The following is a 214299-nucleotide window of genomic DNA, read 5'->3' as shown; positions in this document are numbered from 1 at the left end:
CTTGTGTCCTATGACATGATTGCCCCTGACCTGAAAATAACCCTAATGCTTTCTTCACAGTGAACAAATATTCCACTCACTGAATATTGATGCCATAGTCATACAGTATAGAAACTGGCCACAATATGTTTGCCTACCATCAGTCTGAAGAAGGGTCTTGACCTGAAATGTCACCCATTCCTTCTCGCCAGAGATGCTGCCTGTCCCGCTGAGTTACTCCAGCATTTTGTATCTACCTTTGATTTAAACCAGCATCTGCAGTTCTTTCCTACACTGTTTGCCTACCATCAAGGACCCATCTATACATTAGTCTTTCTACTTTTCGCGAAACTAATATCAACCTCCAACCACAGCATCAAAATGTTCACTACACATTTTCATTGTAGACACCACTGCTGTTAGAATCATACAGGAATTTGTGATAGCCTATATTCCTTTAAACCTTTCCTCTCCAGGTAACTGTCCAAATGATTGGTAAACTGTGTTACTGTACCTGCCTTGACTACTTCCCTCTAGTGCAGTGGTTCCCAACCTTTTTTTGGCCATGCCCCACCTAATCACCTCTAAAATCCTGATGCCCCCACCCCTTTTTTTAACCCAAAAAACATTATTTACTCAAAATAACATCTGAAACATAAACTACATATGTTTACCTGATGGAAAATCCAAAAAAATAAAGATCGAAAATTTGGACCCAGACCCCCTTAAAAATCAAATTGCCCCCCCTGTGGGGCGTAGCCCCACGTTGGGAACCACTGCTCTAGTGGTTCTCTAAACGTCGTCTATCCATGTCCACCAGACCAGAGATGCTGTCTGGCGTGAGTTACTCCAGTACTTTTGTGTTCTAGGCAAAATTCCAACATCTGCAGTACTCCATGTCTCCCAAATTATTTTAAATGGTAGTCGAATGGAACATAGCTACTTTGCATTGTAAGCACTGAATCTATGTGGCTGTGTTGCACATATTGCACCTCGTCGTATTTGCGCATTTGAGAACCTCGACTTGAATTGATAAATAGTCCTTGGGATTTTGCAACTTTCAAGCGTTTGTAAAAACTCTTGGTTATTTTGTTTCCTCATATGTTTTGAATCCATGGTTCTCAATCTCTGGGTTTGGGTGTTTTTGTCTTGTGGGGAGAATAAAGTGGCGGCAGTGTATGGTTAAAATGAGTGGGGGCATGTGGGTCAGCACGGACTAGGCGGGCCGAAGGGTCTGACGCTGTGAACTCCCTCACCAACCCGCACTAACCGCTGCCTTTCCGCACGGAGATGGACACTAAATGCTGGATGGAGAGAAGGAACGGGTGAAGTTTCGGGTCGAGACCCTTCTTCAGACTGGGGAGACTCCCCCCCCCCCCCCCCCCCCCTTCAAGTCTGAAGAATGGTCTCGACCCGAAACGTAACCCATTCCTTCTCTCCAGAGATGCTGCTGCCTGTCCCGCTGAGTTAGTTACTCCAGCATTTTGTGTCTATCTTCGGTGTGAACCAGCATCTGCAGTTCCTTCCTCAGCTCCGCACACGGACGGTTTATTGAAGGGAACGGAACTGAAGGGGAGGGCCTGGACCGGATGTTATGTGCGGGAGCGGTGCGGAGCAAAGATACTAGAGGAGCCGGTCCAGTATCTTTGCTGCCGAGCTCACGGTGCAGGCGGCGGCGGCGGCGGCGGGGGCCCGGTCTCCGGGTAAGTGTGAACACACGTCCTCAGCTCGCTCCCGGGGAATCAACCTCCCACCCCCGGTACTACAGTATCAACAGGTCTTTCCACATCAACGGCTCCCCCCACCGTATCTGCTGTATACCCATCCCTGTATATGCTGCTGCCCCCCCCCCCCACCGTATCTGCTGTATACCCATCCCTGTATATGCTGCTGCCCCCCCCCCCCCCCACCGTATCTGCTGTTCTAACTGTGTCTGCTGCTCTCCCCCTCCCATATCTTCTGCTCTGTCTGCCCTGTATCTGCTGCTCTCCTCCCATGTCTACTGCTCTCATATTCCCACCACCCACTCCTTCAGCTGCTTGCCTCCCATTGCCATCCTCCCAACGCATGATCAGCAAGCTTGTTCCTTCGCCCATTCCATGTCCCATTGTGCTCCCTATTGTAGGGTTCGGCAACACCTAATGTCAGTATAATTATGTTGTACATTTGATTGCAGCAAATCTGAACCCTGCTGGCGTGAGTGGAAGTCTCATCAGAAACCATGCCGACTGTGGTGCTATTGGATGTTTCTCTCTCCATGACTCGCCCTGTCACCATGGAGGGCGTCGAGGAATACCAACGCAAACACTTGGCTGCTCATGGGCTCAGCATGCTCTTTGAACATATGGCGACCAGTTACAAATTGGAGTTCACTTGTCTTGTGGCTTTCTCCTCTCTGTGGGAGCTAATGGTTCCATTCACCAGGGATTACAACACTCTTCAGGTGGGACAAGGAACATTTCAGTAAAATAAATTATGGATCTACAGAGTCCCATGATAAAAATGCATTTAATAAAAATACAAAGTTAAATATAAATAAAATGCTACAATACTCGGGAGGACCACCACCCCTTTGGGATGGATTGCTGGTGTGAAAGTGGGCAGGGGATATTAAACCACAGAGCACATTAATCATGTCAAGCCAAACATAGCACAGCACAGGAACAGATCCTTCAGCCCACGATGTCTGTACTGACCTAGACCATCAAAATAAACTAAACATTCCAAATGTGTCCTAAACAAACTTATACAGTTGCAATGCAACTTCCTGACTCTATTACTCAACGCTTGACTGGTAAAGTATGCCACCTGCCAAATTTACCACCACATTCACATTTAGGGAGCTATGGATTTGAATCCCAAGATCCCTCTATGCATCAATGCTCCTAAGGGTACTGCTGTTTACTGTGTTTAAGAAGGAACTGCAGATGCTGGAAAATCGAAGGTAGACAAAAATGCTGGAGAAACTCAGCGGGTGCAGCAGCATCTGAGTTTCTCCAGCATTTTTGTCTACCTGCTGTTTACTGTATACATTGCTCTTTGACCTAAAAAGCAACACCTCAACTCGTCTGGATTAAACTCCATCTGCCATTTCTCTGCCCATATTTTCAAGTGATCTGTATCCTGCTGTACCCATTACAAGGATGTAAGCATCGTAATTGAACATTCTCATTGTCCACAACTCTGAAATTGTCATGTGAGTTGATTTGCAGCTTTCCAAATCAACTCACCATTGTTTTCATCCAAACCATTTATATATATATATCACAAACAATGGTGTATGGTTGTATATCTGCTTTATGATAGTTTATTTGTGTTCAACCAGGATTGACTCCCCTCAGTTACTGTCCTTTAGCCAGAATTGGGAAGTGTATTAATGCACTTTTGGACATGAAACAATGTGGTAAAATGAAGTGCTCCTGGACCAAAACGGTCTAAGGACTCTGGATTCCATGGCTTACATCCCTCGAGAGACTGTTCATTTACTGGAAATACCTGCAGTTGCCCATAAAGATCTAATAGTCAGATTGGGTATATCTGCATAACGCTATTTTCCTTTCACATTTATAATACTGGGAAGGATTATTATAAACAGAATGAGCAGGTATTTGACTTTCTAGTCAGAAATGCAGGTGCTAGCTGCATCCCTTTGAAAATTCTCATTGTTTCATTAACTTCATGGTCTTGCTCGTTGTATTCTGCTCCAGCCTGTAATCCTTTACAATCTCACTGTTATACTTCCACTACCTTGAATATTCTTAATTTTAATTGCTGCAACCCACAGCATTTTTGTTCACATGCCCATATAGCTCAGTGTCTTTGATGAAACTTTCATGAAGTGTCTTTAATACTTGAAATCTTCGGTTTGATGCTTGCCCGTTCTAACCACACTGATCGCTTACAGGAGTCACTGAGCACCGTGGATGACTATGACAAGACCTGCCTCGAGTCTGCTCTTACGGGGGTCAGCAACATTGTGCAGGATGAGTGGGGTGTCTGCATTCCCTGCCAGGTAACTGGACTTCCACTTTGTTTGACCACGCACCTGTTGAAATGCTCGGGAGTAATTCTGAGAGCGGCATGGTGGCGCAGCGATAGACTTGCTGCCTTACAGCGTCAAAGACCCGGGTTCAATCCTGACTGTGGGCCTGTCTTTACGAAGTTTGTACGTTCTCCCCGTGCCCTGCGTGGGTTTTCTCTGGGAACTCTGGTTTCCTCCCACACTCTAAAAGCATTCAGGTTTGTAGGTTAAGTGGCTTGGTATAATTGTAAATTGTCCCTACTGTGTGTAGGATAGTGTTACTGTGTTGGGATTGCTGGTCGGCATGGACGGTGGGTCAAAGGGCCTATTTGCACAATGTAACTCTAAACTAAACTAAACTAATTTTTGATATTGAGTGTTCCTGCTGTTGATGAATTTAGGGGTTGATTAGTTTTCAGGTTAAGGTGTGAAGAAAATGGACAAAGAAATGGGCAGATGCATATAGTTCATCTTTTGAATGTGATGTGTTTGTAGACAGTGGTGGTTTATTTCTGGAAGTTTGTATTAACCTTCAGTGCTTATTCTGAGGTTGTGTGCTTGGGGGTCTCGGGTATGGGGTCTAATAAAACAACTGCACACTAGCTTGTATTTCCATTAATTTGTTGCCTTTGCGTTGACTTCAAAATATGGTGAACAAGTTACATTAGTTATTTTCTTATGGCCTGAAATATGAGCGCGTGATCGATAATCTCTGAGACCTTATTTGACCCATTGCTCCCAGTGTTTAAATCCACCACAAATTCTTGTCTGCAGTTCTTTGCAATAGTGGGAGGGCACTGCACTGATGGCTGTACCATCATTCATTGAAGCATGGAAATCCAACTGTCCCTACCCTTTTATTCAAGCATGTTCTGCAAGAAATCAGCTGTTGAACTGTTCCGGTCTCTGGTGTCCATTGATTCTGATGCTGCTGGGTGTCAGTTAGCAACAATTGTGTTTGCCGCAATCATGTGGAAATCTTCAATAATGTGACGTTGTAATGAGATATCTTGCCTTGTAATAAAAACTGAAATTTACAATTTGCTGTTTCCACCCTCTCTCCTACTGCAACGTTTACTAATGAAATGGCCTTACTATCTGATTGGAAGTTTGTTTTATTTTCCACAGGTGATCATTGTCACAGACGGGAGCCTGGGAATAGGTCGAGGATCCCTGCGCCACTCGCTGTCCATCCTCAACCAGCACTCCGAGGACAGCAAGTTCCCACTTCCCTTCCCATTTCCATCAAAGCTGTACATTATGTGCATCGCTAACCTAGAAGAGGTATGGCATTCTGAGGGGAAATTGGACACTTTAATAGAAGAGTCACAAGGGAGAGACAGTATCTGAGACTAGCTTGGGGGTGGGTCTTTGATGTGAATATTTTTCCTTCACATTCATTTTGTTTTTCCAGCTTCAGAGCACAGATACCCTGGATGTTCTGGAATGTCTGATAGATTTAAACAATGGTGAGGGGCAGATCTTCACTATCGATGGTCCTCTTTGCCTGAAAAATGTGCAGTCTATGTTTGGGTACGTGATTGTGTGAATCTGACACTGATTGGGTGCAGGCGATCTGAGTGATGCGTTGACACAATGTGGGGTGGATTGTGTTCTGATAGGGGGGTGCATGCGACACAATTCTCTGGTGCTGCATGTCGAGAATAAATAATTTCATCTTGTTATCTCAATTCCACCATTCTCTTTTTTTCATACTGTAGGAAACTGATTGACCAAGCCTACTCTCCGTTTCATGCTGTGCTGAAGTGTGGGCATCTGGTTTCTGATATGCAGATGTTTCCGAGACCAGAACCTGTCATCATTGATGAAGAACTGGAGCCCATGCCTAAATCTATCAATACAGGTGTGTTTTAGATTCAGAGTTGTACAGTACAGAAACCGACCCTTCGGCCCAACTTGCCCATGCCCACGGTGATGCCAATCAGGCCTGGTCCCATTTTCCCACTTTTGGCCTATTTCCCTCTAGTCCTTTCCTATCCAAGTACTTATCTAAATGTCTTATACTGCAATTATATCAGCCTCTACCACTTCCTCTGGCAGCATGTCCCTTATAATTGCCACTCTATGTGAAAATCTTACCCCTCAGGTCCAGTTTAAATTTTGCCCCTCTTATCTTAAGCCTGTGTCTAGTTTTAGATTCTGCCACCCCAGGAAAAAGACCCTTTCAAACCCCTTATTATTGTATAAACCTAAATGGTGGCCGACTAGGAAAAGGGGAGATGCAGCAAGACCTGGGTGTCATGGTACACCAGTCATTGAAAGTGGGCATGCAGGTGCAGCAGGCAGTGAAGAAAGCGAATGGTATGTTAGCTTTCATAGCAAAAGGATTTGAGTATAGGAGCAGGGAGGTTCTACTGCAGTTGTACAGGGTCTTGGTGAGACCACACCTAGAGTATTGCGTACAGTTTTGGTCTCCAAATCTGAGGAAGGACATTATTGCCATAGAGGGAGTGCAGAGAAGGTTCACCAGACTGATTCCTGGGATGTCAGGACTGTCTTATGAAGAAAGACTGGATAGACTTGGTTTATACTCTCTAGAATTTAGGAGATTGAGAGGGGATCTTATAGAAACTTACAAAATTCTTAAGGGGTTGGACAGGCTAGATGCAGGAAGATTGCTCCCGATGTTGGGGAAGTCCAGGACAAGGGGTCACAGCTTAAGGATAAGGGGGAAATCCTTTAAAACCGAGATGAGAAGAACTTTTTTCACACAGAGAGTGGTGAATCTCTGGAACTCCCTGCCACAGAGGGTAGTCGAGGCCAGTTCATTGGCTATATTTAAGAGGGAGTTAGATGTGGCCCTTGTGGCTAAGGGGATCAGAGGGTATGGAGAGAAGGCAGGTACGGGATACTGAGTTGGATGATCAGCCATGATCATATTGAATGGCGATGCAGGCTCGAAGGGCCGAATGGCCTACTCCTGCACCTAATTTCTATGTTTCTAATAAGATCACCTCTCAGCCTTCTATGTTCCAGTAAGAATAATTCTAATCTATCCTACATCAGAATATCAGCATGCTCCTCTCCTAACTCACCTTCTTCCACATCCTTCTCCCTGCTGAATAGCAATAACAAGTCATTTAGGAACTCGCTCTTGTTACCTGGCTCCACACATAGATTTCCATTTTGGTCTTGAAGGTAACCTACTCTTTTCCTAGCTATCCGGATTTTGGGATTATCCTTAATACTGCTTGCCAAGACTACGTCGGGTCCTTTTCATCCCTCCTTGTTTCTTGCTCTCTCCGATATCCCTTGTAAACATCAAATAACTCAATGGGAATAAATCACCTATACCTGATATATGCTTCCTTCTTAATTTTGATCAAACCTACAATTTCCTTTTTAAACCAATATTCTCTAATCTTACATCTTTGCAACTTACTCTTAGAAGAACATGCTAACTGAATTATTACGTTCTTGCCTTTAAATTCTTCCCTTCCCCTACTGATCGGATGTCATTTTCCCTCAGGCAGTTGCTCCCAATCCACTTTTGGCAGACCCTGCTTTTGTTGTTGAAATCAGCCCTTTCCCTATTCAAGACTTTAACATCCTTCTCCTTTTCCACGACTGCCTTGTATTTACTTGCTATGGTAATGGTTTACAAAGGGTTCTTCCACTGGCACCTCTACTGCTTACCCGCAATTCACTGGCCGGCGGGCAGCTCTTTTTCCTGATTTGAATAAACTTGAATGAACTTTGCTTAAATCGATGAATGCCATTCACTTTAACCCTTTATTTGTAGGAACAAGTTCCACATTCTGACTACTGTCTGGGTAAAGAGGGGTTTTTCTTTTAGGATTATAATAACATGCAAGGTGAGCATTTTGATGCTCACTTGTTAATTATCAATTCTTACGATGATGGTATTTTGCAGACTTGCAGAGTGTGACCAATTTATCAAACTGCAGAGCAAAGAAACATTCTCATTAGCCAGTAATAGACTACCAATCAGTACATTGGCACTGTTTGCATACCTTGATACCTTTACCCTCCCGAATTCTATCATTTTGAAAGAACCTAATGACTGAGCATATCCACAGAGATTCAGCTGCCTCAATGATGTTGGATGTGATGATGTCTGGGGACAGGCATTGGGCCATCTTAGTACGTTCATAGTAAACACTGTGTACTATCTTAACACTGTGCATGTCTATCCATGTTCTCCAGAGATGCTGCCTGACCAGCTGAGTTACTCTAGCACTTTGTGTCCTTTACTATGTACTCTAAATTCCAGGATTGCATGGAGAGAGGAAGTCCTGTTATTTTTTAAACAATTATTTTCTCTTTTTAGAGTTGGATATCGTAGGATTTATAAAGATCGCTGATATTGCCAGTCCACCGGTCCTATCTCGGCATTTGGTCTTACCTATAGCTCTGAATAAAGGTGAGGTGTTCCTTATTGATAGAGTATTGATAAAGTATTGAGTATTGATAAATAGTACCAGATGCACTGGAGCATCCTTTTGCTACTGTGGGCACACAAAAAAATATTCACTCTAACTCAGAAGTTAGAGAAAGCAAGGAAATGGAAGTGTGTAAAGCTGTGAAATGCATGCCGGAGCTGATGCTGAAACTGAATCAAAAAGAGAATGTGGACATGCCCAACAGATCCAGCAGTGTGTGTGGCATGAGCAAAACATGCTACCATCACAGCTGGCTAACCTTTTGAAGAACTGACTAGTTCTGATACAAACAGGAACCCAAGTCCCTGGAGCTGTAAGACAGTTGTACCAGAGGGGTTTTGCAGAACATTACTGCACAAATCACAAGCGGACCCTCTCAAAGGAGTATATTCATGTAGAAATCAATGCTCATCTCATGAGCCATTTCATTCCAGAATAAGTCTGTGGTTCTTCGTTGGCCATCCAACAGAGACTCTGCCTCGTCAATCTCTGCTGAGTGCGTCTTCCTGGTGTGAGCCAGAATTTGTGTTGTGACGATGGGAATGCAACAACTCTGCAGAGAGAGATATGGAAATGGGGCCTAACAGATTTGAAATAAAGGTGGAAAATGCTGGAGACACCCAGAAATTGTGGATAGAAACTAAGTTAACTTGTAAGCTTGAGGATTGGGGCACTGTTATGTGATATTTTTTGTCAGTGTAGTGATGTTTCTTTAGAAAGCAGAATGGTAACTGGGTGTTTATTTTTATTTTTCTTGTTAGAAGGTGATGATCTGGGAGGCGGTTTACCCGAAGAAACTGAAGATGAGAATTCTGCTTCTCAGATTGCAGGAAAGATGCCGTCGTTTTGTGTCTTGCTACATGGCAGTCTGAAAGTAGAAGGGATGGTTGCCATCGTGCTGCTTGGGTGAGGAGCTTACAACTACATCCTGTAAAATGACACCTTGTTTGAAAAACATGCACTATGTACTGAGCAGGGCAAAGGACATTTACTGTCACGTACACCAATTGGTGTAGTGAAATTTGAGTTGCCATTTGCAGCACACTAATAAGAATAAAACACAGCATTAAAGAATTTAACTTAATTAAATATCGTGGAAAAATGTTATAATAATTCCCTGCTATGTCAGGTGTGAAAGGGCCTCCAATAATAGAAAAATAGTTGGAATGTGAATTTGGACAAAGTCCTGTTTATTAAATTATACTGGACTAATGGTCGATCACCTTCTAGAAAAGAGGAGGGAAATTAGAAGAGTTAGTGCATTTCCTCTGGCAAACCTGAATTCCAGCCTTGTTACATTCCCTTTGTGTGGGAGAAGGAATCCGACGTCATTCTCTTCAGCCCTGCTCACTGATCTGTGTACTCTCCACAAACCTTGTTTATTTTGGTCAAAGCGACTGACTGCATGATTCAATCCTAACTTATAATTAGTATTTTTGGCTCGGTACTCATTAAAGAGAATGTCATTGCCTGTAATGACTCATGTACGGGGTAATGATTATGGCAAGCAATGGTTTGTCATAAATGGGAGACGTTGCACTTTTATCCCCAATCCTAGTTTTGCCTCCGATTTCCACCTCTCATGCCTGATTCATTCCCTCTTTTCCCTTACTGGAACCTGATGATTGTGCTTCACTGATTTGCTTGTCTGATAATGATGTTATGCGTTTTGGTTTCTTCAGGCCAGACTGGTATGGGATGCTGTACTCACAGGCTGATAGCAAAAAGAAATCCAATCTGATGATGTCCTTGTTCGAGCCCGGTCCTGAGCCTCTCCCCTGGCTTGGTAAGATGTCACAGCTGGGACCCATTCTAGGTGAGTATGAAGTAGGATTTCCTAAACCACTTTCACCATATTTTCTCAACATTAAATCATCACTTTGATTGATTTCAGGTGCTGAAGAAAACCCCTATGGTGAAGATGACAGCAGGAGCCCATTTCCCCTTCAGCCACGGACGAAGCGCAGTTATGCACAGAATGTGACCGTCTGGATTAAGCCTAGTGGACTGCAGGTTGGTACTGTGTGTCATTGTATGGTGGCCTGCAGGTTCATGAACTACCAATTATCACCAAACTGGCTGATGATTGGGCATGTGAGTCTTTACCTTGATGTTTAAGGTGGCGCAGCGGTAGAATTGCTGCTTTATAGTGCCAGAGACCCGGGTTCTATCCTGACTACGGGTACTGTCTGTATGTTTTCCCCGTGACCATGTGGGTTTTCTCTGGCTTACTCCCATGCTCCAACACATACAGGTTTGTAGATTCATATTTGGTAAAAGTGTCCCTAGTGTGTAGGATAGTGTTAGTATATGGGGATCGCTGGTCGGCACGGACTCGGTGGGCTGAAGGGCGTTTCCACACTGTATCTTTAAACTAAAGTGAACTAAACTATAATATACCTAAGGAAAGAGTAGGTCCGCACTGGGACCAAAATGTAATCTATGTATGAGCCAGGGCATATAAGATTGGCCTTAAATGAATATTTTTTGTCACTTATCTGAAAGTGGTGACTCAAGTAGACAATATGGTGATGAAGGCATTTATCGTGCTCATCATCATTGCTCAGGGGGTATTGGGACTGAAGTTGGGATATCATGTTGTAACTGTACAAGTCGTTAGTGAGACCACACAGACACTGTCTGGTTGCCCAGTCATTAAGCTCGAAAGGATCCAGATTAGATTCATGAGGATGTTATCGGGACTGGAGGGCTTAAGTTATAAGAGGCTGGTTTGGCTGGGACATTTTCCCTGAAGTGTATGAATCTGTTGAGTGATCTTTAAAATCCATAAAATCTCAATGGTCTATAAAATCATGATGGCCAATTACAAGGTGGATGGGCAGTCCGTTTTCCAGGGAGGGTAATCTAAAACTAGATGGCATTGTTTTAAGATGAGAGGGGTGACATTTTAAAAGGACCCGAGCAGCAACGTTTTCAGAGAGGGTGTTGCATATATGGAATGAGCTTTGAGAAGAAACTAGAGGTGGGTAGATTAACATTTAAAAGACAATTGGATGGGTTTTTCAAATGGAGTAGTGGTATCTGGAGCAAGCTGCCAGAGGAGGTGATGGAGGCAGATGCAATTACATTGTTTAAAAGATGTTTGGACAAATACTTGTATTGAAAATGCATAGAGGGACACAGGCCAAAACAAATGGGACTTACAAATAACGGTATAACACTTGGCAAAGACGAGGTTGGGCCACATTACAGTGGTCTATTTCTGTACTGTACGATTTTGTGATGTGTGAAGAGACAATAGTTCATTTCATAAATTGGTGTTGGTATCAGTTTCTGAAGTCTGCTGGTAAAGAGCAAAACCAAATGCAGTTACTGCATTTCTGTGGGACTCCTCCATTGCAGGCTCTGAGATGAGGTCCGCTGTAAACTTTTGAGGCACCTGTATAATCCTTGCAGGGATTCACAGCATTGGTAGCATCAACCAGACATCTGGAAATAGAAACATTTCTTAACATATTCAGACCTAAATGTTGCCTTTCGCTGGTCCTTGATCACTTCTTTCTCCTATCTTTAGACCGATGTTCAGAAGATTTTAAGAAATGCTCGGAAACTTCCAGAAAAGACACAGACATTCTACAAGGTAAATGGCTGATCCATAGAAAATTTGCGTTAACTATTTCGGGCAGTCAATAATAAAACTGAAGGACAATAACAATTTCCAAGTCCTAGATTTAAGCAACAGAGTATATTCATTGTACTTGGTTATTAAGACTTGGCTACCCAGGTGGCCATCATTTGATTATTTTGTCACTGCAAATCTGGGGATTTGTCATTCGAGGTATGCATTGCACACTGTGCTAACTGGAAAGGCTGCTATCTGCAGCAAAAATACTATATGAGAGCTCTGCACTTTGAGAGGTTACCCTCAGTGTAATGTTCCATAGCACAAACAGCACATTTCACTCTCTCTAAAATAACAACAAACCTTTTCTGAAACTATGATTTTTTTTTTTCTCTGCACCAGCATTTTGTGTTTACATAATTTGTCTTTTAGAGAGTGAACTCCAAATTACGTTGGAAATAGACATTGGAAGCGCAAGAGTGCAAGAGCTTAGAAACATTCACTTTACCTTGATTTTCACAGCTAAGTATTCGGAGGATTATCTTTCTCTATTAGTTTGTATCTTGTGGAAATTTACACTTAACTCGATGGGCCAAAGGGCCTGTTTCCACACTGTTTCACTAAACTAAACTGGGGGATTAGAAATGCTGATCTTGTTTGTGATTGTGGGGAGTGGCTAGCTTGGATCTGGTGTACAGTCTAGACTTACAGTAATTAGCATGATTAATGGCTGAACAGTCTTTGAGACCTCAGTTGACGATCTCACTGGGAGTGCAATATGTGTAAGAAAACAGTATGGATGCCTCTGCTGGACACCTTGATTAGGTACTGTCTACGCCTCAGCCTCCAATCTGCACTGAGCACACATTTTAAAAGCTTCCAGTCCCTCAGTCTATGTTTATTTTGCAGGAACTGAATCGGTTGAGAAAGGCAGCTCTTGCGTTTGGATTTTTGGACCTTCTGAAAGGTGTGGCAGACATGCTGGACCGTGAGTGTACACTCCTCCCAGACACGGCGCATCCCGACGCTGCCTTCCAGCTCTCCCATGCTGCCCAGCAGCTGAAGCTGGCCAGCACTGGGAACTCTGAATATGCAGCTTATGAACACAATATCACTCCGCTGCAGACAGACTTTTCCAGCAGCAGCACTGACAGAATTTGAGTGAAGCGGAAGTGGTATTTCTGGTTCACTTTTGAGGACCTTTTTTGATGTTTCAGTGCTGTGCACAGGATACAGTGAAGGACATGCGGCTGTAAAAGAACCATTGCTGCAACATTTCTCTGGGATCTCAGTGCATCACAAGCAAGTCTACACTCTATATTTTTAAATAAATAAGCTTTTGTTACTGTTGAAGCAGATTCCGATCTCTATAATTAGATAGCAATCTTCATGCTGAGGTTACGTGGCAACTGGAACAAAGGTTGCAGTGTAAGATCTTTTAAATAGTGGTTGGGAAAGTGTGACGTTGATCCCTGAAAGCAGCCATCTTTCATTGGTATAGGCACTCAGCACCTGTCAGCTTAATCAGAATGCAAACAAATTTAGGGAAGAAATCTGACTCTCCCAGTTTGACCTTTCAGAATCTGGACCTATGACACTTCAGCCATTTCAGTATGAAGTTTATGTTAAACAAATTAAAACTGGACGGACTATGGGAAACAAGCCAAGTGGCCTTTCAGGCCCATCTCTGGCTGTTCCCCTTATGATTAAACTGTCTTTCGTCACAGAGAACAGACTTCCCACATTTGACTCAATTTCCACTTCACACTGCCTCTAAAAAGCAAACAACATAATTAAAGATTTGACCCACCTCGGTCATTCCTCCTTCTCCCATCCCACAAAAGGTAAAGAAGCTTGAAAGTGCACACCACCACATTCAGGAACAGTTTCTTCCCCTCTGTCATCAGGCTTCTGAATGGTCCTACCATAAGCTATGGTAATGTCTGATTCACCTCTACCCCATTGTGGACAATAGACTTTGCATGTAGAACAGATATAGTACAATACTGAGAACTATATCCTGCACATCTTCCCCATTGCTCTATCTATTGTACATGAGTTTGACTTGATTGTATTTAAGTATGGTATATCTGATCTATTTGGATAGCATGCAAAACAAAGCTTTTCACTGTACCTCAGTACACATGACAGTACATATACAAGTGGGGCGGCACAGTGGTGCAACGGTAGAGTTGCTGCCAAATTCCCGTCCCACTTAAGAAACCTGAATGGAAACCTCTGGAGACTTTGCGCCCCACCCAAGGTTTCCATGCAGTTCCCGGAGGTTTTTGTCAGTCTCCCTACCTGCTTCCACTACCTGCAACCTCCGGGAACCGCACAGAAACCTTGGGTGGGGCGCAAAGTCTCCAGAGGTTTCCTAAGTGGGACAGGGGCATAACAGTGTTTCAACGGCAGAGACCTGGGTTCGATCCCGACTACGAGTGCTGTCTGCACGGAGTTTGTACGTTCTCCCTGTGGGTTTTCTCCAAGATCTTCTGTTTCCTTCCCACTCCAAAGACATACAGGTTTGTAGGTCAATTGGCTTGGTATAAATGTAACTTGTCCCTAGTGTGTATAGGATAATAATACGTGGGAAACGCTGGTCGGTGCGGATGGCCGAAGAGCCTCTTACAGCGCTGTATCTTTAAAACTAAGCCTTGTCACTCTTTTCAATTCCTCTTCTGTGCCACAGACTACTCATTGGGCCACTGATGTACCTTCTTATTGATTGCCATTTTGTGTTTTATTATGGGGACATATATTACTTAAACTATGCATTAATCATTTAACAGTTAGCATAACATGGTCTTCAATGAGATAGATATGTGACCCATTCATTCTGGGAAGGTTACAAGGCTAGTAATATCACTAGGATGGCCATTTGGTTTATGTAAAATCCAGTTGCCTTAACTGAATTATTTTTAACTGTGGCAGAAACTTTGTTAATGAGAATATTCACTCTCAGATTCTGCATCATTTACTAAGATGTTTCACTGAAACAAGAATTGCACCTCATTTTGCAAGGTCATTTTCATAACATGCAAAATGCAAGCAAATATTTCAGCTCATCTAAAACTCTGCTGTCATATTCTTACCAATTCACTCGTTGCTCTGTACTTGCTTGTCTCACTTATCTCATAATCAAATCTCGTGGTGAACTACACTGATCACATATTCAAGTCCCACAAGCCTTGTCCCTATCCACCACTATCTAAAGCAGCCATAATTCCTTCCAAAAACAGTATTTCCCAGTATGGCCTCCGGCATGTCCAGAGGTCCAAACCCCAAATTTCTTTCCCAAACCTCCAACCTGTGCCCATTAAGAGGTTTCTTAAAACCTACATCAGCCAATCTTTGTGTAACCATTTGTAATTTTTCTCTGATTATCTCCTTCCGCTTTGGGAAGTTTAAGAAGATAACTAACATTTTTGTAAGTCAACAAATCATTTGAACAAATGAATGATGGGCTGAGAGGAGACGTGTGTGAAGCACACACCGGCAAAGATCAGACGGGCTATTAAGAACCTTTTATGTTTAAATGCTGCTTTACATGTTCTATTTTTTATACAACCTATCCTTCAAGTGTTAATTGTTAAATAATCTGCCCTAAATGAATGAGTCAAGATCACATTAAATGTGTTCACTTACCTTGTTCAGTTTTCTCCCATAATAATTATATTGGTGCTAACCACTTCGTAAAACCAAACAGCTAGAGATAATACAAAGACACTGGAGAAACACTTAACCCCAGGATTTCTTTTACCGCATCTCAATAAGCAATAAAATTATTTTTAATGTATAAAATAGATTTCAGTGCAGTTCAAATAATGTTGTACACGCAGTTATATCTATTTGATTCAATGACGGAAACAAAGCACATAAATAATTCACATCATATCTGAAGCACATACCATGACTGATCCCATGTCAGAGTGTAGATTACACTTAATTTAAAACCTAGGTTTAATTCGAGAGAGAGTGAGTGTGACGAGAGCAGAGAATGTAGGCAGAATGAGAGAGAATTAACATAACTAGGTGTTTCATGGTCAGAATGGACTAGATGGGCCAAAGGGCTTGTTTCTGTGCTGTACATCTATAACACAGTAGTAACACGTCAAGTCTCATCTGCTCAGCACTGCTACAGAAATAATCTGCAAGATGACAAATGTCACCTCAAAAAACCACCACCAAAGGCAATAGAGATACAGAATGAATTTCTATTCCAGAGAAAATATGTTGAATTGTTCTCCATGGTCCTTGAGACAAGTAAAACCCCAAAATCCCTCCTAGACTTTACTTATGTACACATAGCTGATCTAGTTTGTAACAATTATAAACCTTTTGCCAATTTATATAATCCACAACAGAGTTAGATACTCATAAATGGAACCAGTGATACATGAGATTTGCAATGTACTAGAGTGGAGGAATGGCAACTAAGTTGGGACTACATTGGAAGCTGCATGATTTGAGCCTCAAGTACGGCATTTAAACTGCGTTTTGCGAGACAATGTAAATGGAACCATAATTAAAACTGATTTTCAGTTTTTTTGAATTACAATTCCATCTGTGCTCTATCTATCCCACAGGAAAGCCTACTTCCTCCAAATGCTTCACCAACAATAAATATTTGACTAAGCCACATGGTGCTGCAATGAAATTGTCTGCTTTGAAAAGCATATCTAAGGGCAGATTTTTGTAATGTAAGAAAACTGCAGATTTAACAGCTTGCATATTGTAAATGATCAAATGTCTTTCAGACTATTTCAATTTAGGGGGCTTTACTCAAACAGATGATCTCTCCTGGCATCTCTTGCGAATTGATTTGCCAGTGTACTGTGCTATAAAGCAGATTAATGTACCATTATTATATTTAATTAGAGATTAATAGGAACCGTCTTTCTAATTAGCTTCATGACAGCAATATTCATAAGCATGAATCTGAGTGGCTGAATGTCAGTGTAAATTTGTATCCAATGTTGACAGGCGTAATAGAGGGGATGGGAAGTGGGAGGCTGCAGTGAACCAATCCTGAAACCATGGGGGGAGGGGTGGTTCAGGAGCAGGGGTTGGAAGAATGGAGATTAAAACCACACTCAAAATTAATTTCACAATTCCAGTAAGGCTGAAAAAAGTTATCTGCATAAAGATATCCACTATTCACTGAGATACAATTACTCACACCCTTTATTGATGTGGTGTGGAGGAGGAAAAGGGCACAAAGACACATACAGCTCCTGTTTTCCGTTAAATCCTGAAGTAGCAGATCATTTGTCAGTATCAGCTGTTTTACAAAGGAAAAAATTATATTTTGTTCTAAGTAAAAGATAATTTGTCATTAATCAATTTCTCCCTTTAATTTGTGGGTTTGCTCAGAAAGGCATTTGTTAAAGGAAAAATTAAATGTCTGGACAGGAGTATTTTTGTTGGAATGAACATGGAATAGTACTGCAGATGAACATTGGTATAGATGTCTGTGCTGAACATGATGCCAAATTAAACTAACGCCATCTGCCTGCACATATTCCATATCACCTTCATTCTTTGCATGTTCATGTGTCTGCCTAAATGCCTCTTAAATGTCACCATCACATCTGGTCCACCAGCAACTCACACCGCCCGCTCGCTCATACTGCCCACTCCCCCTCCCCAGCAGTGCGTTCCAGACACCTACCTCTCTGTGTAAAAAACAATAGGCATCACAAATCTTTAAACGTTTCCCCTCTGATCATAAAGCTCTTCGCCCTAGTTTCTGACATTTCCACCTGGATAAAAGGTTACCTTATTCTATCTATGCCTCTCATAATTTGATGCACATCTATCAGTTCACCCCTTAGTCTCTGATGCTCCCGAGAAAACAATTCAAGTTTGTCCAATCTCTCCTTATCAGCTATCATTGTATCATTTTCATCACACGTGCCATGGAGTTAGTATCCAAATGCTTTGCAGAGCATTATAAGATGATGGGACTGAGCATATAATGTGCTAACCACCACAAGCCTTCTGCAAGAGCTGCCTTGTCTTGCTGCTGACTCCATTTACAAGAGATTGATCTGGTGTTTCTCAACAAAGTCTCCAAAGCAAAATTAAGTAACAGCAAAAATCACTGGAGAATTGCATCTGCAAAAAAACAAGCTGGAGTAACTCAGCGGGTCAGGCAGCATCTCTGGAGAAAATAGGTGACGTTTTAGGTCGAGAACCTTCTTCAGACAGAGTCAGGGGAAAGGAAAACGAGAGCTATAGACAGTGTCTCAATCTTTCCACTCCACTTACCTATAACCTCACCCCCTATGAACGTATAGTCCTCTGCTTACTCTGCAGCAACCCCGACCCCAGGAAAACCGCCGATGGTAGATGCCGTGGTAGTCTGGCGAGCTGACCTCTACTGGGCCGAGGCCAAACGCCAGCTCTCGGACACCTCCTCCTACTTACCCTTGGACCAAGACCTCACAGATGAAGCCATCATCTGCGAGGCCATCATTTTGATGACTATCTCCAATTTTATCACTTCCAGCTGACTGCTCGCCACAGCCTCCAACCTTATTGTTCTGCAGCCCCACCCAGTTTTACCTTCTACCAAAAATCCATAAACACAACTTCCCTGGCAGACCCATTGTTTCTGCCTGCTCCTGCCCCACTGAAATCATTTCCACATAACTCGACTATCCTATCCCCCGTGGTCCAATTCCTGCTGACCTACTTTCAAGATAACTTCAAGTAACCCTTGCATCCCCGTTCTCTCTGTCCTACCCTAGTCATTATACTAGTTTTACCGTCATCCTGGTGAATTTCATTGTCTGCCACTCATTTTCACCTAGTTTACAGCTAACATTGGCCCGTTTCCTTTATCATCGTTGCTTTTTTGCATATTTCTCATTCAGTTGTTCTATATCTATATCACCATCTATGTCTCTTGTTTCCCTTTCCCATCTCCATCACAGGAGATAGACTATCAATTGGCATGAATTCTAAACCTACTGACTCTCACAGCTACCTTGACTACAGACTACACTTCTTCCCACCCTGCCTCCTACAAAGACTCGATCCCCCACTCCCAATTCCTCCGCCTAGGCCGCATCTGTGCCCAAGATGAGTTACTCCAGCTTTTTATGTCTATCTTCGGTTTAAACCAGCATCTACAGTTCCTTCCTACACATTAAAGCCTTCTAAAGCTGTCTTCAGAACGACTAAGTTAATGAATTAAAAAAAACACCTGTGACGGCACTGCCAGCGCACCAGATTTGTACCTGTAATTGGAGCTCCTGCTAAGATGGGCCCTGTCAAAGCCACTGTGATGATTAAAAATGATTCTGCAGTGGCCACAGAAACTAGAAGTCAGCATCAGAGGTGTGAAACAGTGCAAGGCAAAAAGAAGGGGAATCAAGGAAATTACACAAGCCCGTTTTGAATAATTAAAGACCACCCAGTTCTTGCATTTCAAGAATGCTGTCAAAGTTTGAAAACATTCAGTCCCAATGGAACTAGAGATGTTGCTGTGAAAGTTATTGGCCAAGGAGACCACGAAGGACTTGGAATGGACTTGAAAAGCATCTTTAAACATTACTATGGATTTGTTCGAACTGAGATATGCTAATCTTAGTGGAGGAAAGCAGGCTGAATACTCAAAGCCATATTTTATACCAAATGAATAATACCTTGAATGGGAGTCTTGTTATTACTCTTGGGAACTCACTCCAGCTCTAGATTCAACCCAGCAGATCAGTGGGCCTATGCTTGCAAGAGTAGTTTTCTGCCATTAGATAGTAACATGTCACTTTCCTGCAGTGTTCTGTAGTTGGTTTGGCATTCACTTGTTTCTGACAAGCAAGTGTGTTGATTGCTGGATTCTAATCTAAAATGGAAGAATATGGCCAGCAATGCACATGAAAAGCAATTTAGGGGTTATGGAGTTTCCCGTCATCCTGGTATGAAGGAATGCATTTAGTTCTGAAATACCTCCTACACTGGCAGCAAGACAGCAATGCGGTGAGAGTGACTGCACAGAAGGATGGCAGTGAAAGGGTGACTGGTTACTGGAATTTTACTGACACATTGGCATGACTTCTCTCATTTTCTAAAAAATTACATTTTTTATATATAAAGGCAAGGTTACAGTGAATTGAACTGATCAAAATGATACTTTCTCAACTCAGACACAACTCTTCTAGTATATCTTGTGCTTCCTTGGTCGGAGACGCTTGTTACGTTGTTTGTACAAGTGCCGGAAATTAACAAACAAACCTGGAAAACAGGAAAGATTTATCAAATACACCGCAGATATTAGATAAACAAGGTGTTACAAGGGTAGCTTTTCTAATATACTCATGAAACCATAGAACTCAATGAAATTTAATCAAGAAAATAAAATGCAAAACCACCCATTGTATGCTCTATATGACAATGGCCACACTTCTAAAACTCTTTCAGTGGGTGTAAAGAGCTTAGAAAATTAATTATGCAAATATATCCTTTATCCTCGTATATCGTTGTACGAGATCGATGCTGCTTTCTTTTACATGGCCAGAGCCTCAATATCTCGTCTTCATGGGTTCGATACTGCTGCCAATCTTGTCCTTCATAGGAACATGTTGGCCCTGAATTCTCTATCTGACTTTTAAAAGCATACCACCTACATTACCTGCAAATAACCTACCCCAATCAACTTTTGAAAGTTCCTGTCTAAGCATTGGCCTTGTCCGAATGCACAATTTTACTTATGGACTACTCCTATCCTTTTCCATTATCATCGATATTTGAAAAGTTAAAATCCTGTACTATTGGAACCATCTCCCTCCATATTTGCTCCTATTACTCCCACTCAAGAGTGGACAACACTGGACCTTCAATTAGTAAATGAGGCTGGGCAAGTCACTGAAGTGTCAGTGGGGAAACACCTTTGGACCAGTGGTATAATACTATTAATTTTTAAATCGTAATGGGAAAAGATAAGATTGGTCCAGGGGTGAAAGTTGTGAATTGGGGCATGGCTAATTTTGAATGCATTAGACAGGAACTTGCAAAGGTTGATTGGGAGAAGCTATTTGAGGGTAAAGGGATATCAGGCAAGTGAAATGCTTTTAAAAGTGAAACAGGGAGAATTATTCTAGAGGAGCATGTTCCTGTTAGAGTGAAGGACAAGACTGGTAGGATTAGGGGACATTGGTTGACAAGGTATTGAATTACTGATCAGGAAAAAGGAGGCATATAAGCAGCTGAGATCAAGCAAATTCTTTGACTATAAACAATGTAGCAGTACACTTAAGAAGGGAACCAGGAAGGCAAAAATACATGAAATAGCCTTGGAAGATAAGTTAAAGGAGAATGCTAAGCGATTCTCTGTGTACATTAGGAGCAAAAGCTCACCAAGGGAGAGAATAGGTTCTCTTATAAAGATCAATGTGGGCATCGATATATGGAGCTGCGCGAGATGGGCGAGGTCTTAAATGAATACTTCTCGACTTTATTTACCATGGAGAATATCATGACAGCTAAGGAACTTTACAAAGAAAACTGTGGTGTCCTTAAACATATTGGAAAAGGATTTTGACCAAAGTGGTGAAATACTTTTGATATTTCATAATTATCGGTACACTTGGCACCAATGGTGGCACGCAGCACACTTGACTTTATCAATCAGGCCATTGAGTACAGGAGTTTGGGCATCACGCTACAACTTTACAAGCTGTGGCGAGACTGCATGTGGAGTATTGTGTATAGTCATGCTCACCTCGATGTAGGAAGGATGTCATTGAGCCAAAAAGGGTGCAGAAAAGATTCACAAGGATGTTACTGGGACTGGAGGGCTTGAGTTATGAAGAGAGACTGAATGAGCTGGGACATTTTTCCCTGGAGCATAGCATATAATATCGTGAAGGGCATAGATGAGGTGAATGGTCACAATCCTTGTCCCAGGGCACGGAGTCAAAAAGTAGAGGGTATAGATTAAAGATGATCGGACAACAATTTGCAGGGAACCTAAGGGACAACTTTTTCTGAGAATGGTGGGTATGTGGAGCAAGCTATCATGGGAAGTTGTAGAGACCGATGCAATTACAGCATTTAAAAGGCATTTAGACAGGTACATGAAAAGTAAATGTTGAGAGAAATATGGGCCAAACACAGGCAAATGGGATTAGCTCAGGTAGGCATCTTGGCTAGCAAGGATGATTTAGGCCAAAGGGCCTGTTTCTGTGCTGTATAACACTTTGCTTCAATTATCTGATTGAGTCTTCATTAAATTCTCTATAACATGAATGCACTGTGGCCAACACCAGCTTTTTAACCATTCCCTATTACACAGAAATTTAGCATATTATTCTCTAAATTAATCATACAGACTTTTTATCGGCTGTATGTGGAAGAGAAAAGGGTAAAAAAACATTGGACATAGTCTCCTTGTCTCATGCAGACTCCATTTACTGTTAAGTTCTGAACTTATTTATCATTCAGATTAATGTATTGACTATTTGACAACCTGAAATATATTAAATAAATAAGGGAATGCAATCAGAGATTAGAACTTACCCAAGAACATGATAATAAGATAAACTTGTAGAAAATAGGTGAAGCTGAATGAGATGTTGAGTGGGTTGGGCAGCTGGGCAGTAAATCTTCCATTTTCCTCAAAGTGCGGAATAGACTGAACCACACAGACCGCTGTGGGAGACAGGTGGGGAAATGCAAGTGAATCTTCAAACACTAACAAATATGTGAATATAAGAAAGAGAACATCGCCACAAATTCACAAAGTGCACAGGTAGATCTATTTCATAGCTCAATCAATATTTTAACAGTAAGATAAAAACCATACAACAATTTAACAACCAACCTTCTGCAATGACTCCCAGTGGATAAAGAGGTATCCAGATGGTGTATCGGATCCACGTCAGAATTTTCCATTCTGTTCCTATACATGATAGCATGTAGTAAGGGTACCTGTTTCAATAAAATAATGATTTATACACATTAGACTTTAGAGATACAGCGCAGCAACAGGCCCTTTGGCCCACTGAGTCCGCGCTGTCCAACGATCACCCCGTATACTAACCTACACACACCAAGGACAATTTTACAACTTACTGAAGCCAATTGATCTATAAACCTGTATGTCGTTAGAGTGTGGGAAACTGGAGCACCTGGAGAAAACCCACGTGGTCACAGGGTGAACTTACAAACTTTGTACAGGCAGCACCCGTGGTCAAGATTGAACCTGGGTCTCTGGCTCTGTAGGGCAGCAACTCTATCGGTGCGTCAATTCGGCAGCAACAAAACCCATACACAGTACAGCTGAAGTATTACCAAGACAAATGTATTCCTTCAGTATATAGTGCCCCATTCTTAAATAATGTAACTGCTAAGGATAGTGGGCAAAAAACGCAAGAGATTGCAGATGCTTGAATCTGGAACAAAAAATAAACTGCTTCAAAAACTCAGCGATACATTGCAAAGAACAGATGCCAGCACCTACAAAGTTAACAGAGAATTTTATGGTTTGTCAAAATCTAATAGCAAGTGATCCCCTGAATGTTTTTTTGACCATCAGTTGAATTTGAGAGAAAGAAAGTAAGTGAAATACAAACCTGAACATTTCGATGATGCTCCAAAGATAAAAGACAGCAAACACTGCTGCTTTATTCTGCATTTCAGCTTGACTTCCTATCACCACAAAAAGAATCATGATTCTCCCAAGTACCTGTTCAAACAATTGAATCAAAAAATTAAAATTAGTAAATTCTGATCTGTAAAAGGACTCGCACCTGAAAAGATGAAATGGTACGTTTTAAATACCAATTTATTTTACATTTTCTCTTCTCTTTGTTTTGTACATAATGGCCATTAATATTAAGACTCACTCCCTAACCAAATTACTGTGTCTATCTTCTCTGGGTGGAGTGGTCAAATTGACTTAGAAGAAAACAGTCTGTATGTTAAGTATTTTCAAATGTGCAATGTTCAGGTTAATAAATGGGGACAACAAAAGATTTCAAAGGTTCCTCGTACACATCCCCATGGTCACAGAGTCACTCAGTAAGAAGCAAAGTCTTGCACAAAAGCATTCTCCTGCTAGAAATTGAGCAGTGATGTCTCTTTCTCTTCCTGACCATCCACCCAGCGTTCAATGCCCTCAGCATACCTGGATTATTGCAGGCACCAATGAAGTTTTCACCAATCCCAGCAGTGGATTTATAACCTCCACAATTGCAAGTATCTGACAAAAGTTCATCACGTCACCCACTGCGTGAAATGTATCGAATAGAGAATCTGCAGATGAACGCAAGTAACATAATCAGGATCTGAGATGGCAACAATTAGTCTATCCAGGTGACTAAAGGGGGGGGGGGGGGGGGAAGAGGGGGATTCATTCCTAGAAAGTGGCTTGTACCGTGAATTTCTATTACAAAAAGATGCGGCATCTGCACATGCATCAAGATATGGGTTAAAAAAGGGGAATTATAGACCAATTAGCCTTACATCGGTAGCGGGGAAGCTGCTTGAGTCGATTGTTAAATATGTTATAGCAGCACATTTGGAAAGCAGTGACAAGATCGGTCAAAGTCAGCATGGATTTATGAAGGGGAAATTATGCTTGACTAATATTCTGGAGATTTTTGAGGATGTAACAAGTAGAATGGATAAGGGCGAACCAGTGGATGTGGTGTATCTCGACTTTCAAAAAGCCTTTGACAAGGTCCCACACAAGAGATCAGTGCGCAAAATTAGAGCACATGGTATTGGGGGTAGGGTATTAACATGCATAGAGAACTGGTTGGCAGACAGGAAGCAGAGTAGGAATTACCGGGTCCTTTTCAGAATGGCAGGCAATGACTAGTGGGGTGCCGCAAGCCTCGGTGCTGGGACGCAAGTAATTTACAATATATATTAACAATTTAGATAAGGGTGAGTGTGGGCTGTGATGAGGATGCCATGGGGCTACAGGATGACTTGGATAGGTTGGGTGAGTGGGATGGCAGATGCCGTATAATGTGGATAAATGTGAGGTTATCCACTTTGGTAGCAAGAACAGGAAGGCAGATTATTATCTGAATGGTGTCAGATTAGGAAAAGGGGAGGTGCAACAAGACCTGGGTGTGCTTGTACATCAGTCACTGAAAGTAAGCATGCAGGTACAGCAGGCAGTGAAGAAAGTTAATGGCATGTTGGCCTTCATTGCGAGAGGATTTGAGTTTAGGAGCAAGGAGATCCTACTACAGTTGTACAGGGCCCTGGTGAGACCTGGAGTATTGTCTGCATTTTGGTCTCCTAATTTGAGGAAGGATATTATTGCTATTGAGGGAGTGCAGCATAGGTTCATCAGGTTACAGGACTGACGTATTTTGAAAGAATGGATCGACTGGACTTGTATTCACTGGAATTCCTGTTTTTGCCACCAAAGTGAATAACCTCACATTTATCCACATCATACTGCATCTGCCATGCATCTGCCCACTCACCCAACCTCTCCCAAGTCACCCTGCATCCTCATAGCATCCTCTTCACAGTTCACACTGCCACCCAGCTTTGTGTCATCTGCAAATTTGCTAATGTTACTTTTAATTCCTTCATCTAAATCATTAATATATATTGTAAACAATACAATACCATTTATTTGTCATTTGAACCTCACATGAGGTTCAAACGAAATTTGGTTTCTGCAGCCATACAAGGAAAGAACCAAGACACACACCAACACATTCTACACAAACATCCATCACAGCGAATCTCCTCCTCACTGTGATGGAAGGCAAAGTCTTGTCTCTCCCCTGCTCTCCGCTCCTCTCCCGATGTCAAAGTCAAAGCCAAAGCACCCGGCGGGCGCTAGCAAGTCCGTGGCCATTTAAAGCCACGCCGGGCGATGTAAGGCCCTGCTCCGGGTATTGATGTTGGTGCCCCCGGCGGGCGCTAGCAAGTCCGCGGCCACTTAAGCCGCGCCGGGCGATGTAAGGCCCTGCTCCAGGTCACTCTCAACCCCGCAATTCGAGCGGGAGAAGTCGCCGTTGCCGGTGCCCCGCAAAGCAGTCTCCCACCAGGGACCCGCGAGCTCCCGGTGTCACCATCCACCGGAGTCGGGTCGCAGCAGCGCGCCACCGCAGCTCTCCACGCTCCGAAGCCGGCCAGCTCCACGATGGTAGGTCCGCAGCTCCGCCGGCTCCATGACTTGAGCCCCCACGTCGTTCCGGTTGGAGGCCGCCCCACGGCGCCAGGCCCCAACGGCAACAGAGACCCGACAAGGAAAAGGTCGGGTCCCCGTGCAGGGAAGGGACCCAAAAGTTTCCCCTACCCAACCCCCCACACAAACAGCAACAAGCACCACTGGTCACTGCCTGCCATTCTGAAAGGGACCTGTTAATCCCTACTCTTTGTTTCCTGTCTGTGGAATTCTCTGCCACAGAAGGCAGAGGCGGCCAATTCACTGGATGTTTTCAAGAGAGAGTTAGATTTAGCTTTTAGGGCTAAAGGAATCAAGGAAAAAGCAGGAACGGGGTATTGATTTTAGATGATCAGCCATGATCATATTGAATGGGGTACTGGCTCGAAGGGCCGAATGGCCTACTCCTGCACCTATTTTTCTATGTTTCTTGCCGTGCTCGCCCTCAATATTGCTTCCTTGGATAATGTGTTGTCTAAAACCCACTTCCACAGACACATCACTTTCCTTATCAAACACCTCCAGTTCCAATTCGTTCCACATCAATTCCAAGGCCTTTTGCAATTTAGACCCCCAGGATCGCAAGATTATGCAAACCATCAAACATTTCTCTGCTCTCCACAATCACTGTCTTGTATTGGCACATGCATGCTCTTGACTTCTCTCTGCAACAAGACGAAATTGTCATCTCAAAGACATTGTGGCCTACAGTCCCACTTTTTTCTTTGTTTTCTTTCAGATTGGAGATTGTAAACAAATGTGCTTGCATTCCAATATCTCTCCGATCCTCGTCTGATATTTCTTCCCCTTCACTTTCCTCAAGACTCCATCTCTCCCCCCTCACCTCCAACTATCTGTATTTTAAAAATCCCTCTGATCTTCCTGACATCCTTCAGATTAGTCCTCAGTAGATGCCTCAGCTTCCTTCCCCTACATCCACATTTCAATGAATTTTCTCCACATAACATCTCCACGTTAGTTCCTGGCCAAGAGCTTTCATCCCAAACTATAGATTCTTTAACTTATCTTCAGTAATCCCATTCCACCTGGACATCTCCATTTGGCCAATTACCCTCTTATAGATCTATTAATTGACCATCTCCTCCCCTCTCCTGCTCCAATGTGCCCCTTCTGAACTTACAGCACTCCGTTCAGTAAACAAGGATGGAGCAGTGTTGTCTGGCGAACTGACCACTATCTCCCCGAGAACAGGCGTCTACTCTCAGGCACTTTCTCACACTTCCCTTTGGATCATAACTCACAATCAAAAATCAGGTCATGTGGCCCAAGCAATTATAGACCCTAGGTCCTCAAGGGATCTTTCCTCCACAGCCTCCAAATTCATTGTCCCAGTCCCGCATAGCCTGCTTCTATCCACTACATAAAATCCATAAGCAGGATTGTCTGGCAGACCCAATGTTTTAACATACTCTTGTCCCATTTAATTCCTATCTTGACTCAGTCCTTTCTCGTCTGATCTATTCTCTTCCCAGTTACACTTATGACATATCTGATTTGCAACACCAAAATAAAACACATTATAACAGGATTTCATAGCGAGGCAGTATGTGAACTCTGGATTTGCAAATGATGAAAGAGTCACTTACCCTGGCCAAAAACAAAGAGTCTCACTGTCATATTGACAAAGATCCAAGAAAAGCCCAGAAACTGCACCAGGTTATACATAAATAGGTAACCTGTCCTCATGGTGACGTAGGCTGTTGTAAAGCAAATAAAACGTTAAGGCTGCTAAAAAGAAAACAGTCTTTATTATAAACAGTATAACCACCTCAGTTAGGAATATCAAGCACAAAGCAAACAATGCCAACATATATGACCATACGCAAACCACTTGCAATGTTGAATGCAATCAAGAACAACTAATGAATATTAAATAGAGACACCAGGAACTGCAGATATTGGAATCTTGGATAGAACATAAAGTGCTGGAATATCTCAGTGGGTCAGGCAGAATCACTGGAAGACATGGATAGATGGTGCTTCAGGTCAGGACCCTTCTTCAGACTGAATGTAGTAGATGGGAGAAGAAAGCTGGAAAAGAGGTGGGGTGGGTAAGTTTGGCAAGATAACAAGCGGATACAGGTTTGATTAGCGTAAGGGTGAACAAAGGCTGGAGATGAAAAGGAGACAAAAAAATGACAAACGGAGACAAAAGAGTTTCAGATAAAGAGAAAAATGAGCGAAATGCAGAGCCAGTCGGAAGGATATAGGTGGTTGGGGAAAGGGAAAGCAAAGATAGCCGGGGGAGGTTAGTAAGTGAAATGGGTGTGCACTGGGGTGATGGTGGGTTTGGGGGAAGGGGAAAAAAGGGAGAGGGGCAGGATTGTTGCCTAAAATTAGAGAATTCAATGGACATACCATTGGGATGTAAGATACCCAAGTGGATGATTATGAAAAGCATGTAGAAACTAGAACTAAATTGCCTAGCCTCAGACAATGGTGTGAATCTTAGCATTCTTTACCCCAGAGCGCTGAAAATGTTCAGACATTAAGTAAATTAAAACTACACGAAATTGTAACCAGGGGGCCATTTAGTCCCTCAAACCTGTTCTGCGATTCAATGAAATCATGGCTGATCCAACATTCCTTAAGTGTACTTTCCTGACCTTTCCCCATATTATCCATTCCTTAGTGATTAAAATCTATCCATCTCAGCATTTAATAAAATCAAGGATTCATCTATCTGGGGCAGAGAACAACATCATTCACGCTACTTTGAGTGAAGAAATTCTTCCTCATTTCACTTTGAAATATTTTCATCTTGAGATTGATACTTGGACTGCACAAAATCCAAGGTGATCAATTGGGCAGGAACTGGAACCATGGCCACTTATCAAATCCACACTGAATAGTAGAACAGATTCAAGGGTGTGTGTGGCTTTCTCCTGCTCCAATTTCCTATGTTCTTTTACTTACAATTCTTCCGAACCCTTGACTCCAAACTTATTTTATTAATCTCTTCTAATTCCTCCTGTAAAGGGAGAATAAAATTATGTAATTACATAATAGTTGTATTATGTAAATATCTTCCATAATCTTATAATATGCAGAAATTGGGTTAAAAAGAAAAAACAACAAACAAGTCTGTAAAGCACAAAGTTTATCCGGCTGATCATGAAATATGAGAATACACAAAGTTTCCTCGACAAAATTACCTTTTCCCTAAGTTCTGTTTCAGCATCAGACTCATCCAGCCATCGGTCAAAATCAGGAACTAAGAATATTGGTTTCTTTTCCTGTTTTGTCAGTCTGTCCCACCATTTGATCTCTATTTTCTTCACCGTGATATTTACTTGTCTTTCTGTGGTTTTGAACAGCGGCTATTAAGGCAAACAATTTTAGAGTAAATTTCCTGTAAATAAAGTTACGTGGCTCAAAATTGAACAAAGACATTCTTATCAAAACTCATACATTTGTACAGAAACAGAGTAACTCCATAGAAGAAAGCCTGGAGAACTTGAACATCCCCATCGCTGTATGTAAGAATTTCATTCTTCCATCGTCAGTACATCAGACAATTAAACACACTTGCCTTTACTTTCGACTTGAAAATACAACAATTTTTTTTTGGAAGTCAAAACCTGATATCAAATTTTCAGAATCACAAAATAATATTTTTTTTGTAAATTCATTTTCAGGGTCTGGGCATTAAATGCTGACTATTTCTAATTGCCTTTGTGAAGACAGTAGTGAGCCACTTCTCAAACTACTGCAGTACTTCTGGTGAAGCTGACCTCACCAGTTCTGATGCTTAGTATTTAGAACCAATGACGATGGGGGCAGGCAATATATTTCCACGCTGAAGATGTTATGTGACTGGGAGGGGAAGCTGCAAGTGATTAAGTTTGCCTGTGGATGCTGCCATTGTCCTTTTGTGGGTGTCATAATTTGTATGTTTGGGAACTGCTGTCAGAGTGGCTGCAGTGCATTTTGTAGATGATGCACAGAGCAGCCAATGAGCTTCGGTGGAGATGAGAATCTATTCATAACTGAAGCTCTGATCTTGTGCTCTTCCGGTTTGTGCGGTTTTTCTATGGTGTGTAACTCTATGATAATCATTCCAGCATTATGCACATCATGTGAGCAAAACAATTCAATCTTACATTAGTCACATCTCCAAAATTACCATTCTAACAGCCTAAACTGATTCTAATCTTTAGATTAATTGCGGTCTTCTTTATAGACGTATTCAGATCAATTTAGCCTTCAGATGTATGCTGGGAACCAGCCATTGCGAATGAAGATATGTTGTAGGCACGGTTATGTTATAGATTCAATTGTACATATAATTATCGTTGGAAATTACCAGCAAACCAATATTTATCAAAAGGTGGCTGGAGAGTAGGAAATGTTTTGGCCTATAAACTGAAGGACTGAATATATTCAATGTTATACCACTTTATTTTCCACTCCTACACTAGGGCAATTGACCTATAATCCCACACGTCTTTGGAATGTGGGTGAAAACCGGAGCACCTAGAGGAAACTCGCGCTATCACAGCAAGGGCGTGCAAACTCCACACAGACGGCACCCGGGTTAGGATCGAACCCGGTTCTCTGGCGCTGCAAGGCAGCAGCCCTACCAGTTCTGTTATCCCACTTTCATATTTGTACTTTTCACTGACTGGATAGCACGCAACCAAAGAGCTTTTCACTGTCCCTTGGCACACGTGACAAACTAAAATAAAGATCCTTTCCAAATTGTGCAAGCCATTAAAAATAGTCAACTTTCATTAGGTTACGTGACAGAATTAAAATCAATGCCCGATGTTAAACTACCAGTCTTACCTCAGAATTCACCGCTTCCAGGAATGCCAAGCGGAATTCATAGGCATTATCTCCTTTTGCTCCATGGCCATGTGCTGGAGGTGCAGAAGAAAATTGTTATTTAATGCGTGACATGCAACACGAGATTACACCCAAATTCCTCTCAGAAGCGACACTATTATCTGGAACACAAAAACTCAAGTAAATAGGAGTAGGAGCAGGCTGACAGGCCCTTCAAGCCAGCCCCACCATTTAATATGATCACGGCTAATCTATGCTGGCCTCAACTCCTCTTCTGTGAAATTCTCCACAATGCTCTGTTCCTTCATCGATCAAATATTTATCCAAATCCATTTCTCACGCGTTAGCTTCTACCACCCACCTGGGCAGAGAATTCCAAAGATTGACAACCCTCTGTGAGAAGAAATTTCTGCATAACTCAGATTTAAACAACCACTCTCTTATCTTGATATTCTCCTGTTCGAGACTCTCCCATTCATGAAAACATCTCAAAATTTAGCCTGTTATGTCCTCTTACGTTCCAGATTTCATCATCTGTAGTATATTGTTTCCCAGTAGAGTCTTATGTGTTTGGATAAAGTCACTCCTTCTCCTAAACTCCAAGAAATATAACTGACAATTACAGACTATTCAATCACATTTGGTAGGATAACCCTCACATCCCAGGAATTAGCCAAGTGAATTTCAGACTGAGCCCAATTTACTATGTCTTTCATTGGTAAGCAGATCAAAACCATACATAGCATTTCAGATGAGGCTCTATCCACAAAATTGCAACAAAATCTCATATTGTTTTGAACTATTTGTCAGACACAAACACGATTTTCATTGTATCTGTACCTCATCATACTTGTGCATATGACAATAAACTTGACCTGCCTGTTAGTTTATTTGTGATTCATCACTAGAACACCCAAATCCCTCTGTGTGCTTCAGTGGTCTTCAGTCTCTCTCCATTTAGATAATGATTTGCTTTTTGATTTTATTTGTCAAACTTTGTGACCTTACACTTCCCCACATTAGAACATACAACAGCACAGGAAAAGGCACTGGTCCACAATGTCTGTGTCGAACATGATGCCAAGTTAAACTAATCTCTGCCTGCATGTGCTGCATATCCCTTCATTTTCCATGTACCCATGTAAAAGCCTCTTTAGTTTAGTTTAGTTGACAGATACAGCACAGAAATACCAGCGGGCATACCATTCAATCATCAGTAACTCTAAAAATGGACTGTTGTAGAACTCCATTGGGTTACATTTATTTGGGTTCATTTGGGAAAGGATTGTATTCAATAGGATAGAGCCAATGAACCTCTCATCTTCCTTAACTAAGTGGAACCATAATATCCACCAATTTGCTTTCCCCAGATCTACATATTCACTAGGGACAATCTTGACTTTTAAGATTTTTTTTTAAACTGTGTATAAGTACACCTTGTCGGAACAAAAATTGTCTACACAAATTGGATGACCAGTGTCTAGACCACTTGACCACTCAAAAAGAGTGGCCTTTCTTTGCACAGCTATATCATGTGATTTAGAAATCGCCCTCTACTTGTAAGTATCAATACTTTCAATGGAAATAGTTTGTTGGCATCATCTCCTACTAAATATTTAAACATTTATAAGTATGTGTTTAATGCTTTGAGAACATTATACAACATGTTAATGTTTATTGGGTTGTTTGGTGTTAGACAGGATCTGTGTATTGTTGTAATCACTAGGAAGTCAGCGCTCTTGTCCCTTACAGTTAATGAGAATTTATTAGGTGTTATTGTTAAAAGAAACTCACTGCTGTTATGAAGAGAGCCAAAAATCCAGCTTACTGCAGTTTAGAGAACATATTTTCTTCCTACTCTCATTATAACTCAACTGTTGTGATACCTAGGATAAATGTAATTCATCCAGAACAAAACAATGTTATTTGAGAGGTCTGTCCATTATACAAAGCTTAAAGATAAACTACAAACCCAATTAAAATTGGCTCAATGCCGAGAATCTACCAGTATTGGATTAGTTTAGGTTAGAGAAACAGCGCGGAATCAGGCCCTTCGGCCCACCAGGTCTGCGCCAACGAGCGATCCCCGCACATTAACACTATCGTTACGTCTTTGGAGTGTGGGAGGAAACCAAAGATCTCGGAGAGAACCCACGCAGGTCATGGGGAGAACGTACAAACTCCGTACAGACAGCACCCGTTGTCAGGATCGAACCCAGGTCTCCGGCGCTGCATTCGCTGTAGGCAGCAACTCTACCGCTGCGCCACCATGACGATTGATGCAACTTTTTACTATCATTCCATGTTATGATCTTACGGTTTTAACTTGCACACTGTATACTTTGCTGAATTTAAACACTTTCTTGTGACCAATTGCATGAATTTGGGTTACAAGCTTTTCCCACAGAATTCATGATACTTAAATGAGCGAGATGTATGTCTTTGCACCTGGACTGTGGTAAACCAGAAACCAAAACTGGTAATTGCAAGGATAGGTATTTCTGAATTTAACTCAAATGCATAGACATTACAGAAAATTTACACATCTTCCTTTAGAAGATGAACCAATTTTACAAATATTTTCTACAATACAGAAGTTTCGAGAAGGACTTAAATGATTTGAAGTCACTCTGAAGTGTCTCTGAAGCGTGAAGGAGCTAAATACTGGTTTGTCTAAATGGATGATCTAATAGAAACTGAAAGGCTTCGCACATTCATATTCACTTCAATCCAATACCTGGAGTTTACAATTTAAAGCAGGTCAATTATGTCATGATCTCTAAAGAACTGCACATTCTATAGAACAATTGATCACAAAAAAAGATTACTGGACTTCTTCCCAAACTGTTGAAATGCTCCAGATCTTAATTTTCATAATCTATTTTTTAAATGTTATATTTGCAGTTATTTCCCTACAAACTCATTGTTTTTAAACATGCTCATCCCACACAGCCAAGTTCAGGAACAGCTACTTTCCTACAACTGTCAGGTTTTTGAGCCCACCTCATAATCATAATCATACTTTATTATTCCGGTATGTTTTGCAACATGCGAGGAATTTGATCTGCCATAGTCATACCAATAAAAAAGCAACAGATCACACATAATACATTTTAACATGAACATCCACCACAGTTACTCCTCCACATTCCTCACTGTGATGGAAGGCAAAAAAAGTTCAATCTTTCCGTTTTTTGTCCTCCTGCGGTTGGGGGCCTCTAACCTTCCGATGACGGGACGATCCTTCATTGAGTGGGAATCTCAGATCCCCCGCGCCGGGCGATCTACCCCGGGTCGGTCTAGTCGAACGTCGTGCGGTTTTTGGTGCTTCCCTGCAGTCTGCAGGCCGCACCCATGCAAGGAATCGGCTCCGATGGTAAGTCCATGCCCGCGGTGGGGCTCAAAGTCAGTCGAGAGCAAGGCCTCCAGCTCCATGTTAGGCCGCAGAGCGACCGGAGATACGATCCGGAAAACAATCGCATCTCAGGCAAGGTCAGAGAATGAAAAAAAAGTTTCCCCGAACCCCCCCCCCCCGCCCACATAATACAAACAAGAGAACATTAACACATACTTTTTAAACACACTAAAAATAACAACAAAAAAAGAGACGAAAAGGAGACAGACTGTAGGCGAGCGCAACCCACCTGCATGCCATTAACTCTGATCAGAGCATAACTACATGACGCATAACACTTTTATAGTACCAGAACTTTTAGTTATTATTTCGCATTAATAAAGATTTGTGTAAGGGGATGTATCATCATGAATCGTCAGGGCACAAGAGACCATTAAGCCATTTTAAAATTACCTCTGAAGAAGAGGGTATTTTCAGAGATCGTGACATCAGGTTTCTGTTGACAGAGAAAGCAGTTAAATGGGTGGTATTTACTGCTTACAGTTTCACCAAAACATTCTCCAATTTCATACATTATCCAAGCTAGAGGCTCATCTCTTCCCCTCCCTTACTCACTCTTTGGCACGCATGTCACCTCCCTCATTCTTCTTGATGTTTTCAAGAGATAGTTAGATTTAACTCTTGGGGCTAAAGGAATCAAGGGATATGGGGGGGGGGAGCAGGAACGGGGTACTGATTTTAGATGATCAGACATGACTGTCTCGAAGGGTCGAATGGCCTACTCCTGCACCTATTTTCTATGTTTCTCCGGGGTGCGCGCGTCTCCCCCTCACTCTTCTCAAGTACGCGCACTGCCTCCCCTCAGTCCTCATCAGAGTGCGCCTCCCTCCCTCCTTTCTCCCCTTTCACCAAAGATTATAGAGGAGCTCCTCTATAATCTTTGCCTTTCACTCAGCCCATGAACGCGCCGATATTTCACTTCTCGGGCGCGCGCCCTACTCCATCGTGCGCGCGCGAGAGAGAGAGAGAGAGAGAGAGAGTGGGTGGCCCGTCCCGCACTCGAGTCGCTTCACCTGCACATCGCTCAGATCCACCCTGAGAAACAGCTCGCCGTGCCTCTGCGCCCAGTACACGTGCGGAGTCAGGCTCTGGCCCTGAGGCTGGCTCGGGGCCTGCATCTCGGCGCGGAGAGGAGATGAGATGACAAGCGGCCAGACTCCGTGTCGGAACCCTCGCCTCGCCGCCGCGCTCCGTCCCCGCTTTACTGGAACAATCTGCACGGCAGACGTGCGCGTCACACGGAGCCGGCGGACCGCCCGCCAGCCAGCAGGTGCGCGCACGCACACACGCACGCTCCTGGACCGTCAGCTGCCTCTGCGTCCCTTCTTGGAAGCAGCTTACAATTTTGAGAGCAGCCCTTTGTGCACAGCATGCTCCCAGTGGAATAAATATTGGTACTAGTTTATTATTATCACGTGTACCGAGATACACGGAAAAACTTTGTTCTCTCCAGACAGTTCTGACATAACCATACGTGAGTACAACAGGTCGTGCAAACGAAAGGAGAAAGAAAATGTGGAATGTAGTGTCATAGCTTAAGAAAACGTGAGACGGAAGGAACTGCAGATACTGGTTTACAAAAAAAAAGACACAAAGTGCTGGAGTAGCTTCTATGTAAAACATGCAATAGTGACGTTTTGGAAAAATGCACATCTGTTTCCACCACCTCCCCTAGCAACACGTTACAGGCCCTCGTTATTTAAAATAAACTTGCCTCGCACATCTCCTTTAAACTTTCCCTTCTTAGCCTAAAGATCTGCTCTCTAGTACTTAATATTTCCACCCTACTGAAAGGATTCTGACTATCTACATCTCTCATAATTGTATGAAATTCTATCAGGTCTCCCCTGTCTCCAGAGAAAATAATCCAAATTTGTTCAACCTTCCCTTAAAGCTAATGCCTTATAATCCATGCAATCCATAATCAGGAGGGATAGAGAGAAAGGAAAAGGAGGTGGGGTAGCGTTGCTGATTAGAGAGGAGATTAGTTTGGAGGATGTGGAATCGGTATGGGTAGAGCTGCGAAACACTAAGGGGCAGAAAACGCTGGTGGGTGTTGTGTACAGGCCACCTAACAGTAGTAGTGAAGTTGGAGATGGTATCAAACAGGAAATTAGAAATGCGTGCGACAAAGGCAAAACCGTTATAATGGGTGACTTCAATCTACATATAGATTGGGTGAATCAAATTGGCAGGGGTGCTGAGGAAGAGGATTTCTTGGAATGTATGCGGGATAGTTATCTAAATCAACATGTAGAGGAACCAACGAGAGAGCAGGCTATTTTAGACTGGGTATTGAGTAATGAGGAAGGGTTAGTTAGCAGTCTTGTTGTACGTGCCCCCTTGGGCAAGAGTGACCATGATATGGTTGAGTTCTTCATTAGGATGGAGAGTGACATTGTTAATTCAGAAACAATGGTTCTGAACTTAAAGAAAGGTAACTTTGAGGGTATGAGACGTGAATTGGCCAAGATTGACTGGCAATTAATTCTAAAAGGGTTGACGGTGGATATGCAATGGAAGACATTTAAAGACTGCATGGATGAACTACAAAAATTGTTCATCCCAAAAGAATAAATCAGGGAAGGTAGTGCATCCGTGGATAACAAGGGAAATCAGGGATAGTATCAAAGCGAAGGATGATGCGTACAAATTAGCCAGAAAAAGCAGCATACCGGAGGACTGGGAGAAATTCAGAGACCAGCAGAGGAGGACAAAGGGCTTAATTAGGAAAGGGAAAATAGATTATGAAAGAAAACTGGCAGGGAACATAAAAACTGACTGCAAAAGTTTTTATAGATATGTGAAAAGAAAGAGATTAGTTAAAACAAATGTAGGTCCCTTGCAGTCAGAAACAGGTGAGTTGATCATGGGGAACAAGGATATGGCGGACCAATTGAATAACTACTTTGGTTCCGTCTTCACTAAGGAAGACATAAATAATCTGCCGGAAATAGCAGGGGACCGCGGGTCAAAGGAGTTGGAGGAATTGAGTGAAATCCAGGTTAGCCGGGAAGTGGTGTTGGGTAAATTGAATGGATTAAAGGCCGATAAATCCCCAGGGCCAGATAGGCTGCATCCCAGAGTACTTAAGGAAGTAGCTCCAGAAATAGTGGATGCATTAGTAATAATCTTTCAAAACTCTTTAGATTCTGGAGTAGTTCCTGAGGATTGGCGGGTAGCAAACATAACCCCACTTTTTAAAAGGGAGGGAGAGAGAAAACGGGGAATTACAGACCAGTTAGTCTAACATCGGTAGTGGGGAAACTGCTAGAGTCAGTTATTAAAGATGGGATAGCAGCACATTTGGAAAGTGGTGAAATCATTGGACAAAGTCAGCATGGATTTACAAAAGGTAAATCATGTCTGACGAATCTTATAGAATTTTTCGAGGATGTAACTAGTAGCGTGGATAGGGGAGAACCAGTGGATGTGGTGTATCTGGACTTCCAGAAGGCTTTCGACAAGGTCCCACATAAGAGATTAGTATACAAACTTAAAGCACACGGCATTGGGGGTTCAGTATTGATGTGGATAGAGAACTGGCTGGTAAACAGGAAGCAAAGAGTAGGAGTAAACGGGTCCTTTTCACAATGGCAGGCAGTGACTAGTGGGGTACCGCAAGGCTCAGTGCTGGGACCCCAGCTATTTACAATATATATTAATGATCTGGATGAGGGAATTGAAGGCAATATCTCCAAGTTTGCGGATGACACTAAGCTGGGGGGCAGTGTTAGCTGTGAGGAGGATGCTAGGAGACTGCAAGGTGACTTGGATAGGCTGGGTGAGTGGGCAAATGTTTGGCAGATGCAGTATAATGTGGATAAATGTGAGGTTATCCATTTTGGTGGCAAAAACAGGAAAGCAGACTATTATCTAAATGGTGGCCGACTAGGAAAAGGGGAGATGCAGCGAGACCTGGGTGTCATGGTACACCAGTCATTGAAAGTGGGCATGCAGGTGCAGCAGGCAGTGAAGAAAGCAAATGGTATGTTAGCTTTCATAGCAAAAGGATTTGAGTATAGGAGCAGGGAGGTTCTACTGCAGTTGTACAGGGTCTTGGTGAGACCACACCTGGAGTATTGCGTACAGTTTTGGTCTCCAAATCTGAGGAAGGACATTATTGCCATAGAGGGAGTGCAGAGAAGGTTCACCAGACTGATTCCTGGGATGTCAGGACTGTCTTATGAAGAAAGACTGGATAGACTTGGTTTATACTCTCTAGAATTTAGGAGATTGAGAGGGGATCTTATAGAAACTTACAAAATTCTTAAGGGGTTGGACAGGCTAGATGCAGGAAGATTGCTCCCGATGTTGGGGAAGTCCAGGACAAGGGGTCACAGCTTAAGGATAAGGGGGAAATCCTTTAAAACCGAGATGAGAAGAACTTTTTTCACACAGAGAGTGGTGAATCTCTGGAACTCCCTGCCACAGAGGGTAGTCGAGGCCAGTTCATTGGCTATATTTAAGAGGGAGTTAGATGTGCACCTTGTGGCTAAGGGGATCAGAGGGTATGGAGAGAAGGCAGGTACGGGATACTGAGTTGGATGATCAGCCATGATCATATTGAATGGCGGTGCAGGCTCGAAGGGCCGAATGGCCTACTCCTGCACCTAATTTCTATGTTAACATCCTGGTGAACCTCTTCTGCACCCCCTTCATATCCTCCCTGCAATGGAAGGACCAGAACTGCACAGAATACCTCAAGTGTGGCCTAATAAAAGTTTAAAAAAGCTCCATGACTTCCAGACATACTTAATGCCCTATCTAACAAAAGCAAACATTCATGTTTTCTACCCTCATCTACTTGCAATGTCATTTTCATATAGCTATGGATTTCACCAGAAGATCCCTCTGTTTATCAACACTCCTAAGTGTCCTACATGCAGCATGAATATTGAATTCTCCAATTATAGATAACCCACATTCCCTGTTCCCTTATTTCTCCTTCTGATCAACTAGATCCTCTCATACACCCAGTGTTTTCCAAACTCAACCCCAACCCCTAACAATCCATTATAAGTTCCCCTTACATTTGATTTCCCAAAGTACAACTCCAAATTAACAAACTTCCATTAACACCAAATGCCATTTCTCTGCCATATCTTCAAGTGACTATCATGCTGTATCCTTAAACAACCTTCTATCCATAACTGCACCATTTTTGGGGTCATATGCAAACAATAATTAACTCATTTGCATTGCGTCCAAGTCATTTATATATATATCACACACAGCAGAGGTCCAGATATCCCTGTGGAATACCACTGGCCAGAAACCTGCATTTAGAGAAACACCTCTCCATGAGTACTGTCTACAATGGCCAAACTAGTTTTGAATCCAGTCTACCAAGTCACCTTGAATCCTATGCATCTTAATCTTAATCTTCTGATCACCAACCACGAGGAACCTTGTCAACTATGTCTCACTGTGGAACTTGAAGAATTTCAAAAATCTTTGCTTGCATTGCTCCCCCCATTCCCATTGCGTTTACCTATTCCAGCAAATTTCACAAAACGAAGCTTTTTTTTTTTCATTTAATCGATCTAATTCAATATTAAGTATATTTATAACATTGCAACTATTCTTCTGCGTCATCCAATCGTTCCTCAACCAGGTTTTAATGAAGTCATTCTTTATTATTTTGCTGTTTCTAGTCATTTTTTTCACATTGTATATTTATTCTGGCGAGTAGGGGCGAGGTTAGATGAAGGGAGGGAGCGACTGAGGAACCCGGTTAGTCCGAGAGAGAGCAGGTTCCGCGCTAACCTGCCAGGTTTAACGCGGAAGTTCGCGAAGATCGCCGGTGATTCTTGGCGTTATCCGGGGCTGGGAGGCGGTGGTGAAGATGGAGGAGGAGGAAGCGGGGGCCGGAGCCGCGGGGGCCGGAGCCGCGGGAGCCGCGGGGGCCGGAGCCGCGGGAGCCGCGGGGGCCGGAGCCGCGGGAGCCGCGGGAGCCGGAGCCGCGGCGGCCAGGAACGGGGCCTGGGCCGCTCTGGAGCCGGGAGAAGGCGCGGGCCAGGCGCCGGCGCCGGGGCCTGGGCTCGGACAGCCCCCTCCGCCGCCGCTCTGTAACTGGCAGGCGACCCAGAGCTCGGTGCGGGAACGCTTCGCCTTCCTGTTCAACAACGAACTGCTGAGCGACGTCCACTTCGCGGTGGGGAAGGGTCGCGGGGCCCAGCGCTTCCCCGCCCACCGTTTCGTGCTCGCCGTCGGCAGCGCCGTCTTCGACGCCATGTTCAACGGTGGCATGGCCACCCGCTCGGCCGAGGTGGAACTGCCCGACGTGGAGCCCGCCGCCTTCCTGGCGCTACTCAGGTGAGGGTTAGTGACCCTTCGGCCGATCAGTGGATTTCGGCCATTCATTGTCGCTTCACCAGCGGGGCCTTGAGACTCGGTTTCAATGTCCACCCTGAAAAGATGCCGGGATTGTCATTTGAGATTATTTATCAATAAACAAGATATGTGAAGCCCACTTTCACATCTGCTGTTTATTAGGGCAACACAGTGCTGGGCTATCACTTAACTTTTTTTCTCTGTTTCCAGCCGGGCAACATAGGTAGTTGTTTAGGTTGCCAAATTTCAGTTTGGGTGGTCATTTAAGACGGCTTACATGATGCGTGCGATAATGTGCTGGACAATTATGCTCAATGAAGCATTCACATATTATTTCTGCTTCAAATACAAGTCACAAACTAAACATATTCACCAATCAAGACATGATAAAAACCACGTGTTTAAGAAGGAACTGCAGATGCTGGAAAATCGAAGGTAGACAAAAATGCTGGAGAAACGGATGTTGCTGCACCCGCTGAGTTTCTCCAGCATTTTTGTCTACCTATAATATATACCACAATGCAACAAAATTATAATACAGTATCTCAACTCTTTTTACATGTTTCAATGAATGCAATTTCTATTATTTCTTTCCACTTCCAAACAAAAATGTAGTTGGATTATTCAGCGTATGATGAACCTCCGTGAGACCAAGCGCATGCTTGGCGTTCGATTCGCACACCTCCACTCAGTTCGCAATAACCAACCTGATCCCCCGGTGGCTCAACACTTCAACTCCCCCCCCCCCATTCCGAATCTGATCTTTCTGTCCCGGGCCTCCTCCATGGCCAGAGTGAGGCCCACCGCAAATTGGAGGAACAGCACCTCATATTTCGCTTGGGTAGTTTACACCTCAGCGGTATGAACAGTGGCTTCTCCAATTTCAGGTAGTCCTTGCTTTCTACCTCCTTCCCCTCCGATTCCCAGCTATCCCACATCCTACTGTTTCCGCCTCTTCCTTTCTTTTTCCAGCCCACCCCCACCCGATATCAGTCTGAAGAAGGGTCTCAACCCAAAACGTCAACTATTCCTTCGCTCCATAGATGCTGCCTCACCCGCTGATTTTCTCCAGCTTTTTTGTCTGCCAACGGGACCCCACCACTGGCCACATCTTCCCATCTCCTCCCCTGTCGGCTTTCCGCAGAGACTGCTCCCTCTAACTCCCTGGTCAATTCGTCCCTTCCCACCCAAACCACCCCCTCTCCTGGCACTTTTCCTTGCAACCGCAGGAAATGCTACACTTGTCGCTTTACCTTCCCCTTTGACTCCATTCAAGGACCCAAGCAGTCTTTCCAGGTGCGGCAGAGGATCACCTGCACCTCCTCCAACCTCATCTATTGCATCCGCTGCTGTAGGTGTCAGCTGCTCTACATCGGTGAGACCAAGCGTAGGCTTGGCGATCGCTTTGCCCAACACCTCCGCTCGGTTTGCGATAACCAACCTGATCTCCCGGTAGCTCGGCATTCAACTCTTCCTCCCATTCCGAATCCGACCTTTCTGTCCCGGGCCTCCTCCATGGCCAGAGTGAGGCCCACCGTAAATTGGAGGAGCAGCACCTCATATTTCGCTTGGGCAGTTTACACCCCAGTGGTATGAACATTGACTTCTCCAATTTCAGGTAGTCCCTGCTTTCTCCTCCCCTTCCCAGCTCTCCCTCAGCCCACTGTCTCTGCCTCTTCCTTTCTTCTTCCCGCTCCCCTCCACCCTCACATCAGTCTGAAGAAGGGTCTCGAACCGAAACTTCGACCTATTTCCTTCGCTCCATAGATGCTGCTTCACCTGCTGAGTTTTATTGTCATGTGTCCCCAGATAAGATAATGAAATTCTTGCTTGCTGCAGCACAACAGAATATGTAAACATAATACAGAACAGGAGATAAAAGTTCAGTGTGTCTATATACCATAGACCATATATATATACATACAATAAATAAACAGATAAAGTGCATTAGGCTGTTATTTTTCAGAGTTTGGTGGTGGAGGGTCCACACTAGTTTAAATTCCATTTGTAATATTTTTGGAGGATCAGGAAACCAAGAAGCAAGAGTTACTCCAGCTCCAGGGAGTGATTCTGCGTTGGTTTTCAGCGGTCGCGGCGAGGCGGCGACCGGACAGCAATGGCAGCCAGATCTCCCACAATGCAAAGGGTTGCCGAGGCAGTGCGCATGTGCAGGAGGAGGATGTGCAGGCCGTGGCAGTGTGCATGTGCAAGGCCGTCGGCAGATGAGCGGGTGGAGAACAGAGAGCGGATGGCGGGCAGAGACGGAGAGTGACAGAGAGAGATAGAGAGGGGGGCCCCCACTCAGAGTTGAACTGCAGGTGCTTGCCAAGCCGGGCAAAATGGCATGGCTTTTAGGTTGCCCGGTGGGACTTTAGGTCACCATTGTCACCCGGGCAACCATTAATTTCGAGCCTTGCAGTGGCACAACTGGGTGAGTTGTTGCTTCACAACAGTAGAGAGCCGGGTTCGATCATGACCTCGGGTGCTGCCTGTGTGGAGTTTGCATGTTCTCGGGGGGTGGTGGGGGGGGGGGGGGGGGGGGGGGGGGGTGGGAGCTGGGCTCTCAATCACCATAAATTAAATAACGGAGGGGATAAGAATGATCTGTTTAAGGTTTTATCATACCTGTTGCTCTTGTATGGCTAGATACCGATGTTTTATCTGTTTACATATAATCACAGGTGTTTTGATTTTGGAAGAGTTTACGTTCCGAGAACGTACTGCGGTAGGCAAAAGCATACACATGGAAAATTACTTTTCCACTCTTTAGTTTAGAGATGTCAAATCCATAGCTCGATAACCCAGTCAAAAAATCGAAAAATTGAACCATCTTAAAACGCTTTGGTTAGTTATCAGGAGTTATAAAACGGTTCAATGCTCAAGAGTGCTCATGTACTAGGAAAAATAATCAAACTTCACTTTGCAATAGCTTGGGCTGATAATGAATGTATCAGGTGACAACGACAGTGGGTTGGGGTTATTTTTGATGATGTAGAAACATAGACAATAGGTGCATGAGTAGGCCATTTGGCCATTTGAACCAGCACCACCATTCAATAAAATCATGGCTGATCATCCAAAATCAGTACCCCGTTCCTGCTTTTTCCTCATATCCCTTGATTCTGTTAGCCCTAAGAGCTAAATCTAACTCTCTCTTGAAAACATCCAGTGAATTGGCCTCCACTGCCTTCCGTGGCAGAGAATTCCACAGATTCACAACTCTCTGGGTGAAAAAGATTTTCCTCATCTCAGTACTAAATGGCTTCCCCCTTATTCTTAAACTGTGACCCCTGGTTCTGGACTCCCCCAACATGGGGAACATTTTTCCTGCATCTAGCCTGTTCAATCCCTTAAGAATTTTATATGTTTCTATAAGATTCCCTCTCATCCTTCTAAATTCCAGCGAATACAAGCCCAGTCGACCCATTCTTTCCTCATATGTCAGTCCCTCTATTCCGGGAATTAACCTGGTGAACCTACGCTGCACTCCCTCAATAGCAATAATGTCCTCAAATTAGGAGACCAAATCTGCCCACAACACTCCAGGTGTGGTCTCACCAGTACCCTGTGCAACCCCCTAGCTCCTAAATTAAAATTTGTAATGAAGGCCAATATGCCATCAGCTTTAGAAGGAACAGCAGATGATGGAAAATCGAAGGTAGACAAAAATGCTGGAGAAACTCAGCGGGTGAGGCTGCATCTATGGAGCGAAGAAAATAGGCGACGTTTCAGGTGAGACCCTTCTTCAGACGGAACTTCATGAAGAAGTGACTCGACCTGAAACGTCTCCTATTTCCTTCGCTCCATAGATGCTGCCTCACCCGCTGAGTTTCTCCAGCATTTTTGTCTACCTGCCATTAGCTTTCTTCACTTCCTGCTGTACCTGCATGCTTAGTTTCAGTGACTGATGTACAAGCACACCTAGGTCTCGTTGAACCTCCCCATTTCCTAATCTGACACCATTCAGATATTAATCTGCCTTCCTGTTCTTGCCACCAAAGTGGATAACCTCACATTTATCCACATTATACTGCATCTGCCATGCATCTTCCCACCCACCCAACCTATCCAAGTCACCCTGCAGCCTCATGGCATCCTCCTCACAGCTCACTCTGCCACCCAGCTTTGTGTGATCCGCAAACTTGGATGTGTTATATTTAATTCCCTCGTCAAAACCGTTAATATATATTGTAAATAACTGGGGTCCCAGCACTGAGCCTTGCTCGCCATTCTGAAAGACACGTTAATTCCTACTCTTTGCTTCCTGTCTGCCAATCAGTTCTCTATCCATGTCAATACCCTACCCCCAAAACCATGTGCTCTAATTTTGCACACTAATCTCTTGTGTGGGACCTTGTCAAAGGCTTTTTGAAATTTCAGATATACCACATCCACTGGCTCTCCCTAATCCATTCTACTCTTCGGGATTGTATCAAAAGTTGGCAACCGATGTTTGATGTCAGCTTTTGAAAAGGGAGACACATGGAGCAAGGTGAAGGCTTGTAAACCTAGCACCTTTTATGATCTCTTTAAATTAAAATAGCCACAACTACATGCATTCAGGGATCCTCTCAGTGATCAGTTGTATTAAAGCATGAACATGAGGTTAACTGTTCTGAGTAAGATTGTGAATGGTGTGAGCTGGATATTTAATGAATCAATCATATTGACATGAATGGAATCAAATTACCCACTGACTGGTTCAATTAAATTTTTAGCATCGTACATGTTTTAATTATTGATTTTGCAATGATATTGTACAGCACACTCGTGCAAAGTAGGTGATCAAGTGACAGGTTTGGCAAAAAAGATCTGAAATAACTTGATAAGAGAGAGCTATTGTAATATTGATGACAACTGAGCTTGTTTGTATTGGACTGAGTGCTTATAGAGTGAGATGTTATCTAGGGTCGAGTCCCACTCCAGGGCTTGAGCATACGAACATGACTTTGCACTCCCAGTGCAGTACTGAGAGAGTGCTGTGCTGCCTGAGGTGTCCTTATGCAGATGAAACACTGAGCTGATGAAACAATCTGCTGCATAAAGGCATAAATCGCCATGATTCTAAGAGACTGTTGAAACAGAATAAAGATGTAAAAAATCAGAGGAAAGTAGAACTTGTGCGAATGGTTGTCATGGACTCGATGGACCGATGGGCTGTTTCCATGCTGTACGTCTAAACTAAACTGAGGAACAACAGGAAACACCTGGATCAGACATTGTTATATTGGGCACTGTACAGACCTGAGGCATGTTGCACTGTTGTAGTACAGATCAGTGGAGTTAGAAATAAGATTTATATTTCAGTTTAGCTGAATATATTGCTGGCATTTGGACAATGGGCCAGGAAAATATTGGCATTCTGTAATAGTGAATCTTTGTTATTTCCATTTTGCAGATTTCTGTACTCGGATGAGGTGCAGATTGGCCCTGAGACTGTGATGACCACTTTGTACACGGCCAAGAAGTATGCAGTGCCAGCCCTAGAAGCTCACTGCGTGGAATTTCTCACCAAGCACCTGAGGGCTGACAATGCCTTCATGCTACTTACCCAGGTGATTAGCACTAGCATTGGCTGGATCTTCTTTCAGCCCTCAATATCTGATACCAATGGCAAAGAAGGCAGCTAAGAATCCTGCTTGCTACTCAGTGATGTTGACATCCAATGATAATAAGATAACTTGGTCCTGTGACCATTCATACTGAAGATCTACTCATGCCAAATCATGTTTGTGGTACAGAGGCACACCAGGATACTGCACATCATTGCCCCCACTTACCCAGCACTCTCCCTCAGACCTCACCCTAGCAAATGTGACCCAACCCATCAGCCCCCACCCTCCACCACCACTGCCCTCTATCTCTCCCCCCCCCCCCCCCCCCCCCCCCCAACACCCTGGAAGCTACTCCACATCACCATGCAGCCATTGGGACCCTGCCCATCATCTCCTGCACTACAGCAATACCCTTGAAACTTCCCCACACCGTTCCTCTGGATCCTGCCCATCAATCTTCCTCCTCCAACCAACATCCAGAATACACCCCATTCTTCACCCCTAGGCGCCCCCCCCCCCCCCCCCCCCCCCCCTCTACCTCGAGCACTCAGGAACCTGCCTGTTCCCACCCCAGCTGCCGGGACCATGATTTTCTACTCCCTTTCCCATCCCTTCCCCTTGCATGGGCTTGCTGGTTAAATCCACATGGCTCTTTCAGTACCTATTCCTCCTTTGCTAGCCTATGTGTCTGCTTACAGTTTATTGCTCTACAACAAAATTTGATTGCTTTCCAAAGCTCTTTTGTTCTCATTACTTTACCTGTGACTCCATGTTTCAGGCACGATTGTTTGATGAGCCGCAGCTTGCCAACCTCTGCTTGGACATCATCGACAGAAACGTTGCAGATGCTATCAATGCAGAGGGCTTCACCGATATAGATCTAGGTTAGTGACTAATGTTCCCCATGAAAGTTAGCTCAAAGGTTCCCTTTAGCTCAGTGTCAGCGATGCAATCCGAATGATAACTTCAGCAGTTCTCACTATGCAAAAATGTAGCGCATAGCAGTAAGCATACCTTTGCTAGAATTCACCAGCTTAAAATGCAAAAATGAAATGAATGAACAGAAATGGCTATCAGTAATACTCAGCACATGTGAATCAGCTCTTGGCTGTTCACTATCTTCCCCTCATGTTGCTGCAGAGTCCAAGATGACAGTGCAGAGGGAGCACTGTATGCTGCCAGAAGGGGTGGTGCCAGAGAGGGGATGCTGAGGGTGTGCCCCACTGTGGGAAGGCAGATGCTGAGGAAGCACCACGCTATGGGAGGGATGATATAGATAGATAGATAGATAGATAGCCTTTATTGTCATTCAGACCGAGTGTGGGAGGGGAGATACATGCACAGGGAGTGCTGCAGTGCCACAGATGCTGTCTTCCAAATGAGAATGTTTCATGGCCCTTTTGCTCTTCTGGAATGAATTGACCCTTCAGTTTGAAGAAAAGCAGGTTCGTTTTTTTGGTGGAGGCACAAGAAACAGCAGATACTGGAAGCTGAAGCAACAAAAGGCGAACAGCAGCCGGATGAAGGATCTCGTCGACAGTCATTGCCTGACCTGCTGAGTTCTCCCAGCTGCTCTTTTTTTGCTACTAATTTCCCTCAGTACCCTGCATAATATGTATTACTCAATTAACAATGCAGATGATTGGCTCATGCTCATTGACAGTGGTGTTTTGCACAATACAACAATGACTAGACATTTTTTTTTTTAAACTGTTGTCTGTATGGTTTTCATGAAAATTCTTTGGGCAAGATGCTGCTGCAGAAATGCCAGCTTTTCCAGTAATATGCAACAGTAACAGAGATTTTGAAGGCTTAGACCATTTCCTCTCCTTCTTATCACAGACACGCTGTGTGCAGTGCTGGAGCGCGACACGTTGAGCATCCGTGAGATCCGGCTGTTTGCTGGAGTGGTCCGCTGGACAGAGGCAGAATGCCAGAGGCAACAGCTGCCAGTCACTCCGAGGAACAAGCAGAAGGTGCTGGGGAGAGCCGTCGGTCTTGTTCGATTTCCACTCATGACCATCGAGGAGTTCTCTGCAGGTCAGCATGAGTTTAACTGATCTTGGAGAGAAAGATGATGCAATGGCCATTGGAGCGGAAGGAGATAGCAGCATCACACCGAGTGGGTGGGTAACTGTGAGTCAAACCAACCATGAGCCGAGATCCAACAGTCTGTTACTGTGGCCAAACAAGCCCGGTTGATTTTTGTTGATGAATAGGTTATTGGGACTGGGTGTCAGGTTTAAGTAACTACCACGAAGCCTGCTTAGATTATTTCACAGACCAGAAAAGCTGATTGACCCTATGCTGCAGTTATTACGTTTATTGATTAAAATAAAGGTTTAAAAAAAAACAAAGATTTTAAATCAGCAGTCTGCGTGATTTCTAAGCACCCTTGATTGGAAATGTTGCTTTGTTTTTAGGGATTCCGGTAAACTGCGATGGGGCAGTAGGTTGGAAGGTTAAGGTCACTGAATAACTTTTAAAAAGAATTAGTTAAATATTTAAATGGACACACTTACAAGGAAAGAGCTGGAATGTGAGGCTATTTGGAAACACTTGAGCCTCCTACGCATTGAAATTCTTGGAATGTCGGCCATGCTGCCCGGATAGTAATGGTGCAGTACTAAAAATAATCTGTGTGCGTTCTCTCTGTTCAGGACCAGCTCAGGCTGGGATACTGTCTGACCGAGAGGTTGTTAATCTATTTCTACACTTCACCTTGAACCCCAAACCACGGGTGCAGTACATTGACCGACCGCGCTGTTGCCTGCGTGGCAAGGAGTGCAGCATCAACCGCTTTCAGCAGGTGGAATGTCGCTGGGGCTACAGTGGAACAAGTGACAGGATCAGGTGGGCAACCTATGCTGACTAGCAAACCTGTGCAGCTACACAACTCTGGCTGTCATATGCCTAAGCATACTTGAAAAGTGTAATGTGTTGCACTTCAGGTGGTTGAATATAAGGGGAAAGTATGCAGTTAATGGCAAGACCCTTAACAGCATTGATAATCTTGAGGCCCAAGTCCATAGCTCTATGAAAATGGCAACGCAAATAGATAGTGGTAAAGAAGGGATATGGTATGCTTGCCGTCATCTGTCGGGACATTATAATAGTCAGGAATTCACGGTGCAGCCTTATAAAAATTTGGTTCGGCCGCATTTGAACTGATGTGTGCAGTTCTGGTTTCCCCATTACAGAAAGTGTGTGGAGGCTTTGAAGAGGGTGTGAAGACATGTGGTATGCTTGCCTTCATTGGTCGGAGCATTCAGTACAAGTCAAGAAGTTATATAACGGCAGAGGGAGAGACCTAGTAGACATATGTAATATGAGAGGCATAGATAGGGTAGGCAATCAGAACCTTTTTCCCAGGATGGATATGTCAAAGACTATTGATAGGGGACGATCAGCCATGATCACAATGAATGGTGGTGCTGGCTCAAAGGGCAGAAAGCCTATTTCTGTTAGAGGGTATAGCTCAAAGGGGTGAAGCTCAAAGGAGATATGTCTGGCAGGTTTTTAACACAGAGCCTGGTGGGTGTCTAGGGCACAATGCCAGGGGTGGTGGAGAATATAGATATGATCATAGTATTTAAGAAGCTTTTAGATAGACACTTGATATGGAGAGAATGGAAGGGATATGGATCACGTGCAGGCAGAGAAGATGGGTTTAACTTGGTATCATGTTCGGCACAGATGTTGTGGCTGAAGGCCCTCCTCCTGTGCTGAGTTTTGTGTTCTATATTAAAGCTTAAATCTACAGGAATGCATTTGGAAAGTGTCCGGGAAGTAACTGCTTTTCCCATCTTTATGTCTGAAGATTTTCAGTGACGAGAAGAGTGTGTGTCGTGGGCTTCGGACTCTATGGATCTATACATGGGCCAACCGACTACCTGGTCAACATACAGGTGTGTGAGATTTCCTGTGGCCAATCGGTGATACCACAAAATATCTTATGTACAGTAAGATTGTAATTGGCTTTGATGTGGGGAGGACATATATCAAGCCCCTACTCCTGCAATCATAATGACCGAAATGTTTAAAATATTATGAATGACTTTGTGCTGTCCCTTTTTTGTGGCTATTGATGCTACCAATTCGTACACTGGGAGCAAGGCAAGATTTGGTATCCGATGATTGGCTGGGCAGGAGAATGGTGATTGGTTGGGCAAGAGCCAGTACATGGTGATTGGTTGAGCAGGAGCTGGTGATTGGCTGGGGAGGAGAATGGTGATTGGTTGAGCAAGAGCCAGTACATGGTGATTGGATCGGCAGGAGCTGGTGAATGGTGATTGGCTGGGCAGGAGCATGGTGATTGGTTGGGCACGAGATGGTGATTGGTTGGTCAGAGGTCAGTACATGGCGATGGTTGGGCAGAAGCAAGGATACAATGTGGGGGCAGGTATGGGGAGTTTGGCTGTTCAGAATGTACACTGAGTGGCGAAGTGGGATCTTGCGATCATTGATAATTAATGTTGATTTTTTGTCCTTTGTTTCAGATCATTGAAAATGATAATGCAACAATAGGCCAAAATGACACTGGATTTTGCTGTGATGGATCTGCAAGCACGTTTAGGGTCATGTTCAAGGAGCCTGTTGAGATATTGCCAAATATCGTTTACACTGCCTGTGCCACTCTCAAGGTACCATTCCTTGTCCTCAGGATCCTCACAGGCACACTGCTTCCAAACTTGCCCACACGCATCATCCTCACAGGAAATCTTGCCTTCCGTCACTTCTTGGATCCAGCTTGTTCCATCTTTACTTCCCTCTTCTCCAGAAAGTGTTCCCAGATTTGATAAATGCAAGTCTTGCCAAGGCCCTTTAGGCACTCTGATAACGGATCGTTGTCTGTAAATCTGCAGTGTGCTTGAGTGCAAGGATACATTAAACTAATTCTGACATTTAATTGCACGTCCTTAAATGCCTTTGAGAAGGTGACATTGAGCTATCTTTTGAAGTGCCGTAGTCCTTGAGGTGTGGGTATAGCCACGTTGGTGTTAGGGGTTCTACCTGGCTACTTTACAGCCCAATTATATGAAGATTCAATTTTCCATTTTCAGGTAACCCGCCTGCTTGGTGCTCTCCTCCTGCACACACTTGCCTGTCCACCTAGTTTCCTTCTCCTTTTGTTTAACTTTCCCATTCTCTCTCCCACTTGGTTTCATCTGCCTATCATCCCCTCCCATCTGGTTCCATCAATCGCCAGCTAGTTTCTATCCCATCCTCCCTCACATTGCTACAAACTGGCAATTTTTCCTCTCTGTTTGTCCTGATGCAGGGTCTTAACCCAAAACATTGACGTACACTTTTAGCCTCCACGGATGCTTCCTGACCCACTAAATGCTTCTGCGCCATTGTACTGCCCTAAACGCAAAGTTTACAAGGCAGATCACTTAATAAATGATGTAAAAATTAGTTTATGACAAGAATCGACAGATGATTGTGAAAATTAATGCACTATAGATGAATCCTTTTATGGATCACCATTTGTGTTGTACATCTCAATCTAACTGAAGCTGTGATCTGGGTCACTATTACCCCTCGAGCAGCTCCTGACACAGTTGTATCTCTTTTGTCTCTGTTAGGGGCCTGATTCTCATTATGGCACCAAGGGATTGCGGAAGGTCCAACATGAGTCACCCGTGACTGGGATCAACACCTCCTTTGTCTTTTTCAATGTGCTGGGGAACAATAATGGAACGTCAGTGGAAGATGGGCAGATCCCCGAAATCATCTTCTTCACGTAGCATGGCTTGGAGCACAGGAATTCAATCTCACAGAGTCCATCTGTTATACGCTGGGATTAGTGTTTTCTGTTTCATTGCTATTTGTTGATTTCCTCCCTTAGAGATGATGCTCATCACAGGGAAACAGCAGTGAAATTATAGCCAGAGGTAACTTAATGTGAGCTCCTCCTAAGATTTTCAATTTACTGTGGGGCTAGCAAGTTCCCATGAAGTTTGGCAGAGAATGCTGAGTGGGATATCCCACGATTAAACCAGAAAGCATTACCAGTTGACTGGACTGCCTATGTTCCCATTACAAGTAAGCAGGAAATTCAGCACCACAACATTGTGTATGAAGAACTTCAAAATGGATGCACTTTCTGCCACAGTTGCACTTTGTTGTCTTATAGGGTATCTGTTCCTCATAGAATTATGCTCAGATTGCATTTTCTACTGACCTAATTATTTTGATCCCAGTTACTTCTTGCTACTTCCCGTTGAGAGCTAATCACTTACCAGGTGCTGAAGTGCCTGAGGTGCCTACTGACCATGGTCCACCTATCGCAAGCTTCAGCAGAGCGGGGAAAGGGCATCCCTCATCAATCCTAAGTGTTAATCTCCCTTCCACCACTACTTTACTTATCGCAACCTACCACTAAAGTGCCTTAACTTATTGATCAAGGATTTGACGGGCGGCTAATTTACAGTGTTCCTGCGACTGGTAAGGGGATTAAGAAGCCACCAGTGAAAATCAATCTAGGCTGCTTAAAATATTATTTGTATAAATTAAATTAGAGCTGAGAAATTAAAGGGTCATCATAGAGGATCCTTGCATTTATATTATGTTTATTGTTGAAGACTAGATTTTTGTTTTTATGCTTTATCTGCCCCATTCTTTCACCTAATTGTTACAACTTTCTGACAAATTGATTCTGTAGAGAATTATTTATACAAAAATACTCTTGCAAAGGAAAAAAATGCTGGTGGGATTTTAAACATTGTTTAATATAAAATAAGTGAACATGGTATAATCTCTAAAGAATATTTCGCGTCAAGTAGGCACAATTTTAAAATTGGAGTTAAATCTTTGTAGATGGAGTTAGATGTGGGTGATGTCAGGAAGACCTTACACAAAGGCTAATAGAAATCTAAAATTCTCTACCACAATATGACTAAGCATGCTGGAAGTTCCCCAGGTCTACCCTAGAAACAATGATTTTTCAATAGCGATCAGAGCGATCTGCTAGACATCTTTTTCTAAATCTGGGGAATCTCTTTTTTTAATATATTTTTCTTTCGGTAAAATGTTAGAAATGCTTGACTTGAACTGCATACCAGAGACATAGTATAAAATTAACTGACAGTTGCAGGAGGGACCAGCCATATCAAACGTGCAATTGATATGTTCCAATACTAACAAAATCATCCTAACCTGGATATGGTAGTCATCCAAGGCATCAGGGTATGATCTGACCCAAATCTAAATGCTTTTTAAGCCAAAGCATAGTTGGGTCTGAAGAAGGGTCTCGACCCAAAACATCACCCATTCCTTCTCTCCAGATATGCTGCCTGTCCCGCTGAGTTACTCCAGCTTTTTGTGTCTATCATAGTTAAGTTCTCTCTGGCTTGCGATCTGGCAGGGTGATTTGGGCACTTTTTAATTTCATATTGAAGTCCAGGTTGTTGGGCACAATATTTGGTTATTGACTACAATATTGGACCGGTTATACTGTGCCAGTAATTACTTGAAATGTGTCATGTGTCTTTGTCACTCGTGGTTCATCACTGCAGGATAAATCAATTTACTGGGCAAGTTCTAACTGAAATCCCAGGCGATAGGAATTAATTCCACAAGCTTTCGAGTCTAAGGAAGATCCTTTGTAGATGCAAGAGACAGCTAGAGTTCTGAGTGCCCAGCCTGGTTCAGACAATGAAGGGGTGGGAGATGGTTCTCGAGCTCATCTCAAGGTGGGTATGATGAGTCAGCTGGAGGAAGGAAAGACAAACTCCAAAATAGTTGTATTTACTTTTCTGCAGGGTGAATGAAATGCAATTTGTAACCTCATTGAAAGTCAAATAATTGCAGATGATAAAAATCCAAAATAAAGATAAAATGCTGGAAACACTTGGGAGGTCAGGCAGCATCTGTGGAAAGATCTGAACTATTAACTCTTGTCTCTTACCAGTTATTGGGGGGCTGGAGAGTATGGACTTGCTTCGAGTCACAGTAATACATCAATTTCCCTCCTGGGATAAATAAAGTTCTATCGTATCAGAGAAACAGGCTCTTTGGCCTCCCATGTCCATGCTGACCATCACATACCCATTGTTTTCTGTTTTTTTTTGTAATCTCGCTTCTTTAGTCTGTGATCCTGATTATTTAGAATATGCGGAACAGGTTGATTCATAGTGTGTATGAAGGAACTGCTGGTTGAAACCAAAGATAGACACAAAATGCTGGAGTAACTCAGCAGGACAGGCAGCATCTCTGGAGAGAAGGAATGGGTGTTGTTTTGATTGATTTAGTTGCTTAATAGGATGATCAACTGTCTACCAGTCCCATTACAGGCCACGTCAATTGGAATGCCAGAAAGAGAACAATGAAATGAGAATCAGATCGGTGAAATGTTCCATGCAAGGTGTGCATCATGGAGTCTCGGCACCACTGGAGTTGAAGGCAATGTAATTTACAAAACAAAAAGTACCAAGGAGTTCAGCTGTACATCTATGCTCAACTCTTGACTTTTTTTTAAAAAGATACGGAGGATGATGAAGTGCTCAGTAAGTCAGGTGGCGTCTACGGAGAGACAAACAGAGTTAATGTTTCAATGTAATAAAAAGGAACTTAAGATGCTGGTTTATACCAAAGATAGATACAAAGTGCTAGAGTAACTCAGTGGGTCATGCAACATTGCTGGTGAAAATGGATAGGTCATGTTTCTGGTTGGGACCCTTCTTCAGAGTTAATGTTTCAGGTATTCCATCAGACCAAACCAAGGTATTGGAGAGAGGATATTTAGTTTGAAAGTAATTGACTGGATAGTAGTTAGGAATGCAATTGCCAGGAAATATATATATTTTAAACTACAGATATGAGGTGAATAAGGAACTTAATTGAGTATGTATTAGTTATAAGATCACCGGGCAGTCACGGTGGCACAGCGGTAGAGTTGCTGCCTTTCGGCAAAATGCAGTGCCAGAGACCCGGGTTCAATCCCGATCTGTATGGAGTTTGTACGTTCTCCCCGTGATCTGCGTGGGTTTTCTCCGAGATCTTCGTTTTCCTCCCACACTCCAAAGACGTCGTACAGGTTTGTAGGTTAATTGGCTTGATAAAAATGTTAAATTGTCCAAGTTGGTGATATGCAGAGTACTGCCCTGCTGACTACAAAATTCAGATGGTTCAGAAGGTTATAAAAAAGTAATATGGGAGTACTGGAATGTTTGTTGATAAATTCCTGCCCCCCCCCTCACTTATGCAGGAGGTGGCTATGGGTTTAGTGGATGGACAGGCTGTGTAGATTTTGGAACAAGTCCTTGGTAGCTAAGAAAACCAGACATTTAAGGAAGGAGAGCGAGAATAAACATTACTAACCAAGCCTGACATCAGTAATATGGAAAATGCTGGAATCTGTTAAGAAAGTAGCAATCGGATTGAACAGACAAAATGGGGAATAATGAAAGGGAAACCATGTTTGAAACATTTGTTGAATTTTATTTGAAATTGTAACTTGCATAATTGATTACGATGCATCAGTTGTAATGTATTTTGACTTTCAGAAAGTCTTTGCACAAGATTATTAAACAGCAATGAATAATATGGCATTGGGGGTAATATTGTTGTGGATGGTGGGTTAGTTAATGGATAGAAAACAGCATAGGGATTTTTGAATTGGAATGATGTGAGCAGTGGGGTACCACAGAAATCAGTGCTGGTTGTTCATACCTCCATCGTTGATTTGGATAAGGGAATCAAGTGTTATATATGTAAGCTTATTAATGATACAACACTGGCTGGTTATATCCAAACAACCTTTCCTTCAATGTTAACAAGCCGAGAGAGCTAGTCATCGACTTCAGCAAAGGGGGTGGTATACATACATTGATGCCAAAGTGGAGATTTTTTTAGTTCCTAGATGTAAATATCATCAATACCTTGTCCTGGTTCAACCACATTGACACCGCAGCCAAGAAAGCACACGAACCTCTACATCTTCAGCATTCTAAGGATGTTGTGGTATGTCTCCAATGGCACTTACCAGATGCACTGTAGAAAACATCCTATCTGAATGCGTCATAACTTGGTTTGCAACTGCTCTAACAAGATTGTAAGAAATTGCAGTTATGGATGCAGGTTTTTGTGTCCATCCTCAGTGTAAAGCAGCATCTGCAGTTCCTTCCTACACACACCTTCCACCTGCTGTTCCGCCCGCCCACTCCCTGGTGAGTGACGGCGATGTCTGGGCCCGGGGCGCGCGTGCGCGGTGGCGGCCAGCTGTTGGTTGCCGAGGCCTGGGCGGCGCCACGGGCCCATCAGTCGCGCTGCTGCGGTCGCTGTTCTCACTCTCCGCGCCCCGCCGGCTGGGCGTGAGGGCCATGCCGCGGCCAAGGGACAGGAGAATGGTTGGTTGGTGGTGGGGGTACAGGACGAGACGAGATTTGTGGGGTGCAGACTCAAAGAACTGCAGATGCTGGTTTACAAAATAAGACACAAAATGCTGGAGTGACTCAGCGGGCCAGGCAGCATCTCTGGAGAACATAGATAGATAATTCGGATCGGGACCCTGTTGTCGGGTGTTGTGGTGTGAATGTTTAGGGTGAGGGACGGTTCCAGACAGTCCTCTCCGGGTATTGGAGCGTCGGTTTATGATTCCTGCTTCAGTTCAGGGCCACAGCGTTTGGTGGGGCAGAAGACAATTTCTGTGGATTTCCAATGATCAGTAGGATGTTGACAAACACTCTTAACAGGGCAGACATGGTGGTGGACACGTGAAAGCAGACAATGTCTTCAGTGGGTGCGAAATGGGAATAAGCCAAGGACAGATTCTTGGAGGATCAAGACCTCACTCACCTCACCCCTTTAAGAGATTTCTTAAAACATAATCAAATGCTTGGTTGCATATCCTAATATTGTCTTATTTAGCCTTGCCTCCAGATGATAACACCCCAGAGCAATGTTTTGGGATGCTTGCTGTGTTAAAGATGGCTTTGTAAATATCCACTCCCTTTATCCTTAGCCTTCAATTCACGATTTCCAATGCAAAACAAAAGTGTTGGAGGAACTCAGCTGGTCAGGCAGTGGAGAAAGTGGACAATCTTTCAATTCTGCTCAGCACTTCCCGTCACCTGTATCCACCTATAACGTGCTAGGCTTTGCCCCAGCCCTCCCAACTTTTCTAGCTTTCAACTCCCTGTGTCAGCAGTTTGAAGAAGGATCTGCCCCAAAATGTTCAAAAAGGAACTGCAGATGCTGGAATATCGAAGGTACACAAAATTGCTGGGGAAACTCAGCGGGTGCAGCAGCATCTATGGAGCGAAGGAAATAGGCGACGTTTCGGGCCGAAACCCTTCTTCAGACTGCCCCAAAATGTTGTCTGTCCATTCCTTCAACGGATGCTGCCTGATCTGCTGATTTTTTCCAGCACTTGTTTTTTGCTCGATTCCAGCATCTGCAATCTCTTGTGTCTCAAATAATGTCCAATTGTTCATTTCTATAAGATTGTCAGTGTAAAACAGAATTTGACTTATTCCACAAAGCAATCACATTAATTTTAAATTATATCATGCCCTTATTACAACTCAGAAGTAAAATAGCCAATTTTTATCAATCTCATTCCACCTCCTTTCCCAATAATCCTGCAATTTATGCCGATCAACTCACTTGTCACATGTACTGAGCCACAGTTAAAAAAAACTTTATTTTGCTTGCTATCCAAGCAAATCATACCATACAGGAGTATGTCAGGTAATGCAAAAGTTTAAAAATGTGGTGTTATAGAAAAAGTGGAGATTAAAAAAATGTGTAGGGCCACATCAAGTTAGATGGGAAGATCGGGAATTCATCCATAGCATAAAAGAGGTTTGTTCAAAAGTCTGATAACAGCGGAGAAGCTGTTCTTGAATCTGGTGCAATGTGCTTTCAAGCTATTGTATCATGCACCTGACGGGAGAAGGGTAAAGAAGTCTCAATATGGTGGTTGCTTTCGCAAAACAGCATAAAGTTGATGGGGGGGGGAAGGAGGTTGGTTTGCGTGATGGATTAATGTAAATTACCAGCACATCTTTGGGATGGGAGGGTACTAGGACACATGTGGGAAACCAACACTGTCACAGGGCGAGTGTGCAAATTCCATAAAGACAAGACCTAAGGTGAACATTGAAGCTGGGTCACCGAGCAGTGAGCGAACAGCACTAACTGCTTCATCACCGAGCCATCCTTCTGGAATGATTTTTTGCAGTCATAAGAGTAATTACACCTGGTGTTATTGCATAATATACAAACTGGACAGCTGTGGATTGGAACCATGCAACCTGTGGTGTGAGGTGGGAGCAAAATATGAAATAAACTTACTTTTCCTGCATTATCTGGATGTTGACATAATGTTGTTGTTTAGCTAGTGTTCCTTTGGCAAAGACTGACGTAAAGAAGTAACCTGGTTGTACTTTACTGTGAATCACTATTTCAAAACGCACAAAGTCTCAACAGGAACCTCTATGTTCTGCAGGGTGACATTAATATGAGTCTCCAGATTCAAAGGATTGTGCCAGAATTATTCCATCCTTTGAAAAGCGGAATGATGATAAATATTATTTTACTTAGAATGAAGAGAAAGCAAAGGACTCCATATTATCAGCCCCTCAAGGTCCCGTGAAGGTTGATAAGAACGGTTCTGTTCTGGTGGTCATTCATGCTAAACCTGGAGCCAAAGCAAATGCTATAACAGGTGAGTGGTTAAAAAAAGTGACTTCTAATATTCACATTACACCTCCCTCTCACAAAGGCAAAATAGTCAGGAAGGTGACGAAGGGAGGAGGGTAGGCGATGAGGGAGAGCTGTGTGTCATACATGGGAAATTATGAAACGGGAAGATGCCAATGACAGAAGCCTGGTGACATGAGACCCATAACTTTATCTTTTTTTAAATCTTATTTTAAAATTTTTGGCCACCTAGTGCATCTCTGGCAGCATGTACTGGAGGAAATGCTCTTGTGTGACGTGTTTCCTCCATCAGCTGATTTTCCAACATTTTGATCATTTAACAGTCGCATAAATGACTTGCTCATTTTAAGTTATAATCTGTAGGTACCAAGCTCTGTTCTTTATATTTACTCAATCTTGAGTCCTTTTGATATTGGATTTTTTTCACATTATATTGATGTGGTTCGTGACCTTCCCATCTGCAAATGGTGCACTGTTCCCCCAGACTAGTTTGCTGACACATAGACCGTGATTATCAGTGAATATGCCTTGTATTCTGCAGATATGTCCGAAGAAGCAGTGGGTGTGGCCATTGCAGCACCTCCGTCCGATGGAGAGGCCAACACAGAGCTGATTGCCTACCTTGCCAAGGTGCTGCAGTTAAAGAAAAGTGAGCTGGTTCTGTACAAGGTCAGTTGTTGATTTAGAGACATTATACATGCAGGCTTGGTGAGAGCTCTCTAAGTGTGTTTGTCCCTTTCCACATCAGAAGAAGCACCAGCTCCATTTACCTCCACTCTGAGAACGGGTTTCTATGGTGAATTATGGACAGGGGATCTTATCATTACATATTGTGATCCACAGTTCTGCTCTGCGTTGTAAATCAACCCAATATATTGTGGGGGATTAACTTTTCATTCTTTAAAGTGTAAGTGTTGTTTCTCCAACACATACACACTTTACTTTCTCTACCCGTTGTCTCCATGTATTATGAACCCACTTGGAATGGATGGCTGGGATCCCTGATCTTCGTTGCCAGTAAAAGGACAAATTGCTGGAGATGTACAACAGGTTCTCTACCATCTTGAGAGAGCAGACTGGCAGATGTCAGTGGCAGGACAGACTTTATTCCTCTTTACACCACAATTCTTGAGATCCACAAGCTGACATTAAAGAATTGCATATCACAGGTGGCGGCCATTCATATCATACTGATGTTACGGGTCTTTGAAAGATTTTTGTCTCACCATATCTATACTGACATTTTAACCCATCTACATTAATCCTATTTGCCAACACCGCATCCTTATCCGTATATGCCGTGCCTATTCACATACCTGTCTAAATGTCTTTTGACCACAGTGACTTTGCCACCTCCTCGAGCAAAGAATTCCAGATATCCACTACCCTTGAGTTTAGTTGGAGTTATGATGTTGAAGGCAGAGCTATAGTCAAGAAATAGGACTCGCCATTATTGTGACAAAAATAGGAATAAGGATGGTGATCCCAAAACATGAGATGGATGATGAACAAACAAGTCTCTGGTTAGTGTATGAGAGGCATGTGCTAATGCAAATTATAACAATGTGAATGAGTGAGCCCTGGCTGAAAGTGGAGAAATGGCTTTCAGAGGGTCACTTTGCTAGCACACTATCTACTTGATTGGATCATGCAATTCAATTAGATATTATTTCTCTAGTTGTGTCTTTTTAGTTCCATTGTACTATTTGCGTGAGCAGCTGGTATTTAATGTTCCATGGGGACATTGGTTTCTTGATTTTCTGCTGCTAATCTCTTGACCTTTACAGGGTTCCAGATCACGTGAGAAGGTGGTGAAGATTCAAACCTTGTTGAGCCCAGAGGAGGTGCACAAAAGACTCAAAATTGCAGCTGTCACAAACTGATGTATGTTTGTTCATTCGAAGGACCTTGGATAGCAGTCACACAGACCATCAAGTCGAAAGTACGCTGCCAGCCAGATTTTTCTGTTCATATGTAAAATCTCAGGGATTGAAAGTTGTTGCTGAGTAGACTAATTGCTATATTGCTAATCTTCCATGACTGACGATGTGAACATTCATCCGGCGTAACTTTATTCCAGCTGAATGGGATCATTTTGGAAAGCTGGCTGCGGTGAGGTCAGCAATGGGTGAGATGTCAGTCTTGAGTTTGTGCTCCCTGGCCCAGTGGTGCTGGACAAGGTTAAAGACTGCTTTGTGGTTTAAAAACATCAGGAAAATCTCTTGGCAATATTGAACCCTCATCAACAAAACGCAGTTGATGATCTCATCGCTATTTGTGGAACTGTACCTTAATTGGCACATGTGACAATAAATTGACCTTGAAACCTTGATTGACATGGAATTGCTATGTTATTGCTTCCAGGGCAATCAATAGACTTGACATAATGTACTGTGGCATTTAAATGTGATAATGCATTAAATACGTGCAACATTTCTCTGTCGCCCTAATGATGCGTTGGATAATTGAGAATAGGCTTAATGATTATATAGGATGAATTTGCAGGAATCATCACCCGAGAGAGGTCGGTTCAAGCAAATTTAATTGACAGGGGTAGGAGAAGGGGAGAGGTTCTGCAACAGGAGTTTGGGAATATGGGTAGCTGTTTAAAGACCTAGATCTCAAAAGTTGTAGAGAGGAAGTATTAGACATAATGAAGCGCATTAATGTGGACAAATCCATTGTTATGGGAAGCAAGGGAGAGAGTGCTGGGGCTCTGATTTGTGTAACACCTGACATACATGTGTGGTACAGGAGCGCAGGGGGGTAGCTAATGCTGTTCCCATATTTAAGAAGGACAGTAGGGATAAGCCAAGAAAATTGTGGGCTGTTGAATGCCCTGATGGTGTTCGTGTTGGCTTTGCTTTGTACCTAGATACTTCTTAAGCATGCAGTTGTGAAAGGATTCGTAGGCTGATGAATGATCTAATCTGCTCCACAATCCCCTTTTTCAGTGTGGACTGGTGGGATGGATGGTCTGGTGGTTTTGTACTTGATTCGCTGTAGTTTTTGACAGCGACTATAGAGGGGGCCAGAATCACACTAAAGACTTTGGATTCTGATGCAAGTGAGGATCTGACAGCAACCTGTATAAAGCAATGCAGAGCCAAATGTAGACAGTCCCTGCGTTACATAGAGTTCCATTCTTCAGAACTGTCCTGAAGCTTCTGACCAAAGGTCAGAAATTTTCATATTCTACAGCTACTGATATCATATTGCTTCATGTACACTGGCTTTAATTGTATAAGTACATTAGGAGCAAAATGATAACTGGGTAGAGAGTCAGTCCCATGAGGATCAATGTAGTTGTCTCTGTGTGGAGCCACAGGAGATGGTTGAGTGCTTAAATGAACACTTCTCGCCAGTATTTACATGGAGAAGCTCGTGGAAGTTGGGCAATTCAAGGAAGAGAACTATCATGTCTTGAAACATATCACTATTACGTAAGGGATGTTAGTGTTCTTGATAATAAACATACGGTTGACTGCAGGAGATTTCTTCCAACCACAGGTAGATAAAGCTAGAGGACAGATTTAGAGGACTGTGGGACTCTAAATCTATATTGGAACTTGCATTCAGTTTAATCTATAGTAACTCAATAAATATAATCCTTTAAGTAACTGTGTTTGCTATGCTGCAGAAAGGCATAATGGGCCCTCGATGCCTGCTAACTGACTGCTTTTACTACTATTGAACTCCAGAAAATCAAATTCTCTTCTTGCAGGGAAGTTTATTGGAATACATCCACAGCATGAAGGATGACTCAAGCAGCAGCGATATTGTCAGGTTGTCACAATGGGAGCAGCCACACTGTGCGTGTGACATCACTGCCTCAATAATTGCTGAGGTGCTGCTGAGTCGTAACATATAATTAGTGCTACGATGAGGCAACGAGAGACATACAACAGTGGCAGAGAGATCAGCAAATGTCTTACAGATAAACAACAAAAATAGTCTTAAATATGTGAAAGGTCTAATTTTGGCTTTTGACAACTAACCTTAGTTCACTCTTTGTGCAATCCAGGTTTCTGGCTTAATGACAGATTTCTCACTCCAGGGGGAAAAGATGTATAGCTGCAGATTGTACAGCTGACAATGCACATCAATAGTTTGTCAAGAAAAGTTAACTTGAATAATAATTTCCTTAACCAAAATAAAAATAATGCCAGTCTCACTTAGTCACACGATCAGCATGACTGAGCTTCTGGTTTTCAACATTCAGGATGTGTGGCTTCAAGCCACTCAGAATATAATTATCTTCATATGAAGCATTTATAATTCTTTCCATTTTATCTTGGTCAGACTGGAGGATGGTAAACAAAGGTGGTGCCCAGGGGTAAAGTGCAGGACCACTACCCTTTTGATATACTTGGATATTTTTCATACAGAGGGTGGTGGATATTTGGAACGAGCCGAGGAACATGTAGAGGGAGAGGTACAATGTTTAAAAGCCACTTAGATAGGCACATGAATATATGTGTAGGAAGGAACTGCAGATGCTGGTTTATACCGAAGATAAACAAAATGCTGGAGTAACAGCTGATCAGACAGCATCTCTGGAGAAAAGACGTTTTGGGTTCTAGATTGATGTGAAGCATGCCAACATGTAATCTCAATGTCCTCTCTACCTTAACCAAAGGGATCAGATTATCTGAATGTACTTTGTAAGCAATTTGGCTATAGATTTTTTAAATTATCACTGTAATCACAATTCAAAAATTCTTCATGGCCATATATATCTTCCATCATTATTTTCTTTAATTGAGGAATTACAAACCTCCTTCCTGTTATTCTCAGGCTCCAAGCCCAGACTGGTTTTGTATTCCCAGGGTCAATATTTACTGATTCACACTGAACCCATAATTCTGAAGTGGTTCTGTTATCGAACTGTAATAAATCTAAGTTCTATAGCAAGGCTAGAAATATATCAGCCAGCATCATGCACTCTCAGGAATGCTTTTTTTATTTGTACTTTGTTCATATTTGAAAGATACAAGCATACAAAAATAAGATATAAACCATATTCAGTGTAAACTAGTCTTCCGGTGTCCATTTGAATATTAATGTCCCGTTTGGTACAATACTAACCATTCAGCTACTGGTCAGATTGCTGGCTGTTGCAAGTTAATCTCCACAAAGCTTGTAGATGAGAATTAACTAGGGATTAGTCATAGGAAGTGAAAACAGTTTATGTAACCAGAATCCTACTTTTAATAACTGGACAGTACAAAATAAAGTTCAGTACCACTTCACAGTGGGGGAGCCGGTGAATCTCGCAGTACTAAAGAACCCATGAGGTCAATTAACTTTAAAAAGGCATTAACTTACAAATATCTGAAAGCGACTTAGAGTACACATTTTTCAGTTCACATCTTCCCTCAAACACCTACCACCAGGAGAGTCTCAGTACTAGTTGCCAACCGCAAAGTATGTCAAGGGCAATGGTGTTAAAGCCAGTGGACATGATCACAAAACTATCTTCTCCAAGAGGGGAAGACTTGTTCAAGTACAGGAGCCTCAGGTCTCCCAGTGACAGATTACTCCCCTCACAGATTGATTGAACACTCACTCTATGTTAAACTGCAACATTCAGACGGGAAGTGATGAAATGTCTTTGTTCTTGTTGCTTATCTCATTGCGATATCCTGGTCATTAGTTTCAACCAGTTGCTGTGTATTTGCACACTGGTCCAGTCCTGGCCATCACAGCCACCAACCATGTACACATTCAGCAACGCAAGCTCTTGCACAATGGTGCTAAAATTAACATACAATCTAAACAAAGATGACAACCATCTACAACGGGAATAAACAATCTTTAAAAATCATTAAATTTCTCTTGCATACATGTAAGGAAACTAACTGAGGGTAGACACAAAATGCTGGAGTAACTCAGCAGGACAGGCAGCATCTCTGGAGAGAAGGAATGGGTGACCTTTTGGGTCGAGACCCTTCTTCATTGATCAAGGAAACTAATTGGTGGGTAAAAGCCATTATCCTTGGCAAAGAATCACATAACATCAGAATGAGGTTTACATAAGGCTCCACCACACACCCGTCTGTAGGTTCCTGATGTCATTTAATTCTCTGCCTCATTTTCTCTCATTATATAATCTGATCTCAGGTTGCAAATTAACAGGGACTGAGCGTCTCCGTTTGGATCCCTGGTGAGGGCGCTGAATCAATGCAGAATGAATCAGTGATCTGGAGTTTAACACTCCATATTCTAAATCAGTTTCAGCTAACACCGTTGAGCAGCAAAGGAGAGGAAGGGTCAAGGTCAGTAACCTAACAACCTGCAGCAGCATTTGTCTCATTCCAGACATCAGCAAATATTAGCTGCAGGAGAGATAAGAGGACTTTTATCAATTTATGAGTTAAGAGTTTATGATCAATGTTTGCTGCTGACAGGAGAGGGGGGGGGGTCATCCATCCTGTAATCCTGCTCAATAAAAGCATTCAATTTTTTACACAATTGAATACCACAATTTGACCATGTACATGAACTGGTTTAACTGAGTAACTAACCGCAAGTTTTACTGCACAGTACCAGGTAGAATCACCCACAGGTGCCACACACAAACCATTAACTTTTCCCCAAACTACCTAAACTACTAATAGCAATAATGCCGAAATGGGATTTTTGTAAAATTAGACTGTTGCAATCCACTTAATTCCAATGGCATTTCACCCAGTTGATTGATTCAGTCAGTCGTGTTTCAGTAAGTAGCGATGGTGGTTTGACTGTCAGTGCGAATTGTTCCCTTGGCTGTACGATTCATAAGAGCCAGATCGATTGCTGCTGCGATCTCTGCCTTCCCACCGCTGGTTATTTGACCAGTGGCGATTATCACTGTGCCCTCGATGGAATCCATAGTCGTGTGACCTAAAAATTAAAATAGGAAAATCTCAGGCTGCACTTCTTCCAATCTTGTGTACTGCAATCGGTGTTCAATGTGGTCATGGCATCAATTAGCCTACATTCTCAAAGTCATTTGTATATATGACAAGCAACAAAGGTCCCAGCACCAATACCTGCAGTACACGAAGGGTTACAAATTTCCGGTCAGAAAAACACCCCATTACCACTACCCTCTGCCTTCTATCACCAAACCAATTTTGTATCCACTTTGGATACCGAGTGAGACCTTGTAAAAAGCTAAAGTCCATGTCAATCACACAGCGCTCATCAATTTTCTTTGTTACCTCCTAAACAAACTCAATCAGATTTGAGAGACAGTATTTCCTCTGCAACCATGTTTACTCTTTCTAATTTATCCTTGGCATTCAAACATAAATCCTGTCCCTCAGAATCTTCTCCAACAACCTCCCTATCACTGATTCAAGACTCACCAGCATGTTGTTTATAGGCTTATGCCTACTGCCCGTTTAAATATATGGACAACATCATTAGCTATCCTCCAGTCTTCTGGTATCTCAGCCATGCAAATATCTCCATTAGAGCCCAACAATCTCTTCCCTTGCTTTGTATCATATCCTGGGATAGATCCCAATAGGACCAGGGAATTTGTCCACCTTAATATGTAACAATTTCTCCAACACTTACTCTTTCCTGACACAGACATAGTTCAGAACATCAGTGTGTCCCTCCCCTACCACTACATCCTCCACTTCCTTCTCCCTGGTGAAACCGATGCAGTCTTTATTTAAGATCCTGCTCATATTCCCTGTCTCTGAAAATAAATTTCCATTTTGGTTCCTATTCTTTGGGGACCTACTCTTTCCTTAGCTACCCTCTTGCTTCTAACACACTTATAAAAGGTTTGGGGAGACACAAGAGACTCCAGATGCTGAAATCTGGAGAATAAAACAGTTCAGTTTGGGGGATTTTCCTATTCCTATTTACGAATTCCACCCCATCTAAGCTTCTTACACTAAGGCAAACCCATCCAATATTGGGAGTTAGAACTCCCACGACTACAACCATGTTGTTTTTACTACTGTGATTTGCCTACATTTCTGCTCCTGCGGTTTCTGCTCTCTATAGTATAACCCCATCAAAATGATGGAGCCTTTCCTATTTCTAGGTTCTACCCATAGGATAACAGAAAACTACTTGGGCGGGTGATCAATGATCGGTATGGATACGCTAGGCCTGTTTCCATTCTGTATCTCTAAACCCGAAATAATATCATAATCCCATGTGCTGATCCTTGTTCCTGGCTCATCTCTAACCTGTGAGGCTCCCTGAATTAAAGTAAATGTAGTTAAGCCTACCAGTCCTCTTTTGCTTCCTCCCCATCCCCCGTCTCAGTCTACCCTGCCCTGCCCAATGAATGTATCTTTCTTTCTCATTCCCAACTATTTCCCACTCTCCCAAACGCTGTAACACTAACCCATTCATGTTATTTGATAGTTATGTTATTTGCACAATCTGGGTACCTGCGGTTCCCACCGGATTGGCCCATCCAATCCTCTACAATGGGCGGTGGGTCAGTCGCACACTTCACCATTTCCTGATACTCCGTGTCAGCTGCCGTGAACCGGTGAGCAAACATTTCCTCGTAGTCTGGAGCCAGTTCTGCTTCACTGGATGTTCTGGGGACAGAAAGTAGGTAGAGGTTTTATAAGAAATAGAACTCTTCAAAATTTGAAACAAGACCTCCCTCTGGTAATGCTTAGGCACCAAGATCAAATGTCATCCTATCTCAGACCATTGTAATATTGCAGCTCTTACAGATCTAGGTTGGGGTAAATGGCAAGAATCAACAAGTAGCCCGACACCGCTGTGCTTACCCCCTGTCAATCAAGGGGGCTAATAGCTGGAATGTGACAAATCCCAGCTAATAAAGTAGACTGTGATGAAAGAAAGCATTATCATGGATAAGCAACAGGAAAGATTGAATTTCTTTCATCACGGAAGCAATGAAACATGTAGATAATTTCCCGATCGGCAGAAGGTCTGCCTTTATGTGGAGCAGCCTGGAGAAGGTTCGAAGCGTGTGGGGCCAGACTGACCGGATAACCTGAGTGAGGAGACATGGGCCCCAGCAGGTCTGGGCCCCACTGCACCAGCCATACAAGGCTGAGGGGGATACACACACACACACATCCAACAGACTCCAAGAGGATTTGGGCCAGGTGGGGGAAAGTGGGACTGGCTTGATTAGGCACCTTGGTTGACATGGATGTTGGGCCAGTTTCCATGCTGTTTAGCTCTACGAGTCTCCTGGGTAAAAAAAAAGAAAACCTTACCCTGATTTATAACATTACAGCTGAACTTCCCATTGACTGCCACTTCAATTCTCCATCCCACTCCCACCTACCAGTTTGTGGCCTTCTTGACTGGTGCTAAGAGGCTAATTTCAACCTTCAGGAACAGCACATCACTTGTCTGGGTATTTTACGGCTTTCAGCACTTAATATTGAATTATACAATTTTAGGTAAATTGATTTCTGTTCATATATATTAGACGTAACTTCCGCCTGTATTTTGCAACTCAAACATTTTTTGACTAATATTTCCACTTCACTTCTCCTCATAATGGACACAAAATGCTGGAATAACAGCGGGACAGGCAGCATCTCTGGATAGAAGGAATGGGTGACGTTTCGGGTCGGGACCCTTCTTCAGACTGTCAAGGGAGAGGGAGACACAGAAATAAGCAAGTGTAAGGTGTGAAAACTAGTTACTCTAGCATTTTGTGCCTACGGTGTAAACCACCATCTGCAGTTCCTTCCTACTCACTTCCCCACAAACTGTTTCTGTCCCCAATTGAATATATAACTCAACATGATTGGTTCCCACTATAACAACATATTGTATTAGTTCAGTTAAATCTGTATCTCCTTCTGACAAAAACGATTCTAATTTTCCAACTATTTCCTACTGCTTGAGGACTGCAATACTAACCCATTCATATTATTTGCTAGTATTAAGTCTGACAAGAGTCAGTGCATAAACTGGGTACCTGCGGTTCCCACCAGGTCGGTCCATCCTGTCCTCTGCAATGGGCGGTGGATCAGAAGTACTCTTCACCATTTCCTGAAACTCCGCATCAGCTGCCGTGTACCGGGGAGCAAGTATTTCTTTGAAGCCTGCAGCCGGTTCTGCTTCATTGGACATTCTGGAGACAGAAAGTAGGCAGAAACTTTACAAAAGGTACAACTCTTAAAAATGTTAAAACAAGGACTCCAAGATCAAATGTCATCCTAGTTGCGATGTGGCAGTTCTTCCAGATCTAGGTTGGGGGTAAATGACAGGTATCAACGAACAGGCCCAGAGATTGCAGGGTTTTACCCCCCGCCCCCGCCGTCAATCGGGGGGAATTAATAGTTGGGATTGTGACTTGAAGCCAGGTTAATAAAGCTGCCTCTGTGGAGATAGAAACAAGTTATCTTAGGTGATCAACCGGAAACATTGAGTCTCGTTCTCCACAGATGCAATGAAACACGTTAACAATCGGTAGAAGATGTGCGTGTGGGGTCATTGATGGGATAACCTGATTGTGGAGCCGAGAGTCAAGGCCGGACCCACTGCACCGGCCACACACGATCAGGATGGTCGAGGGGACACAGCCCACACTCCCCAAGAGGGTTAGTTCCCCCGGAGGCCCTAGACCCGTGCTCGAGACTCGAGACCTCACCTCCCGCCGCCGCCTTCCACTGCCGCCGTGTGCGGCGAACAAATCCGTCCCCGGACCGCGGCACTTCCGCTCCCCAGGAACCCGAGTCCGTCCGTCACCAGAAAATGTTCCGTCTTGTGGCGCTCCCTCGGTGCAGCCTCTCCGACAATGCGGCGCTCCCTCAGTAACGCCTCTCCCTCAGTAACGCCTCTCCCTCAGTACAACCTCTCCCACAGTGCGGGCTAACACCCCCCCAGTGCGATGTCCCCTCATCGCCCCCCACCCACACCCCCACCAAATATTCAATGTGGAATATTTTGGAGGACCAAGAACCAACTGGCAGTCCCTCACCAGCCCCACCAAAGATCTTATAGCGCCACTTTCTCACCGCCTCCTCCACAGTGCGGCGCTCCCCCTCCCACCCCATCCTTAGTTCTTCCCCTCCCACTCCAGTAAAATTATTCACTTTGCTTACAAACAGTTTGTACCGATTTCCAATACAGCCCCTGGATGCAGATCCCCATTCGGGTGACTGCCCTCTGGTAATTGCGTGGGCTACACTTGTTGTCAACGGGCTCAAGTGCCTTCTTGATCTTGCCCCCTCTTTGCAAACTGCCCTCCAACCTTCCAGGATCGTTCAGCTACTGGAACTCCATCTCTTACAGATGGTTTCAGTTTCCCTTGTTCCACCTCTATACTCCAGCTATGGCTTCCCGAGCTCTGGAATACTGTCCCTAAACCAGTTCCTCAGTTGTTCTAAATAACTCGGTGTCAAATGTCGCCTGGTCTCAATCTTTCTAATAATGGAAAAAAGTATAAGGTATGATTCGTAATTTTTCAGATGACGCAAAAGGTGTTGTGGATAGTGAATAAGGTTTCTACGGTTACAGCAGTTGGGAAAATAGACAGCCTAGCAGATTAAATGTAATTACGACAAATGCAAAGTGATCCATTTTTCGAAGTTAAATGGAGGAGGGACATATGCAGTAAACGATAGAACATCAGAGAATCTAAGTCCACAGCAAAGATCTTTGGTCCACAGTTCCCTGAAAGTGGTCACGCAGATGGAAAGGGTAGTTAAGGTTTGCTTGTCTTTATTATTCCGGAGCAGCTGGGACATGTGACGTATTTACAGGCAGCACTTGGAGTACCGCGTGCAGCTCTGATCACCACACCATCAGAACAATTTGATTATGTTGGAGTGAGTCAGAGGAGATAAGGCTGCAACTGGAGAACATTAATTATGGGGAGAGATTGGATAGACTGGGCTTATTTTCCCTCGAGTGATGATGGCTGAGAAGTAACTCGATAGAATTATATAAAATAATGAGACGGAGGGTGGATAACCACTTCCCCATGCTGGAGGTACCAAAAACAAGAGTGTGTAGGTTTAAGCTGAGAGGTCGGTTATTTCATGGGGTATAGAGCTCAGGTCCAAAACAAGCCCTTTGGACCAACTCGTTCATGCTGAAGACCAGTAAAGTTGCCCAATGGAGATGCTCCCGACTCGTTTCCCTACAAACCTTTCCTATCCATGTACCTGTCCAAGTGTCTTTTAAATGTTGTAATTGTACCCACTTTCACCACTTCCTCTGGCAGGTCTGCGTGAAAAAGTTGCCCCTTTAAAGCTTTCTCCTCTCACCTTAAACCATTGTCCACTAGTTTTAAACTCCACTAGCCTGGGGGGGGAAATGATGGCTATTCACCTTATCTATTCTCTTCATAATTCTATAAGCCTCCATTAAGTCTTTCCTCAAACTCCTATGCTCCAGAGGAAAAAAAAATCCTGGGGAATGATTTTAGGGGTATATTTATTATGCAAACTGTGGTTGATACAATTACAACATTGAAGTGCCGTTTTGACAGATACTTAAACTGCATGACATGGAAGCATACAGTCCAAATGCTGGCAAATAGGGTCTGTTAGCAAAATTACTATTATAGATGAGTGCAAGGGCTGGTTTCTGTGCTGTAACTTATGACACTATGATTGGTAATGGTTTCTCCACACTGATGGATTCTCCTCTGCAGCTCATTGCGGCCACAGAACATGAACAGCTAACCTGCCCCAAGGTCTTTTGATTCAGATACACGTGGCACGCTATCTCGGAGAGAGAGATTGCATCTCCTTACTGGGTAGAGTATTTGCACAAGGAAATTTCAACATGTCAACCTTAAGGGACTTGCTCAGTCAAAGATAACATCTCCTGACAGATAAACACAATCTCCATCAGTTTAAAATCCTATGTCTTAAGACAGCAAACCTAAAGTTGCTAAAATTAGGTTGCAGCAGAATATATCAGATTACAAATGCTCCTGAGCACATATTTTGTTCATACTTTCTGCTCTTATTTGTGTTGAGTTGCCACATAATTCAGTGGACAGTGCACAGCTGTCCGTTACAATCCACATCAACACATAACAGCTCTCAACAATTCAATCTTCTCAATGATAGGCAAATTCAGAACAGATTTTATTGTCCCCAAATAGATGTAAAGTTTGCCAGACCGTGGCAAGAGCTTTAATATTTCAAATGTATTTGTTAAACTCCAGATTATCTATGGAACAGGAGCAACAGATAGATCTCTTTGCATAAATTCGGGCACTCAGAGCCAGTTGCTGTTCATTTAACCTGTTCGGTCGTAAGTGTGATTACCTTGAAAGCAAAGTAAGCAAAGCTGCTGAGCTGGTAACTACAAAAAAAAAAGGAACAGTGGGTCAGGCAGCATCTGCGGAGGGAACAGGCAGATGACGTTTTAGGTTAGGACCCTTCTTCGGACTGAGATGGAAACTGAGAGCAGACCTGCAGGAAAACATAATCTTTATTAATATCAAGACAGTGGGTACAAAATTTGAAAATGTTCCAGTGGAATGGCTTTCTTTCTGAATCTTGCAGATGAACTCAGTGTGGAATGTACGGATTAAAATTCCAGCGTTCCGGAGGTGCCAGCATTGGAAAGGGGATGCCTTTTCAGAGGAATGTGGCGGCAGCATTCGGGTCTGTGGCACCTTAACTGGTTCTGATACACAGCAAGGGAAGGTGGGGACAGGGACAGGAGAATCAATAGCTAGAAGGATTGACGGGAACTTCTGTGACCACGATCGAACTCCAGGATGGTGTAGTGCCTCCTAGTGCCAGGGACAACGAGTGGTTGCAGATCATTCTCAAGGCACAGGGTGAGCAGCCGAGGGACGTTGGGCATATTTGTACCAACGAGACAGGTTAAAAAAAGGAGATGAGTTCTTGCAGAGTGTATCTAGGCAGTTAAGCGGGAGGTTATAAAGCAGAACCTCATGGGTAGTCATCTTTGGGTAACTTATTATTTATTAATTTATTTTCCCCCCTCTCTTTCCTGTGCCCCATCTGGACCTTTTTCTCCCATTCCCCCTCCCCTTCCAACTATACTCCTTCCTCTGGTTTCACAATTCTCACCTCTTCTATCCTTATCTCACGCTTTTTGTCTTCTCAGCTCTGTGCAACCATCTGCGTATCAAAAACTGCCCTCACCTGTATCCACTTATCACACACCAGACTTTGTTCTACCCCCACCTCTCTTCCAGCTCCCCCATCCCCATCCCCACCCCCGCCCACACAATCAGCCTGAACAAAGATCCCAACCCAAAACATCACCTATCCATGTTCTCCAGAGCTGCTGTCTGGCCTGGCTGAGTTACTCCAACACTTTCATAGCCTAATATCAGTGGTGAGTAAGTTGTTGGAGAGGATGCTGAGAGACAGGATCAACATGCAGAGACTTCAGCAAGGTCTTCACAGTAGGATGGACAGATGGTTAGAAGGGCAAGCTAACCAATTGGATGTAAAATTGGCTTCAAGTTAGAAGAGGGTTGGCAGAGGGTTGGTTTTCAGACTGGTGGTGTGGAACAAGTGGTGTGCCATCAGTGTCAAGTCCACTGTTGATCATATTTCTCTTAATGAATTGGATAAGAATGCACGTGGCATGGTTAGTAAGTTTGCAGATTACTCTAAAACCGGTGGTATAGTGGATACTATAGATATTACATCAGGATATCACAACAGGATCTTGATCAACTGCGCCAATGGGCTGGAGTATGGCAGATGGAGTTTAATTAGGACTAATGTGAGGAGTTTTGTTTTAGTAGGTCAAACCTGGGCGGGACTTACAGAACAAATGGTAAATGCCCTGGAACGGTTGCAGAACAGAGAGAATTAGCGGTGCAGGTATATATTTCCTTGAAAGAGACTACGCAGATAGACAGTGCAGTGAGAAAGGCATTTAGCTCACTTGCTTTCATCAGTCAGGATATTGCATACAGGAGGTGAGATGTTATGTTACAGCTATATAAGACATTGATAAGTCATTGAGATATACAGCATGAAAACAGGGCCTTCTGCCCAACTTGTCCATGCTGACCAGGTTGCCAAACCGAGCTGCTGCCCACATTGTTCCAAACATTTCACATCCATGTACCTATCCAAATTTTATAATTGTGCCCACCTCTATCACTTCACATGGAGAGTGAACTTCCACACTGGGCAGTTCATTCCATGTACACATGACCCTCTGTGAGAAAATGTTGCATCTTGGGTCCCTTTTAGCTCTTCCACCCTTACCTTAAATCAATGCTCCCTAATTTCAGACTCCCTTATTCTAGGAAAAAGATTGTGACAATTCACCGTACATTAATTAAATTGAGGTACATTAAATCCAGACCCCTCATGATTTAATGTACTTCACGAAGGTGTAGGTTTGCAGATGATACTAAGTCCTTAGCCTCCTTTACTTCAGGAAAATGTCTTAGCCTATCCAGTCTCCTGGTAACTCAAACCCTCCAGTATCCGTAACATTCTTGTGAATCTTTAATTCACCCTTTCCAGTTTAATGACATATTATCTACAGTTGGTCAATGAGGTCTGTACCAGTACACCAAACGTGGATTTAGAAGAACTCTTATCCATAACTCTATCAAACACAAATCTCAATCTTGATCTCAATTATACTCAGAGACTCGGCTCTCTTGAGTGGAAAGAACTGGTGCCTTTTTTCAAACGTATTACAGAAGGTTTAGGACCTTCTGAACAAAGAAACTTCTGATCTCTTAACCCTTTTATTCTAAAACTATGCCCAAGATACCATCACAAGGGGAAAGATCCACTTAGATCTTACTCCGCCAATCAACCTTGGGATCTTGCATGTTTCATTAAGATCACCTCTCATTTTTTTAAAACTCTACTAAGTACAAGGCCCACCCTGAGTAATTGTTCCTCTTAAGTAGCTCATGGAACCATTGAAGAGTACACCAAGTGTCCATGTGAGCTGAAGCCAAGCTCCCCATCACCTAACCCCACCCCTGCAGCTCTCCTCTCCCTGGCTGCTCATCCTGCTGCTGTCTATATACGATGAGGATTTCTGCATCCACTATTTGCGACTTCCATAAACAGTAGGTGAAACCTCTATCTCTTTACCCATTGCATTAAATCTATGGCCCCTAAATACTGACCTTGTTACCAAATGAAATAAGTCCCTTCTTTCCACTCCATCTGAGCTTCTTGTAATGTTGTATTCCTTAATTAAATCTCCCTCAGCTCCTCTGTCACAAAGGAAACATCCTTGATGCAGCTATTCTTTCCAAAGATCTAAACGACTGGTTAATCTGTGCAGTCTCTCTTGCTTGGTCACATCCTGCCCTGTGAAGTGAGTGTGCAGGTCTCGGGCTTTCGTTAGGTGTATACCACATGTCAAGGATAGCACAAGTGTACACCAACATCAAGGACGCATACAGAGCTCTCCCCCGCCCATCTCTGGGACAATCCGATCACCTCTCACTGTTTCTACTGCCTGCATACAGACCCCTCATCCGCAAGACCAAACCTGCAATAAGGACGGTCAAAATATGGCCCGAGGACGCCACCCTACAACTCCAGGACTGCTTTGATCGCACCGACTGGGACCTGTTTGCACAACAGGCTACCAGTGGTACAGAGATAGACTTGGAGGAATACACATCCACTGTGCTCTCCTACATCAACTGCTGTGTGGAGACTGTCACAGTGGACAAGCAAATAAAGATGTTCCCAAACCGGAAACCCTGGATGAACAAGGAGGTTCAGGATCTGCTAAGGGCACGCAACAACGCCTTTAAATCCAGGGACACTTCTGCTTACAGTGCGGCCAGGTCGAACCTGAACAGAGGCATAAAAAAGGCCAAAGTCATCCACAGGCAAAGGGTAGAAGACCACTTCAATACCGCGGACACCAGAAGCATGTGGCAGGGTGTCAGGGACATCACTGACTACAAGAGCAGCCCCGCCTGCCCCCACGGTGCTATCACACTGGCCAACGAACTAAACACCTTCTTTGCCCGGTTCGAAACTGGCAACACCACCAGGTGTGGAATAACCCCGGCCATAGCGGAGGGACAGGCCTTAACACTGAGCACTCAGGAGGTACAGTGCGCTCTGCGTAGGATCAATCCACGCAAGGCTGCAGGCCCGGATGGAGTCCAGGGAAGAGTATTAAAGGACTGTGCTGGACAGCTGGCGGAGGTATTCACGAGCATCTTCAATCTGTCTCTTTCTCTAGCAACGGTCCCCAAGTGCCTGAAAACAGCCACCATAGTGCCGGTGCCGAAAAAGTCCAAAATCACCAACCTCAACGACTACCGGCCGGTTGCCCTGACTCCAATCCCTTTGAAGTGCTTCGAAAGGCTGGTCCTCTCCCATATTAAATCCAGCATCCCTGCCTCACTGGACTCCCATCAATTTGCATACAGGGCAAATAGATCGACAGAGGATGCCATCTCTCTGGCCCTTCACACTGTCCTGACTCACCTGGACAGACAGGGCACGTATGTGAGGATGCTCTTCATTGATTATAGCTCTGCATTCAATACGGTCACCCCCACCAAGCTCACCACCAAACTCCACCAGCTAGGCCTCAGCTCACCGATATGCGATTGGATCCTGAACTTTCTCACGGAGCGACCGCAGGCAGTGAGACTGGGCCCGCACCTGTCCCCCACTATCACCCTGAGCACCGCACACCACAGGGGTGTGTACTAAGCCCCATGCTCTACTCCCTCTTCACTCACGACTGTCCCTGCATTCGACACCAACACCATCGTGAAGTTTGCAGACGACACAACAGTGATTGGGCTGATCACCAATGGTGATGAAACAAACTACAGAGCGGAGGTGCAGAACCTGGCGGACTGGTGAGCCAATAACAACTTGGCACTAAACCAAGACCAAGGAGCTGATTATTGACTTCAGGAGGTCCCATACTGGAGAACACGCCCCAATCTCCATTTACGGGGAAAGTGTGGAGAGAGTGTCCAGCTTTAAGTTTCTGGGCACTCACATTTCAGAAGACCTCACATGGTCCACAAACACCGCCGCGCTGGTCAAGAAGGCACAGCAACGACTGTTCTTCCTGAGGACATTAAAAAAGACTGGTCTGCCCCAACAGCTGCTGACAACGTTCTACCGCTGCACCACAGAGAGCATACTAACATATGGCATCTCTGTGTGGTATCTCAGCTGCACGGAGGCGGAGAGGAGAGCTCTTCAGCGCATCGTCAACAGAGCGCAGCGGATCATCGGGATAGAGCTACCAGCCTTGGAGGGCATCTACCACACGCGGTGCCTCAGGAAGGCCCTCAGCATCCATAAGGACTCATCACACCCCTGTCACGGTCTGTTTTAACTACTTCCCTCCGGCAGACGTTACAAGGCCTTCTACGCCCGAACCTCAAGACTCAGGAACAGTTTTATCCCAAGAGCTATAGCGGCTCTGAACCGGCCCAAATGAGTGCCCCCCCACCCACCCCCTTTGGACAGTCTCCCTCAGATGGTCACGTCAATCAATTCAGCTTGCTTATTTATGTATTGTATTTATTTACCTTTCTTGTACATCAGTGGAGCTGCACACTAAATCTCGTTGCACTGACATGCAATGACAATAAAAGATATTATTATTATTATTATTATTACATCTGCCACTGTATTGATGTGAGGCTGAACTAGTGGCCTGGCTGATCAGTGGAAGCTGTGGAGGTGCCATGAAGTTATTGTGGGGTGATGTAAACTTCCCCCATGGTCAGAAATTTCTTCAAACGGATTCCCTTCAACTGCCGATTTCACCTGATCATGACTCAGAATCAAGGGGGAGAGCAGAGTACCGCAGCAAATAGTTTCCTCGATGCACAGTAAAATCCAACAGATTCAGTGCAGAGTTCAATTTTAAGGTGAAATATTATGAAGGAAATTGTGCTGCTGGATGTGGTTTAGGGGAAAGCAATTAATTCATTCTTTTAGAGCTTTTTATTCAATGTTTCGTGAGGAGGTGGGTTGAAGGGATAAAAAATTAAGGAGCTCAACGGGGTTTAAAGAATATATATATTGGAAAGAAGGATTCTGTTTGAATTGCTTGTTCTTGCTGTGTGCCTGACCAGAATACAAGAACTCAGGAATATAGCAGAAGATTTACATTTTCTCAACACCAGTTACAGTGCCTCTGTGGAGCTGATGAGTGAGTGGGCGAGAAAATGTCCCAGGAAGAACAGCAAATATCTGAGCAGTGGGAATCCCAGTGAAGAGAACAGTGTATACTGTTAATTATATACAAGCTAAAAACAAAAGATTGCCTTTCATTGAAAGGCTGAGATACACAGTGAAGGATTCAAGCTTTGTATTTGTGAAAGGAAAGATGAGTGAGCCAAGCCTGGGTGGGGAATAGGTGGGTGATCTAAACGAGTAAGCAGGCTGTAGTGGATGAGTGTGTGTTGTGTGCGTGTGTGCAGTGGCTGACTGAGATTTTATTAACCCTCTGCAGTAAATCACTATCAATATGTTCCGCTTTTTCTTTTGCCAAAAATAGATTTATTCAAGTATTTACAATACTATTTACAATACCAAATAATTCAAAACAAAACCCACCACCACAATACAAGTAAAACAAATTTTCCTTAAACAACTATTTCCCTATCCTGATTAAGGATGCATTCCGCCCCCCCCGTGGTGCCCAGCGGTCCCGGAAATCCCCCAGGGTGTCTGTGGGCAGCGAGTAGTCCCTCTCTAAAACCACCCGGGCGCAGACGCAGCCCCGGAAAACGGGCAGGCAGCCTGCTTAAGCTGAGCCCTCTTCCGCCTGGCGCCGTGACTTGCAGATGGCCAGCTTGGCTTGGCATAGGTGCAACCCAACCAGGACATCTTCAGCCCTACCCTCTCCCCTACGCACAAGGATGGTGGGTGTGAAGTGCAGCCAGAAGGCAAGGAGCAGCCCCTTTAGGTGTTGGAACAGGGGCTGCAACCTCACACACTCTATGTACACATGAAATACAGACTCTTCCAGTCAGCAAAAGTGGCGGGTGGCTGTCAAGTCTGTGAGTCGGGAGAGAAACCGGTTGCACGGGACTCCTCGGTGCAGTACCCTCCATCTCAGAATCCATGCGTAGATGGACCTCCACTGGGGGCCCTCTCACGACCAAAATGCAACACCACCAGGCACTTTATTTCCAGATGGTGGACAAGGGAGAGGAAATACTTGGTGTAGAGGAGGAGCCCGGACAGGAGACGCCTCTCTTCGCCTCAGAGGGAGATGAAGGGTGTCGAGGAAAGGTGGCTCAGGTTGTGTGGGACCAATATGTTATACATTGTTTGCTAGGAGTGGTAACATTTTGCTGTATATTTGACTGCTTGGTGAGTTTGCTCCTCCTGGTTTCTTTATTTTTTCAACCTCACACTTCCCTGCTTCACTGGGTCTGGGAGGATCACATTCCCTAGGCGGCATCTTGGGATCCAGCAGATTTATTGTATGGCAGTTTCTTGTTAAACCTCCTGATCAATCTCTGGCTGGAAATGATTGTTATCTAGCCTGGCACCTGAGATCAAACACAAAGAAATCAGAAGTTGTCTCTCCAGCAACCTTTAATGTGCAGGTTTCCAATGTCTTGTACAGCTACAACATGACTTCCCAACTACTGTACTCAGTAGATACAAGGAACTGCATCTACCCTCCCCACCCCCCGCTGAGGTGCTTTCCTTTGCAACTGCAAGAGATGTAACACTGTCCCTATACCTCCTTCCAGGGAACCCAGCAGTCCTTCCCGATGACACAGAGGCTCATGTGCACCTCCTCTAACCGCACTTACTGTATGCAATGTTGCTGCTATGACCTCCTTTACATCGGCGAGACCAAGTGCAGACGCAGCGACCTTTTCGCCGAAAACCTGTGCTCGGTCCACCATGGCCAGTTGGATCTCCCATTTGTTAACCATATTAACTCCCCTTCCCATTCCCACGTTGTCCCATCTGTCCTGGGCCTCCTCCATTGTAGAGTGAGGCTATACGCAAACTGGAGAAACAGCACCTCATACTCCACTTGGGTAACTTACATCCCACAAACAACATGTCCGCCCCTCCTTCCCTCCCTCCCTCCGCCCCCCAGCCCGGCTGGACCTGCACCCATTTCTCCCCTTCCATCTATATTCCTTCCTCTGGCATTCACAATTCACACCTATACTTAACTCTTCAAATCTCATATCTTTTGTCTTTTCATTTCTGGCCTTTATTTAATGATCTGTCTATTAACTCCCACCCCCACCGCCTCCCTGTATCCACCTATCACTCGCCAGGCTTTGTCCTGCCCATCCTTTCTTGCTGCTTTCTTTCTCCCTCCCCCATCAACCGAAGAAGGGTGGTGTGTTTTTTTTACCGTGCTCAGTACCCGGACCTTTAACGGCAAGGATGTTAAACATCACCTTTCTCACTCTGTCATCTATCAGGTCACTTTCATGGAATGATATGCCTGCAGCCCAGAGTCTCCCTGTTCTACAACACCCCGCCAAGGCCCTACTATTCATTGTGCAAATACGGGAGATCAGGTAGGTTAAGACGGACTGCGCGGAGGTGTTCAGCGAAACGATCGCCGAGTAGAGAAGTTGACACCTAGAACAGCGGATACATAAGATGAGGTTGGAGGAGGTTGGCAAGTGATCCTTTGCCTCACCTGGGAAGACTGTTTGGGTCCTTGGATGGAGTCGAGGGGGGAGGTAAAGTGACAGGTGTTGCATCTTCTGCAGTTACAGGGGAAAGTACCTGGGGAGGGGTGGTTTGGGTGGGAAGGGACGAGTTACCAGGGAGTTTCAGAGGGAATTGTCTCTGCAGAAAGGGGTGGAGATGGGAAGATGTGGCCATTAGTGGGATCCCGTTGGAGGTGGCGAAAATGTTGGAAGATTATATGCTGTATGTGACGGCTGATGGGGTGGAAGGTGAGGACAAGGGGGACTCTGTCCTTGTTACGAATGGGGGGAGGGGGAGTAAGAGTGGAGCTGCGGGATATTGGGGAGACCCTAGTGAGAGTCTCATCTATAATGGAAGAGTGGAACCCCTGTTTCCTAATGAATGAGGACATCTCCAATGCCCTGGTATGGAACACTTCATCCTGGGCGCAGATGTGGCATAGATGGAGGAATTGGGAGTAGGGAATAGACTAGAGTCTTTACAGGAAGCAGTGGGAAGAAGTGTAGTCAAGATAGCTATGGGAGTCAGTAGGTTTGTAGTAGATGTCGGTCAATCGTGTGTTTTCTGTGACGGTAAGATCCAGAAACGGTAGGGAGATGTCAGAGATGGTCCAAGTGAATTTGAGTGCAGGATGGAAATTAGTGATGAAGTTGAAGAAGTCAGTGAGTTCTGCATGGGTGCAGGAGGTAGCACCAATGCAGTCGTCAATGTAGCGGAGGTAGAGTTAAGGGGTAGGACCAGTGTACGCCTGGAACAGAGATTGTTCGACCTACCCTACAAAGAGGCAGGCCATCTGGGTCGGGTCCATGCGAGTGCCCATAGCTACGCAATAGTTGTCGGGTGTAGTGCTAGTTAGGCAGTTTGCATTAGTTAGTGGCTGCATTAGTTGAGCTGCCGCCCGGGGGCGCCTCGCCCTCCCTCCCTCCCTCTTTGCAGCCTCTACGCTCCGGACTGCAGTCGGGAGGAGAGAGGCGGCGGAGAGAGCCGGAGCGCGGCGTGACATCCACCGGCAGCAGCTCCGCGCTCGGTATGGAGCCGAGCAACTAACCAGACCGCTCGAAGCTACCAGAGCCGTCCTCGGGAGGACAGCGCCTGGCGATGGGGTGAGTCCGGGGCTCCTGTCCGGAGACAGGGAGAGATTTTGGCGGAGAAACGTGGTCCGGGAGAGAGCGGTCAGCGCCGAGTGTGGACGGGAAATGCGAGTAGCGCCGAGGGAGCGCCGCGCTGCCGGCATGACTGTTGAGAGAGCCCCGGCTGTCGGGGGGAGATCGGGCTCTTATTGAGGGATGAGGCAGTGTTGAGGGAGCTGCGCTTTATGGGGGTACAATGTTGAGGGAGTACCATGGTCGTAGCCAAAGATCCTTGCTATAGGGTCTTTGGTCGTAGCGACTGGTGAGGGAGCGCCAAATATTCCCGAGAGGGGGAGGGGGAGGGGTAGGGGGTCAGTGTCGAGGGAGTGCCGTGATGTGGGAGAAGAGGTGTCAAGAGCAAGAGAGTGCCATGATCTTTGGTGCCATGTATTATCGCGAATGGTGTGGAGGGAGCGCCGCGGCGAGGGGGGTCTCCTCAGCCGAGTAGACTTTGCGAACTTCTCTGCCTCCCTTCCCCATCCTACAACCCCATCCGCACTCTCCCCCCCCCCCCCCCCCCCCCTCCATCCCGCACTCCACCCCCCCCCCCCCCCCACCCCCCCCCCCCCCCCCCCCCCCCCCATCCCGCACCCCAGCGTCCGGCCGATGCTAATGTTGTGTTTCATTGAGCTGTGGGGTTTGAAGCCGCCTCAGTATTGTGACATCATATAATTATATCTGTGGAGCTGTTCAAGTGTTGGTTGCTAAAAATATTCTCCTCAATTAACTGACAATGAACGTTTGCCATCCAGCCCAGGCTCCTTCTCTGGAGGTGGTTCGGAAAACATGGGCAGCCGAATGGTAAAAATGGCTCTGGTTTATTTAGAGGGGGGGGAAATGGACTTCTGCGCCATTCGTGCCAGTATTTGCTGCTGTCTGGAGAACTTTATTCTGGTGACCGTCATGTTGTGACGTCTTCCTTCAACAGGTTGTCTTTCTGACTTCACTCAATGGGATGCCCCCGGCGGCAGAAGGCACTTTATTCCCCTCTCCCTGTTTACAGACAGCCTGGATCTCTTCACCCACGTTCGGTGGTGGGCTGTGGCAAGATATCTCTCCCACCCCCCCTACCCCTCCTCCCCCACCCCACCCCCTCCCCCCACTCCCCCACCCACTCCTCCACCCACCCCACCCACTCCCCCACCCACTCCTCCCCCCACCCCACCCCCTCCCCCCACTCCCCCACCCACCCCCCACTCCTCCCCCCACTCCCCGACCCCTCACCACCTTAACTTTATAGCGACTATTTTAAAACCCCGGGTCGAAGCTGCTTTTGGATATGTTTTGATTGCCGAGAGGTACAGTGAACGTCAGAAAGAGATTGAGTCCGGGAGGCAGATTTTGTTCCATATCAGTTTATTTTTTACAGTAGTATCTGTCATTGTTTGCTGCAGTCTCCCGTGCTGCTTCCAGTCCAACCTCCTACACTTTGAACGTGAACAATGCCTCGTTAAATGAGGGTTCTAACAGTCTTACCCAGGTGGTACATGTTTCTGGATTGGCAGAAAAGCAGAGACAAGTTGGGCCGCGCCTGATCCAAGAACAGGAAAATTTGTTCTGTGCAGTGAGTCCCCGCTGTGAAGGCTTCACTCGCTAACGCGGCACATCAAATTCCACATTCAACCCGGGTTCACGTCCGATGGGAGGCAGGGAACTGTCGAGCCGGGAGCAGAGGCGGTGTGTTCCCCGCGGGTGGGTTCGCCGTGTGTGAGGGGGAGTAAGAGGAGGTTCCCCCAGGGGCAAGTGCAGGAAGACGGTGGAGTGGTAGAGGGGGGTTCCCTGGGGGGGAGTGGGGATGGGGTGACCCCAACATACTGACGCCACCGTTTGCCACAGAGGCGACAAACAGCACTGGATCCTAACCTTGGGAACCCAGTCCCAGCAACTCCCGCGAATATGACAACAGAAACAAACACATTCTTTGTAATTCCCGGGTTTCCAGAACTCTATTTTTGAAATAAGGGATGGGATTGTCAGGCAGAAGCGTCGCGGACTGCGTTCATTGGGCTGCCCGCTCAGGTTAATGTCATTCCTCCATCTCTCCCACCCCCGTCAGCAAGGGAACGACCCGCCCACCTGCATCTGAACTGACAACTGGCTGCGTTAACCCTTAAACCACCAACGTCTCCCCACCAGGCAACTGACCAGTTTACCAACCAGTCATTAATTCATCTCCTTTACAGATAGTCTTGCTATTCGGTTCACTTTGTTTTTAGAGGTCGGGCTGTGTTTGAATTGACTCCTGTCGCTACAGCTCAGATGGGCCCGGGCATGCATCAGGGAACCACTTCCTCCCATTGCCTCCACAGTACCCCCCTAGGCAGAGGAATATTTAAAACTATTCCACCCAATCTGGTTCTGTTTAACTCATTGTGTCCAGAGATTAAGGGATTAGAGTCATAATAGGAGATGAGGAGGACATTCTTTAGTCAGTGGGTGGTGAATCTGTGGAATTTATTACCACAGACGGCTGTGGAGGCTGTTAATGGACATTTTTAAGGCGGAGATGGACAGATTATTGAGAGTAAGGGTGTTGGGTTATGGGGGAAAAGGCAGGAGAATGGGGTTGAGAGGGGAATATAGATCAGTCATGATTGAATGGTGTAGATGTGATCGGCCGAATGGCCTAACTGTGCTCCTAGAACTTATCCATATACCATGAACATTGACTCCTCCAATTTCAGGTAGTCCATGCTTTCTCCCTCCTTCCACTCCCCTCCCAACTCTCCCACAGCCTACTGTCTCTTCCTTTCTTTTTCCCGCCCCCCCCCCCCCCCCCCATCAGTCTGAAGAAGGGTCTCGACCCGAAACGTCGCCTATTCCTTCGCTCCATAGAAGCTGCCTCACCCGCATTTTTGTCTACCTTCGATTTTTCCAGCATCTGCAGTTCTTTCTTAAACATATACCTGCCCCAATGTCTTTTAAATGTTGTTATTGCACCTGCCTCAGCTATTTGCTCTGGCACCTCCTTCCATATACCACAACCTGGATTCTAAACACTCAACCCCAGGATTTGTGGACTTGTCCCTCCCTCTCCCACTGGCAGTCCCACAAGCTCTGGTTTCTCTCTAAAGGTAGACAATTTGCCATTGTGGCTGTGCCTTCAGCTGCCAAGGCTGAGCTCGGAGCCTCTCTCATTTTAAGAAGTTCCTTAAAACCAGCCTGTTTGCCCAGAGTTGCTGTAGCTTGGTGTCAGATGTATCATGTCAGTAGGACACCATCTGTCCCTTAATGATCCCCGTGTGGTGTAAAGAAGAATGTCTGCACCTTTGGCCGACACATCTCCTGCCATGTTATCAGTAAGGTTGAACACTCTTGGATTATAACACCTCTATTTGCTTCCTGCCTTGTTACCAGGTCAGCTAGTTCTTGTGTTAATGGAGGGAACTGATTTGGAGGAATGTTAGATTCTGAGCTGCCTCCTGGCACCTGAGCTGCCTCCTGTCAGGCTTTTGATCACAGCTCAATGTCCCAGAGCAGTTCAGTAGAGAGTCAATGTTATTTATAGAGAACATGCCATCGGCTGCTGCTTTGTGTGCGATGGTGATGCAGCTGTGAGCTGGAGGACTGTTGGCGGGCAGTCACGGGCAGGCTCCTCCCTTCTCCCTCCCTCCCTCCCTCCCAACCTCCCTACCAACCTACCTCCCAATCTGTTCCTTCTCTGACCTTGAAACTCCAAAACTGTTTGAACTTGGCAGCCTCAGGGAGGCTGTCTGTGCCATTGTATGTTCTGTGTGCCATCTACAAATTAGGCTCCTGTAGCAACCAGTGCTGTCGTTCTAGCCTCACTGTGGGAAGGGGTGAATTTGATCTGGATGGATGCAGCTGGTGATTTCAGATGGATTAGTCGGGCAGTGGTGAGCAGACTCTGCCAGGGACAACTGCCAGCTCCCTGTACACTGGGTTAGGGGGATGGCATGAATGCTAGTCTGTTGTCAGTGTGGACCATGAGGTCCAGAGAGGATCATCTTTATCACAGAGCCTTGGTGTACCTGGATCCAGCCATCTCACTCAAGTTTCTGGCATCTGTTCTGCTGTCATTCTCTTGCGCCCAAAATGGTCCCAGATACGAAATGCCAAGATCATTAATTTTGGAGATTTTCTGTAGCGCTGTCACCTGGAGCAGATGACCCAGTGCATCATACTATTCCTGTCTTCATACTTGGATACTGAAAGCAGCAGTGCGCTTACTGCAGGCTCAGTATGTCACTGGAATCAGAGCAATGGATCAGCCCAGCATGACAACACTTACTTATCATTGGCTCTGCAAACTGTTTAATGCCACAGCCAGTCATTAGTGGGTTCCTGCTGGGCAGTATGTGGTGCTGATGGATTCTGTAGTTCAGGCCTGCCCTGGCGATTTAATCTGAACATAGACCAAAGTGCTGGAGAAACTCAGTGGGTGCGGCAGCATCTATGGAACTCCCGCACCTGCTGAGTTTCTCCAGCACTTTTGTCTACCTTCGATTTTCCAGCATCTGCAGTTCCTTCTTAAACATATAATCTGAACACCAGGTTTAACGAACAATCCATACTCACTCCTTCCCAACACGTTTGATTGGAAATAGCAAAAACAAAACTAAAAGCATTGACCTTTTTGAAGGTCTAGGCTTTGGTATGTGAACTTCTGACTAACTATTCTGCTCTCACCTGCACAGTTGGAGAGAGAGGTTAGCAGAAATGAGGCCAAAAAGCCAATGGCAGATCGCTTCTTAAAGTCCAGGTTGATGCTGTTTCGGGCATCACCTGTGGGCAGTCATTGCCTAACATCTCCTACCACGCCTTATGCCTACTGTTCAGCAAAGTATGACGTGGTCCAGCTGATCTCCCACGGTTCAGGTGGACTGTTTACTGGCTGAATCCCTGCTTAAACAGTTCCAATACCACTAGGAATGGACCTTTGAACTGGGATTTCCGATGAGATGAACAAACCCTGCATTTAGATACTGAGATCATTTAACAGACAAACGAGGCATGTCTCTGCAACCTTCTGCTGAGAGTTTGGAACAGATCTCACACCCAGTGTCCAGTCAGCCTTGATCAAAAACAAAGCAAAAAACATTGAGCTTTTTTTGTGGATTTAGTGTTTTTGTGTTGATTGCTGTCCAAAGTACGTCACCAGCTCAACTGAATGGTTTACACAAGGTTAATAAGTCTTTTGTACACACATCCCTGGTATGTTAGTCACAAGGTGTTTGGAGAATGTCGTTCATGATGCAGCCATTGAGCTGTGGAGCCCGGTGAATGTCGATGGGTGGAATGAGGAGGATTTGAAGGGAAGACAGAGGTTGTGGGAATGGAGGGAGGTGTCGGACATCGAAGGAAGAGTCATATTCTTACCCTCAAAGTTTCTCTGAGTTATTGAACTTGATTCACTGCTGGACAATATTGGGAGCTAATATCAAGGCATTCAAGCTGTCAACAACCTTGTCATACCATGACTTTGGGCTGACCTGCTTTTACAGAGGGTGTGTGGCAATTAATACATCGCGTCTCTCTGTTTGCAGTATCCCCGTACACAGACGTACCTCCTCTTCAATAGATGCTCCTTGCTCTCGATTGCCAGAACCTCCCTTGTGCCCCTTTCCCAATTACATGACGCTTGACAGCAGCACCAGGTCTGAGGTGGTTACAGCCCAGAATCTCCAGCAATGGGGTCAAAGTCGTACAACACAGAACCCCTTCAGCCTGCCAAGGCCATGCTGTTCTTTTTGTGCATCTCCATTCATCCAATTTGTTGGCATTAGATGCATACCTTGATCCACAGCAGTAAGATTCCATTCAGTTGAGCTGGTGACGTACTTTAGACAGCAATCAACACTAAATCCACGAAAAAACCTCAATGTTTTTAGCTTTGTTTTTGATCAAGGCTGACTAGACACTGGGTGCGAGGTCTGTTCCAAACTCTCAGCAGAAGGTTGCAGGAACTCGCCTTGTTTGTCTGTTAATGATCTCAGTATCTAAATGCAGGGTTTGTTCATCTCATTGGAAATTCTAGTTCAAAGCCGTTCCTAGGTCCTTGGGAGTTCCTAGAATTAGACCTACTGAAGATAAATGACCACCTATATATTTCCAAGTAAGGATGATGAATGACTTGGAAGGTAGCTACAGGGAATGATTGTCCTTGTACCAACTGCCCTTGTCTTTGGTGGCTGAGCTTATAGGTTTGAGATGTGGAATCAGGGGCACCTAAACAAGGAACTGCAGTGCAATTTTCTAGTATTAGAGTCTTCGAGCTCCTTTATCTAGCTTGCTCTGTGTGTGATCATTTGGCATAACTATTGTATATGCATGGCCATTACACTTATGTATTATTGTATTGCATAGTGTAACAAGGTCTTATATTGTATTATGTCACAATATCATGAAATAATATATCATGTAATAATGTTGATAGTATGTATTAACGTACGATGTATGATAGGTGGTATATGGTATTATGCATCAACATTATGCTGTAACACATAACTATTATTATTATTGGATATGTAAAGCCAAATAATAATATTTGGCTTTACATATATAACTATAACAAGTGGGGATGGAGGGGTTTTGGGATTGGTGTGTGGGTAGGTGGGTCAATGAGAGCCTCTATGTATGTTGTGTCTTGTGCTGTATGTTCTATGTTGGACCCCCTCGAAAACGAGATGACTGTCCATCTCAAGGGGTTATCCATGAATAAATTTGTTTCAAACAACCATAGTGTGTTGGTGAAGAAGAGAATGAATCTTTCGAGTCATTGTGGTTTGTTCTGCTTGGTGTTGAGCTTTGAGAAATTTGGGGCAGATTCCATCCTGGACTCCATCCTCCATAACTGGAGCGTATTCCACCACACTTCTGCTCCTCCCTCACTCCCTGACATCTTCTGTCCCAACTGGCAGAGTGGGCAAGCTCCAAGTCCCAGTAACCTTCCCTCCCTCCGGTCTCCCTGCATCAATAATTCACAGCACAGCTCGCAAGGTGATCTGATCCCGTCTCTGAATTATTCACTTGGTTGCTCTGCTTGGTGAGGGGGGAAGGGGGCGGGGGGGTGGCTTCCATTTAAATCCTTCCTCTGTCGTCACTTTTTATCTCGCTGCCTTCTGTCTTTTTCATCTCTAAACTTTGTCCACCCAACAACCAACAAAACCCCTCTCAACTGTATCCTCCTATCGCTTGCCAGGCTTTGAATAAAGTCTGCCCCCATTTCCTTTACGTTCCGTGAGCACCTGTGTAAGTCAGATTTTACAAGTCGGAATCATCATCCCTATCTCCTGCCCGAAATAACGCACTGAGTCTGAAGAAGGGTCTCGACCCAAAACACCACTTGTCCAGCTTCTCCAGTGATGCTTGCTGAGTTACTCCAGCACTCTGTGTCCATCACTGGGAGTATTAACTCTCTCAACTGCATCCAGGGGCACTTTCTGCAGCACGAGGCCTTCTGGGTAAGCACTGCCGCCATTGCTGGCTTGTTTCCAATATAAACTTGAGTGATCATTGTGTTGTGGAAATTACAAACTGCCTTGATTGCACTGAGTACAGAATTTTTAACGTATGTGCGAGTTTACGTAATAGACAATGGAGGACTCGGTGTGTGGGGAGGGGGGGGAGAACAAAGGGGGACCTGGCATGGGGTGTAATTTGTAACTTTGTAAGCAACCTTTATGGGTGACTATTTGCAAACCTTGGTTATGCAAGCAAAGAATTCAATTCAATGTAAGTTGCCTATTGCGCAAGTTTGGTTGTGTCTGTATTTGCATCTCATCTGTTGTCGACTCAGTGGTGACCTCCTTCTCCCACTCCATTCCAGCGAGCAGCCGATCTTCACCAGCAAAGCTCATGTCTTCCAGATCGATCCCACCACCAAGAGGAACTGGCTGCCCTCCGGCAAATACCCGCTCACCATCTCATACTTCTACGATGGATCAAGGAACAGTTATCGCATCATCAGCGTGGACGGAGCCAAGGTCAGGGGTCAGAGGCAACAAGGGGCCATGGGTTGGCGGCACAGCGGGTGGCTGGACTGGGAAAACGGGTGGGGGAATGTGGAGAGATGGAAAATGGGGGCGAGGGTGGGAGAATCAGCAGGGCTGAGGAGGCAGGACAGAGGCGCACAAACTGAGAGATGCTTTCACCTGCAGTTGATGTCTGAGTGGACAGGTTGGTAACAGCTGGAGGAAAGTGGCAGAGGTTGGAGGAGGGGTGGGGGGGTGGGTGGTTGCTGCATTGGGGCACGCCCAATAGAAGTGGGGCCTGCAAGGGGGGGGGAGAAGGATTGGACCCGAGTGTAAAGGGAAAGACAGAGGAACAACAGGGGTCAAGGGACATTGGGAGTGAGGTTAAGGGGCCATAGAGGGTTGGGACAAGGTGTGTAAAGTCCAGAGTGAGGATGAATGATCTGGAAGGATGAGAGTGGCCTTGGAGGTTGAAACAGAGGGTGGGTAATAGGCCAGGTCCAGGGCAGGTGGGAGGCTCCGTAGGATGAAAGAGGCCTGAGTTGTGGCATTGGAAGCAACAGCGGGGGTAGGATGACGGTGATACTGAGCACAGTGTTGAAGGAACCCGGGAGAGGCTTTTACCTTGAATGCAATTGGACTGGATGGCTAGGAATAAGGTATCTTTTGCTGTGTTGCCATGGTTACATCATTTTGCATGCTGATATCTCGGAGCTAAAACAGGCTCTGAAGTGTGTGTGATTTTTGTGGGGGTGTCACAGACCATGGATATAATCTCAGAACAAACATTTCACGCTAAGCCTCTACTGCTTATTGACTGCATTCCCTTTACTATGACAATAGACAATAGTTGCAGGAGTAGGCCATTTGGCCCTTCGAGCCAGCACCACCATTCAATGTGATCATGGCTGATCATCCCCAATCAGTACCCCGTTCCTGCCTTCTCCCCATATCCCCTGAATCCCCTATCTAGCTCTCTCTTGAAAGCATCCAGAGAACCTGTCTCCACCGCCCTCTGAGGCAGAGAATTCCACAGTCTATGGGGAGGTTAGAGTGCGAAAGTGGGCCTTTCAGCCCATCAAATCAATACCAGCCATATCCTTTACCACACCCTTGCAAATCCTCTCCTTGCTAAGACTAATCAGCGCCTTCTGGAACACTATATTTGGACCCACCTCTCTGTGGCAGATTCCAGACTCCAACAAGTCAAGTTTATGATCATATGCAAAAGTACAGTGAGGTACAGGTAAATGAAAATCAAGCTTGCAGCAGCATAACTGGCATATAGACTCGGACCACACACTAAACATAAATTAAATATCATTTACACCATTTCTGTAAGACATTTTTGAAAGAAACTCGTTTCAACCAACGTCTTGTTTTTTTGCATTATTTTTTCAAACTCTGTGGTTGTGCAACAGATCGTCCATAGTGTTCTGTTGCTGAGATAGGATTAGTGTTGTGCAAACCAGTCAAAACCGAATGGTAGTAGGGATGTAGTTGTTCCTGAACCTGGTGATGTGGAACTTCAGGCATCTTGCAGTGGTGTTGGTTTATTATTGCCATGTGTATTGAGATACAGTGGAATAACTTTGTTTTGCATGTTATCTTGGCATATCATGCCATGCATGAGCACAAGTGGTAGAGCAGAAGTGAAAATAAATAAGAGTATAAAATATATGGGGGGAGATTAGCCCAGCTGGTGGATCTGCTGCCTCGCAGATCAATCCTGACCTCGGGTGCTATCTGTGACATCTGCCTGTTCTCCCTGTGACCACGTGTATTTTTGCCGGGAGTCATAGAGTGATACAATGTGGAAACAGGCCCTTCAGCCCAACTTGCCCATACCGGCCAACATGTCCCAGCTACACTAGTTCCACTGGTCCATATCCCCCCAAACTTTTCCTATCCATGTACCTTGTCTAACTGTTTCTTAAACGTTGGGATACTTCCAGCCTCAACTACCTCCTCTGGCAGCTTGTTCCATACACCCACCATCCTTTGTGTGAAACAGTTACCCCTCAGATTGCTATATAATCTTTCCCCCTTCACCATAAACCTGTGTGCTCTGGTCCTCGATTCTCCCTCTGGGCAAAAGATTCTGTGTATCTACCCGATTTATTCCTCTCATGATTTTATACACCTCTAAAAGATCACCCCTCATCCTCCTGCGCTCCAAGGAATAGAAATCAGCCTACTCGACCTCTCCCCATAGCTCAGTAGAGAGAATGATGGAGTTGTGAGCGATCTTTGCTAATGTTATCTGAGGCCACATGAACTATATTATCCACGGCATTAACATAAATGACAAGAACAGTGGATGGTACCAATCCCTGGGGCATATTGTTGGCCACAAGCCTCCAATCCGGAAAACAATCCATCACTACCATCTTCTGGCTCTTTCCACCAAGGCAATGTTGTATTTAATTGGCTAGCTCACCCTGGATCCCATGTGATCTAACCTTTTAGACCAGCCTACCATGTGAGATCCTGTCAAAAGCCTTGCTGTGGTTGCACTGCCCTCATCATTGAGATACAACACAAGCTAGTCCCATTTGGCCCACATCCTTCCAAACCTTTCCTATCTATGTACCTTCCAAATGTCTTTTAAATGTTGTTATTGTACCTGCCTCAACTCTCTCCTCTGACAGCGCATCCCATACACCCTCTGTCTGAATTAGAACAGGATCAATTATTTTGGTCACTGTTTAAAAATAAAACCAAAGTCATGAGGCACAATTTCCTACACAGAAAGCCATGTTGAATGCCCCCCTAATCAGTCCTTGTTGTTCCAAATGCACAAAGTTCCTGTCTCTCAGATTCCCCTCCAGTAACTTGCCCACCATGGAAGTAAGACTCACCAGCCTGCAGCTCCCAGACATTTCCTTACAGCCCTTCTTAAATAAAGGGGCACTATTAGCCAATTTCCAGTCTTACAGAACTTCTTGTGGCTAAAGAAATGTAAATATCTCTGCTAGGCCTCGACCTTCCCACAATGTTCCAGGTTGGTGCCCCAGGGATTCATCCATCATTATGTGCTTTAAGACTGCCAGCACCAAAGATCATAGAGCTTTGGCTTTCTTCCCAACCAATTGTTCAAGCGCTTTTGATTGCAACATGCGCCTTAATTTAGTTCAACAAAGAAACTGACTTTGGCCAGCACCACCTTTTTTTAATGTGGACATGTTTCAAGACATCACAATACACTTCCCTGGATTCCCTTCCTTCCACGACCTTCACTGCAGTAAATACTGATGAGAAATATCCATTTAAAACCTTGCCCATTTCCAGTGGCTCCAGAAAGATGAGAGGGGAAAGATTTGAAAGAAACCGGAGAGGTAATTTCTTCACACAGATGGTAGTTTGCATGTAGAATGAGCTGCCAAAAGAACATGTAGAGGCAGGTATGTTGTCGACATTGTACATGTCTGTATGACTCTGAGGCGTGGATGTATACTATGCACCTATTTGTTCCCCTTGCATTTTGCTTTTAAAGTATTTTTGGCTTCTCCACTGCCTTATCTGACAAATATGTACCCTTTTTGCTCTCCTAATTTCTCTCTTAAGCATATTCGTACAATCCCTATACTCAAGGGGTTTGCATGAGCACAGTTGCCAATATTTAGCAATGCACCTTTTTCCTCATTACAGCTTCAATGCCTCTCATCAACCAAGGTTCTCAAATCCTGCCACTCTGACAGTTGCATGCTGGCCCTGAATTCCCCCTAGCTCACTCTTAAAAGTCTCCCTCTTGCCAGACTTTTTATAACCTTCTAATGGCTTAAAAAAACAACCTGTTCCAGTCAAATTCCATCAAAATTAGCTCCTCAAAAAAATTGTCAGATTTATGTGATGTGATTTTCCCCATCGCAAAGCCATGCTGACTATCCCTTATCAGTCCCTGTCTTTCCAAATGTATGTATATCCTGTCAGTTAGAAATTTCTCCAATAATTTCACCACTGGCCTGTAGTGATCCAGTCTGCTGCCTTTAAATAAAGAAAAGACTATCCAAGACTGGGTATAGATGGGATTTACTCATCTTGTCACGTGGCCCATTAAGGAAGAATGGCCATAATATGACAGACTGGAAAGTGTAGAAGTTCAATCCAAAACTAGGATCCTAAATATAAACAGAGGGAAGTACAGATGAATGAATTGGCTGTGATGGGGGTTGGGAGGTTCATTGGAAAGTAATGACAGTGGAAGAGCAATAATTAATGTTTAAGGAATCAATGCAGGAACTGAAACAGTCATACATTCCTGACTGGTATTGAAAATATTTTTAAATAACTCAACCATGCTGAACAAAAGTAGTTAATGATAGTGTGTAAGGAGGAACTGCAGATGCTGGTTTAGTATTGGATCTAATCAGGAGTGAGACAAGATTGCCGAACAAAGGAGAAAGTGAGCCTCGGGTAGTTTAGATTTCAGTAAAGGACGGAGAAACTGTTCCATAAAATAAAAATACTGTATAAAAGTAGCAGGGAACATAAAAGTGGATGTATACGGTTTGAAAAAAATGAAGGGGAATAGGGGAGTGACGGAGCAATTAAATATATACAATAGTTCTAGCACCATGGAAGTAACCAACCTCCCGGAGATGTTATTGAATAAGAATCTAATCAAGCTGATGAAATGGAGGAAATTGTATTAATAAGTGTATGAGTCTTAAAGCTGATAAACCCCCAGACCCTGATGATCTACATCCCAGAAAACAGAAGGAGGCAGGGTGGAGGTGTGGATGAGGAATTCTATAGATTCTGGAACAGTCCCCACTGTTTGATGGCTGGCAAATGTAATGGACCAATGTGGGAGGAAACCCCCACGGGCACTGGGAGACTATACATAGACAGCACCAAAGGTCAGAAATGAACTCGGCTCCTGGATTATGAGGGAGTGGTGCTACTTGTTATCTGCTGCAGCTGTTGTAAGGGAAGGAAAACAGAAACTTGGTGTATAATGTAAGTGGTGTTAGATTGGGAAGCATTGATGGACAGACCTTGTTTACCAGACTCGAAAAGCAAACGTATTAATAGTAAGTAGTTAAATAGGGAACAGATATGTCGGCCTTCACTGCAAGGTGACTTGAGTCCAGGAGCAAGGACATCTCACAATCTCACCAAGATCTCCGGTATTGTACTCAGTTTTGGTTAGCTCACCTAAGACAGGAAATACCTGCCACAGAGATTGCCCAGAAGGTTCTGACTCCTGGGATGGCAGCATTGTAGCTCTGAGCAGAGACAGAACTGATTGGGTTTATATTCACTGGAGTTAAGAATGAAGGGGAATCTGATTGAAAGTTACAAAATCCATTAAAAACATTTTAAAGATATTTTGACAGGTACATGGATAGAAATGGTTTAGAGTGATATAGTCCAAAGGTGGCAGATGGGACTAGCATAGATGGGGCATTTTGGTCAGCATGGGCAAGTTGTGCTGAAGGGCTTGATTCCGTGCGGTATAACTCTATTCTGTGTGGCCATGACAGAGAGGGAGGAGGAGAGAAGATCTTTCCCCTGGTTGGGTGTCTAGAACAAGGGGTGTGTGGCGGGTTATGGGCCTGTGGGTGGGGGGCATGAGGTGAGGTGTGGAGACTGTCTTTGTGAGAAGGATAAGCTATTGAATAAGAGCCGAGTGCGTGTTCCTGCAGGTGGTCGTGAACAGCACCGTCACCCCCAACATGACCTTCAGCAAAACCTCACAGAAGTTCGGCCAGTGGGCAGACAGCAGAGCGAACACCGTCTTCGGTCTGGGCTTCCCCTCAGAGCAGCAGCTGAGCAAGGTGGGCCCGAGGGAGGAGGGGTGCACGGGGGGTGGGGAATAGAGGGGAGGGAGGAGGATTACGAGAGGAGGGGAGGGTGGTGGAGGTTGTGGGGGGGGGGGGGAGGGAATCGCAGAAGGTGGGTGCGAGGGGCCTCTGATCCTTCAGCTAACCTCGTGATGGGCGTGGTGTCTGCATCCCCCCTCCCCCATCACTGTGTTACAGTTCGCCGAGAAGTTTGAGGAGGTGAAGGAGGCGGCGAGGTTGGCGAGGGACCGCTCACAGGAGACGACAGAGAGTTGCAGCACCCACTCCCAGGTGCCTGACAGAGCTGGGGGCGGGGAATGCGGGGCTGGTCGGGTCATGGGCCGAGGAGGGACGGCAATAAGCTCAGTAGCTCCGTGGGCCGGTGACAGTCAGTCAGGATTGGCCCCATACCCCTCTCCCCACACAGCATACTCCCACCCGCCCTGCCCCACCCACCCCCAAATGCACCTCAGTAATTCCGCTGGAGATCTTTTTGGTTCTGATAACAACCTGCTTTTCTATTTCTCAGGAATGTATTTACCATTACTTGCCTTGGGTTGATCGGCATTCTTTCATTGGCCAGTGAGTACAACGGTTTAGCAGCGTTTCTAGTTAAACCTCTGCCCTCGCTGGCCAATCATCTACCTGGCGACCCGTGACTTTATCACTAGTCCCGTCCCTCCACGGGCCGTCACTCTCTCCCTCTCTCGCTGCATCCACCACCCAACCACTCCACACTGCCCTCTCTCCGTTTTCAAAGAGGGGCTCTTACTCCAGTAGCCTCAGCGAGGAACTGAGTGCTTGGGACGCGCCGTGCATGACAGTCCCACCCATTCTGCAGCTTCACGGGCACATTAACACAACAACACAAGGTAACAAGACCAGAAGACTGAAGGATATGTTCCTGAGTTGTGATTTCACCGGTTCTACACTGTTTATTTCAGGAGTCCAGTCATGAGGCCCCAACCTCACCACAAGCATCGAGTGTGAATGGAACCAACGATGAGAAAGGCGATGGCCCGTCCACCATTGAATCCCTCCTGAGAAGTAACAACCACCGGATCAAGTGAGTCTGCATAGAGGGAGGGAGGGAGGGAGGGGGGGGGGGAGTGTAGAGCAGGGACTTCACTGTCCACCAGCCCCCATCTGGGACTGATGTTTGGCCTCACAGCCACCTGCGTGTCTTTGAGCCTCTACTCAAACTGAGCACCCCAGCAATTGCCAACCACCCCGTCATTGTGAGCAAACGTCAGTGAGTGGATCGGGTTCACAATCTGGCACCACACGATGGAGATTAACTGTCACCACTATTGGGGAGGGGGGGCGGGGATATAGCGTTGTACAGCGCAGAAACTGGCCTGTCGGCACAACTCATTCATGCTGACCAGGGTTGCCCATCTAAGCTTGTCCTGTTTGCCAGAGTTTGGCCCATATCCCTCTCGATCATTCCTATCCACATATATACCTGTCAAAATATCTTGTACATTTTATTATTGTACCTGCCCCAACTACCTCCTCTGACAACTTATTCCAAATAAACATCACCCTTTGTGTGGAAAAAGTTGCCCCTATTAAATCATTCCCCTCTCATCATAAAACATGACCCTCTGGTGCTTGATTCCCCTACTCCGGGGTAAAAAGACTGCATTCACCCTATCTATTCCCCTCAGTTTTACACACCCTCTATAAATTCATCCCTTCCTCTACTGTGCTCTAAGGAATACATTTCTAGCCTGCCATACCTCTTCCCATAGCTCATACCTCGAGTCCTGGCTCTATCCTGTAAATCTTCAAGTACATTGTACTTGGCATCTATCCCATAGTAGGCTGGCCAAAACTTAAAACACATAGTATCTCTTGCCCTCTTTTGTCCCACTGATTTCCTTCTCAAGTATGCTTCTCAATAATCCTCCAAGGGTACACTTAATCCCAGCTGTGTATATCTGACCTTTGCCTCCCTTTTCTTGATTAGTGCCTCAATTTCTCTCTTCGTCCTGGGCTCCTTACAATTACCTGCCTTGCATTTCACTCTATCCAGAACATGCATACCCTGGACTCTGGCTATAACATTTTTAAAAGCACCCCACCTTCTGGACATTCTTTTGCCAGCAAACAATCAACTCCAATCAACTTGTGTAAGTTCCTGTCTGATACCATCAAAGTTGGCCTTGGCCTAAATTCGAACTTTTCCATTACTATTTTAAAACAAATTGAACTGTGCTCTGGCACTGGCAGTTCAGGCACATGCCTTGCCTTATTTCGCAAGAACACGTCGTGATGGTGGGTGGAGAAGTGGTGGGGGTGAGATGGGATGGGGCTGATGATGGGAGGATGGTTAGAGGGGGGTTAGCTCAGGGCTGGTTGGTTTGGGACGTGAGGAGTGTGGGGGTACGATTTTGTGACATTTGGGGGAAGGGGTGAGGTTGGTGGAATTGGGAGAGTGGAAGGAGGTGAGGTCAGGAGGGAGGGAAGTGGGGAGGATAGGCGTGGCCGCACAGGGTTGGACGTGGGGTCTGAGGGTGGTGGTACTGGCGGGACCGGGGTCCGTACGGTGGTGCGAGTGGGGGTTAGGATGGTGGAGCGAGAAAGAAGTGTGAGGACGGTTTGATGGGGGCGATTAGGACGGGGATGAAGTATCCGAACCGCGAGGGGAAAGATGAGGATGGACGGCGATGGTGAGGGGGGGTCGACGTGTGAAGGGGAGGGGTCTCAGAAACCCTTATGATCTCCCCTCACCCCCAGCCCGGTGAAGAAGTGGGAGCAGGAGCTGCGGACTCTGGCCGAGAGCAACGCGCGGCTGGGCGTGGCGCTACAGGACTCGGCCGGCACCGCCGACCACTGGAGAAGCCGACTGGAGCACTGCAAGGAGGAGGGCGAGCGGCTGCGGGAGAAGGTGAGGTCCCGGCCCGGGGAAGGCGAGGGATTCCTGGTCGGGGAGGGGTCCCGGACATGGTGGGGGGAGGGGGGCGTCAAGATAGCTTGGCTCCTCTGCCCTTCTCCTGGCGGTACTATGGTGGCAACATCTGCCCGACGGTCTGGGTATGGATAGTGTTACCCCCAACCCTGTCAGGGGTGGAGGAAGGGAGAAGGCAGGAGAATGGGGTAAGGAAGGAGATATTAGCCACGTTTGAATGGGTCGAAAGGCCTAATTCTGACCCTTTCACATGACCTGATGACCCAGTCCCCGCTCACCCTCCCCCCTGCCCCGTCCACTGATGCGGGGACGCCGCTGGCCGGCTGAGCTCTGACCTGTGATCCCGACACCTCCTCCCGCAGATCGTGGAGCTGGAAGCTCAGAGCGTGGACATCGGCAAGGAGAGGGAGCAGAATTCCCGGCTCAGCCAGACTGTGCGGCTGCTGGAGGAGCAGATCAGCGAGAAGGAGCAGGTTGGTACCACCCAGAAAAAAAGCAGGGGGCTAAGCAACCCTTGCGGGTACAGCAGCGATTCACTCGCCCTCCTTCCAGCCTAATGCATTGAAATACAGCGGGTATTAGTTGTGTGTGGCATCTGTAGGAGTCTGAACTTCCAGGCCCCGTCATTTTAATTCACCCTCCCACTGCCACTCGAACAATGCCCAACGTTAGGTGAGAGCAGCGGCTCGGCTACCTTGGCCTATTTCAGGTTAATGATTCTATAGCTGCTGTTCCCTCCTCCAGTCCCTGCGTTGAGTCCGAGCCCCTTCCTCATATCCATACGCTCGTTGCCTCCCCCATCCCGCCCACTTAACCTTCCTTTGTTCTGATGAAAGGTCATTGATCTCAAACGTTCTGTCCCCCCCCCTCCCTGTCTTTGCTGCCTGCCGGAGAGGTTGAGAAGGAGTTTCTTCCCAGAGGCCATTCGGACTGTAAACCTATCTCACCAGGGACTAACTTTACTGAACGTTTTTCCTTCCAATATTTAATATGTAAACGAATATGTGTGTGTTTATGATTGTGTTTATAGTTTGTTTGGTTGTTTGTTTGTCTTTTTGCACAAAGTCCGCGAGCATTGCCACTTTTCATTTCACTGCACATCTCGTATGTGTATGTGACGAATAAACTTGACTTGACTTGACTTGGGTTCAGTGTTCCTGGTATTGTTTCGTTTCTGACTTCCAGTCCCGCACTGCCTATTGACACCACCTGGAAAAACCTCTACACCCCACGTGTCCGGCCGACAACTCGGGGCTGGGAGGAGGAATTTTGTTTTCACCTGCAGGGTGATTGGAGTCTGGATCACACAGCCCGAGGGGGTGATAGAGACAGGGAGACTCAACATTGACGTGTATGGTCGGTATGGAAATAGTGGGCTGAATGGCCTGTTTCTTTGCACGAAAATCCCAGTAACCTCTGTTCTTTCCCACAGGAGCTGGAGAGGCTGAGAGCGGAGGTGCAGGTTATCCCAGGCCTGCTGGAGCAGTGTGAGGGGTTACAGCACCAGCTGCAGGTAAGCAAGGCCAGGTATGTGGGAGATGTGAGGTGGATGGCAGAGGTGGTGAAGTGGGGAATCCAGGGGTCATTGCTCGCCCCAACCGTGCCAGCTCCCGCTCATCTTCTGGTCCCTGCCGCTTGGACTGACCAATCCATCATTTATCCGATCGTCTGCCGAAACACCCACTTATTTGTTTACTAGTTGGGACAATTTAGTTTTTAGCTTGGAGATACAGCATGGAAATAGGCCCTTTTGCTGTTCTATCACCTGTTCAGACTTGTTCCATGTTAATCCACTTTCTTATTCACTCCCATGGGACAATTAACCTGTAAAGCCGGCACGCCTTTGGGATGTGGGAGGAAACTAGAGCATCCGGCTGAACATGTAAACTCCACACAGACACAGCACCTGAGGTCGGGATTAAACCCGGGTCTCTGGCGCTGTGAGGCAGCAACTCCATAAGCTGCACCACCTCCATAAATAAATCCGGGTTACGAACAGTTCTCAGGAACGGAATCCTGTCACCCACTCACGGTCTGCCCAGACTTGGTAGGCTGAAGGACTTGTGATGTGTGGCTCTGTGTCTAACTTCCATGCTGTGGAAGCATTGCCTCTACACGTGGTTTAGATACAATGGGAGCAGTTATACACAGCCTGGGTACCACACATAATGTGCACCGCAGCCCCTCTCTCTCTCCCCATCACTGACATTGTCCTGTGTGTCCACAGAGCGCAGAGAGCACCAACGCAGAGCTGGAGAGCAAGTCCAAGACGATGAAGTGTAATGTGGAGGAAAGCCATCGGAAGCACGGGAACCTGGTGAAGGAACTCAATACCTTCCTCGCGATCCTGGATGGGAAAATTGATGAGCTTCACGGATTCCGACAGGGACTTGCTAAATTGGGGATGAACAAGTGATGAGGGGAGACCCTCAGGGTGGGAATCGTGAGAGGGGACCATTCAAATTCAGTGGGGGAAGATTCAACACCTGACCCAGATGCTCCACATCTGGCTGCTGCTCTACCTTGACCCGAGGGTCAGCCTCCTGTGAGGGTCAGTCAGGCACAAGGGTGTTGCTGGTAACACCTCCCCTTGATCTGAGTGGCTCCCTGGACCTTAGATGGGTCTGGAGTTGCTCAGCTGAGACTGGCAATGATGTCCCCCACCCCAAGGACATTCGTGACCAGGTTAGGTATCCAGGAGTTTTGTGTCATTGTTACTAAAACCAGCTATTTTGTAAATTCCAGATTATTAAATGATTTAAAATTGCACAGCTGCTGTTGTGAGATTTGAACTCTCTCTGAATGACTGGCTCCCAAACTATAATCCTTGAGGTATGGGCACTGATGTGAAACACTGACTGGTCTGATCCACCCACACTCCCCATTTCCCACAACGTCGGGATAGTTCGCAGTCAGTGGCATTGACAGAAGTTCTGTTCCCTGCCTCCCACACACTCTCTGTGCCCACCTGCTATTGAACCAAATATTTGAGATTACTGTAATGTTTAGAGCAACTGGAGAAACTCAGAAGGTCAAGTAGCATCTGCGGAGGGAAAATGGGTGATGTTTTGGGCTGAGGCCCCTTTCTGGACTGAATCAGTCTGTAGATTTCCCTCCACAGATGACCCATTGAGTTCCTTCAGATGCTTTTTGTCGTTTGTGTCAGATTCCATTATCTTGTGCCTCTTGTAATGTTCCATCCTGCTTGGTTTAGGAACAAACACCCATCCAACCCAGAGTTTCAGTCCTCCCTGCCCTTCCTCATTCAGAACCACACCAGGTCCTGTTTGCTGCCTCTCGCTCCAGGCTAACACCTCATCTCCAGCCTGCGATCTACCCCCCACAGCCCAGTTGCAGCCTCTTGATTGCCCTCAACTTTAATTGTTCTATCATCTTTGTTGGCAGCTTGGGGAATTTCAAGCAGTCTCCCATCTCCGATGATATCCCTGCTGAGAGGAAGTCCAACTTTGTTTTTACATCTGATAAGGGGGCAAGTTGGCAGAAACATGAGTTTCTCCGTGAGACCAGTTTGCCTGTGTTAACGCCAGAGGGGTCTACCTGCTGTCTGCCAGGGGACTTGTCAACGCTAGGTCTTCCTTAATTCTCTCCTCTCTTGCCAAAATGCAGCTCTCTTTATTCCTTCCATGGAGAGGCACAATAGAAGTAACCTCAATGTACAACAACCTCTGACAAATAGTCGTACAATGTGGAAACAGGCCCTTCAGCCCAACTCGTCTACGCCGACCAAGACCCATCAAAGATCGCCCCATTTGCTTGCATTGGACCATAATCTCTGTAAAACCGTTTAATCCTTGTACTTGTCCAACTGTCTTTTACTGTTATTGTATTGCCTCAACCACTTCCACATACCCACCATCCTCTGTGTGAAAAATTTGCTCCTCGGGTTCATGTTAAATCTTTGCCTCTCATCTTAAAGCTACACCCTCTAGTTCTTGCTCCTGGGTGAAACCCACACAGTGACAGTGAGAATGTGCACACTCAACAGAGGTCAGGATTAAACCAGAGGCCCTGGAGCTGGGAGAGAGCATCACCACACGTGGCACCACAGAGCTGCCCCTGTGATACCAGCTGTCCACACAGCTCAGAAATCCCAAACTCTACTTCCAGGCATTTCCTACAAATGGCCCCAGTGCACATGAAGCATCTGGAAACTTGCAAAGACAGAGTCTAATGATGGAACAGCATTTGATGGGTTGGAATGCAAAGCTCACCATATGCAATGGGTCATTCTGTCCATCATATCTGTGCAAGCACTCTCCCATTAGCACACACCCCAGCTCCCCATGGTCTTCCCAACGGCTACCCCAAATATTTATACAGCTCACTTCTGAAATCCCTATTCAAGCTTCCTTCACTGCTAATCCATGGCATGTTTCCAGCTTAGAACTGTGTGGCAATCTGTTACTTTATCTCTGCCTCTTTTACATCTCAAAGTTTTTTGCAATTCAATGACACAAGAACCTTTACTGTTCAAATTCTGCAACAACAGGATGTCACCAGTGCTGCAGACATTGCGAGTTAAACCAATTATTCCATCATCTGGCACAGGACCAGTGTGTAAATCACATTCTTTTCCCTTCAGAAAGTGTCAAAAGTTTCAGTTATACTGGGACATCTCAGTTGCTCACTTTATAAATTTGCTGAAAGAGCTTAAACACTTTATTAACTGCACTGACTACTGGAGAGACAAAGAATACCTCGTACAGCAGATGGTAAAAACTTCCATGAGTAATTGCTTCTCCACGGCAGGCAGACCTTTGAAGAGCAAAGGAATAAAATGTACAATAAATGCTCACAATACAAAAACATTTCCATTATCAAGAGAGCCTTTGAAACAGAGTATGCTCTGTAATCATGCCATGGAGTAATAATATTCATATTAAAAATAAATGGTTGTGAATTTCAGTCATTGATCCGTGCAAAGCATAATAATTTAAGAATATATTTGCAGAAGCAGTTCCTGAAAAGACAAACTTCCATAATTAGCTCAGGCAAAAAAAAAACACTAGTTGTGGAGGAATACAGCAGGGCAGCAGCATCTGGAAGGATGTGGACAGATGACGTTTTGAGTCAGGACTCTTCTTCAGATTAATGGAGTAGAGAGGAGAAAGCTGAGGGGTAGGGCTGTGGCAAGAACTAGCAAAGTGGATTCAAGTGAGGAATTGATTAGCAAATGATGCAGGTGGAGGAGAGATGGGTGAAAATAGTAACTGAGGCTGGAGGTGAGGGAAATCAAAAATATGCAAATGTGGAATCTGATAAGAAAGGACGTGGAGGATGACAGAACCAGGGGGAGGGAAGGTAGAATTTCTGGAAAAATTGCTGGAGAAACTCAGCGGGTGCGGCAGCATCGATGGAGCGAAGTAAATAGGGAACGTTTCGGGCCGAAACCCTACTTCAGGGGGAGGGAAGTGTGTGTGGAAGGGACCAGGAAGGGGAAAGGAAAATAGGGGAAGAATATGGAGTAGGAGGGGTGGGGGGTGGGGAAAATAATTCAGTGATAGCATCAATGAGGGGGAGGGGGTAGTGCGAAGCATGAACGAGAGTGGGGAGAAACTGGGTATATGAAAGGGCGGAGAGCTACCTGAAATTGGAGAATTCGACGTTCCTGCTGTTGGATTGCAGGCTACTAAATGGTATACAAGGTGCTGTTCTTCTAGTTGGTGTGTGACTTCAGTCCGGAGTGGTGGAGGTCGAGGACAGACTAATTAAAATGGCGAGCAACCAGAGTATCCAGCAGGCTCATCTCTTGACCATCCCTACCCCTTACCTCTCTACACCAGATTTCTGCCCTCTACTCCATCAGTCTGAAAATGGGTCCTGACTGAAAATGTCATCTGAACATTTCCCTCCACTTTGTTGACTGGCCTGCTACGTTCCTCAGCAAGTTTGTTATTTTGCTCACGATTTTAGCGTCTGCAGTCTCTTATGTCTCCATTTAGTTAACAGGATTAGCAGTGGTTTATTCACATCAACATTCTGAGAGGAATAATTCTGCAGCAAAGAGTGAAAAGCACAATGCAATATTAGTCTATTCTCCCTCAGCTATTGTGCAGTTCTCAATCGGATGAATCTTTTTAAATGGCTTTTCAGTTCTTCTTACTAACCACCTTTCTCATGTCCAAACAATATTGGCATCCCTATTCAACTATGGAGGGCATTACAATCAAATACACGGCCGTCATCCAACAAGAGACTGGAACGAAAGACGTTAAACAGCAGCACTGAAAAGGTTGCCTCCGCTTGGGAAGGTTCCCTTTAAACCCCAGAACCACACACTGGTGTCCCGGTCCTCATCAAACCCAGAGCGGGACTGCTCCCATTGCAAGTACAACGTCAACAGTTCATCGCTCAAGCATCTTGTGCTGTATTAAATCCAAACAGCCCCTTTCCAGTTTTCAATCAATTATTCTCTTTCCAGACATGCAAGCATTCCGTAGAAGCCCAGCTCACAGTGGGCAGCAGAGGCAACTGTTTCCATCAAGTTAACTTTCACCAGCTGAAACACTGCTGTTCTGCCTCCTGGTATCGCCATTTCTCCTCACTAACTTGCACCAGCCTAATGCCCCAGTACAAATATAAAATCCTCAATCTTGTGTTTAAATCTCACCATAATCACATCCCAGTGCCTTAGAAAAGTGATGCTGTCACTTAAAGTCACCGCATGCAGCACGTAGGGAGTGCTTTACTGGTGGATGTGACCCTCACCAACATCAAACCCAACCCTCACCTTAGGTGAGCTGCATTTAAATTGCCCTTTATCACTATTCCAATAGCCGGAGGGTTGCCCTGGAGCCTCTCACAGAATGTGATTGATTGGGACATTGACAGGTTGCCGTTAGCAGGACCTCATCATAAACAACTTGGCGGCTGCATTTCACACATCACAACTACACACGTTTTCCCCCCAAAAATGTACTGGCTCGGGCTTCAAAGATGAAAAATAGAAGCCTTTGTTCTTTCCTCATCCTGCCTCCCATGTTTGAAGTGACATTCCTTCTCCAATATTTCTACTACCACGCAACATCAAACGCAGGAGACATACTGTGCCGCCAGCCTGCATCACCATTTAATACCATTGTGGACATCTCCCTTCACCTGCACTTCCCTACCCTGTCCTCAATCACTGGACCTGAAATCAAAATACATGAAAGGAACTGTAAAAATGAACTCTGTTGGCACAGTGATAATACAAGATCTTGGTTCTTAAAATATTCTCTTAAGTGCAATAGGGATAATCAGGCTTCAAATCAAAACCAAGGCAGCTCAGCAAGAATTGAATGGGGAGCAAGGAAAACAGCCTGAAGGAAGAGTCTACACAAAAGATTAAAACATGTTTGAAGATGCGCATGTAGGCAGTATCCACACATCACAAGTGTGTATGTTGTGCTAGTATGCAGCAGGGCGAGATCTGATAATGTAAAGGCACAATTCAAATGACTGAATATTGATTTTTCTTTATGCCAGAATTGTCTGACTGCCAGTTGACTGCGATTAAGCACCACGGGTACTTTTGGATGGTCATATTCCAACCTTCACGTGACACTGAATGTTGTGAGGTTTTGTGGTAGAAGAGCTCACCAATTGGATCCTTCAGCATCAAAACTGGTTGGGTGCGTCATCTACTACACTTCCATTTCTATTTTGCTACAACTGCATTATCCTATCAGCCATTTCAGATGGACTAGATCCAAAGTTGCAGATGGGGTTATTTGCAACAAGTACCAGGCAACAGCCTAGGTCAGCTGTCCCATTCCTCAGCCTGTGCATCTTCATCATCTTCATCTTCAGATTCCGGAGACACCGTCTTCATCCGTTTCATGGCTGCTTTGATGCTGCGCTCTAACTCGGTGGTTGGGTCATTGTTCAAGGGTTGGACAGGGCCTTCTTGGACCTTTCGCAATGGGACACCTCGGCGAATCTCAGCTAACAAATTATCTCGCAAACCCACAGGCTTCTCTGCAGACAGCACCTTAGTCCGATCAACCTTCTTAAGCAACACTTCGCCACGCTTTAGTGAAGCCAGCACATCGTCCATGGATCCTGGAGGGGGAAGGGTTGAGGATTGGTCACTCACAATCTTACTACACCAGTGAATTGCTCAAAAGTTACAATGATATGCAACCTATGGTGGACTTTAAAAACATCTATTGTTAAGGGCCATTAAACTTTTATAATTGGTATGGCGGAGGATAGAGGTGGGATTCTTACCTATATTTTCCTTTAGGGATTTCTTTGCTGAATTTTCACTGGTGAAGATGAGTGGCTGTTCTTTCGTGCCTTCTGATGTGCCCTTGCTGCTCAGGAGAACCGGAGGAAGAGGAGGTGGTGGGGGCAGTGGTGGTGGTGGTGGTGGTGGGGGCGCTGGTGGTGGAAGCATCACTGAAGAGATTGCTCTTGTGTCTGCCTCTCCTGAAGATATTACAGCACCTGACGGGAGGAAGATGTGCACTGGAACATTGCTGGAAGACTTGGAGGCTCTGGGTTGCTTTTTGCTGGCAGAGTGCGATGCTGCTGTGTCTTGGTTCTGCACTCTGGAAGTTTGACAACGAGGTTTAAATGCAATCTGTCCTGAGGATTTCTGGAATAAAAAAACTTGTTTGTTAAAAATATGCATAAATATAGACTCTGTCACTAAATCCACTAAATCCAAATGCACACAAAAAAAATCAGGACAAGCTGTAATGGAACAGTTGTGGTGTTAGTATCGTGGGGGCTAGAAGATGGGCTTCCACCCTCAAGTGGGCTGTAATCGATCTCTACCTCTTTAAAACTACGCAGCCTTTGCAAAGTCTTTTGCCTCTCCATGTTTACCCACTCCCGTCTCCTTATGTTTTCTTCTTTATTCTGGTCATGTTTCTGTGTAAACATAATTTCATACAGTGTGTTAACAAACAATCTACTGGTAGACATCAACCAAGTTACACTTTGTAATCACTTACCACCTGAATGCTATGGTGTTGTCGGAAATTAGCTTCTTCTCCTTGCAACTGCTGCTGCTTAGCTCTTTGTGTTTCTTTACACTCCTCCTGGTGAAGAGAAGATGCCGTTAGGTCCTATGGTTGGAAATGATAGACAATGATCAGCCCCCCCTCCCTCATCAGGGATCCTCTAGCGAAGACAGCCCAAATTAACTGGTTCAGCAAGAATTGTATGTGAAGCAGGTATATGAGAATATCCCAACATAGGTTGAGCCGTGTTGTATAAGCCTTTGAACCCTATTCCAGAATGCTATATCATTTTGAACACGAGCTACATTAAAACTGTTTAATGCAACCATCCCCACATCTATACCTTAGCAGCTGAATGGTGACACAGAGAGATATAGAGGATCTTGATCCAAATATACATTGATCTCAGTCGGAAGAAGGGTCCCGACCCGAAATGTCACCTATCCATTTTCTCCAGAGATGCTGCCTGACCCACTGAGTCATTCCAGCATTTTGTGTCTATTTTATACGTAGACCTCAGCAGGTTCCACCGTTCCTCTGCACCTTGACAATGAGGGCTTACTGGAATTGTACAGATTCAGCTATTTACACCCAGTTGTCAAAATAAACCTAACAAAACATCTCAAGAGACTATATTTTAGATAGCTGGCATTGAGTCAGTTTACACCCAGTTTCTTTGGCACTTATCCATGAAACCATCACTGTGAATCCTTCACATTTGCAGTTGACTTCCAGAGGAGGCAATGAATAAGATACTCAGTACTGCATTGCTTAATAACCCGGCTGCGTGCCTCATCACCAGTAGGCCAAGTTCATGTGCCACCACCAACATTGTTCCAGGCAAGAGAGACAACATGTTATCACCCCATCAGCACCATCTTAACAGAGAAGATGATGTTCTGCTCCAACTGCTGATAAAGCAACTGGAGCAAAAAAATCCCAACACCAAGAAAACAAAGAGGGAACCCTTGAATCACTTTGGTCTGCTTGAAGAGAGAATTGGTCACAAGCACTTCACCTAAAGCTTGAAACAATTGCATGCAAAAAATATCTTCACAAGGTTTGGTCAGTGGGTGCATTCATATTAATGTTACCCAATTTACATGAGAAAATAGTTGCATTGAGGTCCTTCAAATCAAAATGCAAGAGGGGAAAGCAATCGCCACCCTGCAGAGCAATGAAGGTTTCAGCAATTACCCGCTTATTCCTCAGGTACGATCGCCGTGAGCAAATGGCACCTCGTTTATTCTCCAGCTGGTGAACTTTGTGCAACAACATCTTAATGTCTACCGAGCGACTGTCATGTACCAGGCCCATCCCTTCATTGGCCCGAAGCTGCTCAGGGTCTTCACAGGCATCATAGTAAACCACTTCTTCCTCTTTCTCTAGAGTTACAAATGAAGCCCTCATTAGGTGGCAAAAATATAAGGGAGTATTCCAATCAAATGTAATTTAGCTTCTTATTATTTTAGAAGAAACTATTCTTCTGTTTTTACCTCCTTTAGGAAGTAACCGCATGTTGTGTCCTCTGGCCTGCTATTGTTGAGTTAGAAAGCTTGGAAACAGTCCCTTCAGCCCAACTCTCCATGCTGACCAAGATGTCTATCCGAGCTATTCCCCACTGTTTGTTATTGGCATATATCGCTTTAATCCTTCCTCTACATATATATGTGTGCAGATGTTTTTTAAATATCACAATTGTATTCACTTCTACAGCTTGTTCTGGCAACTCATTCCACATTCCCTGTGTTCCATTTAAATCTTTCCCCTCTCACTTTAAACCTATGCCCTCCAGCTTTAGACTTCACATCCACTTCATCTATGTCCGTTATGATTTTATAAACCTCAATAAGGTCATCCTTCAACCTCTTATGCTCGAGGGAAAATTCCCAGACGATCAAGCCTCTGCTAATAACTCAAGCCCTGCAGTCCCAGTAACATTCTTGCAAATCTTTCCTGCAACCTTTTCTGCTTAATGACATCCTTGTTATATATGGGTGACCAGAATCGCACATAATATTCCAAATGTGGTCGCATCAAAAGGTCGCAACTCTGATACTCAATGCACTGACCTGTCTATCCATGTTGCCACTTGCAGGGAACTATGGATCTGTAATGGATCTGTAACCCCAGCTCTATCTGTACTGCAACACTATCCATGACAATACAACCTGCCTTTGGATTGTTTTAGTTGGTGATTGGGTCCACTTTCCCCTGGCTCGGCACAGTTGTGGATTGAAAAGACAAGGAGCCTCTGCATAACGTGCTTCTTGGCAATTTCATCGCACAGAGCTGTGTGAGGTATAGCAAGGCTTAAACTGGAAATCTGGCATTTGTTGTTTGCCCAGCAACAATGCTGGTGACTCGTTCTTCATTCAGTGTTTCGTGATGGATAGTCAACCTCAAAGCCAGCAGAGCAATTGGCTCTTACTGTGAAGCAAACTTCCTGGAGTAAGTAGGAACAGCAACATAAAGATTTGTGACAGGTATGCAACTCACGAATGAGCGAGACATTGTCAAGGTGCTGAAAGCATGATGGGAGTTGGGGAGGGGTAAGGTTAGATTGTATGATTTCTATGACTGGAGTTTCATCATTAACAAATTAAGAGTTAAATATAAAGGTGAATCCTGGCTAAGATGCATTTGGCTCAACGTGCCTTCGTCTCAAGTAAACCTCTGTTTAAAGGAGGAAATCCTGATTTATTGGCCTTGCATTAGTGGGATCTGAACCATCAATGCCTCATTTGCCTGGCACTGGAACCACAACCCAAAAGAAAAATCGGGCCACTGATTTTGCTGTCAACCTATGTATGAGGAGAGGGGTCATGGCGAATTTTCAAAAGAATCCAAATCTAAATTATACTATTTGATAAGGGGTTTGACCAGAGTTAGTGCCCCAAAGTAGCAAGCCTCACTCTTCCTCTGGTGATAACCACAGCCACCAAAGCATTGGCGGATACTCTCTCATCAACCACTCTACAGATGAGATGATGAACACGTGCCTTATTCTATAGTTGACACTACTTTAGATCCAAGCAACTGCCGGTTTTCTGACTTGATTGTCCATCAAGCAATACTGAATGAATGTTGCTGAGCACACAACAAATGGCAGATTTCCTGTTTAAGCCTTGTTGTACTGCAAGTATTTGTGAGTAAAGAGATTGCCATGGGCGGTGGACCACCTTAGGTAGGCATACTCTTCTGGCCTGCACAACATTCTTCACTGCATCAGCCACTGGCTCTTTGTTTCCAACTCTTAATACTAGTGGTAACCCTTACCTCAGGAATATCTACAACTTTTAACAGGTGAATGAATGGGCTGGCTGGAATAAACCAACCCAATTCACTGTAGTACAGATGGGAATGATGAACAGCCACTTACCCCTGGCTTCACGTCGAAGGGTGTCCAGCTGAGCGACAACCAGCAGCTCCTCATATTTTAACGTTTCAAGTTGAATGTTGTACAACTCCAGCTGCGTTTCATAATACTGCATTTCTAACTCATCCACCATCGCCACTGCTTTCCTGGTGTCAAGATGCGCCATCTAAGTTCAAAGAGAGATTTACTGAAGTATTTGGCAAGCTGCAGAGGGCAGTTTTTAAGCAGGACTGGCTGCAGGCATGTTACCTTGTACTGAATCTGCGTTTTCTTGCGCTTCAAACACAGCTCTTTTGCCCGGGTGTATTGTAAAGTTTCCTTCGCAAACATGAACCTCAATTTCTCCTGTCTGGGTGCCACACTGGCCCAGGCAGCTTTGCCAAAGTGAGTTGGATCTTCTTCCATCCGTTTCTGCATAGCTGCGGAATAAAAAAATCATGAGAAACATTAGCTAGCTGTATCAGTGTGTAACTTACTATTGTAATCTATGTTTCCTTGGATCAAATCGACTTGATCAGGGCAGAGCTTAAAGGTGAGAGGGGCAAAGTTTAAAGATGATGTGTGGGGCAAGTAATCTTTACACACAGAGGGATGGGTTTCTGGAACTTGCTGCTAGGTGTGGTGGTGGAGGCAGAAAATATTGTGCCTTTTAAGAGGCTTTTAGAAAGGAACATGGATATGCATGGAATGGAGAGATATGGATCATGTGTAGGCAGACGAGATTTGTTTATCTTGTATCATGATCAGCACAGACATTGTGGTGAAGGAACTGTTCCTGTGTTATACTTTGCTATTTTCTATGAACAAATTAAGATACCTTGCTTAGATAGGTCACAAAGTGAGTAGACCCCCTACACAAGACCCCAAGAATAAGGAAATCACAATGCAGATGGTCCAAGTCCATTCCTCCTATGTGAGCTCCTTAACTCAGCTTGCATTTTAAGTTCTCGTTACTGGGCTTCTATCAGAGCCTAAAACAACCCACTCATTTTTCTATTCTTAAATAACTACAGATGGGCTGACTGTTTCAGATCACAACAGATGCATAAAACACAATCCAACTCTTTCTTTATAGGTACCAGGATCTCCAAATTATTGTTCCAGCGTGCATCACATGCCCCACATTTCTGTGAGCAATGGCCTCTTCACTTGCAACTTCAGTACAATGGGACTGAGACAGGCTCACTCCACCTGTAGTTTGGTCTGGTTCTCTAAAATTCAACCCTTTTTATGCTCTGGTAATGAAAACCCTGGCAACTGTAGCTGTCAGTTCACCTTTGCTCCAGTCTAAATTACCTGCCAGCGCTTTCACCGTCTCCCGGAAATAATCCACTGTTATGTCCTGGATTGAGCAGACTGCTTCTTGCATGCGCCGGGACCATTCTTCCACTTCTTTCTGCAGACTCTGAATTCTCCTTGGACCCAGAGTGTCAAACTCCAATGATTTCTGCAAATATCGGAAGTAGTCAAGTTAGATCAGAAAGTCATATTGGATAAAGGCAACTGATCTCCTGACTGTGTATATATTTGATGGTCAAGCATGGAAACGCTCAAAAATGTACTTTTGGTTTGACCCAGGGTAAACTCTCACAACACAAATTACATAATAAACTTGCCCCCTTGTGGCCCTCAGAAGGAACACTTCATTAGTCTCACGTGTGTTCCCATCCTGAGCTGAGCACAAGCACCCAAAATAATGAATTTTACAAATTATTAATATCCTTCAAAATCCGAAAGAAATTGAACCAAATCCATTGTGGGCAGAGTCAGCATCAGATAGTCCTAAATCAGGGCCCACATAATCTACTGAAAACCACAACCAGCTGTACCAGTGTGATGCAAGTCCTCCTCCACCAGTGACTCTGTAGCTTCAGATTCTCAAGAGCAGGCACTGGTTGCTTCAGCTGATTACAGCCAGCAGAGATTTGTAGCCTTTGATTGTACTGCAACCCAACCCATGTCCCTTTACTGCTAAAGCTACTGCTTAACGGCTGACTGTTGCTTCTAATTAAAATGATTAGTTAAAGTGCAGCATCCCTAAGAAATAAACAGCAACTGCATGAATTACCAAGGCCTCCTGTTTACACAGCGAGGCAAACTCTCGCATATCCCGGAAAGGCTGCAGTAAACACTGGTAGAATTGCGTGGCGGCAGTGACCAGCTCCTGATAGGCTTCATCTTCCTCCAGGTAGAATCTTTTAAGGGTTACCAGATTCTTAGCTTGAATGTGTTGGTTCAAGATCTGGAAAACAGAAAGTCATCCGAGCAAAATCAGCAGCTGACAATTGGCCCCTTAACACAACCCAAGGCCAGAGCCTTCACAGAATAATTACATTATAAAAATAACACATACACACAGCCCAGAGAAGAGAGCACTTGTGGGTATCCCTTAAGAGGCTGGGTGGACAAGTCCGCAGAACAGCAACAGCCTGACAATAGTTGTAGTCACAGAATACTTTACGGACATTCACAAATCCTGTGCACACTGTAGCACCAGTAGAACAGATGCCCCATGCCTGACGGTGGTTTAGAAGTAATCTTCGGGTCAGGAAACTCCTGACAACACAAGGCCATCCTCCCTCAGCTGATGTATCAGTGCTCCTCCATGTTGGACAACATTCAGATGAAAGATTAAAGAGGTGGGAAACCATGTTCTTCTTCAGCTATAGCCTATCAGCACCATCGCTGACTAAACTGTAATGGTCCTCGAGAGAACCTCATTATCACAGATGCCAGTCTGTACTCTATTCAATTTACTCCAATGATATCAAGACAAAGCTGGGAGTACTGGACACAGCAAAGGACCACAAGGTCAGACTCCATCCCAATTGCAGTACTGAAGACCCACACACTAAAAACAGTTGAGCCTCTCACCAAGTTCGTTTCAGTACAACACTGAATTCTAATCAACATAGTAGACCATCCACAAACAGGTCTATCCTGCTCTTGCCTTGCTGAACCTCTCTCTTCGTGACTTGCCCCTATCCTGTCCCCCAATGTCCAGTCCCTTCCCACCTACACCTCTCCTGCCTCCCACTATTTTGACAATTTTCAATTCCCTGTTCCCAACTGTCTCATCTTCATCACGGATATCCAGTCCCAAGCACCATCCCCCATCAGGAAGGCCTTAGGATTCGGTTTCATTCTGGAACAAAGACACAACCAGTTCCCCGACGCCAACTCTCACCCACCTGGCAGAACCTGCTCTTGCCCTCAGCAACTTTTGCTTTTGATTCCTCCTTTGTTGCAAACCTATTCTGGCACCACTCTCCAACTCATTCCATGCTACTTTGATAGCTGCGTTGCTACAGCTTTCTGCATTCGTGCAGAACTTGCCATTTTTACCACTTTTCCCACCAACTTCCACCGTGCCCTTAAATGCCCTGGAACATTTCTGACACTTTTCATTTTCTGGATCCGTTTCCATTTCAGGAGACAATTTATTCAACAATATCTACTACAGACCTATAGACTACCACTACTAACTTGTCCACACATCCTCCCACGGTCTCTTACACAGGTGCCATTCCTTTGTCTTAGTTTCTCCAGTTCAAGGGCTTTCCAGTCTAGGGGTTCTGAAATGTCGTTCTCATGCTGGAATCATGGCTTCCCCTTTCCCAGTCTTCAACCGGATTTTCTGCACATGTGGTGTCATCCCCTCCCTCCCCAGACAGAACTGGGATAGAGATGCCCAGGTCCTTTTATCCTACTAGACGTTGCTCCCAGCACATCATTGCTCCCAGCACCTTTGTCATTTCCACTAACTGCAATGTGATTCCCTTCTTTCCAACACTATCCTCCTCCAACAAGTTTTCTGCAGGAACCACTCTCTCCGCAGTTTACTCCGCTAGTCATCCCTTCCCGGCCATTTGGGGAACTTTTTAGCTTGACATCGCATCAACAACTGCACTTATTGAAGTAGAAAATTAAACAACAAAGCCAAACATGTACATGTCATCTGTGTTGGGGTAGGGTCAGGCGAATACCAGGATTATGAAGGTCAGACATGTCAATAACCCTGGTTTGTAAATCTCGACTGACGCACGTTGAAGTTGCGCCACACACTGTAAATAACTCTATAGCCAGAGCATAAGTCAGCCATTCTTGTGGATCAAATTCCCATCTGACAGCACGATAGTTCCATCCCTTCCTCCTCTGCCCCAAATCGATGTGCACTTTGTAACCGGTAGGTATACACCTGCACCTTCGGCCCCTCCATGCCGAGAATAATCAGTTCCTGAACTGCGATTGCAGGAAAATAGAAACACAGATCATAGGGGAACCTGAAAGACCTGAACCCGTCCACCTCACGCACCTTCCTCAGCGCCTCCCGTCCGCTGGCCACCCGCTGCTCCAGGCTGCGGCCACGGAGCTCGCTCACACTCTCGAAGTAGTCCTCGACCTCGCCCTCGGGGAAGAGAGTGTCCAGGGCGATGCGATGTCCGCAGAGCTCGATGGCGGCGTCCAGGTAGAGTTCGAGCTGGCGGCAGACGGAGTCCAGGTCGGGGCCGGGCTCGGAGCCCTCGGCCAGAGAGCTGCCCGGGAACAAGAGGCCCCACAGACCCCGGGGCCTAAGCTCTGGCAGCGCGGGGAAGCAGCGCTCCAGGGCGGCGCAGCTGGCGGCCAGCACCCGGTGGATGCAGCAGAGCTCCTGCGGGGAGTAGAGCGCAGCCCAGCTGCTCGGAGCCGGGGCCTCGGGCTCGGGCTCGGCGGCCCGCGCCTGCAGCTGCCGGTTGTGACAGGTGACGGCGAACTTTCCCTCCACATCGTTCCAGGCGGCCAGGAAGCGCAGGCGGGGGCGCTGCGTCTCCGCGAACAGACCGCTCTTCACCGAGACCCAGCCGTCCAGGCTGTCCATCCGCTCGGCGTCCATGGGCCGGCTCGGCCGGCAGCCGCATCGCCCTGGCCTTCCCCCCCTGACGTCACCTGGAGGCAGCGGCGCGACGTCAGAGCCGAGCGCGTGTCCTCCGTAACGTCACGGAAAGGCCCAGGCGCCCGTGGTAACGGATGAAGGCGGCCTAGTTTGACTCGTCCCCTCACCCGGCCTCACCCGCCCCCCCCTCACCGGGCCTGACCCGCCCCCCCTCACCGGGCCTGACCCGTCCCCCCCCTACACCGGGCCTGACCCGTCCCCCCCTCACCCGGCCTGACCCGCCCCCCCTCACCGGGCCTGACCCGTCCCCCCTCACCCGGCCTGACCCGCCCCCCCCCCTCACCGGGCCTGACCCGCCCCCCCTCACCGGGCCTGACCCGTCCCCCCCTCACCGGGCCTGACCCGTCCCCCCCTCACCGGGCCTGACGTCCCCTCACCCGGCCCCCCGCCCAGATAACCCAGGCTCACACCGGGTTAGCACAGGTGATCCCGGGTCACAATAGGTCATCGCAGGTAACCCTGGGCACAGCAAGTCACCTCGGGTCCAGGTGCAAATTGGAGGAACAGCATCTTATATTTTGCTTGGGTAGCTTACACCCCAGCGGTGTGAACATTGAGTATAACTAGAAACAAGAATTTCATTGTCCTGTCAGGGACACATGACAATAAACTCTCTTGACTTCTCTTGACTTGACTTGCTTTCCCTTTCTCTCCATCCCCTCCCCGTTCCAGTTCTCCGATCAGTCTTACTATCTTCGACTACATTTTAACTCTGCTTTGTTGTTAACTTACCCCAACTAACAATGATCTATTCTACATTTTCCTAGTTCTCCATTTCCTTTGTTCTGTTTTCATACCTTACACTTCCTTATCTGTACGCTTCAGTCTGAAGAAGGGTCTCGACCCAAAATTTCTTTCCAGAAATGCTGCCTGTCCCGCTGAATTACTCCAACATTTTGTGTCAATCTTCGATTTAAACCAACATCTTCATACATACAGTTCCTTCATACACATCGGGTCATAGCAGATCAGCCCAGGTAACCTCGGGTCACAGCAGGCCAGCCTCGGTAACCTCAGATCAGCCCAGGTCACAGCAGGTCAAGGCAGATTAACCCAGGGTCACAGCAGTTCAGCCCAGGGACCCCAGGTTAGCCCAGCAAACACTGGACACAGCGAGTCAGTCCAAGTAATTCTGGATCACAGCAGGCCAGCCCAGGTAACCCTGGGTCAACCCAGGTAACAGCGGGTCAGCTAGGTTACTCTCAGTCTCAGTGGATCAGATAAGTCAAACATGATTTTTCTTTGTAAGTGTATATTGACTCTGTTTAGTCACATATTATTTTCTAAGTGCCTTGCTATCACTTTATTGTAAATTTTAACATTTTCCCAACTACTGATGTCAGTAATTGGACACCATTCATTTACAATCTTTCGTAATAATTTGCTTTATGAAATAACTTGATTGAAATACAGACTACTCATTCAAGTTTAAAAGAATGACTGGTGATCTTATTAAAACATGTAACATTCTGAGGGATGGATACTGTGAGAATGTTTCTCCTTGTGAAATTATCAAAATTTCCTCTCAAAGGGTTCTGAATCTTTGAAATTCTCTTCCTCAGAGAGCTGTGGTGGTGCAGATTGACAGATATTTACACCACAAGAGAGGCAGGAGATATTACAAGAGAGCAATAAGTGTGTTGGGGCTGGGATGGGTCACCCATGATTTTATTAAATGGTCAGGCAGATGCGAGGGGCAGATTGGCCGGCTCCTATTACTATCTTCTTTATTCAGCATGAACGTAGTTGGAGCTGATTCCTTAATTGGACTACATGCTGTTTGCATTCCCAGCCTGCTCTCCGAGGAGTGGCTTTGCTGAAGGTCATGTGTCACCAAGCAGCTAAATATACGGCAGGCAGATTGCCAGAGCCATGAGAGGACTGGATTGACGGGGAAAAGCGAGGTGCCTACAGAGCGTGGTTTCAAGAATAATCAGGAATACTGATCTCTGAACAGGTACAAATATTGAGCTGCTCTGGTTCTCTATAATTCAGTCACTGAAACGCATCCCAGTCATTTGAAAAGAACAGCTGTGGCCTGAAACTAAACATGTCCCCTAATGTTTGGTGTATATACCAAACTATGTTTAAGCTTTGGAGACCAATTTCTGTTACCAGAAAGTTGCTTCTTGTGATTTAAGAAGCATATTTTTTAACAGAAGTTTCTGAACATCTTTGCTATGCAGTTGCCTTTTGTGAATCATTGTTTGAACACATCCTTGAATGTTTTCTTCCCGCCACCCAGTAACTTTCCCCATGATGGAGCTCGGAATAGACTGTCTTCTGTTTCGGGCAATGACATAACCCATCAAAAATAACCAACAGTGTGTAAGGACAACTTTGCTGCTGGGCAGAGATCACAAGCTTGGCAGAGATCATTAACCTTGCTTCACTTGCCCTTCCAGTAAATTTGGTGGACTTTACAGCATTATTAGTATTTTTCCAGTGTCTTAGCATCTCAATGTATTCTATGCATGAACAATTTTCACAATCTGGGAACCAATATGATGGATTTTTAATAAATCTCTGCAATAATCGATCCACAATTTATTAGGAATGAACAGTGAAGACTGTGACAGCTAATTTGTTTCTGATCTCATCTGTTTTTTTTATTTCTGCCCCCTATAAGGGCAAGTGAATTCAGTGTGAAACCACCGGTTCTTCCTGCACACGTGAAGACGATGAAGAACCAGGAAACACCACATGAGTCCGGTGGTCTGGAACCAGCGATAGAGAGTCCCAAAGAGCAGGGCACAGGCAAGGAACCTTCACCCTCCCAAGGGGCAGAGGAGGAAGGAGGTGCGGAGGCTGCAGAACCTGAAGGATTCCGGTTCTATCATATGGACCTCTATGAACCTAGTGAATGCTTGGAAATTTTTGCAGACAAACAATCAACATCCAAAGTGGCAGCCCTGCAGGATACATCGCAAGGTGTCCTGCATATTGAGGAGCAGCTTGCAGCAGAGGGACTCCCTGTGGATCTGCTGAGCCATGGCATCTACAGAGAGGACCCTGGCTGTTTGTCTTTTCCAGAAGCAGAATCTGGTATGTGTCAGAACCTAATGGAATTTGCCAACATCCTCCCTTTGCAAAAGCAGTTTGATCCCTTCCAGCAAATTGTGGATTACTCAGAAAGCGCAAGTCAGTGCAGCGAAGGGCTCTTCAGCCCAATATCAGAGCAAAGCATTTTTGAAGAGTCTGAGACAGAGGGTACCACAACCAAGTCTGGAGATGATGTGGCAGAGAGCGTCAGAGATCTCAGAAGCCCGAGAAACAACGCTTCCAAGGAGACAGAACTGGAGCCAGATGACCAGGAGACTGCCCAGGACCAGGAGCCAACCCCAGATGTTTATTGTCAGTCATGTAATATTCCAATTCCCGCTTTTGAGAAGCTCTTTGGATTCCATAAACATCACAGCGTGATCCCATTAGCAGAGGCCGCAGTCGTTGCCAAGGTACGTATGACAAACCAATTCCATGATGCTGAAGAGCAGAGACCTCAGAGCTCTGCAACGGTTGAGGAACTTGCTGACAAGACCAGTGATTGTTGACTGTAGCTCTTTCCCTGGGAAGAGAAGTGTAGGGGGAAGCTGCCCACTCCAGCCAATCCAGTCCATGTGATGCTTTGTGCTTCCACAGCGCTATTGTGTAGGAATGGGATCCCATCCCAGACACCAGAACCAGACAAAATGAGGAAATACAAGAAAAGATTGCACATATTCTGCAGATTATGCAACACAGGTGGAGAGAGAAAAAAAATTAATGTTTCACTTTGATGGCCTTCCATCAGAAGATTAAGTGGATAGGATTGAGATAAGCTGCCACATTGTGTGGTGGATACAGATCCAGTAATGGTCCAGGCATGGGGAGTGGGGCAAACTAGATTACTTCTAAAGAGCCACTTAGCATTGATGGGGCTCCTTCAGCGCTGAATCCACTAATTTCACAATTAACATTTTGAACCCTGACTTATTCAGAGTTTTGTGGCTTTTTTCCAGCTCGAGTGTCAGAACAATCTGAAAAAGTTGGAGCAGCAACTGATACAGATGGAGACATTTTCTAACAACCTGCAGGAAATCTTTGTCACTGTTGAAGTAAGAGTTTAGATTTTTTCCTGCTTCCAGTGTTCACAGTTTGCTCAACATTTCATCAACAGCTTCACCTTGATGTTAAGTTGCCGTATCTGATAACATTTTCCATTTCACTATTGTACATAGCAGGAAAGATGTACCCGTCTTTCCAATGAGATGATAAACTGTGTAATAAGTCCCCCCTCTTGACTCTGACCTTCTCGTTCTAGATTCTCTTATCTTTCAAACTGTTTCAATGTGGTCACCGCATTTTTCTAAATTCCAGAAAATGTCAGCCCATTGACCTCAGCTTCTCCTCAGGTGATCTCCTTTTATTCCAGCAGCCACCTGGTAAATGAAGGGTTATGAATGCAGCCTTGTCCATCATGCAAACCAGCCTCCCCACCATCAATTTCATCCACACTTCATACTCTCCCTTGAGAGCTGCCAAAAGTCAAGGACCGCTCGCACCCTGGCCATTTCTCCCTTTCCCCATTAGGCAGAAGTTACAAAAGTTTGAAAGCTTGTACGCACCTGACATGTGGGAATTCTTTAAAGGACCAGCATATTCCTGTGAGGATGAAAGACGAGGATGTCAAGGTTTGGGAACCTTGGATGACAAGATTCAAAAACAACTTCTTTCCCTCGGTTATCAGACTCTTGAACAGACCTCTCATGTGCCAAGGATGAATTCCTGATCACACGATCTTCCTCGTTACGGCATTTACACTATTTTCTCTGCACTTTCTCCATAGCTGTAACACTATATTCAGCAATCTATTTTTCCCTCATGCACTACCTTTTCCACTCTGTCTAACTGTGTTGTTACTTTTGTGGAGCTGTGGACTTGGACCCCAAGATCTCTCTGTATATGAATGCTGTTAAGGATCATGCCTGTGTATTTACTCCTTACATTTAACATACTAAAATGCAACACCACACACTTACCTGGGTTAACCTCCATCTGTCATTTCTCCACCCACATCTATAACGGATCTATATCCTGCTGTATTCTTTGACATCCTTCGTCAATGTCCATAACTCTACCATAATTTCTTGCTCCTTTTATATTCCTCAAGGCCCCTGTCTGATTTTAGCTTCCTAAACATCTGTTTTTTTGGGCTGAATGTGTGAATATTTAACCTGTCCACATTCTCCAGAGATGCTTTCTGACTCGATGAGTTACTCCAGCACTTTGTGTCTTTTTTTGTAAACCTGCATCTGCATTTCCTTGTATCCATATAATATTTCTTGTCATCCACGGTTCCCAAACCTTGACATCCTCGTCTTTCATCCTCACAGGAATATGCTGGTCCTTTAAAGAATTCCCACACGTCAGGTGTGTACTTGCTTTCAAACAGCCTCTCCCAAATCTTCTGCTGGAGTAACTCAATGGGACAGGCAGCATCTCTGGAGAGAAGGAATGGGTGACATTTCGGATCGAGACCCTTCTTCAGACTTGAAACGTTACCCAGTCCTTCTCTCCAGAGATGCTGCCTGTCCCGCTGAGTTACTCCAGCATTTTTGTCTACCTTCGATTTAAACCAGCATCTGCAGTTCTCCCAATCTTCTTCCCCAGCCTAATACCTTACAGAAGTCCTACAGAAACAGCATAGGGTTCTGCCATCACCAGATATAATCCACATTGCTGGACAAGTCCCAGAGTCCTGCAATAAATAACACATAACATTGACAAAAGAGCAAATTGCCACATTATCTTGTTTTTCTTCATAATATCAGAGATATTCCCTTTGTTTTACCCATCTTGCTCCCACCTTGTCTGTTGCTGAAAACTATTGAAAACCAACTTATTTTCTCTCGTTCCCAATTCTGGTGAAGTGTTTCAGACCCAAATTGTTCATTTTGATTTTCTTCGCACGGATGCGGAGAGGCTGCCCAATATTTTTGCCATTCGCTGATTTTATCAAAGGCTTTGTAAGTTCAATGATGCACTGATATCTTCATCATTATTCTTAACACCACATTGTGTTTGAACAACAGGAGAACATTGGTAAACAGGAGCACTACCTGGAATTGCAGTACGACGACTTGATGCAGTTCTTAGTTCAGCGTTTCGAGGACAGGAGCCAGGGGCTAGAGGAGGAGAAGAAGCTGAAGCTGGAGAAGTTGTACAATATGCTGGTGAGCTGTGGGAACAGCATGGATGGCTACAAGGAACTGATGGAAGCCACTGACGTGCTCTTCACGACTGAAGACAAGCCAGCTTTCCTGAAGGTGATCTCACAAGCAAAGATGGTGTCTGCGGTTTCTCGAACCCTCATTAGATATTAATAGATCCTCACGCTGGCATTCCTGCTTTCCCAGTACTCATCTTGGATTTTCCTCTGGCAGTCCCACTCTTTCCATTCTCATTCTGCTGTTTTCCCCCTGTATCTCAATGCTGCTCTGGTATTCCAGCAGTTCTTAAACCATGATTTCCTCCCTATCCTGGTTGCCTTTCACTTTTTTTGCTTAGAAAATTTCTATCTGTTTCATTCCTTCACCATCTTTTGAGGAAGAAAGTGCCAACGATTCATGACCCTCGGAGAGAAAATGTTGTGCTTCATCTCTGCCTTAAAAGGGCGAGCCTTATTTTATATCAGTGACTCCATGTTCTGGATTCTCCCACAAGGAAGATCATCCTCTTCACACTGACCCTGTCAGATCTCTCAGGATCTTACTACTTCATTGAGTCATACAATTATATAGAACTGTCCTTGTCAACCAAGTTGCCTGCTTTTGGCCCATATCCCTCCAAACCATGTGCCTGTCCAAATGTCTTTTAAACCTTGTATTAGTACCCTTCACTACCACTTCCTCTAGTAACTCGTTACACATACCCACCACCCTCTGTTTCAAAAGACTGCTGTTCTGGTCCCATTTAAGTCTTTCTCCCTCACCTTAAATCTATGTCCTTTAGTTTTAGACTCCCCTTCTCAGGGAAAAAGACCAACCATTCACTTTACTTGTGCCCCTCATGATTTTATTTACCTCAAAACGGTTACCCCTCAGCCTCCTTCACTCCAGGGGAAAGAAACCTCAATCAACTCTCCTCTTGCTGTTCTTAACTCCACTGAATATAAGCATAATCTGCCCAATTTTTCCTCATTCAACCTGCTTATTCCAGGAATGCAGCTAATAAACCTTCTGTGAACTGTATCTCCTTATGACCAGACATGAGGAAATGCACGGACTGGTAGTTGTCAGTGGACTACAGCATGGACTGGGAGATTAGATCCGTAAAGTCACAGGTTTAGACAGCACAGAAACTGACCCTTCACCCAACTTGTCCATGTCAATCAAGATGTCTATCTGAGCCGAAGGTAGACTCAAAATGCTGGAGTAACTCGGCAGGAGAGGCAGCAATTCCAGAGAGAAGGATTGGGTGAAGTTTCGGGTCGAGACCCTTCTTCAGACCCGAAGCGTCACCCATTCCTTCTCTCCAGAGATGCTGCCTGTCCCGCTGAGTAACTGCAGCAGTTTGTGTCGACCTTCGATTTAAACCGGTATCTGCAGTTCTTTCCAACTCCCAATCTTCTTCCCTAGTCTAATACCTTATAGAAGTTCTATAGAAACAGCAGAGTTCTGCCTTCACCGGATATAATCCACATTGCTGAACAAGCTGAACAGTCCTGCAATAAATAACACATAACATCGACAAAAGAGCAAATTCCCACATTATCTTGTTTGTCTTCATGATATCAGAGATATTCCCTTTGTTATACCCTTCCTGCTCCCACCTTGTCTGCTGCTGAAAACTATTGAAAACCAACTTATTTTCTCTATCTGAGCCATTTACTTGCCCATATCGCTCTAAATCTTTCCTAATATAGATTTTGAAGTATCCCACGTTTAGAAGATAATTTAACTTCTTTTGGTAAAAGTAAAGGTTATACATTCTGTGATGAATAATATATCTAATTTCCATTTAATAACAACAGAATGGAGAAACAATCCTGAGCAGGTAACATTGGAATGGATCGCTGTATTTGTGTCAGCGTAGAATGCTGCACTGCTTTTGTGTTAACACTGGAACCAAACCAGAAAATGTTAGAGACATTCAGCTGATGCAGCAGCATTTATGGAAAGAGAAATAATTAACATTTCATGTAACTCTTCAACCTGAAACAATAACTGTTTCTCTTTCCACTGATGCTGTCTAACCAGATGATTGTTTCTAGCTACGTGTTTGTATTTTTAATGCAGACTTCTTATATCTGCAGATTTTTGCTTTTGCTTAACGCCCCATTGTAGTTGGGTTAAAGCATTTAATGGGTCATCATAACAGTGTTTGTGTGATTTAGTTTAGTTTAGAGGTACAGCACGGAAACAGACCCTTCGGCCCACCTGGTCCACGCCAACCAGCCATCCCGCATATTAACACTATTATCAACACTATCCTACACATACTAGGGACAATTTTTATGTACCAAGCCAATTAACCTACATACCTACACGTCTTTGGAGTGTGGGAGGAAACCGAAGATCCCGGAGAAAACTCACGCAGGTCACGGGGAGAACGTACAAACTCTGTACAGACAGGCACCCGTAGTCGGGATCGACCCAGGTCTCCGGTAGCTGCATTTGTTGTAAGGCAGCAACTCTACTGTTGTGCCACCGTGTATTAACACTGTGTATTAATATGTATTAACACTGGAAATGCTCATTGTATGTGTGTGAACAATGAAATGACCCAGTATGGAAACTGTGTTGGAATTTATGCTCCTAACATTACTGCACCTTTAAAAGCTCGCAGAATTAGAGAAATATACTCATTCTTATCCTGCTTTATCTTAAGCAAAAGCAAAGTTTTGTGTATTGCTCGAGATTCCAGCATCTTTATTTCCTTGTGCATCCCTCTTGCATTTATCTTGTTGCTGTTCGTCCTCCTCACCAAAGCCTGCGCTTTAACCTGTCAGCAGCAATTTCTCAAATTAGCCCTTTCCAAAATGCAGGTGACAGTGAGTGTCCAGAACTGTACCAGTCCTGTCACCTGAGGCAGACCTCATCTTTAAACCCAACTCATCCCACCTCCTCTGTCCTCAACATATCATGACCCAACATATCACTGCTTCTTCTACAATCCACAGGCTGGAAGAGTTTCTCCAAGACTTGAACCCAGAACTTCCGACCCCACATGAATTTGAGAATTTTCCAACAGATATGGCTGAGGTGCAACGGTTAATAGACTCGATCTGCAGCATCCCAGGTATGTGAGCAATGCATATGTGCACACACACACACTCTTCCCATATGCTCACACATACAGATCTCTTACACATATACGCACCTACTGCTCATGTGCACACACCTACCGCTCACACACCTCCCACACACGCACTCCCACTCACAGACAAGCACCCCTCGTGCACACACACACACACACACACATCCATCCCACCCACACTTACAACCTCCTACACATGCACACCGACCACACACACCTCCCACAGACACACCCAAACACCCACTGAACACAAAGTTAGACATAAAGTGCTGGAGTAACTCAGTGGGTAAGGCAGCATCTGTGGAGGCAAAGGGATGGTTGATGCTTTGGGTGGAGACCCTACATCAGGACTGAAAGATTAGAGGCGAGGCCACAGCATAAAGAGGTGAGAAGGAGCAGCAAGGCAGGGGTAGACAGGAGATAGGTGGAACCAGGCAAGGAGTGAGATGATGGGCAGATAGCGCCAGGCGGTGGAAGGGGAGGGTGGAAACGGAGACAGGTGCTGGAAGGTGATGTGCAAACAAGGCTGCAGATAGTGAATGGAATAAATAAGGAAGCCACTGGCTCCAGGCTCCAACTCCTTTCTCATGTCTACATTGGAACACATAATTAATTAAAACCACAAACAAATTAATAAGCTTTCCCTTTGCCCTTGATCCTTTGTCCTAGGATCCCGATTGATCCAGCTGGGTCTCAGATCCTGCTCCAAGACTGAACAGGTACAGGCAGGATCCATGAGCTGACTTTCCCCATGCGCCACTAGAGAGCCCAATAGTAAGGCTCTCATTATTCTGCTCCATGTGGAATCCAGTGGCCAAGAAAACAAACTGGTTCTGCCGTCCCAGTCTGACAGAATTCCCAGCCTCCACATCTGTGTGAAGCTGGGGCTTGGTGTGAGTTCGACAAGCCAGCAAGGTGCACCCCACTATGTTCACTTTGTGAGTAAGGCATTTCATTCTGAGTCCTTGTTGAAACGTTCATCCCAGTAGGTTTCTCCAGAACAAACTCTAGCTAATTTCATGGTGCACTAACGGACCCTCCATGCTGTGTGAAGTTACAGGCATCAGTTTGGATTGGATATAATTACATATAATTGGATATAACGAGTTACAGGGAGAAAGTGTCTAATTACAGGTTAATGTGTTACAGGGAAAGAGTATCTGATCACAAGTTTATGAATAACATGGATAATGTACCCATCATAATGTTAATGGGTTGAAGGGATAGAGTGTGTCCATCATCAAGGTAATGAATGGGAAGTTGAGTGTACTCATCACTAATTGTGTGAATTATATGAAAAGCGTACTTACCACCAAGTTAATGGATTATAACCAGGTGTGTTACAGGTGCAGTGTCTGAGCTCCAGGGAATCTAACACTGGGTTGATGTGCCACAGGAAATGGCGTTGGGTCATTTGATTGTGAAGCTGTGCTCATTACTGACTGGGTATTTGTCTGTGCAGTGCCGTCAGCCCCATCAATGTGTCCCCAGTCTCCCGACACAGCAACCTCCACCTCAGTGAAAGTCCGTTGGAGCCTCTCAGCTGACGATACTGTGGAACATTACCAGTTGTACTACAGAAAATTAGGAGACAACACACAAGACGAGGGGGCTGCAGGTTTGTATTGAGGGCAGTGTGGGAATTAGAGAAGTGTGAGTTTTATGAAGGGAACTTTTGACTGCCGACAAATTTTGACAACTGTTTTCTGACAAGACAGCTTAAGTTTCAAAGAAGTTTCAAAGAATAATTTTATTCATCCATAAAAGTCTGAAGGGGATTGACGGGGTGAGTTTGGGAAGCTGTTCCCTCCGACTGAAGAGCGAGGAGCCTGGGACACTGCCTCGGGATAGCAGTAGCCATGAGAGGAGGAGAGGTTTGGTTGCTCAGAGGGATTGGAAATCTCTTCTGGAGAATGAGTGGATTGTCGAGCCATAGAACTATACAGCATGGACACAACATGTCCTTTACTGAGAAACCTGCCATTCTGGGCTAGTCCCATTTGCCTGCATTTGGCCAATGTCCCTCTATATCCTTCCTATTCATATAACTGTCTGAATGTCTTTTGAAAGCTGTACTTGTATCCACTTTGTAACAACTTCTTTCCAGATACAGAGCATCCTCTGAGTGAAATGATTGCCCCTGAGGTCCCTTTTAAATGTCTCCCCCCTCACCTTAAGCTTACTCTCTCCTGTTTGAGAATCCTCTACCCTGGGGAAAAGTGTGAGAGTTTACTTTATTCATTGTCCTCATATCTTTGTATTCTTCAATAAATGTCAGCCTTTACCTTACTATGCTCCAAGTAAAAGATCCCAACCTATTCAGCCTCTCCCTACAACTCAGTCTGAGCCTGCAAGTCCTGGTAAAATGATGGTGAGTCTCTTCTGCACCCTTTCCAACGTAATGACATCCTTACTATAGCTGGGTGACCAGAACTGCACACAGTACTCCAAGTGTAGACTCACCAATGACTTGTACAGCTTCCTGATGTCCCAACTCTTGGTCTCAATACCCCATCCCAATGAAGGCAAGCATGCCAAACACCTTTCTCATGACCCAGTCCACCTGAATCACCACTTTTAGGGAAGCAGGCAACACACTTACATGCTCCACCATTTACTGTGTAAGCCCAGCCTTTGGTATGACACACCAAAGAGCAACACTTTATACGTGTTATAAAATGACACTTTTGATACAACACAATTGTAGGCATAGGGTCAGTCACAATCTTAATGAATGCAGAGCAAGCTCAAAGGTCTACTCCTTGGCTTGCTCCTAGTCCTATTTCTTGTTCCTTGTTCCAGTAATGTGGAGTTCTCTTGCCTTCTTGCACTCATTGGCCACTCAGGCACAGATATATTGACATTGCCACCTTCTGCAGGAGAGAGTGGGCTTGGGGTTGGAGGAGGGGCTCAGGGACAAAGGTGGCGGTTGAGAGCAGAATTCACTCTGAAGCTCCAGCCATCCCAAATTCCTCGTGCTCTATCTGGGACGCAGCAGAATCTTGTCTCCTGTCTATGCATGAAGCCACATATGATATTTTTTGGTATTAATTCTTTGACGGGTTGTTTTATGGAGCATATAGCACAGATATGGGCCCTGTCAGCCCACCTCATTTATTGCAAACGCATCCATGCCAGCATTACAGCACTGTCCTTGAATCAGTTCGGCCCAGCTAACCAAAGTATGTTCTCTCAGATGCGTCGCTGAGAGTGAAGGAAATGTTCTGTACCGTGAGGAACCTGCAGACTGGCTCCATGTACGAGTTCTGGGTCACAGCCTCCAACTCTGCCGGTACAAGTGACGGCAGTGACCGTGCGGTGTTTACCACAGGTAACGTACTGGACGTGCCTCAGGCTGTGATCGGGCGGGCCATCGATGGGGAGGTCACTGACGCACTCAGTTCATGCCTGTAATCTATTCAGGTTTTGTGTAGGCACCAAAGTGTTCAGAAGAACATAAAGTGGTGTGGGACTGTTGGCACAAAGCCAGTAGCCCAGTCTGCAGCAGTCAATGCACCAGACCAGACACCACACACCGGACTGGACATATTAGACACGAGACAACATGCCAAACACCAGATTAGAAACCAGAACATACACCAGTGTAGACATCAGCCAACATAATGGCAGACTAGATGCCAGACACCAGACACCAGACCACGACACATCAGCCACAAAACCAGACACCTGTCTACACACTAGCAGATACCAGCAGCACCACCATTTGCCCAGGGGATGGTGGAGCTTGCTTGGTTTTGCTGCCATTTGCATTTAAATAGTGATTGGGGCTGGATGTGATCATTAGGAAACAGGCAGGCTTCCCACTGTCCTGCTGAAGCCGCTGCTCTGGACATATCCAGGCCCAACAGGAAAGGAAGGCCATTCTCCCAGGAACCTGGAGAAATCTGTCCATTTGCCCGGCATGGCCGCAGGGGTAGATCCATAGCCGGCAATGGCTGAGCTGGAAGGTGGGAGCCCAGCCTGACACCAAAATCTCACCTTGCCTCTGTTTCTCAGTTCCAGCAGCTCCGAGCATCAGCAGCAGAGCGGTGGCGGTGTGCCAGAGTGCAGTGTTCATGGAGTGGGAGGCCGGGAGCAGCCCACCACCACACTCCTACGCCCTGGATTTCTGCCAAGTCTGCTGTGGCTGTGATTGGACAGAATCACTCACAGAGTAAGTGGAGGCCAGGCCGTGAGAGGGACTCTGGGGTGAACACTGCTGTCAATAAACCCAGGATCTATCCACCTCCCAGCAATAATACGATCTGCTGGAGGAACTCAGCAAGTCCAGCAGCATCTGACAGAGGAAGGAATTGTCATAGTGCATGGACACCAAGGTCCTCTGAACAACATCTTTCAAACTCTCACATTTAGTGTCCTTGGCACTTCACTCTTCAGCTGGAGGGAACAGCCTCTCTGACTCACTCTGTCAATCTGCTTTAGTGTTTTATGGATGAACAAGATTATTCTTTGAAACTATAGTTTTGCTATTAAGTGGGTCCTATTATTTTTCCATATAATATTTCTTCAATAATTTTTTATTATTGCTAAGTTCTCCATTATTTTAGGTTTGTTTTCAGTTTCTCTGCTATTTTTGTCATTTTAATTTTTCCTGTTTTCAAATTCTAGATCTGTGACTGGGATAACTTCGTGTAAAGCATTAATTGAACTGGAGCCCAGTGAAAACTACATCTTCTACCTCAGAGCAGTAAATGGAGGAGGCAGCAGTGAGAGGAGTGCAGCCATAACCGTTCAAACAACAGGTGAGCATTTCAAGGCCACTCCTGGAGTCACATCCATAGAATGAATCAGTTCCGGCAATGTAATCGGTGCAAACAAACAGTCCTTGCCATACCCATTGTATTATTGTTATTGTAAGCCAAGGTACCGTTCGAACCATGTGGAGACTGGAATCTAAGATAATGTTTCTGCGACAGGTACTCAGCTTTATCTGATGGAGCAGACTGCGCACCTCTCACTCTCAATCTTGCAGGACGGACTGACCATAGTTTATAATGAAGAAAGTCAGCTCACAGACCCACCCACAATCCATGACAGGTTCACCAGGTGAGTCGTGAAGCAAATGTTGAAGTGAGAGATTGTAGATGTGAGCGAAGACTGAACTTCATGGACACTATCCAGGGCAGATGCTTTCCCAGTTTATCGTCGTGAAAGTACATCTGACTTCTGCCATGTATGGGAGAGTCAGCTGGGGCCATGCCCTGGAACTTTGTTTATCTGTTCATAATGGACAGATTGGGACGGTTGGGTAGATGGCTGTTGGGAAGATGGTTCGAAGGGGAGGCTGGTTTGAGGTAGTGCATTACCATGTATGAGCAGCCTACTGACCAGTCCGTGGAACAGTCCTGGCAGTGTTAGACAGACATGGGAATGCCACTTTGTGATGGTGGAACCCATGGGTTCCATGTGGATGTGAACATCTGTAGCTGGTCTTTAGGGAATGGAGAAGGCTCCTGCAGTTGGTGCCTTTGACCGATTGTCCCAGGAGGCCACTTCTGATTGCCCTCTGGGTCCTGTCAGTGGTCACACAGCTGTGGGCAGAAGAGAGTCTGACCACGCCTCTGCTCTCACCCCTAGTTCTGCCACCGTCATGGCACAGTTGGTGCCAGTTCGAGGAAGGCATTATTGGGAGGTGGAAGTGGCTGAGGACATGGAGTACAGGGTTGGAATCGCCTACACGGACACCCCACGGGATGCTCACTTTGGCTCTAACATCACCTCCTGGTGCATGCGGCACATCCTCACCTCATCCAGGTAAGTGATGAGCTGCACGTCACTCGGCTCAGAGACAGGAAGCCCACGAACAGCACGATCAGTTCTTAACAGTCCACTATATAAAACATCCCACTCACACCTGGGAACCTCTGGCCCATACTTGCCCAGAGTGAAGGAGCAGCAATTGTGTGGCACTGGAAGCCTTCAGACCATGCACTGCAAGCTCAGTGTGTGGCAGTAGCTGTTTGCTTCCCAAGGACCCGCCCAAGCCCTCCTGCCCCAGCTGCGAGAGAATCAGTGGTCCTCACATTGGCCTCAGCAGCAGTTCAGAAGGTTCAGAACCAGTGTGAAACTAGATAATCCTCCATACTAAGGGATGGCTACAGGAGAAATGGTGCATAAATGTCAAACTCAGAGCTTCATACAGGAATAGGAGGTAGGGGTTGAACAGGAAAACTAACCTCTCTAAGTAGTGAGTGTTTCTTTGGGGTGGAGACAACACAAGACAGTTTGGGGAAAATCTGACTTCAATTATGAGGGTGTCCCTGTGGAAATTATCTTGAAACTTTGACACCTTCACTGATGTGTTCAGGAGAATGTTTCTTGCTCGAAACTTTGCAAAGCAATGTCTTCGACTGTTGCCCAATACCACCCCTGACAATGAGGTCTCCCAGCATGGCCTTGTTCAATGTGGATCACATCCCTCATTCCAAATATTGATGATAATTCCACCATTGCCACCTGAGAAGAGGATTCAAAAATCTCAAACTCACCATCAAGCTCCTCATCTACTGGGTGACAGTGATCACTGGCCTGCTCTAAGCTTCAGCAGCATATAGCAGGCACCTTGAAACACTGGAGATAAATCATTAATATCTTCCTCATAACATCTTCCATATCTGGTAGGAGAGAGAAACTATCACCAGTACTTTCTCCCAACCCAATGATCAGCTTTGAGCCTATGATCATTCTCAACCAGTTCTATCAGGGCAAAACATTTCCCCAGCAGAAGCATGTACTCAAAACCCTCCAACCTTTCCAGTCACTGGTGGGAATCTCTGGCCTCAGGTTTTCAGATGGTACCAGCAACTTAGTCCCCATCAATAGACACTGCTATCACAGCTTCTCCCCACACCTCCATTCCCTTTTGGGAAGTCTGCAAGTCCCATGTCAGTCCACCCCCTCAGACATGCGGCAAATTATCGAGTGCAAGGAACTGCCAGAGGAGGTATCACAAGCTCCAGGCACTCAAGTTTTTACCTCTTCATAGAGTGATACCATGTGGAAACAGGCCCTTCGGCCCAACTTGCCCACACTGGCCAACATGTCCCAGCTACACTAGCTCTGAGTTGAGTGTGTGGAGCTTTTTAGTGTGAGGTCTGAGCAGGGGGTGTTGTGCAAGCAAGGTGGATGTGAGCAGTGTGGGTGTAAACATGGTGAGTGGGAGTGGGGTGTGAGCTCCATGGATGGGAATTAAGTGAGTGTGAACTGTCAGCCGCTGCAGCCATGTACGTGATGTTTCTTACTCTTTTAACTCTGCAGGAGTAAATTTGAATTCCTTCACAAAGGGCTGACTCCAGACTTGAGAATCACTATCACACCAACCAGAATTGGAATTCTCCTGGACTACGACACAGGAAAACTTTCTTTCTTCAATGTCGACATCTGTCAGCTCCTCTTCACCTTTTCACAGCATTTTCAGAATCTGGTCAATCCCTGTTTTGCTTTGGAAAGTTATGGCATTTTAAAAGTCAGTCATAATATTCCCTTCCCCGCGTTTACAAAACTACTGTGACATAATCCCGTTTCAGCCGCGGGTGCAATGTTGGGTTTTAGTTGAAAGGAAAGCCTTCTTTAAAAATGCAAGTACCTGTATTTTCAATTTTTGCAACTGCCTCTTCCTTGTACAGAGGCTGAGACCCGAGTCACCACCAGAGGTGCTCATTCACAAGAACCTAGTGAACTGCACTTCCCAGCTGCTGAAAATAAATTGCACTCCTCTCCACCCCTAATATTTTCTTTAATGTTGCTGCTTAGCTTGCCCAACTGCTAAGCAGCTCCCATCACAATGTTAACACATAGAGGATTGGATAACCAACAATGGGAAATGTCACAATTTAAATCCTGCTCCAGCAAATGAGTTGGGTGTAAGGCTGACCACCCAGTCGGTTTATGAACGACAACAATCAGAACTCACTATTGGAGCTACAGTAAAAGCAGGTTTACTTCTGCTGAGTGTCATGTAACGATAAGGATGTACAAATTCAGCCCTAGTAATTCATAGCAGTATCCAGTTGCAATGGACAGGATTATTCCAATCATTTCCTCACTATCTGTGAATCCTGGTAATATTATGTGGGGAATGCAGGCTGGCAATTTGAGGTGTGTTGAAATATTGAAATGCTGATTAAAAATAAATCAGCAACTTAGCAATTAACTGAATCTGATTTATTAAACTGGGGCAAGTGTTCCCTTTGGAAAGGGAATGTTGCTGATATTTCAGAGATCAGGCCATTTTGATGAAAGGTCATATAGCTGAAACATTAACTGTTTCTCACACCCCAGAGGGTCCCTGACCTGCTGAGTGTTATTAATGGTTGATATCTGGAACACGGTACCAGGAAGTGGTGAAATCAGATATGACCACTACGTTTAAGTGGCATTTAGACAGGACCTTCAACAGGCAAGCCTGAGAGGGATATGAACTGGGATTGATGTAGATGGGTAAAAACATCAACATGGAGTGAACAGAAAGGGCCATTGTGCTGTATAACTGACTCAATGACCTCCTGTCAACATAAGCTCAAAGGTTGGGATGTTGGCTGATGACCTCACAATGGTCATTTCTATTTGCAGCTCCTTAGCAAATGGAATAGGAACACTTTATTATCACATGTGACTAGGCACAGTGAGATTCTTTGCTTGCATACACAATGTGTACAAATAGCAGCCACCTACTGCGCTGACCAAGTTACAAAGCACGCTGGCTCCCACTTTTGTCCCCCCACCTCTCTCACGGCGGTTCCCCCAGGCCGGGTCTTCCATTGTTCTTCCCCCTCCTCACCGTGGTCCTCCACGCTCTTGCTGCTACTGCGAAGCTTCACGACCGCGAGGTCCCATTGTCGCGAGGCCTCACTGCTGTTGATGCCCCACATCACACCTCCGTGGTACCGACCAGGGTACCAGCCACTTCGCCCGACCGGGGCTTCTACCCCCGAGGCCCCGGATTAAGGCCTCCGGCCGCGTTCCCAGTCCACAGCTGCGGCCTATGGGGAAGCCTTGAATGAAACATAGAAAATAGGTGCAGGAGGAGGCCATTTGGCCCTACGAGCCTGCACTACCATTCATTGTGATCATGGCTGATCATCCACAATCAGTAACCCGTGCCTGCCTTCTCCCCATATCCCTTGATTCCACTAGCCGTGAACAGAGCAAAAATAGAGAGTAAAAGACAAATTAAAGAAAAAGAATGAGCATATTAGCAACTACACAAAAAAATACTGGAGAGTATACTTAAGTCCTCAAAGTCAAGAACAGGAAAATTACATTCAATAAAGAAAAAGTGGAGGCATTAAACAAATGTCTTGCCCTTTGCTAGAGAAGTTCAGAAACTGATAGGGAGCTGGGTGCACACTGGAGCCACCAACAACCAGATTGTGATCTATTGCTTGGAAATTCGGCACTGCCCGTCTCCTTTTCGACATGACTTTATAAATATGGACTTTTAGATCAGTATTTTAATGTTTCTGAGTAGAACATTTTCTGGAAATAAACAACTGACGTTACAGTGAGAGTTTCAGATGACAAGGCACAAAGTACCTCAGACTGAGGAACCAGGGCTCAGCTCTGCAATTTCGAGTCAGTCATATAGTATGGGAACAGGCAACTCACTAATGCCAACCAAGATACTGTGGGGCCCATTTAAATCTTTACCCTCTCACCTTCCATTTAAGTTCCCCAGTCCAAGACTCCCAATCCTGGGAAAAAATATGACCCTCCACCTTACCTGCCAAGATTTCTAAACCTCTAGCAGGTCATCCCCTCAGCCTCCTTCACTCAAAGGAAAATAGTCCCAGCACTATCCAATCTCTCTTTATATCTCAAACCTTGCAGTCTCAGCAAATTTGTTGTGAATCTATTCTGCACCGTCTCTAGCTTAATCACATCCTTCCTACAGTCATTGTTTTGCCCACTTTCCCATTTGATCTAGATTCCAATGTAGCCTCACACAACTTTCCCTTTACCTTCCCTCTTGAGAACGTTTTGCAGGTGCTCAGAGACATCTTAGATCCTGGCAAACAAAGCAGAAGCTCACAATCCTGGAGTCTCATATGTGGCTACAGTGAGAACACTGAACGGAGGAATCAGATCCTACATGACAATAAAAGCACTTCCCTGAAAAAGGGTCCCGACCCGAAACAACGCCAGCGTCTGGTACCACGGCAGCTAGCTGTATCTTTAGGAAGTTCAGAGTTTAAAGCTGATAATGACGATGACATATTAAACACAAACTTTGGTTATTGCACTTTGAGCGGTTATGAAGGAGGACATTGCATTGGAAAAAAACAAAGACAAGGGCAGGAAATGCCGGTAAATATTTCATTACCTAAAAAGTTAAAAATACCTAAAGGACACAATATAAATTGTTTACTCCTCTCATCTAGACTAAAATGCATGAATAAATTGTGAATAAGGCAGAATTGGGAGACATTGCTGCCAGGGAAAGGTGCTGGCACATAACTTAGTGTGAAAGACAACTTGAGGCCTGGGTGCTGTGGCTGATTTATAACAAGTTAAGAGGAAAAAGGTCATAGAATGATACAGTCTAACTTCAGCCCAACTTGCCCACACCAGCCAACATGTCCCAGCTACACTAGTCTCACTGGCCCGCGTTTGATCCATATCCCTCCAAACCTGTCCTGTTCATGTACCAGCCTAACTGTTTCTTAAATGTTGGGATAGTCGCTGCCTCAACTATTTCCAAAGGTAACCGTATCAATGCTTGGAAATGTTTGAGTTTCAAGCACAATACAGATACTAACAGACAGCTTAGCACAGATCTTCCTACACCGCGCCATGAAAAGGCTGCTGCTTTGATATTCTGCAGATCCATTGGGGAAAATACGAGGTCTGTACATCAATGCATCAAAATCTTGTCAATTTATGTTATTTGATAGAATGCTTTGGCTCTTTTAGTTATATAAATTCATAGAAAATATTAAACATCTAACAAAATAAAAAAAGATTATCTAAATCATAATAGTTAATGATCACATTGGAAAAGTTTCCTTTGAAACATTTATCCCGAGGTTCATATATATATACTTTTTACAAACTATAAACTGTTATCAGTAGTGCTCAGAAATGAGGGAGTGCTTCTTCCTACGATCCGAAAAACAAGCAGGATACGGGTCCCTACACATCTAGGTCTCCGACGACATTTTGCATTCCTCAGTGGCACAGTCTTGTTTAGTGCAGGTGATCAGACAACCTTTGACCCAATGGGTTGTGACAAGACCAGAGGTAGCTAGCACAGGAAGGAGGTGAGACAGTCAGACTGAGCTTTGAAAATTGTGCAGCATATTTCTGCAGCAGTTGGTTTGATTTCTTCATTCTTGCTTGACAACTTGACACTGGCGCAGGATGAGTGCTAATCCACAGTAAGAATCACAGCCGAGTAGGAGTGTGCATCCCTGCTATCCCAGTCTCTCTAGGAGGATCATTCTGGACAAGTCAGAGCAGAATGACAACTCATGGCCTAGTCACTGCTGACAGGAGGATGGAAAATAGTCATTTATTTTCACTCAGTTTCTTCCAGTAATCAAAGTTCTTCTCTAGGTGTTTTATCAGGTTAGGCAGGTCAGCAAAATCTGCAGGCAGAGAGAGACAACGTCAGGCAGTGATGGCCAGGACAAAGCTAGGTATGTACAATAAACAGCTCAGTGTTAACCTAAGATGAAGAGGCTGCAGAGAGTACACTGCCACTTGGAGACATCCCAAAGCAGGCACCAAAAGTTCTCGGTGATCACTAATAAATGGAAGATTGAATAAAGAGGCACAGCTTCAGCCAAACAGTGGAGTGTGGGATGGGGTGAAGGTCCTACCCATCTGGCAGAAACACATCCAACGAGCATCAAAGCACTTGGGAAACGAGTGAAATGAAATTGATGATTGAATGAGTTGTGGACATGGAGTGGTGGTGACACCAGCATTAGCTGGCTTGGCCTGTTGCTCATCTCATGTTGATAGCTATGTGATGTGTCATGTGCTTTAACAGCAGGTAGTGGCAAGAAGAGCCTGTGACACAAGTCCAGTTACTGCTTGACTGCACACATGCACCTACAGGCTGGAAATAGATTCACTGAACACCAATCTTTGTACAGTGCAAGGCACAGTATACTCTCACGCCATTGTTTGACTACACCATACTCTCAATGGCTAAATGCATCAGTTGGTGAGAAGTTGTCACGAAGATGAGGTTTTTTATCCCATCTTGTCTAGGTGGTCATCTCATAATGGAATCCCTGCAACTAACAGTGTTTTGAAAGAGGATGGAAGTCAAAGGAAACAAGGGGATGAAATAAGAACAAAAGGTTTGCAAAGGCTTCAAATTGAATAATGGTCAAATACAACTTGCAAATGATTACATAATTAGATGAAATACAGTAAAGTCTGTTCTAGAAATATGCAGATACTTACCATCCCAGGTACTGAGCATATCTGTTATAAAATAATCAATGAAAGACATCTGACTCTTGGGGATGTCGCAGTTCTTTCTGTCAAACAGAGGCATTACCACAGGGAGGCCTTTTTCTTTCTCGTCGTCAGTCTGTGAAAGAGAGACCAGACCATTGAACAAAGGATTAACTAATCTATAATACCTAGCGTGTGAAAGAATACTACGCAATATGCACAGCATTAATGAGTTCACCAATTGGTTGGAATGTGCCCTGGCCCACAAGTTTTCTATATAGGAGTTTGGTACTTGGAGCAGGGAAGTTGGAGGAACAAAAATGAAACATGGCCATGTGAATATACTATCTAGCACACCTCAGGTGGCATGTGATAAAGGATTGCACTGGACTGGGGTAATATATCCTCTCAAGGCAAGACAAGGCAACACCTGCAAGTGAGATCAGACAATCTGGTTTGTAAAGACATCCTTTGCTAGTCACAGGATTTCTACTTCTATTTCCACTAATTAGTTGGAATAAATCTGTCTGGTCATTCGATGAGGCAGCTGCTTCCCTAACAGGAATGTTGTTTTCTTGACAAGAATCTTGTTTTCAAACAAAATAGATCTGAGGGGCTTTCTCTCAACTTGTTCCCCACAGGCACAGGAATGGAAAATAAGAACAGCTGAGTCCACAAAATTCCCATATTTCTACATGCATTGTGCAATTTGTCAGATCAGTTTTGAATCATTTCCTTGATGTCCTGGTCATAGGCCTTCTTAATTTTCATTTTTTAAAGGACCAGAAAAAAGCAAATGAAACAACGAAAAGCTTTTGACCTGCAATCTTTTAAAAATCACTTACTTCAAGGTGCCTTAAGATATTGTTCATTTTGGCAGGAAAAATAAAATAATGTATTCTAAATGGGCCAGAGTCTGCAGAATTCTGGGTTGAAGAGGGATCGAGGGGTCTTAGAACAACACTTGTAAAAATCAAGAAGGTACATCACGAATTAGGAAATCTAACAATGTTATGGATCATTGTAAGGGCAATTAAATACAAAGTAGAAAGGTTATGCCTCATTATAAAGGACACTGGCGAGTCTACACCTGTAATCTGGATTTTCTTGCATTGGACATAGTTTGGAGAAGGTTTACTTGAGTGATGATTGGAATAAGTGGATTGGAAGGCTAATCTTGTGTCCAATGGAGTGACAGGCAACTTGGTTGCAACATGCAAGTTCTGATGGGCACCAACAGACAGTGTTCAAAGCACATTTCTTGTGGGAGAATCAAAACTCATCGTCACTGCTTAAAGTATTGAGATGGAGACAAAGTGGAAGTCTTTGGATCTCTCCTCAAAGGATGATGAAAGCAAAGTCTCTGAATATTATAGTAGACGATGATAAACAACAGGATGCAAGATCACTGGAGCAGGGAACACAGGATTAAGGTTACGCTAGGATCAGCCAAGATCTTGCCAAGCAGTGGAGTGGATTTGAAGGTTAGCACCGGATTCTCCTCCAATACATGTGATTGCTTAGCAGAGGTAAAAGATTTGGCCAACAGGGGATGTCAAACAGGATCAGATGACAGAACTCTGATAGGAAGAGTTGAAGAGGCAGAATCGTGGGATGCAGGTGTGCCATTTGTGGAGGGGAAGGGAGTGTTCAGGAAGAGAAGTTTTAAAAGGAACCAGACATTATTTTATGATTAAAATTTGTACTTGCCAAAACTGCTCCTACTATTCTCAGTTCACTACAAAAAAACAGGGAAAGCATTAAATTAAAATTTCACTCCCACACCTGATCAGCGTACTCCACTGAAATACGATGTGCCCACTCAATATACAGCTCCAGTGGTCTGCAGGGATTGGAGACATCAGCACATTTAATTAACATACGCATGATCAGAGTTCGGTTCTCAAGAGAGTTGATGGAAGATCTGGATATATTAATACTGCTGGGGCCAAGCTGCAAAGGAAAACAAAGGTTTACTGTAAACGCCAAGCAAAACAAGGGCTCGTGTGAGAGCCACATGCTGCACACCTCCCATAGCTGGACTGAAGGTGAACAGAGGTCCCAAGTGCTTATGTTGATAAAATCCTTCACCCTCCTGTCAGCAGGTTCTGGAGGAGCCTTCCTCATCACTGTACCACATGCCCTGTCCCAGGCTTGCTGCCCCCCCCCACCCCCACTGCAAGACTGCCAGTTCCTCCACCCAACCCAAAGGCACGTCTTTGAGGAAAGAAAGATTCCACCAGCTTCCGAAAATCAGCAGCTCAGTTCCAATTTCAACCATGCTTGAAATGACTAGAATTACTATCTAATAACAAAATCCCAGCTGGGAAACAAAAATGCACTGCATGGAAGGAGGAATTAATTATGAAGAGTTTCTACAACCACTAAATTCAGGTCAGGAACACCACACATCCACCCGCATACACCACATGCCACGATGTTTGGCCAGTCATATGCCCAACTTGCAGGTTAGCAGGCAATTCATGGGATGGTGTTTGGCACTAGACGTACAGTTGGTGCAAGAACTGACCAGGACGGCAAGTACCAAGACAAGACATGACTCGTAGGAGAGAAACACTTACATCGTTTGGGAAAGAGCAGATTCAGTTCACTGGACTACTGTCTCTCGTTGCATGCGATCTTCTACTGCAAAGAAACTGAATGCAGTTTTCTTCACCAGCTGACATGCAGCCACATTATTTGAATGCATTTGAGCTGCTGGTGATGAAGAGTCGGCCTGCTCCAGGCATTTAGACATACTTGTTCTCTGTGGATGAACTGGCTCAGTGAACAGTGTTTCCATTACCAGAACAAACTATTGATTAGTGCCTGAAGAGTGCAGCAATATAGGCCCACAATGTTCATTGCAAAATCTCCTCCCATGTTTAACCTAAGCTCTGTGCTTCATACCGGGGTTGGGAAAGTAGCTATAACCATTACAGCATGGGAAGGGGTTCTTCAATTTACCCACTATTGCATCATGTGAAACTGAATTTAGGCAAAGGTCATTCCTCGGATGTTAGCACCACTGAGCAATCCATCATTCAGTGCCATCTTGTAAATGGAAATCAAAATCAAAAGAAAACTGACACTGCAAATCTAAAACATAATAAAATGCAGGAAATACTCAGCGAGTCAGATCGTATTAGCGGGATGAGAAACATGAGTCATGTTTTAGGTTCAAGACCCTTTGGTCAGAATCGGGAAGGAGAGAAAAAGAGCCATTTAAGTAACAGGAAGGGTGGGGGGAGGAGAATCTCTGATAGAGTAAAACCAGGGCGCAAACAAGGTTATTTGGTCAATGAGTGAAAGGGAACAGTTAGAAAGCGAGACCATATCTGCAATTACTGCCACCTTCAAAGAGATTCCACCACACCTTCCCTTTCAGCAATTGGCAAGAAGGTTCCCTTTACGACTCCCTGATCCACACTTGGTCCCACCAACCACCTTGTTTCATACACCACTTCCCTGGCAACTATAGGTGATGCAACACTTGGCCTTTCATCTCTTCTCTTCCCACTATCCAGGGGCCCATGTTTTAAATAAGTTAACTGTGAAGGTTGGCACGGTGGCGCAGCAGTAGAGTTGCGCGTTGCAGCGCCAGTAGACCCGGGTTCGATCCTAACTATGGGTGCTGTCTGTACGGAGTTTATACGTTCTCTCCGTGACCGCGTGGGTTTCCTCAGAGATCTTCGGTTTCCTTCCACATTCCAAAGACTTACAGGTTTGTAGGTTCATTGGCCTGGTACAAGTGTAAATTGTCGCTCGTGTGTGTAGGTAGAGTCCACATCACAAGATTAGAAATTGTTCAGCCAGTGCTGAACACACTTCTCGGCATCTGCATACAATGGCGTCTTGTGCTTCGTGGTGGAAAGATTGGTGGAATCAGGGCCGCGATGTGAACGCTCCTTCCTTGACCCCAGGTTAGTGTTAATGTGTGGGGATCGCTGGTCGATCCGCCTGTTTCTGCACTGTATCTCTAAACTAAATTAAAGTGTAAGTTGCAAGCAAGGTAAACAGGTCAATGGGTGAATGAGTGCAACTAGAGAGAAAGAACATAGAAAAAACAATGCAAGCATGGCAAGTTTCCTTCTTAGACTATGAGAATCCAATGGCCTATGGACTAGGTGTGTCGTTAAAATGCCAATCACAACATTTAGATTATGAAAAATGGAGCCCTTACATAAATATTGAATATCACGGAGTGAGATAGTGCAGTCTCCAAGCAGCAGATGCCACACGGTGGAATTGCAAGCTCCTTTTAGGATATGCATGGGTCTGGGAAGCCAAATCACTGGCAATTTGTCATTAGCTCTCAACATAGCTGGCCTGACCTTGAACCCAATTGTAGGGCTGCTGTTTAAAACCATAACATAAGCCTGCTCCACTGACAGGATTAGCCACACAGAATCCAGCTCATCACGCTGCTCAAGAAAAGAGATCATATCTGTTTGACCTAGAATATGTCTCTCAAAGGGCACACCGAGTCCAGTCTCTACTTCAGAGAAGGCATCTCAGAAAGCTCCAGGAAACAATGGCAACAACAGGTCTGCACTGAGAGGAACTGACAAAATCTAGCTTTGATAAAAACAAGAAGGAGAAAGTCAATGTCAAGTCGATGACCTATATCCCTCTAAACCTTTCCTATCCATGTACCTGTCCAAATGTCTTTTTAATGTTTGCATTCACTGCAACAAATTAAAAATTACTTATCCAGAATTCATCACTAAATTTGTCTGAAATCAATAATGCATTTAGTTTTCAACTTTTATTTTGCCATTATATTACAGTGACTCTTTAGATTCTAATAATTTAAATACCCTTTATAAAGTGGAATACCACCACAGCAGGCAGCGGAGGTTCACACCATGCTTACCGTAATGGCACTATCATCAAATCCAGACAAAGGCTTAACGATGCAGTTCATAAATTTGTTGACATGTTCAAAGTGTTTTGTCATCTCCGTGGCAAGGACCATGTCAATGATATATTTTCGGAGGATTCTGTACTCGTTCCTGCCAAAACATTGTTCCCAATTTAGTATAAACTGGACTTGGCACAACATTCCAAGTTGCCTCACAGAAGTGTAATAAAAACACACTGATACCAAAGGTGACAACGGGTAACTTTTCAGCACTGAAGCAGACAGAGAGTATGCCCATGATAAGAAGTTTGGCTTTTACGTTTTATGAGTTTATAGGAAAAGGGTGCCCCTGTTTTTATTGCCCATCCTAAATCTCCAGGTGGAGAAAGAAAACATTACCACAAGTGCACCAGTAATGGAAGCAAGACGTTGCGGGTAGAGGATGTGTTGCTGCATTTTACCAGGGGTGCTGCACGATTAGCAGCGTCTTTTTATTTTTAGTGTGTGTTAAAAGTTTGAGTAAATGTTCTCCAGTTCGTTTTAATGGGGGATGGGGAGGGGGTTGAGTGAAACCTTTTTCCCCCAATTTCTTACCTTGGACGAGGTGGTCTGTCTCAAAGGCTCCAAGAACATTCCTCACGCTATGCTGATATTAGGGTTCCCACCAATCCCACTTCACTTCATTACTACATTTTGTGTTTTTTTTAAATGTTAAGTACTCTGGAATATTTGGCTCCCAACTTTGATCACCTAACAAACATTTCTCCGTAATGCACAATGTGAAACCTATTTATCATAGAGTCATAGGGCTATACAGCAGGGAATAGGCCAAAAATGTTGGAGTAACTCAGCGGGTCAGGCGGCATCTTTGGAGAAAAGGAATAGATGATGTTTCAGGTCAGAACCCTTCTTCAGACTCATTTGAAGAAGGGTTCCTTCTTCCTTCAAAAATCTATTCCTTTTCTCCGAAGATACTGCCTGACCCGCTGATTTACTACAACATTTTTGTCTATCTTTGGTTATAAACTGGCACCAGCAGCTCCTTCCTACACATGGAAATTGGCCCTTCGGCCCAACTCCTCCATGTCAACCAAGATGCACGAGTTAATTCTACTTGCCAGCACCTGGTCCAGATCCCTCCAAACCTTTCCTAACAAGTACCAGTCCACGTATCCTAAGTGCTGTTATTATTCATGCCTCTACCACTTCTTGTGCAGCTCATTCCATATACATACTATCCTCTGTGAGAAAACGTTGCCCTGCCTACCTTTTAAATCTTTCTTCTTTCACCTTAAACTAATATCATCTAGTTTTAGACTAGTTTTCCTTAGGGAAAAGACTGACCATTCATCATATCCATGCCCTTCAATATTTTATAAAGGTCCTTAAAGATAAGCACTGGCTTCCTGCGCTCCAGGGACTAAAGATCCAGCCTATCCAACTTCTTATAATTTAAACCTTTCAAAGCCAGTAATATTTAAGTGTTTGCAAGTCTATTTTGCACCCTTCCAGTTTAAGATCACCTTTCCAATAGCAGGCAACCAGAATAGTACACACTATTCCAAACTTGGCATTACCAAAATCTTGTACAGGAGCAACACCTCTCCAACCTTGTACTCAATATACTGATTGATAAATATTTGTGTGCTACATGCCTTCTTCACCACTTTGTTTACCTGTGTTTCTACTTTCATAGAACTATGCATCTCTACCCCTAGGTTTCCATTCTACAACACTCCTCAGAGCCCAATACTTTACTATGCAACTCATGCCCTGCTTCTCTTACCTAAATGCAACACCTTGCAATCCTCAGAATTAAACTCCATTTGTCATTCCTTGGCGCAGTTGATTAAGATCCCATTGTAATCTTAGACCTCTTATCCAGTCCACTATGTCATCAATTTTAGTGTCATCCACAAACTAACTAACCCTGTCATTTACAATTGCATTCAATGCCATTATCTGTGCTGTTGGAATTTTAATACAATTCCTTATCACTATTTTGTCACTATTACGGTTAGATTTTACTTCGGAGTCACGTGAGTGACTACGTGAAGAACCCCGCCAGGACGCATGCGTGTCATATCGCTACACGCATTGCGAAACAGTCATGCAGGTGGAACGACGTTCCCCCTCAGCGGTAGAATTTAAAAGCCGGGAACTGCAGGTAAGAAATACTCTGCGTTCTTTTTTGTTCCACTTACGGTGTTACAGGTGGAGCCAATGGACAGGACAAAGAAAAATAAGAAGGCTGCGACAAAGCTGGTGGGGGAGGACCGCGGAATTGCGGGCAGCCAGCAGCGGCCAACGGCACACGAATTGCCCGTAATGGGAACAGCTGTGCCCGACTTCGCCCCCGCACCGGCCAGATCTACACCGCGGCCGGGCGGTAAGGCAAAGCAAAAATCTGAGAGTCGTTGACTCCGATGAGTCCGACTTTCAGCAGCCGCGAGCGGCCAGTGACCGAGAGCATTGGAGCCGGTTGGAGCGGCTTAGGGAGCAACCGCTAGCGGCCAGTGACCGAGAGCATTGGAGCCGGTTGGAGCGGCTTAGGGAGCAACCGCGAGCGGCCAGTGACCGAGAGCATTGGAGCCGGTTGGAGCGGCTGATGGAGCAAATGCTCCAACGTGACAGGATGGAGGCTAGTCACTGTGGGCAATTTGTAAGTCCTACAGCAGTACCTCTTGTAGGGCTGCACAGTGCTTCTCCCTCGTCAGAGGGGAGTACTGGGGATCAATTCTGGGCTGACCCTGAAGAGGGGTTTGCAGAACAAACACCAAGTGTGCGAGGGGTGCAAGAAAACGAAAATTTACTGGACATGGTGTCCCAATTCATACAACCAGACCTAACTGGCCAAAACCTGGAACCAAAACTAGCTGCCAGTATTGACTATATATCATTTAAGCAGCTACAAGGACAGGCATTAATGGACACCACGGCAAGACACTTACCACCAGGGAACTGTACATCACTGAATGTTCCCATTGTAAACCAGTGCATATGGAAACACGTCGGAGCAGTAATTAGAGCCAGGGACTTGAAACTCCAAAAAGTACTGAAGGTCCTAACAGCGGGAATTACAGCTTTCGCCCGCACAATAGATGAAAAAGACATGTCACAGGATCAACAGGATGCACTTGCTTTATTCTGTAACACCCAATACGAAATAAACAGTATTAGGAAGAGGTACACAAAAAAGCTGGCGAAATTAGTATTAGGAAGAGTGCCATCCAACCCGCTTTAGACCCTAAATTTGCAGGTCTGTGCAAACCTGGAACCCCTAAACCACCAATTCTACTATTTGGAGGTAATCTATCCAAACAAGTGAAAGAACTCGATGAGGAGGCAAAAACCCTGGGGCTCATCAAAGCAACATCAGCTAAAACCTACCGGCCACAAACAGCACCCTTATGCACCCACCAGTCAAACAAGACAAACTGGTGAAAGCTCGAAGGCCAGGTACACCGAACGTCGGTCTTTTTTAGGCCATGGCCCAGCCCGGCCTTCGTGGAAGATGCACAAACCCCCAACACCAGCCCAACCACAGACCCAGACACCGGCGCCTCAACGTCCACGAAGGATACCGAGAAAGAAGTAAACCTACCACTGGTAACCATGGAGGTAGGTGGGTCTGGTTCCTTACGAATTAAAGGGAGCATGGAGGTTGGTGGGAGATTACACTTCTATCTGGATGCATGGAATAAGTTAACTACCGACACTTATATTTTAAGCAGTACCCAGGGATATACCATAGAATTTATACATAAACATAACCCTCCAGTTCAGCATGTACCGAACCGAATGTTCGTGCTTTCAGGCAAAGAAAAATCAAAAGCACACGCTGAACTGGAGCGGCTTTATGAAAAAGGGGTAATTGAAAAAACCCAACACGAATCAATGGAATTCGTGTCCAATATCTTTATCAAAAACAAAAATGATGGTGGTTGTCACATCATCATAGATTTGACTAATTTGAATACTTTCGTACAATATATTCATTTCAAGATGGAAACCTTTGTTACTGCTAAGCAATTGATTTCCAAAGGTTACTACATGGCAAGTATCGATTTAAAAGATGCTTACTATTCAGTACCTATACGAGGTGACCACAGATGTTATTTAAAATTCAACTGGATGGGTCAGCTCTGGCAGTACAGAGCACTATCTAATGGGCTAACATCAGCCCCCAGGCTGTTCACAAAAATTTTGAAACCAGCCCTAGCGTTTCTGCGGAAACAAAAACACATGGTGATGGCATATCTAGATGACATACTTATTGTGGGCAAAACTTTGGAATTGGCTAAACAAACGGTAACAGCCACAAAACAATTATTTGAAAAACTGGGTTTTATCATCCATCCAGTTAAATCTAAATTAACGCCTTCTACCACAATGGATTATCTGGGGTTCACCATTAACTCAGTTCACATGTCAGTGACTTTGCCCAAGGTAAAGGTTACAGCCTTAACAGAGGCTTGCAGTAACCTCATTGGCATCAGTAAACCATCCATCAGATTGGTAGCAAGAATAATTGGCAAAATAGTGGCTGCCTTTCCAGCCACACAATTCGGACCTTTACATTATCAAAATTTACAGAGGGCAAAAATACGAGCACTCAAAATTAATGGTGGTCATTTTGACAGACCAATGAAGCTACCAACCGAGGCCATAATAGAACTAAAATGGTGGAAAGATAACATTCGGCATTGTTCCAACCCAATCATTATCAGCAACCTGTCTATGGTACTACAAACTGATGCCAGTGAACTTGGTTGGGGTGCTACCAATTCCATCTCCAGCTGTGGAGGTAGATGGAATGCACAGGAGGCATCATTATTACAAACACTGGGCATAAACTACCTGGAAATGTTGGGTGCATTCCATGGCCTTAAGTCATATTGTTCTGGGTTATATCACCAGCATGTTAGACTACAAATTGACAATACCACCGTGGTAGCATATATCAGCCACATGGGTGGAAACAAATCGACATCATGTGACAATCTGGCCAACACAATTTGGCAATGGTGTATCCAGAAAAATATTTGGATATCAGCTACCTACCTACCAGGTAAACTAAATTTAGTGGCAGACACCAGGTCATGCAAATTTAATGAAAACACCGAATGGATGTTGGATAAAAAAGCATTTGCTGATATTGCAGCACGGTATGGAACACCAGATATCGATCTATTCGCATCCAGGCTTAATCACCAGCTATCAAACTGTGTTTCATGGGAACCAGACCCTGGGGCAGCGGTGGCAGATGCATTTTTGCTGCATTGGGGGAGATTGTTTATTTATGCATTCCCTCCTTTCTGCCTCATCAGTCAGGTATTAAGGAAAATACAGCAAGACTCTGCGTCTGGTATTTTGGTAGTACCCGATTGGCCTACTCAACCATGGTTCCCTGTGATACTCGACATGGTATTAGAACCATGCATCACAATCCGAAATAGACCAAATTTACTGGTTCATCCCGTAACAAGGGAAAGCCACCCATGTCATAACTATATGAACTTATTAATTTGTAGAGTTTAAAAGCACCTCTACTGCATCTGGGACTGACGGACCGAACAGTGGACATTATTTCAGCGGCCCACAGACAGTCCACCAAAAAACAGTACCTGGTGTACATCAGGAAATGGGAAATGTACTGTCACAACAACAACATCAACCACAGATCAATGAACATCCCGTCTGTTCTGGAATTCCTGGCAGGCCTCCATTACGATGAGGGGCTCAGTTATAGTGCCATCAACTGCGCCAGAAGTGCTCTGTCAACATACCTATGGCAAGGAACAGAGCGGCATTCTGTTGGGACACACCCCCTGGTAACTAAACTTATGAGGGGAATTTTTAATGTCAATCCCCCAAGAACCAAGTACTCCCAAATATGGGATGTGAGCATTGTACTGACCATGCTAAGGAACTGGATCTCCAGCTACAGCTCTGTCCCTACAGAAACTGACACTGAAAACAGTCATGCTGATGGCCTTGGTCACGGCACAAAGGGTACAGTCGCTACATAAATTAAGACTGGACAACATGACTTCTTCATCTGGAAACTTAACTTTTCACATCAATGAATTAGTCAAGCAGAACAGACAGGGGTCAGCAGGCCTAAAAATAGAATTTAGGGCCTACCCGACAAATGATCGTCTCTGTATAGTAAGACACTTACTATTATATATGGAGTATACAAAAATCATCAGATGCAAAGAAATGGCACTTTTAATCAGCCACAAACAACCACACAAAAAAGTGACAGTCCAGACCATCTCGAGATGGCTGAAACAGGTCCTAATAAAGGCTGGAGTGGATACTAACATTTTAAAATCTCACTCCACCAGGGCTGCAGCTACATCGGCAGCTATGCAGTTTGATGTTCTGATGGACCAAATCCTCAAAGACAGCAGGATGGTCAACGGAGAAAACTTTCCAACGATTTTATCACAAACCAGTAATTAAACCTGGAACGTTTGCAGAAACAATTTTAAGTTCTGTAATATAATTTTACCCCATAAATAGGGGCTATAATTTGGTGTTAATAAATTTATCGATGATTTCAACGTCGAATTCATGTCTAATAATGTTAACACTATTCTTCCCATAATCATCGGCAGATGTGATGCATGGACTCGTTTCCACGGCACGAAATCACAGAGCTTTAAAATCTTCACGCAGTCACTCATGTGACTCCGAAGTAAAATAGTAAGATTAAACGAGAACTTATCAGTTCGAAGTTTGATCGTTATTTTATGAGGAGTACGTTGAGGGAATACGTGCCCTCCGCTCCCACCCTTGATCATATACTCAACTGGTATCTTCTTCTCTAATCTTACTATGTTTAGTCATTACAGTTATCTGTGATTTCACACCGCTGCTTTGAAGAATGACACGCATGCGTCCTGGCGGGGTTCTTCACGTATTCCCTCAACGTACTCCTCATAAAATAACGATCAAACTTCGAACTGGTAAGTTCTCGTTTAATCTTACTATTACAGTCTTCTTACACTGTGCCTATTGCCCACACCACCACTGTTCTGTGGCTGTAACCCTTCCCTCTTACCCAATAACATATTGTTCATCCAAAACCTCCCATCTCCATTTAGTTTGTTATTTGATTATCTTTAAAAATTTGTTTTTATAATATCAAAATAATTTAAAGGAGGATAATTTGCAAATAATTAGTAATGCTTTTGGCACATGCTCAGGTCTGCAATACAAGTAGACACAATGATAGCTCAGACATTTCATTCTATTCTCCCTCTCATGGCTCCACACTACTTTCCTCAGCTTCTAGTTAATCGGCAGTGTAAATGTGGAGGGAACATTTCATAGCGTTAGAGTCATTCAGCGTGGAAACAGGCAACTTCGGCCCAACTTACCCGCACCAACCGACTTGCCCCCATCAACACCAGTCCCACTTTCCTGTGTTTGGCCCATATACCAACAAATCTATCCTATCCATGTACCTGAGCAAATGATTTGTAAACAATGTGATAGTATCTGCTTCAACTACCTCCTCTGGCAGCTTGTTCCATATACCTACCACCCTCTGTAAAAGATTGCCCCTCAGTTCTTGTTAAATATTTCCCCCTCACCTTAAACCTATGCCCTTTAGTCCTTGATTCCCTTACTCTGGGTAAAAGACTGTGCATTTACCTTATCTAATCCTCTCACGATCTTATACACGTCTAAGATCACTCCACATCCTCCTGTGCTTTAGAGTCCTCGCCTGCTCAACCATCCCCCCCATAACTCAGGGATCGAGTCCTGGCAATATCCTTTTAAATCTTCTCTACATGGTTTCCAGCTTAACAACTTCCTTCCTGTAAAAGGATGACCAAAACTGAACATAAATGTGGCCTCATCAATGTCCTGTACAACTGTAACATGACCTCCCAACTTCTTTACTCAGTACTCTAACTGATGAAGGCCACTGTGCCGAATGCCTTCCTGACTACCCTGTGACGCCACTTTCAAGAAACTATGTACCCGCATTCCTAGGTCCCTCTGCACGACAGCACTCCCCAGAGCCCAGCCATTCACTATGCAAGTCCTGCCCTGGCTAGACTTCCCAAAATGTAACACCTCGCACATGTCTGTATTAAACTCCATCAACCATTCCTCAGTCCACCTGCCCAACCGATCAAGATCCTGCTGCAATTTTGGACAACCATCTACGCTATCTACAAACACCATCTAGTGTCATCTGCAAATTTACTGATCTTGCCTTGTAGGTTTTTGTCCAAATCATCGATATAGATGATATACTACACTAGTCCTAGCACTGAACCTTGAGGTACACCACTAGTCACTGGCCTCCAGTCTGAAAAACAAACTTCCACCATCACCCTCTGCTTCCTTCTATGAAGCCAATTTTCTATCCAGTCGGCTAGTTCTCCTTGCATCCCAAGCGATCTAACCTTCCAGAGCAACCTATCATGCAGAACCCCGTGAAACGCCTTGCTAAAATCCATATACACATCTAGAGCTCTGCCCTCAAGCTTTTTGGTTATATCTACAAAAAAACTCAGATTCTTGAGGCACAGTCTCCCACATACAAAACTCTTCCAAATCAGCCCTTGTCCATCTAAATGCATGTATATCTTACTCTCAGAATACTCTCCATGGTAAGTTTCCAACTCACAGATATTAGCGTCACTGGCCCACAGTTCCCAGGCAACCCTTGGAGGCACAACATTTGTCAACCTCCAGTCTTCTGACACGTCAACTGTATTTAATGAGGACTAAAATCTCAGCTGAGCATCTGCAATTTCTTTTCTAGCTTCCCACGGTGAATATAATTGGATATATCTGATCAAGCCTGGGAGATTTGTCTACCTTCATACGCATAAGGAACTTCAGCACCTTCTCGACCGCAATACTAACTGCCCTCAAAACACTTCCATTGACTGCCAAAGTTCCCCGGTCGGTCCTCATGTGCAGGTGCAGCTACACGGTTCTATTTTACACCTTTTTTTTAGAGAACTGCAGTGCGATTCGTTGGATGTAGCAGGCAACCAGCCCCTTCCTGCATGGGTGCAATCCACTCACCTCTCCATGTTCTTGAAGATATTACATTTGTCATTCCGAATTGTCAGTTGGAACGTCAGTGCTGCGTGGTGACTCTCCAGTACAGCCATGTCATTGTAAAGGACAGCCAGATCAGTGCCTGCGTTGATCAGGAAAGCATTTGTCCGGGCAGGATGATCAATATCATGGACAATGGCAGCAATAATAGATGCTACTTCAGCAGTATGGTCCAATCTTTGCTGCACAGCAATAGATAGAAACAATAGTAAAAACCTGAAGACATCCACAACACAATAGTGCAAGCAGTTAATAAACAACCTTTGCAGCAGTAATTCTGCAATTCAGCTGCAATTAATGGGCAATACTTTAAATAGAATATTTTTTAGTGTATGCTTCAGATATACAGAATCTCTTTATACAGACAACCTTTGCATTATGGGTGGGGGGGGGAAGAAGGGAAAAATTGGGGTACATTTTTAGAAAATTGCCTATACGGCGATTTTCTGTAACATGAAGCCGTGTTCTCTGTGCATGTGTCAAAAACAAAGTTGGAAAAAAGTACATTTTGTGTTTTCCTACTTTTCTTCACATAAACCCTACAAGAATAAATTTTATTCCTCAAATTTTTGGGTAAAGATTTGGTAATTCCAAAAGGACACATTTCTGTTACACAAATGGCTGTAACACAAGGGTTGCCTGTAGCCAGTTTCTAAGGTGGATTCCCCCAAAACATTGTAGGATCATCTCCAGGTAAAGGAGCAGCTGGGGAGAGGTTGACACCTAGTTCTAGGTGAGTGAGGAATTGAGAAAAAGTTGGCCTTTCAAGCAACACCCACAATACAAGATAAGTGTTAAAAATAACTATCATGACCATAGGCTGAGCTGGGTTACCGGTGAAAGGCCTTTAACGAAAAAGGAATGCCATTTTTAGGAAGCACATTAACTCACCTTAACTCTTTCCCTACTAAGGAAATAAGCTGTTGCATGCAACACATCTGCAGCATGCGTTGAGTTGTGATACGTATTTGACGAGATGTAATTTGATTCAATAATGTTTATCCAAGTGCGAAAAGTCGTGTCAGAACAGTGCAAATATTCACAGACTCTAAAACGTGAGCATATTTTCAGCCCAAGATAGACGAGAGGCCTAGGTCAAAAGATGATAGAAAATTAGACAGAATGTCCAGTGCCTCTTTGACCATAATCATTTCAATACCCTTCAGAAAGAGGAATACCACCATACATCTGCTAAACATTAATTTGACCAATGATGTAACTGAGTGCCTGATATCCACAGCAGGCAGCAGAGGTTCACACCATACTTACCCCATGGGGGGGGGGGGGGAGAATGTACCCCAATATCCATCCAGATAATTTCATTCTACCTACCTCATGTCACAGCTTCCAACTTTTAAGCCATGTTACCCTGAATTATTATGGAAAATATTCCGCACCAAGAAAGAGTGAATCATGTTTTGGAACAACTCTGTCCAAACATTGAAGACTTCCATGCTCTTTGTGTTTCTGGTTGCTGGTTAGGAACTTCACGCCCTGTGTATTCTATGTAACTTGGATAAAACCGGGTCAATTCCAGTGACCACACTGTGTACAGTGAGGCCTCCAGTGACAGCAGCTGGTATGCTGGGTTTCTGAGCTGCAGTGGCATCTGAAGTCATTGTGGTGCATTTGAGGAAGAAGACTTCCTGAATAGCACACTTGTGGGAGGTGAAGGGGGTTCATGCCTTGAGAGTGTGCAGAGTGCAGGGTGTCCATCACACTGACCAGGAGGAACAGACAGGTGGTCCAATAAGGTAGGAAACCCAAAAGGTTACAAGACAGCGATTGGTCAAGTGAATGGGCTAAGACCGGCAAACGTAATATAACATGGATAGGAATGGTTTAGAGGGATATGGGTTAAATGTATGCAATTGGAACGGAGTTAGATAAGCATCATAGTTGCCCTGGATGAGTTGGGCAGAAGGGCTTGTTTGCATGCTGCTTGACTATGATACCTAAATCAGAATCCTATTTATTGATCAAATCTCCGCCTTCAACACTATAATTGCAACTAACCTCATCTACAGACTGTTGAACCTAGGACTCAGCACCCATTGTCCAACTGGATTCTTGACTTCTTGACCCAAGGACTGCAATCAAGGAGGACAGGTGACAAAACATCCTCCACAATAATTATCAACAAAAACCTCCACAATAATTCAGGTACCTTCGCAAAGCTGCATTCTCAGCTCCTTACTATACTCCTTTTACACTGACAATTGCGTGGTCAAATTCTGCTCTCACTCTATTTAGAAGTTTGCAGATGACATAACCATAGTGGGCATAGATCTCAAACAACGATGAGTAGCTTGGTTTAATTTAGTTTAGTTTAGAGATACAGCGTGGAAACAGGCCCTTTGGCCACCGGGTTCTGGACTCGCCCAACATTGGGAACATTGTTCCCATTGGGACCAGCGATCCCCGCACATTAACACTATCCTATACACATTAGGACCACTTTACACATACACCAAGCCAATTAACCTACATACCTGGACATCTTTGGAGTGTGGGAGGAAACCAAGGATCTCAGATAAAACCCACGCGGTCATGTGGAGAACGTACAAACTCCTTACAGACAGCCCCCGTAATCGGGATTGAACCCGGGTCTCGGGCCTGGCAAGAGCTGTAAGGTAGCAACTCTACCGCTGTGCCACCGTGTCGCCCTTGGTGTCAAGACAAAAACCTCTCAGCAAAACAAAGGAGCTGGTCATTGACATCAAGGCTCAGTGATGGGGCCACTGTTTACTATATATTAATGATTTGGAAGAGAGAATTAGGACCAACACTAAATCTGCGGGGGTAATATTCATAAGAGAGAGAGAGAGATGCCCTGCTCGAGAGGCAACTTGTAATAGTTGTGGCAAGAAGGGACATTATTCTAGAGTATGCAAGTCCAAAGCAACTACTAAAATTGTGACTGCTGCCATGTATACGCCTTCTTTATGTGCAATTACAGCTTCATTTCCTCAGAGCTTGTCTCATGCAACTACAACAGTATCCATCTATGGCCATACACTTAATGTACTACTTGATTCTGGCAGTTCAGAAAGGTTTATGTGAACAGGTTGTGTCTCGACTAAATCTAACTATAATTCCTTCAAATAGAGAAATCTCGATGGCTATGACAACTCTCAATACTCAAATTATAGGACCTTGCATTGTAGACTTTATTCTGAACAAAACTAGCTACAAATCTGTATGTCTTGGTATTTTGAAAAATTTGTGTACCGATATAATTCTAGGTCAGGATTTTCAGAAACTGCACAGATCACTTCAAATAATGTATGAAGGAACTATGCCTGATCTTGTATTGTCAAAGCCACCAGTATTGTGTGGTTTTTCTGCTGCATCTGTTGAATGTCCTTCATTATTCACTAATTTATCCTCTAAGTACAAGCTAATTGCTACAAAATCAAGACATTTTAGTAAAGACGATAGGAACTTTATCAACACAGAAGTAACTAATCTTTTACAAGAAGGTATTATAGAACCCAGCTCTTCCCCTTGGAGGGCACAAGTTGTTGTGGTTAAGCCTTTGGAGAGACATAGAAAGAGACTCTGCAAAGAGTCATAAAGACTGCAGAGAGGATCATCAGAACTGAACTCCCCTCCATGGACACAATCTACACACAGCGCTGATATTTGTAATGTGTCCAATGTCTTGAGGCTGGTTTTGTTTGCAGATGATACAAATATTTTTTGTTCTGGGGAAAATTTAAAACAGCTATTGGATAAAATAATAAAAGAAATGGGTAAATTGAAAATATGGTTTGATAGGAATAAAATTTCATTAAATCTGAGTAAAACTAAAATAATGTTATTTGGTAATTGTAGAATAAATACACTAGTAAGTATAAAGATAAATGGGGTGGAAGTTGAAAGAGTGCATGAAAATAAATTTATTGGGGTTATAATTGACGATAAAATAAGCTGGAAATCACATATTAAACATGTAAAATTAAAATTGTCAAAAAGTATCTCTGTATTATACAAAGCCAAGCAAGCTCTGGATTACAAATCACTCCGTATTCTTTATTGTTCATTAATTTTACCCTACTTAAATTATTGTGCAGAAGTCTGGGGTAATAACTATAAAAATTCGATACACTCATTAACCATGATGCAAAAAAGAGCAATTCGTATTATCCATAATGCTAAGTATCTGGGTCATACAAATCCATTATTTTTAGAGTCAAAATTATTAAAATTAGAAGATTTGGTTACATTCAAAACAGGTCAGATAATGTTTAGGGCCAAAAATAAAAATTTACCTGGAAACATTCAAAAATTATTTAACGAGCGTGTGGGGGGGGGTTACAATTTAAGAGGAATATTTAACTTTAAGAAACAAAAAGTCCGTACGACTAGAAAAACCTTTTGTATTTCGGTTTGTGGAGTAGGAGTGTGGAATAAATTGAACGGGGAATTGAAGCAATGCACAAACATGAATCATTTTAAAATGATATATAAAAAAATAATTCTCAAGGGGTACAGGGATGGAGGGGATGGTTGACAAGTGGGGGTTGATGTTTATCTATTGCTTTACTATTGTTTACTTATGTTTGGGTACTTCAGATATGAAGTTTGTATGTACATAATAGTTGTATGTATATATATATATGTCTGTAGGTATTATGGGAAATTGCCTAGGGTAGTATTATTATTAGTAATGAATTGATTTTTAAATATGGTAGAAGTGTTGGGGAAAAGGGGTGAGATTTAATAAGTTATTCTTCTTCTCACTCCTTTTCGAGCTTGTACAGACACAGAGTTGGACATTGGAACTTTGATTTTGTTCTTCTCATTGCTTTGTAAATATTGATTGTAATGTCCAATTGTTTGATAATTTCGATTTTGTTAATATTAATGTCTTTACTTGTTCGGAATAAATAAATAAATAAACAAATAAATAAATAAATAAAAAAAAGAGCAGAGAGCATCATTAGAGACACACTACATCCAGCTCACTCCCTGCTCAAACACAAAAACTGCACATACAACCTCAGGCACAGACGAGCGGACAGTATTGCCACAAATAGACCACGCTTTTTTAAGAGCTTCTTCCTTGCAACAGTGAGACTCTTGGCCAAAACAAAACAAAATGAACTGATGTCCTGATATAGGGTTTGTGCAAGTTACAATGCTCTCACTTTCCCCTTTGTACAGGGTTTTAGGCATTTTATTTTTCTTTTTTTTTCTGGAGTGGTATGTGTTTTTTTTTTTAATGGATTATGTGTCTTCTGTGTGTCTTTTTAAATTTAAAAATTTTTTAATTTTAATTTTTAACTTGACTTGACTCTCTGAATAGCCGCACAAGAGTTCCTATGTGTGTAAGCACAAATGGCAAATAAAGTTTTTGACCTTTGACCTTTGCATTGATTACTCTCAAACTACAAACCAGTTCACGGAGCTTGATGCATATCCATTACCTCGAATAGAAAATATTATCAATACATTAGCTAAGTATATTCTCTACTTTTGACTAAAAAAGTGCTTGCTACCAAATTCCTTTGAAGGAATCAGAGAAGAAATACACTGCGTTTGAAGCAAATGGGAAATTATATCACTACTGCAGAGTTCCTTTTGGTGTAACTAATGGTGTGGCTGTTTTTCAGAGAGAGATGGACAAACTTGTTGAACAGGAAAACCTTAAAGATACTTTCCCTTATCTTGATAATATAACTATTGCAGGAAAAGACCAAGCTGAACACGATGAAAATGTACAATGGTTTTTAGATGTTGTACATTCGAAAAATCTAACATTAAATGAGGCTAAGTCAATAACATCAGTGTCATCAATTAATATTTTTGGTTATTGGGTTGGAAATGATATAATCAAGCCTGATCCAGAAAGACTCCGCCCACTCCAAGAGATACCTGTTCCAGCTACATTAAACTCTCTCCGAAGGGTTCTTGGGATGTTTGCATATTATGCTAAATGGATACCAAATTTTTCTGACAAAATTCAACCTTTGATTAGAGCAAAATCCTTCCCCCTTGACTCTACAGCAATTGGTGCCTTTACTTCTTTAAAGAAACAATTGGAATCTGCGACATTACACGGCATCGATGAGGATCTCCCCTTTGTTGTTGAATGTGATGCCTCTGATTTAGCAGTATCAGCAACATTAAATCAAGGATGACGACCAGTGGCTTTCATGTCTCGTACTCTCCAAGGTAGTGAATTGCACCACCCACCCGTCGAAAAGGAAGCTACAGCAATTATTGAAGCAGTGAGGAAATTGAGTCATTTCCTTGCTTGCCAGCACTTCACTTTGATAACAGATCAGCGTTCAGCAGCTTTTATTGTGGATAATCGGAAACAAACGAAGCTTAAAAACAGTAAAATTCATGAATGGAGGGTTGAATTATCTGCATATAGTTATTCAATTGAGTACCGCCCTGGTAAGGATAATGTTGCTCCGGATACATTATCTAGAGCATTTTGTGCCTCTGTTCATTCTTCTTCACTCACTGATCTTCACAATGGGCCGTGTCATCCTGGAATCACTCGTTTGTTACACTATGTTCGTTCCAAAAACGTACCTTTCTCTACAGAAGATGTGAAGATGACGTGTGCTTCATGTAGAATCTGTACTGAATTAGAACCAAGGTTCTTCCGTCCTGAAGAAGGAAGATTGATCAAAGCTACTCAACCTATGGAACGTTTGAGTATTAACTTCAAAGGGCCTTTACCATCCTCCTCTCGAAATGTTTATATACTTACCTTAGTTGATGAATATTCGAGGTTTCCATTTGCCTTTCCTTGTCCAAATATGTCAGCTGCTATGGTTATCAAATGTTTAGATCAACTGTTTTCAGTTAGATAGAGGTCTAGGGGCTAGTGGAATCAAGGGATATGGGGAGAAGGCAGGCACGGGTTATTGATTGGGAACGATCAGCCATGATCACAATTAATGGCGGTGCTGCCTCGAAGGGCCGAATGGCCTCCTCCTGCACCTATTTTCTGTGTTTCTATCAGGAATAAGGGTGGCATACATGCCCCAATCTGTATCAATGCTGCTGAATTGGAGATGGTTGAGCGCTTCAAGTTCTTGCGTATAAATATCGCTATCACTATCACTAACAATTTGCTCCTGATCCAACTGTCAATTGTTCTCCACAGATGCTGCCTGATCCATTGAATTTCTCCAGCAGTGTTTTTTTTTGGCTTCAGATCCCAGTATTCTTGTACCTCCATGCATTATATCAATATATGGTACAGGTGATTGTCTTATGAGGGAAAGATAGGGCAAGCTAGATTTATCTGCTAGAATTTAAAGGAGAGTGAACATACAAAATCATGATACAAATCTTTTTCCCATGGTTTAGGAATCAAGAATGAGAAGGCCTTGGTTTAAGGTCAGGGGTAAGATTTGACAGCAATTTGGGGGGCAACTTAACACAGAACTTTATCGACATTTAGTAAAGATAGAAAACAAAATTAAAGGAGACGAGGTATTGTTATAAATAAGGAATTAGATAAGTACAGTCAGAGTTGTGCAACATTGAAAAGGACTTTTGACTTATTAAGTAAACAAATCCTATTTTAGTGCTACCCATATTTTCTATCAAATCCCTCAAGGTGCCAGCATTCTCACACTAGGGGCAAGATATGTTGTCAATTAATCTACGAACCTGCAAATCTTGAAGATGAACAGATGTCAGAGGTTATGGGGAGAAGGCAGTAGAATGCAGTTAGGAGGGAGATAGATCAGCCATGATTGAATGGCGGAGTACGCTTGATGGACTGAATGTGGGAGGAAGCTGGATACAACCATGAAGTTCTATATTAATGATTTGGATGAGGTAATTGAAGGCTTTGTGGCCAAGTTTGTGGATGATACGAAACTAGGTGGAGGGATAAGTAATGTAGAGAAATCTGGGCCTCTGCAGAAGGACTTGGATAGGTTGGGAGGGTGGCCAGAGCTACACACAATACTCAGCTGTGGTCTAACCAAATGCTTTATGAAGTTGTACCATCACCTCCCAACTCTCACATTCAATGCTTAAGCCCTCCCTTCAGTTTAAATTCCATTTGGAATATTTTGGAGGACCAAGAAGAACCAAGAAGAACCAAGAATGTCATAAAGTTAGTTGCATGATTTCTCAAGCACCTTATTATCTGTGGTGCCAGTTTCAGGGATCCTTGGATTTGTCCATGAAGTTCCCTGACACACTCCTTGTCCTCCCAGGGTTAAGAGAGAAAACAAATATTAGGAATAAACCAGTTTTCCCAGATGCTACCCTCCACCGAAAACGGTGTCTGAGACGGGCCAGGAAGATCATCAAGGACCCCTCTCACCCTAACCATGGACTGTTTGCCCTCATCCCATCAGGGAGGTGGTACAGGAGCCTCAGGTCTCGAACTAGCAGGATGAGGAACAGCTTTTTCAACAACACACTTACATTGCTGAACTCGGAGTCCCGTCGCTAGATATCTTTGGTCTCTCCATCCACATTGTTAACCAGTACTCTTCTTACTCTAATGTATGCTTGTTCTGTATTTTTTTTAATTCCTATCTTGCACCATGACTGGCCAGACGCTAAACTGCATTTCATTGTACCTATACTTGTATCTGTGCAATGACAATAAAGTTGAATTGAATGCTAGATAATGGTACTCAAGCAGCTCACAAACCCTAAAATGATTTAATCCAGGGGATCAAGTGTAACATTTTCAAGCTCAATGTCTTAAAACAAACTAAGTGTGAATATAGGTAGTGATTAGGTTTCAAAGGGACCACAAAGAGATACAGAGAAGCTAGGTAAAGTGGGCAACATTGTCAGATAGAATATACAATGAAAAAATAAGAGAAATTCCAGAAATTATTAGTTTTCCCAAAATGGTGAGCAAATGGAAAAGGTTAACGATTGAAAGTCGCTGGGGGTCTTTATACATTTCCTCTTTTTATTCACTCTGTATTTATTCATCCCATTCATTCTTTTCTCTCTTCTCCTGATGTAACCAGTCCTCTTCCACATCCCTGTTTCCCCAGTTTCTTTCCATTCATCCACCTGGTTCTATCTGCCTATTTACTAACTATTTCTCTTTAGTCCACCTTATCTGGTTCCATGCACCACCTTCTTTTCTCAGATTCAATAACCTTCAGACTTCTATTGTCTTCGTTTATCAACTCCCACCATTGCTATTGCCACCCCTCTCTCCCCCATCTGGCTCCATCTGCCCATTAACACGCCATTTGCTTCTTCACTACCATTCTACCTGTGTCAGCACTTCTAGGAAACTATGTGCTCTCCGTTCTACACCTGCCATTTACTGTAATCGTATCCTTATTTGATAACCAAAATTCATCAAATTGCACTTGTCAGGATTAAATTCCATCTGCCATGCTCTATCCAATTTACCAACCAATCTATATTGTGCCGTAGACTTGGATAACCTTCCCCATTATCCGCAACAGCACTATTTCTTGTGTCATCTGTAAACTTGCAAATTACATCTCCTACATTTTTATTGCAAGTTATGAATACATCACAAAGAAGAGTCCCGGCAAGCCACCTGCGGTAATCCAATGGTTACAAATGTCCATCGAAAACCATCTTCTGCCACTACCCTCTGCCTCCCATCGTCAAACTGTTTCATTTCAGGACTTATACCAAGCAGATGTAGATCTTGGATTGTTTTGATGTGAATGTTTGACATCAAAACTCCCTCACTGCCTCATGATCTGCTTATCATTCTCAATTTTTTAATTTTACCTTTTTTGTGTCGCAGCCTCCAATTCAAATATATTAAAATCCCAATTCTCCTCATTTTCCAGCAATTCACTTATCGTTGCAGGGGTATCAATGGTCAAGGTAGAAATTTGCAACTGAGTGTTGCTTGCATCTGGGAGAAAAGAAACCACAAAATAATTGATAAACTAAAGAACATCACAGGTAACTCTACATGCAACAAGGTTGTTCACTCAAGTTTATAGACCCCAAGTAAAAGCAGAAAATGCTAGTGGCTCAGCCACATGCATGGAAAGAGTTGACACTTCAAGTTAAAGACCTCTCATCAGAACTGGCAAAGGGCTTTTGACATAAAATGTTGACTCCACCTCTTTCCATTCACACGACTCATGCCAGGTTCGGTAGTGTACAAAGTTGCTTAGATCAAGCAGAAAGGCTACAAGGCACATTGACAGTGCAAAGGAGTCGTGAGATGGGAGTTTGATATTGAATCTGCAAGGACTTCAATTTGGATTCAGGGAAAATAAATGAATATATTTTATTGATGGTGAATGTTATTCAAATTAGGAATAAAGACACCAAAATCATATGTGTATGAGGGAACTGCAGATGCTGGTTTAAACCAAAGATGGACAAAATGCTGGAGTAACTCAGCGGGACAGGCAGCATCTCTGGAAAGAAGGAATGTGTGACATTTCAGGTCGAGACCCTACTTCAGAAATCAAATGGAATTTGAACATACTTCTTTACATTATATTCCACGCTACAGTGACTAGTCCAGCAAGTTAAGAACTTTACCAAAACCCTATTCTTTGTAATGGAAGAAATTAGATAGAGTTAAATATGTAGCTCAACCATGATATAACGAATACGTTCAGGAAGCAAAATGGCTTCCAGCTGTTCTGAGAGAAGAGCCCCCGAAATGCACAGGGACTTAGGTGACCAGATAGACAAACAATTAAAAGCTATTGTGTTAAAAATAATCAAAGATTAATGGAATGATGGTCTTTATCTCACTGAGTATTAAGATAAATTAAGAAGCATTGCTCTAATCCCATTTTTTAAATTAGCTACATCATTTAGATGCAAAGACATTTGCCATACATAAGGTAGTGGAAATTTGCAATTTATGACCTCAAAAGCCTGCAGACAATGGGTCAATTAAAATTCTAATGACCACGATTTATAAGTTGGGCCAAAACATCCAGCGACACTGAGTAAGTGTGGGTAAATGGAGTTAAATTATATATCAGTCATAATTTAACAAGAGTGGAACAGACTAGAAGGTACACTCCTTGTCCCATTGTCCCTTTATCACAACCAGGCACATGCCGTGAGTAATTACTCAGGGTAGGCAGTCAGTCGGCTTTTAAAAAATCTTAAACCGCGCATGCGCAGATTGTTCTCTCCGTAAGCTGTCAGTCGACTTTTATAAAGTCTTCAAAAGCCAAATCTCTTAATAAAGTACCGTATTTCCCGGCAATGAAAACGCACCCTCATTTTGAGTTGCTAAATTTTGAAAGAAGGCTGGTGGGACATAGAATTTCTCATGCTCAAAAAAATAAAAATAAAGAAAGCAATTTTCCCAAAGCTTCCAAATCTCCTTCATTCTGAATTACTGAATGGGTGCGGGGTGGAGGGTGACAGCAGGTGGAGAGATGGTGGGAAAAACGGGAGCACACCGGGACAAGTTGAATCAGTTGTGATCTTATTGAATGACAATAATTGTTCAAGGGACCAATTGGGGGGGAGAGTTCCCTTCACAGCGTGTGGGGAGTCTGGCCAGGGGTATAATTGTGGGGAGGGCAGGAGCGTTGAGAAGGAGGGGGTCGGGGATCATGCCAGTAACTCACTCACCACTGCTGCTGCGCTCCGGGTGCGGAGCCACCGCATTGTGACCGGGGAGGGAGCATCTCGGGTGGTTGCGAGCGGTTTCGGGACCGGACAGCAGAACTGGACGCCACCTCAGCGCCTTCTGCCGGCCCGCTCACCTCTGGCAGTGCTCTCCGTCTGAACATCTCTCACCTGCCGCTCGCCGGCTTCGCTCTTGTCTGCCGCTTCCCGCAAATCCTTAAATTCCGACAGCCGAGTAACCTCAATTGGTCCCTTGATCGCGCTGTCGGAATTTAAGAATTTGCGGGAAGCGGCTGACATGAGTGAGGCCGGCGAGCGGCAGGAGAGAGGTTTTCAGACTAGAGCACTGCCAGAGGTGAGCGGGGGCCAGCAGAAGGAGCTGAGGTGGTGGCCGGTTCTGCTGTGCGGTCCCGGTGGCTGCTCGCTGCCAGCCGAGCTACTTCTACCCCCCGGCCACAATGCGGGGAGCATTGCGGCAAGTGAGTTGTTGGCATGATCCCCGACCCCCTCCTTCTCAACGCTCCTGCCCTCCCCGCAACTTTACCCCTGGCCAGACTGCCCACACGCTGTGAAAGGAACTCTCCCCTCCTCAGCGGCACTGCCCTTTTACAGCCGCTTCCCATCAGCTGCCAGCAATGGGGGATAGGTTTGGCTATCCCTCAGTACAACTACATCGTTCTTGATGTTGCTGTACTGAGGGCTAGCCAAGTCTATCTTTCTTGGCTAACAACCTTCCAACTTCGGCTTCCAAGACGCATGTAAATTTTCGTGCCTTATTTTTGGGTAAAAAAATAGCGTCTTCATTGCCGGGAAATATGGTATTTAAAAACATATAGCACCAAGAAATTTACTTACCACATCATTTGTACACGAACTCCATTCTTCTCTCTTTGTTTCTTAAGATACTCTTAAGATAATGGCAATCCATGTTTGAAAAACCCACCAAGAAACTTGCACTGCGCATGCGCAGTACTGCAAAGGCAGAATTTCAGCTGCCTTCAGTACCCTGGAAATTGACGGCTTGAAGCAGCGTCGACGGCACATCAGGTGCACAGACCTTTGCGTGTTACATGCACTGCGGATGAAAGGCACGGAGAATTATGCCTACCTAAGAGATCGATCTCTTAGGTAGGCATTATTCTCCCATGCCTTTACTATTTATATTTAATAATTACCATTTTATTATTTTAGTCAGGGTAGGCAGTGCCTACCTTGCCCACCCTGACGGCACATGTCTGATCACAGCAAAACCATCCAAATTAATATCTATAGACCCTTGGTAATAAATGCAATGAAAAGCTCTTGCAAAACCAAATAGGGAATTCACAAAGATGAAACTAGACCAACTTACTTTTGAAGGCATTCATACTTCCACCTAGTGTCCGCAAGCTACCCTACAGGCACCAAGAGAGGAAAGTTACAATGGTCATGACATCACTCAATAATTTTGTACATGAGACCTCAAAAATGTTGCATTCCTGTTGAATGTGGTTTCAGCATTTGACAAGTGACAGTCAACAGTCAGTATGGGTACCCAGATCAACAAGTTCAGCGCTCATTCCCGAGCATAGTTGTCACATCTTTGTTTTCTAGAGATTATGGAAACACTAAATAGCCGACATCTCTCCACCCATTTGGTAAAATATTAAGCAGCTCAGAGAAGACTGCAACATCTGAGAACTCGAGACCACAGAAAGCTTGGCTGGAGCCCCATTTCAAGTTAGATGGATCAATGCAAAATGGTACTTCCTCAGCACTCAGAAGGAAATTTTGTGGTGTCAGATCTGGGATGTGATGCACTGCTCTCACCCTTGTGAAAGAGAAGCTGAAGAGTCAGCCATTTTGTTTCAGAAGTATACCGACATTTGGTCAGAGACTAAACCTGTACTGAGGCAGCATCTATGTTGTTTCATTTATTCCTCCCCTTACCTACACCTATATCAGCAGCATCACTGGTAAAGATGGTGCAGAGCCTCAAGCCTTCTGATACTTACTGAAAGTTGAATGATTACACATTATTCTATCGTGCAGAGTTCACCATCCCGATTATTGGGTGGGCAACAAAAACCATCACACAGCAGTGAAAATCAGGAAGCCTGACTAATTAAGTTACTCTCTCACACAAGTAGGCTCCTGCTTTCAAAATTGTGCACAGAACTTTATGGTCCTAGATGAGAGCAGAGAGCTCACAGAAATCAATAGACTGCCAGCACAGCTCAGCAGAGATGACCACACACTAAGGGATAACTCCTTTGGATGCACTCCCACTGCTCGCCAGAGGCTCCCAAGATTCTTATATGAAATAGAAGTAGGCCATTATTGACTTGTACCCAATCACAGCTAACCTTTTACTTCAGTATCACTTTCCTGCAGTAATCCCATATTCTTTGGTAACTAAGAACTGATATCTGGCTTGATATTCTGCAATTCTGCCTCCACAGCCTTCTTGTGTAGAAAATTAATCACCCTCAGAGGAGAAACAAAATCTTCCCATCTCTGCCCTGCATGACTGACACCTTTTAGAGGTTGAGACTCTTGGGTTCTAGTTACAGCAAGCCAGACTTTTGTTTTCAAATCCAATTGCAATATTTTGTTTATTTACTTATTCATTTTACAGAATCTAGCTGTGACTGTAAGGTGAGCAATTATCGCCGATCCCCAAACATCGTGGAGTAGGCGTGGTCGTGAGCAGCCATCTTAAACCACTCCAGGTCCTTCCCATATTTCCTGACCACAAGAGATCATTAGGCCCAGAGTCTATGCCAATTCCAAAAGCAATCATTCTCCCATCTATTACTCTTTAATCGAACTTTCACATGCCCATTAACACCATAATTCATCTACTATTCATTTAGATCAGGGTAATTTAGGCAATTATCCCAACAAATGACACCTTTGGGATGAGATTGGAAGCAGGTGCATGTGGAGAACCCACACGGTCTCAGGGAGAACATGCAAACTCCACACTGAGAATTAGAGGTCAAGATTAAATCCAGTGCCACTGTGCCATTCAGGATTTAGATCCAGCAACATTAAGGAACAGAGCATTATTTCCAAATCAAGATGGTGAGCGACTTGGTGGGCCCTAAACTTGTGGAGGGGGATATTCATAGTTTAAGACACGACCTGGTGGAAGTAGATTGGGAACAGCTGCTAGATGGGAAAGTATCATTCATCAGAGAATCTTGGTAATAATGACTGTTGGAGTTTGATCAGGGAAAAGGAGGAAACCTATGTCGGGTACAGAGAATTGATATCGAACGAGTTCTTTGAAGTTATAGAGAATATAGGAGAGAAAGGAGGGCAAAAAGGGGCCATGAAATGATCTTGGTAAATCGGATTAAGCAGCATCTTAAAATCTTTTGTAACTGTATTAGAAGCAGCCTCTCCCTTCTGCCCTTTTTAAATAGAGAAATAGTATTGACTATCCTCTAGTCTTCTGGTACCTCGTCTGTAGCTAGGAAATATGCAAAATTCTTCACCTGCCCCTCTCTTTACCGTACTGTTATATCCTAGCAAACTTTCCTCTTCCCTCTCAGTCACAATGAAGGATCTTGACCCAAAATGTCAATTTACACACCTTGCCTCCACAAATGCTGCCCGACCCAGGGTTCAAGTGGTGTTTCTTCAAGGTTCCAGCATCTGCAGTCTTTTCCAGTCCAGCAAAAGCACTGAAAAGTTAATTTTATTCGATAGAATTTTGTAAAATATTTCTAAAGAATATTGTTCAAGTTGAACTTACTGACATCAGGCCATCGACCAGATCACTGGTGTGTGGATCATCTTCATTGCGTCCAAGCCGTGGAGAGTATAATTCTGGAGTTTGGAGAATATCCAGCACACGATCTAAAGATGCAGCTACTGCGTCAGAGCTGTTCTCTTGCGCCACATTTATTATATTCATTACCTAAAAATGAAGTGTAATAAACTGATTAGCCCCTTGGAAGCATTTCAACCAATTAATATGCTATTTACATTCAGCACCCAATACGCTATTGGCAACTCACCTCCCCGAGTTATAGGCAAGCAGATTACCACCAATAACGCAAAGCTGCAATCGGCATACACGTCATGTATTCCATTCTACTGATTATCAGTTTCATACCATTTTATGAAAAGTTAAATACAATATAATCACTTTAAAATAACTTGGATAATGCATGAATTACATCAGGACTGACTTCTAGTTAATTCTACCTTGGTAATTGGTGCTTCAATGGACATGGAATGTATCCTAGCAATAGAGGAACTCCTACCATGGAAGCTACCTGTGTAATGAACAAAGAGATATAAATAAAACCCAAATGTGTTACATTTATGCAGAATGCATCTTCCAAGAACTTACTGCAGCTTGCATTAGTCCAAAGTACCTACAGTGCCCTCCATAATGTTTGAGACAAAGACCAATCATTTATTTATTTGCCTCTGTACTCCACAATTTCGGATTTGTAATAGAAAAAAATCACATGTGGTTAAAGTGCACATTATCAGATTTAATTAAAGGGTATTTTTATACATTTTGGTTTCACCATGTAGAAATTTCAGGGCTCCATAATGTTTGGGACACATGGCTTCACAGGTGTTTGTAATGGCTTAGGTGTGTTAAAATGCCTCCTTAATACAGGTATAAATAAGGGAGCTCTCAGCACCTAGTCTTTCCTCCAGTCTTTCCATCGCCTTTGGAAACTTTTATTGCTGTTTATCAACATGAGGACACACAAAGTTGTGTCAATTAATGTCAAAGAAGCCATTATGAGACTGAGAAACAAGAATAAAACTGTTAGAAACATCAGCCAAACCTTAGGCTTACCAAAATCAACTGTTTGGAACATCATTAAGACGAAAGAGAGCACTGATGAGCTTACTAATTGCAAAGGGACTGGCAGGCCAAGGAAGACCTCCACAGCTGATGACAGAAGAATTCTCTCTATAATGAAGAAGTCGAGTGGATTTGTCAATGACTACTATCCGCAGAAGGTTTCATGAACAGAATTGCAGAGATGCAAACCACTGGTTAGCCGCAAAAACAGGATGGCCAGCTTACAGTTTGCCAAGAAGTACTTAAAAGAGCAACCACAGTTCTGTAAAAAGGTCTTGTGGACGGGATGAGACAAAAAATAACTTATATCAGAGCGATGACAAAAGTATGGTGGAGAGAAATAACTGCCCAAGATCGAAAGCATACCACCTCATCTGTGAAACATGGCGGTGGGGGTGTTATGCCCTGGGCATGTATGGCTGCTGAAGGAACTGGCTCACTTATCTTCATTGATGATACAACTGCTGATAGTAGTAGCATAATATATTCTGAAGTGTATAGACACATCCGATCTGCTCAAGTTCAAACAAATGACTCAACTCATTGGCCGACAATTCATTCTACAGCAAGACAGTGATCCCAAACATACTGCTAAAGCAACAAAGCTGTTTTTTAAAGCTAAAAAATGGTCAATTCTTGAGTGGCCAAGTCAATCACCCGATCTGAACCCAATTGAGCATGCCTTTTATATGGTGAAGAGAAAACTGAAGGGGACCAGCCCCCAATACAAGCGTAAGCTTTAGATGGCTGCAATACAGGCCTGGCAGAACATTACCAGAGAAGACACCCAGCAACTGGTGACGTCCATGAATCGCAGACTTCAAGCAGTCATTGCATGCAATGGATATGCAACAAAATACTAAACACGACTACTTTCATTTACGTGACATTGCCGTGTCCCAAACATTATGGTGCCCTGAAATGGTGGGACTATGTATAAACACTGCTGTAATTTCTACATGGTGAAACCAAAATGTGTAAAAATGGCCTTTATTAAAATCTGACAATGTGCACTTTAACCATGTGGTTTTTTTCTATTATAAATCTCAAATTGTGAAGTACAGAGGCAAATAAATAAATGATGGATCTTTGTCCCAAACATTATGGAGAGGTCTGTATACTACGGGTGTGCACCTAAAAAAAAAATCGCTTTAACTAATGATTTCAATGAGGAAATGGCAGCAGTGAAACTATTGGTAAAGATTCTGAGGCAGAGTTTAAAATCATCAAGCAATTAGGAAGGCAAATTGCATAATTTAAAAGCATAAGTATGGAATCGATGGGCCAAATAGCCTAATTCTGCTCCTATGCAGTTATATATGGGACTTTAGAGAGACCATCTGCAGCCTGCAAGATATATAGGGAGATTGATTGAGCGTGTTGAGAATGGACTCTGGGATGGCTGGTTTGTCATTCGAAGGGAGATCGACTAGTCTTGGCCTGTACCTCCCGGAGTTTAGAAGAAAGAGAGCATCTAACTGAAACTTAGAAAATGTTTATGGGGCGCAACATAGAGTATGTGAATGTTCCTCTGATGGTAGAATTTGAAAAATAAGTCTCAGACTAAGAGAGGCAATGAGATTCAGAAAGGGTAGAATATGTCATGGTCTTCGCAGAGTTTGTAAGGGGTTTTACAGAAGCTCACATTATAGAAAAGTAGAAACCCACAGAATCCAGAGGAAAATAGTTTAATAATTGCGTATCTGAGAGAAAGCAAAGGGTAAAAGTCAAGGGACGTTTTTGTAAACATAGCTTTTTGCATTGAAGTTCTGCAATGGGTCTGTTGTTTTTCCATCACATCGATGATTTAGATCTAAATATAGGATCTATGATTAGGAAGTTTGCTTCTGATACCAATATTGACAGTAATAATAATAATACATTTTATTTATGGGCGCCTTTCAAGAGTCTCAAGGACACCGTACAAAAATTTAGCAGGTAGAGGAAAAACATGTAAGGGGATTGAAATAAATAGTAGAGACATGACTAGTACACAAAGTAAAGACAGAATACAATTCAAAACACAATATGAGGCAATTAATGCACAGATAAAAAGGGAGGGGGACGTGGGGCTAAGGATAGGCAGAGGTGAAGAGATGGGTCTTGAGGCGGGACTGGAAGATGGTGAGGGACATGGAAATGCGGATCAGTTGGGGGAGGGAGTTCCAGAGCCTGAGAGCTGCCCTGGAGAAGGCTCTGTCCCCAAAACTGCGGAGGTTGGACTTGTGGATGGAGAGGAGACCGGCTGATGTGGATCTGAGGGACCGTGAGGGTTGGTAGGGGGAGAGAAGGTCAGTGAGATATGGGGGGGGCCAGATGGTGGAGGGCTTTGTAGGTGAGGATCAGGATTTTGTAGGTGATCCGGTGGGAGATGGGAAGCCAGTGAAGTTGTTTGAGGACTGGAGTGATGTGATGCCAGGATTTGGTGTGGGTGATGTCGGGCGGCTGCGTTCTGGACCAGTTGGAGTCGGTTGATGTAGGTGGAGCTGATGCCAAGGAGAAGCGAGTTGCAATAGTCCAGTCGGGAGGAGATGAAGGCATGGATGAGTCTTTCAGCAGCAGGAGGTGTGAGAGAGGGTCTGAGTTTGGCGATGTTGCGGAGATGAAAGAAGGAGGTTTTAATGACATGGCGGATGTGAGGCTCAAGGGAGAGGGTGGAATCAAAGATCACGCCAAGGTTGCGGGCCTGGGGAGATGGGGAGACAGTGGTGCCGTCGATGGTGAGAGTGGGGTTATTGATTTTGCTGAGTGTGGCTTTGGAGCCTATGAGGAGGAATTCTGTCTTATCGCTGTTGAGTTTGAGGAAGTTATGTTACATCCAGGTTTTTATAGCTGACAAACAGGAGTTGATATGGGAGAGGGGGTTGTGGGGGGGATTTGGTGCCGAGGTAGATCTGGGTGTCATCGGCGTAACAGTGGAAGTCCAGGTTGAAGTGGCGGAGTATCTGACCAAGGGGGAGGATGTAGATGATGAAGAGGAGAGGGCCGAGTACGGAGACTTGGGGAACGCCTTGAGTGACTGTGGCTGTAGCAGAGGTGTGGTTGTGGAGAGAGATGAAGTGGGATCTGTTGGAAAGGTAGGAACGGAGCCAGCTGAGTGCAGAGCCTTCAATGCCGAGGTCTTTGAGTCTGGTGAGCAGGATGTTGTGGTTCACTGTATCGAAGGCTGCGCTCAGGTCGAGGAGGATGAGGATGTTGAGGGAACCAGTGTCAGCAGAGGTGAGGAGGTCCTTGAGGACTTTGAGGAGAGCAGTTTCTGTGCTATGGAGGGGGCGACAGCAGTACAACTGCAACAGTACAGTTGACAATGACGATGAAAGGTAAACTGCAGGAAGATACCAATGAACTGGTCAAATGTGCAGAAACAAAAATGGAATGTAGATCAGGTAATGCCAATAGGGAGGGCAAATAAAGGAAATATGATAAATGAAGGTAGCAGGATAGGTAGCAAGGTGGTGAATACAGCATCCAGGATACACTTTCTCTGAAGCAATTTCTCACTGATCCTAAAGAGATAACCCTTTGCCCCAAGAATACAACCTTACTTCTAAAATCTCCAGTCAGAGAATACAGCCTGGTAAAAGTGCTCCAAAATGTATGACTTTAGTAACAAAAATCTAACTGGAATCACAGGTGACGTCACATGTAAATGAATTCAGAGTGTTTGGATTGTAATTTCAGCAAGACCAGAAAACAATTTCTACTAAAACCCGTTTCATACATCAAGGTCCAAAACTAGTCATTTAGCTGACACTTTCATAAGAATCAAGAGCAGAAATAAGTTAATTAACCTCTCACACCTGCGCTACCATTTACTAAGAACATGGCTAATTTAAACACCACTTTCTCCCACTCTTGTCACATTACAACCCATATGTCTACAATCCTTCACTGTGAAGACATTCAATGACTGCCTCCATGACTCTCTAGGGAGAGAATCCCAAGGATCATGACAGAAGAATTTCCTCCTCACTATCTTAAGTGGACAACCCATTATGATTAAACTATGCTTCTTGGTTCCAAAGATACCATATAGCCTCAGAATCCACACCAAAAAACAGTGCTAGAGGAACATGCTGTAGGACAGGCAGCATCTGTGGAGGGAAATGAAAAGATGACATTTGGGTTGGGACATTTCTTCAGATCACCTCTCATTCCAATGAATTTAAGCTCAAACTTTTCAACCTTTCTTCAAATATCAACACATTCGTCCCAAGAATCAGTCTGTGCATTGTCTCCAATGTAAATATATTCTTCCTTGAATACAGAAACCAATACCATGCAGTATTATAGGTGCAGTCTCACCAGTGTTCTGCAAAATTCCACCTAAACTTCCCTACTTTTATAATCCATTCCCCTGGCAAGCACACAAACACAATAAATGGACAGCAGAGGTTATTGTAACCTTGTTGCAAGTGACATACCATCACTCCCTCGTGATGTGCTGGATCTAACATCATAACTTTTCTTTCTGCCTTTGTACTTGGAAGTAAGCAAGTCTATAAAAGAAGCAATGAACTATTAAACCTGTCAGGGACAAGTACATGAACGTTTCAGAATGGCATATTAAATAAATGCATTTCATACACATAGTCACACATCCGTACGTGTCTGCTATTTATGGGAGCGTGGGTGGGAAGGAGTTCTTCTGCTGGCCTCCATCTTCCACACACCACATTAAATATTCTCTCACATCCCTTTGTATGCACCATCACCAAGATGCTGTCCACAGTCCCCAAATACCATCAACAAATCATTAATCAATGTCAGCCATTATTCTTCTGGCCATGTGTACTTGATAAAAGATTAAAAAGGAAATTGATCAGAACAGAGACTAAGTTCAGACTGGGCACTGCATTGGAAAGCTCTAGTTAATAAAAGACAAATGTTAACTCTCTAGTGCTTCTTGATCACGGCCAATGTGCTGCTTCTCATTAACATTTGTGACCAATAAAGGAACTTTGTTACAGGAAATGAAGATATGGTTCCAGTGGCAGGAGGGTCAGTAACCAGAGGACTGAAAGGAATTGACCAAAGATCCAAAGGAAAGGCAATGTTTTCTCTAAAAAAGTAGTGCCAGAAAAGACAGGGAATCAGATTCAAGAACAATTGGCAAAGAGGAAATTAGTATACATTAAATTTTAAGAACAATGCATAAGTTTGACAATGTTAAAAAAAAAAACATAGGTATACGACCTTCAATACACAAATCAGGACATTCACCATAAAAGTTTTATTTCTTCTATTAAACTCTATAAATTCCAGATTAGATCAATTTCAGACCTTGGCTGGAGATCTGTACAAAACAGTGCTCTATCTTTATCTGAATGGTAATGGTATATTATAGTCAAGTGTACTGAGATACTAAAAACTATTTTTCTTGCGAACGAGATAAATCATACCATACATGACTACAGTCAAACCAAGCACAAGTATTTAAGCGGTGCAAAAAGAGAAAGGAAACAGAATAGTGTTATAGCTACAGGGAAGGTGGAATAAGAAAGTGCAAGGGCTGCAAGGAGGTAGATTGGGAGTTCACAATTCATCCATCTTTTATCAATAATCGGATAACAGCTGGGAGGAATGATAAATACAGCAACATTCAACCACTTCAGCATCACATCCTCTCATCTCTCCACTAAATAGCACACTTTCCATCTTGCAATAGCTAAAGACATATCCAGATAGCAAGAAACAAATCATTTGCAATAAGTACCACAGTTCGCACTGAGCCAAAGTAGAGAACAATCCTCTTTCATCAATTAACGTGTTTCTTTATTCTAATGAAGACCTTTGTACCAGGTACATCATTCTAAGTAACAGCACAGAGGGAAAGAAATTAAATAACATAGTACCTGGTGGAAGCTCAAGCTGAAATCGATCAGAAGATCCAGATTCCCCAGTCTGTAAAAGAAGACAACGATCACATGAAGGAAATTGTTGCAAAAAAAACTAAGAAAAAGGAAGCATACATAGATCTCACACACCTACCTTATTTCCACATGGGATCTTAATAAACACATAGTGTCTAATTTTCCTAATAAGAAAAGAAGTTCTAATTAGAAGATTTACAAATTCCTGTAGCAGACATCTCAAATGATAAGCACAGCTCAGCACATAGCAACTGGCCTCTGGGAGATTGTGCTCTGTGGTTAAGCAACAATAAACCTCAGGTTCCTATTTTTAGAAATGCAGGGAATTGGGACTAGCTTAGATAGGCATCGTGGTGGGCATGGATGACTTGGCCCAAAGGGCCCGTTTCCAATGCTGTACGACTAAACCTGAATCAGGAGATAGTTTCAGAAACCATTATAAACTACTAATTCCATCTGATCCAGATCAGGTTTTAACTCGGGTTAGTCCCACAGGGTTAAGCACCAACTCAGTTTTTCTATACTTTGCAGGTGCCCTGTTTACAGTCAGTTCTAACCAGCTACGCTGGATCATATCTCAAACCTTCAGTTTGCCCGGGTTTAACTCAGAGTACAGGTTGAATACCAATTTTCCAGCACGTTCGGTGCCAGAACCTTTCAAGGATTATCTGTTTTCCCGGGCCAACAGAGGTCACGTGATAATGAAACATCAATGCACCCCAGGCCTGTTAATTAAACATCGCCCGTGTCTCCAATACACCATGGAAACCTAAATAAAACAAATATAAAATGTCTGTTAGCAAACACATTGCACTCACCCTCCCTGTCCTATGACAGGCGTTATTTTCATATTTTGGCAAATTAATTCTCCATTTTTCTTTTTCCCATAGTACATTCCTTGCCATTGCTGTAAAGTCACAAGCAGAGATAGTGTCAACCAGGAATTTATGAATTCAGTTACAACAGTGAAGTGCATTTTCCTGCCATTGATGCAAGGGGAATTCCTCACACAAGTGAAACATTCTGCTGTCAATGCTGAAGTACAACAGCTAAATGACTTCAGCAATTCTGCCTTGCCCCATAAAGCTGCAACTTTTCCTTTCAAAAATGTATCCAGCTTCTTTTAGAATGCACAAATTGACTGCATTCAAAATCACCAAAGGTTGTTCACTTTTAATCCTAGTCCTCTGGTTCTTGATCATTCTGTTGATGGGAAGTTACTATCCATTTACCGGACCCATTGTGATGTCATATATTTATGAAAAATGCCCTCAGAAAACATTCCCTCCTGTCAACCTGAAACCCCTCCACACCCCGGGAGCAAACTTAATTAAAAGATCTACTGCTGGAATTTATTTTTCATTTTGTGAATGTCACTGCACCACCCTACTTGCCTCTAATGGATGGCTTACTAGGATATTTCAGGAGGACTTTTAAGAGCCAACCACATTGATGTGGTTTGGAGCCATACGCAGACCACGGTGGATTAAAATTAAATGGCAGACCTCCTCCCATAAAGGTCATGAAGAATGAATATTTATTACAATCTATGAGCTCTGCGTCCACCAACATTATGATTGACTAAATTATTTAAATTCCTGAGGTGTCACAGTTGGATCTGAACTTGTGTCCCTGGATTGTTAAACCAGTCGTATTCTAGTCTAGTAATTTACCCACCTCCGCACACAGTAGCTATATTTATTCTTCTGGCTCAGGGCATTGTTGGCAATTACAGGATGTATTGCCTATCACCACTTCCAACAAGGAAATGGTACTGCCTTACATACAGAGACATCATCACACAGCAAGAAATGCCCCTTTGCCATCTAGACTAACTAGATTAACCCAATTTTCTCCACACTCCACCCATGGCTTTCTACACCATAGTGTTTCAAGTGCTCAACTAAAAAACTGCTTAAATGCTGCAAGAGTACCTGCCTCCATCCCACCCTCTGGCAGTATGTGCCATATTTCAATCAATCTGTGGATGAAAACAAAAATCCTCAAATCTTTCCATCTCCCCACCCCTTACCTCTGGATATTTACATCTCTGCAAAGGGGGAAAACAAATTCTCTCTACCCTCCTAGAAGTCCATCACAGGCAACTTCCTGGTAAATTTTCTGCGCAGTTGCAACTTTCCTACTGGTGTGATGATCAGAACCATGTACACTATACCAGCATAGGCATGGTCAAGCAGGGCCTGGTCATATGTTCATGAACTACCTCAGTCCTTCTGGCACACCCACAGTGCTGTGGATTTGGGGGGGTTCTAGGATCGAGAGCCAGCAAATAATGAAGAAACACAAGATATTTCTCAATCAAGGTGGTGTGCGTTAAAGGAAAACAGCAGGCATCCCCATGTATATGCTCTTGTTCTTCTTGGTGGTGGAAGTCTCAAGTTTAGGAGGTGCTGTCAGAGTGATCTCGGCAAGTAACTGCAGCGCATTTTGTAAATAGCACACACTGCATTTAATTCAGCTTTTCCCCCCAACATTATCTCCAGTCTTTTCACTATTTGTTTACTGAGAAGATTTTTGAATTTCATTTTACTGAGCATTTCCGCAATACCCCTTTTATTTACTTTTTTAAACTTCCTCTGAACTCTCAATTAGACTGACTCTCAATAAATTACTAATAACCTTGGTCGAGTTATATTTCATTTGTCATACAATCACCAGTAACCACAGACACCCTGACAGATAGCTTCAGTAAAACCAGGCTCAAGGATCCGAATGTGCTAGAGATATCCGGAGTCCCTCCTTGACACTCAGGCAGATGAAAGGTCTCGACCCGAAACATCACCTATTTCTTTTCTCCAGAGATGCTGCTCGACCCGCTGAGTTACTCAAGCATTTTGTGTCCATTTCTGGAGTAACAATAATTGGCTTGCCATGCTAACAATTTTCCACGGTCACAAGTTGGACACATCATCACACTTACCTTTCCTTCTGCACAATAGCTGTCGATCTTAATTGGGATATCAGCTTTATTTTTATCGCTAGTGGGCACTTGTGTTAGCTCCTTTCCTATCAATTCCTCTCTCTGGTAACCCATCTGTCCTTCAAATGTGCGGTTCACGTACTGCAGAACACAAGCAAAGTTGGCTCACTGGACTTTTAGATCAGACAGGTAGACTATAATAGTTAGTTACATTCAACACATGGTGGTCAGGTCTCCATTTTTAAAGGATGGACGTTTCTTCAGTAACATGACTCTAGCTTTAAAATTTAAATTCTGGCTAGATTAATCAGTCGCATAGTATAGGTTCTTTGGCCCACCATGTTCATTGCCAACCTTTCTGCCAATCTACTCTAATTCAATTTACCCGCATTGAGCAAGTCTGAAGAAGGGTCCTGACCCAAAACGACACCCATCCTTTTTTTCCCCCCCAGAGATGTTGCCTGACCCGCTGATTTACTCCAGCACTTTGTGTCTATCTTCAGTATAAACCAGCATCTACAGTTCCTTTCTACGTATTTTACCCGCCTTGGATCTGTATGCCCACATTAGGCCATAAAAGATCTTCCAACATTTCCATTTTTTGCCAAGAACTGAGGGAATAAACTGAAGAATATTTCTGGCTTCTTTCCAGAACAAATATCACGTAATGTGATACATCCAGTCTGTATTCAGTAGCATTGGGGCCGTGCCTCGTACTGAATCACTGGATAAACTAAGATTGGTTGAGAAGCATGAATGCCATTGGCCTCAGCAACACCTACAAAGTTGATTGTCATGTCATTCGAATGCTGCCACTGGCGTCTTACTGCAGGGAGAACTTGCATTCTAATACATGAACATAGCAACGTGATTAAAACAAGAAAGAAATGTATGCAAAGCATCACCTGGCTAGGCGCTTGGAATAAGTCAATCATACAGCTAGATTATCTTCAAAACCCCACCCAACAACGGTCTTGTCACGCAATCAGTCCGGGCATTCCTCCACAAACAAAATCAAGGCTAAAGCCAAGATTGTTTAACAAGCACTTAATTAATTAAATGACCTGCACACTACTGGAGGCATTTTACACACAATTGCTATGAAGTCATTACCATTACACTAGCAAAGTCTAAAACAAGTTTATTGTTACATCTCAAGAAGCAGAGATGAATGTCCAATCCAATGTTATTTTGTTGTTGACAAGGAACACTCCAAAGCACAAATAAGGAATCCTTTACTGTGCTTTAAGATCAGACGAATTCAGTGGGATAGTCCAACACAATATGGTGTCAATATCTGATCTAAAGGATGCAACCAATAAGGCAACTCTCCTTTATAGCTGCACTGGATTATTTTACTGAATTTCAAAAAATTTCCACTTAAGGTTAAAACTACAAATTTCAATTCAGAGAAGAATGCAGCCAAATTTCTAAAATGTTTAAACAAAAATGATCACCCTTTTGAATTACACCCCGGACAGAAGGATGACAATGGTCAGCGAACAGAAGACTCCAATTATGAGAACAAATGTTGATATTTTGGCCGATGACCACTCAGTCATGAACCTGAAGTGTTAAGTGCTGCCTGGCTGCATTTAGTTTAAATTGCACTATTTAACATATTTGTTATTAATTACTATTATCTTCAAATAATTATGTACAATTTTGAATTTAAAGTCCAAAAGCTGAGCAAACTGATCATTGGAATTTGCGAATATATGCTGTTGCTACCAAAAAGAAGGGCAAGAATACGCCAAAGGCACTAAATTAGCAACTGACCTGAATAATATTATCGTTGCTTGTAATTTCTATTGACTCTAGGCATTGGTCCAAAGCTGTGAAGATTGCACTAGATGCCCTGAGAGAGAGAAAAAAAGATGGGGGGAGCGAATGTATTATTTTTAATAAGATCAGACAGTATCATGTAGATTATCCATGTTTTGTGGAACCTCTGCAAGAAACTAATGGGGACCAGTGAATAGATTTTTCAATATTTTTACTTGTATATGATGTATTTCTAAAACAGGATATTTTCTTGATCTTGCTAAAATCGCGGATAAGAAGAACACAACTTTCAAGAGCAAGAATTGCCCTGTTACCCGTTAATTTCGATTGATCACTTCGACTAGTAGATCTTCTCGGGCTGTGCCACAGAACATTGTGTTATTGCTATAATCGAGCTGTTACTAACTGGAAGACTTTAGCATTTATTAATTTGATCTGCCTAGCCTGGAATAGACCCTGCTTCCAGGAATGAACCTACAGAGTACCAAGCCCCTGTTCTGGTAATGTTCATCAGCCTCTGCCAGGGGTTCTGGAAAACAGTTGATGTATTGGGGGAAGGGGAGGGAATGACCAGTGGCCTGATCATATCCACTACATCATTTTATTTTAAGTTAAATGAATTTTCATAGCTAAACTGAATCATGAATGGTCTTTGATGAAACTAATTGTTGCACTTTGGTTGTTTCCCCAAATGAAAGTTCCAGCACTGATAATGATAGACTTTTGTTAGACAAGATTGTTAAAATATGTGGGACCAATCCAGGTAGTCAAATCAAGGTACAGTCAAGTTAACATGATTCACAGGGTAGAACATGCTTGAGAGGCCTGTTTTTATTCTATATTCCATTTAGAAGTGGCGACTATGTCAGAAAAAAATTAAAACATTGCAGATGCTGTCAATCTAATCTGAGAAATGGTCATCAATCTGAAGCGTCGGATTCTCTTCCTACTGATGTGGCCAGACCTGCTGAGTGCAGCCAGATATTTCTGTAGCTACCACAGGAAATCTTGCACTGACATCACTCCTTTCCCACTCAATCCCACTGGCAGTCAGTCAACAGTGATTTACAAGGAATGGAAAATATGTACTTGGGATGAACACGCATGAGCCAGCCCTGGGATAGTTGTCTATGTGAGCTACCCAGGCATCATCTTTAGCATTGATGATCAATAGTAGAGCAGAAAGTTTGAATGTGAGATGAAGAATTGTGGAGAATTCACAGAGAGAACAACTGAAGCTTTACACATTGAGCTGAATTATTAGTATGGTTCATATGCTATTCAATCATCAACACCATAACTCAATGAAGCAATGAAGTACCTCAGTTTAAATTGTGCACGGACTTCTCCAAACTCCAACTGGATGAGTTCATTATAACAAGCAATGGGACTGGAATTTTCAGCATACCACTGGGAAGAAAAATGTATTGAATTGAATTGAATAAATTTTATTAGCCAAGTATGTATACATACAAGGAATTTGCCTTGGTGCTTTGCTCGCAAGGATAACAACACGATATACAGTAGACAATTAAAAATAAAACATCATAACTTAAACATGTGAAGAATAAAATAAAATACCAAAGCAAAAGGAGGCCACAGACTTTTGGTTGTTAAGTAGAGCTGCCGCTCGTGGGGGGGAAAAAAGCTGTTTTTATTGCACACATCAGTGAAACTACACAACAAAAACTCTGCCTGATAAATATCGAAGTTATCGACTTAAGTTTGCAATGGTCCTGAACATCATGAGCACAATCAATCGCCCTTGAAATAATCGCCTTGGAGATAAGTTCAGCTGAGGAAAGATTAGAAAAGCGAGAACACACTTTGCCAGAGCTCAGGCAGCCTGGAGATAACAGACCCACCCGCAAAGTTAGAGTATTATTGGTGAAAATGGGGAAGAAATATTTCTAATAGTTAATAGCGATTACAGGTTATAAATTAAAAAATCATGACCATAAAGGCAGCAAATCAGTGTTATTATTACTAGTGGGTGGATACGAGATGAAATGCTGCCTGATATTATAAGGAAAACAGAATCTGTAAACAGATTTTGCAGACAGATAAATGCTCAAAAGAACAAAGTTAATGGACTAGATTTTGTAGTCAGCAGGAAAGCAATGCCACTACCTGCTGACCCAAGATATGTTTCCCATAAAAATATCACGATCTTTGGCATGCACATTTCACATCAGTTGCTGCTAGCTCAAATGATATCAAGTCAAGTCACTTTTATTTCTATAGCACATTTAAAAAAACAACTCTCGTTGACCAAAGTGCTTCACATTGGTGGAGGTACTGATTGATATCAAACTGATTGAGCAGCCAATCACATTTACAGGCAGTAAACCAAGGAGAAACAAAAAATAAAGCACAATTTTTAAATTTAAAATATTTTTAGCTAAAGATCTTAAATATACATGATCTAAAAATTGGAATATCAAAAATTTAGACTGAAAATCCATTATATTTGATACACAAGGGAATTATAATCCATTTTAAAACATTAAGAAAAAGTTTGGTAAGCAGTAAATAAGAGTCCTAACCAGCAACACTTGGCTCACTCGTATCACTACAGCACCTAAATGAATAGGGGACCACAAAAATATTGCAAATGTATATATTAAATTCCAAGTTATTTAGCTGGCCCATTAAGTCTTGATACATAGTAACTCAACAATTAACATCTGTTACCCAAATTAACTAACCCCATCCCTGCAATTACTGCACAATAGCATAGGAACCATGAAAAGTGAGTGAAGAATGGTCACCGTGCATCTACTACCACATTATAAGCAATCTTACAGCCTTTACCCTGCTGGAATTTTGGGTGACCTGTCGTATTGCAGAGTGTAGATCCTGGTTTTAAGTAGTCGCAACTGCTGCAGCTCACAGCATTATACCCTTTGCACAAAGGATAGAATCAAAGACTCTAACCTACCCGTGTGAATCCTGCTGCAATCAATGGCATCACTGAGATCTCTTCACCCCTTTGACTGAAATAAGCAAATTTATAGCATTAAAGACTTGAAATGCAATCATATAATAAATCAGATTTAAAGACAAAACAATCATGTCAAACTCCATTTTTTAGTTTAAAGTCTACTTAAAAACAACATGGCTTCTCAGTCTACTAGCACTTCAACCTGAATCAACAGTTTCACATGCTCCAAGGATATTTCAAAGCAGTTCAGCAAGTTATCAGCTTGCACACAAGCTAATTTGAGAAGGTAGGAAGGAGGGATTAGTTAAGGGAGGAATACACTGCAAGACAATGGGCTGAATTACTGCCAAAATGAACAGTAGAGCAAGGCAAAAAGAATATGAACATTGAAAAGCTGCAGAAATGTTGATACAGAACAGAAAATGCCAGGAACACTCAGTAGTACAGGCAGCATCTGTAGAAAGAGAAACAGAGGTGACATTTCAGGTTGAAACTGAAAGGGAGAAAATAAATGCTGGTGGCAGAGGGATGGATTGCCTTGGGAAACGTTGTAGACGGAGACAGCAGAAGCAGACACATAAAAGTACAAAACAAAAGCAGTTGGAGGATTAGAACCAAGGAACATACAAGCTGCGAAAAAAAAGACCTTTAGGAAATGCCCAGTAGGCCAAGCTGTGCTAATGGAGAAAGATAACCGAGCCAACATCACAGATGGACAACCTTGCCTGATCTGACATAGAAAGCAAGTCCATTCCTGCGGTCTCCAAATTCTCCATCTAACTCCTACTCTGACCTGGTGTTGGTTCTGTAGTCCTGCACTGTAAAGGCAAGTCCAATGCAAGGCAGAGGAACAGAACTTCATCCCCCTACTGGGCACAACACAACCACTCGTATTTAACATAGAATTCTACAAATTCAGGTTACTTGCTTTCTATCTATATCGGAACTGGCTTTTTCTATTAACAGCCATCCAACTGTGCTATTGGCTTAGCTTTCCCCCCTCCCCATTGGCACTGCCTGACCTGCTAGGTATTTCCAAATTTATAATCCCCTTTTCCCAGTTCTGACAAAAGGTATTTAACCTGAAATGTCAATCATTTCATGTCCTACATATCCTGCCCAACTTGCTGAGCATTTCCCACAGTTTCTATTTTTATTCCTGAAGGCATCAGCTGCCAATTTGCAGTGGATAGTGGCAGAAACAATAAGAAGGATAACCCTACTGGACATCTGACTCACTAATCCTCATGTGGCAGATACATCTGTCTACGATGGTCATTTTTGCCAATCCTATCACACTACCCTCACTGAGACATGGTTCTAGCTTCTCACAAAATGAGCCATCCATCATGTTTGGCATCAGTACAAACTTGTTGGATGGGATAGACTCAGATTAAGCAGCTCCAAAGATGTGATAGCCCTGGAAAGGGTGCCATGGAGATCTATCAGGATGTTGCCCGGGATTGAGCATTGCAAGATTGGAGAGAAATGAAGGTTAAGAGAAGATATGATTGAAGTATATCAAATTTGCGAGGGTTTATAGATAAGGAAGACTCTTGGAAACTTTCCACCTCAGAGGCAAATTAAACTAGAGGGCAGATTTATAGTAATGCGAAAGAGATTTAGAGGGGATGTTATGGGGATCTTTTTCACTCAGAGTGGTGGGAACCTGGAATACACTGAGAGAGTAGAGAGAGTAGTGAAAGCAGAGTCGCTGACAGTATTGTGTCTAAACTATCAGTTAAAACACCTAGTCATAGAAGGGTATGGGCCAAGCACTGGATGATTGGATTAATAGGAATGGGCACCCAATGGTCAACATGGACATGGTGGGCCAAATGGCCCGATTCCATGTTGCATTACTCCATGACTAAAATTTGGCATGTGCAAGATGCTATAGACCATAAGCCACAGCAGAAATATATACAAACACAAATTATCACCCCTTTGCCTAACATATCCTTCATTCTACTGTTACTCAAACAAGAGGATAAATCATAGTTCAATGAGTGCAGATAAACATGCTGGGAGAAGCACCAGATACACCTAGAAAAAGGCGTAGGAAAGAACTGCAGATGCTGGTTTAAATCAAAGGTACACACAATATGCTGGGGTAACTCAGCGGTACAGGCAGCATCTCTGGAGAAGGGTCTCAACCCGAAACGTCACCCAATCCTTCTCTCCGGAGATGCTGCCTGTCCCACTGTTACTCCAGCATTTTGTGACTACCTAAAAAACAGAGGTGCTAGCCTAGAAGCCGCACAGGGTACTCGCAAACTAAACTCCATGCAAAAACACATAATAGACAGAGCTAAGCGAGGGATCAGATTGGAGTGCTGTAATCCAACCACATCAAATTGTGAATATGGCTACTCCCACAATGCTGTTTAGTAGGAAATTCCAAGACTCATACTCCATGGTGAAGAAGAGCTGGCAATACATTTCCAAATTAGGATGATGACAAACTTGGTGCAGAAATCGCAGGTGCTAGATTCCCATGCACCTGCTGCCCTTGTCCTTTTCAGGGATAATGGACATGGATTTTGGAGGTGCTGTTAGAGCAGCAGAGGCAAGTAACTGCAGTGCATTTTATAGTTAGTCATAGAGCCATAACAGGCCCTTCGGCCTAACTTGCCCAAGGCAACTAAGATACCCCATCTACACAAGTCCTACCTGCCCCTGTTTGGCCCTTATCCTTCCAAACCTTTTCTATACAAGTACATGTCCAAATGTCTTTTAAATATTAGTATAGTACCTGCCTCAACACCCTCTGGCAGCTCATTCCATATACCCACCACTGGGTGAAAAAATTGCCCTTCAGGTTCTTATTAAATCTTCCCCTATAGATCCCCTATAGGTATCTTAAACCTATGTTCTCTGGTTCTTGATTCCCCAACTCCTTTTAAAAGACTATGCAACTTAGGGGCAAGTTATTTTGTAAACAGTGTTTAAAATCTGAAATGCTCTGACAGAGGAATTGGAAATCAGGTACAGTTAAATGTCGTCCTTGTGTTATGAATTGATTCCATTTTTACAGACGTCCATAAGTGAAATTTGTCCACATCAGAAAATGCACAAAAATCACTTCCACCATCACCATACTTTGACAGTATAGTAATGATGTTGATGTCCAAGCAAAATAAACATTTATTGATTGTCTTCCCCTGTGTAATTACAATGGTACAGAATCAGGATGTACTACACCCAATGGTGGGTTTCAATAGGCTTGAAAATTCAGTGCGTGTGCATTGTTCAATAGGATATTGTTGCACAAGATTCAATGGAAGCAATTGCTGGTCAATTCCCAGAGCAAATTGTTTTAAGTGACCACCGAAACTGGCTGCCAGTTGTGTTCTTGAGTCAATGATGTCTGATTATTGCAGGAGTTTACACACACACAGGTTTTATTTTCCAAGACTAGTTCTTGTTCGAATTTAATATTTATGGGAGCTCATTTGAATATACAGGCATCCCGAAGCCAGGTGTTAGTAACCCAGAGAGGGCCTGTACTGTGTTTAAAAATAATTTAAACAGACACTTAAATGGGCAAGGCATATAAATATGCAGTTCAATTGTGGGTAGATGGGATTAGCATACATGGTTTTTGCAAAGTAGATTCCAACAACAGGCAATGTGATAATGCTAGATCACATCTGGTTTGGTGATGTTGAATAAGGAGTGAATATTAATCAAGAAATGTTGGATTGAGCATGGAATGAATGCATCATCTGAAAGGCGGCACCAGTGAACTACCTCACGGATTTGGACCCAAAGCAAAAGTGTCATAAACTGCCACTGCAGACAATGTTATGAAGAAAGTGCAGGAAAATGGAACTGGATAGCTCTTTCAAAGAAGTAGACAACATTGGCTAAATAGGTCATTTGCATTGTACAATTCTACCACATCAGGGACATTAAAGTAAACTGCATCTTTGAATTAATCCTGCCTTTCTTTCAGCTCCCATTTGAATGAGGTACTTACAGATATTTTGCAACAGCAACAATGACGGTTCCTTCTGATGACTTTGTTGCTCTGATAGATCTACAAGTAATGCCACAGTTAGTTTAGTTACCATCAAGTGCAATTCAGATAATCTGTATATAAAGAGCAATCATTTATGCTGTACCATGCGGTAGAATATTCAGCAACTAACTAAAACCAATAGCTTGATGATTCACTTCTGGGTAAACATATACAAAAAGAGAGCCCGAGCCAGAGCAGAACTGTTTGTACACAAATCACTCACCGAGAGACTTCAGATAAACCATAAACATCATGAAGAAATTAATTGTTAAATTATGCATTAGATATTGGGAATATTTGCTGTGCTGCATTCCAGGAGAGAGCAGCAATTTAAGTTTTTTCCAACAGAACATGGGGAAATTTGCAAATTTAAATTAGGACTCAGGGTTAGAGTGAAGAAATGGGTGCAATGGAAGTGCTCAATGATACAAATAGGACCCAAATACTAGTTTTCCACTATTCTGATACCTTGTTGCAGCCTTCCAATAACGTGCCATTAACAATAAATGAATACAGGGGAATCCCCACGAAGAGTGCAGAAGCAGGCGAGCCCAAAGATAGAGGCCCAAAACCACGTCAAAAAGACTCCTTCCCAATGTCATCCCTTGCACTTCCAACATTTTGCTTTTTATCTCATTTATTTTTTTGATCAATGCTAGTTTTCCCAAAAAACTGTAATTATTTTGGTTCTTTCTGGGAGAATGGGAGTGGGGAAATCACAACCTTGGAAAAGCTCAAACACTGTACAGACTAAACACAAATAGTCAATAGGTAGGTGTTTAATAGGAAATTCAAACCAAGCATTAGAAGCAATCTGACACCAGGAAGCTGATCAGTAAGCACAATGAATCTGTCTGTTCACTGGAGTCAAGGGAGCTGCTCACCTGCAGAGAGCTTGTGCATCAAAATGTGTGGAATGCCTTTTATCTATGACGATGATTTCATGATTCTGGTCCAAGAAAGTTTTGAGTGCCGCCTCTGGTGTCTTTGCCACATTGCACTTGTACCCTGCTTGATCACATGCCCGACTGAATCCAGCACTCTGGCTATCTTCCTTGGGAAACACTAAAAGCACCTGGAGGAAAACAGATCCATACATTTGGCAGTATGTTTACAGAACAAAGAGCCTGCATTAGACATATTACGGTTATAAATATCTAAAATATTACTCTTCTGTGTAGAATCAATGTGTCAAGTAAATCCCCTTGCAGGTAGAAAATCAATTACAGCAATGTGAAGTGACAGAGGCACTGGTAGTGATAGATTGCTGACCAAAATTACTCAGACAAACTAGCTTTCTAGTTTTGAGTTTGAACGCAGGGTCATTGTGCCAAAGATTCTGACTGAACTGTACATTTTTGGCATCTTCTAGTTTTATTTAAGATTCCCGGTTTCAGGTTTTATTTAAGATTCTGGAGACACCAGACACTGCAATTATGGAATGCAGTATCTGTGGTTGATGTGTCTAATCAAAACTATGCATCAGAATAGAGAGCGAAGGGAAGGAAGCCATTATTTAGAAGTGAGAGGAGCTCAAGACCGAGGTTTAATGATATACATGGAACTGGGAGGAGATCGACAGGGGGATGGAGCTGGGTGGGAATGGGAGAGAGGAATGTGCTGAGATAGAGACTCATACCTGAAAGGTGGAAACATAGAAGGGAAAAAGAATTGCAGGCAGAACTGAGGGGATGGATAGATTCAAAGGTTGGTACATGATATGTTAGAATCAGATAAGGAAGGGATGATAGGCAGATGGAACAAAGTGTGAGAGACGTTAGGAAAGGTGAATCAAAGGAGAAGAACAAAACTGAGGTGGATAGGTAAATAATATGTCGTTTTTGTTACATAATAAACATTTTCTTAGAGATTAAAATACTTTGTTGTTTTTTTCCAGTTATCATACATGACGTAAAGACCAAGTTGCTATTCATCATATGCCACGAAACCTGAAATATATGGGTGTCACAGCAGATGAAGCTGCTGATCTACATCTGGGATTCAATCCTGACATCTAGTGCTGTGTGGAGTTTGCACATTCTCCCGGGAGGTCTGGTTTCCTTCCACATCCCAAAGGTATCATGGGGTTAGGTTAATTGGCTATCAGGGATTGTCTCATTTATAGGTGGTTGCTAAGAGAGGAAAAGAGGGTTTATGGACATGCTGAAGAGCAGAGGCTACACAGAAATAGGTGAGTATTGATAGGAATGGTCCAAGAGTCAATATGTCTGATGGCCTCCTTGTCAGAAAGCAAATATCATTGCATTGCAGGTTGAGTGTGGATTTATAATGTGAATTAAGAAAATGTCAGTATGTGTCTTCATAATAGAAAACACTAAAATTTTAGCAACAGTAGAAAATCAAGGTCAACTGAGAGGGATGAACACAAAACAATCACTTGAAAACAAGTATTAATAAACTAACAAATGAAATGTACCCAAGACCTACAATTAGGATCCTGTGATCTTAAAGAGAATTACTGGAGAGATAGTGGATGAATTGGTCGTAATCTTTAAGATTTGGATGGATATGTCACAAACTGCAATACATTCATCCAAGAAAGGAAAAAAAAAGATGAAAGCCTTTGCTCAGTTAGTTAAAGATCTATCACTGGAAGATGCTGAAAATAGCAGCAAGAAAGTTTAAAGAAATTCTGAATGTGAGCATGAAAAATAATTGGCAAATTGATCAGAGTACTGAGGATTCAGATTCAGATTCAGAAAACGTTATTGTCTGTCGCAACAGAAAATCTTCTTTGACGTGGCTCCACATACAAACAGGACAATGTACTGACAAGCAGTCATACAACACAGACTTCTGCGAGCACACAGTGTGCACAGATCTCAAAAGCAAGTACAAAGATTACCGTGGTAGTAATACTTGCTGTCGTTAAATACCGCACTTAATGACTCTCAGAAAAACACTAAACTCAGAAAACATGCAAACATACGGGAGCAACGCGCCGCGAGTCGCTCAGAGTAGCGCCCCGCCCCTTGGGTTGTCAGCAGCGATACAATAATAAACACACAAAATGTAACACAAACATCCACCACAGCATTCATCACTGTGGTGGAAGGCACAAAAATTTGGCCAGTCCTCCTCCACTTCCCCCCCGTGGACCGGACCAGAGTCCAGAGTCAGTCCAGGATCGGCTCTTCCTCACCGGAGACCGTGGCATTAAGTTGTTGTAGGCCGCAGGCCGGCGGTCAAGATTTAAAGTCCCCGCCGCAGCCAGAAGCACCGTAGACTGCAGGGCCGGCGGTCGAAGCTCCCCTCCAGGGGTGATGGTAAGTCCATGCCAGCCCCGCGGTAGAAGTTGGCCGCGTGCTGGCGGTGGAAGCTTCTTCTTCCCCCGGGTCCCCCACGAGGGATTTGGGGGATCCCTCGTGGGACATGACTAGTTTGGCGAATAAAGATGAACCAGTAGATGTATTGTGTTTGGATTACCAAAATGTCTGGAAGTAATACATTACCATAGATAAAGGATTGGTAACAATATAAAATAAGATGGGTCATTTTTAGGTTAGCAAGTTGTAACTTCATGGATTCAATGGGAAACAGAAATGGGGCCTAAACAATTTATGGTCTTCATTAAGTTAGATGAAGGGACCATATGTACTATAGCAAATAATCCCCATGTTATAGATAAAAGGAAAACAATATGGTGAAGACAGTATATGCAAATAGATCAGGAGTGTAAAGATGGAGAGTAAAAGCTAGCAGAAAGGGTATGTGAAGGTAAAAATTAGGTTACAAAGCCTGAGAAAAATAGAAAATGAAATATTATAAGATTGAAAAGACATTTGGAAGATTCATTGATAGGAATGTTTTAAGGGAATAAGGGCTAAATGCAGGCAAATTAGATCAGTTCAAGTACGCAGCTTGGTCATCATGGACAAGTTTGGAGGTTGTATCCCTTTCCATGTTGTATAACTCTATCACGCTCTCCAACTAATATTATATAAAGAGAGACTAGAGAATGTTGCTGCACATACTAATCTGTGACCTTTTGCATAAAACACAGTTAGCGTGCGAGTACATGGAGTAACTAGGAAGACCAACACAAATTGGCCTTTATTGCACGGGAGTTGAAGTAGAAAAGTAGGAAAGCCTTGCAAAAACACACAGGGTTTGGTAATACCACGCCTGTTGTTCATAGACTACATGTAGCTCTGCATTCGACATCATCATCCCTTCCAAACTTGTTACCAAGCTTAGGGAACTGGGTCTCTGCACACAACTTTGTAACTGGATCCTCTACTTCCTCATCAATAGAACATAATTGGTACAAATTGGCAACATTTCCTCCTTGGTAGCCATCTGCACAGCGGAATACCAAAGCTGTGTGCTGAGTCCCCTGCTCCACTTATTTTATGTATGATTCACTAGCCGGATACGATTTCAACTGCATCTTTAAATCCGCCGATGACGCCTTCATTGCTGGATAAATCGCAGGTAATGATGTGTCAGAGTAGAAGAGAGAGATCGATTGTCTGATTGAATGGTGCCAGAACAACCACCTTGCTCTCTTTGTCAATAAAACCAAGGAGTTGATTGTTGACTCCAAAGGAAGAAGTCCGACGATTCACAAACCTGTCTTCATTAAAGGGTCAGTGATGGAGAGAGCCAACAACTTCAAGTTCCCGGCTGTGCATTTCTCTGAAGATCTGTTCTGGATGCAATACATTGATTGATACAATCATAAAGAAAGCCCGTCAATGCCTCTACTTCCTTGGAGGATTGAGGAGATATAGTACGTCAACGAATACTCTCTTCAACTTCTACGGGAGTATGGTCGAGAATATATTGACTGCCATCATGGCCTGATTCAGCAACTCAAATGCCCAGAAATGAAGATTGCAAAAAGTGGTGAATACTACCCACTCCATCATGGGTACTGTCGTCCCCAACCTCTAATTGATCTATAGGAGGCGTCGCCTCTATGTGTCAAAATAAGTGATTGCTTATCAATTTCAATAGCCTACTGTGGTGAAACTAACAGACTGTCTTAACAGAATAGTGTCTGATTACTTCAGGGAAATTATATGAAATGTTTTTTACATTACAATGTTTTTCCTCCCAATACAGCTTTTATTCTGCTTATCAATCTCCAAAGAAACTTAAACGGTGCTCTACTACTCGATGGAAATCACATTATAACCAATTCGGCCTTTGTAATACAAATAATGTTCCCTAATTCATCAGTCGTAAAATATCTAATTCTTGTTGTGGAAATAAGCATCATAGCAGAACTACCTGTAATTATTTAACCAGGCACCTGTGTAGACCACATAATTAAGTATATAAATTGTGACTGATAGATTGTTACACCATGGGGGTGCTGAGGTTCAACGGTTGGGGGGTGGAAAGAGAAAAGCCAAAGTAAAAAGGATAATGGAGTTGAAGGCAACAATCCAATCAGCGAGTGATCTTACTGAACATCACAGCTTACTGAATGCAACAAGTGGTGTGCCACAGGGATCAGGGCTGTGTCTCACACTGTTCATTATTTATATTAACGATTTGGATGAGAATGCTAGCAGCGTGGTTACTAAGTTTGTACATGACACTAAAATAGTGGACAGTCCATATGGTTATCTAGGATTACAACGGGATCTTGATCAACTGTTTTATGGAAAGTGGCAAAACAGGATGATGGAAGAAGCATTTTAAATGCTTCTCTTAATCGATTAGGTTTAAGTATAGGAGTTGGGATATCAGTTAAAACAGAAAATACTGGAAACTCTCAGCCGGTCAGGCAGTTTCTGTGGGAAGAGAAACTTAACATTTAGATCCAGAACACATAGTCAGTAGCACAGTAGCATGGGGGTAGAGTTGCTGCCTTACAGCACCAGAGACCCAGGTTCAATCATGGCTACGGGTGCTGCCTGTACAGAGTTTGTACTTTCTCACTTTGACTACATGGGTTTTAACCGGATGCTCTGGTTTCCTCTCAGACTCCATAGACGCACAGGTGTGTAGGGTAATTGGCTTTGCCCAGTTGCAAAATTGTCCCGAGTGTGTAGGAGAGTGTTAGCGTATGGGGTCATCATGGTCGGCGCATACTCAGTGGGCCGAAGGGCCTGTTTCCGAGCTGTATCTCTAAAGTCTAAACTGGGAAAGAAAGAAAAATAGGTTAATTTAAAGTAGGAGAGTAGATGGAAGAAGGATAGGTAGAAAAGCGACCGAGTGGGTTTCCTCCAAGTGTTCCAGTTTCCTCCCACATCCCAAAGATGCACAGGTTTGTAGGTTAATTAACCTTTGTATATTGCTTCTAATGTGTCGGGTTTAAAAGCAGAAATAATATTGAACCAGTTTGAACGGGTGATCGATGGTCGGCGTGGACCCAGTGAGTCGAAGGGCCGTTTCCATGCTGTGTCTTTAAACAAAACTCATTGGTAAGGCCACATTTTGAATACAGTGTACAGTTCTGGTCACCCTTCTATGGCCAGGATAGCAGTAAACTTTAAAGGGTGCAAAAAAAGATTTAGCAGGATGTTTTCGGGTGTGGACAATTAGAGTTATATGGGGAGGTTGGATGGGTTGGGTGGCTTTTCATTGGAGTGTACAAAGCAGAAGGATAACGTTACAGAGGTTTATAAAATCATGAGGGACACAGGTAAAATGAACAGGTGCAGACTTTTCCCAGGGTAAGCAAATCTATAACTAGATGACATAGGTTTAATATAAGGACAGAAGGGGCAACTTGTTCCGCACAGTGTGTAATATCTACATGGAACAACCTGCCAGAAGTAGTGGTAAAGTCGGGTACAATGACAACATTTTACAAGACACTTAGACAGGTACACAGATAGGAAAGGTTTGGAGGGATATGTATCAGGTGTAAAAAGTAGGACTAGTTCAGCAAGGCAACTTGGTCAGAATGGAGAGGTTAGGCCAAAAGACCTGTTTGTGTACTCAATAGCTAACTCTAACAGGACAATTCCTGGTCAAATTTATTTAATTAAATGTCAAGGCCTCCAACTCTAAAGGTCTGTCTTGGTCTTGGTGCATTGTACATACCTGGACGGCTTCCTGTCGGATCTTCATTGCTCCAAACTGAACCTCCGTCACTCCTCCCTGTGGAGTAGAGAAACAGCACAAAATAAAAATAAACACTTTTTAATGAAAACCTCCCAAGTTAAACCAACATTGGGCTCAAACTCATTAACGCTGGCGATAAGAAAATCCGCTGCTTTTTTGGCACAGAATTCTGCCACTGACTTACATCAATACACTTGTACCAGATCCTAAATAGGCACAAAATGCTGGAGTACCTCAGCGGCACAGGCATCTCTGTAGAGGAATGGGTGACATTTCGGGTCGAGATCCATTTTTATGCATGCACAGAATCCTCCACCCCTTCTTGACGAGGCAATAAAGTACACCAATCCTAGCAATCAAAGTTTACAATTTTAAAAAAACAAATTAGAGTAGAACATGCCCTTCACCCAAGCAAGCCTCTTCGCGACTCTGGAGGATGTAGCAGTGCAGTGAAAATATACACAGCTCCGCAATATACTCAACTGCCAATAAGACAGTCCCCAGGTTACAATAGAGCTCCACTCCCGAGAACTCTCTACAATATGAATATTTCATGTCAGAAATGAACCCTAAAATAGACCAGCTGCAATGCCATGGGAGCAGGCAAATCAATTCCCATACAGACTTCCATATATCCAGCACAGTGGCCAAACCACTAAATCCAGCCAAATGTATCACCTCCTCAGCATTAAGCAGCACGGTCACGCGCGGACCACACTGACCAACTCCAAATCAATCCATCTGCCTCAGACTCATTGTGAAGCACTACTATAAAGTTAAGGAAGTTAACCCGTTTCAAAAATGTGTTCAAAAATTCACTGGGAAATTTTCATAGTTGAAAGTTCATAAATCAGGGCTTTTGAAAACCGGGGTCCATCTATACAACTGAAATGTATAAACTAAAGGAACGATTTATAAAATTAACCTTCAACCGTTTCATCCTATCCTGATAACTTTGCAGCTGTGTTATAATCCTTATGTCCAACTTTACATTTCCCTCCTGTGCCTAATGTTATCAAAAATATAGCAGACAGAACCATGCACAATATACTGTGGTCGAGATAGGTTAGCACAGTGATTCCCAACCTTAATTTACAAAGTTAAATTCACAATAATTTGTGATTCACAATAATTTAAAACCTGTTGACAGATTTATATTTACAGATTTATATCTTTCAGTGTCCAGAGTTAAAGATTAACCTTCATCCAAAGGATTATGAAAAAAAAACTTACCTTTAGTAAATGATTGTTTTAAAATCAGAACTAGACAAAGTTCAGTTAAGTGACTAAAATAAGACTGATAAATGATTTACTCAACTGTACTAACTGCAGATTAGCCTTACTCTGCTCTTTACCTCACATTCACCACTGAAACCAATTTTATTCCACATCCGCAACAAAAATCAACCATCTACATTCTTACCCAATCTGTAGGCACCCTTAGACACAACGAGCAAAGAGGGGGAAAGTCACTGCTTGCAAGTTGCACAGCATCTGGCTTGAAAAGATATTGCTGTCTGCTCATTGTTTAAGCTAAATCCTAAAACTATTCCACAACTTCCCAGCCTCACCACATGGATTAGTGGTTTAAAATGTCCATTCATTGAGCTCACCTTCTCAAGTGCAAGTAAGGAAGACTTGGAAGACACTATGCCAAGGTTTGCCAGCTGTGCCATAATTCCACATGCAAACGTTTAAAACAGCTAGTTACCTTTGCCAGACTGATAGAGAACTTTAAATTACTTTATGTGGGGGTTTATTTTATTTACAATGCAAAGGTGACCAGAAAGGCTCTTGCATTACATGGGGTGTTCATGAGAACAGGTGGTAGTGTGGCACACATAGAATTGGAGCCATATGCAAACATATAGAACGGATAACTAGTGAGAAAGCAAACGCAATCTCTCTGGGAATGGAGACATGACCAGCCTCTCCTGCTGAACTTATGCTTATGCTCTGAATTTCTTAAACTTCTATATTCTTTTGTCTAGGTCATCACATTCTAACAGCTCCCATTCATTCATTGGCCAGATAACCTTGTTTACAGATTATCCCCACGGTCACCATGCTTTCATGCCATCAGAGACATCTTCCTCTCTTACCCTCCCTGCAAGCTTCTTTTGTTCCCTTTTCAATTCTGACAAAGGGTCTCTCTCAGATCTGAAACATTGATCTACTCCTCAAAATGTTGTTGTCCAAAGTGAAAGTGGGAAGAGGGTGTACAGGGAATACAAAATAAATGGCATGGCAATATTAATCAAAGAGATAATTGCTGCAGTAGAACCTTGAAGGTTCTTTAAATGTGGCTATATGGGTGGAGGTTAGAAACAAAAAGGGGTGAGCACTTTGACAGGGAGATACCACATGCAGCCATCAGTGGGAGATAGAGAACATATGTAAGGAAATTATAGTGTAAAAATAATGCAGCAATTGCTGTAGAGCTCCATTGCAATTACACCTTTAACTTCTCGATATTAACTGGAGTCGCCCAAGTATGGACTTTTAAAGGGTGTTCAGTAAAATGTTTTGTGCCAGATGATCTTACAGAAGGCATGATGCAGGACTTGGGGAATGTAGTGCTCTAAGTGGTGGGAGTATCAGTGGAAAAGCATTTCAGGGATATTGACCATAATACCAAGCGTTAAAGGTCATTATGTTTAAGTGGGGTCTCATATGGACGAATGCCAGGCCACTGTTCAGAATTTCTATTAAAAATGTAGATTCTGTAAAACAAATTTCTAAAATTAGGGATAACATTAATAAACATATAGAAAGAGCATGCAATTTGCAATAGACTACAACGCCCACAGGCATGTAGTACTATATTTTAAGAATTTTTTTTTTTTAAGAAATATGAATCTAGTGAAAATGGGAGCCCAAGTACAGAAAATTAACAAAAGCAATTATGCCATTGGACAAAGGAGCAGTAGGCTGTTCCTTGGGGAGATAAACTGGTAAAATAATGAAGTATGACCACAGTATATTGTGCATGGTTCTGTCTGCTATATTTTTGATAACATTAGGCACAGGAGGGAGTTGTAAAGATGGACATAAGGATTATAACACAGCTGCAAAGCTATCAGGATAGGATGCAAAGGTTGAAGGGCCTTGCTCAAAAGGTGAGGTCCAAAGAGTTATGTAGCTACCACAACACCACGCCATTCAAACGAGAGTCTCCATGCCAATAACCAAAGCAATCCCACGGCTCTCATTCTTTGTAATGCTGCATTACTATTCTTTCTCCCATGTCCATCAAATCCCATTGGATTGCCTTGGTGATTGGTTTCCCGTTTACCTACTCAAGACACAATGTACAGTTCTTTAATCAAGTTAATCAAATTTGCTGTTGCCACACAGGTAAGTGCAGTTTCAGATGATGATGGCTGCCTAATGGTGCAGAAGATCATAGGTCAGGTGGAAAGTTGGACAGAGCAGTAGCACTTGCAATTTAATCCAGACAAGTATGAGATAATACAAATTAATAACATAATTTTTTTTAAAGAGATATCTAAAATTCCCATAGACCATATATAGTAAACTGTAGGGACCTCAGTACTATTGATGTACTGAGAGACCTTGGAGTGCATATTCACAGCCTCCTGAAAATGACCACACAGATGGATAGAGTAGCGAACCGGACCTTTTATCTTGCTTACATTCATTGGCATGGCCGTTGAGTGTGAGAGTTGGGACATCATGAGGCACACTTGAAATATTGTGTGGTTTGATGATCACACTATACAAACAATGTAAAACCATGTGGAAAGAGTGCAGAAGCGATACACCAGCATATTACAATGAGTACTTCTCCTCTATATTTACCGAGGAGAATACAGTAGGACAGAGGAACTTGGGACAGTCAATGGAAGTGTCTTGAGAGCAGTCATTGTTACCGTCGAAGAAGTACTGAAGGTACTGTCATGTATGAAGGAAGACAAATCTCCAAGGCCTGATCAGATATATCCAAGGAAATTGCAGGAAACTAAATAGGAAATTGCAGGAGCCCTTGTTGAAATTTACGAGTCATCCTTAAATACAGGAGAGGTGCCAGATGACTGGAGGGTGGCAAATGTTGTGCCTCTTTTCAAGAAGAGATGCAGGGAAAATGCTGGGAACTATAGGCCGGTGAGCTTAACATCTGTAGCTGAAAAGTTACCAGAGAATATTCTGAGAGATAAATTATACAGGCATTTGGATGGGCAGCGGATGATTAGGGTTAGTTAGCATGGTTTTGTACGTGGGAGGTCGTGTCTCACAAATCTGTTTGATTTTTTTGAAGACGTGACCAAAAAGGTCGATGAGGGCAGAGCTGTAGATGTTGTGTACATGGATTTCAGTAAGGCATTCAACAACGTTCCGCATGGTAGGCTGCTCTGGAAGGTTAGATCGCATGGGGTCCAAGGAGAGACAGCTGAATGGATAGCAAATTGGCTCCATGGAAGGAAGCAGAGGGTGATGGTGGAAGGTTACTTCTCAGACTGGAGGCCTCTGGCTAGTGGTGTGCCTCAGGGTTCAGTGCTGGGCCCATTACGGTTTGTCATCTATATGATTTGGATGCGAACATACAGGGCAAGATTAGCAAATTTGCTGATGATACAAAAGTGAGTGGTTTTGCAGATAGTGAAGATGGTTGTGAAAGATTGCAGCAGGATCTGGATCGATTGGCCAGGTGGGCAAAGGAATGGTTGATGGAATTTAATACAGAGAATTGTGAGGTGTTGCATTTTGGGATGTGAAACAAGGGCAGGACCTGCACAGTAAATGCTAGGCCTCTGGGTAGTGTTGTAGAGCAGAGGGATCTAGGAGTACAGGTGCATGGTTCCTTGATGGTCGAGTAGCAGGTAGGTAGGGTGGTCAAAAAGGCTTTTGTCATTTTGGCCGTCATCAGTCAGAGTATTGAGTATAGAAGTTGGGAGGTCATGTTGCAGTTGTATAAGACGTTGGTGAGACCGCATTTAGAATATTGTGTTCAGATCTGGGCACCATGTTATATGAAAGATATTGTCAAGCTTGAAATGGTTCAGAAAAGATTTACGAGGATGTTGCCAGGACTAGAGGGTGTGAGCTCTAGGGAGAGGTTTAGTAGGCTAGGTCTCTATTCCATGGAACGCAGGAGGATGATGGGGGGGTTCTTATTGAGGTGTACAAAATCATGACAGGAATAGATGTACAGAGTCTCTTGTCCAGAGTAGGGTAATCGAGGACCATAGGACATAGGTTCAAGGTGAAGGGGAAAAGATTTATAGGAATCCGAGGGTGGTGGGTGTATGGAAGGGTGGTGGGTGTATGGAACAAGCTGCCAGAGGTAGTTGAAGCTGAGACTATCCCATTATGTAAGAGACAGACAGGTACTTGGATAGGATAGGTTTGGAGGGATATGCATGAAGCGCAGGCAAGTGGGATTAGTGTCGCTGGGACATTGTTGGCTGGTGTGGGCAAGTTAGGCCGAAGGGCCTGTTTCCACACGGTATCACACTATGACCTGGAATGGGAGAGCTTAAATTACATGGAGAGATTTGATCGGTTGGGATTGTTCTCACTGGAGCACAGGTGAAACCTCAGAGGTCTCAAATTATTTGGGACATAGATGGGCAAGATAGTCAACAGTCTTTTTCCAAGACGTATATGGAAGCTGCCAAAGGAAGTAATAGTCATAGAGGCAGGTACAATCACAACATTTAGAAAGCATTTGGACAGGTACAAGTACCGGAAATGAATATGAACTAAATGAAGAAAATTGGAATTAGTGTAGATGAACACAAATGCCAAATTGAACCAAAGGGCTTGTTTCCGCGCTGTAAGACTATGGCCTGATAATTATGTTTGGTGCTGCTTCGAAGATTGGTGGAGTTTAGATAGCGAGGATGCTTATCCTAGGATACAGATGAACATAGATCATGTGGAATGTTGGATAGAGCATTTATGACCAACTGCTACAGTTTTGCAGCTCCCACAAGAAGTCTCTCAAGAGGGCTGTAAAATAAATGTTTTGATAATGATGGGAATGTTTTGACTCAAGGCAATGAACAAAACAGGAAGGAATATAAAAGACATTCACCAAGAAATCGAAATAGAATTTAGGCATCTCTAAGGACTCCAGAGGTTACCGAGGCAGTGAATTGGTGTACAAATGATGAAGTTGTAACTAGCTTACTTGGCTGATTGGCCCGATTCAGTGCTATAATTCTTGAATTCTTCTGAACCATTCATCAAATTATTGCTCTAAACATATTTGCCTGCTTCAAATTGAGCTTTACTGCATCAGTTACCCTGTCGATGCGTACTCAATGAATTTGATACATTTCTGTTTGAAAGTGCTTCCAGAGGCTGTGGTAACAATGGTTTTATTGAACGAATGGATTCTGAATGGCTCGATTCTTTAGTTAATGCACTCTGATCTTTTCCATACTCATTAAACAGATCATTGTGACATTTGTTGCTTGAAGCACAGGACTAGATTGATGTGCATCACATATTAAGTCCATCAGTGCAACATTTTCTTAGGCAGTCCCTTAGGGCTGAGAATGTTCTTACTTCCACCCCTCTTCTGTGGGTTCTGAAGTGACTCAGACTTTCTGTGTAGTATCTGCAGATTCTGCCACTGAGTTGGAGAGGGACAGGAGTAGGTGTTTGAAAGGATGGGGTGGGTGGATGTTATGGTATGTTCTGCTACTTGCTAAAAGCTCAGTGCTCCCATCATGGAGACTTGGGATTGTTTAGATGCTCTTTCAATGCTTTGCATGTCCATAGACCGTGGGGCTGCTGATTGGTTACAAAGCTGTTTTGAAAAAATTAGTTTGAAATCAAAAGTATTTTCTATATAAAGTATCTTGCCCTGATGCATGTTTTCCTTCAGATTCTGGCATGTAAACCACGTTGAAGACAAGGTTTGAGGTTTCAGTAGCGGCAAGCTTCACCGCTTTTGTTTGCCTTCTCAGTACAGAAAATGTTCCACATTTCCCCAGCGTCTTATTGTGGGTTCTTGAAAATCAGAGGGTGAGGATTTGGGAGGGAGAATTGTGTCGGCGGCTGTATTATACTTTGCTGTCTGGAAGTTTAGTGCAGTGCTTCTTAAACTGGTGAATGGTTCACCCAAGGGCGAATTAAATTATTTTGGGGTGAATGAAACTAGAGCGGTGAATGAATGCTGAATTACTTAATTTATTCAGATATTTATATATATTTTTCTATAACTTAAAAAAGGCATTGCCATTAAAGTGGTTAGTAAGCTCTTATTGGTTTTAATGGCAGTGGAGCTGGAAATTTGATATGTTTTTTTTCTCTCTGCCTATGGTTTTTTAATTTCAAAGTAGCAGGATATTTCCCAAATTTACTGTAATATATAACCTTTTAGGGAAGACCAGATGAGCTAGTGGGATCATAAATTTATAAATGGCAACACTGGAGGATTGCCATAGGCAACTGTTGAACTGTAACTTTACTGTGTGTAGCAATTTAGCTACCAAAGTTGGTATTTGGTGGTATTGTGAGCTTTCGTCGGGAGTTATAGAAAGTTATATTAATTGGATACTAATATATTAAATCACATACAAATGTTTTTTTGAACTAGTTTTCCAAGAAAAAAACTGCAATAATCAAAGCCCGAAAGGGTAGGATGGGGCTAAAGCCTAGTGTTTAGACGTTGGAATGGTTTTTTATCATTCTAATAGAATGATTTTCCAACTCCAGTGGTAATTAAACTTTTTTTTCACTCCTAATTTTCTTTACATACTTTTAGGATGTTCAAAATGAATAAAATAAACTTAAGAAATGTGTTAATTTATGTTTTTTGCTCATGTGACAAAATAAATTATTTATAAAATTATACACAAGGAAGAATAAGACAAAAATTACCAAAACACATAAGAAAATTTAGTCGAGGGTGAATTAAATTTTGTGATACAGACTCAAGGGTGAATGACACTGAAATCGTTTAAGAAGCACTGGTTTAGTGCACTGCACACTTTTGTATACATCAGCAAAGGATCAAAAATGACTTGGAAATTTGTATGCATACTGTAAATCAATATTGGGTTAGAAACAACATTGATCCATTTCCTGTTGATCTTGCAGAAGAACTTCATTCCAACAGGAAGCTAGCTAGGAACAAATAGGAAGATTGATGTTATGACATAGCCTAGCTTAACCCCTAATCTTCACCAGAAACAGGCCTGTTTTCATTGGTGTGTCAGGCGGTGGAGAGAGTTAGAAGCTTCAAATTCCTGGCAGTTAATAAATTCACAACCTGTCCTGGGTAGATATAATCACGATAAAGGCACACCAGCGGCTTTACTTAGAAATTTAGAGATTTGGTAAGTCACCAAATACACTCAACAAACTTGGATAGATGAACTGTAAAACTACATTTAGTTCTGCTATAACGTACACTTTTATACCGCAAATTGGATATAAAACAATTGATGAATTTAGGAACGCTGTCCGAATTAGTTATAACGCAATTTTAATTGGGAACTAGATAACCACTTATGCAACTTCAGAAATTGAGAAGCAGAACCCTTTATAACTACCACAGTTGAATTGGCATTCTCCTGAAATCACAATTATGGTGTCACTTTCCAGATGAGGTCATGAATCTTTCACAGAAATACTTCTCGATCAAGTTTTAATAGTTCAGCAGCAATTTCATCAGATCCAGGTGGTTTATTTTACAACAGTTGAATCACCAAGCCAAGGCTGTCCTTAGGTTTCAGCAGATAACATCCTTGATCCATCCCACAGCATATATCAAAATGGAAAGTTTGGTTCAAGAGAACTTCATAATGTTTCTCTCAAAAGATGCAGACTGCCTTTTTGGTGTTAAGTTCTCCTCCATCATCAGCACTCAGCAAATAAAGCATCCAGACATGCCATGATATTGGCTGGATACTTGATCTTTTGTGCCCTTTCCACCCACTATTATTTTTATTAGGTCATTATATTGTTACAGATTGGCTATCAGATGATAGGGATTTCCCCTACCCACACCGCCATCCTTGAGCCATAATAATCCAGTCCAAAACAATCCACCTATCTATACATAACTAAAACTTTCATCTACCTTCTATTTTCTATACATATCTAATTCTATACATAACTAATCTTGTCTCTCATCTTGTTATCTTCCGGTTTGCATTGATTTTACATTTGCGCAAAAACGGTACGCGATAGTGCTACGATTTTTTACCTTCCTCACCTTCCTCACTGTTGTCCTGTGCTGCAAAGGGGAGGAGAGGAGAAAGAAGAGGGGGTAGGTGAGGAGGGGGAACAGAGGGAGAGGAGGGTAGTGAGGGAGGTGAGGAGGGATAGTGGGGTGGTGAGGAGTAGGGGATAGAGCGATAGGAGGGGGTAGGGAGGGGAGAGGAGTTATGGAGGGAGGGAGGGAGTTACGGAGGGAGGGAGGGACTAAGGGTAGGGGAAAGGAGATGGATGGCGGGAGAGATTGGGGAGGGGTGGAGGAGAGGGGAAAGAAGAGGGAGGGTGAAGAGGAGAGGGGGGTGGGGATGGAGTGCTGGGGGAATGAGGGGAAATGAGCCGCAACTGCGCAGTTGGGGTCTCCGGGTGAGTGGTGGATATTGCGTTGGGGACCGGATTGCATTGGGGGCCAGGCCTCCCATGTGACAGGGCCCACTTAATCTAGTTTACATTTACAATTAGTTCCTGGGTATCCTGCGCGGAAGCCGTGAATCATATCATAGGGGCTATTAACAATGGACATTGTTTTTCGTATTGATTAGGATACATCAGATTGTCGGTGGAGAGCTGATGGAGACATTTTTTTGCAGGGTCCTCAAGATATTTGAAATTATTTTTTTCTGCAGTGGGATTTTTGTTGTTCTTGTTATTTAACAGCCAGATTGATGGTGATGGTACATCATCCACGTAAATATCCTGTAAAATACACAGCATCAACTCTGAGGCTTTGATGTGCCTCCCAAACTCAAGAATCCATATGCACTGCTGTGGGACCGCCTTCACAATAGGGACTGCAACAGTTGCAACCTGCAGCTCATCAGAGGGCAATTATATTAATAATTAGGCATGAATGCTAGAAATAGATTTTTTTGCTAAATTCGCTCTACTTTTCAGTGATTTATGCACAAGGACACCCAGATCGCTCTGAACACAGACACCTCTCAATAGATAAATGTAATTTTCACTAGTTCACCTACAAAAGTGAGATCCAATACAGACTTCAGAGGTTAAAAGGTAGTGAGATATAGACATATGCAGGTAGAGTAGCATTTACAACTAATCAATTCCCATGATCTAAACATACATTTCCATTATATTCCCAATGTTAAACCATACATTCCCATTATCATGGTAATTATTTAAATTAAGATATAACGCAATCCCAAGATTTTCCCTATATATTTTGCCTCTTTCTCTATCATTTAATTCCAATGTTTTTAGGTGTATTAAGCTGTCCATGCCTCATCTCAGTCTCTCATTTTTAAATCATCAATTCGTTCTATGCAACCTCACCTAGAGGCTTTGAGATCTGACAGTCTCTACTTATTTTCATTATTTTTCAATCCTACCTGAATGCAGGAATGATGCCAGATGACTGGAACAACATTTACACCATATTTTAGAAACGAGACAAAGCAAGTAACTGTATACCAAAAAACGACTCAAAGTGCAGGAGTAACTCAGCAGTTTAGGCAGCATCCCTGGAGAACAGGAATAGGTGAAGTTTCCAGTTAGGATGCTTCTTCAACTGTTGACCAGTTTGTTTAACCCTGGTAAGTAGCGGGCAAATTATTGGACTCTTATGAGAAACAGCATAAGCCATCGCTTATAAAAGGAACAAATGAGGAAAAATCAGCGTGAATTCCTTTGGCTGACAATTGAATTTTTATGGAGGAAGCAATGAGGTGTATTAAGCTGTGTTGATTCAATTTGTCTTGAATTAGGGTGACTATTGACAGACACTGTATTTGCGCCTGTATTTGCATCATCATTGAGGGCGATGTGTCAGATGTATTCAATGTGGATTTTATCAACCCTTTTTGGCAAAACCCCGCATGAAAGGAAGGTAAAGTACCAACCTTGGGATCCAAGGAAGCACTGCAAATTGGATCCAAAATTGGCTCTGTACCACAAAGCACAGCGAGTCAAAAAGGATTGTAAAAAACAATGTAGAATTGGTTAACAAATTAATCAACTAATTTTTTTTTTGACAGGAAGTTTGCTACAAATAAGATTTCAGAGCCTAGTAGCCAGGCCTTTGATTTTTATGATTCTCTATTATTAATTAACACTTGAGTGTACGGTGTGTAATAAAGTTTTTTACAGTACATAAATTGACCATGTGGCCTATTTCCAACATTTTTACCCCCCTGAACTATCTGTCTGCCCTTCACACACACCAATCCACCTGGGCTTCTCCTCACTTGGCCTTCCCTTCCCCCCTCCAATATGCTTGTTTTTTTTCCTTATCCACTCAACCCGTTACCTACCAGCATCGATCTCTATATTACCTGCTATCCCTCCACCATTTGGCTCCATCTGCTCATCATATTTCTCCTTCCACCTATCACCCACTGGCCCCCTGTTTCACCACTTCCTCTCACCTCTCTTTACAGGCTATTTTCCCCTCTTTACTCTCAGTCCTGATGCTGGGTTTGAGCTGCGTCATTGACCATATCTTTGACTTGACAAATCCTCCAGCAGTTTGTTTTTGTTACAGTAAATAAAGACTGTTCTCTTAAAATATACAAAAAAATACAGGGACAATGATTTCCACCACTGAGACGGTCCCAAATTCTCTGCCTGAAAAAATGGAGATGAAAAACACGTTCTTCACTTCTCAGAAGTATTTGATGTGCGTGGGAACGTCTCGGCCTGCAGAGTGACTGACCAGGTGCTGGAAGGTAGGATTAGACCGAGCAGCTTTTGAAACCAAGATGAACGCAATGGGCCAAATGGCATCTGTATTTTATTTTGTTCCAATTAATTTTGTCTATGTCATCATTTTGAACATAAACTGCAAACAGCATATATTACAGCAGCATTTTAAGTAGCTTGTGGAAACTTGATTTGTAGTTTACAGAATTCCAGGCACAGAGTTACACAGGTAGTTTCCAGTGTAAAAGCAGGAACAGGGATGGGAGGAAAGAATATGCGTAATATAGTAGCTTTCACACAGTCAGGAGGATGTGCTGCTTAATAGCAGATAGTAGGGATATTAGTGACTATAGGAATTGTAGTTTCACAGACAACAAATACACATGAACAAATATTTCAAACAGAATTTTAAAAATGACCACAGATTCCTCCAGGTCAACTGGAAGGATAAGCAAGCCAGCTTCCCCCAAGATAACATTCTCCAATGTCCGGACTCTAAATGACTGTTGTCTCAGATGGCAGACAACGTCATTTGTGTATGTGACACCCAAAAGAATACACCCTACTCCAACTTTCATCATAACAAGAAATTACCATGTGGGCAACGGTAAAGGCTCAAGGAAGCACAAGTGTCAAAAGCACAACAGTCCTTCCAACTTCTAAGAATCTATAAACCACAAGGAGCATTTAGGATAGCATTGACAATCTTGAGCTTAGAAGAACACAGAAGTGGAGGAGTGAAACAATACCCAAACTACCCACATCAGTCGTGTAAGTCCTGATCCACCTGTGGCATTTTCTGTGGCTCCCACAAAAGGCTTCTGCAGCCATCTCAGAGCCCACAGGACTGGCAACAAGAAATACTCAACCGTAAGGGATGCCCAAGAACAATATACAGTCTCCTGCAAATTTAAAAAGATGAACACTATTTGTAATCTGCACCTGATAAACTGCAATGGAGCAAAACAGTTTAAAAAACTTTTTCCACATAATGTACACAGAATATTCTTATAGCTAAAGCAAATAACATTGCAAAAACAGAAATCTAACCTACCATTTACGCTTCACGAGTTCACCTTCTGAATTTCTCCCTTCTTAATCAGATTAATAGACAATCCCATGTTTAACAAGATTATGTCCTTAACCTTGAATCAGTTGCATGCTGTTCACTTAGACTTCAGCTGGGACTACAGCACATCCCGTGATTCATCATGCAATCTGGCACCAAATTATAATTTTTAATTTGAAAACTGTACTAAACAATTAACAATTGTTAAAAAGACTACACAAACAAGTCTTGCAACAATTTGAATATTGCACAAGATTTTGGGATGATCTTGGGTTTACAGAGGTATCATGAGGGAAAATAGCTAAGTGTACTGGTATCATCGGTTTTAAAAAGGTAACAAAGTTATGAAAGGGTTTCAACAAAATACAAGCAAAGCAGGTTGTCGAGCATGGTGTCGAGGTCCACTATTCAACTTGGGATTAAACGCAACACAAAACTGCAAACAATCTGGTTCAGATTCTGGTTCTTGCCAGCCAAATACAATGCGATTGGCAAAGGAACAAAGCTTGTAATTCTGAACAAACGTAATAAATATAGTCTTTTTGCATTTATTTGGAAGAGATGTTTCATTCTTTTTTTTTTTCCTGGATCCAAGCCTCACTGGCACGTTCAGTATTTATTGCCCAGGATCCAAGATGGATGGCGATTCTTTGTGTGGTAGCCCAAGCGGATCTATTTACATGTATTACAATCATTCTCCTCTTACATTTCAATTCTAAGACCATCAGAATTACCAACAATGTTATTTTTCTAGCTACGTCACCATATTCTGCACTTTGTATACTCTCTCATATGAACTACCTAATGTATGGTATGGTAATAAGACTAAAACCAAAATAATTGCCAACTGTCTTCAATCTGTCTGTGAAATACTGTTGGGAATTGTGTTCCAGGAAGAAAGGGCAAAGTATTTCCAGGTCAGGGAGGCGCAACGCGGAGGGGAACCTGCAGGGGGAAGTGCATCTGGGGTGCAAAGTATAGACAGAGTCGATGGAGGGGTGGGAGGGAAAGAAGGTTTTTGCGTGATGATCTGGGATATAGACTCCAATGAATGCCTTCACTATATTTCCTCCCACCTTATCTCCTGAAGAACTCTATTCCATTTTGCCGGTTACTTTGTCTCATTCGATTTGCTCCAATAATTGCTCCAGACCTTTAGCACAAGTACATTTGAAATGTCTAGCTTCTTTCTGAACCAGGACAGTAAACAGATACATGACCACAACTCATCTATCGATCACAGCTCTGCTCTCATCCTGGATAGAGCATGAAGGGACCTTCTCTGATCTTTACCTTCTACCCCATAAACATCTGCAATCAATGAATCATATGACACAAATTTCATCAAAAGATGACTATCAGATATGTATTCCCCTCCCTTCCCTTCCACCATTTTGAACTCGTGATTCGCTGGTATACTCTTCCATCCCCATCCACTACTCTATCCTGTGACATCTTCACATCACTGCAGGAGGTGCACTACCTAGCAATGTTACAAAATTTTGAGATTTTAAAAATCAAGTCTGTAATTTATCCCATCAGATAAAGCATAAAAATAAGTTTAATTTGACACCTAATTCACTTTCATATCTCAAGTATTTAAAAAGTTATGGCCATTTTCATACTCGGAAATGAGCATCTTGTTCCCTATTGATTTTCTATGGACATAACAAAAAAGTTGTGATCGTGAACAGTCAAAAGCCCATAACTTTCTTAAAAATTAAGAGAACTGAATGAAATTTTCAGTTATCATAGATTGAAGCATTCTGAAACAAATATAAAATAATCTTACTTGGATGACCTGAAATTAAAGCATATAATTAGTTAGTTACCTAATTGTAGCTAATTTCAGACTTCAATTACTAGATCTAAACATCTATCCATTTCTTAATAAATTATTAACATTTTTAAATAGCCTAAATGTCCAAATAATATTCACAAATAATTCACAATAAAACATGATTTTTAAATCTCATTTACATTAATTTATAGACCAAATGGAAGGAATTCAGTGTTTAATTGCTGTAAATAAATGCCCATTTAAATCAGCTTTCCAGTGGGATCCTGTGGAACGCGCTGGTTTAGAACGTTCACATTGCGGTAGATTTGTGCCCCAAATGCCGAGAAAAATACTGCGCGATATAATGGGGCCAAATTGAGCTACTCCCAATAGTAAATTTTGTATAACGGGATCTTTAGAAGCCCTTTTTAATGTAAAAATATACAACCTAACTTCTGCTATTTGCTTTATGAGACTCTGCGGTTGCTGGCCGTCGCGGGTTTAGAGATTGATTTTTAAACTACTATAACTATTATACGAGGCCTTTAAACCTAATAATAGCTTTTGCGACGGGGTCTTCCAGCGATTTTTCGTTAATAATTAACTAGGCTGAACATCTTCGATTTGAACAGCCTAGAGAAAATCGCGTTTTAAACCCGCCCCCTCTAAACGGCGCCAAAATCGCGCACACCCGCAACGGCAGATTTTCAAAGACGCTTCAGGTAGGCTTTGCAACATACCTACACTACCTGTTCTTCCATCTCTTTCCTTCCCAACATGAACAGATCCAGGTGAAGCAGTAATTATTCAATCTATTGTGGTACATTATGTTTACAATGTGGTCTCCTCTATATGGTCTCCTCTAAAGTGGAGACACTAAACAGATGATTATCCCCGTCCTAGCTGACCTTTCACTGCAGATTAATCAATTCCAAACTAATCAGCCTCACACATTTGCTTTTACACAGTAGCCACATATTGCTCAACAAATGTCTGTGATGTCTACAGGCTCCCAGTAATTTGGACAGAACAGAACACAAGCATAACAGCAACTGCAGATAAAAGGTAGTTTGCTGCATCTGTCCTCAGCAGATAAATATCGATCAAGATTCTAATCCAGCAATTGATTAAAATGTGGATTACATCAGGATGGAAGCTGTCAGCTTGAAGGACAGCAAGTTTGTGCTTAACTAAGATACTAAATCTCTCAAACATTCAACCATTCCAATCATCGTCACAACAGAGTAGATAGTCAGGGCCTTCCAAAAGCAAAAATACAATTATTCGTATTTCAATGGTGTTAATATGTATCTCTGTGCTTTCATTGTTCCGTCACATGAACAGATCTTATTTCACTCATTATTAGAAATCAGAATCCGTTTCTATATAACTTTTTATTGGACAAACAGGACCCTACCATCATGAATTATGGATATGCAGTATGCCAGACAACATCACAACCCAACTATACCAGATATAGAGGCATAATAACATTTACCTGTTTACACAAAACAACTGTGATGTCAGTGACCTGAATAAGAGCAGTGAGTTCAGAAAGATTACCATGTGAGGAAATAGGCAACAGCTAATCAGGAACAAAAAGCATGAGGAAAAACCGTGCAAGTTAGGAATTAGTATACAATAAATCCTCGTTGTAACGGATCATGTCAGGGGAGGTAGTGTCCTTTATTGCCAAATGTTCGCTATAACCGAGTAATGGATTATCATTGTATAAATAGTAGAAACAAACAACTACAGTTGCTGGTTGACACAAAATGCTGGAGTAACTCAGCGGGTAAAGCAGCATCTCTGGAGAAAAAGGAATGACGGATGTTTCGGGTCGAGACCCTTCTTCAGACTGATGTTAGGGGAGGGGGCGGGATAAAGATATAATGTAGTCAGAGACAGTATGACTAGTGGGAGAACTGGGAAGGGTAAGGGATGGAGAGAGAAAGCAAGGGCTATCTGAAGCTGGAGAAGTCAATGTTCAAACCGATGGGGTGTAAACTACCCAAGCGAAATATGAGGTGCTGTTTGCGCTGGGCCTCACTCTGACAATGGAGGAGGCCCAGGACAGAAAGGTCAGATTGGGAATGGGAGGGCAAGTTGAAGTGCTGGGCCACCGGGAGATCAGGTGCGTTAAGACGGACTGCGCGTAGGTGTTCAGTGAAACGATCGGCGAGCCAGGGCTTGGTCTTGATGATATATAGGAGTTCCCACCTGGAACAGCGGATACAGTAGATGAGGTTGGAGGAGGTACAAGTGAACCTCTGCCTCTCCCGAAAAGACTGTTGGGGTCCTTGGACGGAGTCGAGGGGGGAGGTATAGGCACAGATATTACATCTCTTGCGGTTGCAAGAGGAAGTAACTGGAGAGGGGATGGTTTGGGTGGGAAGGGACGAGTTGACCAGGGAGGGAACAGTCTATGCGGAAAGCAGAAAGGGGTGGAGATGGGGAGATGTGGCCAATTGTGGGATCCCGTTGGAGGTGACGAAAATGGTGAACGATTATATGCTGTATGCAACAGCTCATGGGGTGGAAGGTGAGGACAAGGGGGACTCTGTCCTTGTTACGAATGGGGGGGGGGGGGGGGGGGAGTAAGAGTGGAGCTGCGAGATATCGAGGAGACCCTAGTGAGAGCCTCATCTATAATGGAAGAGGGGAACCCTCGTTTCCTAAAGAATTATGACATCTCCGATGCCCTGGTATGGAACACTTCATCCTGGGTGCAGATATGGAGTAGAGAGAGGAATTGGGAGTAGGGGAATAGAGTCTTTAGAGGAAGCAGGGTGGGAAGAAGTGTAGTCAAGATAGCTATGGGAGTTAGGTTTGTAGTAGATGTCGGTCAATAGTCTGTTTCCTGTGATGGAGACGGTGAGGTCTAGAAACAGTAGGGAGATGTCGGGGATGTCCAAGTGAATTTGAGTGCAGGATGGAAATTAGTGGTGAAGTTGATGAAGTCAGTGAGTTCTGCATGGGTGCAGGAGGTAGCACCAATGCAGTCGTCAATGTTGCAGAGGTAGAGCTCGGGGATAGGTCCAGTGTACGCTTGGAACAGGGATTGTTCAATGTATTTAAACCAGCATCTGCAGTTCTTTCTGTTGGTTCATACACTAAAGGATATAAAGTGTTGGGTAACATGGATAGGTGGTTTCTCAGGTCCAGACTCTTTTTTAGGGTCTCGGTCTAGAACTGGACCCGGAATCTTGCCGAGATGATGGCCAGGGAAGAGGCGAGGATTGGTGCAGTCATTGGTCACTGCCCACGGGCGACCGGAGTCCAGGCAAGGATTGGCGGTATGGTGGTGAGATGGTGGTGTTAGCGGCAGCCGTGGTAGTGATGACCGAGATGGCGGCGGTTGTGGTGGCGGTAATGGTGACTGTGATGGTGGCTGTGGTCGTGGCAGCAGCAACTGCGGCGGTGGTGATGGTAGCTGAGACAACTACAGTGGTGGTGGTGATGGTGGATGTGGAGTAGACAGCGGTGTTAGTGGTGATGACTGCAGTGGTGCGTTGGAGGCAGGCATAGCCTGTGATCGGTCGGGATGAGTACAGCGGCAGGAGGGGCTGGATAGATGGCATGGGCTGAGGTGGCATTAGCAGCCCTGTCTGGTGGGGTAAGTCGATAGGCCAGTCCGCAATAAGAAAAATCTTTTACAAAGAGTTCTGTAAAAAACAAGGGTTTACTATATTGGAAAAGAACTGTTAGAAATACTGTAAGTAAGCACCTCAGAAATGGAGAAAATATCCAAGATAGCAACAGCTGCATTAACACTACACTAGGATTAACCCTCCATCCAATCATGTGCTGGTTTTAAGCCTTCAATCATTTAGTAAACATCCACAACTGCCATTCCAGACATACGAATTCAAGAATATAAGCCGAAATTCAAAGGAAGCATTGCAATAGAATTTACTGCCTTTCGATTAATAGTTAAAATGGAGCCCATCACAGTTCTATGGCATCATTCTGGACAACAGAATGTGTGTGTGTGATCTATATATATTTGTATTTGTGAGTGTGTGTATATATATGTGTATATATATATTACTCAGTCCTCCTCCGCTGAGCAGGCCCCGAGGATTTTTCCCATCGATGAAAAATAAAAAAGTTATGAGTATTTAAAAAACATTGAGATCCTCTCGCCTGCCAATCACTGCGATGAAGGTCACGCCCCTTACCAGAGGGGGGGGCAGGACTATAAAATCCCGGATGCCTGAACATGACTCAGTCACTCTGCAAGATTGCGAGGGAGAGGCCACAACTCTCATTCTAAGCTGTGAATCAACTGAACTGTGAGTCTGCAATGTACTTGCAATGAATGATTTGTTAGGCCTTAATGACAATGCCATGAGTTGTTTGGCCTGCTGCTCTGCCTGTGCTTGAAACTGCAATGCTTTATTAGGTCCGACTGTGTTTGGAAGGAATAAATGCTTTATTAGGTCCGACTGTGTTTGGTTCAAAAGTCCCGCTCATTTCGTGACTTGGTGAACAGGTCGCGCTGATTGCGTAATTTCCGGTGAGTGCAGAGGTCACGCTGATTGCGGAAGTGCTGCTGACTGCGGAAGCCCCAAAGTGGAGAGCTGTGTGAGTATTCAAGTTTACTGCCATTTATATGGCGTGTGAGTCAGTGAGTGTGTGAGTGTCTGTGTGTGAGTGTCTGTGTGTGAGTGTCTGAGTGTTTGTGAATGTATGTTTGTGTTTGTGAGTGTATGTGTGTGAGTGTATGATTCTCGCAGCTCTTGCACCTCAAATGCACCTTCACAAACACAATTTAGAAACAAGGAACTGCTGACGCTGGTTTACAAAAAAAAGACACAAAGTGCTGAGATAACTTAGCAGATCAGGCAGCATCTCTGCAGAACGTGGATAGGCGCTGTTTTGGATTGGGACTCTTCTTCATGCTGCAGACTGTAGAGTCTGAAAAAAGGTCTAGACGTGAAACGACACCTATCCAGGTTCTCCAGAAATGCTGCCTGACCAACAGAGTTACTCCAGCGCTGTGCAGTTTTTTTCCCCACAAATAAAATTCATGGATCATAGGCAATACTGCCTAGCATTCACTAGTCATCTCTGATAACTCTCCCTTGACTCACTGTAGCCCATATACAAGGGAGTCCAAAATTTTGTTCAATAGGAAGGATTTTAATCCACATTTGTACTCAATTATGATATAAAATACCAAAAACCCTCTGCCACCAAGGCACAAAAATCAGCATGTGGACCAGGTGCAGGCAGATAGGGTAAGTTTAAATTGGCATCTTGGTCAGCCAAAGGGTATTTATCCCTGCACTGTTTTACTTTCTATGTTCGAAAACACATTTAAAATTCTGTCTAGATGAGTGCATTCAAAATACAGCTTGCCAGGCAACAAAGCAAGCATTTTCATAGAAATCTCCACACCACAACCTTTTCCTGAGCAGTAAAAGTCTATAATTGAATAGCAAGGAAAGAGGCCATTCATCCAACAAGCATCGGATTCACAGTGTAAATGGGGACTGTTCCGAAATACTCTTATTGTGTTATGTTCCATTCTTCTTATCCTCAAAATACAATGACAATGAAACAACAATCTAGTGTAGGGTACAAAACAAAGATTGTTTCCATTAAATTTAAACAAAGATTTTAAGAAACCAGTAATTTGCTGGATCATAACCAACAGTCCACCTTCAATTGGAGAACTTGGGGCTGTAAAGAGTGCAGAGATGCTGAGGTAGAGGGATGAGAGAAAAGAAATTGAAGAATCCCAGATTGGTTCCAGAATGAGATTTCTTCTGTATTTTAGTGGGAGGTAGGGATGAAGTAATTAGGGAAGAGCCCATAATACAGACATAGACGCTCAAAGCTCGGGCTATCATTCGGCAGGCAGAGAATAGCAAGTCCCCCAAAACACATTGTACCGCCTCCACATTAACCCGCCCCCTCATTGACTCTCCCCTTTGTTCCTCGCGGTGACCTGCCCCTTTGTTCCCCTCCCCAACAATGACCAGTGTCCTCTCCCCGCCGCGGCACTGACCTGCCCCACTGTGTTCCCTCCGCCCCCCCGCCCCCTTTCTGAACCAGCCCTGACCCGTCCCAATGGGTTCCCACAATATCGTCCTCTTCCTTCTAAATATCACGTTAACTCCAGCCTGTTACTCCGGCATCCGGCCTCACCTGGATCTCGGATCGGGTGACCCGTTCCTCCTTACCAGCCGACGGCCAGGAACTGGGGTTGGGGAGGCTGAGCGGGCCGCCGTCTCGATGAGACGAGCTCGAGCCGTCCGCGTCTCGGCCATAGACCACTCCGCTCTGGGAGACGTGGATACTTGGGGTGCAGCCCATGGCGGGCGGGCGGGCGGGCGACCGACGCCAGGCCGCCCCCCCGGGCCCGGCCCGCACCGCCCGCTCGCTCGCCTCGCACCGACCGCTCTCCGGCGCAAGCGACGGACCGAACGCCTCAGTCCTCCATCGAGGAACCCGAGGTTCCGGGTCTGCCGACTATGACAGGTTCACGGCCCTGTGTGGACCATGGGGGCGAGTTGTCGACGATCACTCGAGTCCGGAATCCGGCCCCAGACCTGCCACCGAGCGTCCAGAGCTGCCGCCTCGCCTCACCTCGCCTGACGTCAATGGAACTCGCCACCCAATTGGCCGGCGGCCGCGCGGGGAAGCAGCTGGAGTTGTGGTGGGAAATTTAAAGCGGCGAAGTGTCCGCGCCGGGCACGAGCTGTCCGCGTGCCGCGCACCAACGGTCTCCGCGCGCGTGCGCGGCATAGCCCATGGCGCCGGGACTTCATCCATTAACCTGAGGTGAAGCCACCGTAGATTTGGTCGCTAAATTTTGTGACGATACAAAATAAAAGGTAGGAAGAGGATCGTAGGAACGTACAAAGTGATATGGAGAGGTTAATGAGAGGGCAAATGTAGTATAGCGTGGGAAAAGTGAAATTGTCCATTTTCTATACAATAAAAATTGAAACGTCTTATCAGAGTTTTGAGGTATTGTAAAGACTTGAAATGTTGAGGGGTTTAGATGTCCGAGCGAATGCTTTGTAAAAGACTTGTATCCAGTGCAGCATGTAATCAGTAAAGTTGCCAGAATGTTATTTTATGGGAAAATAGAGAATCTGTGCTTCAGAGTATTGTATTATTCAGTGCCTGTCTGTATTATTGATTTATTGTATATTCATTTCTTGTGATGTTGCAGAGGGATCTAACTGTCCTCCAAAGGTGAATGGTTTGTAAAAACATTAGTGATATAGTACAGATATTAGTGTGCACATGCCTGAATTATGTGTACAGTACTGGTCTCTTTAAGGAAGAATGTTAAAGCATTGTAAGCAATTGAGGACAAGTTCATTGGACAGA

The 214299-nt window shown here is 43.8% G+C and overlaps 9 protein-coding genes across 18 annotated transcripts; 5 read left to right on the top strand and 4 right to left on the bottom strand.

Annotated features, from left to right (window-relative positions):
- Positions 1-1530: 1530 nt before the first annotated feature.
- Positions 1531-13360, top strand: ints14 (integrator complex subunit 14). Its single transcript, XM_033050415.1, has 12 exons — positions 1531-1682; positions 2156-2422; positions 3884-3991; positions 5129-5284; positions 5415-5533; positions 5722-5864; positions 8313-8405; positions 9186-9330; positions 10107-10240; positions 10319-10437; positions 11960-12025; positions 12917-13360. Exons 2-12 carry the CDS (start codon positions 2201-2203, stop codon positions 13166-13168), a joined length of 1557 nt encoding a protein of 518 aa, XP_032906306.1. The 5' UTR covers positions 1531-1682; positions 2156-2200; the 3' UTR covers positions 13169-13360.
- Positions 13361-15776: 2416 nt separating this feature from the next.
- On the bottom strand, positions 15777-35612 carry hacd3 (3-hydroxyacyl-CoA dehydratase 3). The gene is made up of 11 exons (XM_033050419.1): positions 35391-35612; positions 34771-34813; positions 30963-31036; positions 29330-29494; positions 29091-29145; positions 27761-27871; positions 24141-24268; positions 23587-23699; positions 22836-22942; positions 22532-22663; positions 15777-20248 (listed from the first exon to the last, which is right to left on the bottom strand). The coding sequence occupies exons 1-11, from the start codon at positions 35493-35495 to the stop codon at positions 20172-20174; spliced, it is 1110 nt and encodes a 369-aa protein (XP_032906310.1). The 5' UTR covers positions 35496-35612; the 3' UTR covers positions 15777-20171.
- Positions 35613-40037: 4425 nt separating this feature from the next.
- Positions 40038-53023, top strand: btbd1 (BTB domain containing 1). Its single transcript, XM_033050416.1, has 9 exons — positions 40038-40251; positions 40342-40695; positions 46112-46268; positions 47047-47152; positions 48111-48308; positions 48929-49121; positions 50089-50176; positions 50768-50911; positions 51857-53023. Exons 1-9 carry the CDS (start codon positions 40226-40228, stop codon positions 52016-52018), a joined length of 1428 nt encoding a protein of 475 aa, XP_032906307.1. The 5' UTR covers positions 40038-40225; the 3' UTR covers positions 52019-53023.
- Positions 50322-61373, top strand: c34h15orf40 (chromosome 34 C15orf40 homolog). 2 transcript variants are annotated; one of them, XM_033050424.1, is made up of 4 exons: positions 50322-50424; positions 58818-58941; positions 59479-59606; positions 60725-61373. In XM_033050424.1, the coding sequence occupies exons 1-4, from the start codon at positions 50356-50358 to the stop codon at positions 60818-60820; spliced, it is 417 nt and encodes a 138-aa protein (XP_032906315.1). In that variant the 5' UTR covers positions 50322-50355; the 3' UTR covers positions 60821-61373. The 2 variants fall into 2 exon arrangements, with proteins under 2 accessions (XP_032906315.1, XP_032906316.1); XM_033050425.1 differs by lacking the exon at positions 50322-50424 and adding an exon at positions 56490-56620.
- A 2503-nt stretch (positions 61374-63876) lies between these two features.
- On the bottom strand, positions 63877-69733 carry ramac (RNA guanine-7 methyltransferase activating subunit). Of its 4 annotated transcripts, none has more exons than XM_033050422.1 (4): positions 69544-69733; positions 68869-69024; positions 67340-67495; positions 63877-65822 (listed from the first exon to the last, which is right to left on the bottom strand). In XM_033050422.1, exons 2-4 carry the CDS (start codon positions 69021-69023, stop codon positions 65684-65686), a joined length of 450 nt encoding a protein of 149 aa, XP_032906313.1. In that variant the 5' UTR covers position 69024; positions 69544-69733; the 3' UTR covers positions 63877-65683. The 4 variants fall into 4 exon arrangements, with proteins under 4 accessions (XP_032906313.1, XP_032906314.1, XP_032906312.1 ...); XM_033050423.1 differs by having other exon boundaries at positions 69539-69719; XM_033050421.1 differs by having other exon boundaries at positions 69400-69559.
- Positions 69734-69945: 212 nt separating this feature from the next.
- Positions 69946-101060, top strand: homer2 (homer scaffold protein 2). 2 transcript variants are annotated; one of them, XM_033050417.1, is made up of 10 exons: positions 69946-70342; positions 80287-80385; positions 89444-89600; positions 95240-95371; positions 95576-95668; positions 96322-96443; positions 98120-98270; positions 98654-98764; positions 99724-99804; positions 100519-101060. In XM_033050417.1, the coding sequence occupies exons 1-10, from the start codon at positions 70326-70328 to the stop codon at positions 100705-100707; spliced, it is 1152 nt and encodes a 383-aa protein (XP_032906308.1). In that variant the 5' UTR covers positions 69946-70325; the 3' UTR covers positions 100708-101060. The 2 variants fall into 2 exon arrangements, with proteins under 2 accessions (XP_032906308.1, XP_032906309.1); XM_033050418.1 differs by lacking the exons at positions 69946-70342; positions 80287-80385 and adding an exon at positions 81392-81627.
- Positions 101061-104249: 3189 nt separating this feature from the next.
- Positions 104250-115579, bottom strand: whamm (WASP homolog associated with actin, golgi membranes and microtubules). The gene is made up of 10 exons (XM_033050414.1): positions 114958-115579; positions 112711-112884; positions 111939-112089; positions 110892-111061; positions 110646-110808; positions 108461-108648; positions 107255-107341; positions 107076-107171; positions 106524-106893; positions 104250-106355 (listed from the first exon to the last, which is right to left on the bottom strand). The coding sequence occupies exons 1-10, from the start codon at positions 115513-115515 to the stop codon at positions 106054-106056; spliced, it is 2259 nt and encodes a 752-aa protein (XP_032906305.1). The 5' UTR covers positions 115516-115579; the 3' UTR covers positions 104250-106053.
- An 899-nt stretch (positions 115580-116478) lies between these two features.
- fsd2 (fibronectin type III and SPRY domain containing 2) lies at positions 116479-133037 on the top strand. Of its 2 annotated transcripts, none has more exons than XM_033050140.1 (13): positions 116479-117536; positions 118205-119030; positions 119574-119669; positions 121647-121880; positions 123587-123609; positions 124736-124854; positions 126335-126490; positions 128069-128203; positions 128890-129046; positions 129502-129635; positions 129810-129939; positions 130471-130647; positions 132151-133037. In XM_033050140.1, the coding sequence occupies exons 2-13, from the start codon at positions 118257-118259 to the stop codon at positions 132401-132403; spliced, it is 2388 nt and encodes a 795-aa protein (XP_032906031.1). In that variant the 5' UTR covers positions 116479-117536; positions 118205-118256; the 3' UTR covers positions 132404-133037. The 2 variants fall into 2 exon arrangements, with proteins under 2 accessions (XP_032906031.1, XP_032906029.1); XM_033050138.1 differs by having other exon boundaries at positions 116480-117532.
- A 2855-nt stretch (positions 133038-135892) lies between these two features.
- Positions 135893-213626, bottom strand: LOC116991521 (high affinity cAMP-specific and IBMX-insensitive 3',5'-cyclic phosphodiesterase 8B-like). 4 transcript variants are annotated; one of them, XM_033050179.1, is made up of 22 exons: positions 213106-213621; positions 192230-192286; positions 186091-186281; positions 185165-185224; positions 181180-181234; positions 179560-179648; positions 178233-178311; positions 176454-176594; positions 174331-174419; positions 173631-173676; positions 173495-173543; positions 172064-172138; positions 167018-167088; positions 166563-166727; positions 164172-164214; positions 160991-161120; positions 152156-152354; positions 151229-151446; positions 142178-142316; positions 139087-139254; positions 137308-137437; positions 135893-136478 (listed from the first exon to the last, which is right to left on the bottom strand). In XM_033050179.1, the coding sequence occupies exons 1-22, from the start codon at positions 213271-213273 to the stop codon at positions 136399-136401; spliced, it is 2442 nt and encodes an 813-aa protein (XP_032906070.1). In that variant the 5' UTR covers positions 213274-213621; the 3' UTR covers positions 135893-136398. The 4 variants fall into 4 exon arrangements, 3 of the variants coding, with proteins under 3 accessions (XP_032906070.1, XP_032906071.1, XP_032906072.1); XM_033050180.1 differs by lacking the exon at positions 185165-185224 and having other exon boundaries at positions 213106-213622; XM_033050181.1 differs by lacking the exon at positions 172064-172138.
- Between the last annotated feature and the right edge of the window lie 673 nt (positions 213627-214299).

The sequence above is a fragment of the Amblyraja radiata genome, chromosome 34 (assembly GCF_010909765.2).
Source record: "Amblyraja radiata isolate CabotCenter1 chromosome 34, sAmbRad1.1.pri, whole genome shotgun sequence".
NCBI lineage: Eukaryota > Metazoa > Chordata > Chondrichthyes > Rajiformes > Rajidae > Amblyraja > Amblyraja radiata.
The sequence above is the reverse complement of the archived record's forward strand: the minus strand, read 5'-3'. Positions and strand labels throughout refer to the sequence as shown.

What these genes read in the sequence shown, in the direction of transcription:
- ints14 (XM_033050415.1), top strand. Translation starts at nt 2,201, where the DNA reads ATGCCGACTGTGGTGCTATTGGATGTTTCTCTCTCCATGACTCGCCCT. An exon ending in AATGTGCAGTCTATGTTTGG is followed by an intron (nt 5,534 to 5,721) that starts GTACGTGATTGT and finishes TTCATACTGTAG; the next exon opens with GAAACTGATTGACCAAGCCT. An exon ending in TTAAGCCTAGTGGACTGCAG is followed by an intron (nt 10,438 to 11,959) that starts GTTGGTACTGTG and finishes TCCTATCTTTAG; the next exon opens with ACCGATGTTCAGAAGATTTT.
- hacd3 (XM_033050419.1), bottom strand. Translation starts at nt 35,495, where the DNA reads ATGCAGGCCCCGAGCCAGCCTCAGGGCCAGAGCCTGACTCCGCACGTG. An exon ending in TGGTGCCTGCAATAATCCAG is followed by an intron (nt 23,700 to 24,140) that starts GTATGCTGAGGG and finishes TTGTTTGAACAG; the next exon opens with GTACTTGGGAGAATCATGAT. An exon ending in AGCATCATCGAAATGTTCAG is followed by an intron (nt 22,943 to 23,586) that starts GTTTGTATTTCA and finishes TTATTGAAACAG; the next exon opens with GTACCCTTACTACATGCTAT.
- btbd1 (XM_033050416.1), top strand. Translation starts at nt 40,226, where the DNA reads ATGGAGGAGGAGGAAGCGGGGGCCGG. An exon ending in GAGGAGGAAGCGGGGGCCGG is followed by an intron (nt 40,252 to 40,341) that starts AGCCGCGGGGGC and finishes GGGAGCCGGAGC; the next exon opens with CGCGGCGGCCAGGAACGGGG. An exon ending in GCCTTCCTGGCGCTACTCAG is followed by an intron (nt 40,696 to 46,111) that starts GTGAGGGTTAGT and finishes TCCATTTTGCAG; the next exon opens with ATTTCTGTACTCGGATGAGG.
- c34h15orf40 (XM_033050424.1), top strand. Translation starts at nt 50,356, where the DNA reads ATGCTACCAATTCGTACACTGGGAGCAAGGCAAGATTTGGTATCCGAT. An exon ending in ATTGGCTGGGCAGGAGAATG is followed by an intron (nt 50,425 to 58,817) that starts GTGATTGGTTGG and finishes TATTTTACTTAG; the next exon opens with AATGAAGAGAAAGCAAAGGA. An exon ending in CAAAGCAAATGCTATAACAG is followed by an intron (nt 58,942 to 59,478) that starts GTGAGTGGTTAA and finishes TGTATTCTGCAG; the next exon opens with ATATGTCCGAAGAAGCAGTG.
- ramac (XM_033050422.1), bottom strand. Translation starts at nt 69,023, where the DNA reads ATGTCCAATGAAGCAGAACCGGCTGCAGGCTTCAAAGAAATACTTGCT. An exon ending in CGACCTGGTGGGAACCGCAG is followed by an intron (nt 67,496 to 68,868) that starts GTACCCAGTTTA and finishes TTCTGTCCCCAG; the next exon opens with AACATCCAGTGAAGCAGAAC. An exon ending in CAATCCGGTGGGAACCGCAG is followed by an intron (nt 65,823 to 67,339) that starts GTACCCAGATTG and finishes TTTAATTTTTAG; the next exon opens with GTCACACGACTATGGATTCC.
- homer2 (XM_033050417.1), top strand. An exon ending in TCAGCGTGGACGGAGCCAAG is followed by an intron (nt 89,601 to 95,239) that starts GTCAGGGGTCAG and finishes GTGTTCCTGCAG; the next exon opens with GTGGTCGTGAACAGCACCGT. An exon ending in AGTAACAACCACCGGATCAA is followed by an intron (nt 96,444 to 98,119) that starts GTGAGTCTGCAT and finishes CCTCACCCCCAG; the next exon opens with CCCGGTGAAGAAGTGGGAGC.
- whamm (XM_033050414.1), bottom strand. Translation starts at nt 115,515, where the DNA reads ATGGACGCCGAGCGGATGGACAGCCTGGACGGCTGGGTCTCGGTGAAG. An exon ending in GACGGTGAAAGCGCTGGCAG is followed by an intron (nt 111,062 to 111,938) that starts GTAATTTAGACT and finishes TTTATTCCGCAG; the next exon opens with CTATGCAGAAACGGATGGAA. An exon ending in AAACGCAGATTCAGTACAAG is followed by an intron (nt 110,809 to 110,891) that starts GTAACATGCCTG and finishes CTTTGAACTTAG; the next exon opens with ATGGCGCATCTTGACACCAG.
- fsd2 (XM_033050140.1), top strand. Translation starts at nt 118,257, where the DNA reads ATGAAGAACCAGGAAACACCACATGAGTCCGGTGGTCTGGAACCAGCG. An exon ending in CTCGATCTGCAGCATCCCAG is followed by an intron (nt 124,855 to 126,334) that starts GTATGTGAGCAA and finishes TTGTCTGTGCAG; the next exon opens with TGCCGTCAGCCCCATCAATG. An exon ending in CACATCCTCACCTCATCCAG is followed by an intron (nt 130,648 to 132,150) that starts GTAAGTGATGAG and finishes TTAACTCTGCAG; the next exon opens with GAGTAAATTTGAATTCCTTC.
- LOC116991521 (XM_033050179.1), bottom strand. Translation starts at nt 213,273, where the DNA reads ATGGGCTGCACCCCAAGTATCCACGTCTCCCAGAGCGGAGTGGTCTAT. An exon ending in CGTGCACAATTTAAACTGAG is followed by an intron (nt 178,312 to 179,559) that starts GTACTTCATTGC and finishes TCTCTCTCTCAG; the next exon opens with GGCATCTAGTGCAATCTTCA. An exon ending in TTAGTAGGGAAAGAGTTAAG is followed by an intron (nt 151,447 to 152,155) that starts GTGAGTTAATGT and finishes ATTGCTGTGCAG; the next exon opens with CAAAGATTGGACCATACTGC.